The sequence below is a fragment of the Abramis brama genome (genome assembly GCF_963993115.1).
Source record: "Abramis brama genome assembly, chromosome: 2".
NCBI classification, from domain to species: domain Eukaryota; kingdom Metazoa; phylum Chordata; class Actinopteri; order Cypriniformes; family Leuciscidae; genus Abramis; species Abramis brama.
In genome coordinates this window covers 963,453-1,173,452 of record NC_139964.1, presented here as the reverse complement: position 1 = coordinate 1,173,452, position 210,000 = coordinate 963,453, and the positions used below count along the sequence as shown (strand labels likewise).

The window sequence follows — 210,000 nt, the reverse complement described above, 5'->3', positions numbered from 1 at the left end:
TCCTCTAGTAATGAATGTGAATCATGTGTGTGTTTTATAGTGTGGATCATTGTGGAGAGTTCAGCATGACAGCAGGATTACACAAATGTAGGTCTACACACACACACACACACACACACACACAATCATTCAGTGATTTATTGTTGATTTGTGTCATTTAGTGAAATGTTTCTCTTCTTGTGTTCAGACGCCTGTGATCTCACACTGGATCCAAACACAGCACACACTCAACTCATTCTGTCTGATGAGAACAGGACAGTGACGTGTGTGTCTGAGCGTCAGCCGTATCCTGATCATCCAGAGAGATTTGATGTTCGTCAGGTTCTGTGTGGAGAGAGTCTGACTGGACGCTGTTACTGGGAGGCTGAATGGAGCGGAGATTATGCTGTTATATCAGTGTCATATAAAGGAATCAGCAGGAAAGGAGGGAGTTTAGACTGTGTGTTTGGATCCAATGACAAATCCTGGAGTCTGTCCTGCTATAATAACAGATTCACTGTCCGTCACAATAATAAAGACACTGATATTCCTGACGTCTCTTCATCCTCTAAGAGAGCAGGAGTGTATGTGGACGTGTCGGCCGGCACTCTGTCCTTCTACAGCGTCTCTGACACACACACACTCACACACTTACACACACTCAACACCACATTCACTGAACCCCTCTATGCTGGATTTGGGGTTTATGAGTGTAACTCCTCAGTGTCTCTGTGTGACATTAAACAGCGTCCTGAGAGAAACACCAGTGATACACACACAACCGGGTGAGTGAAATATACTGTGTCTTAGTGAAGGATTTCTCCAGACTGAATAATAGTTCAATCCTCTGTTCTTCATACATCACTAAACACTAGAGATGCACCATATTGGGTTTGTGCTGATACTCCATATGCTGATATTTCACAGCATGTTTTGGCCAGTACCAATAAATACATATTTTCCTTTGTTTTGAAGCAACACAGAGTCTCTCCTGTGCGGAGACTATAAATAGGCCGCTGTCGGTAGCCTAAAAGAGGCCTAGAAATAGGGTTTCGTTCCACCAAGTGGGGCACTACCTACTTTTTTTATATTTAACATCAGAAATATATAGAGATTCCTTAGGAAAAAGTTCTCCACACACAACCTTGCAGTTTTTGAGAAAAATTATGCTAAAGGTGCCCATTTTGAAAAAAAGGGAAAACATAGGGAATTTTGCACTTTCAAACCTGTTTATCATATAAACCCAAAAATGCCGAATTACCACTTGAAGTACAAAATAAACCAGTTTGAAATGTGTGATATACCTGAAGTTGCTATCTAGGCACAGTAAACATGATGACCATTACCTCAGGAAAGCCATTTAATGACCATAATATAGGTTAGTTGGCTAGAAAAAGAGCTATAGAGAGTATTTTGCTAAATATGTGTACTATATTACATATTATATTTGTACTTGTATCATTAAATAAAGTTGTTATTATAATAAAAAACGCATTATATTTAATTTGATTTATTTTTAACCTTGAATAATACTACCAGCTGATAGGGCTGTCTGTGTGTAGCCTATGTATTTTTTTTTCTTGAGAACAATTAACGCCTATCTTGTGTACCTAATATTTATCCAAATGAGTCGATATTAAATCAAATCACAAGAATTGAATTGAAATCGTGAAATTTGTTTCAAGAAATTTGTACAAAAAAAACATAGCTGACCAGAAATTGTACCATATAAACATTGTAACATGTTGTCACTAAACCTAATAAAATTCAGTTTAGTTACTAAAATGTTTTGACAATCACATACACTTATTGTGATGCAAGTTTTTTTTTGCAAACCCCCCCTAATCTCCCCAAATCTCACTCCAAGATAAACTCAAAAGTATACCAAAAAAACACTTAAAAATAACACATTTAATGGTGAATTGTTAATTTGCATACACAAGCAGTAACTGCACTACATGTACATATTCACAGGAATGATTATTGTAAACAAGATTTTGATTTATTTATTTACCTACCCATCTCTCTCACACACACACACACACACACACACACTAACCCGACCCCTAAACCTACCCATCTCTCTCTCACACACACACACACACACACACACACACACACACACACACACACACACACACACACACACACACACACTAACCCGACCCCTAAACCTACCCATCTCTCTCTCACACACACACACACACACACACACACACACACACACACACACACACACACACACTAACCCGACCCCTAAACCTACCCATCTCTCTCACACACACACACACACACACACACACACACTAACCCGACCCCTAAACCTACCCATCTCTCTCTCACACACACACACACACACACACTAACCCGACCCCTAAACCTACCCATCTCTCTCTCACACACACACACACACACACACACACACACACACACACACACACACACACTAACCCGACCCCTAAACCTACCCATCTCTCTCACACACACACACACACACACACACACACACTAACCCGACCCCTAAACCTACCCATCTCTCTCTCACACACACACACACACACTAACCCGACCCCTAAACCTGCCCATCTCTCTCTCACACACACACACACACACACACACACACACACACTAACCCAACCCCTTAACCTACCCATCTCTCTCTCACACACACACACACACACTAACCCGACCCCTAAACCTACCCATCTCTCTCTCACACACACACACACACACACACACACACACACACTAACCCAACCCCTAAACCTACCCATCTCTCTCACACACACACACACACACACACACTAACCCGACCCCTAAACCTACCCATCTCTCTCTCACACACACTAACCCGACCCATCTCTCTCTCTCACTCACACACACACACACACACACACACACACACACACACACACTAACCCGACCCCTAAACCTACCCATCTCTCTCACACACACACACACACACACACACACACTAACCCGACCCCTAAACCTGCCCATCTCTCTCTCACACACACACACACACACACACACACACACACACACACTAACCCAACCCCTTAACCTACCCATCTCTCTCTCACACACACACACACACACTAACCCGACCCCTAAACCTACCCATCTCTCTCTCACACACACACACACACACACACACACACACACACACACTAACCCGACCCCTAAACCTACCCATCTCTCTCTCTCACACACACACACACACACACACACACACACTAACCCGACCCCTAAACCTACCCATCTCTCTCTCACACATTCATTCATTCATTTATTTATTTATAAAGGGACCATGCACAATTTTTAACATAAAATTCACATTTTATGCATTGCACCGGATTTAGCCAAAGGCTAATTTTCGCCCGTAGTCCCCGGGCAGGTCAACACTTACAAAACACAGAAAATACCTATATGTTTATATACAATAAATACATAAACACATACTGTCAGGGCCATAAAGGGCTGTAAATAAATAAATCGGTCAGTCAATTTAACTACAACAGTCTTAGTGGTTACATAGTTGGTTTGATTTTAAAAAAGATTTTAACTTAAATTTAAAAAGACCATGAGATTTACACCCTTTTATGTCCTCTGGTAGGGCATTCCACTGATTAGTGGCTTTCACTGTGAAAGATGATACACACACACACACACACACTAACCCGACCCCTAAACCTACCCATCTCTCTCTCTCTCTCTCACACACACACACACACACACACACTAACCCGACCCCTACACCTACCCATCACACACACACACACACACACACACACACACACACACACACACTAACCCAACCCGTTAACCTACCCATCTCTCTCACACACACACTAACCCGACCCATCTCTCTCTCTCACTCACACACACACTAACCCGACCCCTAAACCTACCCATCTCTCTCTCTCTCTCACACACACACACACACACACTAACCCGACCCCTAAACATACCCATCTCTCTCACACACACACTAACCCGACCCATCTCTCTCTCTCACTCACACACACACACACACACACACACACACACACACACACACACTAACCCGACCCCTACACCTACCCATCACACACATACACACAAGTCAAGCGTTTTTTTGTCTATAAAACGTCGATGGCAGGCCGGGTGAAACCTGTAGTTGTTGGGACATCAGAGACCGGTTTGTCCAGGAGGGCAACATGTTTATTAGCAATAGCTAACGTTAGCTCCGTAGTGTCCGACGTTTTGAGCCATTCCTACGCACATTGCTTGATTTTTCCCATCGGACTTCAATAAAGGGCTGCAGACCTTTCCCACCATCTTTTCCGACAGTATAGTGCGCCAATAAATTACACTTTTCTCATTAACTGCAGGATAATGCGTGGAGAACTTTTTGCTTGGATACCTTTTATTAACGTTGAACATATTGAGCAAAAGAAAAAGTAGTACCCCGTTTGTCGGAACGAAACTGAACGATACAGCTCACGTACAGCGGCCTAAAACACATTATTCTTCATTTTAGTGAGTTTAGAGCTAAATCTATTTCTCCTTCAGCTTCAGAGTTGTGAGGTCTCTGTGAATAGGGCTTAAGACTGATTTACTGGTATTTCTCTAAAGCTCCTGATCACACACGATCTCTAAACTGTAATTTGCTATTAATTTTCTGTAATTTTCTAGCTGTAGTGTGATCTTCTTTTCTATTAATATTCCTGCAGACGAGGAATAAGACAGAAATAGTCAAATTCACTCAGTATTACTTGATCTATTCCAGCACTCCCTCAATTACAATCAAGCACAATTAACTGTAGACAGTTGTGTTCTAAGCAGTAAAACAGTCCAGTTCTTTATAGTCAAACTCATTTATTATGTTTGATAATGAACATTTCTGTCCACCCCAGACTGCTGATGGTCTTTATCTGTCCACCTCTGTGAAAATATCCACAGTTAAAAACACTGATTTATAGAAGACTGGACACATTATTCAGCTTGAGCTTATTGATGGAGAATATAGAGTTCATGTTGGCTAGTTAAACATAAACATAACTGGACAATTATGTGTGAATTAAACTCTCATTATAGTAAATATGTGTTTGTTATATTAGATTGTTTGTTATTAGTGAGTGACATCACAGGTGTCAGTCGCAGCATTATATACTAGCTTTATATTTTCTCTCTGTCAAACTGCCTGTCAAATAGTTTTTATAGTAAACTGTTTGTATGTTGTTGGTTTTGAATTGTTGGTAATACTTCACAATAAGGTCCCATTAGTTAACATTCGTTAATGCATTAACTGTATTTGTTAACGTTAGTTAGTCACCTGTTCATTGTTAGTTCATGTTAGTTCAGGTCCATTAAATAATATTGACAGATACAACTTTTGATGTTAATAATGTATTAATAAACATTGAGAATAGCATTAACTGAGATTAATAAAAGCAGCTGACTCTTTGCTTCTGCCTTCTTCTGGTTCTTCACAGGTTCTCTCAGCCCAAACCTTCTGGGCTCGATATTCACCCGCTGCTGAACTGTCAGTCTTGTGTCCATATAGCTGATTCTGATCAGTGGCTTCAGATTGAGCCGTCGGCCTGTACAGATGAAGGAGGGTCAAAGTTCAGGGTCAGCACTGACCCAGGCCGTTACGAGTGTGTCAGGACCAGAATGCGATGGGTCTGTGACTGTGTCGTCACCCTTCAGTACCGTACCGTAGACGGACTCTTCCTCAACGCAGAGCTGGAGAGGCTGCAGTGCAACCGGATCGGTCCAGTGATTGACGTGACGGTGATCTCAGGGAAACTGGAGGAAGTTCATCTGCCCCATTACGCCTGTTTAGGAGAGTCTGACCCCTCTCTCAAAGATGCTGTGAAAGTCCTCACCGTAAAAGACGAGGGAATAACCACAGAACCTGTGCAGTTGACCCGATTCCATGCTAAGATTGTCCAACCATCCTTCTCTATTACAACATTAATTATAAGTTGGATAATGGGATGGTACGAACATTGTGATCTTCTTCTCTACATGCGTTCTAAAGATCCTCTCATTCTACATCTCTACTTTTTTCCAGTTGATGATCATGCAGAAGAAAAAGTTGAGAAGAAAGAAAAGTCAAGTTACCCAATACCGTATCCCAGACCTGACAGGCCATTTCGGATGAACACGCCACACACTCTTGATGTTCCTGGTGCCTCTATCCGTCCCAAAGAAGGGATCACACTCACAAGAAAAACTCCCCCAAACTTCTTCAAGGTCAAGACTCGTCTGGAGAATGATCTTCAAATTACTCTTATCAGAGAAGAGGATAAGGAGGAGGTCTGGACTACAACAATTGAGAAAGATGATCTTGATCTGATTCATCCTAAGAGAGACGAGCCGTGTCTGAATAGTGAGGCAGATAAAGCAAGATATTTTGATAAGCATTGGCCAGATCTCATTCAGGGGGTTACTAATGTTGGGATCATTGCAGATAAACTGTGTCAGCAAGAACTAATTCATGAAGAGCAATATTCAGAAATCACACAGAGTTTAACTAGTCAGGAGAGCATGAGAAAGATCTGTGACATTATACGAAAACACAGAGATCCTGTGAAAGCTAAATTAATCTCTGTTCTTCAGGAAGAGAAGCTTTACCACTTTTGAACATTGGTCTGATTCTTGATCTGATATGGGTTTATCTGAACTTACAAACAATTTAAAGTGTTATATACTGTAAGACACTTGTAATAATCATTGTAACCATATATTGAGAAAATGGTTTATAAAGAAAAAAATACCACACTGAATGCTGAAGTCATTTATTAAGCAAAAAAGTAGAGTAGAGAGAAATTTAACATGTATTAGAAAGCATTTTACTGAATATTAAGAGAAGGATGCAAGTATTACTGATTGATGTGTTGCAGACTGGACGCAGGAGAAAGCTCTGTGAATAACAAGGCACTGTTTTTATCGGATTTTATTCTGGACAAAAAGTTGGACTTCCTGTTCTTAACTGAAACCTGGCATAGAGAAAATGATGGACTTCTGTTTAATCAGATCACTCCTGCTGGTTTTGGAATTTTAGATCTCCCGAGGTCTGGCAGAGGTGGAGGCATTATTGTGGTCTACAATCTGCAATTCAAGATAAGCCTTGTATCTGTTTCACAGTTCTCGTCATTTGAATGTCTGGTTTTGAGTATTTCTGCACCTACATCTACCATCATTGCACTAGTCTATAAACCACCTAAGACTAAGTCACATGAAGCTTTTACATCAGAATTCGCTTATTTTCTGTCTATGTTGAGCTTGAAGTTCCACAGAATTCTTATTGTGGGGGACTTTAACATACATGTGGACCGAAGTGACTTTTTATCGCTTTTTGACTGTCTTGACTTCTCACAGTTGGTAACTGGCCCGACTCATTGTAAAGGCCATACTCTGGATCTTGTGATAACAAATGGTTCATTTGTATCACAGTTATCATCTGTAGACATTGGACTGTCGGATCACTCAGCTGTTTTTTTTTATCTGGAGATGCTTCATTCAAGTGTGCCTATCAATCGAGCTGTAACATTCCGGAAGTGGAAGTCTATCGATCAAACAGTTTTTTCCAATTCTGTTGTATCCACTTTAAGTGACCTGCATTTTACATCTTTGGAGGAGAAAGTTTCACAGTTTAACAATGCTCTTGTTACCAATTTTGACTCTTTTGCTCCTCTAAGGTCACGTAAGGTTACTTCTGCCCGCACTGTTCCTTGGTATAATGACAATCTGCGCACTAGGAAGGCTGCATGTCGAAAAATGGAGCGCAAATGGCGTCTTACTGGCTTGAATGGTCATTATTTGGCTTGGAAGGATCTTCTGGGTGAATACAGAGCATTAATTGAGACTGAAAGATCTTATTTCTCTCAGACTATTGAAAATAATCAAGGAAACCCCAGACTTTTGTTTCAAACTATAAATAGACTGCTTAAAGTTGAAGCTGCCACCACCTTGCCTGTTTCTCAATTGCTATGTGATTCTTTTCTTCACTTTTTTAACTCTAAAATTGATAGTGTCCGCAAACAAATCTCTGTTGCATCTGCTCCCACTGTCTCACTTCTCTGTCCATCTGGGTTTACTGGTTTTCCTCTCACTAATTTCCTACATATTGATTCTGAGGCTCTCAAAAGGGAGGTATCAAGCATGAAATCTACCATTTGCCTGCTTGATCCTATCCCCACAAGCTTATTTAAATCTTGCTTCGATGTTTTGAGCCGTACTGTCCTCAGTATTATAAATGACTCATTGCAGATGGGGGAGGTTCCAGCAGCATTAAAGACTGCTGCTGTAACTCCAGTACCAAAAAAAGAAAATACTACTCTGGATGATTTTAATAATTTTCGACCTATCTCTAATCTTCCGTTCATGGCAAAAATTCTTGAGCGTGTTGTTGCCTTTCATCTGCGTAACCATCTTGTAATTAATAACCTGTTTGAACCTCTTCAGTCAGGTTTCGTAAATTCTACAGTACGGAAACTGCTTTGGTCAAAGTGACCAATGATTTGTTGATTGCCTCTGACTCTGGTTTAATTTCCATTCTCATCCTTCTTGATTTAAGAGCTGCTTTTGATACTGTGGATCATAGTCTATTGCTCATCCACCTTGAACAGGATTTTGGTGTGTCGGGGACAGCTTTGAAGTGGTTTAAATCCTATCTCACTGACCGTTCTCAGTTCCTTTCCATGGGCGGTTTCAAGTCTGAGATTAGCCCTGTTCTCACTGGTGTCCCTTAGGGCTCAGTCTTGGGCCCTCTGCTTTTTAATATTTACTTGTCACCACTTGGTCAGTTGTTGCGATCGCTTGGCCTCCATTATCACTTTTATGCTGATGATACGCAGATTTATATACACTTAAAATCTGGTGAACATCTTGATGTTGATTTTCTTTCCGGCTGTGTTTCTGAGATAAAGGAATGGATGAGTAAAAATTTTCTGTGTCTGAATAGTGGTAAAACTGAAGTTATGCTTATTGGTTCCCGTCATAAAATTTCCAAAGCTGGTTCTTTATCTTTGACTATTGATGGCTCTGTCTTGGCTACTCAAGCTAAAGTGAGGAATCTTGGAGTTATTTTTGATACTAGGCTTTCGTTTGATTCTTTTGTTCAGAGTACAGTTAAATCATCCTTTTTTCACCTCAGAAATATAGCAAGATTACGTCCTATGCTAAATTTCTCAGTAGCTGAAAAGCTGATGAATTCCTTTGTCGTCTCTAGGATAGATTACTGTAACGCCCTTCTAGCTGGAGTCTCTAAATTCACACTCAACAAACTGCAATATGTACAGAACTCGGCCACCAGGATATTGACTGGGTCCAGGGTTTGCGATCACATCACTCCAGTTTTGGAGTCCTTACACTGGCTTCAGAGTAGATTTTAAAATTATGATGCTGACATATAAAGCATTGCATGGCTTGGCTCCTTATTATTTATCTCAACTGTTAATTTCCTATACCCCAACCCGGAGACTGCGATCTTCACAATCCAACTTGTTGGTTATTCTTCATACACGCTTACGATCTATGGGTGACAGGGCCTTTTCTTAATATGCTCCTGTCCTTTGGAATTCTCTGCCTCTTGATCTTAGGGAAGCTAAGAGCTATGACATTTTTAAAGGTAGACTTAAGACTTATTTTTTTAAATTAGCATTTGACTGTTGATGTTACTTTATTATTTGAACTTTGTGTTGCTTAGTTTGTGTACAGCGCTTTGAGAAGCTGCTTTTAATGGCGCTTTATAAAATAAAAGTTTATTATTATTATTATTATTAAAGCAGAGGATGAAAGCCTGTAGAAAAAGGACAAAGAGACTGAAAGCTTTATATGTGAAGGTCCTAAGGGGTTTTCCAGAACTAATGACAGTCCAAGACTTTGGATTTGACCGATTGTCTGTAAAAGACTGAATGTATGCTGAGGGAGTAACCAGGAGGGGATTTCTGAACATGTCAAAAAGTTTGATTGACTTTAAAAAGGACTGTAAAGGAATGTCCAGGCAGTCGTTGATCCATCTGGACTGCCTCTCCGGTGCTAAATGCCTTTACTGTTGTGCCTCCTGCAGTCAAAGCTTGCAAACTGTGGTTTTTTATTTTTTAATTTTTTTTAATTTTTTTTTATTTTATATATTAATATGTTATATGTAAACTAGTTAACCTGTATTTAATAAAATAAAAAAAAGATATATAATCGAAATTAAGAAGCTCGCCTGGCATAAGTCTCTGTTTTACAAAAGATTGAGCTGAACTAACCACGGAGAAGTCTTCTGTGATCTAAATATTGTAAGTATGGAAATTTAAATGCTTATTGTTTAGAACAGATTTGACTTACTTTAACTTACCTGAGAATAATTAAAATGAGGTAAAAGGTGTTTAAAATTATGCACCATAAAACAATTTTTATAGATTACCCATAAACTATGAAATGTTGTAGTTTATTAAAAATATAGAATCCAGTTCTTTTTTTCATATGATTATATGCTTCTGCAAACACACAAAGTTTGGTGAACTGCAATGAGGAACATTTCATATTTTCTTTATCTAATATAAGCTCTTTTTTTCTCAGTTTATTTTGTTGTGTCATAATTTAACATTTGGATATTTTGTATGTTTCACTGCATGGAAATATTCTTAATGAATAGATATTCCGAATAAAGTGCTGTAAAGTAAGACTGTCATGGGATAATGCACAATAAAACTAATATTTCATTTATTTATTTTGAACTCAAATTCTCCAGTGGCAACATACTATACCCCTAATGGTGGGTAAGTTGAGCCACTTCTGTGTCACTAGCTCTATTTCTGTGTCCTTATGATCTTTTCCTTTATTTGTCCTGATAGAAGACAGCTGAAATATGATTTGTTGTATAATAATGCTGAAGCACAGATATTTGGCAGTGAATAATATGTTCTCTGAGCTTCATGTCCTCTACAACAGTCTCAGCCTTCCTCCAACGTCAGGACACCTGAACGAAGCTTGACAGAATCTGTCCGATTAAACATTCAGCTGGAGTGTCTAAATCACTTCAACAAAGAGCAGAAAATAAGTGTCCAGTGATGCTCTTCCCATGAAAGCAGCTGAGCGTTCTGATGCTGTAGAAGCAGAATGTGAGATTCGTCACGTAGAGCTGGAATATTTCTTCTCATGTTGCTCCATCAAGTCATGGTTTAGTCTGTAGTTGCAGCACAGTTTGTGTCTCCAGGAGCTTTTGTTCTGCTTTTGCACACGTTTCTCCTTCAGCGGCTCCTGGAAAACATCCACAGCACTGCAAGTGTTTGTCAGCGCAGGTTTTTATCTATTTATTAAAATGGTCATCTGTAATGATGCCTAACTTTAAAGTCTGGACTACAACAAAGCTTATGCTCTTATTGCTTTGGAGAAAAGATGCTGTTCATTTCACACATTTGACCGCTGTGTTGTGATGAACACAATGATCTGTCATGAACTTCAACATCAACTCTAGAGAAATGTGTCCAGTAGAGGAACATCTGTGACTGTTGTAGGTGAGAGAGTTTTTGGCATCATTGAGCTGATAGGAAAGAAACACACAGGACACATGAACTCTAGAGAGAGCGCAAGTCAGACGAATGGGATCAGACCAGATTTTTAAGCTTTTGAAATCTTTTGTCTTGTTCACATCTCCAGGTCCATTCAGTGTCATTCTCAAGAAGCACTTCTGACAAAAATTGGGTATGAACTTGTCAAAATACTGCAGCATAAAAAAGTCACGTTCTTGTGCTGTTTCTCCCCACACTAACAGATCATCTACTGTGTTTTTCACTCCATAATACAATCATTAATTTAAATTATATATGTTTTCAGTGTGTCAGTGAGGCCATGTTTAAACTGTAAGCTACTGTAGTTGTCCTTCAGCAACACAAGTAGGGATATGAGACTGGAGCTAAACAGGAGCTGATACAGCTCCACATGCACTTTTATCTTCTTCACAACAATACACTGCTCTATTCTGTAGGTTGTCTGGCTGTATGGTGACAGAGGAAGGCTGTGGTTATGTGTCTTCAGCTCTGAGTTCAAACCCCTCACACCTGAGAGAGCTGGATCTGAGTAACAATCAGCCATGAGAGTCAGGAGTCAAGATGCTCTCTGGCATACTGAAGGACTGCTCACTTCAGACACCCAGTTATGTCAAATACTAATACTGACATACTGAACATGTGTGCATGATGCATATCTACATTAATGTGTGTTTATAGTGTGGACATCAAGGAGAGATCAGGATGATTGCAGGACCACGGAAGTGTATGTATATACACACACACACACACACACACACACACACAAATGTTTTGTTATTGTTATAGATGTTTCTCTTTTTTTGTTCAGATGCCTGTGATCTCACATTGAATTCAATCATCCAGAGAGATTTGATGATTGTCCTCAGGTTCTGTCCAGAGAGAGTCTGACTGGATGCTCTTACTGGGAGGCTGCATGGGACAGATGGGTGGGTTGAAATATCAGTGATCTTTAACGGAATCAGCAGGAAAGGAGGGAGTGACCGTAAGTTTGGATCCAGTGTCAAATCCTGGAGTCTGTACTGCTCTGCTGAACGATTCACTGTCTGGCACTATAATTACTAAACTGATATACCTGCCGTCTGTTCATCCTCTAATAGAGCAGGAGTGTATGTGGACGTGTTGGCTGGCACTCTGTCCTTCTACAGTGTCTCTGACACACACACACACTTAAGCCCAGGACACACCAAGCCGACGATCGGCCGTTGGGCAATGTCAGACCGTTTTTTGAGCGTCGGCCACCGTAGTTTTCCCAGTGTGTTCCGCACCGTTGGCTATTTTGTAATATTTTTCCTTATATTAAGAGTGATTATGTTTTTTGATAAATGCATATTATGTGTCAATTGTATTGCGAGATTTTGACTAGTTTACGTGTAATATTTTGTAGAAGAATAAGGAAGAAGAAAGGGTTGGTGCTAGACAGTCTTTTGACCGTGAAAAGGATCGAATTCATGTTATTGGAACGTGAATAAGTGTATAATCTTTTTTTTGTGTTTGATTTCTCTTAAAATGTAACCTGACAACGGAAAAGTAAAGTTTACAAGACAAATTATGGATTCACGCGTCAAATCCTTTGTGCTACACCCTTGTGGAAATGGCAAAGAACGAAAAACGGCTCAGATTGCCATTACACAAATAATTAAATAGTCATTACACTGATTGTTGTTAGATTTTTAATTATATTATTATATATAGTATATTATTATATATAGTATATATAAGAGCGCTTTTAAAGGCCAGTGAAAGCATAGGCTACTGTCAGATAAGTCCTGTTCGGACGCTAATGTTGTTTCTCATGGGCTCGTACGGTATTTTAAACATTTACAGGGGTAAGTCAGTGATTTTAGTGCCGTCCGAATCCATAATATCAGTGTTTTTTCTCACCCAACCCGCGTAAAAATCCCTGGCCAAATTACCTACTGTTTTTTGACAAACAGGTTGTGTGGGAATTTAATTGCCGTCTGAATCCACATCTCTGAGTTTACAAGAAGAGATTCAAAATCCACTGTTTAAACCCTTTTTGATCACTGCCGAGCACCGTACGTAAGATGCACACTTTTATCACTGAAATGCTGGAAAGTATTTAAAAGAACAATATTTCATCGCAGCTCCAGCTCAGTGAACAAAAATGTGAAAGAGAAGAAAGCACGTACACATTTGAAATGGTTATAATGGCAGCAATATGTGATACAATTTTTAAATATGTAGGCTAGGCTATTATAGGCTATTATAGTTTGGATTATTTATTATAATATCCCTTGAGTCCTAATAAATGCAATTTCCACTATTTCTGAAGTGCTTCTTTTATAAAGAACAGCTTTCTCCCATAATGCAGTGAAGCAGCTCCTGCACGAGAGAATAGCTGATTCTGGAGCCGTCGATATCAGCAGATTCAGCAGCATCGCCACAGACAGCACTGGGTAACGTCACACGCAAGAAGGAATATCTTAGGCAGCTTCCTGAGGTATGGTTCAGGGAACACACCTAGAAATGATATACCTTTAGTTAAGTTATACCTTAAGAGTCTTCGTAGCGCTAAGAGACAACGTTATCGGGAAACTCAGCCCATGTCGATTTCAGTTAGCTGTGGTGTGTGTGGATAAGATCATGGACCGGTAAATCTCATCATCACCATGGAAGTTTGTAATAATAAAAAATCCTATGCTATAGATACTTTTATCTCATAATTGATCTAATATTATCCAATATACCTGATTTTCCACATTTTCTTTCTCAACTTTTTAAAAACTGACTGGGTTTATTTGAATACTCACCAAGACCAGCATTTTGGCATTATTGTGTGTGTATTTCACTGTTTAAGGTCAATAAGCAGCGAAAAAGAACTCAGTTTAGTTCTGAGAGGCGCTTTATCTGCGATCACTTTAGGTGTGAACACAGAATCTGCGGGAAGGAGAAAAAAATAATGCACAATACACACAATCCCATGCCAAATCTCAAGCCCTGTAATGGCAACTATATTTATCCGGAGCGAATGAAGCGAGTGAGTGAGCGAGGAGTGTGTGTCACAAGCTGTCGGAGAGATGAGAGCGCGAGTAAGCGCTGCTGGTATCCTGTATTTATTCAGATATTTCAGTATCAATATGTACAGAAAAATGTATATTTTTGACAGCACTACATTGCACTTATTCATTATTTCAGACTACGATTGAAAAATGTATATATTATATAGTCTTAAAAAAAATTCAACTGGCCAAAGTGTCTCGTATGAGTGCGTTACACGCCACTGCTGAAATCCGCCCGCGTTTGGTGGGTTGGCGGGTGTCGATGTCGAGTCCTGCACACTAAAGCTGCAGTCACACTTCACCTTTCCTTCCACTGACTGCCATTCATATACATGTGAATGTGGGAGACTGGAAATGCCCGCTCTTCCAGAAAGTTTCACATTTCACTGCATTCCACAGTTCAAGTCTGGTGAACTCTGACCTGCGAATTCGCTCTACATGATAACATGTGACCAGTAGAGGATCAATACATGATGATGTGACAATGATATTTTTGTTGTAAAGTCAAGTAGATTGTATATTTTTGAATATTTTACTATTTGTTATATGTTGAATCTGTGTTTATAAGAAAGACGCTGCAGAGCTTGACGTCATATGCTCAAACCCCTTGTGTGACCGCGCCTTAAATGTGAGCGTATGAATTTCTTACTTTGAGATTTGTAAAACAGTATTTGTGCACCTCCAGTGAAGAATTTGAAAAGCTGTAAGTGCTGTGTTGTTCGTGAGAGAGAAAGAGAGAAACAAGTTTGAAACTTCTACTAAAAAATGAATAATTCTCTCTGTGACTTTAAATGTCCTGATGTGTGACTTTACACCTACAGATTCCACTGTCACAGGAGCTCAGTTCTGCTGTAATAATACCCTCACAGAACATGGTAGTAATCAGCCATCCATGCAAAAGCAGAGGTCGGTGTGGTGTACAGGAACATCTGTCCAGGCCAACATCTGGTGCCTTGATGCCTTCCACTGGGCATCCCAGAAAACCTGCAATAAAAACAATAGTACAGCTCAACATCTATCATACATCTCATCTGGTGTCACAAATTATCATTCCAGGTTCAATTTAAGATATGCTCAATATTAGGGCTGCACGATATTGAAATACGATATTTTGTATTTCTGCGATATATATTGCGATATAAAAACAATTTCACCAGATTATTTATTTAGGTCTATTTGAAAATAATCATGAGTAATCTATTTGAAAAAAGAAGAGTCCCTCTTGCTCTTGATGGCTGACTCGACTTAAAAACAAATGCAAATGATAAACTTTCACTCTATGACGGTTAAACTTTGTAATTAATCCGCGAATCACATGCGTTCCTAACCGGGGCACAACTGGCCCATACGGATCACTGATAAACTACGATGCCTATACATGACAACGCACATCCTGCGGCGAACTATCGTGGATGCGCACAACGCCATATTGATGCTAAAACGATATATCGTGCAGTCCTACTCAATATACAATATCTGTGGCATGATATTGCCCACAATAAATGATTTCAACTCCCTCTGAATATTCCTTTCATTTTGTGGGAAGTCCAGGGGTGCGTTCTCCGAAAGTACCTTAACGCTACGTCGTTCTTAAGTTGTACCTTAAGAAGTACCTTATCGTTAATACGTGGTTTCCGAAACCTTCTTAGTTAAGTATACCTTCTGTAAGTCATACGTTCGTAAGGTTGGTCTGGAGCGCTCTTAGCTATACCTTATCACTGTTGACGGTTCATACCGCTAGTGGCCACCACTACGCAAAAAGCTTTTTTACATCGCAGTTTAATTACACATAGACAATTTTATATGAACATTTAATATAAAATCTGATTTAGTATTAAAATTACATTTTTACTTTACTTTAAAATTTTACACATAAAATACTTAAGTTGTTATAGCCTACACCCAGTGTATGGAAGTGTTTTCATTAATAAAGTTTCCATACACTAATGGTTGTTAGCTTTTTTAATTACTATCCTAAGGCACATCAGCTGGCGAACCATTTGACAGAAAAGGCTTAGGAGTCTATATAAAGAAAGATGAGTTGCACAAACTTTATAGCTATGGCAGCGAGACAGCGAGTACTTGTTTTAAATCAAAGACGGCGCCGTCCGCGGAGCCAGTTAGTGTATGTCAACTAAATGGCTGGTGGATAATCAGCATACGTTGTGGAGAAAATTAACACACTTATGGCCGTGAGGGTTTGGGATTGCACACTTGCTAAATTATAAACACATACTCATATTTATTTCTGCATGTACATATTTCAATGAGCCCCGATAAATGCAGTTTGTACTATTTCTAAAACGCTTCTTTATAACGAACATTGTTTTCTCAATACTTTACCTATACCGCTGTGAAGGAAAGAGCGCACAATCGATCATCGAGGCATCGATATCAACCTATTCAGCGCCTCCACCATGGACAGCGCCTGCTAAGGTCGAACTTAAGAAGGTTTACCTTAAGCAACATCCTAAGGTATAGTTCGGAGAACACACGTAGGAAAGGTATACCTGTAGTTAAGGTGTACCTTTTGAGTCTTCGTAGCGCGCTAAGAGACAACGTTATCGGAGAACGCACCCCTGGTCACTGTCACGTTTTCTTGCGTTTTCATATAAGATTAATAGTTAATGCCAAATATAAAATGTCCATGCATTTGCAAAAAGCACAGCTCTATCTGAAACTTCTTAAATCATAAGTTTAAGAACTCTAATGATATCTTTACCCCCTGATATTGCATTGGGGATATAAACTCAAACAGTGTAAAGGCTAAGAGTATGAGCCATGAGTGAGCTGGCCAGATATCTGTGAGAAATAACTGAACCACATTCAGCATTTAAAAGTAAAAAGAATTTCAGTATTTATCAGTAAAAAATACATACAAATAAATAAATACCTTTGAGTTGGACAGTATGGTTGGTGTCTGTCTCATTGCAGTTTGTCAAGTCAAGTCACCTTTATTTATATAGCGCTTTTTACAACACAGATTGTATCAAAGCAGCTTCACAGTGATAACATGAAAATAATACAGCAAAGTTTGTTTCTAGAAGAAAATAGCGTCATCGTCCACCTTAAGTAAGGCAGATCAATAATATTGTTGAGTATTAAATGTCCCCAACTAAGCAAGCCAGAAGCCAAGACGACAGTGGCAAGAAACCAAAACTCCATCAGTGGCAGAATGGAGAATAAACCTTGGGAGAACCCAGGCTCAGTCGGGGGGGCAGTTCTCCTCTGGCCAACGAGCGAACAGTGTATGATTATGATCCAGGAGCATTACAGGTCAGAAGTCCGACTGGATCAGAACATTCAGAATATTATCCAGTTCCTCTGTTTGGAAGTCGGAGTCATCACGCCGGTATGGAGACGGGATTGTTGAGGATCAGAGCCGATGGCTGTCACAGAGCCAACAATATTACACAGCATTTACAATAGAGCAGAGGGTTTATTAACAGGACCCAAGCTAGAGCAGAGGTGAAATGCAGAAAAGAGAAAGAATAAATATATTTAAAACAAATCATAAGATAATAATATTGTGAAATAAATGCATATGAAATTATTATCATGATTAAACAATAATTCACCCTTTGTTGTAGAGGGTTTTTTCTGTCACTTCTGACATTTTTTTTAATCAATATTTGTAAGTGACGTCACTGATTTACAGTAAAGTGCATTCCTTTAGGTTAAATAAATTAGCTTACTTCCAATCACCCATTGACAAGTTACCAGCAAAACAAAACTATCAAAAACTGTTATCTACACAAAGATGTGGTTAAACTTTCCCAAACTTTCATAAACAAGAGCTCCAGTCTATAGAGTTAGCCTTAACTTACCTCTTATGAACACGGCTGAGATGCTAACGGACTTTTAACGGAAGACACAAAACCATTTCAACAGAAGCGTGTCAATTACAGGTAAGAAAGGTGTCAGGAACGTGAAACGCCGCGCGTCGCGTTCATATAGGCTCTTGTCTGTTGGCTATATAGTTTTCCTCCCATAGAGCATATTATAAAGAAAAAGCTTAACGTCAATGCCGTCAAGACGGTGATATTTAAACTCAGTAGCCTATACACCTTATTGAACATGCAACGCGCTATTGCACGTTAAGCGTTTTATAATGGTTTTCTATGGGTGTTGTTCATAATCTGATGCAATCTCTTTGCCTCTATAAAGTATGCTTTATTAATAAGGTAGGCCTATATTGTGTACTAAATTTGGTGCTTCAATATCACTCTCATTAAGCGTCTTAAAGGGATAGTTCGCCTAAAAATGAAAATTCTGTCATCATTTACTCACCCTCAAGTTGTTTCAAAGTAGTATTTTTTTAGTATTTTTTTGTCCATCAGTCGTTTGGTTACTGACATTTTTCAAAATATCTTCTTTTGTGTTCAGCAGAAAAAAGAAATTCATACAGGTTTGAAACAACTTGAGGGTGAGTAAATGATGACAGAATTTTCATTTTTGGGCGAACTATCCCTTTAAATGGGGAAGAACGCTTGATTACGCTGTCTGTTTTAGCAGAATACTGCCATCTAGTGGTAGCAGGTTTACTCAGACATCTGTGTGTGGATCGAGCAAGGAGAAACCGCAAAATGAAAGTCTCAAAATTCAAATGAATCAAATAGAATCGACTCAGAAACGAGTGCTGCACGTGTTAATCATTTTGATACTATATTCATCCCATAGGAGCCACGCACATCAAAGGATCACACACACTATGCTGGATTATCCAAACGGGCAAGGACGAAGGCAGAACAGAAAAGAATTGAACGCAAGATGGAGCGAGATGGTCAGAACTTTTCCGCTTGAGTTACTATGATGCCGTAAGATTTGTCGTCATAGATCCAATGCACAACCTTCTCCTTGGTACGGCAAGACATGTATTCAGATTGTTGTCAAAAGGTTCTGCATTCAAACATGTTATTGCGCAAGTTTCCTGGCTTCATCCCCATCCGGACAGACATTTTTATGGAAAGCCAATAGAAGTTTGGAGCTTGCAGGGAACAGACACGTCATACCCAGCATCATTTCTGCCTGTTGAGCGCATTGCTGGGAGAAGTGTGGTTAACACATCCACTGTGCATTTAAGCAGGACCAAAGAAAAGGTCACTGTAGTCATGCCACTGTGCACAGTGGTGGAGCTCTAGGAGACTGGGATGTTGTTCACATGGAATGCACATTTACCTTTGTGGCAAAGCCTGATTAAAACTAATTGTTGATATAAATAGTTTTTTTACATAACATTGGCCATTGCTAATGACACACAGTAATTAATCTAGCATACTTTCATTAAATATATCAATTCAAGATAAAATGTAAGAGTCTATAATTAGGCTATACTGAGCCTGATCTATTTATACCAGAGATTTTCTCAGAATGAAGTTAATAGCTTTTAGAACAATGTCACCTGGGGTAAAACTCCCCCTGCGACCCTGATTTGCATTTGTAGAGCTCACAGCATTTTCATTTACATGTTAAAAGCCTCTCCTAGAATTAGGGTCATGGAGGGGTCATGGGGGGTCATGGGGGGACGACTGCCCAGCAAGGCCCACGTCAATTTCCCACAATTCACGGCAGTTTTCAGCGTTTCCTGCAGATTGCCGTGTGCAGTCGTAAACGTGAACTTCCACGACAATCTACAGCGCCGCTTACTGACGAAAATCCCACTCTTCATGCAGTGTATCTAATAATGAATCTCAGTCTGGCTTTATAAAAATAAGCACATTTATAATCATGTAAGGCATCTTTGACTTTTCTGGTTTGATTTCAGAGCAAAGTTTTATCTTCTCTTAGAGTTCTACAAGGCGTTTGACGCAGTGGAACATAGTTTTATGTTTCGTTGTCTTTGAACATTTGTTTTCAGTGATTTATATATATATATATGATGTGATCAGGACACTTTGTGCGAACAGGAACTGCTCACTAAAGTTTAGTTTTGGTTTGTTGTCCAGATTGTCAATATTTTGAGCTTGAAAGGGATTCTCATTGGAGAAAAGGAAATAAAGATCAGCCAATCAGCAGACGCCACTGCTCTTTTTAAATATTCAGAATATAGAAAATCAATAAAGATATTAATACAAATTGTTATTTTTTGTAAACAGCACCCAGAGACTATAGTACATTTATTTAGGCTTTGCCATCATATGGTTATTATTGAAAGATTTCTCCCAGTACATTTAATCAGTTTTTGTGTGCAGTTTATTACCAAGAATATTACAATATTCATAAATCAATAAAACTGAAACCCTTCAGAAACAAAAGATATCAAATTTACTAGATTATAATAATCTATTTCTCATGAATAAAACAAACACAGATAAATGTGATTATATTGAAAGAGATGTTAATTAAAAAAAATAGTTCAGAAAAAAGTCTATTGAAAAAATTATAACTCAAAATTTAAGTAAGTGGAAATGGAATGAATAGAAATAGGCCTAAAGAAAAACAGATGAAAGCAAGGCTTAGAGATTGAAGAAGTCATGATGTCACACACTCCAGTATACAGCAGGAGGCGCTAAACATCCTTCACGACAGAACTAAATCCGCCAGAACACTGAATGAAGAAGAAGAGAGATGGGCGGGGTATATTTGTTGTTGACACCTGAGGCCTCTGCATGCGCAATCTGAGGAAACACCTTTGAGCAGGAACTGAAAGCAAAGAAGATCCCGAGGAAAAATCACCTTCAGAATTTTTAAAACGCGCATAAATATCTAATTACGGTAAGTTCATTTATCTTCTTCTGATATCATGTCATATTATTGTACCATCATATTAAACTCGATCTTCAAATATCAACTGTTATTTTAGTTGTGTTGTACATGTAAAAATGATCTTCAGGATTATGATAATATCGAGCTCTATGGATTCTGCTTTTAGCTGAGATTAATTTATGGATTCTTTACAATCTGAAATATACAAAGTTAAAAATGTAAACATTTAAAGTAAATACCAAACACTTCCGGGCTTCTGTAGGCCAGGCGTCGATTCACAGACGATCAGCTTTAGTGAGAAGAGCTTTTATGACAAACAGATGCATTTTTGATGGCTATAAAAATGCCTATCAAATTAACTGGTTTATGTTATTTAAAGAATAAATATAAATAATAAAACAAGATAAATAATAAAAGGCATATCTGATAATGTTCGACCATTAAAATAAAACATTTCCCATCATCCTCCCTGGCCCTCTCCTGCATGCTCTTCCCAGTCACAGAGATCGCTGTCAGCTGCACATCATCTCCTCATCACAGTCAGCATAAAAGCACTCACCTTACACTTTGTCTGGTCTCGTTTGAGTAAGGACTCACTTCCCTCTCTTTCTTAGCTTTCAACGATTGATGTTTAAGTGTTATTGTCTACCATCCTGTGTATCCAAAGTCTCCTTCGTCTTCCTTGTTCCATTCATCATCCAGCTACTTACCTCTCTCTGTTCCAGTGTGTACTCCAGCGATCTCTCACCACAGCATCCATGACCTCCTTCATCTTCTGCAAAAGCACCATAAACCGTCGGTGTACCTCATCCTCATTATTCAAAGACATTCACCATTATCGTCACCTACTGGTACTCACCACTACTTGTTTCAATAAACCAGTTTCTCACTCGTATCCTTTTGTCTTGAGTCTCTGTTCCATAATGTTGAAGCGTTCAGAGAGTTATTCATCAATGTGAAGATCAGTTAGTGTGATATAAACTGCTGTCAGTGACGTCACTTTACAACTCCACAATCTGCTGCAACTACACAGTCTGAACGCACAGAAATCTCTAGAAAGTCTTTGTGTGTGTAGTATTGAGATTTGATTTTACTGTACTGGAATAATCTAAATGTTCTGTATGATTTGTTCTGTTTTTCCATGCACAGTTTCTGAAGTCAGTTTCTCATTATGGAGAACAGAGTGAAGAGGAAGAGATCTTCATCTCCAGATCCCAGCGGTGTGTCTGTGAAGAGTGGCAGATCAATGACTCCTCCTCCTTTCCTCAGTGATAAAGCAGTGACCTCTGACCCCAGTGATAAAGCAGTGACCTCTGACCCCAGGTGAGTGTAAACCTTTGACCTGTAGTGGTGAATTAACTGTTTTATGGGAGTCACACACACACTGAATTCACACAGAGAGATGAGAGTTGCAGTAGGGCTGCAACTAATGAATATTTTGATAATGGAATAATTTTTATTTTATTTTTTCAATGAATCAGATGAATAATCCCAAATATAGAATGAATATGAATTCTTAATCATGTATTATCTTTAGTCAAATTTAATTTAAATCCATAATAAATAAAATAAAAATTGTTCCACATCCTGCCCAATGTTGTCCTCCAAACATTGTGTAATATAAAGACTATGAAAACAGATATAGTGAATGAATCTCTGTACGCTGTGCTGTACTTTATATGTGCAAAAAAAGGTTAAAATACAAACATTGCATTCCCAAACAAAAAACATCTGATTGCTTACCACCAAAAGCAGAAGTTGAAATGACAAAATTAAAAATGATAATAAACAAAAACAAAAGCATGAGGTAGGCTATGAGAAACACACATTCACTCTGAACACAGTAATTATATTGCATTAATAGGCTATTCCAACAGTATCCCAGCTTTCATAAAAATATGATTACTTGTCTTACACGTGGAACTTTAAAACTACACTTAATTTATTATGAAATATTTTAGCAAAATGCATATTTTATTCAGATAATAGTTTATTCAAAATGCATAATTATGTTTATTTACATCTACACTCACTACTGCACGCACTCAGACTGCACAGAGAGCTATGCAATGCAAAAAGGGTCGAACTGAAACTGAAACACATTAATTGTACAGAAAATACGAGATTGACAAGATTTAGATTATGTAGATTTAGATTTTATTTTTCATGTTCTTAAATCTGTCCACTTTTGTTTTTCTCAGCAGTGTTTATAGAGATGATCAGACTGGAGACCAGGATTCTCCTCACCCAGTGAATGATGAACTACAGAGAGTCAAACACAGACACAAAGCCAGCATGAAGAACAAGTATGAGAGATTATTTGAGGGACTGAATCTCCAAGAGAATGAAACCCTCCTGAACAGGATCTACACACAGCTCTACATCATAGAGGGAGAGAGAGAAGGAGTGAATGAAGAACATGAGGTTTTACAGATGGAGAAAACAGCCAGAACACAACACTCACAAGACACTCCAATCTACTGCAATGACATCTTTAAAGCCTCTCCTGAACCAGGACGCCAGGAGAAAGAGCAGATCAAGACTGTTCTCACTAAAGGCATCGCTGGAATCGGGAAAACCGTCTCTGTGCAGAAGTTCATTCTGGACTGGGCCGAGGGAAAAGACAATCAGGATGTAGATTTCATGTTTGTGCTTCCATTTCGAGAGCTGAACTTGATCCGAGATCATCAGTACAGTCTTCACAGACTTCTGCTGGACTTTCATCCTGAACTTCAAGATCTGGACTCAAAGATTTATGAGGAGTGTAAAGTTGTGTTCATCTTTGATGGTCTGGATGAAAGCAGAATCACACTGATGTTTTCAGACGCTCAGGAAGTTTCTGATGTGACTGAGACTTCATCAGTGGGTGTGTTGATGTCAAAGCTCATGAAAGGAGATCTGCTTCCCTCGGCTCTCATCTGGATCACCTCCAGACCAGCAGCAGCCAATCAGATCCCCTCCAAATACATCCACCGTCTGACAGAGATTCAGGGATTCAATGAGCCTCAGAAGGAGGAATATTTCAGGAAGAGAATCAGTGACGAGCATCAAGCCAGCAGAATCATCTCACACATCAGAAGAGCAAGAAGCCTCCACATCATGTGCCACATACCCGTCTTCTGCTGGATCTCCTCCACTGTGCTTCAGAAGCTCCTGGAAGAAGATCTGAGTGCAGAAATCCCTCAAACTCTGACTGAAATGTACATCCACTTCCTGCTGATTCAGATCAACATGAGGAATCAGAAGTATGAAGAGAGAGATCCAGAGAAACTCCTGCAGTCCAACAGAGAAGTGATTGTGAAACTTGCTGAAGTGGCTTTCCATCAGCTGATGAAGGGCAATGTGATGTTCTATGAGGAGGACCTGATTGAGAGCGGCATAGACGTCACTGACGCCTCAGTGCATTCTGGGATTTGCACTGAGATCTTTAAGCAGGAATCTGTGATTCATCAGAGGAAAGTCTACAGCTTCATTCATCTGAGCGTTCAGGAGTTTCTCGCTGCTTTCTATGTGTTTTACTGCTATTTAATGAAGAACAAGGAACCACTGCGGCTTCTGGATGAATTCAGATCTGATGAAGAAAGTGATTCTGACTCTGTAAATGGATCTGATGAAGTCTCTCTGGATGAATTCAGGTCTGATGAAGAAAGTGATTCTGACTCTGTAAATGGATCTGATGAAAACTCTCTGTATGATCTACTAACATCAGCAGTAAATAAAGCCCTCTGGAGTGAGAATGGACGGCTGGATCTGTTCCTGCGGTTCCTGCTGGGCGTCTCACTGGAGTCCAATCAGAGACTCTTACAGGATCTACTGACACACACAGAGAACAGCTCAGAGAACATCAGAGAAACCATACAGCACATTAAATACCAGATCAAAGATAAGCAGAATATTAATCGTCTCTCAGCTGATCAATCCATCAATCTGTTCCTCTGTCTGATGGAAGTGAAAGATCAGACTCTGTCCAGAGAGATTCAGGAGTTTGTGAAATCAGACAAACACTCAGAGGAGGAACTCTCTCCGTCTCACTGCTCTACAATCTCCTACATGCTTCAGATCTCAGAGGAGCCGCTGGATGAGCTGAACCCCATGAAATACAACACATCAGCTGAGGGGAGAAGAAGACTGGTACCAGCTGTGGTCAACTGCAGAAAAGCTCTGTGAGTGTTTAATCATTAATAGCTAAAGAATCCTTTTTAATAATGCATCTTACATCTTTACAGGGGTCATGACATGGAGTTTTTACATTATTTATTATATTCCCTGAGGTTCACTTATACTAGGAGAGCCAAACCCAGTTCCCTAGAGCAGTGGTTCCCAAACCTGTCCTGCCGGCACCCCAACACTGCACATTTTCTTTGTCTCCCTAATCAAACACACCTGATTCAACTCATCAGCTCATTAACCCATGTGATAATGAGCTGATGAGTTGAATCAGGTGTGTTTGATTAGGGAGACAAAGAAAATGTGCAGTGTTGGGGTGCCGGCAGGACAGGTTTGGGAACCACTGCCCTAGAGCACAGGTTTCCAAACCCTGGGTCGCCAGGATGATTTAAGGAGAATGGAGTTACATTTAAAATAAAATACAAATAATAATTTGTTTTCATAAAGTCATAGTCTATAGTAGGGCTGCACGATTAATCGTATTTTAATCGCGATAACGATATCTGCCTCTCTCGATTAATTTTTAAAAATCGTCGCGATATTTGCCCGCTCGTTTTTTATACTGAAAACGCTTTTTTATTAGGCATTTGCATTATCTTGCATTGTAAACAAGTCCCCACTAGCACTGATGTTTGTGGTTGCCAGATCTGAATAGCTTAAATCTCCCGAATTATCCAAACAGCTTTTCTCTTACATTTTATGCCCTCCGTGTTTTACTTAGTCGGTGCAATCTGGCAACCCAGCGCGCGCGCTCTACACTGCGGGAAAAGCACGTACTGATCTCCACAGCGATATTCTTTTGCTTGAAATTGTTATACAGCCAGTCTGTTTCTTCACAAGCCACTTGTGCTGTTTGTGTGACTAAATCTGTTTCTAAATGAGTTTCACTGTTCTATTTTTTTAAGTTTAAGTTTTTACCAGTTTTCAAGATGTGACGTGAATCAGTTGAAAACGACAGCCACTGCCCGTTTTCAGTGTGTATCAACAAGTAAGTTAACGTTAGACTATTTTTCTCTGCAGTACGAATTTGCTGAGCGATCTGGATCTTTACTTTGTCTCATTTTCAACCGAAATGTGTCGCTTAGAAGATCTAATTTGAAGACGCATCACAAAACGCTTTAACGTTAAATCATGCCATTTGTATTGACTTGCTGTCTGAGGAAGTTGTAGCAGTTGGTTAAATGAAGTCTGATGGTTTGAAATTAACACCCGCCAAATGCGGCTAAAAATGAACTTTGGCGGGTATCTCTGTCAAATCACTGGCCAATTTGGCATGTTATTATGTTTACTCACTTTGCTGGGGAAATTCGTGTAAACCAAATCTGCTTGGATTTTGCGCAAATACTTGTGCAAAACCGTTAACTGACTCTTCTCTTTCTATGTAGATTCTCAAATGAGAATAATCGTGAATAATTATCGCAATTATAATTTTGAGCAAAATAATCGTGATTATCATTTTAGCCATTATCGTGCAGCCCTAGTCTATAGGGCTGTATAAAAGGAATAAATATGCTAAATATATTTGACTTAAATAATTAACAGATTAACAAAAGAAAAGAGAAAGCTGTGTGACCGTATTCTGCTGAGTTTGGTTTATTTTTGTGAAGCGCTCCACGAACTAGTTGACGGGAAGGAAACCGAGACGCCAGAAAACACATCCTGTTTTTTTTATTTATTTTACAAAGCCACAGTGTTCTGGTTTATTATGAGTGTACACAAATAAAATTAAATACTTAGCAGTTTCGAATAGAGATGCGCCGATCCGATACTCACTATCAAAATCCGATATTGTGTGTAAACTATTGTGTTATTGTTAAGCCTCACAAAAGCTACAAAAAACATTATAAAGAACCATCAACTTTTCGTGCACTATATTATAAGTGTTCTAAAGCCACTCCATAGTTTAATGTGATAAAGTGATTTAATGATTAATATTGAAGTCGTTAAATTAAAGTAAGTGCTTCCCTCCGCTGCGGCTGTCACTCATTCTCCATTCAGCACTCAAACAGCGCGTCACGTTCGGTTACGGCAGTCAACATGATGAAACTCTCTTCAAGATGATTCAGCTTTACTATTGTTATACTTGATCTGTAGAGAAAGGTCTATGGTTTCGCTTAAAATGACTTTATCTTTCTGGAGTTTATTGCTGTTCATGTAACTTTCTCCCGGGTGTCTTTTAGATCACCACACTGGAGTAGAGAGCGCTATACTTGTTCTTCACGCGCAGAGCCGATCCTGACCTCCCTGGGGCCCTAAGCTAAACTCTGTTAAGGGGCCCTCATACCTCAGACCCATTAGCCATGTAAACCATTAGCCACTGTCACTCAGTCACACCTTATATGCATTCATATAATACTGGAACTATTGCATTCATATAATACCGGAACTATTGCATTCATATAATACTGGAACTACGCATCAAATCTCTTCCCTTTTTGCTTTGAGGTTTTCAGTGTGAAGCGCTGTGACTCCATGTTGCTTCAAGCGCATCATTCTGCGCACGGGATATGCATAAACGCTTTGTGCCGCTCTGTATTGGAGCCTTTCATATTATAATACTTTTGTGCAATGAAAGATTATTAATAGCCTTTCTTGTTCTGTCCTATCTATAATATGTTGCTGCCTCATTAAACAGCTGTGCTAAACATTTAAAAGAAATGTCTTTTAATTTTATAGTATATATCATAAATATATTTACTTGTTTTTCATGAATGTATTTTACAACAATACAAAGAGCAATGAGTAACATTTTAACAGATTTAGTGCTACACTTATTCACTTTTATTTGTTCTCCATCTCCACTAAATAATGTTTTTTCACTAAATGTTTAGATTTTATTCAATTATTGTGCTCTCATGATTTTTCTAGAGTAACTTTTGCTGCTGAAGTTTCAACTAATCTGGTTTATAATAGTATTTTGTCATAGATCATGATCATATAATTTTTTAATTTGTTGTTTTTCTTTATAATGATGTTTAACACACAAAAGAGTAATTATCAGTTCAACAAACAGAGGTATAGAAATTCTACATTGATTAAAAAGAAAACTGTGCTGATATCGGATCGGTATCGGCCGATACTCAGAATTTTTGGGATCGGATCGGATCGGTTCTGGAAAAATGCTATCGGTGCTTCCCTAGTTTCGAACAATCCTACTCTTATCTGTATGACCAAAATGACGGAGTATGTTTTTATGTTTCCTTTGTTCGATCGCGTGTGTGTCTCTCATGTGACCGATCTTCATTTAGCTTTGCGTTGTGTGGGTAAATGAACGAGACCAACAGAAATTACTCAAGGCAGATTTTATTCTGCATGAATAAAAAGGACAAATGAATCAAAACAAGCTCGAATCTGTGGCCTTCTCTCGCAATTGTAACATCACCCTGATTATTTTAGTAAGGCATTATTTTAGCCAGAGCTTGCACACTCATGCTTAATGAACTCTCTTCAAAAATACATGCTTCACTTCTTTCACACAAACTTCATACAAGTATGAATAAGATTAAAGTGTATTAAAGAACAAAATTACATGTTTTAGTACAATAAACAAAACTCATATCAACTTTTTAGACAGAGCTTCAGCACAACTCGCCTCTCTTCAGTCGCGCTTATCTGAACCGAAGGAGAGCATCCAGAACGGGAACATAAGTATTAAAGGAGCCACGCGCCAAAATACCAAAATAAAATGGTCAACCTTACATATAAGATATTACACTGCTCAGTTTCAATAGTCAGTAATACCATTCGTGCCATTCAGAGCAGTGGTTCTCAACCTTTTTTGGGCCAGCGCCCCCTATGCAATATCCAGGTCCCTGAACGAAAATTTTGTGCATTTTAATGTTAAAGTCATCAATCTGGTGCACTTTGAGAGTTCAAAATTAAAAGCTCTAACCCATATTCAGTGTGCAAATTATATGAAAAATTCAACCTCTTTTAGTTGTATCTGTCTACATTACACTACTACATAATAATAGTTATAATATTAATCCCATGACAGTAGGGGTGGAACGGTACACAGAAGTCACGGTTGGGTTCATACCTCGGTTCAGACATCACGGTTGGGTACGAGTTCGGTACAATGGAGGGAAAAGCAAAACTAAAATGCAGAAGGCAATTTTTATTTTTTTATTGTGCACGTCTCAGGCTGTACCACCAAAGGAAAATACATGTCTTAAGAATTGTATTTTTTAAATAGGTTTTATTAATAAAGTAAAGGCATAGAACCAGTTTATTTGTAGTGCATTGACAATTGTTTTATATAATTGGTTTATTCATTAAATTAATAAAAAAGACAAAAAGACCTTGAGATATGTTTGGTAATTGTACCTGAATGAATTTAAAATATATATATTTTTTTTAATTATTTGCTATATTTCAGATCAATATATTTGTTTTCCTTAACTTTAATTAACACTAACTTTATTCTCATCTTAATTATAAATAATTTATTTCTGTATAAAATAATACTACCATTAAAAACACAATTGATTTTCCTTTTTAATCAATGTAGAATGTGTGACGTAAAAATAAACAGATTTGTGCTCTGTTTGAGGACAAGAAATGAAAACCAATGCAATATGATGAATGTCCAAAAGATGGCACTCACAGACTGTTTTTAACCCTTGTGTGGTGTTCATATTTTTGTTACTCAGCCAGTGTTCGTGGGTCTGGTGGACCCGCTGCATTTTTGGGTTTTTAATTCAACACAATCAAAAATGTTATGTTAAAATACTCAACAGATGTTTACTTCATCCCAATTACAAGCAATATAAACAGCATTTATGGTTAATATTTTATCTTTACCTTTGTTAGATCACATTTAAGAATTGCAATCTCATGTGGAAATGGCAGGGGTAGAAACAAAACTCACTTTTGCACTCTTTCACACTTACACACAATCTCTCTCTCACACGCACGCATACACACACTCATGCACACACATACACACACCCACAACACACACACATACAACACACACACAGACACACACAAAACACCCCCCCCCCCCCCACACACACACACGCACACACACACACACTCACTTGGATATGTGGTGTACGGTCACTCTCCATAGGCATAATGTTTTTTCTAATGTACAAACTGTATAATCTATCCCCCTACACTAACCCTACCCCTAAACCTACCAATCACAGACAACTTTTGGCATTTTTCGAATTTCAAAAAACACCATTTAGTATGTTTTAGTATGAGGACACAGATGTCGTCATAAACCATGTTTACGTTGTAATACCCATGTCATTATACACATTTGTGTCCTCATAAACCATATACAAGAACATACACACACTAACAGCAGGCCCTGACAGGAGGAGGACAGAGTAAAGGTACACAGGACCTACAATTTCCACACTTTTATTAGCCCCGGGTCCAGTGGACCCGAACATCCTGTGTGTAATATAAATGTGTAGGGGGGGTGTACAGTGTGTTTTCATTGAAAATGTGTTCTGATATATATTCCTCACAGAAAATGAGCCAAGGCCAATGAGTCTCAGTTTGAAAAAATAATTAATTGTATCATTTTTCTTTTGATAAAAAATGAAAACGGGTCCAACAGACCCGAACACCATACAAGGGTTAAATGGGGTTGGATAAATATTTTTTGCTTTTAAACCGTGTGTGTGTGTGTGTGTGTGTGTGTGTGTGTGTGTGAGAGAGAGAGAGAGAGAGAGAGAGAGATTTTGGTTGGGTGACCGTTCTAGGTTACAGTTTTACAAGAGTTTATAGTTTGACAAAAGCACAATGTTGTGTTTTATTGCGAGTGTACACAAATATAAGTAAACACTTTGCAGTTTGAATGATGTCCAGAACAAAATGACGGAGTATGTTTTTATGTTTCCACTGTTCGATCGCGCCCGCACCTCTCTCTCACACACACACACACACACGCACGCACGCGCGCGCACACACACACACACACACACACACACACAACATATTCCAGCATTGCAATCTTGACATTGCAGCCTGTTCATTATAGCCACAGAGCTTCAGAGCTAAGGCGGAGCTGCAGATTAGGTGTCCCTAAAGAACCCGCGTATCTAACAGTAGTTCCGCACTACATTAAGTAATTTGCACGCAAGTTTTATTTATTTTTATACCGTGTATTCTCCGTGTAAATTCATGCACCCAACTGTGACGCCCGTACCGTTTCGGTTCAATACGAATACATGTACCATTCCACCCCTACATGACAGTAAAAGCCATATATTGTAAAACAAATGCACTGAAAAATAAAGGAGTCATTAAAGTGGTAATGTTTGCACTTAGGTTTTATTACGCATTTAGGAGAGTATTGCAAGAATCTGCTTACATTAACCTTAGTTTCAAAAAATAAAAAATACAATCATGATTTTTCATGAAAAATTATGTTAGAATTGTAGGCCTAAAATACCTTGGTATCAGCTTGTTTTCATCAATGGTATAATTAATACAATTACAATTAATTAGGTTTGTCGTGATTAATTTGTGTTCATAAAAAAAATTCTAACAAGAATAAACACATATGAACAATTAAATTATTATTTATTTTTATATCTTGAAACTACCCAAGCAGCGTTTTGCGCTCGGATGTGACGGCGGAATGAATACATTACCAAAATGTGATTGCAGAATATATTTAAATTATCCATCAAATTGTCATTTTCTCCTTACTGTCTTGCGAGTTAACAATAATGCCTGACCAGTAATTGCTTGGTGAACAAAGAAAACATTTTGGCATTAGGGATTGGAATTAGTTCATGCCTAAAAAAGTTAAAGTTTTACCTTATAAATAGAATTTAGTCTAATTAATTTATAAATTCGTCGCTGGAGTGAATGGGAATATCATTTATTGAAAATATTTGAAAAAATATAAGTGTTTTTTAAGTCAATCATTTTTAATGGCTTGCCAACTTTCCATTCCTCCTCTGCGTGATTCTAGTCAGCGCTGGATGCTAGCCACCACTGGATTGCTGTCAGCGGCAAACACATTTCTGAGCTCGTGAATGCTGATTCTAGTCAGCGCTGGATGCTAGCCACCCCCGGATTGTTGTCAGCGCCAAACACATTTTTGAGCGTGTGAATGCTGATTCTTGTCAGCGCTGGATTCTAGTCAGTGCTTGAGCGCTGGTCTATGACTGGAAAAATAATAGAGTCCTTGCAAAAGTAACGATACATAGCTTAGGCTACATGTCGCATTAAACTGGAATGTTAGGCTTTCTAAATTTAGAATGTAATTATTTTGCAAGTAAACATGTTTAATCTTGTCTTGCCTGGATCTTTGGCAGGGGCGCTGGACACTTTTGAATAAGAAATAATATCAAGTCGTCAAAATACAACTCCTCAAATCTCCGTGAATCACAACAAGCGTATCAGTGAGAACACTCATTTAAACAGCATACACACACCAGAACTTGACTGCACATCATACTTTTGACATTATTGATACTGCAATAGAAATGAACACAAAAAACCTGCCTAGTGCCAGTCTACAACACTGACGGTGGACTTGCGGTCAGGAGTGGAGCGGCTGCGGACGAATGTTTTTTATTTTTTTTATTAAGCGCTACTGACGTATTCTTTCACGCAAACCATAGACGCGCGTGCACACAATATGACATCACACTCTATGCATATGTTTTACAACATAATTTAACATATACATAGTCCTTTAGACTCAAGGCCTCTGGGGATGATGGACCTGTGACTTCACCTGGGGATGTGGCCAGAGCCGAAAGTGGCAGTCTATGACCTCACGTCCCAACTCCATATGAAACAGATTCATTCTACATTATATCTTGGCCTTTATCTACTTGAAATTTATTTATTTTTTATATATATATATATTTTTTTTATATATTTACATTTTTGTTATAAAAACTACTTCAGTTTGGAATAACTAGGCTATGCTATGGACAAGGGAACCCTATGGTCAGTGACCGTCAAGCTGTTCATCCACCAATGTGGACTACTTCTCCACAACTACCACATATTTCACAATATTTTACTTTATTTTATCTTTGTATTGGCAATTATTTATCTATTTTCTTTTCTAGTTTTTAAGGTGCTACTGCTGAGAAAAGCACCCTGAACCCCAACTTATTGTGCTGTATTTACTCTCTTCTAGTCTTGTTGGCTGTAATCTCACTGGTCAGGATTGTGAAATTGTGTCATCAGCTCTACAATCCTCTAACTGTGTCCTGAGAGAGCTGGACCTGACGAACAATGCCCTGCAGGATTCAGGAGTGAAGATTATTTCTGATGGACTGAAAAGCCCACACTGTCAGCTGCACATACTGAGGTATTTAAAAACATATGAGAGATTATTTACTGTCTGCCGGTCATAATGTTGATGTGTGTTTGTAGATGGTCTGACTGTGTGTCTGTAGGTTGTCTGGCTGTATGGTGACAGAGGAAGGCTGTGGTTATGTGTCTTCAGCTCTGAGTTCACACCCCTCACACCTGAGAGAGCTGGACCTGAGTAACAATGCCCTGCAGGATTCAGGAGTGAAGATGATTTCTGATGGACTGAAAAGCCCGCACTGTAAGCTGCAGATTCTGAGGTATTAAAGAACAAATAAGATATCATTTACAGTCTGCCGGTCATAATATTGATGTGTGTTTGTAGATGGTCTGACTGTGTGTGTCTGTAGGTTGTCTGGCTGTATGGTGACAGAGGAAGGCTGTGGTTATGTGTCTTCAGCTCTGAGTTCAAACCCCTCACACCTGAGAGAGCTGGACCTGACGAACAATGACCTGCAGGATTCAGGAGTGAAGATTATTTCTGAAGGACTGAAGAGCCCACACTGTAAGCTGCAGATTCTGAGGTATTTAAGAACATATAAGATATCATTTACAGTCTGCCGGTCATAATATTGATGTGTGTTTGTAGATGGTCTGACTGTGTGTGTCTGTAGGTTGTTTGGCTGTATGGTGACAGAGGAAGGCTGTGGTTATGTGTCTTCAGCTCTGAGTTTAAACCCCTCACACCTGAGAGAGCTGGACCTGACGAACAATGATCTGCAGGATTCAGGAGTGAAGATTATTTCTGAAGGACTGAAGAGCCCACACTGTCAGCTGCAGATTCTGAGGTATTTAACCCTCTGGGGTCTGAGGTGTTTTCTGGGCCTTGGAGGTGTTCTGACATGCTCTGACATTTGTGCTTATTTCTGTTACTTGTGACATTTTCATGGCTAAAGTCTAATTACACTGTATTCAGCACAAACTCTGCTACAATAATATATCAGCAGCATGTGTGTAAAAGTTTGTTGTTTTGAGATAGACATTTATGCGTGGTTTGTGAAAATACAAAAAAAAATTCTCACTGAAATAAGGTCATGAAACCCCTACTGATTATTTCTTTACAAGACTTTTGAAAATTGTATGACGTAGCCTAGAATATTTGCTCCAAAACTATGTGAAAATCACCCTGACTGCTCATTCAGATAAGACAATATATTGATTTAAAAATTTTACGACGTGTTTTGTGTGAAAAAGCTTTATGCGGGAGCTCATTAATATGTAAGCTTTTCACACCTGAGAAAGACAAAGACACTCCCTAATGGCCCTATTAGCAGCTATCAGGCCCTATCATTCTGAGCAACCTTGCACAAAGAATGAGGAGATTTAAAAAAGAATGGCTTTTAGATTTTTTAGATTTTTTGGATTTATTTACAACACAACATAATCCAAAGATACAAAACAAATGACAAAAAAGCACTCATTGAAAACAATTATCCAAAGACAGAGACCTTTGTGCCATTCCTAAAAACATTGTACATACCTTTCATTTCCAAGGTGTTTGATTTTCACTTTACCATGTTCATGTACAGAGACTCATGTGAATGTTGAAGTCAGCAGGAGTGGCATCTGGGCCCTGAAAGAAAAAAAAAAAAAAGTGAACATACTGATATCAAGAGAAACTATAGGCCTGCACGATTTTGGGAATAAATTTTAGATTTTTCTGGTTAAAATTGCTTTTTAAAATTCACAGAATACACACATACACACACACATAAATGTTTCCAACAATATATAATATAATGAACACCAGGTTTGTTGTGCCTTGTAGGCTATGCGCAGTGCTGCATAAAATAATAATAACAATAACCATATCAGCCTATAAATCTTCCAAAATATTTCAGTAACAACTAAGCTAGAGAAAAATATATTGATTATCATGTTATTTCAAATGTTTCCATTCGTTATGATGATATGAAATGAGATAATAGTAAAAACATGACGCCGTTTGGTGCTTTTCAAACGCGATCGCGATCCAAATATGATGCATTCAAATGCGATCGCGCTCAAATATAAAACATTATGGTTACCATATACATATCTACATTTGAGCAGATATCCACAAACACAGTAACAGTAAACACGGGTCTAAATATTATAATATTCACCATATATCTAGCAACAGTTCAACTGCAATGTGAAATTTATGCAACAATAACAAACTAATATGTAAGAATTTCTTACCTTACATCTTTCTTGTCTTCAAATCGCGTTCTTCTTCTTCTGAGGTAATTCCAATGTAAGCTCACGGCGCGTCTTTCAAACTCAACGAAAAGCAGAGACTTGTGAAGTGTTTTGGTGTTTTGTTTCTGAGGTAACGAGCGCGTTCGCGTTCCATGTGGAGATTTGCATGTGAATATCTTTTGTGCGAGTGGGCGTGTTCAAATTAAAAAATAATTAGGAAGCGTTTGAGAAGCTGGACATCTTGTTGGTTTTATACAAATTACTTAAACAGAGAATATTTGTTTTCAGTTTGAATCCGATCATTTAAAAGTACACACTTAAATGTTTATAAAGGTATATGGCTCATAAATGTGTGACAAGTATTCGCTGAGTTTTGTTTCAGTTTATAGACATGCTCAAGAAAAAAAAGTTCACCGCGACGGAGAGGCAGAACGCACACCCTGTTTATTTTCTTTATTTTACAAAAGCACAATGTTTTGATTTGATTTGATTGTAAGTGGACACCTACAAAAGTAAAAATATCACAGATTCTTTTTTTATATTTCTTTTTTCTGTATGACCATAAATGACGGAGTAATTTAAGTTTATAGTGCTACAATGTGAAGAAAATACGGCAAAACGCGCCGGCGCGTTTGCCGACCTCAGAGGGTTAAGAACATATCAGAGATTTACCACACCAACACAGAAAAGATACAAAGGGACAGCTGAGCTGTTGGAGATTATGTGGGAAAAGGGAATCTAACCATTATCATATTTCTGGGCAGTGTCAGAAATTAACCCAGTTTTGGCAAGGGATTGAAGGAAATTTGGAAGCTGTTTTTGAGGTGACGATTCCTTGTAATTGTGAATGTTTACATCTGGCTTACATCATTCTTCTGGCAGCCAGTAAAAAAGTAATTACAAAGAAATGGCTAAAACCAGAGCCACTTACAGTTGATGATTGGATTGACATATTACACTATGGGCCCTATCTTGCACCCAGCGCAATTGACTTTGTACACCGACGCATGTATCATTCCTATTTTGCACCCGCGCAAAGCACGTTTTTCCCTCCACAGAAGCACGTCGCTAAACTAGGGAATGAACTTGCGCTCCCTGGGCGGTTCAGCGCAAAAAAGGAGGCGTGTTCCAGCGCAAACGTTCCTTCATGCTATTTTACAGGTTTAGAAAACAATTGCGCCACTAACCAGGAAAAAATTGTTTAAAGTCAGTGGCGCGTTGCGCATGTTATTCATATGTTATTTTAAGGGCGCATGCTTGGCCATAATCAATGTAGCGTGTGCACAACGCGAATACACTTTGATTCTCTCATCTACACAGAAGCAGCAGTTTTCATTTTTGCAAATCATACATTATTACGATCATGGGCGTCAGTTTGGTTTGAAATGTGCTGGGGACAGAGATGCATTCGGAAGTGCATTTTCAGAAGTGCTGGGTACAATGACGCATTCATTTTTTTTTTCTCTCTTTCTGTATGACCTCTCTTTCTGTATTTCTGTAGGTTATGTTTTGAAAGACGATGTCCTGTAGCTCAGGCACGGCCCCACTTTTATATTCTAATTTTGTCAATAATTATAAAAAAAAAAAACGCCAATAAGCTCATAATTTGTGCTAAAATAGTGTTTAGTTATAAAAAACATTTTAAAAATGCTGGTTATATTTTGATGTTTCTGCGCAAGTTCAGCAGACAGTGAGGTTCGGGTTTGTTCCGATCAGAGCTCGTGAGTGGAGAGCGCATTTCTGAATATTCCGCTCCGCTCGTTCAACACAGATGTCCTGTTGCCTGGTTCGAAAATATGTGGAATAAGGGCTGCTTTCGACTAAAAGTTTTTTCCTAGTCGACTAGTAGGCTAGTTGTTCATTTAAGTCATTCGTGGACAAATCGCCCCTTTATATTAATTTAATTACTTATATAGCCTACAGGAGCTTACGTAAGCCGCACTCAAGCGCACGACCGCACACATAAAGCTTGCCACAAAGAACCGGTAAAAGTAATGATTATGACTGCGTCTAAATGTGTCTAAATAAGCTGTGAATGTGAATGTGCATTATACGCTGAGTTTCGGTTCATTTATGAGACGAACTCCAGTTCACTCGCCGGCGCCTCCAATGTCGTGATTATCTGCCATATTTACTTCTTATTTAGGCTATTAAATCCAGGCATTTGGTTCATGAAACATTGATTAAAATTAAGATATAATTAATACAAAACGAAATTCAATTTAAAGAAAGGCAGCTGTTCTGTCTGAGGTCTCTGTGAAAGTTTTAAAGCAGTCTTTTACTGCCGCTTTCAGAGCACTCTCGTCCGTAACCGAGAACTGACACATTGTTTTTTCCCTCATAAATGCGAACACGGAAAATAAAATAAAATGAATATTATAATGTTTTTTTGTTGGGTCAGACAATGATTACCAAATTTCTCTCTCATATTGCTCCTCACAACCACTGAAAACGGTAAAAGAAATCGAACCAAAAGTCAAATTAATATGGACGGAAGTTAAAAGTGGTAAAATTACTCATGACGAAATCTGGTGGGTATGCGTCCCCCCCCGTCCCCCCCGAAATCGACGCCTATGATTACGATAGATAGATAGATAGATAGATAGATAGACAGACAATTTATTATAAAAGCATTCATCTAGCTTACACATTTACCCAAATTATCATACGCCTTTTTAACCGAAGTTAATTTGGGTGTGTTTCTCCATCCCCAACGTCCCTGACGAGAGTGTTGCTCTCCTCGGCTGTGAACTGCTCCTGGCGCGCGCCTGGCAAATCCGCCGTTATAATAGAAATCCGCTTTAGAAAAAGCGTGTCTGCTCTTAAAGGGAATGTGAGATGACGCTCTGATTGGTTTATTTCACGTTACGCCCAAACCACACCTATGAATAATGAAGCTACTTCAGACCAACCCATTTTAGATTTGCGCCTGGCGCAAGAGTCATTTATCCCGCCGGGAAAATAGCAACAGCGCCAAGACCCGCCCACAAAGTTACTTGCGCTTTGCGCTTTGACACTTGCGTTTCAGATCGTTAAAATAGGGCCCTATATATATATATATATATATATATATATATATATATATATATATATATATATATATATATATATATATATATACTACAGGGCCGTTGAATGCTTGAATCTGATTGGTTGACGAACGTTCTAAGGTGTACGTTATTTTCAGGGAAACGCACGGAAGTAGTTCCAGGCAGGTCTTGACCGCATTACAGTTCCATGTCACTTCGCGTAGTCAACTGTAATAACGGAAAGTAGGATACAATTCATAACAAAAGCATTGAAGCATTCAAAAGCATTTAGCCCCATGCGCTTGATCTGCAATTTTCAATGTCTAGCTTCACAATCAATAGAAACATGCAGTTTAATTTTAATAAAGTATATAGTCCTATTATAATCAATAGAAAATTAAACTGAATATAGGCTAAATAAATGGATAGTCCTGCAGCACGGATTATTATTGCAGATAATATAACAAATAAATAATTATTGATAGGCCTTACTTGTTAAAAGGCTTTGTGTTTCATTTATTTGGCTATAGTCCACTGTCATCTGTCAATAATGGAAAAAAAAGAATGAACGAATTAATTAAAACGAATTGAATTAATAAATAAATAATAATATTGACGCACATGCTTTTCTGTCTTATTATTGCAATATCTCTCTCTAATAACTGCATTAATAACTGCATAATGAATGTAATTTGATACTTATGACTTTTTGCCCAAAAAAATGCCCAAACGCGTGTTCAGTGCGTTCAGTCTGTGTTCAAAGTCGGTGTTTAAAATCTGCTGCAGTCGATGAAAACAGTCAGAGAATGTGTCAGCTAGTCGTGTGTCCCCAGCATTAGTCTGCTATCAGTGGTTCAAACCTCCGTTACTAACTCTAAAATGACTGACCGCATTACCACCTCGGGTGTGCATTATTTTTCTAATAATTCAATGGCCTGTCGTCAATTATTCCTTACACATATGTGTATATATATGTGTATATATATATATATATATGTGTATGTATGTATGTATGTATATATATATATATATATATATATATATATATATATATATATATATATATATATATATATATACATACAGTCATGGTCAAAATTGATGGCACCCCTGATAAATATGATCAAAAATGGCTGTAAAAAATAAATCTGCATTGTTTATCCTTTTGATCTTTCCTTCAAAAAATTCGCAAAAATCTAACCTTTCATTGAAGTAAAAGAATTGAAAGTGGGGGGTAAATCACATTATGAAATAAATGTTTTTCTCCGAAACACACTGGCCATAATTGTTGGCACCCCTAGAATTTTTTATGAGAAAAATATTTCTGAAGTATATTCCCATTAATATTTACATTTTTAAGCACACCAGGGTGACTAGGAACATGAAACTGTCCAGCTATGACTTCTTGTTTCACAGGAGTTTAAATATGAGGAAACACAAAGGCCAAATTCCCTGAATCATCAATCACAATGAGTAAAACCAAAGAATATAGTTCTGATGTGCAGCAAAAGATTGTTGAGCTTCACAAAATAGAAAGTGGCTGTAAGAAAATATCTAAAGAATTGAAAATCCCCATTTTGACCATCAGGGCAATAATTAAGAAGTTATAATCAACTAAAGATGTTACGAATCTGCCAGGAAGAGGACGTGTGTCTATATTGCCTTAATGGACGGTGAGGAGGATAGTTTGAGTGGCCAAAGACTCTCCAAGGATCACAGATGGAGAATTGCATAGATTACTTGAGTCTTGGGGGTCAGAAAGCCTAAAAAAAAAATTTCAAACAACCCCTACATCACCACATGTTGTTTGGGAGGGTTTCAAGAAAAATCCTCCTCGCTCCTACAAAACCAAACTCCAGCATATTCAGTTGTCAGACATGACTGGATCTTCAAAAGGGACCGGATTCTGTGGTCAGATGAAACAAAAAAAGGGCTTTTTGGCAGAAAATCCACCAGATGTGTTTGGTGCAAACAGGGATAAAAAGTACCCCATGCCTACGGTTAAATATACTGCTGAATCTTATATGTTGTGGGCCTATTTAATTGCTGGAGGTCCTGGATATCTTGTTCAGATACATGGTATTATGGATTCTAGCAAATACAAACAGATAAAAAATCAAAACCTGACGGCCTCTGCTAGAAATCTTATAATGGGCCGTGGTTGGATCTTCCTTCAGGACAACGATCCAAAACAAACATTAAAATCAACACAAAAATGGGTAACTGAGCACAAAATGAAGCTTCTGCCATGACCGTCACAGTCCCCTAAACTGAACCCTATAGAAGAGGAGTGGCTGAACTGAAGAGAAGAAGCACCAACATGAACTTGTGAATCTGAAGGATCTGGAGAGATTCTGTATGGAGGAATGGTCTCTGATCTCAGGTCAGGTGTTCTCCAAACTCATCAGGCATTATAGGAGAAAACTCAGAGCAGTTATCTTGGCAAAAGGAGGTTGCAAAAAGTATTTAATAACAGGGTGCCAACAATTATGGCCAGCGTGTTTTGGAGAAAAACATTTATTTTATAATGTGATTTCCCCCCCACTTTCAATTATTTTACTTCAATGAAAGGTTAGATTTTTGTGAATTTTTTGAATGAAAGATCAAAAGGATAAACAATGCAGATTTATTTTTTACAGCCATTTTTTATCATATTTATCAGGGGTGCCATCAATTTTGACCATGACTGTATATATATATATATTTGGGCGATTCCACAGTTTAGGGCTAACTGCAAGGACAACAGCCTGCAAAATCAATCTTCGTGGAGAAAGCCATTGTCCTCAGGTTAACATCCTGAGAAAACTTGGGGTACAGCTGTGTGAAAGGCAGGATAAATCTGGCAATGGTAAACTAGTAAACTTTGATCAAAGTTGAGTTGATGTCAAATTTAACATATGTAACATGGACGGAAAAACAGTGTAAGTTCAAGCAGAAAGTGTATTTAATCTAATTCAGTTTAATAAAATTCTGGTTGAATCCCAGTTCATGTTTTGCTTTGTTCCTAATTTGGTATAGTTATGAGTCAGGCGTTGTGTATGGTTCACAAAACTGGTAATATGACTTCCATGCAGGCAGGGTGGCCATCTAATATTATCTGTTCTATAAACTTAAAGGTGCATTTTTGAGTCTGGTATGTTCATAAACTGAAAGCCAGCAAAATTACTAACAAATACCACAGGTATATTTTTCAAATTTATTTGCCAAATGTAGAAGACAAAGGAACTCCTACAAGTGTGCTAAGTTATAACGTGTGTAACGTGGATGGAAAAAATTAAACAATCCTGCAAGATTGCCTCTGTAACACAAAATAATACCATTTCATGAAAACTGGCAAAGAATAGAACAAGTTCATAACATTAAAATAACTTGTCATCATACTATCAAATTTAAAGATCATACAGATTGTGTTAACGCACTATTAACGTGTTAACTTCGTCAGCCTAAGCTATATTCTTACGAACATTGGACAGAAAAAGAAAAAAAAAATCATCAAAAAAAACAAAACAGAAAAATGTCATTGACGATGTTGACTTTCATGTACAGCTTATTGAGTCAAAAATACGCAGAAAACAACGTTGGAAGTTGGATAGACTGAAAATTTCCGTCTAATTTACGAACAAGATGTGCAGAATTTGTCAAAATGTATAAAACCACCATTCATGCATGCTCTTTCACGATGAACGACGCTTTCGGTCCGAAACCACTCGCAATCATCCGACTTGCACACTCTTTTATCCTTTCTCACCACAATGGTCCTATTTAACCCTCAGAGGTCGGAGATCACGCCGGCGTGATCTGCTCGCTTTTTTCCTTATGAGTTGAATTGAGACCCCAAATACTCTTTTGACTTTGATTTTACAAAACAAGTTTCATACATCAATCGATTCTGTTAAATGTGTATTATTTTTGTGTATACTCACAATAAAAACAAAGTGTTGTGCTTTTTGCCAAATAAAGAAAAATAAACACGAAGCGAGTTCTGCCTTCTCTCTGCCAGTAAAGTCCATTCTGAAAAGTGTCCGAAAATGAGCAATAACTCAGTGAATACTCAGTCAAACAGGCATACAGACACACAGGCATGAAGCTTGAATTATCTTCTTTTAAATGAAGTAATTTATATAAACAACAAATATTCTCATCTTGTGAAATCTGTATTAAAAGAGAGCGATTCCAGTCGACCTCATTAGAGCTAATTCAAATGTAATGTGACTCCGCCCACGGAGAGCGCACGCTATTCAAACGCAAATGGCTGAGGTAATCCGCGCAATCCTGTGAATGCCCCCATATCAGCTCGAGAAAACCAAAACACAAGTTTATTCAGAACATTTCTTGTTTACAACGTCTCGCAGCGCTGTGAGGAATAATGAGGAATACGAGCTGAGGAATACTAGTAAGTTTTTCCTTCTCGGGTTTCTGTTTATGAATGAATGAACGGCATAGATGCACGCTGTTTACCACAGCTGGCAAAAAACAATATTACGAGACAGTTCTCCATTATGGACGCGAGCGCTCTAAAAAAAAGCACTACAAGACTTTCAAACTTTCACAGAGACCTCAAAACATAAAGTACAAATCCTTTCTTTAAAACGAATTTCGTTTTGTATCAATTGTATCTTAATTTTAATAATTTTTTCATTAACAAATTTCCTGGATTTAAAGTAAATATAGGCTAGCAATCACAACATAAGGTGCTTGAACTGTGTGAATGAATGATGTTTTAGCAAACTGTATTGCTATACTGAGATGAGTAAAAATCGACTGAAATATGTTGAAATAAAATGTAGGCTATTTGTATAAGCAACGTATTAAACTGCAAATTAACAATATGCCCTAATATTTTATGAAAACAACGTTACACAGTCAGGCGAAATATGAAAGACAACATCTTGTTGACTAGATTTGGGTACACTTTTTACTGTAGAATATACTGCCACGTCAAATAAGCTTTTGTTTAGCAATTTCTATATATAAATTACTATTTTTGTCAAAAATAAGTCATCAACTAAGATGTTAGCTGTTCCAATGTTGACTAAATTCAAACTAATGAATACATAGATAAAAAGTAGGCCTATAATAATTTTTTTTTACAAAGAAAGAGTACACTTGAAATATTGTTGAAATTGTAATTATTGTTGTAATTGTAACCTTTTTAATAAAATAGCAAAACATATTTACAAGATATAGATGTAAGCAAAATCTTAAATGGTCAATATAAGTCTTCTTCTAAATATATCTTTTGTCCTTGCATTGTGGCTCAGTCAGTTTCACACCTGAGTGAATGGCTCATCATTATGCAGAGTGGGTGGGACATTGTATTTCTCAGGTGTAAACCACTCCTCGTTCACGCCCCCCTCGCATATTGGCTTTCCAAGCAAAACCTGTTTTACATCAATTTAAATCAATGTATGGTTTTATGTGAACGATAAAGCAAGACTATTTTCACATAATTTTGAAGAAAAAATTCTAGGCGAGGACATCCATTAGTCAAAAGTCTTATTGACACATATTTACTATGTGTTTTGTGGCCTTATTTCAGAAATTTTAGTTTTTAGTTTTTTCAATATCCATGCATAAACATTATTCTCTCAAAAATGAAAACATGTACATACACATGGCTCACATATTATTGTAGCCCTGTTTGTGCTTTATAGAGTGAATTTACACCTTTGCCATTAATATGTTTATAAGCAACTGAAAAAAGCACAAATGTCAGAACATCTCAAGGGCCCCAAAAACAGCCCAGACCCCAGAGGGTTAATGTTTACTTAACCAAAGTTTACCACGTTCGTATCATTTTAACGTTCATAAACTTTTGGACAGAATCCACAAACTTGCCCACATTCGTCGAAATCCGTGAAATCCTTTTAACTTTTCCTCCCGCGCAGAGCGACCGTGACCTAGACAATCTTATTTCTGACATGAGAACCGTTGAGACATTAGGAGATGGAAATTCAGCGTCAGAATAAAATGTTTGAGCGTTATGATTTTTGGACAGAAAATCTCGGCCCCTGTTTTGTCCCGATTTATTAACAATTTATCATGTAGCAACGTATATGAGAATTTAACCCACACAAGATGTTTTTATCGTTATGCTACTGATAGAATTACATGGAAAAATTATATCTCCGCTTCCTTTAGAATCATATTTTAACGTGCGTAACTGCTTGGACAGAAAGTGTAACGAACGTTCGTAAATGTTTCCTTTGCATCGTGGTGGATTAAGGGAATTCTACTTTCAGTGTTAGTAGTAGTATTTTGTAGAAGACACACCAAAATAAATGTTATGCGCCAAAATTCAGGATTTTATTAAAGGAAATGAAAGAAATGACTTAGGAAAAATCCAGATGCACTGAATGTCCCACCCTGACATCCGCAATTTCTGGGGACTAAAATAAATAAAATAAAGTCTCATTACACGATAATGCCAAGGCTTAGTGGGATAAAAGTAACTTTATTATTTCTTACATCTATCTTTAACAAAATAGTGAACTAAAAAAAAAAAAAATGACAACAACTGGGTATTATTCAATCTATATTGTTCATTACACCCCTTGTGGACAGAAACTGTGGAATTGCCCATATATATATATATATATATATATATATATATATATATATATATATATATATATATACAGTGCAATGCATAAGTGAATACACCCATGCTAAAGTTGACTAAAAAGAGGAATAAAAAATCATATTTTGGCTTATTTAAAAAATTAGGAAAAATCCAACCTTTAAGGACACCAATTTTCTTTGTGAATGAATAATGTATCGTAAATAAATAAATGTTCTTCCTTAAAATACATGGTGCATAAGTGAGTACACCCCTATGTTAAATTCCCATAGAGGCAGGCAGATTTTTATTTTTAAGTATTTTTTTACATTTTTTTTTAGGATACTATGCATCCTGATAAAGTTCCCTTGGCCTTTGGAATTAAAATAGCCCCACATCATCACATAGCATTCACCATACCTAGAGATTGGCATGGGGTACTTTCCATAAGATCATCTCTCAATGCAAATCAAACTAGCTTTTAGGCTAACTGAAATAAAATCATGCCAATCTCTAGGTATGGTGAAGGCTATGTGATGATGTGGGGCTATTTTAATTCCAAAGGCCAAGGGAACTTTATCAGGATGCATAGTATCCTAAAAATAAAAATAAAAAAAATACTTAAAAATAAAAATCTGCCTGCCTCTATGGGAATTTAACATAGGGGTGTACTCACTTATGCACCATGTATTTTAAGGAAGAACATTTATTTATTTACGATACATTATTCATTCACAAAGAAAATTGGTGTCCTTAAAGGTTGGATTTTTCCTAATTTTTTTAATTAAGGCATTAAGTTCAATTTCCAAAATATGATTTTTTTATTCCTCTTTTTAGTCAACTTTAGCATGGGTGTATTCACTTATGCATTGCACTGTATATATATATATCCCTCTGATGGTCTTCGTTTAGCAGTCACACTGGGGGCCTTCCCGGTCAGAAGTGACCGGACACCTAAAAATTAAACTTCCTCCATCCCAGTAAAAACCAATTCAATTTATTTTTGTTCTATAATATTTATTCTTTTTAATTTAGAATTTTGAGACAATTTGATTGAACTTATTAATATTTATGCAATATTTATAGTCCATTTTTTGGCATTGAAAATAATGATGATTTTTTTATTATTTAAAAAAAAAAAAATTCTATGCAGTATTTTCGGGTAAAATAGAGACTAGGCTTTCATAAAAAAAATTATAATAAAAAAAAAAAATCAATTTATTAAACATAAAATTAAATAAAACATGTTATTGCATGGGTTTACCACTAGATGCCTGTATAGCTCTAAATGGAGATGTTTGTGAATTCTAGTTGTTTTTGGACCAAATTACTTACTTTTAAGATGTGGATTGAATGTATTTTTTTAGAAATTCTCAAATAATACTTTTTGCCAAGGTTTATAACATTTTATTAATTATTATTTTAATAATTATATTAATTATATATATATATATATATATATATATATATATATATATATATATATATATATATATTAATTATAATTATTATTTATGTTATGTTTTTCACTCTTGATGTTTTAGAGTTCCACCCCTTCATTGCTGAGCACTTTTTTTCTGCATCATGGCTGATTTGTAGCGAATTTTTGTGTTTTTGTCAATTTCCCATTCATTTCCTATGGGGGTCATTTTTGACCGAAGACCAAAATCATGACTAATTTTTTACAACCACTTAGCATGCTCGGATCATGAACTCAATTTTTTGTGTGTTCACATACCTAATGCCAGAAAAGTCACCAAGTTTCGTAACATTCCGATGAAGCTGTGATTTTTAAAAATTCAAAACAGATTTTTGTAATCTGAATTTATTGGTGTGTATGTGTATAAAAGTGTGTTTGTGTGTGTGTGTGGGTGGGTGTGAATTTTTTGCACTCTTGATGTTGTAGAGTGTCACCCCTTTACTGCGGTGTACTTTTTTTTAGAATCGTGGCTGATTTGTAGATTGTACAGACAAAAATTCAGAGAATTTTTGTGTTTTTGTAAATTTCCCATTCATTTCCTATGGGTCGGTCATTTTTGACCGAAGACCACGAGTGTGACTCTTTTTTTTTACGACCACTTAGCATGCTCGGATCATGACCTCAATTTTTTTTTTGTATTCACATACCTAATTCAATAAAAGTCACCAAGTATCATAACCCTCCGATGAAGCTGTGATTTTTAGAAATTCAAAACAGAAAATTATTCGGTCAGAAATCAATATATATATATATATATATATATATATATATATATATATATATATATATGTATATGTGTGTGATGGAAAAGATTTCCTTTTCCTTAAGAACCCAGATAGAATACGTTTGTTCAATATGGAAAAAAATTATTGATTATATAAAACCAATTCGCACTGACCTTTTTTATTTTAATAATTATAAGTAATAGCTCCCCTTGTTCTTGTGTAAAACACAAAACATCTGTATAAGCTTGAGTATTTCATTTCCATGACCATTGGTAGACATGATGGGTTATAATGCTGTCTCTGTATTGACGTATATGTTTTTGTTTTATTGTAAAGAAGCATTTCTGCCTTGATAAATGTATATATTTGTCTGCTGAAATTGAAAAAAGAACATATAAGAGATTATTTACAGTCTGCCAGTCATGTGTGTTTTTGTAGATGGTCTGACTGTGTGTGTCTGTAGGTTGTCTGGATGTATGGTGACAGAGGAAGGCTGTGGTTATGTGTCTTCAGCTCTGAGTTTAAACCCATCACACCTGAGAGAGCTGGACCTGAGCTACAATCACCCAGGAGTCAAGCTGCTCTCTGGCAAACAGATGGATCCAAACTGCTCATTGCAGATACTCAAGTATGTGGGACATTTAAATCTTGTAAAACACTTTTTGTTTGTAAAGGCAATATGCGCAAGGGGCGTCAACGATCATGCATATTTAGTGGTTCACACCTGAGGAGACAATGGGGCCCGCATACTTAATGAGCCATTCATTCAGGTGTGTCACCTATAGCCACAAGAAAGAATGCAAGAGCTATATATATATATATTCTACCAAATTGGTTCACATTTGGAAGCATCTCAATTTTTTTTTTTTTTTTTTTTTTCACAAATTGTGCTTGCAAATTGTATAATATCCAAGGAAAACATGTCTAGTAATTGTGCAGTTAATTCTCATACTGTATTTTCAGTTTTGGAATATGTATCCTCTCCCCAAATTTGTCAATAATAAAACACAATAAAAATGATCTAAAGAAAAGGCTTATATTTACCTTTTAAAATTTGTTTACATCTACCTTGTAAATATATTTTTTTTATTAAAAAGTTTACAATTACAACAACAATTCAAGTGTAATCTTTCTTTGTAAAAACTAAAGTATACATTTTATCATACATATTTCAAAGTTAAGGATTCATTACTTTGAATATAGCCTACATTGACAAAACATACTATATTTAACATATTAGCAAAAATTGGCAAACAAAAGCTTATTTGAGGTGGCAGATATTTTACAGTAAAAATGTGTAATCTATCCAAAACTAGTCAACGAAATGTTGTCTTCCATATGTCAGTAACATAGGTCTTTCGTTTTTATTATAAGGAATATAAATGTTAATTTGCAGTTTAATACATTGCTTATACAAATACATTTTATTTCAACATATTTCAGTCGATTTTTATAGCAAAATAGTTTGCTAAAAGCGAAACATTCATTCACACACAGAAACGCAATTCAAATTTAAACCGTCTTTTTGCGAGCTGTGGTAAACAGCGCATCTCTGCCGTTCATTCATTCACACAGAAACGCGATTTACTTGAGAATGAAAAAAACTTACTACAGTATTCCATCCGTTGCTCCTCGAAATACCAGCACTTCTGAGTTACATTTTCCATTATTATTATTCCTCACAGCGCTGCGAGACAGTGTAAACAAGTACAATGATCTGAATAAACTTGATGTTTTCTCGAGCTGATATGGGGGCGTTCACAGGTTTGCATGGATTGCCTCATTCATTTGCGTTTGAATAGCGCGTGCTCTCCGTGGGCGGGGCAGATTACAACGTAATGAGCTGAGATGGGAACGACTGAAATCTCTCTCTTTTCATAAAGATTACATAAACAGAGAATATTTTTTTATAATTAAAATTACTTAATTTAAAAGAAGAGAATTCAAGCTTCATGCCTGTGTGTCTGTATGCCTGTTTGACTGAGTATTTGCTGAGTTATGGTTCATTTTCGGACGCGTTTCAGAATGGACTTAACTGACAGAGAGGAGGCAGAACTCGCATCATGTTTATTTTTCTTTATTTGGCGAAAAGCACAACACTTTGTTTTTATTGTGAGTATACACAAAAATAATACACACTTAACAGGATCGATTGATGTATAACACAAGAATATAAGATAAAAAGTAATTTTTTTTAAATTTATTTTTATTTTTCACTGATAAGGAAAAAAACGAGCCTATCGCGCCGACCTCAGGGGGTTAAAGGGGGTTCTTGCACAGATGGACAAACGTGAAATATGCTTGATGCTAGCTTTGTGATTATACCGTATTTTCCGGACTATAAGTCGCACTTTTTTTAATAGTTTGGCTGGTCCTGTGACTTATAGTCAGGTGCGACTTGTATATCAAAATTAATTCATACTGACTGACATGAACCAAGAGAAAACATTACCGTCTACAGCCGCGAGAGTACAAATGCTGCTCCTGTAGCCTAGCCCTGAAAAAATTTACTGAAAACAACTGAAAAACTGAACAAAAGACTGAACACAAACAAAATACCCTCAAAAAGAAAAAAATCTCCATGTTTTTGGTGCTGATGCGGTGGTGACGCGTTCATGTAACATGTAAGGGTGGCGCTGCCAATAAAGCTCCTAAAAGCTGTCACAAAGAACCAGCAAAAGTAATGATTATGAATATGTCAGATATAGCAAGGAGACATTTTAATTGTTTATTAATAAACAAGTGTTTTCTGTGTCAGTGTCGGCTGCAAAGATGAAGATGACGATGCTGACTCCCGATCTTCGCAGTAGTGAACGCGCCAGAGAGAAATACACATTTCATACAGATTACATAAGCAGAGAGCAGAGCAGTCTTTTTTCTTTCGTTTTGAATTGTTCTGTTTAAAAGTAGACATTTCAAGCTTTCTATATATGTCTCAGGTCTGTGAGGCAAGTAGGCCAACGTATATGCTGAGTTTCGGTTCATTTATGAGATGAGCTCCAGTTCACGTGCCAGCGCCTCCGTGTCGGGATTATCTATTGTCTACTATATTTACTTCTTATTTATTAAATCCAGGCAAGTTGATGAAACAGATTAAAATTAAGATACAATTAATACAAAACGAAATTAAATTTAAAGACAGGCTTTGTGCTTTCTGTTTGAGGTCTCTGTGAACGTTTCAAAGCAGTCTTTTAGTGCCGCTTTCAGAGCGGTCCCGTCCGTAACACTGTTTTTTCCTCAATGCGAAAAAAAAGAAAAAAGAAAATGTATATATATATATATATATATTATGTTCTGTGGAGAGCCAACCCTTCTTCATCCGGTGGGTAGTATTACTTTTGGTTTGCAGTGTATTTCACAGAATTACTAAAAAATATTTTGCCACCTAAATGTTAAAGATTTTTTTGTGTCCGTAACGCGTGTGTATTTTCCTCATATTAAATATAAAGATGTAGAGATATTTTTCTAATGTCCCTTTATTAAGGGAATATGGATATATAAATAGACGTTTCAATATATTGGTATTAAATGCATTTTCTGAGAATTTATATTTCAAGTTTTGACTGCAAATGTCACGTCCATAACGCTGTAATTGCCCAATTTTAAAGAATTTATCAGTATTTATTTATTTATTCGGTTTCATATCGCATATCGTTACAGCCCTAGTTAATGTGTTACGTTAACATACCGGACACCTCTTCAGCCTGTTCTGTGTGCTATTGTGTAGTTGAATAACTTGCCTTTCCAGATTAAATGTCTGTTCTTGGTCTTGGATTTTGTGAAATAAATGTCTAAATAAATGCGCCTTATAGTCCAGTGCGACTTATATATGTATTTTTCCTCTTCATGATGCATTTTTTGACTGATGCGACTGATGCGAAATACAGTAGCCTATGCGAAGTTCGCCAACTATCACCATGATTTTGAGGCGGAGGAGGATGAAAAGGGCCATCATTACAGCCTGCACATATGCTTCAGTTATTGTGTGCGAGAGAGATCTCAGGACTGGTGGGAACATACAACACGATCTCATGAAATTGCGTATCTATACCACAAATTTTATTTCTCGTGCCATTTATATGCCAAAAATAGTTTCTGCATGCAGATATGCACTGGAAACCCCTTGTGTACGATTAGGGGTGTGGAGTGCGTGTGTATTTCACGCCATAAAGTAAATATCATATGCACGTGAAAACTGCGTATCATATGCACTCAAAAACTATTTTTGGCTTAAATGGCAGAAGAAATAAAATTCGTGCTATAGATACACACTTTCATGAGATCGTGGCGGGCTTTAACGAGGAGCAGCGGGTCTGAAATTTTAGGATGAGCAAGCCAACCTTTGATATGTTGTCAACGTGTGTCCACATTCCTCTCCTACGACGACACAATGTTTCATCGGGCCATCCGTCCCTTTGCAGATGCGTGTCGGGGTTTCTCTCATCCTTAAACCGCGGATATGTAGCCTAATGCCTCAAAAAATCGGATCTGTCTGTTTACATGATAGTAGCATTGGCACATATCTGATTTATTTCCACAAATGAACGAGGCCTGAAACCGATCTCGAAATATCCGAATGCATGCATTTTTTTTCCTGTTTACACGGTCATAGAAAACATCCGATCTGTGTCACATATGAGCAAAAAATCGGAATTGAACCCGGTAGTATTTTCGAATGACCGTGCTTCTCTCCCTCATGTCTTTCATCCACATGAGCCAAAAATAAATTTTCTGGCTTTTCACATTTCTACTACATAAATGACCCAATTTAAATACACATTCATCTTTCCAGCAGTGAATTATCCCTTGAAGTAAGTTCAGTGATGTTTCATTTTTGTTGTAAAAAAGGTATTAATTTAGTTAATTTATGTATATTTCCGCTCTGGAGAAAACCGTGATGTCATGGTCCAGCTCGGTTGAGTTCTAATATGCATTAATATCTAATATGTTCTAATATTCAGTCAATGTTAATTAATGTTAATGTAAAATTAAATGTCCCCAGCTAAGCAAGCCAAAAGCCAGTGGCAAGAAAGGTGAAAAAAGGTGACAGTGGCAAGGAACCAAAACTCCATCAGGGCCGAATGGACAAAAAAACCTTGGGGAAAAATCAGGCTCAGTCGGGGGCCAGTTCTCCTCTGGCCAGCGAACGAGCAGTGTATGATTATGATTCAGGCAGCATTACAGGTCAGAAGTTAGATTGGATTGGAACAATCAGAATATTATCCAGTTCCATCTGGTTGAAGACCAGAGTCATCATCCTGGTATGGAGACTGTTTTGTTGAGGATCAGAGCCAATGGCTGTCGTGTCAATGAGGCCTTCACAGGGGAGAGTCTAGTTGGCACAATCTCTGCTGACACTTCAGGGATGCGTTGTGGTCGTGTCTAGGCGCAGGTCCACCATCTGATCTGGATACGGCCCGGATCCGGCTGATTACAGTAAACCTAAGAATAAGCAGAAAGATTAACATTAGCGTAGATGCCATTCTTCTTATGATGTAACGAGTACATTGGGTGTTATAGGAAGTGTTCCCGGTTCCGGCTGACCAAATTTATGCAGCCTAATAATCATTTAACTGATTTGTATAATAAGAATGTATAGGTTAAAGAGATGTGTTTTTTGTCTAGCTTTGAACTGACAGAGTGTGTCTGCTTCCCAGACAATGTTAGGAAGACTGTTCCAGAGTTTTGGTGCTAAATAGGAGAAGGATCTACCGCCAGCAGTCGATTTAGATATTCTAGGTATTATCAACTGGCCGGAATTTTGAGATCGCAATAGACGTGAAGGACTATAATGCGTTAAGAGCTCGCTCAAGCACTGCAGAGCTAAACCATTTAGTGCTTTGAAAGTAATCAGCAATATTTAAAAATGTATACAATGTTTAACCCTCAGGGGACCACAAACGCGCCCGCGCGTTTTGCTCGTTTTTTTTTTTTAGCAATGAAAATAAACACCAAATGATCTGTTAATTTTGATCTTTCATTTTCGTGTAATACATCAATCGATCCTGTTCAGTTTCTATTTTTTTTCTGTATACTCACAATAAAAATAAAGTGTTTTGCTTTTTGACAAATAAAGAAAAATTAACATGATGCGATTTCTGCCTTCCCTCTGTCCGTGAACTCCCATTTGAAACGCGTTCGAAAATGATCAATAACTCCGCGAAAATTTAGTCAAACAGGCAAACAGACCCACGGGCATAAAGCTTGAGATCGCATCTGTTAAATGAAGTAACTTATATAAAAAACAAATATTCTCAGCTTCTGTAATCTGTATAAAAAGAGAGCGACTCCTGTCGAGCTCATTTACAGTAATGTGACCACTCCCCGGAGAGCGCGTGCTATTCAAACGCAAATTCTGAGAACTATTGAAGATCTGTGAAACGCCCATCAGCTGTAAACACAGCGCGTCGCGATCGAGTGAGGCATAATATAGCCTACCTTATGGAGAAACGATTCCTCAGAACAGTGCTGATATGAGGAGCAATATCTCCTGATATGAGGAGCAGATTCCGCTGAGGAGTGAGGTAGGCTGTTTTCTTTTCTCACGTGTGGAATAACGTTATGGAATAACGTTAGTGTAGGCCTATGCAAACCGCAAAAAGATGAATCGCATTTCTATAATATGACTCGCCTTTCTGTGAGATGAATGAAGGGTACATATTTGTAAAGACTGTTTAGCCTAAATATGAATCGCGCGTCTGTGTGTGAAAGAATAAACTGCTTTGCTATAGCCTACTGAGATGAGTAAAAATCCACTGGAATATGTTGAAAAAAATGTATTTGTATAAGCAACGTATTAAACTGCAAAAAAAATACTATTTTTGTCAAAAATAAATTCATAGACTAAGATGTTAGATGTTCCAATGTTGGCTATATTCAAACTAATGAATACATATGATAAAATGTAGGCCTATAATCTTTTTTCTTTTTTTTTTTTACAAAGAAAGAGTACACTTGAAATATTGTTGAAATTGTAATTATTGTTGTAATTGTAACATTTTTAATAAAATAGCAAAACATATTTACAAGATAGATGTAAGCGAAATCTTAAATGGTCAATATAAGTCTTCTTCTAAATACATCTTTTGTCCTTGTATTGTGGCTCAGTCAGTGTCACACCTGAATGAATGGCTCATAGGCAGAGTCATTATGCAGAGTGGGTGGGGAGATTATGCAGAGATTATGCAATCTAAGGTGTAAACTACTCCTCCCCCTTGCATATTGGCTTTCCAAGCAAAACCTGTTTTACACCATTTAAATCAATGTATTTTTTTTTTGTGAACGATAAAGCAAAACTATTTTCACATAATTTTGAAGCTAGAACACAAAGGGACAACATCCATTAGTCAAAAGTCTTGTGGACACATATTTAATATGTGTTTTGTGGTCTTAATTCAGCAACTTTCATTTGAATTTTTTCCAATAACCACGCATAAACATTATTCTCTTAAAAATACAAACATCTACATACACGTTGCTCGCATATTATGGTAGCCCTGTTTGTGCTATATAGAGTGAATTTACACCTTTGCCATTAACATGTTTATAAATAACTGAAAAAAGCACAAATGTCAAGGCATGTCAGAACATCTCAAAGGCCCCCAAAACACCGTGGTCCCCTGAGGGTTAATAGGGAGCCAATTCAGTGTTGACAGAATGGGGCTAATATGGTCATACTTCCTGGTTCTGGTAAGAACTCGAGCTGCTGCGTTTTGGACCAGCTGTAGTTTGTTTATTAAGCGTGCAGGGCAGCCACCCAGTAGAGCATTACAATAATCTAGCCTTGAGGTCATGAACGCATGAACTAACTGTTCTGTATTTTTCATTGAAGGCATATGACGTAATTTAGATATATATTTAAGACAGAAGAATGCGGCTTTACAGATACTAAACACGTGACTTTCAAATGAACGATTGGTATCAAAGAGCACACCAAAGTTTCTAACTGACGACAAAGACTTGACAGAGCAGCCATTAAGTGTTAGACAGTTTTCTAGGTTAGTATGTACAGAGGTTTTTGGTTTAGTCATTAGAAAATCTGAGAAATTAAGAAATAGTAAATTACTTGTCATCCAAATTTTTATATAAGATATGCATTATCTGTTAATTCCTTGAATTGCCATGTTTCATTGGGGCGTGAAGAGATATAGAACTGGGTATCTTCGGCATTACAGTGAAAACTAATCCCATGCTTCCTAATGATATCTCCCAAGGGTAGCATGTACAGAGTGAACAGCAACGGTCCTAGTACTGAGCCTTGTGGTACGCCATACTGAACTTGTGATCGATGAGACATCTCTTCATTTACTGCTACAAACTGATAACGGTCAGATAAGTATGATTTAAACCATGCTAATGCTAAACCACTAATGCCAACATAATTTTTGAGTCTATTTAATAGAATGTTGTGGTCAATGGTATCAAATACAGCACTAAGATCAAGTAACACTAATAGAGAGATACAACCACGATCAGATGATAAGAGCAAATCATTTGTGACTCTAATGAGAGCAGTCTCAGTACTAAATCCTGACTGGAAATCCTTTCAGATTCCATTTCTTTCTAAAAAGGAACATAGTTGTGTGGATACTGCCTTTTCTAGTAGCCTATCTTTAAAAAAAGGGTAGATTTGAGATTGCCCTGTAATTGACTAATTCTCTAGAATCAAGTAGCATTTTTTTAATAAGAGGTTTAATCATAGCCAGCTTAAAAGTTTTCGGTACATATCCTAGAGACAAAGATGAATTAATGATATTAAGAAGAGGATCTATGACCTCTGGAAGCATCTCTTTCAGAAGCTTAGTCGGTATAGGGTCTAACATACATGTTGTTGATTTAGATAATTTAACGAGTTTAGTAAATTCTTCCTCTCCTATTGCAATGAATGAATGGATTTTTTTCTTCAGGGAGACTACAATGCACTGTCTAATGCGATACTGTAGTAGACGGTTACATAGTTATCATTTTCTCCCTGATATTATCAATCTTATAAGTAAAGAAGTTAATTAAGTCATTACTGCTGTGCTCTTTGGAAACTTCGGACGTAAAAGCTTTATTTATTGTTAATTTAGCCACTATATTTTTACTGAAGTCTACGCAAGCATATTGATCAATGCGTTCGAAACGCGACTGTGAAATCAATTCACATTCACGTTTCTTAATTTTGCATTTGCAACAAGTGACAATTTAAATGCTTAAAAATATAACGCATAATCCAAAGATGCTGCTCTTAGATACTGATTAATCACACAATTTAGGTTAACCCTCAGAGGTCGGAGATCACGCCGGCGTGATCTGCTCGCTTTTTTCCTTATGAGTTGAATTGAGACCCCAAATACTCTTTTGACTTTGATTTTACAAAACAAGTTTCATACATCAATCGATTCTGTTAAATGTGTATTATTTTTGTGTATACTCACAATAAAAACAAAGTGTTGTGCTTTTTGCCAAATAAAGAAAAATAAACACGAAGCGAGTTCTGCCTTCTCTCTGCCAGTAAAGTCCATTCTGAAACGCGTCCGAAAATGAGCAATAACTCAGTGAATACTCAGTCAAACAGGCATACAGAAACACAGGCATGAAGCTTGAATTATCTTCTTTTAAATGAAGTAATTTATATAAAAAACAAATATTCTCATCTTGTGAAATCTGTATTAAAACAGAGCGATTCCAGTCGACCTCATTAGAGCTAATTCAAATGTAATGTGACTCCGCCCACACACACACACACTCTTGCGTTCAAAGGGAGGATGATGCGCACACACACACACACACTCGCCTTCAAAAGGAGGATGAGTCACACACACACACACACACACACTCTTGCGTTCAAAGGGAGGATGATGCACACACACACTCTTGCGTTCAAAGGGAGGATGATGCGCGCACACACACACTCGCCTTCAAAAGGAGGATGAGTCACACACACACACACACACACACACACACACACACACACACACACACACACACACACACACACACACTCTTGCGTTCAAAGGGAGGTTGAGATACACACACACACACACACTCTTGTGTTCAAAGGGAGGATGATGCACACACACACACACACTCTTGCGTTCAAAGGGAGGATGATGTCACACACACACTCTTGCGTTCAAAGGGAGGATGATGCGCACACACACACACTCGCCTTCAAAAGGAGGATGAGTCTCACACACACACACACACACACACACACACACACACACACACACACACTCTTGCGTTCAAAGGGAGGATGATGCACACACACACACACACACACACACACTCGCCTTCAAAAGGAGGATGAGATACACACACACACACACACACTCTTGCGTTCAAAGGGAGGATGAGTCACACACACACACACACTCTTGCGTTCAAAGGGAGGATGATGCGCACACACACACACACACACACACACACACACACACACACACACACACACACACACACACACACTCGCCTTCAAAAGGAGGATGAGATATACACACACACACACACACACACACACACACACACACTCTTGCGTTCAAAGGGAGGATGATGCGCACACACACACACACACACACACAGTCTTGCGTTCAAAGGGAGGATGATGCGCACACACACTCACACACACACACACACACACACACACACACACACTCACACTCTTGCGTTCAAAGGGAGGATGAGTCACACTCACACACTCTTGCGTTCAAAAGGAGGATGACACACACACACACACACACACACACACTCACACACACACACACACACACACACACACTCTTGCGTTCAAAGGGAGGATGAGTCACACTCACACACACACACACACTCACACACACAAACACACACACTTGTGTTTCCTTTAGAAATGAATGTGAATCATGTGTGTGTTTTATAGTGTGGATCATTGTGGAGAGTTCAGAATGACAGCAGGATTACACAAATGTAGGTCTACACACACAATCATTCAGTGATTTATTGTTGATTTGTGTCATTTAGTGAAATGTTTCTCTTCTTGTGTTCAGATGCCTGTGATCTCACACTGGATCCAAACACAGCACACACTCGACTCATTCTGTCTGATGAGAACAGGACAGTGACGTGTGTGTCTGAGGATCAGCCGTATCCTGATCATCCAGAGAGATTTGATGGAGCTCTTCCTCAGGTTCTGTGTGGAGAGAGTCTGACTGGACGCTGTTACTGGGAGGCTGAATGGAGAGGAGATGGTGCTGTTATATCAGTGTCATATAAAGGAATCAGCAGGAAAGGAGGGATAGACTGTGTGTTTGGATGCAATGACAAATCCTGGAGTCTGGAATGCTCTGATAACGGATTCTCTGTCTGGCACAATAAGAACTACACTGATATTCCTGTTGTCTCTTCATCCTCTAAGAGAGCAGGAGTGTATGTGGACATGTCGGCCGGCACTCTGTCCTTCTACAGCGTCTCTGACACACACACACTCACACACTTACACACATTCAACACCACATTCACTGAACCCCTCTGTGCTGGATTTGTGGTTTATGATAACTCCTCAGTGTCTCTGTGTGACATTAAACAGCGTCCTGAGAGAAACAACAGTGATACACACACAACCGGGTGAGTGAAATATACTGTGTCTTAGTGAAGGATTTCTCCAGACTGAATAATAGTTCAATCCTCTGTTCTTCATACATCACTAAACACTAGAGATGCACCATATTGGGTTTGTGCTGATACTCCATATGCTGATATGTCACAACATGTTTTGGCCAGTACCAATAAATACATATTTTCCTTTGTTTTGAAACAACACAGAGTCTCTCCTGTGCAGAGACTATAAACACATTATTCTTCATTTTAGTTAGTTTAGAGCTAAATCTATTTCTCCTTCAGTTTCAGAGTTGTGAGGTCTCTGTGAATAGGGCTTAAGACTGATTTACTGGTATTTCTCTAAAGCTCCTGATCACACACGATCTCTAAACTGTAATTTGCTATTAATTTTCTGTAATTTTCTAGATGTAATGTGATCTTTTTTTCTATTAATATTCCTGCAGACGAGGAATAAGACAGAAATAGTCAAGTTCACTCAGTATTACTTGATCTATTCCAGCACTCCCTCAATTACAATCAAGCACAATTAACTGTAGACAGTTGTGTTGTAAGCAGTAAAACAGTCCAGTTCTTTATAGTCAAACTCATTTATTATGTTTGATAATGCACATTTCTGTCCACCCCAGACTGCTGATGGTCTTTATCTGTCCACCTCTGTGAAAATATCCACAGTTAAAAACACTGATTTATAGAAGACTTGACACATTATTCAGCTTGAGCTTATTGATGGAGAATATAGAGTTCATGTTGGCTAGTTAAACATAAACATAACTGGACAATTATGTGTGAATTAAACTCTCATTATAGTATATATTTGTTTGTTATATTAGATTGTTTGTTATTAGTGAGTGACATCACAGGTGTCAGTCGCAGCATTATATACTAGCTTTATATTTTCTCTCTGTCAAACTGCCTGTCAAATAGTTTTTATAGTAAACTGTTTGTATGTTGTTGGTTTTGAATTGTTGGTAATACTTTACTATAAGGTCCCATTAGTTAACATTCATTAATGCATTAACTGTATTTGTTAATGTTAGTTAGTCATCTGTTCATTGTTAGTTCAGGTCCATTAAATAATATTGACAGATACAACTTTTGATTTTAATAATGTATTAATAAACACTGAAAATAACATTAACTGAGATTAATAAAAGCAGCTGACTCTTTACTTCTGCCTTCTTCTGGTTCTTCACAGGTTCTCTCAGCCCAAACCTTCTGGGCTCGATATTCACCCGCTGCTGAACTGTCAGTCTTGTGTCCATATAGCTGATTCTGATCAGTGGCTTCAGATTGAGCCGTCGGCCTGTACAGATGAAGGAGGGTCAAAGTTCAGGGTCAGCACTGACCCAGGCCGTTACGAGTGTGTCAGGACCAGAATGCGATGGGTCTGTGACTGTGTCGTCACCCTTCAGTACCGTACCGTAGACGGACTCTTCCTCAACGCAGAGCTGGAGAGGCTGCAGTGCAACCGGATCGGTCCAGTGATTGACGTGACGGTGATCTCAGGGAAACTGGAGGAAGTTCATCTGCCCCATTACGCCTGTTTAGGAGAGTCTGACCCCTCTCTCAAAGATGCTGTGAAAGTCCTCACCGTAAAAGACGAGGGAATAACCACAGAACCTGTGCAGTTGACCCGATTCCATGCTAAGATTGTCCAACCATCCTTCTCTATTACAACTTTAATTATAAGTTGGATAATGGGATGGTACGAACACTGTGATCTTCTTCTCTACATGCATTCTAAAGATCCTCTCATTCTACATCTCTACTTGTTTCCAGTTGATGATCATGCAAAAGAAAAAGTTAAGAAAGAAAAGAGAAATGACCCAATAGAGCATCCCAGACCTGGCAGGCCATTTCGGATGAAAACGCCACACATTCTTGATGTTCCTGGTGCCTCTGTCCATCCCAAAGAAGGGATCACATTCACAAGAGAAACTCCCCCAAACTACTTCAAGGTCAAGACTCGTCTGGAGAATGATCTTCAAATGACTCTTATCAGAGAAGAGGATAAGGAGGAGGTCTGGGATGCAACATTTGAGAAAGATGAACTGATCCATCCTAAGATAGACGAGCTGTGTCTGAATAGTGATCAGATTCGTCCTAAGAGAGACGAGCCGCGTCTGAATAGTGAGGCAGATAAAGCAAGATATTTCGATGACCATTGGCCAGATCTCATTCAGGGGGTTACAAATGTCCAGGTCATTGCAGATAAACTGTGTCAGCAAGAACTAATTCATGAGGAACAATATTCAGAAATCACACAGAGTTTAACCAGTCAGGAGAGCATGAGAAAGATCTGTGACATTATACGCAAACACAGTGATCCTGTGAAAGCTGAATTCATCTCAGTTCTTCAGAAAGAGAAGCTTTACCACTTTTGAACATTGGTCTGATTCTTGATCTGATATGAGTTTATCTGAACTTATCAAAATATACTCCTTTCAAAATATTAATTCATAGTAACATTACAAATAAATTAAAGTTTTTGTTTTGCTCTTTACATTGTAAATGTTCTACAGGGAAATAAATGTAAGTTTTTGCACATCTAAGTAAATGTTCTACAGGGAAGGTAAAACGAGTTCAATGTTAAAGTAAATGTATACCAGCATTTATATTTATGTTTGTCTAACTGTATTTCATACTTGTTGGTGAATTGCTGATGTACATTTTCATGGATTAGCCATAAACTATCAAATGTTGTAGTTTACTAAAAAGGATAGAGTCCATCTCTTTTTTTCATTTGATTATATGAAAGCTTTAAGAGAAGCTTTACCACTCTTGAATGTTGGTGTCAGGGTCATGCGCTGACAGTCTTGTCTGTTTTCTCTCTGTTCATTGTCTCCTTGTTTGTCTTGTGTCTGATCACATGGCTTTGTCTTTATTTGTGTTTGCCATGTGCTCCTCTAGTCCTGGCTCCTTGTTTAGTCCTTGTCTTGTCCTCGTTGACTAGACAAGGTTGTGTTTTAGACTGGTTGTGTTCACCTGATTCTTGGGTGCTCTGCTCTATGAGTGTGCGATATTGACAAAAAATTATATCTTTTTGTAAATATAAATATTTTTTTCCAATATGTTTCAATTGATTTTTACCTAATATGGGCATTTTTACCTTTATAAAGCCTTTTTTTAAACCTATTTATATGCATGCATCATATTGTGTCAATTTCATAAATTTAATCAAATTCAATTATAAAAAGAAGACACAATTGGGCTGTTACCAATCAAATGAAATCAGTATCAACAAAAGTCATCTTTGCAATATTGAATATTGATATTTAAAATTATTTAAAACAAGAAAAGATACTTTAAATGTGAAATTGAAACCGCCAGTAGGTGGCAGCAATGCACTGTTAATGAGCGAACCATTAAGATTCAACCGATTCATTCAAACGGCTGATTCTTCAAGGAAATAAGCATTTGACTATCTTAATCTATCCTACTCAACTGATCCGCTCAAACGGCTGATTCACTCAGTAAGGAAACACTGCCATGTGTGGCTTTGTTTTGATCTATTTTCATTGGCGAAATAGAGCAAAATCAGGCAATATAGTGTCTAAAATGTAAGTCACTTAAAATTAACTTGTTTATTAAACTTGTATAAAATCAATATCACATTTGTTATCATGCTGATATTTGGAGAAAAACTGCGCTCTTGTGATATTTATTACTAAATGATATAAATAAAGACTAAATCACACAGTGAAAGTGTGCACTCTAAATGCGCACCCGCACTAGTCTAATTTACAAGACTACATCACGTAGAGTATGCATGCACTCTCTGGGTGTGTGCAACGGATAGACTTGATAATGTCAAATCGCACATCGTTAAAACAACAATTACTATATTATCGCAGACGATATATATCACACGCCCCTACTCTACTCCCTGTATATTGTGCTCCTTTCCTCATGTGTTTGCTGGTGTATGTGTGTGTGTGTGTGTGTGTCACAGTTCTTTTCCGTCAGTGCTAGATTTAGTTTTCCTTGTTTGATCATTTTCTTTTGATAATTCTATAGTTTTCCTTGTTCCTGTGTTTTCACTCTATTCAAGTTTTAGTCTTTTGCTCCAGTTTTTATATTGGATTCTCTCTAGATTTTTATATTGTTGCTATCTAGTTTTTAATTCTGATTTTCTCTAGTTCCCTGCAAGGTTGCAGTCTTTTTTAGTTTCTTTCTGTTTGCATTTCCAGGATTTTCTAGGATTTTCTTTCTCTTGTTTTTACCTTTCATTCTTTTGCAATCTTTAGTCATCAGTTTAATTGGTTTTGTCTAGTTTCTGCTTTTTTATCTTGTTGTCTTGTGTATCTCGTGTTGGTTCTTGTCCTGATTCCTGTTCCACCTGGTCGCTGACTCTCCAGTCTAGTGCCCAAGGCTTCTCTAGTGATGATACAGGAAAATATGGCTTTATCAGAACTTTTGAAAATATGAATTCATAGTTGCATTATAAATAAATCTCACACCTATTTTTGTGCATCTGAGCAAATGTCCTATGGGAAAAGTCAAATGAGTTAAATGAAAATACCCGCATTTGTTTAACCCCCTGAGGTCGACAATCGCGCCGGCGCGATAGGCTCGCTTTTTTTCAGTTCAGTTCAAAAGAAATTAATTTTGCTCTGTTGACTTTGATATTACAAGCAAGTTTCATACATCAATCGATTCTGTTAAATGTGTATTATTTTTGTGTATACTCACAATAAAAACAAGTTTCATACATCAATCGATTCTGTTAAATGGGTATTATTTTTGTGTATACTCACAATAAAAACAAAGTGTTGTGCTTTTTGCCAAATAAAGAAAAATAAACGTGATGCGAGTTCTGCCTTCTCTCTGTCAGTTAAATCCATTCTGAAAACGCGTCCGAAAATGAACTGTAACTCAGCGAATACTCAGTCAAACAGGCATACAGACACAGGCATGAAGCTTGAATTCTCTTCTTTTAAATGAGGTAATTTATATAAAAAACAAATATTCTCATCTTGTGAATTCTGTATTAAAAGAGAGCGATTCCAGTCGAGCTCATTAGAGCTAATTCAAATGTAATGTGAACCCGCCCACGGAGAGCGCGTGCTATTCAAATGCAAATTACTGAGGCAAACCTGTGAACGCCCCCCATATCAGCTCGAGAAAACACAAGTTTAATCATATCATTGTAGCCTACGTGTTTACACCATCTGGCAGCGCTGTGAGGAATAATAATAATGGAGAATCTACCTCAGAGTTCGGGTATTGCGAGGAGCGAGGATCCGACTGAGTGAGGAAAACTGTAGTAAGTTTTTTTTTCTTCTCAAGTTAATCGCGTTTCCGTGTGAATGAATGAACGGCAGCCGCAGAGATGCGTGCTGTTTACCACATACTTGACTGAAATATGTTGAAATAAAATGTATTTGTATAAGCAACGTATTAAACTGCAAATTAACATTTATATTTCTTATAATAAAAATGAAAGACCTATGTTACAGACATATGAAAGACAATATTTCGTTGATTAGTTTTGGATAGATTATACATTTTTACTGTAAAATATCTGCCACCTCAAATAAGCTTTTGTTTGCCAATTTTTGCTCATACGTTAAATATAGTATGTTTTGTCAAAAATAAAGTAATCAAATAATCAATCAAATCCTTAACTTTGAAATATGTATGATAAAATGTATACTTTAGTTTTTACAAAGAAAGATTACACTTGAATTGTTGTTGTAATTGTAACCTTTTTAATTAAAAAAAAGATATTTACAAGGTAGATGTAAACAAACTATTAAAAGGTAAATATAAGCCTTTTCTTTAAATAATTTTCCAAAACTGAAAATACAGTATGAGAATTAACTGCACAATTACTAGACATGTTTTCCTTGGATATTATAGGCCAATTTGCAAGCACAATTTGTGGAAAAATAAAGAAGAATTGAGATGCTTCCAACTGTTGCTCTTGCATTCTTGTGGCTCAGTGACTCACCTGAATGAAAGGGTCATTAAGTATGTGGGCCCCAAAAAACACTAGGCGATGACATCCATTAGACAAAAGTCTTATTGGCACATATTTAGTATGTGTTTTGTGGTCTTATTTCAGAAACTTTATTTTTTATTTTTTTCAATAACCACGCATAAACATTATTCTCTCAAAAATGCAGACATGTACATTCTTGTTGCTCACATATTATGGTAGCCCTGTTTGTGCTAAATAGTGTGTATTTTTTTTTTGCCATTAATATGTTTATAAGCAACTGAAAAAAGCACAGATGTCAGGGCATGTCAGAACATCTCAAGGACCCCAAAAACACCTTAGACCCCAGAGGGTTAACTGCGTTTCATAAATGCCTTTCTATTTCATAAATGTTGGTGAATTTATGTACATTTATCTTGGTGAAAGATTAGCCATAAACTATGAAATGTATAGGTTTACTAAAAAGGATAGTTGTGGCAAATAAAATCCAGCTCTTTTTTAAAATATGATTATATTATTCTGCAAAGTTTTATTGAACTGCAATGAGGAACATTTAATATTGTCTTTATATAATAAAAATTATTTTTTGTAAACTTTATTTTGTTGTGTCATTGGTATAACATTGGTAAATGTTGGATATTTCACTGCATGGAAATATTCTGAATTGGCCTGACATCGTCATACTCAGATTCTAGTCAGAATATGATTCTGATACTTCTCCATTGGGCTGTGATTATGGGGCGTGTTTCAACCGGACCAGGAAAAAAAATGCCTCTGCACTCAATTGGATAGACGTTTCCTAACAAGGAATTATATTAAATAGAGATTCAAAACAGAAGGCTATATGAAGCTTACAAACACAGACCAGCAGCAGCAGCAGCAGCAGACAGGAGCAATCAATTAAGCATATGAAGCATATCGATCAAGCATATGTGTGTTCAGCTCTGAGTTTAAACCCATCACACATGAGAGAGCTGGATCTGAGCTACAATAAACCAGGAAAATCAGGAGTCAAGCTGCTCTCTGACAACCTGAAGGACTGCTTACTGCAGATACTCAAGTATGAGACCCTGTTTGCACCTGGTATCATAATTAGTCTTGTCTGTCAAAGGTTCAGGGGCAGGGGCGCAATAAGACTATAAGTGGCCCATAGGCTTTACTGCTTGAGGGGCATTTCATCCACCAGAACTATTATCTGCATTCACTTAATCTTCTTAATCTTAAAACGCATGTTATCAGCTTTTTATTTTGCAGGAATAAATGCCATTGACAAAACATCCAACTATAGGTCTGTCATATACAATATACACAAATATCACTACATATTGGCACATAGTCTGAACTATTTGCACAGGCTGCTTACTACTCTGCCTACATAAGCTCTACCTTACAAATCAACCTATTGTTTTGCAGAAATAAAACTTTCATATACCAAATTTCACTCAAGTTTCATTTATAATTTCATATAAAAATATAGCCTACAAAAAATATCCCTTTCTTATTTTTATTTTTATTTTTTTGTAATGCTGAAAATGTTATCAGATCATGGGGTCTACATTGCAAAGAATATTGTGTATTGTATTGTGTATCTTTTAGCAAAACATTTGTCTTTCTGTGGCTTGAATGAAGTTATGCTTCATTTAGAGAGATAATAATATAGGCCTTGATTGAGCTTTCTCTCTCCGTTTGTTCTGTTTTATTTAAACACCAAACTTATCGACACAACTTGTTGAAATTAACTTGTTTTGTGATTATATTCTTCAGTCTTGAACTGAACGCGACACATCTTGTGTGTGATACCTGTGAGTTGTCCTAGCTGTGTGACTCCCTTGTCCGGTGTGTGACCGCCTTCTGACAGGGTTTGACTGAACACTGTCGCACACCGGATAAGAAGAGCAACGCCACGTCTTCAAACTCATTGTCTTCTATGAGTGTATACACACCGGCGGAGCTGTCCCTTTTTAAATAAAGTAGCCTATGTTTGTAATTGTATAGAGAGCTATAATAATATAGATCACACTTTCTCTTTCTGTTAGCTTCTGTTTTTTTAAACACCGAACTTCAAACTCATCTACGTCACTTTGCTCATTCTTGAAGTGAACTTTTGCCTGTTTGGTGATTAGATTTAAATGTTTTGGACTTCTGTTGTGAACTGAAAGAGACGCGTCCAGTGTGCGATACCTGTGCGAGTTGCTAGACCCCATTTAGAAGTTTGCTGAGGCCCCTGGTTATACTGATAACCGGTACCTGCAGTGTATATTTTAGGTATCAATCACATGATTTTTTTAGGTGGTCCATTTAAGCTCTTGAGCAAAACACTGAAGAAAGTCCTTTTAGAGTTACAGTAGTTTTACAGTAGTTTTTTATTATGCTCCTCATGTTCTGTCAGTTCCTCAATTGAATTAATTTTGTTAGATACAATTGGTAGCGGTCAGCAATATACCTCATATACCTCATTGTTTAATTTAAATGTTGTTCTTTTGAACTGTCAGTCAATCTCAGACAAGCCCCTTATCTCAATGAAATTATCATTGACAATAAGCTTGTTTTTCTTCTCACTGAAACTTGGCAAGTTTCTGCTGATTTTCTGAAGTCAGATCTACTTACACCAGAAGTATATAAGGATCTGTCTAGACCTCGACTGCACAGTAAAGGGGTGGTCTCGCTGTCATCTGTCGAGATAACCTCTGACTCACTCAACATGATTTTTCATGACACCAATACAATTGAATATATGGTATTGAAGGCTGACTCTCTTTTAATCATCTTGCTTTATCGTCCTCCTAAGGCCTTGTCCAACTTTTTTTTTTTCTGAACTATGTGAGCACTTGACTCTTGGCTGTTTATTGTCATTTCCCGTTCTCCGTGTTGAATGCTGTTTGCTCTAACACTAATCAATTACTGTCTGTTTTTAAATGATTTAATTTGACTTGAATTTTCCTACTCATACGCATGGTTATATCTTTGATTTGATCTGTAAATGAGGGATTGATATCTCTTCTTCTGACACCGCTATTTCTGATCATAAATTCATTGGTTTTAGCCTAAGCTTGCCTATGCATGAAAAATCTTCAATGACTGTAATAAACTATTGCACTCTCAAAGTTGATTTTATATTTCCATTGTTTATTCAAATCTTTGATATCTCTTTTCTCTCCCTGATATTATCTAACTATCACTAAGACCAGAAGCGTCCCTTCCACCCACTCTTCTCCTTGGCACACCTCTGAGCTTCTTATCCTAAAGGCTACTGGTAGATGGCTGGAGCGTCTTAACAGAAAAACTGGCCTCACTATTTAGCTTTTATTGAACATCTCAAAAAATACAAATCTGCTTTGAACTTGGCTCGTTTCAGTTGGGTCTCTGCCACAATAAACAAATCAAGCATCAAACCAAAGGCATTATTTAACACAATAAATATGCTTACCAAACCTCCATCACATGATGCTCTAGCTTCTGATGAGCTTTGCTGTTCCTTCATGAATTACTTGCTAGACAAGACAGCTGCCTTACACCGTTGTTTCTCTAATGATGCTATGAAGCTTAGCTATTTGCATCCAACAGATGCAGTCAGCAATTCAGTACACAAGCACAAAACCACGATGAGCCTTGGTATAGGGATGCATTCAGGTTAATTGGGACACTTTTTTATCTCAATAGCAAAATAGCCATCTTATCAAGAGACACTGGCTCGGGGGCGGCCATCTTGTCCGGAGACACTGGCTCGGTGGCGGCCATCTTGTCCGGAGACACTGGCTCGGGGGCGGCCATCTTGTCCGGAGACACTGGCTCGGGGGCGGCCATCTTGTCCGGAGACACTGGATCGGCAGACATGACGTGAACAGTCTCTGGATCGGCAGACATGACGTGAAGCGTCTCTGGGCCGGCAAGACTGACGTGAAGCATCTCTGGCTCGGCAGGACTGACATGAAGCGTCTCTGGCTCTGCAGGACTGACGTGAAGCGTCTCTGGCTCGGCAGGACTGACGTGAAGCGTCTCTGGCTCTGCAGGACTGACGTGAAGCGTCTCTGGCTCTGCAGGACTGCCGTGAAGCGTCTCTGGCACGGCAGGACTGCCGTGAAGCGTCTCTGGCTCGGCAGGACTGACGTGAAGAGTCTCTGGCTCGGCAGGACTGAGGTGAAGAGTCTCTGGCTCGGCAGGACTGACGAGAAGAGTCTCTGGCTCGGCAGGACTGACGAGAAGAGTCTCTGGCTCAGCAGGACTGACGTGAAGCGTCTCTGGCTCTGCCAGTGACGTGAAGCGTCTCTGGCTCTGCAGGACTGACATGAATCGTCTCTGGCTCTGCAGGACTGACGTGAAGCGTCTCTGGCTCTGCAGGACTGACGTGAAGCGTCTCTGGCTCTGCAGGACTGACTTGAAGTGTCTCTGGCTCGGCAGGACTGACGAGAAGAGTCTCTGGCTCGGCAGGACTGACGTGAAGAGTCTCTGGCTTGGCAGGACTGATGTGGAGAAGCTCAGGCTCGGTAGGGGCCATGACAGGATGAGGCTCTGGCATGAATGCGCTGGCGAGCGGTGTGAGCACTGGAGTTGCCAACATTAAAGTGGGCATGACGTGAATTGGCTCAGGCTTGGGTATTACTGTGAGCTTGCGGGGCTCCACATCCGTAAAGCCCACAGTAAATGATGAGCTGCTCAGCAAAAGGGCAAGGTCTATATATTGAACTAGAGTCCAGTGAGGGGTATTGCCAGGCATGAGGTAATTAAGAATGTCATTAAGTCCATGGCGAAAAATGTCCTTTAAGACAGCATCATTAATGTTAACCCCATGGCTAAGCTCACAAAATTCCTTGACAAAATCCTCAATTGGATGGTTACCTTGGCAGAGGTTGAAGAGACAAACTGCTGGATCCATGTTGGCGAAGTCTTCTGTTATGTTCTGCTCCGAGACACGAAGATTGAGGATCCAAATGCAGTTTTATTTAAGGGATTATACAGAATCGTAATCAAAATCCAGGCAAAGGTCATACACAGGCAGGCAATCCAACAAACAGACAAATCCAGAGGGTGAGGCAGAAGCAGGAAAACCAGGACACAGGCAGAGATCAGGAACCAGGAACAACAACGACAACAAAGGAAATGCTCAGAAATGCAGTGGAATAACTTCCAAGACTTCGCAGGGAATGATGAGGTGAACCAGGCTTATATAGGGTGAACTAAACAATATGTGATAATCAGGGATGATGAGTCCGGGCAGTGAATTATGGGAAATGTAGTTGTGAGTGAATAATGATAGTCTGACGTAGAGTGCCCTCAGGTGGCTCTCAAGGGCACTACAGATGATGACCGTTACAGATATATAGCATATTCAGATATTCATACTAACACATATTCTGGGGTCCATGACATTTTTGTGAAAATGATGAAAAACACGGGCGACATTTTTAAAAGATGCTGACAGGGAAAGTTTGGACTGCTTAGAAGAACTAGATATTACAACAGAAACGTTTAACTCTCTCTTTTCCAGCACTTTAGACACAGTTGCTCCGTTGCGCTTAAAGAAGATTAAAGAAAATAGTCCAACGCCGTGGTACAACGAGCACACTCGGGCCCTTAAGAGAGCAGCCAGAAAAATGGAGCGCAACTGGAAGAAAACAAAACTAGAGGTATTTCGCATTTCATGGAAGGAGAGCTCAATTACTTACAGAGAGGCTTTAAAAGCTGCTAGATCTGCTTATTTTTCAACCCTATTAGAAGAAAATAAACATAATCATAGGTATTTATTTGAAACGGTGGCTAAACTAACGAAAAATAAAGCTTCAAGCCCAGAAGTTTCCAAGCAACACAGCAGTAATGATTTTATGAACTTCTTCACTTATAAGATTGATAATATCAGGGACAAAATTATAACTATGCAACCGTCTACTACAGTATCGCATCAGGCAGTGCATTGTAGTCTCCCTGAGGAAAAATTGTATTCATTCGTTGCTATAGGAGAGGAAGAATTTACTAAACTCATTAAATCATCTAAATCGATGTATGTTAGACCCTATACCAACTAAGCTACTGAAAGAGATGCTTCCAGAGGTCCTAGATCCTCTTCTTAATATCATTAATTCATCTTTGTCTCTAGGATACGTACCAAAAAACTTTAAGCTGGCTATGATTAAACCGCTTGTTAAAAAAACGCAACTTGATCCTACAGAATTAGTCAATTACAGGCCGATCTCGAATCTACCTTTTCTGTCAAAGATATTAGAAAAGGCAGTATCCACAACTGTTTTCCTTTCTTGAAAGAAATGATATCTGCGAGGATTTCCAGTCTGGATTTAGACCGTACCATAGTACCGAGACAGCTCTCGTTAGAGTCACAAATGATTTGCTCTTATCATCCGATCGTGGTTTTATCTTGCTATTAGTGTTACTCGATCTTAGTGCTGCATTTGACACCATTGACCACAACGTTCTTTTAAATAGATTAGAACATTATGTTGGCATTACGGGAAATGCACTAGCATGGTTTAAATCATACTTATCTGACCGTTATCAGTTTGTAGCAGTAAATGATGAGATGTCTCATCGATCACAAGTTCAGTATGGCGTACCACAAGGCTCAGTACTAGGACCGCTGCTGTTCACTCTGTACATGCTACCATTAGGAGATATCATTAGGAAACATGGAATTAGCTTTCACTGTTATGCTGACGTCAGCGTTTCTCACAGGTTCGCGTTTAAAGTCTGTGTAGAGGGAATGGTGTCGTCTTAGCGGCCCCTAATTTAATAACAAATGATCGTTGCGACGGAAGCAAATCAATCAAAACTAACTTTAGATGGAAAATAACTTAACTCTGCTATAAAGCCAAAACAATCTCTGTTACCTTAAATGATACGCTTATCTCTGTAAAGCTGCTTTGAAACAATCTACATTGTTAAAAGCGCTATATAAATGAAGATGACTTGACTTGACTGTATAATTGATCAACAAACAGGCACTTGTGTGTACTTTGCATCCAATCATTTTCCAATCAGAGTAAGGCTAGAAAAAATATGTAGCGCTCCAAACAGAAAAAAAGGTTCTTGTACTGCAGGTCCTTGTAAGTCCAGAGTAAGGGCCACGGCATACACAATTTTTAATTTTATTATTTTGAGGGAGTTTTTCATTAAATCATAAACAAACTTTCTGTATTCTGTTGCTTCTCTAATAGCATTGACTAGCATTGTGGCAAGTTTTCTGTCTGTGGTGAATGGATCTTTCTCACTCAGCTCCTCAAATTCCTTGCATTATTACACTTGAATAACTTTATGATGAACCCTCTGTTTATTCCGGCAATTCCTTTTTTCTTTATGCTTACATTTGTGAGTCCCTCTTTAGTAAAGTTTTGATCATTTGTGAGCACCCCACTACAGTTTGCACCCTTTGCCAAATTCATCCCGTCCAGCCTAAATCTGGCCAGAGTAATGATGATGATGATAGGGTTTCTGTCGGAAAAAAAGCTTTAAAATTGGCACGTGTCTTGACCCGGCTGACTAGAACTGCTGACTCCATATTCCTGGAGGAAACTCTCTTCAATGGTGTTGAGTTTGTCAGGCACCAGAACACAGAAGCTGGGTTTTAGGAAAGACACAAGGAGAGGATGGACCTCAACCAGTCGACATCACGGTGGGCGGGTTTATCAAAATAAAACAGTTCTCTATGAAACTGGACAATAAAGTTTAGATTTGCCAGATAGATGGTGTGCAGAATTTGAAATAAAATTCATTGAATGATTAAAAAGAGAACAAAATTAAATTGATTTTTTTTTTTAACATAGAAGAAAATGTGTGAAAATGATAACCAAGACAACAATCATCTATCATGTGCTGTTATCCATACACAGTTTTTACATTTATTACAGTTTCAGCTCTTGTGGAGTGATCTGTAGTGTTGATGGTTCATGGATAATCTCTTTACAAGGTCTACGACAGTTTACAGCCCTCTACATTACATTCGCAAAAGTTCATTTTCATCACACATATGCAAAACAAAAACAATTTTCATAGAGACAGGAAGTCGTTACTGACAGACTGGGAAGAGCGGAGCTGCAACAATGGCTAATGGGGAAAATAACGTGTTGTTGAACATTCAAGCATGAAAACCTGTGCTTGTGTTCTCTAAAAACAACATCAAGATTTTGTAAAAGGGGATAATAGGTCCTGTTTAAATAATTACACACTTTCATATTTAATGGGATAAATAATTGTTTTCTCGTGATATGAAGCATGTTAACGAGCTGTTTAATTCATAATTTTTTTTATTTATTATTTTTATTAAAAATAAATCCATAAACTGATCAGTTGATGGGAAACTCTGAAAGGTCCAACAGATGAAGGGTCTTTCTTCTAAGATTCGTGACGAGCCTGACGTACCTGCTCATGTTTCCACTTCTTCTGATTGACCGTCTGCACCACCGCGGAAGAGGACGACACGCTTAGCAGGAAATTGCGCGGGATCTCCGTCGCCATCAGGTCAGGAACGTTTGTGATGATGCCGTCAGACGAGCTGTTCACAGAGATGATCTAGAGAGAGACAGAGAGACGTCACGAGACAAACCTGAGACGTACTCGTGTGTGTGTGTGTGTGTGTGTGTGTGTGTGTGTGTGTGTGTGTGTTAGTTACCTGGCTGACGATGGTCTGTTGGAGAATAATGGGTGCGCCGATGACATTGGCCAAGAATGACTGAGATTTCATGGCCAGAAGCAACACATTTCCTGAGATACCGTTGATGACTGATGTTTGTACACCAATGATCAGCGAACCCAATCCCACCAGTCGGTCCGCACTGTCAATCTGCCGTGGACAGAGACACAGATGTGTATTAGTACATCTAGTCAAGTTTATTCATTTATATAGCTCCAGTTTAACACAACCATAGTTGATCCAGTGTGCTTTACAACACAATACAAACAAATAAAAATGTAAGAGACTGAAGGAGTAGAAAAGAAAGACAGAAATGGAGATAAAAATCAAGTATTAAAATCAATCTAAATGTATAAAAATACACACACATAACGTATATCACGGGGCGCTAGCGAGCAGGCAATGGAGTAGGATTCAAGTTTAGAGAGCTCTGCACAAACTTATATTTTTTATCCTTTTAAATGGTGCTTTAATCAACTGTGTGATACAAAAAGACTATCCAAGACTGCCCTGCATCTTCGAAGACGATTTGTTCCCTGATAAATGTAAATGGCGAGCAACCTGCGTAAATACAAATATACGGGCAAGGCCTCTGCTAACAAGACGAGCACCGACACACCTAGCGTTAACAACGGAGCTAACGCGACACCCGAGATGACTGAACAAGCTCAACAAACTGGAGAAAAGATTGATATGACGACGGAGATGAAGGAAGAGTTATTGTCCTCTATTAAAACGGAGATGACCACGCTTTTCCAAACCGAGTTAAAGTCAATCATGGCTAAAGAGTTTGACGGAGTTAGATCAGAGCTACAAGCAGTTAGGCAGGAGATAGCTAACAACACATCAGCTTTTCGGTCAGACCTGGAAGTGATTAGAACAACTGTGTCAGACATGGAAAGAGGACTCTCAGGATGCTCGGATGATATCACGGAGCTACAAAACTCTGTGCGCAAGCTGGAGGAAAATGTTCAAAATCTACAGGAGAAATGTTTGGACATGTAAGGTCAAATGCGGAGGTCAAATATCCGCATTATGAATGTAGCTGAGGAAGATGGCTCCAGCACCCCTGCTTCTGTTTCAAGGCTGATTAAAAAAGTTCTTAAAATTAATAAAGACGTGCTGATTGACAGATCCCACCGCACTTTACAGGCAAAACGTATGGATGGCAAACCAAGAGCGATTATAGCAAAATTACACTACCATCAAGACTGTGTCGAAATCCTCCGCCTCGCACAGGAATCTGGCCCGCTACAACACAACGGCTCAACCATACTCATCTTTCCTGATTATCCACCAAGTGTAGCCCGCGCCAGGTCGGCGTTTAACGAGGTCCGTAAACTACTTCGAGGACAAGAGGGGGTCCGCTATGGTCTCCTACATCCAGCCCGATTTCGGATCACGTATAACGGGAACGATAAGCAGTTTCAAGACGCAGCGGAGGCCATGGCGTATGTTAAGGACAACATTCTGCGTGAGATGGCTTAGCTTCGCTATTTTTTTTTCTTTTGAATTATTATTATTTGAAGAAAAAAATTTTTTTTATTATAATTTATAAATATTTAAATATAAAGTTTGGTAAACAATAATGCAAAATGCAACAACTAGGCTTATTGATATGGGACTACAGTTAAGTTAATTTCTCTTAAGGCCTTTTTTTTTTCTTAAGGCCTTTTTTTTAAGGCTGTGCTACAGTTACTGTTAAGTTTATATGTAATGTTGTTGTTTTTTTGTTGTTGTTTTTTTTTTTTTTTTATATACCAGTCTTAAGGTCTGTTAGAAGATCAAAAGCACCACTCTTCCTTTATTTTTCTATTTAATTTGGAATATTGGGGTTATATTAAAATATTGTTATATATATTGTTAACATGTCTGTGCAAAGCAAGCCGCAGAGCTAGAGTTCTTTAAAAAAGCACTTTATGTGTGGATTTGTTATTTGTGAGGGGTTACTTTTTCACCATGTTCTAGTTGGTGACTGGGGAAGTTACTGTTGCACTAATTTGATTGCTCCTATTTTTTGTTTTGCTAACTCTGGGTTAGTGGAGGGACTCTCTTCTGTTTACGTGGCACAAAAGTTACTTGGCTGGATCCGTACTACTACAACTTATAAATACTTAACACTAATATAAATGAACGCTCACACTGATGTATCAGGTACTTGCCAGATAAACTTTGTTAGTTGGAATGTTAAATCTTTAAATCACCCAGTGAAACGTGTCGTGGAAATTCTTTCTAGACTTTAAACAATAATTGGAAGACAGCTGGAGATTTCAAAAGTTATAAAGATCTTTATTTCTTGCAAGAAAGGCAGTTCACACATCAGTCAGAGTCTGATATGGAAGGGCAAGGTTAGTTCCCCTTGTCATGATTATATACCCCTAACACATCCTGGGTCGGCTGCATCAAGTCTTGTTTACCTTAAAAGGAAACGTCTTTGTTCGAGATCTCTTGTCCAACCTAAATTCTACAGCACAATACCCATGTCTGCAAAAGGTTCCTGTTTTTAGCTGCTTCATTTTCACACATTTTGCCTATCTTTAATTTTATCAAAGCTGCGCACATACTTTTCACACTTGACGTACAATAGGTCACTTTGACATTTTGTTGTACACAGTCTATTTCTACTAAGCCGTCTATCACCCAAAACATTTTGTTCCTGCAAGCTTGTCCTAACTTATGCATTTTCTAAAAGCTTGGTTATATATCTTTAATAATGCTTCATGAGTACAAATACATGTTCAATGTTAAATGTTCAATGTTAATACAAGTGATACACATCTAGGAGTAAAAGAACACATCTAAATGTAAAATTTCCCTTACAAACGCCGAAAAGTACTCTCACACCTTAAATTTTAACTCTATTTTTCATTCCAAATATAGGGGAACGGCTATTTTGATCAAAAAGACAATCCCTTTTGTAGTGTCAAAAGTTGATGCTGACTCTGCTGGCCGTTATATAATAGTAGTGGGCAGACTGAATACCCAGTAGTTCTAGCGAATGTGTATGCACCCAACTGGGATGATAGTGCATTTTTTACCAGCCTCTTCTCCCGAATACCTTATATACATACACATCAAGTCATATTAGGAGGAGATTGTGTACTGTCGCCCTCACTGGATCGTAGTTCACCCAAGACCATGCAACTAACTCGCTCAACAGTAGTACTTAATCAGCTTCTTAAAACCTACGGAATGACTGATGTTTGGCATTTTTGTTTATTGGCGATTATTTTTTTGTTGATAATAGTTTACTTTCATTAGTCAGTAAATGTGAATACCAGGCAATAGTGATATCAGACCACGCACCATTGGACTTCCTGTTGTCGAATGCGCATGCGTCGTGTTTGAACGCGTTGTTGTCTTTGGAGCTCCATCGATTTGATTTATAATTCTTGATTTTACTCTTTAAACTTACTTACAACAAACATTTTCTACTTTTCCTCACTGAGAAGCACTACTGCTCAAACCTCATAGTTCCAACGCGGACTGTTGAGCAGACGCGTCTCAAGCCTATTAGTGATCCAACGCTGGATACTCCTATAGGTTACGTCCGTGGATCACGGCTGAACGCGTCTTCTTAACACTCACTTACAAACATTTTTCGCCTATCGTGCGTCTACTCTACACCCGTACCACTAAAAAGACGGATTATATCTAAGACTTCAGTCATAAATTAGTATTAATATTGTTAGCATCACTGGTAGCGTAGTTGCTAACTTACTGTCCATCTGTTAAAATGGCGAATATATCAGATGTAAGTAGTCTACCTTTTGGTGCAGGTGAGGACACATTTGAGCTACACGCGTTGCAGTCTGAGCTGGAAGCTGTTGAGAAACAGATCCACGACCTTTTATTAAGACAGGCCGAGCTGATAGACCGGCGGTTAGCTCTTGAAACATCACGCGCCGATGCACACAAATCAGAGATTAACGTTAATAACCCGCTGACTCCGACCTCGTCTACTCCGTGCGTTACTCAGCATCGGTCCCGAGCGCCGAGGTCGCGATCAGCCATGGTCTCGTTCACTCTGGCTCCAACACGCCACCACGAAGCCTGGATGGTTCCGCAGCGGAAGACGCGAGTCAGGTCTAGACCAAGAAAACTCTCTCCGACCCTCCCGGTTTTCGAGATATCCACACAAAACCGCTTCTCCCCTCTTCGCGAAACAGAACGCGATGCTGTGATCATCGGCGATTCCATCGTTCGGCATGTCCACGGTACATTAGGTAAAAGTAAGGTGCACAGTCACTGCTTTCCTGGTGCTCGTGTTTCTGAAATCGCTGCTCACGTTCCCGAGATTCTGAACGATAACGAGCGCGTCGGAACTGTGGTCTTGCACGCGGGAGTGAACGACATCAGGCTGCGCCAGACGGAGGTTCTGAAGAAAGACTTCAGGAATCTGATCGATACGGTACGCAGCACATCGCCTGATATAACGATCATTGTGTCAGGACCGCTTCCCACGTACCGTCTAGGACATGACAAGTTTAGTAGATTATTTGCGCTAAATGAATGGTTAACGTCATGGTGCAATGAGCAGAAACTGCTCTTTGTAAATAATTGGAATCTGTTTTGGGAGCGTCCTAGGCTTTACCGTGCTGATGGCTTACACCCAAGCAGATTCGGAGCGGATCTTCTGTCGGATAACATCTCCAAAATGTTAAATACCTTTTGACTAGTAACCAAAAGTCCAAATCATAGTCTCTGCTGCACCAAATTAACTGATATAAATACTAGTGTAGAACATTGCATAGAAATTGTGTCTATTCCTCGTTTAGTGCGATCAAATAATAAATCTACTGCAGGATCTAGAAAAAATATAATTGTTATTAAACCAGAAAATGTTGCTATTAGTAAACAAAAACAATTTCTAAAGCTAGGTCTTCTAAACATTAGATCACTCACACCTAAGGCAGTTATTGTAAATGAAATAGTCACAGATAATAGCATCGATGTACTTTGCCTTACTGAAACCTGGCTTAAACCAAATGATTATTTCGGTCTAAATGAGTCTACTCCATCAGGATACTCCTATAAGCATGAGCCCCGTCTGATTGGTCGTGGCGGCGGTATTGCAACAATCTATAGAGATTTTCTTAGTGTTACTCAGAAAACGGGTTATAAGTTTATTTCATTTGAAGTACTTGTACTAAATGTTACGCTCTTAGATGCTAGAAAAACATCCCTATTATCTTTAGCCTTGGCTACTGTATATAGACCGCCAGGGCCTTACGCTGATTTCCTAAAAGAATTTGCAGATTTTCTCTCAGACCTATTGGTCAATGTAGATAAAGCATTAATTGTTGGAGATTTTAACATACACGTAGATAATCCAAATGATGCGTTAGGGGCTGCGTTTACAGATTTATTAAACTCCTTTGGGGTTAAGCAAAACGTTACCGGACCAACTCATCGTTTTAATCATACACTCGATTTAATTATATCACATGGAACCGATCCAACCGATATAGATATCATTCCACAAAGTGATGATGTAACTGACCATTACATGGTAACTTGCATATTACGTACTCCTGTAATATGTAATGCTGCGCCGCGTTATCGATTAGGCAGAACAATCATTCCATACACCAGGGGTCGGCAAGTAACTTTGGCCACGGGCCAATATTTTTTTTAGCCAGTAGATGGCGGGCCAGCTACACAGAGTAGGCCTATGGATACAAATTAAATACTCTTATATACTGTAGGCCTATAATCGTGAAAATATAATCGCTATAATGCAAAAATAAAAAGATGAAAAACGACTTGTTTTTCCATTATTTATTTCCTGAACTAAAATGGAAAAAAACGAATTTCTGATTTTCTGATTGTGCTCAGATCAAAAATAGAAAAAAAATAATTACTGGATTAGACAAATTTTAATTTTGATTTTGAATTTAACACCTTAGGCATGATATATCAAGGAAATCATTTTACACAGATCAAGTACTATTGTGGTAACAGATTACAGCCATTTTAATAAAGGTGTGAATAGCAATCATGCCTCATTCCCTTACAGTCTGACTTTTGAACTTTATTCCTTTTTTTATTATTATTATTTATTCGGGACACACACATACACACCTAAGGTTTAAGAAGGTCTGCGCGGGACTGTTTTTTTCCGTCCCGCTCCCACAAGGTTCTATTCAGCAACCGCTTAAAATAGGCTACACTCTGTGTTCACCCGCTTTATTTCCCGACCTGAGGGGTCCGCAAAATTTAGATCTCGTTTCCATAATCTCACATTCAAATGTCTCTAACGGAAAGAAGGAGATTATGTAGCCTATAATAATTATAAATGCTATACAAAAATTGGGTTCGTGTCAATATAAATATTAGGCTATTTTAACATTGTACTGTCAGCAGAGAAAAAAAATGCCACAGGAAAAATTTATGAAATATAAATAACATAAATTGAATAGGACAAAGCCTATCACTCAAATTTCAAAGCAACATAAACGAAATCATACTGCCCTACTGACAAATGGTGTAGGCTATTTTCTGCCGAACTATTTCAAACATCCTTGCAAAAAAAGAATGTTGTTGACTGACAATGGTTTCAGTACCAAACAGCTCCTCAGAGCTAGGTGTACAGGTGGTCAGAATTAAGTGCGGATACGCTGTCAAAAGATGTCGGGAGTGGGCTATTGTCAGTCAGACCGCCCGCTCGGTCCAAAGTACACCAGAGTTCTGACCGCTACCGTCTTTTGACGCGCGAATGCACACAAAGTGGTCAAGCGTATAACTAGACGCGGCAGGCGCGAATTTGGCGCGCTATTCGCGTCCGGTGTAAACGCACAGTTATACTTTAAAATGTAATCCCGCGCCGCATGATTCCCTATGTGCGTTTCACACAGTATGCAGCGGTGAAATCGCCGCGCGACTACGGCTTTTCTCAAGTATTGGAAGAGTTTTGTGCAGCATTTAGGACTTCCAAAATAATCCGGCGGGCCAGAAAATATTGCTGGCGGGCCAGTTTTGGCCCGCGGGCCGCCAGTTGTCATTCCCTGCCATACACCATAGATAATTTTTCAAATTGCTTATCGGATCTGTCTCAGCTGCTCAGTGAACCCAAACAAACAGATGAACTAGAGGAACTAACCAGCACTATGAGCACCATTCTCTCTGGAACACTGGATATTGTACGTCACGTTATAAAAAGGCCCTAAAAGCAGCCAGGGCTGAACACCTCCGTAAACTAATAGAAAATAACCAAAACAATCCTAGGTTTTTATTTAACATCGTGGCTAGACTAACAAATAAACAAGCGTCACCTGAACAAAATATTCCGTTACAGTTTAGTAGTAATGATTTCATGAATTTTTTCACTGAGAAAATAGAAAACATCAGAACCACAATTATAAAAAAAGTTCAATCCTCAATCGCGCCTTATAACTCAGCCTCAATTATCACCCCGCAAGAACAATTACAGTGCTTTACAACTATAGAACAAATAGAGTTAAATAAACTTATCACTTCCTCTAAAACAACAACATGTTTATTAGATCCCATACCAACTAAACTACTGAAAGAAGTGTTACCTATAGTGGAAGAGCCTCTCCTCAATATTATTAACTCATCTTTATCTTTAGGTCATGTTCCAAGAACATTTAAACTGGCAGTTATAAAACCACTCATTAAGAAACCACAATTAGACCCAAATAACCTAGCAAATTATAGACAAATTTCAAATCTTCCTTTAATGTCTACAATACTAGAAAAAGTTGTGTCCGCTCAACTGGGCTCTTTCTTGCAAGAAAATGACATCTATGAAAAGTTTCAGTCTGGATTCAGACCGCACCATAGCACTGAAACTGCGCTCGTTAAAATCACAAATGATTTACTTTTAGCTTCTGACCAAGGCTGTATCTCAATACTAGTTTTACTTGATCTAAGTGCTGCGTTCAATACTATAGATCACACAATACTCTTAGATCGACTACAAAATTATACTGGTGTTCAAGGACAAGCATTAAGCTGGTTCAGATCATACCTATCTGACCGCTATCATTTTGTCTATTTAAATGGAGAAAAATCGATCATAACTCCTGTAAACTATGGAGTGCCGCAAGGATCTGTGTTAGGCCCTCTATTATTCTCAATATATATGCTGCCACTTGGAAATATTATAAGGAAACATGGAATTAGTTTCCATTGTTATGCTGATGACACTCAAATCTATATTTCATCACGGCCAGATGAAAACGCTAAATTATCCAAATTGACAGAGTGTGTTAAAGATATAAAAGATTGGATGACGCGCAATTTTCTTTTATTAAATCCAGACAAGACAGAGGTACTAATCATCGGTTCAAAAAACCACCCACAAAACCCACCCATACCCACATACGTAATATGCTATCTGTCTCTGATGCAGAAAAGTTAGTTCATGCGTTCATGACCTCGAGACTAGATTACTGTAATGCTTTATTAGCTGGTTGTCCTGCATCCTCAATAAACAAGCTACAGTTAGTCCAAAATGCCGCCGCTAGAGTTCTTACTAGATCAAGAAAATATGATCATATAACACAGATTTTATCATCACTACATTGGTTACCTATAAAGTTCCGTATTAATTACAAGGTATTGCTACTGACTTATAAAGCCCTAAACGGCTTAGCTCCAGTCTATTTAACGGATCTTCTATCGCCCTATAATCCATCGCGCTCTTTAAGATCACTAAATTCGAGGCTTTTGGTCATACCTAGGATATCCAGATCAACCAAAGGAGGGAGAGCATTTTCACATTTAGCTCCAAAACTATGGAATAGCCTTCCTGATACTGTTCGTTGCTCAGACTCGCTCTCCCAGTTTAAAACTAGATTAAAGACGCATCTCTTCAGCCAGGCATTTATATAATATTTTTAATCTTACAGTTAAATCCGGTCTCTAGTTCATAAACGCCAGAGGAGAACTGGCCCCCGACTGAGCCTGGGTTCTCCCAAGGTTTTTTTTTCTCCATTAGGTCACCTGATGGAGTTTTTCGGTTCCTTGCCACCGTTGCCTTTGGCTTGCTCAGTTGGGGATACTTAATTTAATTAATCAATCAACAATACTATTGATCAGCATTACCAAACGTGGACGTTTTACACTAGAAACAAACACTGATGTACTATTTTATTTAATACTGTGAAGCTGCTTTGATACAATTTGTATTGTGAAAAGCGCTATATAAATAAAGTTGACTTGACTTGACCATTGTTAATTACTTTAAACTTGCCTAATAATAGCAGTGGATATCGACCGTGGCGATTTAATACATTACTACTCTCAGATACTGAGTTTGTTAAATTTATTTCTAAGGAAATACATGAGTTTTTAGAGCATAACCAGACCCCAGGGGTGTCCTACTGTCTAATTTGGGAAACGTTAAAAGCCTATCTCAGAGGCCAAATCATATCGTATAGCGCCCGTGTAAAGAAAAAACAACAGGAAAGGCTTAAAAAGATAGAAAGTGATATTCTGGAAATCGATGGGGTTCTCTCACACTCGCCATCGGTTGATTTATTTAAGGAACGATTGGCTCTTCAGACGGAATTCAATCTGTTATCTACGAAACTTATTGAGAACCTTTTGAATAAATCCAGACATAAGTCTTATGAACACGGCGGAAAAAAATAAGGAAAAATCTTAGCTCATCAACTACGGCAACGTCGACCAGTCCATCCTCGAAATTACTGATGAACACGACAAAAAATTAACTGGCCCATTAGAGATTAATAATAGGTTTATGGAGTATTATTCGCAATTATATACATCTGAATCTAGTAGTAATTAGGTACTGTTTGACTCATTTTTTAGCAAATTTACTCTGCCCACTATTGATGAACAATATGCCTCAGATTTGGAAAGGCCATTTTCAAAGGCCGAAATATTGAAGGCAATTGCCACCATGCAAAGTGGAAAATCCCCGGGGCCAGATGGCTTCCCGAGCGAATTTTTCAAAAAATTCTCCTCAGAACTTTCCCCTATCTTACTCGCTGTCTATGATGAGTCCTTCATCTCAGGGTTGTTACCAGAAACCATGAGACAAGCAGTTATTTCTTTAATTCATAAAAAGGGTAAAAGTAAATTAGATTGTAGCTCATATCGACCCATTTCATTGTTAAACGTTGATAGTAAAATATTTGCCAAACTTTTAGTATGTCGATTAGAGATTGTTATACCTTCAATAGTGTCTGATGATCAGACTGGCTTTATCAAAAATCGATATTCATTCTACAATATACGCAGACTTTTCCTTCACTATCCCACTCCACCCGATATACCTGAGGTGCTTCTGTCACTTGATGCTGAAAAAGCATTTGACCGGGTGGAGTGGGACTACCTCTTCTATACCTTGAAGAAATTTGGCTTTGGTGCCAAATATATTATTGTTTTATATTCCTCTCCTGTAGCAGCAGTTCGGACAAATAATAACATATCATCCTTTTTCCAATTAGGCCGCGGGACTAGGCAGGGTTGCCCATTATCCCCCTCATTACTTGCACTGATGATTGAGCCCCTGGCAGTGGCAATATGGTCCGATAATACTATTAAAGGCATACTTTTGCAACCTTTCAGCAAGTGAAAACTAAATTCCAAATTCCCAATACTCACTTCTTTAAATATCTTCAACTTCGCAGTTTTGTTGCTTCATCTGTTAGTCACTTCCCCTCATTACCACCTGAGACACTTCTCGAGACTGTTCTAAAAGTGAATCCATACTCTAAGGGGGCCATTGGTAAAATCTATAGTGCAATGAATACTCATAATATGGGATCTCTGGCTCACGTGAAAAGATTGTGGGAAGAGGAACTGGCTATAGGAATCTCTAAGGATGTATGGGAATTTATACTGAAAAACATTCACTCATCTTCAATATGTCAAAGACATCGAGTGATCCAATTTAAAGTTGTTCATAGATTGCATTGGTCTAAAGTAAAACTGGCAAAATTTAAATCAGACATAGATCCTCACTGTGATAGATGTGAAGCCAAACCAGGCACTCTGTCTCACATGTTTTGGCTCTGTCCAAAACTTGAAGATTTTTGGAAGTCTATATTTAAATTTATTTCTGACACATTGGAGACAGTCATAGAGCCTGATGCCATGATCTCTGTATTCGGCATTGTACCACAGCATTTTCACTTAAATCAAAACAACAAAAGCCTCATAGCATTTACTACTCTTTTAGCTCGATGGCAGATACTGCTTAAATGGAAAGACAAGTCCCCTCCAACATTTAAAATGTGGCTCAATGATCTTTTATACAATCTGACCATGGAAAAAATAAGGTATGTTACAGCAGGCTGTGCCTATACATTTTTTGATAACTGGTAACCGGTTCTGGACCAAATTAGGAAGGTGGATCCCTCTCTAATCCCAATTTCAGAGGAGTAATATACTGTACGTACTTGTGCTTTCTTCTCTAATACATGTTAATGATTGTTTTGTTTTTTTAAATTAATGTGTATTGGTGCAACAGGTGGGGATTGTTCTTGTTTGGGTGGGTTAACATAAAAAGGAAATGTATTGTAAAGTGTATCTTATGCTTGATAAGATGTTCAATAAAAACACTCTGAGGAAAACAAAACAAAACACGTATAACACTAGCTAACACATACATAGCATCACTAGAATGCTAGAGAGTAAAAATAAGTCTTTAAACCGGATTTAAAAGCATCCAGCGATGGAGAGGCCCTGATGCTTAAAGGTAAACCGTTCCAGAGCTCACCTTTGATTTACTACGAGAGTGAGGGACAGATAAAAGTAACCGATCACAAGATCTTAATGACCTAGAGGCTGAGTATGGCCTAACAAGATCACAAATATAATCCGGGGCCGAACTGTGCAGTGCCTCGAATGCGAAAAGAAGAATCTTAAAGTGTACTCTAAACTTTATAGGGAGCCAATGCACTGAGGCAAGGACATGGGAGATATGATCCATTCTTAGCCCCTGTTGATAATCTGGCTGCTGAATTTGGAAGCATCTGTAACTGAGACCGAGTAGACTGAGGTAGGCCAACGAGTCTGTATGAGTGAGTCACTGAATCATCGACTCAACCCATTTGTTCAACAACACTGAGGCTGCATCTGAAATCGCACTCTTCCCTACTATATAATAGGCAACAACAACAAAAACAGCATGTCCGAAATCACAGTAATCGGATGACCTACTACTTCCGGTGAGACTCTGAAGTGTGCATACGATGGACACTTTACTATCCCATGAGGCCACGGGAGAGGATTAATGAATGGCAGTGAAGAGACGCTGGTAGATCACATGATAATGACAACATGCTAAATGTGTTACATCCGAAATACATTAATACTATATAGAACATACTTTTTAGCGGTCACAAAGTAGTACTTATTCAGAATAAGTGCCTACTCAATAAATCACTGATATGAGGATTTGTTCAACAACACTGATCCATTCAGGAGTTCCTCGGAGACGCAAGCGGTTGATTCAGCGTTGGCTCTGAAGCGTCACTGGGGTTTGTACCTGGTAGAGTCCAGACGACAGCAGGGTTTGTATGATCATCATGGCCTGATCGAGGTTCCAGCCCTGTACGAGTGTGAGCACAGACAGAGCGCTGAACAGAACATTCCCTCCGGCGCCGCTGATCTGAGCCGTGCTCAAACCCGTGCTCGACTGACCCAGAGCCTGGATAGAGTCCACCGTCAGAACGGCCGCATTGCTCGCCAGAGCCGCCGACACCTGCACACACACACACACACATGTCTGGTTCACTATCTTTGTGAGGACTCTCCATAGACTTAATGGTTTTTATACTGTACAAACTGTATATTCTATCTCCTTACACTAACCCTACTCCTAAACCTACCCATCACAGAAAACTTTCGGCATTTTTACGTTTCCAAAAAAATATAATGTAGTATGTTTATTAACCCATTTCCCTCATGGGGACCGCTGGCTGGTCCCCACAATGGAGGTGATCTCAGGTTTTACTATCCTTGTGGGGCCATTTGGTTCCCACTATGTAATATAAACCAACAGACACATTACACACACACACACACACACATGCATTTAGCTTGTATAGAGCTTGTTTCTGATGACATAAACACACACACACTCTTGTACGTACATCGGGTTGGACGTTGGTGCAGTTCTGATTGATGCTGGAAGAGATGTTCTTCAACTGCTCCGCACTCAACTGAAGGAAGGAGCTCGCAGGAGCCGAGCAGCGGAACGTCACAGGCAGACTGTAAACACACAAACATCACGATAAAGCTGTTAAAGCTCATCAGGGCGTCTTCTACAAACACTCTAGCTTCAAACTAATGCCAGTTCTGTTGAAACAACAGCTTCAACCAGTCTTCGTTGGTTTCCCACAGACAAGTGGCCAACACTTCCCTAAAACCATCAAACCAGAGCAGTCTTTTCAAATGGTACACTGTTAAAAAAAAGGTTCTTGATGGGTATTGATGGATCCCTGAAGACACTTTAACATCCATAAAATCTTTCCATTGCACAAAAGGTTCTTTATAGTGGGAAAAGGTTGTATAGATTATTGAAATGTTCTTCACTCAAAGAAAAAAAAGGTTCTTTTAAGAACTGATCGCTGAGATGATATTTGAGGAACCCGAAATGGTTCTTCTATGACATTGCTATGAAAACCCCCTTTAGAAACCGAAGTGTAGTTTAGTGAGATATGATTAAGGATGGTTATTGTGGAGACAGAGGGGTGAGCGGATGGAGTGATAAACACATGGACGGATGAAGGGACGGGTGGACGGACACCTGTGAGAGAGCCGAGGATCTGCTGGTAGATCTGATCTTGTGTTGCGGGCTGGAAGGTGGAGCTGGACGAGTTCAGCAGCTGCACCCTATGAGAACAAGCCACGGTGAGCACACACACCAGTTTGAGTGTGTCCACATGTGTGTGTGTGTGTGTGAGTCTTACAACCTGCTGGCTGATCGGACAGGGGCGCTGCTGGACGACGCTGAAGTAAGTCGTCACGTGTTGGACTGTAATGTTCGCTATGAACGGAGGCAGTATTTTCAGGATCCAGTTCTGCAGATTATCATCTGATAACGTGGTCAGATTGGCCCGGTCAAACACCTGCTGCAGGAACGCTTCCTTCACTGGAGGAGGGAGAACAACACCCTGCATCTGACAGACACAGACCACAGCCAATCAGAACACAGATACTACACACACAGCCCATCAGAACACAGATACTACACACACGGCCCATCAGAACACAGATACTACACACACGGCCCATCAGAACACAGATACTACACACACGGCCCATCAGAACACAGATACTACACACACGGCCAGTCAGAACACAGATACTACACACACGGCCAATCAGAACACAGATACTACACACACGGCCCATCAGAACACAGATACTACACACACAGCCAGTCAGAACACAGATACTACACACACAGCCAGTCAGAACACAGATACTACACACAGAGCCAATCAGAACACAGATACTACACACACAGCCAGTCAGAACACAGATACTACACACACAGCCAGTCAGAACACAGATACTACACACACAGCCAATCAGAACACAGATACTACACACAGAGCCAATCAGAACACAGATATTCCAAAAACAGTTGATCAAAACTAGGGCTGCAACTAATGAGAGAGTGTGAGAGTGTGTGAGTGTGTGTTGGTGTGAGTGTGAGTGTGAGTGTGTGTGTGTGTGAGTGTGCATCACCTGTAGCATTGCAGATAGAGAAGTGTAGAAAGCGGTGAGCTGTGCGTCCGGCACGTGGATCAGGAGGTTATAGACGGCAGCAGCGCTGGACAGAGATCCAGGAGTGCTGGAAACCTCCACTAACTGTCTCACGCTCAACAGACTCAGAGTGTCCAACTGCACACACACACACACACACACACACACACACAGGTGAACACGCCTCAACACCTGTACATGCTGGATGTCTGCTGTGCTGTGAGTGTGTGTGTGCGTACCACACTGAAGCCGGGGTTGAGTCTCTGCAGGTCAGTCACTGTGGTGAAGACCGAGAACCGTCCAAAGCTGCTGATCAGCCAATCAGAGCTGCCCTGAGAGACGCCCACACACCCTAAACACAGAGCAACACGTCACAGCTGAGCGCTACCCACAAACCCTGAGCTTCACCTGTTCCTGAGAGACGCCAACCTGCAGTGCTGTTCTTAGAGAGGAAGACTTTGATGAAGTCAACGTAGACGTTCGCTTGAGTCTCGGTGGACATGATGTCAAAACTCTGACTGAAGCTCTGGACACTGTGAAGGAGACAAAGTCTAGAGCTGCGTCAACAAGTGTGTGTGTGTGTGTGTGTGTGTGTGTGTTGTAAACTCACACGCTCCTGAAGGTGTCGCAGCTGAAGTCTCTGGTGGACAGACAGGACAGGAACGTCTCGGAGGCGTAGGGTAGAAATGGGCGGAGCCTGGAGTTAAACCAGCGCTGGACGAACGAATCATCTCTCAGGCTGGTGGAGCTGAAGGAGCTCAGAGTGACTTCTCCAATCATATTCAAGAATGACACTGAGGGGCGGGACTTATTCAGCCTCTGATGGAGACAGACACAGTTCATCCTTCTTAAAGAAAGGTTTTCTACAAAACAAAACTTAATGAAGTGGTCAAAATCATGTCTGACCCACTCCATGTCTCTCGATATATTGCGTACTTTTCATATTCAACATAGATGGAAAAAAATAACATTATAACAAATATGAAACTAAATGCGCTTTTTTAATGGCTACAACATAAATTACTCTATTTGTACAAATTGCTGCACATTCATTTACTTCTGAGTTTTGCACACATAAGTTGAAAGGCATTTGTTTGTGCATAATAAAACATATCTGCAACATTTATCAAGTTCACGGATAATTGTGCATGCATTTATTAATCATTATGATAGCCTAATAAAATCATAATAAAGTAGTAGGCTATACACTATGTACAAAAAAAATTGTACTATGTACAAAAAAAATCAGATGAGCCCAGAATTTGAATGCAACGCGTTTAATAACACGTTATTAAGCATTTTCCTCCCATAGAAAATAATTATAAGAACGTTTAATGTGGCTTAATGCAGATTAGAATGTCCCGTTATTATGTCGAAATACATTTTTTTTTTTTTAATTCAGAATTTTGGCGCACTTTTTTTCTCTATATAGTGTTGATATGGCAACTAGTAAATACTCTTAGTTTCGTCTTGTGTGTGGAAGTATTTAAACCAAGTGTGTGACAGCCCGCGTTAGTGTGTATCCCGCTCACTCCTACTAAACACTCAGTCCAGTTATTACTTTAACAAACAATGTTTTAAAGTTTTTAATGTTGGTACTGAGATACTTGCATTAAGGCAAATTATAAAATGGTAGTTTTTCCCCCTCAGTTTTCTCCCAGGGATGACTAATAAGAAAGTAATATGTTTGAATACTGTTTTTAAAGCAACATTAATACATATGCAAACAGGTGCATAGTTACTCAAAATAATCTGCATAGTTAAGGCGACAGAAAATGTTGAACGCGCATGTTTTCTGATCAGGCACTGAATAGAGTGACACATCAGAGGTCCTTCAGCGGCTGTCCCGCGCTCGAGCGCCTGATGATGACGTTCTGCTAGTTAAAACTCTTCCGTTAGAGCCGAGAAGAAGCGGAACGTTAAAAACCCTAACAAACGATCATATGTCACGGTAAGTTCAGTCAGTCTTTATTTAATATCGTGTCATGTTATCATATCTGTGTTTATAAGACCATATGAAACATTTCTATTGAACTGAAAAAACAAAAACTGGGCAATAAAAAGGATTGGATATCGAAAGTGAAAGTAAATATAACGGATTATTTTGATATCAGTCTGTGTTGATTTATTGAAAACTGCGACGTTATAAGCCGAGTTTCCTCACACTTCCGCTGTTTTGTTATCGACAAAGTGAATATCCGAGAAAGAAAAAAAAAGATTGCGAAATGTCCTTTCTCCAGCCTGTTTTCATCAAATTGGCCTTTTTTTTATTTATTTATGTTTTATTGAAGACAGAACAAGTAGCGAATACAGCATAGCTTAAAATTGTACAGTACAAAAATGTGGCAGCAGGGAATCCGAAAATTATATCATAATATTTTAAACATGTTAATCACTTTTTTTCTTCTTTTTTACCTTGGGAAATAATTCACTTCATCCGATGTTTTTCAACTGGCTTCATTTGGGAGAAAGCAATGATGGACCGTCCCTCAGTGGCGCCAATTCACTAACAATCAAGCTATGGCAAGTTCATGACGTTATTTAATCTAACAATATTACGAGACAATATCAATTCAAGTCAGTCTAAAACGACAGATAAGAGCGAGACACGACTGCAGTTACGACATTAACCAACAGCACCAACCCATTTAAAACCTAAAACATATATTTAAGAGAATAATCACATATTTGGAGACTGGAGATAAGCTGGGGCCTGTTTCAGAAAGGAGGTTAAGTGAAAACTCTGAGTATGTTAACCCTGAAATGAGGGAAACTCTGAGTTTTCTGTTTCAGAAAGGGAGGTATGTTAAACCTGAGAAAGCAGAGTAAGTCAAGCCTGTTTCTGAAAGAGAGGTAACTTATACTCAGAGTCAGTTACCATGGTGAACCTAACCTGGTCGGGAGCAGGTTTTCTCCAGTAAACCCAGAGTTTCTTTCGGTCTCCTCCCCTTTTTTTAAAGAGGAAGTGGCGTTTAAACACCTCATTCATTCTTTCAGTACATTTTTATTAATAAAATTATTTTTTATTAATAAATAAAATATTGCTATTTTTGTATTTTTTTTAATAAGATGAAGTCTATATAACTCTTTAACTGGCAACTGAAAACACAGTAGTAGATTAGAGTTACATAATGTAGTTCTAAACAAATTCTACAGAATTAAACTGTGGCATTTACTGGAAATCACTGAACTGAGTTCATCTGTGCACCAGAAGTTGCTGGACCGTCCTCCTGCTGTTCTTCCACACTCTGAGGGCGGAGGGAGAGATAAGAATACCCGTTTATACTTAGATTTAAACTTAGATTCTATAGGCTACTCCACATAAAAATGTGAAAAAATGTGAATGGGTAGATTGTTTGATGTGTAGACACATAATATTAACATTAGGCCTCTCTGTGGCAGCAGAAACTCTTTATCCCCATGTGATGAGCATTTGGTTGAGTACACTTTATAGCACTATTTGTCATAATTTCTGGTGTATTGAGTAGGCGACTTACAACTGCCTGGGGTTCTGTTGGGACAGGAGGCTCCAAAAGCCAGATATTACCATCAGAATCTATTGGTACCAACAAAAATCCTAACCCAAAGTAAAATAAATGGAAATATCAAAAATAGCCTATATAAAAAAATAACACATATGTAAACCTCTTACATTTTATGAAGGCCCTTGGATCTTTGGGACTGGCTCTGAAGTCCCTCCAGGAATTCCCTCAGCCGTAAATGCAGCTGCACTGCTAGACACTGGATGCTTTAGTTATTTAATATGTCAAATGTAAAGTCAGGTAGCCTACACCCATGATATGCTCAAGCCTTACTTGACTGAATTATGTTTTTATATTTAATTTTCAGCTGCTGCCATGTTCTTTTAATGCCTGCAGGATTGCACCTACATGAAAATTAAAATTAGGTTTAACCCTCTGGGGACCAAGAACGCGCCGGCGCGTTTTGCTCGTTTTTTTTTTTTAGCAATGAAAATAAACACTAAATGCTCTGTTAATTTTGATCTTTCATTTTCGTGTAATACATCAATCGATCCTGTTCAGTTTCTATTTTTTTTCTGTATACTCACAATAAAAATAAAGTGTTTTGCTTTTTGACAAATAAAGAAAAATTAACATGATGCGATTTCTCCCTTCTCTCTGTCAGTAAACTCCCATTTGAAACGCGTTCGAAAATGATCTATAACTCCGCGAAAATTCAGTCAAACAGGCAAACAGACCCACGGGCATAAAGCTTGAGATCGCATCTGTTAAATGAAGTCATTTATATAAAAAACAAATATTCTCAGCTTCTGTAATCTGTATAAAAAGAGAGCGACTCCAGTCGAGCTCATTACGAGCTAATTCACAGTAATGTGACCACTCCCCGGAGAGCGCGTGCTATTCAAACGCAAAATCTGAGGGGTGTGAAACGCCCACATCAGCTGTAAACAAAGCGCGTCGCGATCGAGTGAGGCATAATATAGCCTACCTTATGGAGAAAAGATTCCTCAGAACAGTGCTGATATGAGGAGCAATATCTCCTGATATGAGGAGCAGATCCCGCTGAGGAGTGAGGTAGGCTGTTTTCTTTTCTCACGTGTGGAATAACGTTATGGAATAACGTTAGTGTAGGCCTATGCAAACCGCAAAAAGATGAATCGCATTTCTATAATATGACTCGCCTTTCTGTGAGATGAATGAAGGGTACATATTTGTAAAGACTGTTTAGCCTAAATATGAATCGCGCGTCTGTGTGTGAAAGAATAAACTGCTTTGCTATAGCCTACTGAGATGAGTAAAAATCGAATGGAATAATATTGTTATGTTGAAATAAAATGTATTTGTATAATCAACGTATTAAACTGCAAAAAAAATACTATTTTTGTCAAAAATAAATTCATAGACTAAGATGTTAGATGTTCCAATGTTGGCTATATTCAAACTAATGAATACATATGATAAAATGTAGGCCTATAATCTTTTTTTTTATATATATATAGGCTATATATATATATATAAAGAAAGAGTACAGTTGAAATATTGTTGAAATTGTAATTATTGTTGTAATTGTAACATTTTTAATAAAATAGTAAAACATATTTACAAGAGAGATGTAAGCGAAATCTTAAATGGTCAATATAAGTCTTCTTCTAAATACATCTTTTGTCCTTGCATTGTGGCTCAGTCAGTGTCACACCTGAATGAATGGCTAATTATGCAGAGTCATTATTCAGAGTGGGTGGGACACCTTAATCTAAGGTGTAAACTACTCCTCCCCCTCGCATATTGCCTTTCCAAGCAAAACCTGTTTTACACCATTTAAATCAATGTATTTTTTTTTTGTGAACGATAAAGCAAGACTATTTTTACATCATTTTAAAGCTAGAACTAAAAGGGACAACATCCATTAGTCAAAAGTCTTGTGGACACATATTTAATATGTGTTTTGTGTTCTTAATTCAGCAACTTTCATTTTAATTTTTTCCAATAACCACGCATAAACATTATTCTCTTAAAAATACAAACATCTACATACACGTTGCTTGCATATTATGGTAGCCCTGTTTGTGCTATATAGAGTGAATTTACACCTTTGCCATTAACATGTTTATAATTAACTGAAAAAAGCACAAATGTCAAGGCATGTCAGAACATCTCAAGGACCCCAAAAACAGCTTGGTCCCCAGAGGGTTAATAACACACTGTTCTTCCAGTTTCACCTCTGATATTATAACAGTTGGGCAAGTTACTTGTATTACTAACTACAAATGACATCTTCAACAGTGTAATTAGATCAATGTAATAATGACTATCTTTAGAAATTATTGGTCTACTTATTACTAATTACTAAATCCCATGTCAACCTTAAACACTTGAACAATACAAGGAGAGACAAGAAACAGCACTTTTAATGCTTTCAAATAAACGACATACAATTGCATGAATTATCATTGAATTGACCAAAGTGTGTAGAGGGAGAAGGTTACATTAAAAATATAACTTTTTAAAATGTATGTTAAATAGCCTATACAGAAGAATTGTTCTATAGTCTAATATAATTACATCAGATTTAACTTTAAATTACAGAAGAATTAAAAGTAATCCCTTTAATTAAATTACAGTATTTAGATTACTTGGTAATTAATTACACCCATCACTGTATAACAGTAATTAAAATGTGAAGAAATATGCAGACCTCTTTTTGTCTGGCGCTGTTGCCATGGTGACTCATAATATCTGCGCTCCATTGGCTTTTTATAGTTGTGGTGCACGCGCTTAACTCAGAGTAGGTCAACTCAGAGTTGATTGAACTAACTAATTTCAGCTGTTCTGAAACCAAAAACTCAGAGTTTCCCATCTCAGGGTAAGTCAACTCAGAGTTCAAGTTTTAACTCAGAGTTGGTTGAACCTCCTTATTGAAACAGGCCCCTGGTAACAGCAGCTTTATGAATTAATACAAATTCCCTTACGACTCTACAAGAAAAGGTGGAATAGAGATCTCATAAATGAGTGAATTCGGCTGGTTTAAAGCCACTATAGGCCTACGCCGCTAGCAGACGATGTGAGACACCCACAACTTTTTTTTGTTGGAACTTTTTGTTGGAAATTCAGTAATTATTTACTCACCTTGGTGTTGTTTTAAAGCCTTATTACCTTATTTTAATGTTATTAATGTTTTTTAGGATTTGAGCTTTAATACATTTTAATTACACAAGGCTACAGTGTAAACCCCAGAAGAGTGTGTGTGTTTATCTCTGTGTTCTGCTCAGGTCGTCAGACAGTTTTTGCCTGAACGTTAGAGCAAAGAATAGGCCTATAGCCTATACCCAAGTCAATGTATTATTTTCTTTTCTTTTTGTATTAGTATTTAAAGATATTACATTTACAACTAATTTAATAATTTCTATCTTGATGCATTTTGTTTATAATGCTTTTTTTAGCACTTGTGTATGGCGAGGTGTCTTACAGTATAAGCACTGCCAGGTTCTGCAGCCGAGAGGACCCAGAAGCGAAGAAGTCAGATCAACAATGCATTTATTGATATCATCTTTTAGACCGTCGGGCAGCGAGTCCCGGGCCACCAACAGGGCTGAGGCTGAAGGGGGATCTGTTAACCAGGAGAAGGGTTTGCAGTGTTGCTTTATTTGTGTAATTCCACTGGGTGCCACTAGTTTAGGAGCAGAAACGACATACTTCACCTTTAAACACTCATTTTAAGCTTTAAGTGCCATTGCTCAGTGCCATCACGTGAAGAAGGAAAACAGAAACACAGCAGGACAGGGTTCCCGCGGGGTCTTAAAAAGCCTTAAAAGCATTGAATTTATTAATTTGGAAATAATACCTTAAAAAGTCTTGAATTTTGATGTCTGGGTCTTAAAAATTGTGCTGTATGTAACTTCTCCGTATTGTATTTTTCCTCAAAAGTTTCATTTGTCAACCACGATTATTTTTATTAAATAACGTAGTATATATAAAGAGTGGCGGAACCAATAATTGAGAATGCAACACAGCCCCGGGTCACAGTGCACAGTACTGTGAACACGTGATCCCTTCAACACAACACAAGTTAGCCTACAAAGCGGAGCTCGCTCGCGTGCTACCAGTAGCCCGGGGCTTGATATGAGGTCGCTCGCCAACAGGCAGTTCACATACCGCGTCTTTTTAAGTGCTCAAGTTTATTAAAATGTGGGCATGCGGCAAGCGCTATTGAAACAACGTGCAATTTTTTTCCACCCGCAGCCAGATGGACAACATCTTCCTTGTTGCTGTGGAGAGTGCGTTGTATGGTTGCTTAGCAACGACAGACGCCACAGGAAAATCAGACCAAATGTTATTAATAATATTAGATAAGCGGATGTGCATTGTAAATGTCAGTAATTAATATTTTTTGACTCATTCTTTTTATAAAAAAATATTTAAAGGCTGAAATATGTGAGGTTTATCTTTTTATAAAACCATTTTTGTAAAAACTTTATTTGAACTTGTACATATTAGTAGATAACATGTTGCAAGACACTCCTTTAAAATCTGGCCATCATTTTTAATAGTATTTTGATGTTTATGTAAACAAAACTTATTGATAATTTTATATGTTATTTGCGGGGTTTCGACAAACTCAGTAAATTGATTTCATAATAATTGTGAAAATAAATGTTCATGCCATTTCATCTCTAGTTATGATCAATTAAATTCAGCTATAATTATGTGTTTTTAGAGTATAATATGCAAACTACAATTTTCTAAAATAATCTCTGAGCCTGTTCAATCTCTATTAGGCTATTAATATGCTGCTTCGTAATGTAAATAAATATGAGATGAAATATATTATTAGAGGGCAAGTTTGTTTTAGCCTATTTTCATTTTAGGCCTAAGGTTTTGGGCATTTGGCATGTTGTTGTGTGTGGAAGGTTACTAATGTGATTGCTTTGTCTGTAAATTAAATTAATGCTTTTTCAATTACTGAATTCATTGAAATAAAAATATTTTTTTCAGAATTCTTTAAATTTTTATTTTTTTTTTGGTTATGCGCCGTGTAGGTCTTAAATTTCAATCTTTTTGGTCTTTAAATGTCTTAAATTTGACTTACTGAAACCTGCAGGAACCCTGCAGGAGAGAGAGACCCGAGTCCTGACAAACAACTAAGTTATATTACAGTGTCTGAGTCCTGTATCGTCCGCCTGCCATACACTTCAGAAAACCCCTTGCCCAACAATATCACATGCAAACAATATTGCATAACCACGCCACGGCGGGCCAGACTAAACCCATAGCTACCTTGTATGGCTGATGTTTGCTCTAAACGAGTCAGAGTCGCTGAAGATGTTGATATCGTCATAAACTAATCAGACTATCTGGTAGTTCTCTTTTCAAAGGACAAGAAAAAGAGAGCATTACTACTGGGCACTGGCGTGTGACGTCAATGAAGAGACGATTAGCATGTTCTGATTAATATTAGGGTTTTAAAGGTTGTTTTAAAGGTTGTATCAGTGATTTCAGGCCCAAAAAAGGCCCAAACATAAATTATCACATTCATCTAATCTTTCCTAACGATCTGCTAGCTGCCCGCCTCATAAACAGGCCGTCAAAAAACTACGTCTCTGTAGGCAGCCTAGGCTCTGAAATCTGCACACAAAAACAATTGGTTTCACCAACCACTCAAAATAAATAGCGTTCCAACCAATCACCGACAGGGGTGGGTGTTGTGAGGTTTTGCGCTCGTGCACGCCTGCACGCGACGCCCCTCCCACGATTGTTGATTGACAGCAGCGTTTCAACATAGACCCGCCCTCGCTCGTGAGCGAGCTGTCAATCATAGTCCGCATTGTTGATACGCTGGAGCACTGTCTATGAGCAGTTGTGGTGTTCTGTTATTGGGTGTAATAAGGAACACAGCATCATTTTGATGTTCCTAAATCCGAACCGCTGAAGATGCAGTGGCTGAGTTTTGTTTTCGAAGGTAATATTCCCCACGATCAACGTCAATGCTCATGTTTGCGCGAATCATTTCACCAGACTGCTGTACAAACGAGAACATTGAAAAAGGTATTAGCTCCTGTCTGACTATGTGTTGTTTATGTGCCTAATGGCTGTCATAGTCTCACAGACTGCTTATTTTTTAAACAGATCAGTAAAATGTTAGTGCTTCAGCCCTGACAGTTGTACCTAACACTGCATAGATAACGTTACGCATCACAGACATTTACCGAAAAAAAGTTTTTCATGACAATTAGCTGTAACATCAATCTGTCAATGAACTAACGTATACATCAGTAAACACATCGCGTTCGTATCTCACTACTCTACCCTGCCAGTACATACAAAGATAGATCAAAGTGACATTACGTTAACCAACCATTCAGAAACGTCCTGTTTTCCGACTCCGGTTCAAATTGACGGTGTCCTCAGAGACTCCCGCTGCCATTCTCCAAAATATACCCTCAACTGTTGTCAAGGCAACACTCCACGTGTGTTGTTGTGTCAAACGCCCCACAGAACAGAGGGGCGGGGTCAGCAAAGCTCATTATCATTTAAAGACACATGCACTTATACAGCGTGCTGAAAACAGAGCTGTTTTTGACCAGATAAAATGAGTGTTTTCTTACAATACTAATGAGAATTTTTAATTAAAGTATATTACAAACTTTTAATTTAGACCCTAAAGAATCATATTAGCTTGTACAAAAATGGCATTATATGACCCCTTTAATGCATGAAAAAACTAATCACATTTACAATAATTATTGGAGAATTGTTCAACGTTACATTGTATTATCAAAAACATTTTTTATTTCCCTGGATCTGACTGGGTTGGCAAGCTGTCAATCAGGGTGGGCCTAGGCCTTTAGCTCTGCCCCTGAATCTAACAGCTCAAGCACAAGTCTAATATTAATAGCTATATGTCGACCTTTAGAAAGCCTGTTTGATATTCACTCATCATTTTATTTAAACCTCGACTTGCCGTAATCTATTAGCAAATACTTAAGTAATTAATTTATATTGAATTGTTAGAAGAGAGTTTGGTCTCCCAATTTTCTGTCAAACATCAGTGGAACTTCAATCAGTTCATAAATGTTAATAAAATTCTATAGTCAGCCTGTCTATACCTGGTGCTTTCCCTTTTTTCATTACAAGAAGGGCATCTTTGATCTCAGAAATTAACTCTTCACAATTATAGAGATCAAATTAAGAATTATAAAGCATTTCTTTTAAAATTTCTTTTGGATTTAAAAAAAAAATAGTTTCATCCTCTTCAAGCCATTTCGCCGTACAGCGAATAAAAGCACCTTTAGCTAAGTCTAAACACATTTGGTCAAGATGGGTTGAATAATAACTAATTCAGCTTCTTCCTCAGGAAGATTTTGCTTCTGCTCCAATATCCCCAATTTATCCAGTAATTCTAACTTTCTTTATCTATTGATTTTTCTGCTTCGTTACTATGTTTAACAGCAATTGTTCTGGCATTATATTTGGAAAATTTCCATTAATTTTTAAATCCTTCCTTTGAACCTGCCAAGCTATCATTGGCAATATTTTTAATGCAGTTATTAAAATACTCATCCTGAAGAAGATTATTAGTATGGTCATAGCTTATGGTCAGTCAAAGGGACATAAATATGAACAATTTTCTCAAAATATTGCAAAGCAGATGTAAAAATTAGAAGCAAGTCAATTCTAAAATGCACAGATTTGTTTTTGTTAGACCATGTATGTTCTAGTCTCCCGGGGTTGTAGGTTGCCAAGTATGGGTAAGTGATAAGTTGGCACATTTTACTATTTCACCCCCATTTCCTTAGAATTTTTTTTTTGCTCTAGTTACACAAAATACTTCCTCTCAGCGCCTTTTGGACAAATTGTCCCCATTGAAACCCATTAAAACTGCACTTTTTTATCCCAGGACCTATGGCTGGGCGATATATGTGTGATATATACAGTATATATATATATATATATATATATATATATATATATATATATATATATATATATATATATATGATACAAATGCGGCAGCGCATGCTGTGTAGTGAAAAAGAAACTACGAGCATGCAACGCTGTTACGTTGTAAATTACACTAAATAAAAGTAATGCAGGTATGATTTTCATTCTATTCACCAGGAGCAGTTTCCATGTTTCATAAACAGTTGCTATTTAATAGCTTTAGCATAGGCCTAATGTTTATTTATTAGTACTAGTCTTTACTATTAGTCATATTCTTACAATTTATGTTAAGTAAAGGGGGACAGTACTTGTATGTGTGTTAACAAATTTTGTGTAAACGTGTTATAATTTGCCTATATACAGGGATTAAAGTTCTCCGTCGCTACGACGGATTTCCGTTAATTGCAGCAAGTCTATTACGGATTTCCGTCAATATGGTTCCAGTCTGTCCTTAATGTCTTAAATTCACTTTTAATAATTTTAAGGCCGTAAATAGGCTTTGATTTCTCAAATAGTGTAATAAATGTCTTAATTTTAGTTTGAATAGGTCTTAAATTAAGGAAAGACAAGGTGTATTCACCCTGCTGAGGGGGATGTGATCAAAGCCTGGAGTGGAGCAAAAGCACGTTCCTCTCTCCACTCTAAGCATTCTGTAATCACTTCGCTGATGGTCCACTCCGGGTTTTCAATTACCGCTCACGGAAAGTGCATGTCAGGCTACAGTTGAGCGCTGAGGTAGAATGGAGACACTTATAATGCAGGTAGGGCTGGGCGATATATCGATGTAAAAAATATATCTATATATTTTTGAAATACGATATGGAATTAGACCATATCGCATATATCGATATAGTTCAAATTTGCCCTGTGATCCTTGCTCCCCGCGCCCCCGCTCCTCCTTTTCCACTCTGCGTGCGTGTTTAGAGCATGTTATATTGTGAGAGGCGAATCATGACTACTTCAGAAAACCCAGCACAATAGGAACTACCAGGCAGTGACATAAGTGTACGCTGAAATAAAGTTTTTCACCTCAGAAAAACGGACTTTCTTGTCCTATCAGCCGTTATACTGTTCTCGTAGCGTACACTCAATTGCACGCGCAAATGCAGCGGCGCGCGCTGTATCGCCTCACTGATCAAGCTAGTGCAAAAGAAACTACGAGCATGCAACGCCGTTACGTTGTAAATTACCCGAAATAAAAGTAATGCAGGGATGATTTTCATTCTATTCACCAGGAGCAGTTTCCATGTTTCATTAACAGTGATTGTTAATATATTGTGTATTCACCATGGTAACTGTTGTTTCCATATTAACCCCAAAATGCCACTATTTTTCTTTGTATTATTTTTTATATTTTTAAATGAATTTAGTGGCTCATACCAACATTGTATTAACAAAAACTAGTTTGGGACTGCTATTTAATAGCTTTAGCATAGGCCAATGTTTATTTATTAGTACTAGTCTTTACTATTAGTCATATTCTTACAATTTATGTTAAGTAAAGGGGAAAAGTACTTGTGTGTGTTAACAAATTTTGTGTAAACGTGTTATAATTTGCCTATATATAATATTTTCCCCTTTACTTAACGAAAGTTTAAGTAAAGTGGAAGGCTTAGCGAAATGGGGGGAGAATGGCAAGCCTTTTAGTTCGTGGACTAAAAAAAATCGAACAGCCAGGTATGTGTCTTTGCACACTATGTCACAGGAGACTTCAATATGGCAATAATGGTAAAAGAGTGCTAGGTCACCATCAATCAGAAGCTAGTCACAATGCTGCCGTCCGTGCTCTACAGTAGCCTACATGCTCCCTGCCTGGTTTTCATAGATTAAAATAGCTTTTAAAATACGCCTACTGGCAATATTAAAGCGGTTTAAAACGTCTCCCCTTAAAACGCTATTGGTCTCGAGTCTCGACTATGTAAAAAGTTAAAGGAATATGACTTGGCCTAAAAAAAAATTTCAGTCAGAAGAATTTTTTTCACTTTAATCCCTGTATATATATATATATATATATATATATATATAGGCAAATTATAACACGTTTACACAAAATTTGTTTAAATATATTCAATATAAATTTTGATAATCATAATTAATAAATCGCAATTGCAATTCCAAGGGAATAATCGGCAATTATGATTTTTGTCATAATCGTGCAGCCCTAAGGTGAAGAAACCTGTTTATTATTTATTCATTTGATTTTGAAACTGTTCACTGAAATAGCCGGTTTCAATAAAACTATTTGTGACATGTCATATTTGGCTTTGACTTTGACATTTGCTCTCACTTTGCGGAAAAAATATCTGGATATATATTGTATATTGATATTCAGCCTAAATATATCGGGATATGACTGTTGGTCCATATCGCCCAGCCCTACCAGGACCATTTAACTATAAAATTAGGGTAGTCCCCAATTAAGGCAAGGCAAGGCAAGGCAAGGCAAGTTTATTTATATAGCACATTTCATACACAGTGGCAATTCAAAGTGCTTTACATAGAAGAAATTAAAATAATAAAAAGAAATAAGAATAATTAAAACAGTTTATAAAAATAAAAATAAAATACAGTACAGTACAAACAGTCGGACGAACATTGGCACAGTGCTCATTCATTAAATGCATAGCTAAACAGAAGTGTTTTGAGTCTGGATTTGAATGTGACTACTGTAGGAGCACATCTGATCTCCTCTGGAAGCTGGTTCCAGCTGCGGCTGGCATAATAGCTAAAAGCAGATTCGCCATGCTTAGAGTGAACCCTTGGTAATTCTAGCTGATATGATCCTAGTGATCTGAGTGATCTGTTGGGTTTATATTCAGTGAGCATATCTGCAATGTATTGAGGTCCTAGGCCATTGAATGATTTATATACCAGTAATAATACTTTAAAATCAATCCTAAATTTAACTGGGAGCCAGTGTAAAGACCTGAGGACTGGTGTGATGTGTTCATATTTTCTGGTTCTGCTCAGAATCCTGGCGGCAGCGTCCTGCATGAGCTGCAACTGTCTTATGGTCTTTTTGGGAAGGCCAGTGAGGAGTCCATTACAATAATCCACCCTGCTGGTGATGAAAGCATGAACAAGTTTCTCTAAGTCTTGTCTGGAAACAAAGTATCTAATTCTTGCAATATTTTTTAGATGATAGTATGCTGATTTAGTTATTGCTTTGACATGACTACTGAAACTAAGGTCTGACTCTAGTGTCACACCAAGATTCCTGACTTGATGTTTAGTTGTTTGACCCCTAGAGTGAAGGTATGCGTTCACCTTGAGAACTTCATCTTTGTTTCCAAATGCAATAACTTCAGTTTTGTCTTTGTTTAACTGAAGAAAGTTTTGACACATCCAACTGTTGACTTCATCGATGCATTGGCACAGGGAGTCAATGGGGCTGTAATCGTTAGGCGATAGGGCTAAGTAGAGCTGTGTGTCGTCTGCATAGCTGTGGTAAGCAATTTGGTTCTTTCTCATTATTTGGCTCATTGGGAGCATATACAGGTTGAACAGGAGTGGCGCAAGAATTGAGCCTTGAGGGACTCATCATGGATGTCCACTCAGACTTATGGTCTCCTATACTCACATAATAACCTCTCCCATCTAAGTATGACCTGAACCATTTTAGGACTATCCCAGAAAGCCCCACCCAGTTTTCCAGCCTGTCAAGAAGTATGTTATGATCGACAGTGTCAAATGCAGCACTGAGGTCGAGTAGTACGAGCACTGATAATTTGCCTGAATCAGTATTTAAGCGAATATCGTTTATTATCTTTATGAGCGCTGTCTCTGTGCTGTGATGTGGTCGGAAACCAGATTGAAAATTGTCAAAGTATCCATTCGCGCATAAGAATTTGTTCAGCTGATTGAAGACAACTTTTTCAATGATCTTGCCTATGAAAGGAAGATTTGAGATCGGTCTATAGTTGCTTAATACGGTCTTATCCAGATTGTTCTTTTTCAGAAGGGGCTTGACAACTGCAGTTTTCAGGGAGTTTGGAAAACTCCCAGAGAGAAGTGAGGCATTTACCACTTCTAGAAGATCTGCTTCTAAACTGTTCAACACACTTTTGAAAAATGATGTGGGAAGTGTGTCAAGAGCGCATGTTGATGTTTTAAGGTGCTGTACGGTTTCTTCCAAAATTGTGCCATCAATTTCTTTGAAGTCAGACATAGTAACAACTTTCTCAGGTGGTTTGATGATCTGTCTGACCCCAGTGCAACTCAAGGATGTGCTGATCACCTTTCTGATATTATTGATTTTCTCAGAGAAGAAAGAAGCAAACTCACTGCACTTGTTGTCTGAGAGCATTTCACTGGGAATCTGGCTTGGGGGGTTTGTCAGTCTCTCTACAGTAGCAAAAAGAGTGTGTGTGTTGTTTAAATTACTGTTTATAATATTTGAGAAGAAAGTCTGTCTAGCTTTGCCTAGTTCCATATTAAAAGCATGTAGGCTGTCTTTGTAGATGTTATAATGGACTACAAGTTTTGTCTTCCGCCATATTCGTTCTGCTTTTCTGCATTGTCTTTTAATATTTTGCACTGCTGTTGAGTTTCTCCAAGGTGCTTTTTGTCTGCCACTCTTCCTGACTTTAACAGGAGCAATATCATCAATTACAGTTTTAACTTTTGAGTTAAAGGAATCAAGGAGAAAATCAACAGAGTCTGCAGATATGCTTGGTGTTAAGGATATAGCCTTCATAAATAGTACACTAGTGTTCTCATTTAGGCATCTCTTCTTGACAGACACAGATCTAACTTCAGTGGCAGGAGAGATCAATATATCAAAGAAAATACAGAAATGATCAGACAGTGCTACATCCTTAATAACAATCGATGAAATGTTTAGACCCTTACTGATAAGTAAATCTAGAGTGTGTCCACGATTGTGTGTGGGTCCATGTACATGCTGAGTCAGATCAAAAGTTTTTAAAACAGTATTGATTTCTTTTGCCATATTGGTTTCTGCACTATCTATGTGGATGTTTAAATCTCCAGCAATGGCAAAACAGTCAAACTCTGATGTAATTGTTGATAACAGTTCTGTAAAGTCCTCAGCAAAGGCTGGAGAGTATTTTGGAGGCCTGTAAATAATGATAAGTAAAATGCGTGGAGCACCTTTTAACACAATACCCAGATATTCGAAAGACAAGTAATTCCCAAATGATTTTTGCTTACATTGATAGATATCTTTAAAAAGAGCAGCTAGACCCCCACCTCTCTTAACAGCTCTGCAGACACTCATAAAAGTAAAGTTAGGGGGGGCTGCTTCATTGAGGATTGTTGCACTGCAGCTGTCTTCTAGCCAGGTTTCATTTAAAAGCATAATATCCAGATTGTTTGTGGTTATTAAGTCGTTGACTAGAAGTGATTTATTTTTAAGTGAGCGGATGTTAAAGAGTGCTAACTTAACAGTCTTACTTTTCCCCACAGCAATATTAGTTTGATGTGTAATAGGCACCAGATTAGTTAGGTTTGCTGTACGGCTATTGAAGGCCTTAGACTTTCTATCTTGTAATAGAACAGCAATAGAGGAAGATACAGGCACATTGGGTTCCCGTTTGTTCTGTAAACATTTGAGAAAGTTACTGTTATCAAAACGGGGACCCAACACATATCACTGAGAGCTGGTATCAGTTGTTTTTGGTTCACCGCGAGCAGATGGAGGAGGGTGTAGGCCCTGGCGTTGTAGCAGAGGCCGAAGAGCTCTCACAGGAGGGGTAGGGCGAGCTGGGCCCGCAGGCTTTGCTGCAGGCTTTGCTGCAGGCTTTGCTGCAGGCTTCGAAGCGGGTGGTAATGGTGCCTGTCTTTTTTTGGTTGGAATCTGGGGGCTTGCAGCAAAAGAGTGGGATAGTGTGGTTCCAGCACACACCAGTTCTTCCATTTTCTGTGAGAAGCACAGAAGGGGCGAGGCTGGAGAGAGGGAGAGAGTGTCTGGTGAAAGAGGCTGTTTCTCTGGTGTTATCGGAGGTTGTGATATGCTGTCCTGGCTTCCCTGGCTGTTTTCCAGGAAGTCGTCCTTGGGTGGTGAATCTTCAAGCAGTTCTGATATGTCTGTCTGTGGTGAGCTCTGTGGGCAGGGCTCAGCTGAGATTGTGTCCGTGAGCAGAGGTTGTTGTGGCGGAGTGGTGTTATCGTGTCCATTTTGCTGCTGAAGTGAAGTCCCGTGGTCATTAATACTGTGTCCAGGTGTGTGTGTGCCGTTCAGATTGAGTGGATAGGCACAAACTGCAGAAGGATGATTGAGGGAGAAGTAGATATTGTCCTTTAACACTCTTGAACCAAGTTTGTTTGGGTGATGGCCATCCCGATGAAACAGTTGTCTCTGACTCCAGAAAAGATTGAAATTGTCAATGAAGTTCACTCCTTTTATATTGCAGGTTTTTTGCAGCCATGTATTAAGCCCAAGCAACCATGAAAACCTGTTTGTTCCTCTTGCTGGGAGTGGTCCACTGATGAATGTTTGAACTTTCAGTCTTTCAAGTGTTTCAAAAAGTTCATTGAAATCCTTCTTAAGGAGTTCTGACTGCTCTTTATGAATATCATTCTTCCCCACATGAATGATGAGTCGATTTGCAGTCTTATGTTTCATCAGAATGTTCTGAAGTTCCCTGTTTATATCAGAAGTGGTTGCTTGTGGAAGGCAGCATGTAGTTGTATCACTGCTGATAATGTTTCTGATTATGGAGTTTCTGATTATGGAATTAGACAGTAGGGGCTGTCCCGCATGTTCTCAACCCGCCCATAGAGGGTGGGATCTCACTCACAGAATGTACACGTAGTTCAGCCGTCTTTCTTTGGAAGCTAAGTTAACAGGCTCTTGTTCTGTGGAGAAAGCTGAGTAGTAGGTGTTACCATCCTCTTTTTCCCGGACATGTCCGGCCGTCGAGATTGTCCAAAATGTCCGGGATTCGTCTTTTGCTTTCTGCAGTCGCCATTGATTGTTTACATGCACACCTTTTGTTTCAATCTAACTGAATTCATTCCGATTGGTGAATCTGAATGTAGTGTTTACATGAACGCTAAACAAGTGATCGGTTTATGTGCGTTTTAAAATTCCCGCTCCTCCGTGAGAGATACGAGACCGGTGCGTCTCAGTAAAGACGCCACCGGCCTCGCGCCGTTCTCCCGCGCCCCTCAGCCTCGTCCTGCTCGCCACAGTAAACATGATGAATGCCGACTGTAGAATGCAAAAGCCGAATCCCGGACATTTTGGGCGATCTTGAAATCCCGGTCAGACTCGTCCAATGTCGGAGACTCACTAGTAGCCTAGAGCTCTCTTACGTGGCATGGCTTGGAAGTGGCCTCCTAGGGCAGCGAAGCAAGTGCATTCTGGGAGTTGTTGTCTTTCATCCACATAAGCCAAAAATACATTTTCTGGCTTTTCTCAGTCTAGAAAGCTCCAAATTCCAAAATAATTTCACATTTCTTCTACATAAATGACCCATTTTAAATACACATTCATCTTTCCAGAGGTGAAGTCTGTGCTACCTAGCTGAAATTTTTTATGATAGTTTTTGTCCCCTATGTAGCTATGTGTAACTTTTTAATTGTCCAATGTTTTAATTGTACAATTGTTTAATTGTAAAACTTTTTAATTTAATTGTAATTTAATCCAGTATACAGTAGGAGGCGCTAAACTAGGGCTGCACGATTAATCGTATTTTAATCGCGATAAAAATATCTGTCTCTCTCGATTCATTTTAAAAAATCATTGCGATATTTGCCCACTCATTTTTTATCCTGAAAACGCTTTTTTTTATTAGACATTTGCATTATCTTGCATTGTTAATCCCCACTAGCGTTGCTGTTTGCGGTTGCCAGATCTAAATAGCTTAAATCTCCCAAATCACCCAAACATTTTATGTCCAGTGTTTTACTTAATCTGTGAAATCTGGCAACCCTGGGCGCACGCTCTACTGTACACTGCCACAGCGATATTCTGTTTGCATGAAATTATTATACAGCCAGTCTGTTTCTTCACAAGCCACTTGTGCTGTTTGTGTGACTAAATCTGTTTCTAAATGAGTTTCACTGTTCTATTTTTTGAAGTTTAAGTTTTTTACCAGTTTTCATGATGTGAATCAGTTGAAAACGACAGCCACTGACTGTTTTCAGTGTGTATCAACAAGTAGACTATTTTTCTTTCACTTTGCAGTACGAATTTGCTGAGCGATCTGGATCTGTACTTTGTCTCATTTCCAACCGAAATGTGTCGCTTAGAAGATCTAATGTGAAGACGCATCACAAAGCGCTCATCTAACGTTAAATCATGCCATTTGTATTGACTTGCTGTCTGAGGAAGTTGTCATAGTTGGTTAAATGAAGTCTGATGGTTTGAAATTAACCAGGGCGGGTAACGCTGTCAAATCACTGGCCAATTTGCCATGTTTTTATGTTTACTCACTTTGCTGGGGAAATTCGTGTAAGCCAAATCTGCGCGGATTTTGCGCAAATACTAGTGAGTCATCATGATCTGTTAATCTGCGCATTTCTGGCTTACTTGAACACACACATCACTACACAACAAATAACGGTGCGCTTGTTCACTTGCATTAGCGTAGATTAAAAAGCATTTGGTTAACAGAAAAGACATTGATATTTTACAACATCCTACATGTTCTTTGTACTGTATTGATCTCCACCTAAAACACATTTTTGGTAAAAAAGATGAAAATGAATGAGGAAGGGTGGTGATGTCGGGATGACAGGATTTTGTTTGAATAAGAAATGAATGTATGAAATCCAAATTTGAATATAGCCTTATATAAATAAGCTGTGTAATTTATTTTTTTGGCTAGTAGAATAATAATAAAAATAATTCATTACATTTATATAGCCTAGCGCTTATAGGCCTAAATAAATTATATAAATTATATCAACATATCAATATATTAAATAAACCGTTAACTGTCTCTTCTCTTTCTCTGTAGTTTCTCAAATGAGAATAATCGTGATTAATTATCGTGATTATAATTTTGAGCAAAATAATCGTGATTATCAGTTTAACCATTATCGTGCAGCCCTATGCTAAACATTCTTCACGATAGATTTAAACCCGCCAGAACACTAAATGAAGAAGAAGAGAGATGGGTGGGGTTTATTTGTTGTTGATATCTGAGGCCTCTGCGCATGCGAGCAGCAACCGAAAGCTAAGAAGATCCTTTGGAAATGTAAAATCACCTTTACGTTTTGAAACAGACATAAATATTACATTACGGTAAGTTAATTGATCTGCTTCTGATATCATGTCATATTATTGTCCTATCATATTAAACTCGATCTTCAAATATTTACTGTAATTTTAGTTGTGTTGTGATGCATGTAAAAATGTTCTTCAGGATTATAATGATATCAAGCTCTATGGATTATGCTTTTAGCTGAGATTAATTTATGGATTCATTACAATCTGAAATATACAAAGGTACAAATGTAAACATTTAAAGTAAATACTAAACACTTCCTGGCTTCTGTAGGCCAGCTGTCGATTCACAGACGATCAGCTTTAGTGAGAAGATCTTTTATGATAACAGATGTATTTTTGATGGCTATAAAAATGCCTATCAAAGTAGCTGGTTTGTGTTATTTAAAGGATAAATATAAATAATATAACAAGATAAATAATAAAAGGCATATCTGATAATGTTCGACCTTTAATGTGATGCAAAATAAAACAATTATAATAAATTTCATTGGACCCTAATAGCCCTTTTTGAGTCATTTCACAAGTTGTGAGTGTTGGAAACATGATGACTGTCAAATTTGGGTTGATGTGATTCATAGTTGTTTTTTTTGTATCTGATTGTTAAACTGCATCACTTGAATACATTGAAACTCATTATTGTGGAGGGAGAACAACTATTAATCATTAGAAAAGTGTAAAAGGATCCATGTCTGTCACTACATTTCCCATCATCCTCCCTGGCCCTCTCCTGCATGCTCTTCCCAGTCACAGAGATCGCTGTCAGCTGCACATCATCTCCTCATCACAGTCAGCATAAAAGCACTCACCTTACACAGTCACTTCGTCTGGTCTCATTTGAGTAAGGACTCACTTCCCTGTCTCTCTTAATTTTCAACGGTTGATGTTTAAGTGTGATCGTCTACCGTCCTGTGTATCCAAGTCTCCTTCGTCCTCCTGGTTCTAGTCATCATCCAGCTACTTTCCTCTCTCCGTTCTCCGTGTGTACTCCAGCGATCTCTCACCACAGCATCCACGACCTCCTTCATCTTCTGCAAAAGCACCATAAACTGTCGGTGTACCTCATCCTCATTATTCAAAGACATTCACCATTATCGTCACCTACTGGTACTCACCACTACTTGTTTCAATAAACCAGTTTCTCACTCCCTAGTAGGCAATTTTGCATTTAAAAGACGTCTAATAGCCGTCTAAACACAGCCCTGATGTCTAGGCTAAAACAAGGCTAATTTTGGGCTGTCACTGAAAATTTTATAGACGTCTAAACGTAGCCCAAGAATAGACTAGACGTCAATTAGACCGCATTCTGTTTACTCAAATATAACACACATACAATCCATCCATCCATCCAAAAAAAACTTTTATTAAGAACAATATAAAAATTAACAACTTAAGATAATAACAAATGAAAAAATATAGAATTATGACACTTATTAATTATACAATTACAATTATGAAAATAAAATATTAGAAATGCAATAAAAAATATATAAAGATTATAATAAAAAATATTGGAAATTTAGGCCTACTTAAGACAATTAAAATATAAAGAATGACAAAATAAAATATTTTAAACAAGTATAGCTAGGTATAACTTGCATAACTGTAAAGTTTGGGTTATTTATTCTCTTAACTCTCAACAGTGAATAAATGATTAATTGGTTTTATTCTATAACCGCCCACCCCCTGCTCTCCCTGGTGCTTGTTTAAAATGCTCTCCAATTGCATTTCTCAAGTCGAACTCTTTTGCCGCTGGGAAGTTGGTCATCACGGCATCTGCCCAAAACATTCGGCCTCTCAGTCTATTTTATTAAGTAGTTGAGATCCATAACTGTTGAATGTGATAATTAAAAAATTACATCATAATTTAATGTGCATCACTGTTACCGCATAAGACACATTTGACTACTCACCACTACTTGTTTCAATAAACCAGTTTCTCACTCGTATCATTTTGTCTTGAGTCTGTTCCATAATGTTGAAGCGTTCAGAGAGTTATTCATCAATGTTAAGATCAGTTAGTGTGATATAAACTGCTGTCAGTGACGTCACTTTACAACTCCACAATCTGCTGCAGCTACACAGTCTGAACGCACAGAAATGTCATTGTGTGTGTAGTATTGAGATTTGATTTTACTGTACTGGAATAATCTAAATGTTCTGTATGATTTGTTCTGTTTTTCCATGCACAGTTTCTGAAGTCAGTTTCTCATTATGGAGAACAGAGTGAAGAGGAAGAGATCTTCATCTCCAGATCCCAGCGGTGTGTCTGTGAAGATTGGCAGATCAATGACTCCTCCTCCTTTCCTCAGTGATAAAGCAGTGACCTCTGACCTCAGTGATAAAGCAGTGACCTCTGACCCCAGTGATAAAGCAGTGACCTCTGACCCCAGTGATGAACCAGTGACCTCTGACCTCAGTGATGAACCAGTGACCTCTGACCCCAGTGATGAACCAGTGACCTCTGACCTCAGTGATGAACCAGTGACCTCTGACCTCAGTGATGAAGCAGTGAGCTCTGACCTCAGTGATAAAGCAGTGACCTCTGACCCCAGTGAAGCAGTGACCTCTGACCTCAGTGATAAAGCAGTGACCTCTGCCCTCAGTGATAAAGCATTGACCTCTGACCCCAGTGATAAAGCAGTGACCTCTGACCCCATTGATGAAGCAGTGACCTCTGACCCCAGGTGAGTGTAAACCTGTAGTGGTGAATTGACTGTTTAATGGGAGTCACAAACACACTGAATTCACACAGAGAGATGAGATTTGCAGTAGGGCTGCAACTAATGATTACTTTTATAATGGAATTATTCTTTTTTTCTTTTTTTCAATGAATCAGATGAACAATCCCAAATATAGAATGAATATGAATTCTTAAACATGTAATATTTTTAGTCAAATTTAATTTAAATCCATAATAAATAAAATAAAAATGGTTCCACATCCTGCCCAATGTTGTCCTCCAAACATTGTGTAATATAAAGACTATGAAAACAAAGTGAATGAATCTCTGTACGCTGTGCTGTACTTTATATGTGCAAAAAAAGGTTAAAATACAAACATTGCATTCCCAAACAAAAAACATCTGATTGCTTACCACTAAAAGCAGAAGTTGAAATGACAAAATTAAAAATGATAATAAACATAAACAAAAGCATAAGGTAGGCTATGAGAAACACACATTCACTCTGAACACAGTAATTATATTGCATTAATAGGCTATTCCAACAGTATCCCTGCTTTCATAAAAATATGATTACTTGTGTTACATGTAGAACTTTAAAACTACACTTAATTTATAATATAAAATATTTTAGAAAATATATAAATATATATAAATATAAAATATATTAAAATGTATATTTTATTCAGACAATAGTTTATTCCAAATGCATGTTTATTTACATCTCCACTTGTTCATGTCGGTTTATGCCAAATGGAAATACGCTAATGTTGGAAATCCTTTCTAACATTTACAGATTAAGATGTAGCTGTAAAATGTAAGTTATGCGCTGAGAAAAACACATCTCTAAGGTAATAAACAGCACACTCATCTGTCTGTCACGGTTCATGAATTCACTGTTTCCTTCTTGTCTCGTGTCTTTGTTGTTATACGTGCGTGGGTGTGTGAGTAAGGGGCGTGACCAGCCCATCGGCGCTAATCAGCGATCAGCCGGTCTCACTCTCAGACACCAGCTGCAGCTCATCCACGATACCTTTTTATACTCACCGTTTTGTCCTCTATTTGTCAGATCGTTGTTTGGTGTTTCTTGTGTGTGGTTCCTGATCCCGGTTGGCGTCCAGTTGTGTGCTTTGTTCCTGTTCCTGAGTTCTGGTCGTGTCTTCATCTATTTCTACAATTTGTCAATAAAGAGGAGTTTTACTTGCACATTGCTTCCTTGCCATTATTAACATGACACTGTCAGAGCACAACAGTGCTAGCCGCGGTAAACGCTAATGCTTTTGTTTGAAGAGCTTAAAAACATAAAAAAATTTCATGTTTCAGACAACTTGAGTCCTGCACCTTTCCCACAGAAGATCACTCTGTGTCCGCCGCTAATTTCCATATGCATTTTATCCATAGAAATTAGTTATTCACTTATAGGGGTGGGATTTGGCAAAAATGTGACAATTCGATAGTATTGCGATATTTGGGCCACGATTCAATATTATTGCGATTCTTAACGTATTGCGATTCGATTCTGCGACGTATTGCGATTCATGTCCCCCATATTATTCAAAGGCATTACAAAAAATGAGGAAAATAAGAAGATTTAATTCTAGATAATGTTCACATCTTATACACAGTAACTGAAGTGCAAAAACTTAGAAGGGTAGTGCAAAAACTTTGTCCTTGAACATTCAGGATAGACCTTATTACAGGCCAGGACGTAATTATCTCTATCTCTAAATATAAATACATTGTTAAATATTGTTAAATACAATAGAGTAACATAAAGCAGACATAATAGTATAAACTTGACAACCGCACCACCATGGCTGAGTAGCACTGGCGGGTGGTCCGCCAAAACACTTCTTTTTTTTATGTGAATGCTATTTTATGTGAATATTACGACTAGAGATGCACCGATTACATTTTTTTAGGCCGATTCCGATTTCCGATTTTTCATTGAGTTTGACCTGCCGATTCCGATTTAATTTTTTTCTAACCACTTTACAGAACACACAAATATTTATTTTCGATCTTTTCTTTAACTCTTTCACGCGTAAGTTTAATATATTCTAACTGACACCCCCACCCCCCACCCCCAGAGTGAGTTTTTTCAAGGCGAACGTTCCCTTTAATATTTCCATGGCGACGCGTCACGCGATACACTGCAGCCACAATAATACTGTATGACAGATGTGTCGCTTTTATTTTCCAAATATTTACAAACTTGCTTACCATGTCATCAACTAGCCTATCTGATATTCCGATTCTCAAATACGTGTGAGTGAGTGTGTCTTGATCTATAACATGAGATGGGCGCCACAATGTTGTCCTGTCAGTCGGATTTACAGCACATGAATTCATCAGTTTCTTCCGAAATAAATGCAAGTGGCCGGTGAACTGAGAAGAATAGTGTAAACTTTATAGTTACTTCCACTATGTTTGTCTGATATGAATAACACATGTCGGCAAATTATATTTGAATAGATTGTTATTGCTGCTTCCACAGACATCAGTGTGTATTTTACAAACTTCAAATGTATTGTTTTACTCGTGCTTATGTGTATTTAATTATCTGAAATCTAAAATAAACATTATGAGGTTGAAAACACTGCTTAGTTGTGATATATGACAGCGCTGAACGCGTCCGACTCTGGCTCAGCGCCAGCCAACGCGCGAAAGCACAGTTTGAATCTGGCAGGGATGCGACGTCACTGAACATGCTAAATGTGGCACCGTACTCTCAGGGGCACAGAAATAAAAATCCCATATATGAGGCCGTACCGCTCAAAAGGTTAATCATGCGGCGCCCGAGTGCATTTGACTGGCATAAAATCGGCATATGTCAGACTGACCGGCCGATCGCTGGTTATGGCCGATCACGTGAAAATTGGCCAATTCCGGTCACCAGCCGATCAATCGGTGCATCTCTAATTATCATCAAAGCACAAAGCTTTGTTTACAAAAGAAATAATAGGTTAGCAATTAAATGTTACATTTGCAGCCATGGAAAAGTTTGGATTCATGATGAATGAGAGAGTTATGCGTGAACCCATAACTTTAAGCTTATCGGCTTTGAATTCTGTTCACCCGATTATCAGCGAATTTAACAATATTCCAAGAGTTATTCCATATAGAAAGCTTGAATTGTCTACTTTTAAACTAAACAATTCAAAACGAAAAGAAACAGACTAGCCTACTCTCTGCTTATGTAATCCGTATGAAGTGTGCATTTCTCTCTATATAGGCCCGTTACCACCGCAGTGGTAAAAAACTCCCACCGTCACAGCCCTATAACCCGAAAGTAAAACAGATCATTTTATAATTAAATATTGCAATACTTTGCGCTACTGTATCGATATAATTGCGTGCGCAAAATATCGCGATACTGAACAGAATAGATTTTTTTCCCCCACCACTATTCACTTATGTAAAACGACGTGACTGGCTAATGGTTTCTGTGCACAGTGTGCAGATGCGACTAATCCATAATCAAATTCACTATTTTCATTTTCTATTATTATCAATTTTATCAATTAGTTATTGCAGCCCTGCTTAAAATGAATGAAATCGCAGACAGGAAAAGTTATTTATTTGTGTTTTCTCAGGATCTGAAATGAAATGCATTAATTGTACAGAAAATACAAGATGGACAAGATTGTGTAGATTTAGATTTTAATTTGTTATTTTTCATTTTAAATCTCAGCAGAGTTTATAGAGATGATCAGACTGGAGACCAGGATTCTCCTCAACCAGTGAATGATGAACTACAGAGAGTCAAACACAGACACAAAGCCAGCATGAAGAACAAGTATGAGAGATTATTTGAGGGACTGAAACTCCAAGAGAATGAAACCCTCCTGAACAGGATCTACACACAGCTCTACATCATAGAGGGAGAGAGAGGAGGAGTGAATGAAGAACATGAGGTTTTACAGATGGAGAAAACAGCCAGAACACAACACTCACAAGACACTCCAATCTACTGCAATGACATCTTTAAAGCCTCTCCTGAACCAGGACGCCAGGAGAAAGAGCAGATCAAGACTGTTCTCACTAAAGGCATCGCTGGAATCGGGAAAACCGTCTCTGTGCAGAAGTTCATTCTGGACTGGGCCGAGGGAAAAGACAATCAGGATGTAGATTTCATGTTTGTGCTTCCATTTCGAGAGCTGAACTTGATCCGAGATCATCAGTACAGTCTTCACAGACTTCTGCTGCACTTTCATCCTGAACTTCAAGATCTGGACTCAAAGATTTATGAGGAGTGTAAAGTTGTGTTCATCTTTGATGGTCTGGACGAAAGCAGAATCACACTGATGTTTTCAGACGCTCAGGAAGTTTCTGATGTGACTGAGACTTCATCAGTGGGTGTGTTGATGTCAAAGCTCATGAAAGGAGATCTGCTTCCCTCGGCTCTCATCTGGATCACCTCCAGACCAGCAGCAGCCAATCAGATCCCCTCCAAATACATCCACCGTCTGACAGAGATTCAGGGATTCAATGAGCCTCAGAAGGAGGAATATTTCAGGAAGAGAATCAGTGACGAGCATCAAGCCAGCAGAATCATCTCGCACATCAGAAGAGCAAGAAGCCTCCACATCATGTGCCACATACCCGTTTTCTGCTGGATCTCCTCCACTGTGCTTCAGAAGCTCCTGGAAGAAGATCTGAGTGCAGAAATCCCTCAAACTCTGACTGAAATGTACATCCACTTCCTGCTGATTCAGATCAACATGAGGAATCAGAAGTATGAAGAGAGAGATCCAGAGAAACTCCTGCAGTCCAACAGAGAAGTGATTGTGAAACTTGCTGGAGTGGCTTTCCATCAGCTGATGAAGGGCAATGTGATGTTCTATGAGGAGGACCTGATTGAGAGCGGCATAGACATCACTGACGCCTCAGTGCATTCTGGGATTTGCACTGAGATCTTTAAGGAGGAATCTGTGATTCATCAGAGCAAAGTCTACAGCTTCATTCATCTGAGCGTTCAGGAGTTTCTCGGTGCTTTCTATGCGTTTTACTGCTATTTAATGAAGAACAAGGAACCACTGCAGCTTCTGGATGAATTCAGGTCTGATGAACTCTCTCTGCAGCTTCTGGATGTATTCAGGTCTGATGAAGTCTCTCTGTATGATCTACTAACATCAGCAGTAGATGAAGCCCTCAGGAGTGAGAATGGACGGCTGGATCTGTTCCTGCGGTTCCTGCTGGGCGTCTCACTGGAGTCCAATCAGAGACTCTTACAGGATCTACTGACACATACAGAGAACAGCTCAGAGAGCATCAGGAGAATCACACAGTACATTAAAGAGAAGATCAAAGATGATGATGATGATGACGACAACGACGATGATGATGATGATGATGATTTTGAGGTGTATCTCTCAGCTGATCAATCCATCAATCTGTTCCTCTGTCTTCTGGAAGTGAAAGATCAGACTCTGTCCAGAGAGATTCAGGAGTTTGTGAAATCAGACAAACACTCAGAGGAGAAACTCTCTCCGTCTCAATGCTCAACAATCTCCTACATGCTTCAGATCTCAGAGGAGGTGCTGGATGAACTGAACACCATGAAATACAACACATCAGCTGAGGGGAGAAGAAGACTGGTACCAGCTGTGATCAACTGCAGAAAAGCTCTGTGAGTCTTTAATCATTAATAGCTAAAGAATCCTTTTTAAAGGCCGTGTTGCAGGGTTAATTTTTCAACGAATTTGTGCAATTTACTTGTTGGTAATAAACATTTAAACTTTTATCCATTGTATTTTATGTTGTTGGGTATCACAAAACGGAATATAATACGAAAAAGTAGGTACTATCTTACAGCAGTTTGCAACGACTCTCCTTTCCCCCACAATGCATTGCATTACGTCACGTTGGGGAGAGAATTAACCAAAGCCTGCCTTGAGAGCATTGAGAGTGACTAGAGAGACGAGTAGCAGACGAGAGTATTCAGATAGCGCAGATTGTAGATAAATAGACAAGTGCATAGATATAGATAGATATATAGACTAGATATATAGATAGACAGACAGACAGATAGATAGATAGGCTAGTATAGAGAGAGATAGGCAGACAGCCAGATAGCATAACGTTAGCATAGATAACTAGCAGCTAGATAGATAAATATATAGAAATATATAGTAGGTAGATTGACAATGGTGAACTACTGTGTGTTTGCTGGTGTAAAAACTCTGGATGCTGAGTGAGGCACGTCACATCTGGTCGCGGGGTGAGCTCCTCGACCAGCGACCAAAACGCACTCACTTCCCTAATACCTAGCTTACAGCACAAGCTTTCCAACGCAGTTTCCATGGGACGGCACCGCCGGCGCCCACACAAGCACCTGCCAAACACAGCGACAGACACGCGGCGGCTACATTTGCAAAAACATTTTCACCGGAGGAAGAGATAAACGCTTAGAAACGCCCATATAGCTAGCATGATGCCTTCTATTTCTAGATGACAAAGACAAAGTTTACCAGTACTACGACACTATGACAAAGGTTACCGGTACTTATCTGAACTAACGTCATGATCACTGCTTAGATATAAAGAAAACGTTGATTTTTCACTCGGTGCTATTCAAAGACAGTAAAAAAAATATGTGTCGTTATTGTGCACTGCTGCTCGTAGACTAGCTCCAGTGCTCATTGCTGCGTTGCTAAATGATAGCAACTCACCAGGACACTTCACCAACTCTCCACTCATTCTCCTCGGACCATGCATTTAATTAAGTATTTACGACATTGTAGTGGCGTTCAAGTGCGTTCAACTCGTAAATACGATCTATACAAGATGGCTTGAACGCACCATAATACTAGGCTGAGGCTACCTTTCCTCCACTTCTCCCCAACGTGACGTCATCACCGAATTGCGAAAAAAAACCTGTTAATACCAAAAACGTAAAAAACTGGTCTTTAAGACCATTTTTGAGACATTTTAAAAATGATATACATATCTTGAGTGATTTATGTACCCATTAATCGACAGTGGTGGTTAACCTGCAACATGGGCTTTAATAATGCATCTTACAACTTTACAGGGGTCATGACATGGAGTTTTTACATTGTTTTAATATATTCCCTGAGGTTCACTTATACTAGGGGAGCCAAACTCAGTTCCCTAGAGCACAGGTTTCCAAACCCTGGGTCGCCAGAATGATTTAAGGAGAATGGAGTTACATTTTAAATAAAATAAAAATAATAATTTGTTTTCATAAAGTCATAGTCTAAAGGCCTGTATAAAAAGAATAAATATGCTAAATATATTTGACTTAAATAATTAATAGATTAACAAAAGAAAAGAAAAAACTGTGACGGTATAAAGCCATTCTGTTTTGAGTGTACACAAATAAAATTAACCCTCTAGGCGCCACGGTCGAGTTTACTCGACAAGATGCGGCACTGAATAAAACGGCCGATTTTGTCAAATAGGGTGTCAAATTTCGTTAGACCTCCCCTCCACTAGATTGCAGACATGTCATACTTCATCCCAGACTAAAAAAAAAGTCATGTTTCAATACAAAATCTTCGAGCTAGAGCGCATTGAATCAGTGCGAACAAAAGCGGAACTAGTGTGCGAGTGAGCCATTTTATCAGAGCAATATTGTCAACGTCAGCGAGTATTTGCATTAGATTATTGTAGCATATATGGGCTATGAATCATTCGTTCGTTTGTTCTGAATTAACAAATTCGGACTCTCCGTGTTTTCTAAGCACATTTCTTCTAAAAAAAATATTCGTTGCTAAGCTTACTAAGGGTGTATTCACACCAGGAAAGTCCGATAGTTCACTTGCTTTGGTCCGGACCAAATAGAATGTTGATTTTTTTTGTTTGGTACGGTTCGCTTTCACACTGCTCTTTTTGCAAGTGAACCAAAATGTGTAAACAAAACCACACGTGTGCTAAGGTCGTCCATTCATTGGACCGGAATTCTCAAGCAGGGAAAAGCAGGAAGTGCACAAACAGGCTCAGGATGGAGATATTTCGTAATGTAATATTTGTTATTTTTCTGATTTGGTGTCATTCATTCTGATCACGTTATTTCTTATGTTCTTGTTTGGTTAAATGTTTGTTTGTTTTATTGTTTGCATTTTTACGTACGTTTATATTTGTAGCTCATATAATCTCTCTAGTTTTTTTTTTTTTTTTACATTTATTAAAGTCCATTTATACTTTTAACTGTCTCTGTGTTTGAAAACCCACTTTTATGAAGTCAATGAAATGAAAAGATCTAATTAAGCTACAAGCTCGATATTATAGACTACCTTGAGTAGTTTTTAATTCATAAACTCAGAAAGTTTGATGTTCGTGGCCAGAAGATAAAACTTTCTTGGAGTTTGTAAATACGGTAATACCCTGGCTGAACTGTGATAAGCTATCTTACATACATTTGCTGGACAAGTGACTGATTGATAAAAGAGACCAGGCCAGCCAAGAGGTAAATACCGATAATTGATAAAGTAAATGTATATGCGATTTATGAATTATGACCATGAGTTATGATTATTAATATTTCCAAAATTCCCTATATCCTTGAGCTAATTCGCATTTACCCAGAGTCATTTACGTTACATTATTATTATTATTATTATTATTATTATTATCATCTAATGGCATCAATAAAGCTTTCCCGCAATGAAGTGTTGGGTCTTCTATTCGCGGACTCTGATGATGACGGTGATTCTGAAAGTGAAAGTAGCCCTACACCAAGCACAAACGGTGAAACCTTTGCCCAATGTCAGTGGTGGGAACAATGTTTCCCGGGGTCGAAGTATTCATAGGACAGTTAGGGGGTAACGTGGAGGCAGGGTGGGGAGTCGCAATGACAATGACAGTAGTCCGAGCTGTGCACACTCGGCGCGCGTGCGAGGCAGATCTGGTGTGTGACATGGGGCAGAGGGGCTATTATGCATAGTCTATCGCAAGCTAATGCCGGCTTTGTGTGTCATATGAATAATATATATGTGCCCCATACATGAAATGAAGAGTGCCTAGTGTATGTAGTAAATGGAAAATCTCTACAGCAAAAGGCCAACCGCTACATGCATTCGGTTTGTTTCTACCATTTATTAGTAATGATTTACATAGTTTGTTTACTACTTACTATTTACCTGAGAATTCAGTATTGTGCAATATAGCATACAGAAGTTGAGGGACATTTTGGGGGGAAAGAAGTGCTGCATTTTATCATTTAAATGTGACTTTTCATGAAAATTCTATAATCCAAGATCGCCGCCACCATATGACGTCATAATATGCAAATTAGATGGGAAAATGTAATCCCTACATAAACTTTGGGTCATCCTTAATATTTCTCTAATTTACAGAAAATCTTTTATCACTTTTAAGATATATTGACTTTTGAAATTAAGATGTCAAAATCGAACGGTTTAGGAAAAAACCTCCGGCGTCTAAAGGGTTAAATACTTAGCAGTTTCGAATAGAGATGCGCCGATCCGATACTATCGGTATCCAAATCCGATATTGTGCGTATACTATTCTGTGTTATTTTTAAGCCTCACAAAAGCTACAAAAAAACATTATAAAGAACCGTCAACTTTTCTTTAACTAAGATAAAAAATAAAAAAACACAAACTTAAATCAGCGTGATAAAAATTACCTAAAATGACAGAAAACATCTTTGAAAAAATGTTTTTTGAAGAGTAATTTGATTGTTTAGTTTCCATCGCGTTCATTAGACTTCATGGGGAGGCACGGTTTATGAGCTATACTGGGACTAGTATAAGAGATTTGATGCGTAGTTCCGGTATTATATGAATGCAATAGTTTATTGAGCCTTTTCATTTAACAGTTTAAAATTTTCAGTTACTGTGCGCGTGAACAGAGCCGATCAGCCCTATATGTGTCAAAGCGCATCAACTAAAGTTTACAACATCGATGAGAAAAACCACCGGGGGGCGATTGAGACCGAGGGGCGATTGAGCGATTGAGCCACCGGGGGGCGATTGAGACTCTGGGTTTATGACCTATACTGGGACCAGCCACTGGGGGGCGATCGAGACTCTGGGGTTATGACCTACACTGGGACCAGCCACCGGGTGGCGATCGAGACTCTGGGTTTATGACCTATACTGGGACCAGCCACCGGGGGGTGATCGAGACTCTGGGTTTGACCTATACTGGGACCAGCCACCGGGGGGGCGATCGAGATTCTGGGTTTATGACCAATACTGGGACCAGCCACCGGGGGGTGATCGAGACTCTGGGTTTATGACCTATACTGAGACCAGTCACCGGGGGGTGATCGAGACTCTGGGTTTATGACCTATACTGGGACGAGCCACCGGGGGGCGATCGAGATTCTGGGTTTATCAAGTCAATTCATCTTCATTTATATAGCGCTTTTAACAATGTAGATTGTTTCAAAGCAGCTTTACAGAGATAAGCGTATAATTTAAGCAATGTTTAATAGGCAGCCAGTGCAGTGTTGACAGAACCGGGCTAATATGGTCATACTTCCTGGTTCTGGTAAGAACTCAAGCTGTTGCGTTTTGAACTAGCTGTACAGGGTGGGCCATTTATATGGATACACCGTAATAACATGGGAATGGTTGGTGATATTAAAGTCCTGTTTGTGGCACATTAGTATATATTAGTACACACCACCCATCTTGAGGAGTTTTCCCCCTCACATATACTAATGTGCCACAAACAGGACTTTAATATCACCAACCATTCCCATGTTATTACGGTGTATCCATATAAATGGCCCACCCTGTAGTTTGTTTATTAAGCGTGCAGGGCAACCACCCAGTACTATTAGATACATCTATACTGATGCTGTCTAACTCAGTCACTGACTGTAGTGCGTGACTGAAGCTTTTAGCTAGGAGAAGATGTCGTCAGGTGGCGTCCAACTTTCACGGGGTGTTTCAACCCTGAACCACAACAACCTCCAGTTGGCGGGTCGGCAGTAGTGGCCAGTCAGTGCCCACCTCCTCCTGGCCCCCAGCTCAACTCCTCCCTCCTACTCCAGAGCCAGCAAGACGCTCTTTCTGCTGCCTCACCCAACCTACGGACAGCTGCCTTCCTCTCCCTTCCTGCTGTACCCAGAGCTGTGAGTGTCTTCCACACAGACTGCGCCGGGAAACCCCTACACCCAACCTCAACCGGGAATAGCCAGGTCTGCCACCCTTTGGCCCTGCACTGCTCAACGAGGTCCTGATACTTAGTGGCTTTCCGCTCATAGGCCTCCTCACATCCGTCTTCCCACGGGACCGTCAGTTCAATCAAGATTATCTTCCTTGCCTCCTCAGACCATAAGACCACGTCCGGCCTCAGCGGTGTTTGCACAACCTGGGGGAAGACTAGTTTTCTTCCCAGGTCCACCCTCATCTCCCAGGATTGTGCTGCTTGCAAGAGGCTCTTTTTTGTCTTCTTAGGGGCTGGTGGTTTCTCCCCTTCTCTGATGAACTGAATGGACGTCGCCGGCCTTATACTGGTCTGGCGCTTTAACTGCCTCTCCCGCTCCAAGATGTCCGCCAGTGCACTAAGAACCTTGTCATGGCGCCACCTGTATCTTCCTTGGCTAAGAGCTGTTTTGCATCCTGCCAGTATGTGCGCCATTGTTCCCCTCCCTCCACATAGCCTACACAATGGGTCCTCCCTCATTCCCCATCTGTGGAGGTTTGTTGGTGATGGAAGAGTGTCGTACACTGAATGGAGTAGGAAGGAGATGTGGGAGATCCCACTTTGTCCAGGCACCTTGTGCTCCAAGTTCGACCGCCCTAGACCTGCGCCTCTGTCCTGGAAACGTTGCATCTGTCGGTCAGGGATGCGTCGTACCATTTCCCTAGGCACTTAATTGGGTTTTCCTCAATTGATGGTATCGTCTCCCCCTGTACTCGCAACTGGAACTTGTTGGTCACTTTCCCACTTCTGATCACCATACTTCTTGATTTCCTTGGTTTGAACTTCATCCGAGCCCATGTTGCCACGTCATCAAGAGCCTTCAGGATCCATCTTGCTTGCACATGGGTTGAAGTTGTTATGGTAAGGTCATCCATAAAGCCTCTTATTGGAGGTTGGCGGGTGCCAGACTCCATTGATGGCCCTCTGGATTCCTTTCCTGCAGCTCTTATGAGCAGGTTCATTCCCATGACAAACAGGATGGGGGAGATGGTGCAGCCTGTCACGATTCCCTTTTCAAGGTCCTGCCACTGGGTTGTGAAGTGGGCAGTTTTGATCCGTAGTTTGAATCCTCCAAAGTAGCTGTTAATTATACCCCTGGTGTTGTGGGGGATATGGTAGTGTTCAATAGCTGTGTTGATAAGGCCATGCGGGATTGAACCGTATGCGTTAGCCAAGTCGAGCCAGACAACCGTTTCCTTTGCTCTCCTTGGCCTCCCAGATCAGCTGGTTGAGGATGCCCGTATGTTCCAAGCACCCAGAGAAACCTGGAATGCCACCTTTCTGGACTGATCAGTAGATCATTACAATAATCTAGCCTTGAGGTCATGAACGCATTAACTAATTGTTCCGCATTTGTCAATGAGAGCATATGGAGTAATTTAGATATATTTTTAAGATGGAAAAATGCAGATACTAGACACATGACTTTCAAATGAAAGATTGGTATCAAAGAGCACACCCAGGTTCCTAACCGACGACGAAGACTTAACAAAGCAGCCATCAAGTGTTAGACAGTATTCTAGGTTATTACGTGTGGGAGTTTTTTGTCCAATAATTAGAATCTCTGTTTTTTCAGAATTTAGAAGTAGGAAATTATGAGCCCATCAGTTATGCATTCCGTTAATTTCATCAAGAGTATCGTCAGAATAACAGTGAAAGCTAATTACATGTTTCCTAATGATATCTCCTGTGGTACGCCATACTGAACTTGTGATCGATAAGACATCTCTTCATTTACTGCTACAAACTGATAACGGTCAGATAAGTATGATTTAAACCATGCTAGTGCAATTCCACTAATGCCAACATAGTTTTCTAGTCTATTTAAAAGAATGTTGTGGTCAATGGTGTCAAATGCACGTCCACAAAGCGCCTATAGGTTTGTTCGGCTTCATGCAGCTCTGCGCAGACCGATCGGCGGCTGACTTGAAGCAGTGCATGCCGGTTAGAAATTTTGTCCGACTTGATACAGCGCCGACGCCACGTGACTGTGACGTATGCCATCAAAGTACCGCAAGAGCGATTCGAGAGTAGCCGGAGAACTCAGCCAGCGCAGCTTCTCAAGAGCGGCTGCACTGGGCTGCCCTTGGGCTGATGACGACACAGCTGTTCCACGATTGGCCGGATTCACCGCATGACAACGATCACGTGTGTTTCGTGTTTATTAGAACACCTTTAGTTCCTCTAAAGCTCACAAATCAGTTTTTTTATAACAGTAAACACTCTTTTCATGTCGTTGCGATGTTATATTGTGCCATGTTTATCAAATTAAAACTGATTAAAAAACGTAGACTCCAGACGCTGTATGAAGCAGTACATAAAGTATTGAATGAAAATGTCTCTGAAACATCTGTGTATTATTTGGCAAATATTGCATTTATTTCACTTCAGCTGTGGTAAAGTATGCAAACACCATGTGAGCGGTCACTACGGGAACCAGAAAGTGCACGCAGCTACTCTCGCCGATCGGTTAAATCCAGCCGCAGCCGATGTCGAACACACCTCTTTAGTTCCTCTAAAGCTCACAAATCAGTTTTTTATAACAGTAACAGACGTCCACGAAGCGCCTATTTGTCCCCTAGAAGCCTACATGACAAGAAGGGCCCACCTGTAACTTATTTGATGGGACCTCTTTAGGCTGTTCGTGGTCAGTGCATTAAAAGGTCATATTTCATAATTATAAATGTTTTATTGCTTAAATCATAGCCACCAGGCCCCGAGATATGGCTGGGTGGGAATATACGGGTGAGTTGTTGGAAAAATACAGGTGAGGCTAATTATGCATAATCAATAGCTGTAATGTACATCAGTGAGTTGATGTGTGGCCCCTGTTTGGTGTACAGTAGGTTTTGCTTCACAAAACCACTGTAATTATGAAATATGACCCATTGATGTATTGTCCACAGATAGCCTACAGGGACCCTGTCAAATAAGTTACAGGTGGGATTTCACCAACTGGATCCCATCTGTAACTTATTTGACAGGACCCCTGTAAGCAGTCCGTGGACAGTTCAATTTTAGTTTAATAATGTATAATTATTATCTGTAATGTACATCAGTGTGTTGCAGTAGTTTTTGCCTCATAAAAACACTGTAATTATGAAATATGACCCATTAATGTATTGCCCATAGACAGCCACCCTGTCAAATAAGTTACAGACGGGACTTCACCAACTGTATCCAATCTGTGACTTATCTGACAGGGCCAGGGAAAAAACATTTTTAGGCTAATTAGGCCTTGTTGTGGGGCTGCTGGAGGGTCTAGGAAGATGGGACCACTGACCCCTGACTCATTGGAGAGGCCCCATCAAACCAGAGGCGTTTGTTCGGCCCCAAAAAAGTTTTGGGGGGCCATCGCGCAGCGCTTAGGAAATTCCGTCCACGGGTTGTCATTTAGGTTGTACGTGGCCGTCAGGTACCCTAATTAAAGGCTAGGACACGTAGGCTGTTTGGTGACATTTCCCAATTCAAATAAGTTGGCATATGACACATAGGTGGTGCAATGGACCGTACGCCTCAATTTGACGCCACTTTCGTGCTTATTTGGATGGCAAGTGGGGTGTTTTCCCCTAAACAACGACTAGGACCCCAAATTGGCCTATAGTTGCTGTGGGGATGCCTCCGGGGGCAATCTTGAGCTGTGCTGAGGGGGGGTCCACGAAACCCCTACGAGGTCCCCCTAACCGCCTACTCTTCCTCATATCCACAGAGCACCTAAACGTCCCCTAACTGCCTAATCTTCGCCGTAGTCTTCTGCTCGTCCCGCAAGTAGCCTATTTGTCCCCCTAACTGCCTATTCTTCATCAATTCGTCCACAGAGCGCCTAAACATCCCCTAACTGCCTACTCTTCACCGTAGTCTTCCTCTCGTCCCACGAGTGGCCTATTTGTCCACCTAACTGCCTACTCTTCACCGTAGTCTTCCTCTTGTCCACGAAGCGCCTATTTGTCCCCTAGCAGCCTAAATAACGCAAATAGCAGTAACAATAGCAGTAAATATAGCAATGACTATAACGATCCACACCAACAGATGATAACGTTCAGGTTTGTCATCTGCCGCTTTTATAGACCTTATGTAGCCCCGCCCCTTTTCAGCGCTGCGCTCATTGTCTTTTGACTTCCGGTTTTATTTTCACAGCGATCTTGCGTATTTATGAATGAACGGCTCGTTTTAAAATCTTCCCGGTCTACTGACATTTGTTAAGACATCTGGTTTAAACATTACAATCCTCATGATAATTCTCGTTAACTTTTGTTAACTTTATATTAAGTAAATCCACTTCAGAAGCTAATTACTCCTGGACAGCAATGCCATAGGAATATACAGAGCGACGGCATAAACGGAAGTTCAAAGACAATATTCTAAAGATGGCGGCGCCCTTGTTTCTCTGGTGCATAAGGTCCATACTGGAGCTCTTACAAGCAGAATGGATTCTAATTGGCTGATGTTTTTATCGATCATCACCTGGAAAAAAATCTTTCTGAAAGTGATTCCAACAATATTGTTCCTCTGTATCATTATCGTTATAGTTGTGCTGTGGATGAGGACTCCACTTCCTGCTCAGCTACTGTTCGGACGCTCTTGCTTACTGCTCCGCGCTTTGCTCTATCGCTTATTTTATATTCTATATATATTATATTTTATCTCCTTTTATCACCTAATTTTAACTTCAGCAAATCAGCACAGTGCTCAATCGACAAAGTTTGGATTACTATAAAAACGCAGAATTCTTTTACCTGACCAGCTTACATTCCGGGGAAAGGAAAACACAACTGCCTACATAAGGATAAGAGATAAAATGCCTCTTCTGGTTCAACAATCTACTTGCTGCACTAACTGCTGTAAGGGTGGAATTCCTGCAGTGGTTTAAGCTGCAAGAACTGCCGAATGACTAAAGAAACGTTATTGGCAAGATGGTAGAAAACTGCACATTTCTTGTCTATACCACCCACTGCCACTTATACCAACGACGGAAATAAGTGCAGTTACAATAGCTTAATATTTGTGGGAGAGCGTTGCTATAGATAGTGACGATATTGTATTGCAATATGTAGCACTTCAAAGTCAATACCAAATCAAAACTAGTTAGTACATTAGTTGCAATTGAAAAGGTTTAACCCTCTGAGGTCTGAGCTGTTTTCTGGGCCCTGGAGGTGTTCTGACATGCTCTGACATTTCTGGTTATATTTGTTACTTGTGACATTTTCATGGCTAAAGTCTAATTACACTGTATTCAGCACAAACTCTGCTACAATAATATATCAACAGCATGTATGTAAAAGTTTGTAGTTTTGAGATAATGACATTTATGCGTGGTTTTTGAAAATACAAAAAAAAATTCTCACTGAAATAAGGCCATGAAACCCATACTGATTATTTCTTCACAAGACTTTTGAAAATTGTATGACGTAGCCTAGAATATTTGCTGCAAAACTATGTGAAAATCACCCTGACTGCTCATTCAGATAAGACAATATATTGATTTAAAATTTTTACGACGTGTTTTGTGTGAAAAAGCCTTATGCGAGAGCTCATTAATATGTAAGCTTTTCTCACCTGAGAAAGACAAAGAACCTCCCCTAACGGCCCTATTAGGAGCTATCAGGCCCCTATCATTTTGAGCAACTTTGCACAATACTGTAAATGAGGAGATTTAAAAAAGAATGGCTTTTAAATTGTTTGGATTTATTTACAACACAACATAATCCAAAGATACACAACAAATGCCAAAAAAGCACTTCAAAGACAGAGACCTTTGTGCCATTCCTAAAAACACTGTACATACCTTTCATTTCCAAGATTTTCACTTTACCATGTTCACGTACTGAGACTCATGTGAATGTTGAAGTCCTCAGTGGCATCTGGGACCTGAAAAAAAAAAGTGAACATACTGATATCAAGAGAAAAGCCTGCACGATTTTGGAAATAAATATTAGATTTTTCTGGTTAAAATTGCTTTTTAAAATTCCTTTTTAAAATTCACAGAATACACACACACACACACACGTTTCCAACGATATATAATATAATGAACACCAGGTTTGTTGTGCCTTGTAGGCATAAGGTATATGCGCAGTGCGGATAAAATAATAATAACAATAAATAACCTATAGCAGCCTATAAATCTTCCAAAAGATTTCAGTAACAACTAAGCTAGAGAAAAATATATTGATTATCATGTTACTTCAAATGTTTCCATCCGTTATGATGATATGAAATGAGATAATAATAAAAACATGAAGCCGTTTGGTGCGTTTTGCTTTCATCCAAAATATGATACATTCAAACGCGATCGCTTGCAAAATATGATACATTCAAACGCGATCACGCTCAAATATAAAACATTATGGTTACCATAAACATATCTATGTTTGAGCAGATATCCACAAACACAGTAAACACGGGTCTAAATATTATAATATTCCCCATATATCTAGAAACAGTTCAACTGCAACGTGACATTTATGCAACAATAACAAACTAGGCTATGTAAGAATTTCTTACCTTATCTTTCTTGTCTTCAGATCGCGTTCTTCTTCTTCTGAGGTAGCCTAAATCCAATGTAAGCTCAGGCACGTCTTTCAAACTCGACGAAAAGTGAAGTGAAGTGTTTTGTTGTTGAGGTAACGAGCGCGTTCGCGTTCCATGTGGAGATTTGCATGTGAATATCTTTTGCGCGAGTAGGCGTGGCCAAATTAACTGTAATGAGCAAGCGTTTGAGAAGCTGGATATCTTGTTGGTTTTATACAAATTACGTAAACAGAGAATATTTGTTTTCGTTTTGAATCCGATTATTTAAAAGTACACACTTAAATGTTTATAAAGGTATATGGCTCATAAATGTGTGACAAGTATTCGCTGAGTTTTGTTTCAGTTTATAGACGTGCTCAAGAAAAAAAAGTTCACCGCGACAGAGAGGCAGAACGCACACCCTGTTTATTTTCTTTATTTTACAAAAGCACAATGTTTTGATTTGATTGTAAGTGGACACATACAAAAGGAGAAATATCACAGATTCTTTTTTATATTTCTTTTTTCTGTATGACCATAAATGATGGAGTAATTTAAGTTTATAGTGCTACAATGTGGAGAAAATCCGGCAAAACGCGCCCGCGCGTTTGTCGACCTCAGAGGGTTAATGACAAATTATGGTTATGGTTACACTTAAAATAGTTACAAAATATATGTATGAGATGATGATAACTTATATTATTAATTGTACCCAGCATATATTAAAAATGTTACCTGAGAAAGAGAGAGAGAGAGAGATAAAGAGAGACAAAGAAAAGAGGAGCCCCCAAGAAAGGGACCCAGAGAAGAAGATAGCCAGAGCATCAAAGAGACAGAGCAACAGTTACAATCTTGTTTTATCCTTTCCTTGACCATGTGACTTTAACCCAAATGTGAGACATTCAAACTGACCAATCAGATAATTACACTCCCACCACTGTACTAAAGGTGTGACAATTCATCGACCCCCAAAGTACAAACATTTGGCCTGCAAGCCTAGATCACTATCAGCCCCTCTGTGCCTTTAGGAACTCCAAATGGTCATTGTGGTAGAAAGAGGGGGTAGAAAAACAGTCAAGCAAATATCTTTGTTTATTTAAAATATCTTGGATTATTTTAAATTCTACACTGCCACAGACTTTTACAAAGGATTGCAGTTCTTGAAACAAAGTTACTTACGGGAACACCAAACCAGACGGAACACACAACAGAGCTTCGTCAGCCGGTGAGTCCCATGAAACTAGTGCTCCTCGACAGGTAGAGAAACAAGCCGATCGACTTACAAATCGATGGCACAAACAGGGAGCGAGACCCAAAGGCACTCGAGACATCAGATTGTCACAAGCATCACATATGGCCGCAGTAGCAACCTCTACCCCAGATACAGCTCTGACAAGGATTGCAAACACTGGTCTCCTACCACCGCCTATAATACATCTTGAGAACAGATTTGAAGAACTAATGAATGTAAATGAGGAATCCCCAAACGTGATGAATGTGATCGAACACAGACTGAATGGGCCAGTAGCTAACCCTGATGCTAACTGGCACTCAAGGTCGAGCAGACAGCGGCACTCAGCTGAGAGCGCAGCCGAGCCCAGGACTCTGATAGTGGGGGACTCAATCAGAAACATTAGCAGCAGGGATACAACTACGTGCTGCCTTCCACAAGCAACAACTTCTGATGTAAACAGGGAACTTCAGAACATTCTGATGAAACATAAGACTGCAAATCGACTCATCATTCATGTGGGGAAGAATGATATTCATAAAGAGCAGTCAGAACTCCTTAGGAAGGATTTCAATTAACTTTTTGAAACACTTAAAAGACTGAAAGTTCAGACATTCATCAGTGGACCACTCCCAGCAAGAGGAACAAACAGGTTTTCACGGTTGCTTGGGCTTAATTCATGGCTGCAAAAAAACTGCAATATAAAAGGAGTGAACTTCATTGACAACTTCAATCTTTTCTGGAGTCAGAGACAACTGTTTCATCAGGATGGCCACCACCCAAACAAACTTGGTTCAAGAGTACTAAAGGATAATATCTACTTCTCCCTCAATCATCCTTCTGTAGTGTGTGCCACTCAATCTGAACGGCACACACACACCTGGAAACAGTATGAATGACTACAGGACTTCACTTCAGGACATGCGGTTGACATATCACACAAGGACAATGATAACACCACTCCGCCACAACAACCTCTGCTCACGGACACAATCTCAGCTGAGCCCTGCCCACAGAGCTCACCACAGACAGACATATTATAACTGCTCCAAGATTCAGCACCCAAGGACGACTTCCTGGAAAACAGCCAGGGAAGCCAGGACAGCATACTACAGCCTCCGATAACACCAGAGCAACAGCCCCTCTCACCAGACACTTTATCCCTCTCTCCAGCATCTCCACTTCTGTGCTTCTCACAGAAAATGGAAGAACTGGTGTATGCTGGAACCAAACTATCCCACTCTTTTGCTGCAAAAATGGCAGGCACCGCAACCACCAAAGCCTGCGTGCCGAGCTCGCCCTCCCCCTCCTTCTGTGAGAGCTCTTCGGCCTCTGCCACAACGCCAGGGCCCACACCCTCCTCCATCTGCTCGAGGTGAACCAAAAACAACTGATACCAGCTCTCAGTAATATGTGTTGGGTCCCCGCTATGATAATAGTAACTTTCTCAAATGTTTACAGAACAAGTGGGAACCCAGTGTGCCTGTATCTTTCTCTTTTGCTGTTCTATTACAAGATAGAAAGTCTAAGGCCTTCAATAGCCGTACAGCAAACCAAACTAATCTGGTGCCTATTACACGTCAAACTAAGATTGCTGCTGGGACAAAAAGTAAGACTGTTAAGTTAGCACTTTTAAACATCCGCTCACTTAAAAATAAATCACTTCTAGTCAATGACTTAACCACAAACAACCTGGATTTTATGCTTCTAAGTGAAACCTGGCTAGAAGACAGCTGTAATAATATTGAATCGTGGCCCAAATATCGCAGTACTATCAAATCGTCACATTTTTGCCAATTCCCACCCCTACTAATAATAACGGAAGCTAGCGATGTCAGGTTAATCTGAGATGTTGGGTAAGCTGTATTTAGTAGTATAAACAATTAGAAATGATAGTAAATGATGGTTCAAAACAGAAAGAAATACGAGGCTAAGACGGAGCTCACAGCACCGAAGCATACAAACTCACAGCAGGCAGCGAGACAGACAGCGAGGGTTTATGACCTATACTGGGACCAGCCACTGAGGGGCAATCAAGACTCTGGGTTTATGACCTATACTGGGACCAGCCACTGGGGGGCGATCGAGACTATGGGTTTATGACCTATACTGGGACCAGCCACCGGGGGGCGATCGAGATTCTGGGTTTATGACCTATACTGGGACCAGCCACCGGGGGTGATCGAGACACTTTGGCTTAACTTTTCAGGACTTTATTTTGTGCACGCGCATATGAACGCATACTAACACGCAACACGGTTATCTTTTCCGAGCTGCAGTTTATAAACAAGCACCGTTGCCCTTTGCCGTTTATCAAATGTAATAAATAGTTGTATTTCACTCTCACTTTTTTTGTCAGGCACAAAGTCACAGAACACATCCCTGGAAGTGGCCGGTGTTGTAAGCAAGACAGAAGAACAGAAAGACCAAAAGATGCACTGCCCATCTGGGTTTCTCATCGATGTTGTAAACTTTAGTTGATGCGCTTTGACACATATAGGGCTGATCGGCTCTGTTCATGCGCACAGTAACTGAAAACTTTAAACTGTTAAAAATAAAAGGCTCAATAAACAATTGCATTCATATAATATCGGAACTACCCATCAAATCTCTTCCCTTTTTGCTTTGAGGTTTTCAATGCGAAGCGCTGTGACTCCATGTTGCTTCAGGCGCATCATTCTGCGCACGGGATACGCATAAGCGCTTTGTTCCGCTCTGTACAGGTAACAAGAATGTAAATGCAGAGAAACTACAAACTAATTACTAGGTATTTACCGGGTAAATATATGGTAAGTTATAGTTGGTTATTGGTAATTACCACAGGTAACAAGTATGTAAATGCAGAGAAACTACAAACTAATTACTAAGTATTTACCTGGTAAGCATATGGTAAATTATAGTATTTTAGTGTGTAATTACTTAAGGTGATTAGTATGCAATTACAGAGAAACTACCAGGGAAAAAACACCACTGTTAAATATCAACTCAACAAAGTACTATGTACTTGTTACCTGTTTAGGTTGGTAATAACTCAGATTTAATTGTGTACTTCCTCAGAATGTAGGCAGCCAATTTTTAGAAACACCTCCGGTATTACCCATCAATTCAAGTTAGATGTGTAGTTATCCTAGGGTTATGTTGGTAACAGTCCATGTTTATTTATTACTATCTTGAAATTAAGACGGTAGTTTCCAATAAATGACCTTGTCTTACATAGCTGTTGTTCATTGCTACACCCATTTATAGAGGGTTTATCAAATAATTTACCTTACACTTACCTGGTAACTACCCCGCAGGAACAGTTTTCCCTAATGTCATGGCACATCTTAAATACTGGGTATGTTCTTGCAGATGTTTTTACAATTTACTAAAAGTGCAGTGAAGTTTATTTAGTAAAGTGCAACTGTACTGTAAAATGAAGCCTTGTTTATTTCCATGGTATTACCGGAATTGTACCATATAACCTGATCGTTCCCTTTTCCATATAGTCAGAATTTTTTACCTCGTATGTCCCGCAACGTTACCAAGGAAAACATGACAATTTACTCAGTAAGTAAAGAGCAACTGTACTGTAAAAGGAAGCCTTGTTTATTTCTATTGTATTACCAGACTCTTACCACATCCTTTGCTACTGCTTAAACATTTTTGAAATCACAAACTTTTACCATGTGTGTTCTGCAACTTAACTAAAACTTTCCAGCCTGGTCTCATTAATACATAGTATTAATACGTAATTTTCAAAGATAGAAAACTACATAGGCTACAATTATGAAGAAAAACAAAAAACGTGTAATCACAATCATTTATTTATTGCGAAAATGTCAAAAACCGGTACCAAAAGTCGTTCACATGACGATGTGTTGCAGTCACAGTCCTCTCTTTCAGTATATAATAGTTTTGAATGAGATAGGCTACAGAGCAGAATTTAAGTTATTAATCCATGAAAATGTTAATCCGGCTTCGCTCTGTTTGAAGGCGCGCGCGCTTCTCCATTTCAAATGTAGTTTACCGACTGAAATACGGCATGTCGCAATCTGTGACGAACATGGACGAACAGGCGAGAGCCAATAAGCGTTTGATATCACTGCCATAAAACATGTCGTAACGCTTCTTGAGGGTGTAATTTTTGAATTTGAATTCATCACGAGCGCGGGATTTGACAGTTACGGACTGCGCTGCTGTGATAGCCTGTGAAATGGAGATGAAGAGATCACTCACTGGATAAGGCTGAATTTGGATCTCTTTCTTGCAAACGTATGGATTCTAAAGATTTGGATTATATCAAGTATAATAAAATTGATGTCTTTTGTGAATTTATGTTGGGTTTTGGTGTATTATTGTTCTATTGGAGAAAACGCATTTTGTGTCTCACTGTAAATAAACTAAATGATTAAATAAGGTATTTTTAAGGTTTTAAAGTGTATTCTTGTTTAACTGCATGTAGGCTAATCGTTTTTGTGCTGTTAATACGTAAACATTTTACATTTTAGTGCTGTAAATACGTCAGTATTATACGTTTCTGTGTGTATAAAACGTAAGTAAATGTACGTATGGAAGAATTACACTTTACGTAAGAATACACACGTATACTCATGAGATCACGTTGAACATTCTCAGTAAGTAAAGTGAAACTACTGTAAAAGGAAGCATTTTTATTTCCATGGAATTACTGGGATCTTACCCAATAATCAGTAATTCCATGGAAATGAGTTTGTATTAAATAACATTCACAAACATTAATTAATGTTGTAAAAATATATTGTTCACTCAATGTGTTGATGTTAGATAACGCATTAAGTTATGTTAATGAATGGTATCTTATTGTAGTGTAACTATACAGGAGATAAAACGTGTTTTATTTGACTTGACTTTACTTTTATTTAATCCAAAATGCATTCATATTTAATTGACGGACTGATATTAATGACATCATGACGGCTTTTTATTTCTCATCTCCATAAATATATCTAGTAGTAAAGCTAATGCAAGGGCTAGAAATCAATTAATTCTTTGCTGATACTTCCTCGTCATCATGGAGAGCGCAGTTCGCACAACTTTTTACTTTCCACAAGCGCTTGCTCTCCCGTGGCGTCTGTCGTTGCTATGCAACCATGAACATAGGCGCACCTGGAAAAACAAGCGTGCCGCGTCGCTTCTATTATGAGCTAATATCCAAAATATTTCCATATGTGGCTCTTTCCTCCTTTCTTATCAACAAGTGGATTTACAGCCACCACATCAGCAGCACCGCCGGTCGCCATGTCTCAGCGCTTTTATGAAGAGGACGCAACTGCACGCCGCTTCGGACATGCACGCGCATCAAGTACCGGGTTTGAGAAAACCTGGTACCGTGACGTTTAAAACATTTTTTAGTACGGACTTGGTACCGAAGTGCCGGGTCTTTTACAAGACTACAAGGATCGATGTAAACAAAATCTTAAAAGGTCAATATAAGCCTTCTCCTATTATTTTGTTTTATTAATGACAAATTTGGGTAGAGTATATTCCAAAACTTTCTGAAAGTACTGTTTGAGAACAATTAACTGCACAATTACTAGAAATGTTTACCTTGGATATTATACAATTTGTGAAAAAAACAACTGTGTTTCCAACTGTGAACCAATTTTGTATTTATTTATTTATTTATTTATTTATTTATTTTGTTCTTGCATTCTTTTTTGTGGCTAAGTGACACACCTGAATGAAAGGATAATTATGCGGCTCATTATGCGGATCATTGTCTTCTCAGGTGTGAATCACGCCCCTACGCATATTGGCTTTCCAAACAAAAAGTGTCTTACAAAATTTAAATCAATGTATTGTTTTATGTGAATGATTAGGCAGGATGATTTTCACATCATTTTGAAGAAAAAACTGCAAAATGACAAAATGCATTATTCAGAAGTCTTGTGGACACATATTTAGTATGTGTTTTGTGGCCTTGTTTCAGAAATTTTCATTTTTAGTTTTTTCAATAACCATGCATAAACATTATTCTCTCAAAAATACAAACATGTACATACATGTTGCTCACATATTATGGTAGCCTTGTTTGTGCTAAATAGTGTAATTACACATTTGCCATTAATATGTTTATAAGCAACTGAAAAAAGCACAAATGTCAGGTCATGTCAGAACATCTCAAGGACCCCAAGTCACCTTAGACCCCAGAGGGTTAAATTGTATGTCCTACAGTGGTCAAATAGAAAAAGCCACAGTGTATTTTGACTAAAATAGGATTACTTTATGAATTTTATAATTCAGTATCTCATATAATGTTACTCTGAGTTGACCCCATCTACCTGTGACCTGTGACTTTACCTGGGGATGTGGTCAGAGCCGAAAGTGACAGTCTTTGACCTCACAGCCCAACTCCATGTGAAACAGATTCAATCTACATTATATCTTGGCAATCCTTTATCTACTTGAAATGTTTTTTTTTGTTTTTGTACATATTTACTTTTTTTGTTATAAATACTACTTCAGTTTGGAATAACTCTCATCACTGGGCATCACAGGAACTTCACTCCACTGGTTTGAGTCCTATCTCACAGGTAGGTCCTTCAAGGTCGCATGGAGAGGCGAGGTATCCAGAGCACATCAACTGACCACAGGGGTTCCCCAGGGTTCAGTTCTTGGTCCCCTCCTCTTCTCCATCTACACTACATCACTGGGACACATCATACAGGCACACGGTTTTTCCTACCACTGCTATGCTGATGACACGCAGCTCTTCCTCTCATTTCAACCAGATGATCCCACAGTAGCTGCACGGGTCTCAAGCTGTCTGGCGGACATCTCCACATGGATGAAGGAACATCACCTGCAGCTCAACCTGGCAAAGACTGAGCTTCTCGTCCTCCCTGCCAATCCGTCTCTACAGCACGACTTCACCATCCAGCTAGAGTCATCATCAATCACCCCATCAAGGTCGGTCAGAAATCTTGGAGTAACGTTTGATGACCAGCTGACCTTCACAGATCACATTTCAAAGACAGCTCGATCATGCAGGTTTGCACTGCACAACATCAGGAAGATCAGGCCTTTCCTAACTGAGCATGCAACACAACTTCTCGTCCAGGCCCTGGTCATTTCTAGGCTTGACTACTGTAATGCTCTTCTGGCCGGACTTCCAGCATGTGCAACCAAACCCCTACAGATGATCCAGAATGGTGCAGCTCGTCTTGTCTTCAACGAGCCCAAGAGGGCCCACGTCACTCCTCTGTTCATCTCTCTGCACTGGCTACCTCTCGCTGCTCGCATCAAGTTCAAGGCATTGACGCTTGCTTACAGATCTATCACAGGCTCAGCTCCCTCCTACTTTCACTCACTCCTACGAGTCTACATCCCTACCAGACGCCTACGATCGGTCAACGAGCGACGTCTCGTGGTTCCATCACAGAAAGCCACAAAATCACTTTCCAGAACATTCTCATTCACAGTTCCATGCTGGTGGAACACTCTCCCCACCCTCATCCAGAATGCAGAATCCCTGACAACATTCAAAAGACAGCTGAAAACCTATCTATTCCGTGAGCACTTAACCTCATAAAAAAAAAAAAAAAAAAAAAAAAAAAAAAAATTCCTTTCCCTTTGAAACATCACTTATCAGGCTTATGCTACTCTGAATAATGCCTGAACTTCGTATTTTGAGCACTTGCGTTGTTGTTGTTTTTGCCTCTTCATGATGACTCGCTTAATTTAGTCCTAATTTGTAAGTCGCTTTGGATAAAAGCGTCTGCTAAATGACTAAATGTAAATGTAAATAACTAGGCTATGCTTTGGACAAGGGAACCCTATGGTCAGTGAGTGTCAAGCTGTTCATCCACCAATGTGGACTACTTCTCCACAATGACCACATATTTCACAATATTTGACTTTATTTTATCTTTGTATTGCCAATTATTTATCTATTTTTTCTAGTTTTTAAGGTGCTACTGCTGCTCCTTTAAAGAAAAGAACCATGAACCCCAACTGTATTTACTCTCTTCTAGTCTTGTTGGCTGTAATCTCACTGGTCAGGATTGTGAAATTGTGTCATCAGCTCTACAATCCTCAAACTGTGTCCTGAGAGAGCTGGACCTGAGTAACAATGGCCTGCAGGATTCAGGAGTGAAGCTGCTCTCTGATGGACTGAAAAGCCCACACTGTCAGCTGCAGATACTGAGGTATTTAAGAACATATGAGAGATTATTTACAGTCTGCCATAATGTTGATGTGTGTTTGTAGATGATCTGACTGCGTGTCTGTAGGTTGTCTGGCTGTATGATGACAGGGGAAGGCTGTGGTTATGTGTGTTCAGCTCTGAGTTCAAACCCCTCACACCTGAGAGAGCTGGACCTGACGAACAATGACCTACAGGATTCAGGAGTGAATATTATTTCTGAAGGACTGAAGCGGCCAAACTGTCAGCTGCACATACTGAAGTATTAAGAACATATAAGAGATAATTTACAGTCTGCTGGTCATAATGTTGATGTGTGTTTGTAGATGGTCTGACTGTGTATGTCTATAGGTTGTCTGGCTGTATGGTGACAGAGGAAGGCTGTGGTTATGTGTCTTCCACTCTGAGTTCAAACCCCTCACATCTGAGAGAGCTGGACCTGACTAATAATGACCTGCAGGATTCAGGAGTGAAGATTATTTCTGAAGGACTGAAGATGCCAAACTGTAAGCTGCAGATTCTGAGGTATTTATGAATATATAAGAGATTTTCTACACCAACACAGAAAAGATACAAAGAGACAGGTGCTAGCTGTTGGAGATTATGTGGGAAAAGGGAATCTAACCATTATCATATTTTTGGGGAGTGTCAACAATTAACCCAGTTTTGGCAAGGGATTGAAGGAAATTTGGAAGCTGTTTTTGAGGTGATGATTCCTTTCAAGTGTGAATATTTATATCTGGCTGATAGTTCTTTTGATGGGTGGAATAACATCAATAAGAAACTGATGTTAATTCTTCTGGCAGCTAGTAAAAAAGTAATTACAAAGAAATGGCTAAAACCAGAGCCACTTAAAGTTGATGATTGGATTGACATATTACACTATATATATATATGAGATGGAAAAGCTAACCCAGATAAAATAAATTTGTTCCATATGGAAAAAAATTATTAACCCTTTTCTTGAAGCATAAATGGTCTGTAAAGTAATGTTTTTTTAAAGAATTATAAGTAATAGCTCACCTTGTTCTTGTACATAGTTGCTGTCAAAATGAGGAAAACACAAAACATCTGTATAAGCTTGAGTTTTTTATTTCCATGACCAATGGCAGACATGATGGGTTATAATGCTGTCTCTGTATTGATGTATATGTTTTTGTTTTATTGTAAAGAAGAATTTCTGCCTTGATAAATGTATATATTTGTCCGCTGAAATAAGTACATATAAGACATCCGCTGAAATAAGTACATATAAGAGATTATTTACAGTCTGCATGTCATGTGTGTTTTTGTAGATGATCTGACTGTGTGTCTGTAGGTTGTCTGGCTGTATGGTGACAGAGGAAGGCTGTGGTTATGTGTCTTCAGCTCTGAGCTTAAACCCATCACATCTGAGAGAGCTGGATCTGAGCTACAATCACCCAGGAGAATCAGGAGTCAAGCTGCTCTCTGACAAACGGATGGATCCAAACTGCTCACTGCAGATACTCAAGTATGTGGGACAATAAGAGGCCCGGTTTACACCTGGTATTAAGAGCTGCCTCAAGTGATCTGACCACAAGTCGTTTACTCTCATTCGGTTGTAGAGCAATTCCAGCGTTATGAACGTGACATTTACAGTCTTGAAGCTTGAATTATAATCCAATATATTGAATTGGGCTGTCGAGTAGTTAAAATTTATAATCAAATTAATTACATGGTGTGCAATTAATTAATTAATTAATAACATATACATCGTGTAAAGCATCAAATAGACATTACAAAATACTGGGGCGTTAGGATCCACACAGACCACAAGGTGAGCGCCCCCTACTGACCTCACTAAAACCTGATTTTCTCAGGAGGTCTCCTATCCAGATACTGACCAGGCTCAGCCCTGCTTAGCTTCAGTGTCAACCAGTCTTGGGCTACAGGGTGATATGGCTCCCAGAAAACAGCTCAGACCTCAGAGGGTTAAAGTAATGAAATCACCTGGTTTTAGCCAAGTTTCTATCTAAACAACACTTCGAGGTTATAATAAAAGGTTATATAATCGGTAATCATATCATTAACAATAAGTGCTTTTGAAGTAAGGGATTGAATATTCAGCAACCCAAGCTTTATCATTTGTTCATCTGCATTATATCTATTTTTTAATTGTTGAACATCAATAAAAAATTTATTGAAATTTTTATAAACTGGGGTCTGAGGTGTTTTCTGACCCTGGAGGTGTTCTGACATGCTCTGACATTTGTGCTTATTTCTGTTACTTGTGACATTTTCATGGTTAAAGTCTGATTACACTGTATTTAGCACAAACTCTGCTACAATAATATACAAGCAGCATGTATGTAAAAGTTTGTAGTTTTAAGATAATGACATTTATGCGTGGTTTGTGAAAATACAAAAAAAAATGTCACTGGAATAAGGCCATGAAACCCATACTGATTATTTCTTCACAAGACTTTTGAAAATTGTATCACGTAGCCTAGAATATTTGCTCCAAAACTATGTGAAAATCATCCTGACTGCTCATTCAGATAAGACAATATATATTTATTTCAAATTTGTAAGACGTGTTTTGTGTAAGAAAGCTTTATGCAAAGAGGCGCAAACACATCATTAATATGTATGGTTTTCACACCTGAGAAAGACAAAGACCCTCCCCTAATGGCCCTATTAGGAGCTATCAGGCCCTGTATTTTTGAGCAACCTTGCACAAAGAATGAGGAGATTTAAAAAAGAATGGCTTTTTGATTGTTTGGATTTATTTACAACACAACATAATCTAAAGATACACAACAAATGACAAAAAGCACTCTATTGAAAACAATGATCCAAAGACAGAGACCTTTCTGATATTCCTAAAAACATTGTACATACCTTTCATTTCCAAGGTGTTTGATTTTCACTTTACCATGTTCATGTACAGAGACTCATGTGAATGTTGAAGTCAGCAGGACTCAGTGGCATCTGGTCCCTGTATAAACAAACAAACAAAAAAAACAACTGTCAACATGCTGATATCAAGAGAAATTATAGGGCTGTATGGTTAAAATGTTTTTTTTTTTTCTGGTTAAAATTGCTTTTTATTTGCCACAACAATATATAATTTTCAGGTATATAATAATCACCAGGTTTGTTGTGCCTTGTAGGCATAGGCTACGCACAGTGCTACATAAAATAATAATAATAATAACAATAACCTATAGCAGCCTATAAATCATTCAAACGGATCACTTCAGTAACAACTACTAGAAAAAAAAAAAATTGATTATCATATGTTACTTCAAATGTTTCCATTCGTTATGATGATATAATATGAAAAATTCAAACGCACAGCGCGCTCCAAAATATATTACATTCAAACGCTGATCGCGCTCCAAAATATGTTACATTCAAATGCAGAGCGCGCTCCAAAATATGTTACATTCAAACGCAGAGCACGCTCCAAAATATGAAACATTCAAACGCTGAGCGCGCTCCAAAATCCTAAATATGATACATTCAATTGCAGATTGCGCTCCAAAATATGTTACATTCAAACGCAGAGCGCGCTCCAAAATATGAAACATTCAAACGCTGAGCGCGCTCCAAAATCCAAAATATGATACATTCAAACGCTGAGCGTGCTCCAAAATATGAAACATTCAAACGCAGAGCGCGCTCCAAAATATGTTACATTCAAACGCTGAGCGCGCTCCAAAATATGATACATTCAAACGCTGAGCACGCTCCAAAATATGATACATTCAAACGCTGAGTGCGCTCCAAAATATGTTACATTCAAACGCACAGCGCGCTCCAAAATATGAAACATTATGGTTACTATATTATACATATCTACGTTTGAGAAGATATCCACAAACAGTAAACACGGCTCTAAATATTAGAATATTCACCATATATCTAGCAACAGTTCAACTGCAATGTGAAGTTTATGCAACAATAATATTCAACTAATATAATTAAGAATTTCTTACCTTACATCTTTCTTGTCTTCAAATTGCGTTCTTTTTCTTCTGAGGTAAATCCAATGTAAGCTCACGGCGTGCCAAACTTGACGAAAAGCAGAGACTTGTGAAGTTTTTTGGTGCTTTGTTTTTGAGGTAACGAGCGCGTTCGCGTTCCATGTGGAGATTTGCATGTGAATCTCTATTGCGTGCGTGGGCGTGGTCGAATTAAAAATAATGAGCAAGCGTTTGAGAAGCTGGATATCTTGTTGGTTTTATACAAATTACTAAAACAGAAAATATTTGTTTTTAGTTTGAATCTGATGATTTAAAAGTACACACTCTCCCGGCGGGCCTGGGAATGCCTCGGTGTCCCCCCGGAAGAGCTGGAGGAAGTGTCTAGGGAGAGGGAAGTCTGGGCATCCCTGCTTAGATTGCTGCCCCCACGACCCGGCCATGGATGGATGGATGGATGTATTTAGTGATTTAATTGTTATTTATTTCATTGGGACCATGTACAGCTTTTTAGCTGCATCAGAGCTAGCTTTTTTCCCATTTTACATGTGTGCATGTTTACTAGCATATTAGCTTTTTCGAGGAGCTTCAGTCCATAAGTACACTTACGTGTACGTCATGTTTAGTGACCTACAAAGTTGCTAGTTTTACACTTTTTTTTTTTTTTCAAATTTGCATGTCATGACAAATATACAAGGCTTTTATAAATATCTAAATCAGAATAAGCCATGAAATTTGACAGAACTTCTTAGCTGGTTGACGTTTGTGTATGGAGCTACCACTTGAATCTTCCCTTGAGTTTGCCGCCATTTTGAATTTTGACCGTAGTGTGTTATAAACTTCTGACACCACCAGATGGCAGTGTAAGTACCCCCATACGTGTCCATAACACCACCAATTCAGCAGTGATAGAGCCCTGCACGGGCCTCAAATCTAGGCCCGAGCCCGGCCTTGGCCCGAGACGCTCAGGCCCTAGCCCGACCCGTGTCCGACAGCTCATCAGAATTATCAGCCCGAGTCCGACCCGAGCCCGTTTTTTTGTTGTTGTTGTTGTTGTTTTTTTCCACAGCAGCAGACTGCCATTAAAATATGTCCGTTTTGTTAGTTATGTTTCTTTTCTTTTCATTTCTTTATTAAGTTAATTTAGACAAATGTTTGGAGCATTAAAAAAAAAAAAAAAAAATGACGACCAAGCAAGCCAGCCAACAGCAAGTAAAACATGTTTGATCAATTTAGCCTCTCAAATCAACGCTAATACTTTACTTAGCTACAATAAAATCCATAGATATAAAACACTTCAAGCATATCACACAGACAGTTAGTTAGTTTAATGTTTATTTATTAAACCACAGTGAGTAATTTTTTTTGGAAATACTGAGGCAGGCTCTGGCTGCTCGCAACAGCGCTCGCAAACGAAATGAGCAATAGTCAATCTAAACAAATAAAATAAAATAAATCAAAAACAAACTTGCAGGTTATCTTACCTCAAAAATGCACCACAGAACATGGCCATTCTTTTTTCCAGTAGTTTCCAACAGTTAAACGAAAATAAAGTCCAATCAAACGAAAAACGAAAAACATCAGTAGTTTCCAACAGTTAAACGAAAATTAAGCCAAATCAAACGAAAAGTTAGAACAGTCTCTTACAGAGCATCGTGGTGAAAAAGAATAGCATCCACAGTGGAAGATTTTAACCCAGTCCTCTTTTCTATCACTCGCGATTTTTCTCTTAATATTCTCCATTATTTGCACATGAGGTGAATCGTTGGTTCCGCTGACGGGAAACCTTCTGTGTGTGTGCGTGCGTGCGTGCGACTGTCATGTCAATCATATGTCAGTGTAATTATAAGATTATGAAAGTTATGAGGTTATTAAATGTCTTTCTATGTTTGTTTTTCTATCGTCGACGTCAACTTCTCACATTTTTTTTAAATTAATGTCTAAAAATATAAAAAGAAGGATAACCCAAAAAAGGCCCGAGGCCCGGCCCGCATGTGAACTATGACGTGAAAATTGGCCCGAAGCACGGCCCTAGCGGCGTAAAAAAGTCGGGGCCCGTCGGGCCCGGGCTGAAATGCAGGGCTTTAAGCAGTGAACACAATTGTGGACATAAGAGCTAAAATGTGCTGTCCACGTATGTGGCCACTAAGCCCTAGGAGGTTAATATCACCCTAACTGTATGTATGTAGGTTTACTATACATAGGCCTACTACTATTTATTCTGGACATGGCCATAAAACATCAGCCGGTCGGGATTTCTAAAATGACTTGGCACACATGAACAGAGCTTGTGTTTATTGTCTATGAGTCTCACACACCAGCTCAGAACGAGGAGAGAAACCAGCAAACATTTTTACTAAAGTCTACGCAAGCATATTGATCAATGCGTTCGAAGCGCGACTGCGAATTCAGTTCACATTCACGTTTCTTAATTTTGCGTTTGCGACAAGTGACAATTTAAATGCTTAAAAATATAACGCATATTCCAAAGATGCTGCTCTTAGATAGTGATTAATCACACGATTTAGGTTAAACCATCAATTGGAATTATCCGGGATATATTATAGGTTAAATCAAACAAAAGGTGCATCATGTACAAGTGAGACACACATATCATGCCATGCATTGTAGATACGTACACAGAAGCTAACTGCATTTTTAACGTATCATCCAAAAATAATGTTGACAGCAACAATAGAAACTTTTCCATATTGAGGTGATATTTCCGCTATAAATTTATTTCCAGAGGCTTAAAAAAAAAAAAAAAAAAAAAAAAACTTGTGGCACACCCACTCAAAACGGTGTGACGAGACACTTATCTCACGAGAATAGACAAGACACGAGATTGGGTTCACGAGAATGAGACGAGAGTTTTGCACAATATTTTATCGAAATCCTCAATGAAAAGGTTCACAACTGGAAAAATAGTCTGCAGGTGCATTTTGAAATGTTTTAACTAATAATCTTCAAATGAATGTCATTTCAGTTCTACTTTGAGTATGAATTACCATATGCATTGAAAGACAACAATATACAAGCACTGTATGAGGTTTTGCCACAAACTCAACTGACTAGCTTTTCTCCTGTATGATTTCACATGAATCTCTTCAGACCTTACTGTACATGAATTATGAGCTTCCAGAACTGCTGGTTGAGGCTGTGTGTGACCTCTTGATTGAACTCCTTTCCACAAATTGAACATAGAAATATTGAAATGTATGTATGGACTTATCTAACTCTGGGGGATAAGGTGAATAAGCTAAAGTCCCAAAAAGTCGGCGTGTTCCTTTAAAGGATACTTCAGGAAAAACTGCATTTTGAAAGAGTTTTGATTTGATTACCGAGCCTGAAGCCTTCAACAGTGGATGCTATTCTTTTTCTTCACAACGATCGCGAATAAACAGTGAATGAGCCTACTCAGTTCAACGGATTTTTTTCTTTATTATATTTGTATTATTATTTAACGTTAGCCAGTTGGTGAAAAGTTCTTTGAAATGTTGTTCTTCAGTAAAGTTACTTGACATCAAAAAAAGGTAGGCTGTAAATCTTTATTTACTGCTGGATCACATTTGGCTATATAATATTCTCTACTGCATGCTTATGCTTCTCTGTAATGGACAGTATGTATTAATATTTGTGGGCATAATTGTTGGTGGTGGTAGTTATGTTTGAGGCCTATAATAAAATTTTACTTAGTAGTGTGTGTGTGTGTGTATGTGTGTGCATCTAGCAGAGACAGCGAGCGTCAGAAAGAGCTCAAAGTGATATTGATGTTGGTCTCAGGTCGGGTTGGGGCTGAAAAATTGCAGACGTTTTCGGGCTGGGGCCGGATTAGGACTTGAAAACCAAAGGCCAGGTCTCGGGCCGAATTTCGAATTTTTTTGGCGAATTATTTCACCACATTTATTATATACAGCTGGAAAAATAGCCTCAGTGGACCTCAGTGACCTCATATCTGGCTTTAAGCAGTCATTCTGAACCAGTAATCTTTTCTGCCACTGTCACCTGATGAGTAATCTATAAACTATATTATTATGAAATTATTTGGCCCAGATTTTATCAAATCTAAACCTGTTAATAAAAACAAATTACTATTAGTACTCTTATAAAATTCAATCAGGCAATCATACATGTCAAAACATTATATTTATATATGAATGTCAAGAATTCAGAAGTGTATATAGTCTATTTATAAAGCCTACACTACACTACACATAAATAATATACAATTAAATGATGCTTATTTTAAATGTATTGTGCAGGCTAGGTATAAAAAATATAGGTTTTTAATAATCTTTCAGTGCGCAAAACCATAATAATATGAAACGCTTCAAAACAGAGCGCACAAAGCATGTGCTCAAAGCAACATGGAGTCACAGTGTGCAGCGCTGCGCTGCACAAGTGCGCATTTAAAAGTTCATATTATAATGTGAATATATATCATATTGGAGAGAGTTTTTACCGTGCATCCTGCTGTAACCGGACGAGACGCGCGCGGGCTGTTTGAATACTTAATAAAGAATGATTGACAGCCGCAGAAAAGGGAAAATGAGTTTCCGTAAACTTTAATTTAATGATGTAAATAGACTTTTGTACCTCACATTAAGCTATGGAATGGCTTCAGATGACTTTGTGAAATTATAATCAGACCCAAGTCACCCAAACTGACGTGAAAAAAGCGGGAGGCGCCGAAAAGCGTGCTGTTTGCATCCCTGTATAATAATAATAATATACGTAATAATAATAATACGAAATACAGTACGACAAAAAAAAAACTAGTGAGGAACGCATCGAGAACCGGGTGCAATGTGTGTGTTTGTGTGTAAATGTGAGTGAAATAGAGTTAGAATTTGTAAAAACGTGAGAATTATGGGTGAAAATGACAAAGATTAACCAGTGCAGGGATCATTTATAGACTTTTGAGGTCCGCATTCAGCTCTAGGGGATGTGAAAGTGGACTGAGGAAAAGGTCGTCCAATCATCACTCACTATCAAGCCTCTATGGGGGATGTGAAAGTGGACCGAGTTTGATTGCGGAGGGGCGTTTTTTCAGGAAGGACCTAGAGTTTCACTCTGCAAAATAGTGGTTCTGTGATAACCGTGATAATTTTGGTCACTTTAATCATCTCATTATTTCCTCTCTAGTTATGATCAACTATGATCAACTAAAATATATGAACAATAATTGTTTTTTTACAGTATAATATGCAAAAGTACAATTTTCTATTAAAAAAAAATCTACCTCTCCCTCTCTCTCACACACACACATCAGATAATCCTAGATAGATAGTTAGATACTCTAATGATCCCGAGGTAACTATCTATCTAACTTGTATAATGCGTCGTGTAGGTCTTAAATTTCAATCTTTATGGTCTTAAAATGTCTTAAAAAGGTCTTAAATTTGACTTACTGAAAATTGCAGAAACCATACCGAAAGCGCAGGGCTCTAGAGCGAAGGCAAAACAGTTTCCCTAACCCTAACCCTAAGCCTAAAACTGACATTTTCAGCCTCTAACATTTAATTGGCTAGTTGGAGTTTTGTAGAAAGGTCCCAGGGGCCCCAAATTTGGCACAGTGACCCCTGGGCCTGCCCCGATCGACATACCGAAAGCGCCGGTCTGTAGAGCGAAGGCAAATTTTTTCAGCCTCTATGGAGGATGCGAAAGTGGACTGAGTTTGATGGGATGGGCGTTTTTTCAGGAAGGTCCTAGACTTTCACGCTTTGGGGCCATTCATTGGGGGCCCCTGGAGAGTCAAAATCTCAAATATCAAGGTACCACGACACTGAGTCTACGAACGGGGGCCGTCCCACGGGCCATTTGTTGATAGACATGCAGTGTCTTTTTTGAACTTTCAGTCCACCAAATTTTTTCGCCTGCTCCAGGGGGCCATGACGACATGGCGCCCCCTAGTCGATCGGCCCTTTCGAAGCGGTGTCTGCGAAACCACTGTGGCAAATGCATTCATTTAATGGCCGAGTGGGATTTTTATAGAAAGGTCCCAGGGGCCCCAAATTCGGCATGGTGAGCCTTGGGCCCACCCCGAGCAACATACCATAAGCACAGGGCTCTAGAGCAAAGGCAAAACATATTCCCTAAACCTAACCCTAAAACTAACATTTTCAGCCTCTAACATTTAATTGGCGAGTTGGAGTTTTATAGAAAGGTCCCAGGGGCCCCAAATTCGGCGCGGTGACCCCAGGGCCCTCCCCGAGTGACATACCGAAAGCGCCGGTTGTAGAGCGAAGGGAACTTTTTTCAGCCTCTATGGGGGATGCGAAAGTGGACTGAGTTTGATGGCAGCGGTATCTCTGGAACCAAGCCGAGTTGGGGCTCCATACTCGGGCCGCGGGGTGACCGCTAGGAGGGGCCCGTGTACCCAGAGTGTGGGGCCCCAACTCGACTTGGTTCCAGAGATATACCAGCTTGAAATTTGAACTTTGACCAGATGTAACTCGAAAAATTAGCCGAGTTGGGGCTCCATACTCTGGAAGTGGGTGGACCACTAGGAGACTCCCCTGTGCCCAGAGTTTGGGGCCCCAACTCGGCTTGTTTCCAGAGATATACCAGCTAGAAATTTGAATTTTAACAGGATTTAACTAAAAAAATAAGCTGAGATGGGGCTCCATACTCTGGGCGTGGGGGTACCACTATGAGGCCCCCGTGTGCCCAGAGTATTGGGCCCCAACTCGGCTTGATTCCAGAGATACACCAGCTAGGACTTTTAACTTTGTAAGGATTTCGTGAAAAAAAACTGCTTCACGGGTTATCGGACAAAAAGTGGGTTCATGGGAAGGGGGTGATGCTTGAGTGGTCAGGGAGGGGGGGTCAACAGGACATTTGAAATCTATAGTTGTTTATTGGACAAATAGTGGGTTAGTGGGATGGGGGCGTGGCTTGGGAATGGTCGGGGGGGTCAACGGGACATTTGTCCACTATAGTGGTTTATTGGACAAATAGTGGGTTAGTGGGACGGGGACGTGGCTTGGGAGTGGGGGGTGGGGGGATGGGGGGGTCAACGGGTCATTTGTCCACTATAGTGGGTTATTGGACAAATAGTAGGTTTGTGGGATGGGGACGTGGCTTGGGAGTGGAGGGGGGGTCAACGGGACATTTACCCAATATAGTGGTTTATTGGACAAATAGTGGGTTTGTGGGATGGGGGCGTGGCCTGGGAGTGGGGGGTCAATTGGACATTTACCCACTATAGTGGGTTATTGGACAAATAGTGGGTTAGTGGGATGTAGGGGTCGGTGGGGGAGGGGGTTTATGGGTGCTTTATGGGGGCATTAGCTCAGTATAGCCCCCTAAAGGTGCCCGTATTCCACCTACTCCCGGGGCAATTGGTTAGTGCAGGGGTTATCACGAAGTGACAAATGCCCACTATTTAATGGGCACTTGTCATCCATATTCACCCTACGGTCCCTCGGGGGTACTATGCGTCCAATGGCAGCTTATTTGTATGGGCGTTTGTCCACGAATCACCTATTTGGACTACCTTATTTTTACCCTAAAAGAAGTAAACTAATAGAACACTTGAATAAACTACTTTTTCGTAAGGGGGATGATGCACACTCACACACACACACACACACACACACACTCTTGCGTTCAAAGGGAGGATGATGCACACACATACACAAACACACACACACACACACACTTACGTTCAAAGGGAGGATGATGCACACACACACACACGCACACTCACACACTCTTGCGTCCAAAGGGAGGATGATGCACACACACACATACACACTTTCACTCACTCACACACACAAGTAATCCTCATTTATATAGCGCTTTTAACAATGTAGATTGTTTCAAAGCACACGCACACACACACACACACACACACACTCTCTTGCGTTCAAATGGAGGATGATGAACACACACACACACACTCACTCACTCACTCACTCACACACACACTTTCTTGTGTTTCCTCTAGAAATGAGTGTGAATCATGTGTGTGTTTTATAGTGTGGATCATTGTGGAGAGTTCAGCATGACAGCAGGATTACACAAATGTAGGTCTACACACACAATCATTTAGTGATTTATTGATGATTTGTGTAATTTAGTGAAATGTTTCTCTTCTTGTGTTCAGATGCCTGTGATCTCACACTGGATCCAAACACAGCACACACTCGTCTCATTCTGTCTGATGAGAACAGGACAGTGACGTGTGTGTCTGAGGATCAGCCGTATCCTGATCATCCAGAGAGATTTTATGTGTGGTCTCAGGTTCTGTGTGGAGAGAGTCTGACTGGACGCTGTTACTGGGAGGCTGAATGGAGCGGATCTGCTGGTATATCAGTGACATATAAAGGAATCAGCAGGAAAGGAGGGAGTGACTGTATGTTTGGATTCAATGACAAATCCTGGAGTCTGTACTGTACTGATAACAGATTCTCTGTCTGTCACAATAAGAACTACACTGTTATTCCTGTCCGCTCATCCCTTAAGAGAACAGGAGTGTATGTGGACGTGTCGGCCGGCACTCTGTCCTTCTACAGCATCTCTGACACACACACACTCACACACTTACACACACTCAACACCACATTCACTGAACCCCTCTATGCTGGATTTGGGGTTGACTCCTCAGTGTCTCTGTGTGACATTAAACAGCGTCCTGAGAGAAACAACAGTGATACACACACAACCGGGTGAGTGAAATATACTGTGTCTGAGTGAAGGATTTTTCCAGACTGAATAATAGTTCAATCCTCTGTTCTTCATACATCACTAAACACTAGAGATGCACCATATTGGGTTTTTGCTGATACACCATATGCTGATATTTTACAACATGTTTTGGCCAGTGCCAATAAATACATATTTTCCTTTGTTTTGAAACAACACAGAGTCTCTCCTGTTCAGAGACTATAAACAAATTATTCTTCATTTTAGTTAGTTTAGAGCTAAATCTATTTTTTCCTTCAGTTTCAGAGTTGTGAGGTCTCTGTGAATAGGGCTTAAGACTGATTTACTGGTATTTCTCAAAAGCTCCTGATCACACACACTCTCTAAACTGTAATTTGCTATTAATTTTCTGTAATTTTCTAGCTGTAGTGTGATCTTCTTTTCTATCAATATTCCTGCAGATGAGGAATAAGATAAGATAAGATAAGAAAAACTTTATTGTCTGTCACAAGTGACAGAAATTTGAACTTTGACAAGGCAGGCTCAGATAACATAAAAACACATACAAAAAGAAAACATAAATACACTCAAAACAATTTAGCCACATTAGCTGTACAGACATGTGAAAAATGCAAAAATATGATGTATTCTATATATGATTGTTCAGTGTAGTAATGGCCGTGGGAGTAAAAGATTTTTTGTATATGATTTTCCTTGCAAGTGGGACTCTGTAGCCTCAACCTGATGGCAATAACTGAAAGGATTGGTTAAGGGGGTGGGTGGGATCCTGTGTGATTGTAGTGGCTTTCCTCAATACTGACCGGGTGTGAAGTTCTGTTAGGGGAGTTTGAGGGGAGCCTATTATCTTACTGGCTTGATTTATTATTCATGCAAGTTTGGATTTGTACTTGACGGTGAGGGCATTATACCAGGCTGAGATATTGAAAGTGAGTATGGATTCAATGAGTGACCTGTAGACCCTAATTAAAATATCCTTGCTCACACTAAAATCTCTAAGTTTCCTCAGCAGGTGTAAGCACTGCTGGGCTTTCTTATACACAGTGTCTGTGTGCTGTGAGAAAGACAGAGATGTGTCCATCTCTGTTCTAAGGTATTTGAACATTGGCTTTCAACTGGCTGACCGTTGATGCTAAGGGGTTGAAACATTTGCTGTGTATTCTTGGTTTCCCTACTCTGACAGCACAGCTCCTTGGTTTTATCGATGTTGAGCTCCAGGGAAATTTCTTGGAATGTTGTGACCAGATTATTAACTGTCTGGTGGTAAACAGACAGTGCCTTAGTATCAGACAAGTGGGCTACTAAGGCCATCATCAGCATACTTAAAAAGAAACATTCCATCCCTGTTGCAGGATATATTGTTTGTGTAAACAGAGAAAAGAACAGGAGATAAAACACATCCTTGGGGAGCCCAGTATTTAAAAGCTGTTTCCTAGAATTAAAACCGTTCACACGCACCTGTTGTGGTCTGTCCTGTAAAAAGTTCTTAATCCATAAAATCAGTGTTGGGTGGACCTGAAGCTCGACTAGATGTTGCAGAAGTGTGTATATGTGTACAGTATTAAAAGCAGAGGAAAAGTCCATAAATAAAATCCTTGTGTGAGTGTGTAATGAGTCCAGCTGTCTGGTCACAGTGTCCAAGAGAGTGGACGATGATGGTTGATTCTTTCCACTGGTGAGGAACACAGCTTGAATCCAGGAGGCTCTGAAAGAGCTGGGTGAAAACCCCACTTAGCTGGGTAGAGCAGTCTTTATGCACTCTGCCTCTGAGCCTGTCAGGGCCAGGGGCTTTGTGTGGGTTCACTCTGCTTAGGACAGATGCCACTATTTTCTCATCTATGATGAGAGCCTGGTTGGATAGACTGGGGCTGGGGGGATTCCAGCTGGCTGATGTGCTACAGTTGTCGAACCTGCTGAAGAAGTTGTTTAACTGCTCTGCAAAGGAGGCAGGATCTTGACAGTTAATCACTGCAGGTTTAGGTGTCCTCCCCATCATGGTGTTTAACCCCTGCCATGCCATCCTCACATTCCCAGAGGTTAATTTTTGTTCTACTTTGTCCTTGTAGTGAATTTTTGCCATCTTAGCCTTCCTTCTAAATTCTTTCTGTAGCTCCCTCACCTGGAGTGTGTCACCTTCTAAAAAAGGCTTTTTTTAAAACCAGACAGATTTTCATGTCCTTGGTGACCCACTGCTTGCTATTTGGATGTATTGTTATTTGTTTAGTTGGAGTTACCACGTCCTCACAGAATAAGATTTAAGAGGTTATTACATCAGTCAGTAAATTAAAATCATTCCCGCAATCCTCAAAAAACAAACCCCAATCAGTCAACTCAAAACATCCTCTCAGTTCTTCTGAAGTCTCTTCGTTCCAAACATTGATTATTTTTTTTAGGTGGTGCTCCCCTTTTAATTTGTGACCTGTACTTTGGCAACAACAGAATAACCTTGTGGTCAGAACGACCAATAGGAGGACGAGGTTTTGATATATACGCATCTGGGGCCCTATTTTAACGATCTGAAACGCAAGTATCAAACGCGAAACGCAAGTAACTTTGTGGGTGGGTCTTGGGCGCTGTTGCTATTATACCGACGGGAAAAATTACTCTTGCACCTGACGCAAATCTAAAATGGGTTGGTCTGAAGTAGCTTCATTATTCATAGGTGTGGTTTGGGCGTAAAGTGAAATAAACCTTATCAGAGTGACATCTCACATTCCCTCAAGAGCAGGCACACTTGTTCTATAGCAGTTTGCTATTATAACGGCGGATTTGCCAGGCGCACGCCAGGAGCGGTTCACAGCCGAGGAGACCGACGTTCTCATCAGGGCCGTAAAACACAGAGAAGAGACATTGGGGATGGGAGAAACCCACTCAAATTAACTTCGGTTAAACGGGCGTATGATAATTTGGGTAAATGTGTAAGCTAGATTTATGCTTTTATAATAAACTGTCTGTCTATCTATCTATCTATCTATCTATTGTAATAATGTATGATTTGCAAAAATGGAAACTGATGCTTCTGTGTAGATGAGAGAATCAAAGTGTATGCGCGTTGTGCACACGCTACATGATTATGGCCAAGCATGCGCCCTTAAAATAGCATTTGAATAACATGCGCAACGCGCCACTGACATTAGACTAGGTTTTTCCTGGTCAGTGGCGGAATTGTTTTCTAAAACCTGCAGAATAGCATCAGGGAATTCCGTTTCCGCCAGAACACGCCTCCTCTTTGCGCTGCATCGCCCCCGGGAGCGCAAATGTATTTCGTAGTTTACCGACGTGCGTCTGTGGAGGGAAAAGTCTACTGTGCGCAGGTGCAAAATAGGAATGATACATGCGACGGTGTACAAAGTCAATTGCGCTGGGTGCAAGATAGGGCCCCTGGAATGTTGCCATAGCACAAGTCCACTCTGTTGTGCATTCTAGTGGGGACTGTAACATATTGCTCCAGGTTAGGTAGATGTGTGGTGACGTCGCATTTGTTAAAATCCCCCAGCAGAAATACTGGTTGTTCGCCAGATTGGTTGACAGCCCTATTGTAACTGTCTGTTATATGTTCAGCAGCAAGTGTGAAATCCGGTCCTGGTACATATGCTAAAATCACAGTGATCTGGGAGAATTCTCGGGGTAAATAGTGCGGTCTGAAAGACACAGTCATTATTTCGAAGTGCTTGCAACATTCAGTCTCTCTCACAGTGAAGTTGGTTGCCCACTTGTTGTTGACAGCTATACAGAGCCCGTCAGCGTATGATGTTAAAGCCATCCAGATCAAAATCCACGTCCTCAGAAAGCCATGTTGAAACCCAAACTTGTTTGCCTGTAGTCTGAATCCGACCTCACGAGTGTGGACAGCTCGTCAGCCTTGTTCCGTAATGATCGTACGTTTGACAGGGTGATGGCAGGTAGTGGTAATCGGCTACCTCTTCTCCTCATTCTGTTGCGAATACCTCCTCTAGACCCTCGTTTCCTTTGATTCGCCTCCGTTTGCTGCCACGTATTAACTCCGGAGGGATCTGTGTTGTGGAAAGGGATACCTGTGATGGCTCGAAGTCAAGCCGGCTCGGCTCAAACAGATGGTCCCACGTTTAGACGAGCCTGCCTGGGTTGGCGGCAAATGGAGTATCTGGTCCTAAGAAAAGTCTGTTTACACGACATAGACTCACAATCGCAAGCCAGATGTACGCTAAATTCAGCACTGTTGTTATTGACATTTTGTCAAACTTGAAAACACACACTCTAGAACACAACACAACGTGGAATAACAGAAAAACAAAGAGCCTGACCGCGTCGGGAGTCGCGTTGACGTACAGCGCCCTCACATGTGACACAAGACAGAAATAATATTACTTGATCTATTCCAGCACTCCCTCAATTACAATCAAGCACAATTAACTGTAGACAGTTGTGTTGTAAGCAGTAAAACAGTCCAGTTCTTTATAGTCAAACTCATTTATTATGTTTGATAATGAACATTTCTGTCCACCCCAGACTGCTGATGGTCTTTATCTGTCCACCTCTGTGAAAATGTCCACAGTTAAAAACACTGATTTATAGAAGACTTGACACATTATTCAGCTTGAGCTTATTGATGGAGAATATAGAGTTCATGTTGGCTAGTTAGACATAAACATAACTGGACAATTATGTGTGAATTAAACTCTCATTATAGTATATATGTGTTTGTTATATTAGATTGTTTGTTATTAGTGAGTGGCATCACAGGTGTCAGTCGCAGCATTATATACTAGCTTTATATTTTCTCTCTGACAAACTGCCTGTCAAATAGTTTTTATAGTAAACTGTTTGTATGTTGTTGGTTTTGAATTGTTGGTAATACTTTACAATAAGGTCCCATTAGTTAACATTCGTTAATGCATTAACTGTATTTGTTAACGTTAGTTAGTCAACTGTTCATTGTTAGTTCATGTTAGTTCAGGTCCATTAAATAATATTGACAGATACAACTTTTGATGTTAATAATGTATTAATAAACATTGAAAATAGCATTAAATGAGATTAATAAAAGCAGCTGACTCTTTGCTTCTGCCTTCTTCTGGTTCTTCACAGGTTCTCTCAGCCCAAACCTTCTGGGCTCGATATTCACCCGCTGCTGAACTGTCAGTCTTGTGTCCATATAGCTGATTCTGATCAGTGGCTTCAGATTGAGCCGTCGGCCTGTACAGATGAAGGAGGGTCAAAGTTCAGGGTCAGCACTGACCCAGGCCGTTACGAGTGTGTCAGGACCAGAATGCGATGGGTCTGTGACTGTGTCGTCACCCTTCAGTACCGTACCGTAGACGGACTCTTCCTCAACGCAGAGCTGGAGAGGCTGCAGTGCAACCGGATCGGTCCAGTGATTGACGTGACGGTGATCTCAGGGAAACTGGAGGAAGTTCATCTGCCCCATTACGCCTGTTTAGGAGAGTCTGACCCCTCTCTCAAAGATGCTGTGAAAGTCCTCACCGTAAAAGACGAGGGAATAACCACAGAACCTGTGCAGTTGACCCGATTCCATGCTAAGATTGTCCAACCATCCTTCTCTATTACAACTTTAATTATAAGTTGGATAATGGGATGGTACGAACACTGCGATCTTCTTTTCTACATGCGTTCTAAAGATCCTCTCATTCTACATCTCTACTTATTTCCAGTTGATGATCGTGCAGAAGAAAAAGTTGAGAAGAAAGAAAAGTCAAGTTACCCAATAGAGCATCCCAGACCTGACAGGCCATTTCGGATGAAAACGCCACACATTCTTGATGTTCCTGGTGCCTCCACTATCAGTCCTGAAGAAGGGATCACACTCAGAAGAGAAACTCCTCCAAACTTCTTCAAGGTCAACACAAGTCTGGAGAATGATCTTCGAATGACTCTTATCAGAGAAGAGGATCAGAAGACTGTCTGGACTACAACGATTAAGAAAAATGAACTTAATCAGATTCGTCCTAAGAGAGACGAGCCGCGTCTGAATAGTGAGGAAGGTAAATCACAATTTTTTTTGCTAACCATTGGCCAGATCTCATTCAGGGGGTTAAAATTGTTGGGATCATTGCAGATTAACTGTGTCAGGAGAAACTAATACATGAGGAAAAATATTCAGAAATCACACATGACAGTTTAGCCAGTCAGGAGAGCATGAGAAAGATCTGTGATATTATACTGTAACGCTGAGGTTGAAGCAGAGGCAGAATCCATATTCACATGCAGCATACTTTATTAAATAAACTCAAAACTTCAGATGCAGACATAGACTCAGGACCAAGACTCGGGAACAGAACAACATACAAAGTCAAGAACCCACAAACACTGACACAAGACACAGGGTTTAAGTACAGAGGCAAACAAGATAACAAGGGGCTGTGGTTAACCAGAAACACCTGGGGAGACTAATAGGCATTAAACATAATGGGGAACTGCTAAACATGGGACAAGACAGGAGAACACAGACATGAATCATGACACATACGTATGTATAGTGACACTGTGAAACCTAAATTAATCTCAATTCTTCAGAAAGAGGAGCTTTACATTGTAGAACATATTTACGATGCGAAACGATGAGCTCAAGGCGAATATTACGGTGACCGGGAGGGGACATGTTCGGTTTACTTTTTTTTGTCGTGGCCACAACATATAAACTCGTGGGAACGTGATATTAAGTCGTGGGAACGTCATAATATCTCGTGGGAACGTCATATTAAGTCGTGGCCACGAGATCATTTTGTTGAGGTAACGACATCATGTCGTGGCCACGCGATGCAAAGTCGTGGCCTCGAGATCATATGTTGAGGGAACGATATATTTTTCTCGTGGCCACGACTTCATATTTTGAGAGAACGACATCTATTTGTCGTGGCCACGAGTTGAGGGAGCCACAGCGGCCAATACTGTAACCGTACCATAGCGACTGGGCTACAGCAGAGATGGAGATGACAGAAGAAATAACATTTTACTTTAAATTAGGAATGTCATATAAAGATATAGTGCGGTCTTTGGCATTAAGACATGGGTACGTTATAAGTGAAAGACACATGAAGCGCATTGTCGCACGCAGTGTTGGGGTAGTTACTCAAAAAAAGGAATTAGTTACTAGTTACTAGTTACTTCTGTAAATTGTAATGAGATTACTTTACTAGTTACTGCATTTGAAAAGTAACTTCACTACTTATTACTTTACTTTCCCATTTCTTAATTTACCCTGTAGATACGGACAAACATCATAGCCCTATCATCACTTAGCCTGTCCAAATAGTGTTTATAAATGTAGCCTATACAAAATGGCATGTAAAACCATATGAAAGAATAATATCCATGTCTGCACAAAGAAATATGCCTCACTGTAAAATCCACAAACAACAGGATAAAGGACAAATGTCTGCGGTGGTAGACACATAATCAGGGCTGGACTGGGACAAAACAAAAAAAAAACGGCATTTTGGCCATAATAATAATAGCACACTAATATACATATATTGTAAAACAAATGCACTGAAAAATAAAGGAAACTTTCATAATTAGTTTTGTACTAATTTCTATACTTGAAAGAGATATAAGCACATAATCTTTTATTTTGACGGAAAACATGGTTTACAAACGCGTCTCATTAAATTTATAGTAAATTACGGTAATCGTCAACTATGCAGATGTGGAAATAATGTGTTACTGGGTAATGGGTTCCTACACTCATGACATTCCATACACAAAAGATAAATATATTTGAAATATATTTTCAGAGTATATTTTAGAATATATGCAAATATTTCAAATTGGCCCAATAAATATATTTCACACTTAACATCATATATTTTAGTTGTATTTCAGAATATATTTCAATGTATTTGGAATATATGCCACATATATTTTGACACTTTTGGGGATCCATACAGAAAAAAAGTACATTGAAATATATTCTGAAATATAACAAAAATATATGATGTTAAGTGTGAAATATATTTATTGGGCCAATTTCAAATATTTGCATATATTCCAAAATATACTCTGAAAATATATTTCAAATATATTTATCTTTTGTGTATGGGATAGCCTAAGTGTTTTGAAAGTAACTGTTAGTTCTGCTTACCGCAGGCTCTACACTTTCTCATCTCTGTCTCTGTCCTGATCCTCCTCACTATCCTCATCATCAGCCACAGGAGCTGATGAAGGTCATGCTGCTGCAGAAAACATTTTGACACATTTTACAGCGTCTGCTTGAAGGGCCTGTGTCTATTTTTCACGCTATTTCTCTGCACATTCCTTGCGTTTCTTCTCCATCTCTCAGACTATTTTGACAGATACACACTGACACACGTGCACGCTCGATCAAAGCCCAAAGGGGGAGGTGTTTAAAGATGTGATTGGACCAGCCCAGTGTCAATCAAGAAAAGATCCAATGGGCCACGGTGTTTCATGGACCGGTCAGCTATCAGGAAAAAAAAACTGACACAGACTTTTTTAACTAATGCATTACACCGGCACGCACTTACTTAACCCAGCGCCACCAATTAAGCAAAACGAATGGGCCGCCGATGTACGAGTTTTATGGTCCGTTAAGAAGAAGAAGAAAAAAGAAGAGATGTCGACCCAAAAGGCACGTCCGCCCACTGGGAATCTCCCGGTAGTCCCGATGGCCAGTACTTGCTGCCTGGGCATACAAAGTGCATTTCACGCGAATATTTTTGTCCTTTCGAGCAATAAACTGAAAGTGATGTGAATATTGCCACTGGCCGAACCCCCCTGTCTCCGTCTCCATTTCCCGCTCCCCTTCGCACCAGCAGCTACGTCACTCAAATCGATCTCTATGACAACGGTGCACGCGCGCACACACACGTACACAGACAGACATGCACGCAGCACAAACAGATCAGAGCTTTACACGCAGGCAAAAATGGCTTGGGTAATGCAGGAAAGCGCGTTCCTATAGTCTAGTAAAGTAGTGTAGTTACCGATATTTTTAGTGTAATGCGTTACTTTATTTCGTTACCCAAAAAAGTAATATCGTTACTGTAATTCGTTACTTTGTAACTCGTTACCCCCAACACTGGTCGCACGCATATTTAGGGACCGTCTCAAAATTACATGCCACATTGGCATAAACGTTTCTAACTTCAATAGCATTTGAAGACAATGACTTACAGTTATAAAACCAACTGTACATTGTTCACCCAGGTCTCAAGTATGATCCACACCTTTTAGATTTTTTATAGTTATGACAATAAACTGCTAAATCTTTCAAGATATTAATTTCTAATAACACTGCAAAGAATTCTCATAAATATTTTATATATTTAAGTAGTTTTTTTGCAATGCAAAGTAAACTCTCTGCAGGTAAAGTGATTTTGTATCATGATGTAATTATATTTTCTTACTTATTGGTGAATTGCCATTGTAAAATCCAACAGTTGTTCTAACTAACACTTTTTAGTTAACTTTACTTAGTCTCTTAAATGTCGGTCTAGTGTGAACTTGCCGCGCTAGCAACTCTCTCCGCGGAAGCTTTGCGTTTAAAGAACTAATAAAATATTTCAACTCAGATCAATATTTTGTGTCTAATTATTTACTTATGTGGCAAGTAGCCGTGTAATAAGCGTGATAATGTACATCCAGCCGGTTGTTATCTCAGAATAAACCCCGACAGGGTGATGAGGACCCCGACGCGAAGTGGATCAGTATCGCTTACTTAACTTTATCTCTCCTTGTAAGGGTTTCTTGTGGTGGCCCAGCAGTGATCATCACAATGAAATTTTAACAACACACCGGAAATGAGCCACAACACAATGAAATCAGCACAACACAACTACATATATATATTAGTGCTGTCAAAATTAGCGTGTTAAAGGAATAGTTTAACAAAAAATGAAAATTACCTTGAAGCCATCCGAGGTGTATAAGAAATACACCTTTCAGACGAACACAATCAGAGTTATATTATAAAATGTCCTGACTCTTCCAAGCTTTATAATGGGAGTGAATGGCTGTTTGTCCATCAAAGCGCATCCATTCATGATAAAAGAGCTCGATGTGGCTCCGGGGGTTAATAAAGGCTTAACGAAGTAAATCGATGTGTTTGTGTAAGAAAAATATCTATATTTAAAACATTATAGACTACAATATCTAGCTTCCGGCAGATGACTTACGCCACGAGTAACACTTGAACTTAACGCACAACGTAATGATGAACGCTGTTGTCCAGCCCTGTTTGTTTGAACTAGTTTCAGCTTGAGCTAGTTATTTAAGTTGATAAAGTTTTAAAAACAGATATTTTTCTACCATTAACGCATCGCTTCATTCCAGAAGGCCTATTAACATTGAGCATCGAGCACTTTTATCATGGATGGATGTGCTTTGATGGACTTTCAAAGACATACATCCATTCACTACCATTATAAAGCTTGGAAGAGCCAGGACAGTTTTTAAATAAGTCTGTTTGTATTTGTCTGAAAGAAGAATGTCATATACACCTAGGATGGCTTCAGTAAATCATGGGCAAATTTTCATTTTTGGATGAACTATCCCCAAAATGCCAGTTTTGTCGACTATTCTCATAAGAGCAGTCTTAAAATGAGTTAAATGATGTCTTAAATGAACTTAAAGAGTTGTGAGAAAATGAGATGTGTGTCAGATCTGTGTCATGTTTGGCAGCGGCAGATCACAGTAGCCTAATAAACCAGTTGCTGTGATGTCTGTCATTAATGATAATCAAAGAACAAAAGTAACAGAGGAAAAAATATATATACCTTATGTACAGTCTTTTTTTAACCAAGCGGTGTTCGAGTTGAATGAGCAGAGGGTTTTAATGCAGGGTCTAATGATCTAACGAAATCTAAATTTTGATGTCCAATATATTTTTATGAACCTTTGAAGTTTCTATGAAGCAATACATTATCATGGACTAACGAAATCCATATTTTTAATAGTTTTTACCATACCAATGTTTTTTTTGGACCCTTGAACTTGACATTTTATTATTATGATTAGAACATGCACACATTATTACTGTTGAATTCCTTTCACAACGCTCTTTCTCGTGGCCACGTAAATTATGCTTTATAGCTCAAATTTGGGCTTCGTACTAGAGGTAATGGTTTAACAATATTAATTATTCTAAACCGCTTTTACTGTACCAGGCTTTAAAATGACACTTTCAATTTGCTTAGCTATATAAATGATTTGGCTAATGTTTTTTTTTAAGGGTTCTACAGTAAATATGCAAAATTTGGATTTCATTAGACCATCATTACCTCTGGTATAAATTCCTTAACTTTAACGCACCCTCTATAGTGGCCCGAGAAAGGGAGCATTTCCATTGCGTTGTTTACATTTTAGTTGTGTTGTGCACTACTGGGCCACCATAGTCTCTACTAGGGCTGCAGCAAATAATTATTTTGATAATCAATTATTATACACAAATTTATTAAGCTATGTTGCCATACAATCCATTAGCATCTGCTCTGGTGAGTCTTGTTTTGTGTGAAATATGACGGGATTAGGGATGAATGTAAACAGTGTGCCGCTTTGGCGCATTCCACACAAATTTACGTTTTTTCATAATTAATGTAATCAATTACGTCGACACATCATTCTTCTGAGTAGTTTAGTAACTTAATTTACTAATTTGATTCCTTTTTGTAGGGAGGCGGTAAAACTTCAGCTTGTGTATTGTTGTAAAATGGATATTACAATTAATGTGCTATGGCAAGTTCATAGGAGGAGCTAAAATATATCTACATTACTATATGTGACCCTGCCTGTGAAAACCCAGCTAAAGTCATTTTTTTGTGATTCAGTGTTTTTTACATCATCCTACACAATGTAAAGTACATTCTGTGAAAATATAACCTTGATATCTTTCAAATTGACTGAGTAAGGCCATGTCAAAGATTTGCTAAAATTCGGCCTCAGAAAATCATATTTTTGAGAAATTCCAATTTAAAGATAAGTTATTTGTTAAAACTGCAACACATTTGATCCATAGTTATCCTGCATATGTGACTTATAACACTTTAAAGCTGAAATTCTCCCCTTTTTAGTGATATATGACACATCAGTGGAAAAATTCTTAAAGTTTTGTAAAACAGATCTATTTATTATGATGTGCATGTCCAAAAAGCTAAAAGCATAAAAACATTGAAACGAATGGGGGTACCACAAGAGCTTGATCATAGCAACAATTACCATGTCAATTCAGTGGAATGATTTGTATAACTTTATTAGTAAAATGTAATATCAGTGAAATGTCAATAATATATAAATTAAATAACATAACATTTCTCATTCTCTGAAATTATCATTCTCTTACTGGCCCACGGTGTAACATTGAGTAAATCTGGAGTAGAAAATAAATAAATAAATAAAATTTCAAGGGATAGTTTACCCAAAAACTACAATTCTGTCATCATTTACTCACCCTGATGTTGTTCCAAACTTGTATGAGTTTCTTTCTTCTGCTGAACAAAAAATAAGATATTTTAAAGAATGTTTGTAACCAGACAGTTGACAGCACCCATTGACTTCCATAGGTGCCGCCAACTGTCTGGTTACCAACATTCTTTAAAATATCTTATTTTTTGTTAAACAGAAGCAAGAAACTTATACAGGATTGGAATAACATGAGGGTGAGTATGAGTATGAGTAAATCATTTTTGGGTGAACTATCCCTTTAACAGGTCAGTCTCAAACTTTGTACACATTCTAAAATTGTCTAGATGCAAAATAAAATCCTGAGTGACAGCAACTCTCCCTCCTTGAAAAATAAAGAACACTTTTCCCCATTGAAATACTTGCAGTTGCAAGAGAAACTGATTTTCAGTTTCACATCTGGACTTCCAGCATTCGAAGCAAATTCTTCTTGCTGGTGTTCCCTCTTCATGTTCGCCAGACAAATAGCTTGGGGTTCAATCACCAAAACTGGCTTGTCCTCCTCATCATGTTGGTCACTGCCTGAAAAAGCAAGATCATTTTTTTTTCAATTCAAAGCAAGATACCTAAAGACATGATTGTGTAACATGCAAGAATGGGAAGTGGGTTTAATTCCACATTTAAAATGGATAATGAAGCATTTTATATGAAAATATCAGAAAATATTTTTTTAGTTTAGTCAGACTGGATCTGATTAATTAAGGGGAGGGCATAGGAACAAGAAACAGCCTATAGGTGGTAAGCAGACTTCAATTCAGAGTGTAATGAAACAAATAAACATCATGCCATGAACGTAATTAATTTAAACTGACTAAATCCCAATCAACAAATGTAATAAACATTTAAATCCACTATTTTTGCATCACAGATATGTGTTAGCATTACATTGGCTGGACACTGACAGTATACATTTACATATTTAGCATAAAATAAAATAATAACAAAAACTTACCGTCAAATTCCTCGTCAGTTTCATCAAAGAAGTGTCCTGTTCATCATCACAATCATCCTCCAGAAAATAATCCGCAATAAAACCGGTTAAATCATAATTTGGGGCAATTCCACCGAGATTAATATCAAGCAAGCAGCTATTTTCCGTTCCTGCTCATACTTCGGTGTCGCCGGCGAAGCCATGGATGTCAAAACAACGCATTAACGTTACCATCATCCAGCAAATAACACGTAGCAGGCCAAAAATGTCCTTAAAATAAGTTTAATATTATTGGCAGAATACTAAGCTACAAAACAAATAAGCAGTTCTTAAAATATTGGCTATGACAAGAAAAAAATCACCACAGACATCTAAACGCGGCTTAAATCTCTCTCTTTTTTTTTTCATTGTGTTGACCTGATTACCGGAGCTCGCGGATTGATATTAAAGTCTGTTTTTACTCTTTCTAATAGAAAATACACAGAAAAGAAGTTCCTGAACCGATTGATATACGAATCAGCAGTGTTGTTGCGCGAAATAAACCCAGAGACGACTGAAATCAATGTTTAGGAAGCCCACGTCCGTTTTTGTTTTGTTTTTTGCGCAAAAGTATAACGTAGTGTCAATAAAATCATTAATTTCAGTATTTATCATGTTATAAATGAAAATGTAAGTATTGCATCTCAAAACCATTGGTATAATCTATCATTTACAGCAATAAACACACATGGACAATTTTTGTCATTTTTATGGCTATGACTAATTTGACGCTCGTTAACTCATAATTCGATTCTGCGACTTTAGCCGGGGTTTCACAGGCGGGGTCACATATATCTACTATATTAATAAATACAGATTTTTCTGTAAAGTATAGCAGATTTATACAACTCCAGTGACTATCTCTGTCTTTGCTTCATTAATATACTCACACAATAATTTTACAACATTTACCTCAAATAATTAATTTAGATCATGTAAATGTGTTATTCAGTCCTTCCATTGCAACATATAACGTTTTTGCACCTCTGACTACTAATTGTACTATACTCGTAAAAACCTTTATATTTAATCTTGTTTCCTGCTTTGTGTGTGACTCGCTGAAAAATCACTGACTGTTCGACAAGAGTTTGGATGAGATGCCTCTAAGAGACGAGACCTGATCTAACCCTAACATTTGAATACTTCGAATCATCTGTTTAGAGTGAAAAATACTGAAGATCTTTTTCTTTTTGTCCTGCAGAAGTGAATCAGCGAAGGAATATGGCGTCTGTTAAAGAGCTGCTTGAGAACTCACTGAGGGATCTTGTAAAAGATGACCTGAAGCGCTTTCAGTGGTACTTGATGAATTATGAGCATATTTCAAAGTCTGAAATGCAGAACGCAGATGTCTTTGACACAGTGGACACGATGGTGGCACGTTTAGGACCAGAAGAAGCTGTGAAGAGCACAGTGAACATCCTGAGGAAGATGAACCAGAATAATCTGGCTAAAGAGTTGGAGAACAAACACAAGGAAGGTAATGTTTAAAGATTACATTTAAATGTTTTCTTTCATTGTAAGGAGTGACTGTTTAGTGCTGTGATGGATTCAATGTGAAAAATGAAGTCATTGTTAAACTCAAATGTTTCTCTTTGCTCAGCTGATGTGTTTGTGTAATCTGATGTTTCATCTTTCTCTCACAGCTCGGACTGAGGGCAACATGAAGGCTTCTTCCACTTGCTGATTCAAAACAGATCAAATAATGATCAGTCTGTACCTGGAAATACATATTTATCCCATAATTATATGAAAGTATTGAACTTAAAGGGATGGTTCGGAGTAAAATCAGCCTAGGGTCCTTTGCACCATGACCTCGAGCCAAACACCCCCCAGAAGCCTTTTCTCCCTTGGTTGAACATTATTAAAGTTAGAGCTTATTTAGAGATATCAGCCGAATGGCTTAGTGCAGGCGCTAATGGATCCTATGATGTATCTGGCAAATTACCCCACTAATAATGCACAGAATGGTACCAAACTTCTACAGTAGTACAAATAGGTTCTGTACTCAGAAAACGAGGCATTGGAAAGTTTGTAAGTACATCAGGAGTTTATTTAAATAACACTTGCCTGACGGCTAATGCTACTGCTAACCCGGACGTCGACATCACTTCAGTCACAGAAGTGGAAATATTCTGAATGATAGACACTGAATAATGTGCTGTAAAGTAAGACTGTCATGAGTTAATGGACCGTTTCCCCCCCCTTTTTTATTTTGAACTCAAATACAGGGAAGGTAAAACAAGTTTAATGTTAAAGTAAATGTGTAGCAAGATTTATATTTGTCTGACTGTATTTCATACTTGTTGGTGAATTGTTTATGTACATTTTTATAAATGTTTTTCATAAACTATGAAATGTTGAATGTTCTTAAAAAACATAGTTGTGGCAAATAGAATCCAGCTCTTCTTTTCATGTGATTATATTCTTCTGCAAACACACAAAGTTTGGTGAACTGCAATGAGGAACATTTAATATTTTCTTTATCTAATAAAAGCTCTTTTTTTCTCACTTTATTTTGTTGTGTCATAATTTAACATTTGGATATTTTGGATATTTCACTGCATGGAAATATTCTTAATGAATAGACATTCTGAATAATGTGCTGTAAAGTAAGACTGGCAGGGGAAAATTTTATTTATTTATTTTAAACCCAAATTCTCCAGTGACAACATACTATTCCCCTAATGGTGGGTAAGTTGAGCCACTTCTGTGTCACTAACTCTATTTATGTGTCCTTATGATCCTTTCCTTTATTTGTCCTGATAGAAGACAGCTGAAATATGATGTGTTGTATAATAATGCTGAAGCACAGATATTTGGCAGTGAAGAATATGTTCTCTGAGCTTCATGTCCTCTACAACAGTCTCAGCCTTCCTCCAACGTCAGGACACCTGAACGAAGCTTGACAGAATCTGTCCGATTAAACATTATTCAGCTGGAGTGTCTAAATCACTTCAACAAAGAGCAGAAAAGAAGTGTCCAGTGATGCTCTTCCCATGAAAGCAGCTGAGCGTTCTGATGCTGTAGAAGCAGAATGTGAGACTCGTCACGTAGAGCTGGAATATTTCTTCTCATGTTGCTCCATCAAGTCATGGTTTAGTCTGTAGTTGCAGCACAGTTTGTGTCTCCAGGAGCTTTTGTTCTGCTTTTGCACACGTTTCTCCTCCAGCGGCTCCTGGAAAACATCCACAGCACTGCAAGTGTTTGTCAGCGCAGGTTTTTATCTATTTATTAAAATGATCATCTGTAAAGATGCCTAACTTTAAAGTCTGGACTACAACAAAGCTTGTGCTCTTATTGCTTTGGAGAAAAGATGCTGTTCATTTCACACATTTGACCGCTGTGTTGTGATGAACACAATGATCTGTCATGAGCTTCAGCATCAACTCTAGAGAAATGTGTCCAGTAGAGGAACATCTGTGACTGTTGTAGTTGAGAGAGTTGTTGGCATCATTGAGCTGATAGGAAAGAAACACACAGGACACATGAACTCTAGAGAGAGCGTAAGTCAGACGGGCCGCAGATGAAAGATCGATCAGACCGTTGAATCTCCAGATGGGCTCTTTTAAAATCAGTATTTGACATTGACAGCACATTCACAACGCCACACTGAGAGCTCAAGCCCGTCGCAGTGAGAATAGTGTGTGTGTTTATTCTGATCATTACACTAATCTGAAGACAGAGCAGAAAGACGGCTTTCTGAATGTTAATAAACGCATTGATCTCCTTCATTTGTGTAACTATGGCGACTGACAGTCTCGTTTATATAATTACACACTGTGTAGAGCTCTTATTATAGCATTGATCTTTACATTAGTTTCTGTTTTTACATTATTTTCAGATTAATTTCAGTGTTTGGAGATTAACTCTAGACAACTAGAGTTATTGAGGAAATGTTTAGCACTTTATAGCAGGTTTTTGCAGGTCTTTTATGTGTCCTCTATTGAAGCGTAATAAACCAACAGTTGGAGAGTCTTTGTCCTATTCGACGTGTGCGGATCCTTTTCCTACTTTAGGACTTTTCTGGGCTGGATTTACGCACCCAGTGAAGGTTTGTGATGTTGGACTGTAAATACATTTGGCTCTACACCAGTTTCTTCATCACTGTATTTCAGTGAACATTTATTTGGAGTAAGGAGAATGATTGATGTGAACTGATGACAGTATGAATGATCATGAATGTGACGAGAGATCAGCAGAATGAAACACACAGACGATCTCCTGATAGTGTGCTTTATTTCTCCACACACTGTCTGACACTAAATGAATTGTGCAGATCAGCGCCGGTACACACACTCACAGTATCGCTGTTAAACACAGATGATCACGGTGTAATTCCAGTCTTTCAGGAGCTTCAGAGCTCAATCTGCTGCCTTCATCACCACAACATCTTCTTCTGAAATGATGGTGTTTTATCCTTTATTAGATCTCCACGAGCACAACAGCTTTATATGACAGGAGCGACACACACACACACACACACACACACACACACACACACACACACCAGCCTCTGTGCCTCAGCTCACACTGAAATATCTCTATCATGAACATGACAAAGTCAAGATCATATTTGTGTGTGTTTATAATCAAAGACACACAGAAGGTGTTCAGGGTCAATATGACAGACTGAAGTGTGTGAAATATTTCTGATGGTAACGAATCCTCCTCAGATTAGACAGAATCATCTGGAAGGAAGACATCAGATATCAGTGAGTGTTTGTTTCAATCTCAACAAGCTTTGCTTCTCAGTAGAGACTGTACACTCTTAAAAATGATGGGTTAAAAATAACCCAATTATAACCCAACTGCTGGATCAATATTGCACCAGACCAACAGTAGTTATTTTGACCCAGCAAGATGGGTTGGTCATATTTAACCCAACAGATGAGTTAAATATTCTAACCAAATGCTGGGTCAAACTAATTACAATTATGGGTTGATTTAACTACATATTAGTTATATAGTGTACCCAAATGCTGGGTCAAATTAATTACAATTATGGGTTGATTTAACTACATATTAGTTATATAGTGTACCCAAATGCTGGGTCAAATTAATTACAATTATGGGTTGATTTAACTACATATTATGCTGGGTAAAATGAACCCATATGCTAGATTAAGTCTAACACATTACAGTACAATTTAGAAAATAAATTGCAATTGACTACCCATTTAAAACTGTTAAACTACAAACCTAGAACAGAATACATGCGAGATTTAGGCATATATTATGCAATAAACACTTAAACAATACAAAAACAAAACAACAATGGAATCTTTGAAAATTTTTATTACATTATTATTATTATTTTATTACATTTTATTATTATTAATATTATTATTATTATTTCTACATCGACAATATACTGGAACTAGTGCAGTTCCTAACAATATACTTGAACTGGTGCAGTTCACTCAAGTTGGAACACATCCAGAGCAAAACAACAATTGATCAGGCCAACACTCGACAGGCCAACACTCAGCAGCTCTATATTGAACAAATTAAAATTCCTAAAAGCTGCTATTAAGCTACTTGCAAGCAAGTATTCTAGTTTTGAAAAATGTAACTATTTTTGACTCCCCTCCTGGAATTTCATAGATTTCATTTTGCACGAATTTCCACACATGCTCGCATTGTTTTGGGTAGTCAACGTCAAAGACAAAAAATGCCTTAAAACAGACATCAATGGCCTGAAGCAGTGTTTCTTGCTCCAGGGCCTGTCCAGATATTATTACAAATGTCTGAGATGCACTCCGGTCATTACCCAGCATCAGGACGTGGGGGTATGGCTTGGACGCCTTAGCCTCATGGAGGTACTCGACCATGTTTATTCCAGGCTAAAAAAGAAAATACAAGAGAGTGAGATATACAAGAGTGCAAGTAAGGACCAAATGTCTACCGACAACTATAGTAAAAAAATGTAACTGTAATAGTCTACATTTCATTGCATAACGAAATATTCCAAACTAGGGGTGTAACGGTTCACAAAATTCACGGTTCGGTTCAATACACTTGTGTCACGGTTCGGTACGTTTTCCATACGGCAAAAATAAATAAATGCCAGAGAAATTTCCTTGAATTAATTTTTAATTTTTTTTATTAGGCTATTATTTTATTTAATGAAACTAACATCAAGTATGATTTTTTTTTTTTTTTTTTTGTTGCTTTTTTTACTGAGCAATAAATGGAGCTATACTTGACTCTTCTTATGAGCATATAAAACAAAACAGCTCCTTGGACAAAATGAAATGTAATATTGTAGTAGTAGGCTAGTTATAAACAAAGGTTTATTTTAGTTCAGATTAACATTTGAGGGCAGCAATTGTATTCATAATGTCAAAATAAAACCGACGTAATGTTACTTGAAAGCATTATAGCCCACTATTCCTGACAAACTTCCATACCTTGCAGTTAGTGTTACTACAGTAAATCCATGGTGAATGTTGCTGATCTGTGGACACCGGCCAGTTCATTCATGGCACGATGTTTCTTCCTGGTTTCCACGTCAGCGCTATTTGATCCGTTAATAACAGAGAAATGTGCATGTTTCTCACTAGATCTCGCAGCGATGTTATTACTTCAGTGGCGAATTCAAATGCTTTCTTTACTGGTCTGGATCTCTTAGCGCTGTGTGGTGTTCGCGCATAGGTCAAAAATTCCCGCTTCACAGGTCAAAACTGATAAACGGTCCACACAAACACAATAAGAGTAGCTCAATTTCATTCCTTACATTGCATTTGCCAGTTGATGTGGTCACGCCAGCCTCTATGAGCGCGCTTGCCACCCGCGACGCGTCTTCATGTGAAATAACGAAATTTTGGTCGGCAGAAAAAATGGTCCAACGAACCGTTCAGTACGTAATGCGTACCGAAAACCGAACCGAATGCCTCATACCGAACGGTTCGATACGAAAACGCGTATCGTTACACCCCTATTCCAAACCTTTTTTGATCAAGTGTTAGAGCATATAGCTCACATTACAGAAAATAAATTAAGGATTCAGACCTCAAATGACTTAAAAAGCCATAAATTGATTGATGATCTATCATTTAAATAAACATTCTCAGAAAATGCGTGCAGCTCAACTTTTGTGTCAACTTTCTGATAAATATGTTAATTTCTGAAATCAATACTTAGTCGGTGCCTGTTTTAGAACAAATTACTGCATCAGTGCGGTGTGGTACAGAGGTAATCAGTGGCACTGCTGAGGTGTTCTAGAAGCCCAGGATGCTTTGATACTGACCAACTTAGTTCAGCAAGTTCTAAGCTTGTAGAACAGCTATTTTCCAAATACTGTCTGGCTATATTTGAGGCCTGTCCCCAAAAGTATACTAAAACCTGAATATGCATGTGTGCGTGCAGTCTTGAGCTCAGATATGTTGATAAAATGAATAAAGTTTCCTCTTCAGAAACTTGTGCTTCGAGGACTCACAGCCTTATGATCGATGAAGGCCAAGCTGCATTCACGATTGGTGTAGCGTACCACTTTCACACCGCGGCCAGGCCGGCCAACTTTGTATGTTGTAGGGGGGAGTAATCCTGGCAGCTGCCTCAGGGCGAGTTCCCCAACGCCATCTGTAGGAAGACATAGGTGTCAATACGATGTGAAATAGCATACCTTTGATTTCACAATACCCGCAATTTCATCGCATATATATCCCACATATTCCATAGCATTCCCTGCATTTTCAATCTCAACAAGCTTTGATTCTCAGTAGAGACTGTAGTTTCAGACTCGGCCTTATTTAGTCTTTCTTGGATTATGAGGCATTAGTGTTTTTCATTCTCTCAGTTATTAATGGTGTCTGTGCTGCTCTTTATTTCAGTGCATGGAGACAAAACCGTTAAACGTCGATCACTCCGCGCTCGCAAAGGGAGTCTGACAGGAGCTTTTCTGAGGGAAACTTTATCACTAACTCTGTGCTTTTACTTCACCACAACTGACTTTCATGACGTTATGAACATATGTGAGAGCAATGCCATCATTTTTAGGTGTAGAAGTGGATAATAAAGTTCTGGTAATGTGTCGATTACTGAGATTTAGGGTGCTTTCACACTAGCACTGTTGGTGCGCACCCGGGTTCGAATGACGTCAGAGTTTGGTTCGTTTGGATGATGTGAACGCCGTCTCCCGAACTTGGGTGCGATTCACAAGAACGCTGGATCAATAGCCGCGTTTCCACTGTCGGGCCAGTGCGAGCCAGGGCTTTAAACGGGCCGTGCCAGGCTAATAGCCTCGGGCCAATATCACCGGGCCTGCGTTTCCACTGTCGGGCCAGAAGCTCCACAGCGCTTCACTAAAACACGCCCGTAACACGCCTCTCTGGAACAACGTCACACTAACCCATCATTTCACCAACAAATGGAAGTTTTATCAAAAAACTAATCAGAAATCACTGGAAACAGCGTTGAAAACATGATAAAAGCGGCCGTTTGCTGGCATTTTTGTTGTTTACTTGAATATTTAAAACCCAAGCATCGATGTTTTGCCACAGGTTTACAATAAAAAGTGATACACTGATCATAATGAATTAATTTATGTCAAAATTGCACATTAGTCACTCAGAAATAAATTACCGTTAGGTCTATTTCACAAAAGAGGAGGTATAGGACACACTTACTTTTTCAGTCGCGTCTGTTTCTGTTTATCTGTTACAGGACATATTTACATCACATTTAGAAAGAATGATCATTTCTACAAATATATGCCACCAAAAATACGACCTGAGGAGCTTTAGCAGTCTCTCGACTCCCATAACGTACAGATATTTTCAGTCAGAGAAACAGAGGAAGCTCCCGGAAAAAAAGTTGCTTTATTTTATGATAGTCCGGTATAGACGAGACGTAGGCTACTGACAGATAAAATAAAAACATGATTGTGATAGCCTTTATGATTGGTCTGATTTCTTCAAGCGTTCACTATGTTTTTTTACTATGCTATTCTTCAAGCGTTTACTATGGTAATAGTTAGCGCGCATAGTCTTTTGCCTCACAAACAGAAGGCATTCAAACATGAACGCGAGTTAAATTATTTTAAAAGTCTTTAACAAACCTTCACAGACTCACAGTAAACGCATGGATCGACTTAACCAGTTTCATTTTAGATGTTTTACTATCTTGATGCAGAACGCTGACATTGCTGTAAAGAGGGAGATTGCTCTAAAGAGTCTAGGGTATTGTGTCTAGCTCCATATTGTTGATGACTGAGTCTATTATGTTTTAGCAGTTCAGATCTTCTGGTACATGAATAGATCAATGCTTGCATCTCCACATCCGTCTGTTACCCAAAACCCTCATCCCCCACCAAATAAACCACAATAAACTGTGGACTCTGCAAGAACACCTGCACTTCTAGAGGGTTTCTCCCAGCACAACAGCAGCTGTGATAAGGCTGAGGCCGATGAGATGTTTCCACCGGAGAACTCCAGTGTCCTGCATTAGAGAGAGAAGGGAACGAGAGAGAGGCCCAGACACAACGTCTCGGCAATAGTCCAAAGTAGAAAGTGCTATAATTAATCTATCATCTCAACAGATTTGAATCGTCACACATTAATTCATTAACTGTTTTTAAAAGCATCATAACATTGAAATGACATTATAAAAAGAGCTGTGTGCATCATATTTATCATTTTAAGATGTTCAGATCAAAGCGGACCTCTCACATCAGTTTAGCCAGAAATCCCTCCACCGCTTTGTGTTGCTTGCTTGGAGGCACGAATGTGGTTTCATTTAGACATTTAAAAATATACTGTGTCTAAAATGAAACTTACAATTTTAAGTTATTTTATAGAATAAATATGTTAGCAATCATGCTGTTTTTTTGGGAGAAGGCACTCTTGCTCGTGTGATATGGTAATAGGCTATGTAAGGGATAATGTAAGGGATAATGTAGAGCGAGGCGGTTGTTATCGCGAATACAACACAGGCTGCGGAGGGGTCTTGAATCCTGAAGGGGTTGTGTTCGCTATAACAACCGCCTCGCTCTACATTATCCTGCTTATTACATGGCTACCCACCAAATAAATCAATAATCTTTAATCAATAAGAGTTTATTGATTTAAAAACGATTGTATTGCTTCCGCTAAAGAAAATAGTCCGTTCCGTCTCTGTTAGAATCCTGCGTGTCCATGGCAACGCTCTGTTCTCTGTTAGAATCCTGCGTGTCCATGGCAACGCTCTGTTCTCTGTTAGAATCCTGCGTGTCCATGGCAACGCTCTGTTCTCTGTTAGAATCCTGCGTGTCCATGGCAACGCTCCGTCTCTGTTAGAATCCTGCGTGTCCATGGCAACGCTCTGTTCTCTGTTAGAATCCTGCGTGTCCATGGCAACGCTCTGTTCTCTGTTAGAATCCTGCGTGTCCATGGCAACGCTCTGTTCTCTGTTAGAATCCTGCGTGTCCATGGCAACGCTCTGTTCTCTGTTAGAATCCTGCGTGTCCATGGCAACGCTCTGTTCTCTGTTAGAATCCTGCGTGTCCATGGCAACGCTCTGTTCTCAAGAGATAACACACCGCATATTCTACATCAGAACTCAACCAAGCCATGTAATAAAACTACACATCATATAAGACAAAAACTTTTTAAGGATCCACAGGAAACCTGCTTTTATTTACATGAGTATAAAGAATGTTAGGCATCAATCTATAATCTAATGGTTGAACCTTAAGGATTGAACTGTAAATTATAACAGCTAAGACTTATTATAACACTTTATACCATGGTCTGGGTGAATACTCGATTCTGATTGGCTGCAGGGTGTCCATTAAAAAGTGATAATGTACACCTAGGAAAGGCGTCCTGTCAATTTGCCTGATGACAGTTCTAAATGATTGCGCTGGCTCAAACTCACTGATCAACGGCTGCGGTCGGGTCGCTGTGGCCACGCTGCTTGGCAACGCCTGTATACGGGAGATATTAAATAGTGCGCTCAACTTAATAAATAAAAACCCTCACGAACACATTAAAGTATTATTAATTGATTAAATATTTCTTTCTTTCGTAAGTGACCATGGTATAAGCGGGTTAATGCCCTTCGAGGTGTCCATTGTCAGGTATTAATGGACTCCGCTGCGCGTCGGACGGTTCACACCTCGCCGTCGTCCATTAATACCTGATAATGGACACCTCGTCGGGCATTAACCCTTATGTAATGAAAGAATGCAGTGGATATTAAAGAAACTATTACTCCGTTTCACTTGGAGTGGAGTGAGGAACGGAAGCTAAACTTATTCTAAACTACGGGTAAATGGACCACTTGCACTGAACTCCGTGACGCACTTCCGTTTGGAAACAATACATATCACTTATTTCCGGTTATGTTTACTTTCGATGTACTGTGGTCAATGAGTTGTACAAACACCGCCTAAAATGAGTGTCTGCTACGTAAAACCATGCGCTGCTGATGCTGCATGGAGAATGTGTCCTGACGAGCTGTGAGGAAAGATTGGCTTATGTATAAATCAAATTTTTTTTATACTAATTGCGTTTGTGATTGTGCGGTTATGTAATAACTTTGAAATTACGTTATGTTGATTGAAATCACCTGTTAGGTAACTATAGTGTTTCGTGCACGTTTCTGTGGTTGGCCAAGACTTTTTTAACTGAACGTTTAAACCTCATTTAAGTTGTTAACAAGCTATTATATTTGCTAACTACTTTTGAAAACGGCACGTTGCTGTTGGTATTACCACATGTTTGATTATTATCTCATATGAACATGTTAGCAAGTAGGCCTACTTGTAACGTACCTGACTAACTTCCCGCAATATCTAATGCATATCTGTACAACATTTGAACTTGCCTATTAAGAGTGAGCCGGTGTTCGATGACCTTATTCCCCGCTGGTCTCCTCTCCCGCTCCAGCTCAGTTCCCGGGCGACGCTCGTGGTGAAGAAGACCTTGAAGCAGATTCTCCACACGGTCTTCTTCATTGTTGGCCCGCAACTAATGGATAATCTGCTCACCTTCAACAGGTACATTTTAAGTAATATTTTAGCATATAGATGGACCTCTTCTGTACTTTTCTTAGTATCCGTCAAAAGTTTGGAATAATTCATATTTTGTAATGTTTTTGAAAGCCTGTTCATTGACTTGATTCAAAAACGTAGTAAAACAGTAATATTCTGATATTATTTATAAGAACTGTTTTCTATTATGAAAAGCAATTCCTGCTTTACAAATTTTCAGCAGCACTTGATCCTTCAGAAATCATTATAATATGCTGATTTGCAGCTCAATAAACCTTTCTGATTATTATCAATGTTGAAAAACAACTGCTTCATAGTTTTGTGGAAACTGTGATAAAGTACCATTCAAAAGTTTAGGGTAAGTAACCATTTTAATCAGCAATGTTAAAAAATGACAAATACATTTATTACATTTCAGAAGATTCACATTGCAAATAAATTTTGTTCATTATATAATGAACTGTTCATCAAATAATCCTAAAAACAGGATAACTGTTTCCTCAAAAATATGAAGCAGCAAAAACTATTTTAACATTGATAATAATAAGAACCATTATCAATAATTGAGCACCAATAATAATTGCTATTAACCAATCAGAAAAACAGAATATTAGAATATAATGTGACACATTTCAGAGTAATGATGCTGAAAATTTAGTTTTGATCAGAAAAAATTCATTTGACAATATATTAAAATGGAAAGGTTTAATCATATTTAACTGTTACTGTTTTCACTATTTCTGATCAAATAAATTGCAGCCTTGCTGAGCAGAAGAAACTTCTTTATTTTTATTTATTTATTTTTTATTTTTTAAACAAATTCTTGATAATTTCAGACTTTTGCCAAGCGTGTAAACATGCACAGTACATTTCATTAGTAGTTGTAGGTCGAAAATTCAGTTGATTCTTACCATTCTCTGCATAAACCCTCTGTCAACTAACCTTTGTTCCAGCCGGTCTAGCTCTTCAGTAGATGCGAGTGGAAAGACGTCATCCTCTTCGTCATTCTGCATCTGCGGGAGAAAGCGTCTGTTTCCCACTAGAGACTGGACCAGTGAAGTCAGGTGGTTGATCTTCATGTCCATTTCTTCTAGTGTTTCCAGAATTGCCCTTGCTGCAATACAGAAGATCATTTAAATCGATAAATGACTTGCGTGGTACAATACTCAAGACTGGATTTTGGTAACTAAAAACTTAAATGCTGATGAAATCCTCTCTTCCTTGGTGGTTCCCTGAAGGTCTCAGGACAGAAAAGGTTTGCACTGTTGATTGAACAGATAATGTAATTATATGTGTGTATATATATATATCTATATGCTCTATGGATTGAACAAAAATATGATGTTATTCAGTTTTATATTGCATTTAAATTCTGTGAATGTGTTACTCATCTCTGATTATGCTCTTGTACCTCGTGTGTTAGGTGGATCAACACTCCAGCCATCTCCGTAATGCTCTGCCTCAGACACACGCACTGGAGCTGAGGAAGGTGGACTGGGTCGGTTGCACTTGTAATATGTGTAATTGCGACAGGGCATTACCCCATAACTTACAAACTTCAAAAAAGCATTTTCATTTGAGCACACCCAACAGCCAGATACAACTAATAATGTACCTTGAAAGCTGGGGAGACTCTCACACCAGGTCTGCTGTTGCTCTTCCGTTTCCCTTTGTTGCTGATTGACAAATAGAAAGAAAGACAGATTCCTGGCTGTTGAAGGAACTGTAAGCAACATAAACTTCACCCTTGAATGACATGATGTTCTGGAGCTTAGAAGCTTTGCCGTCGATGTAGCCGTGACTGTTTGCCTGGTCTAGTTTAGGAGTGTAAGGGCTTGTCCTCAACTCTGTATATTGTGTCGCCTCATGAAAGGATGCAGGGAGAGGGCCATTCGCATGCTGAGTTGCACTTGCCATACTGACTCCTTCAGTCTCATCAACACGAGAGACACAGTCCATAAATGAGTCTTCATCCTCAGTTAGACACTGACAGGTATTGCCACTGTGCCTGCTGCCCAACTCCTCTCCCTAAGCTGTAGTTTGTGTCGTCTGCAGTTGCTGATCCACCTTGTCCTTTGCTCTTCTTCTCAGTGTCCAATAGGATGGTTCACTGCAAGCCACAGTTTTAAGACCTTAACAGAGACAAACCCTTTTGTGTTGTTTGTTTACTGGCCTACCAAGACTAGACTAAGTAAACTGCATTAACACAACTAATGTACATACACTACAGAACATCATCAGCTGCACTCAGAGGATGAAGACTTCAGATGCAGAATCCTCTAATCTCCGTCTGAGATCTTCTGAAGGAGAGTTTCTTTAGCAGGCTCCTGTGTGTTTACTGGAGATGAACAGGACCTGTACCTTTACACTACAGTGACATTACTGAACCTAAGACATGTCTGATAAAAATGCTCTTTTTATAAGAAATTGTCAGACAGTCTACACAGGCACAAAAGTTTAAGACTGGTAAGAAAGATATGTATATAGCTTTTGAAATAAGTATCTTATGCAAAAAATAAAAATAAACAAAATTGTTATTTTTTACAATTTAAAATAATTGTATGTAAATATCTAAAAATGTTATTTATTCCAGGGATGATGGTGATAATCCTTTGATAATAAAAAATGTTACTTGGGCATTTAATCAAATTAGAATGATTTCCAAAGAATCATGTGTCACTGGAGTAATGATGCTGAACATTCAGCTTTGTGTCCAAGGAATAAATAGCATTTTAAACTTAAAAGTTATTTTAATTTGTTATACAATTTGACGTTTTACTGAATTTTTTTATTAAATAAATTATTTAGTTTATATTGTGGAGTATAAATAAGACAAACACATGTTCTTGTTATAGCCAGATATTTTCTTCTTGCTGTCTAAATGCATTTATGTATTTTATATTCTTCAATCGAATCTTCAGATGAGAGTATTGAATTAGTCTCTCGCGAGAAGTGAATTCCGATTCTCTTGTTTCAGGGCATGCGATTGGCTGTTCGATGCTGATGTCACTTTTTCATGTGTGTGTGTGCGCGCGCCCGCGCCTCCGGATCAGGAGAGGAGTTGGCGACACTTTTGGGCGGAGCGACACGTGTCGCCCCGCCCCTATTTTTCTGTTCCCGCCTTTGCCATTTTCCTCCGACCCCCCAGGGGGCAGTTTGTGATGAACGGCACGGCGGCAGCAACAGTATAACGAACGAACGATACGCCACCTGTTTACAGTCTATGTACTCCACCAGACATTGTCTGACTCCACGTTGATTGCGATTACAACTGGTGAGGAAAAATGGTTGTGTAGATTTATATAAATATATTTAAAAATGTAACATGATGTTCGAGAATCAAATCTGGAATAATTGCTTAAGCATATCTCAGTGTCTTTCAGATGATATAATTAAACTGTTCTTTTTTTTTTTTTCCTTCTTAGAATTTGTGAGATTCTTATCTTTTTTAACAAACATGGGGCACCACACCGTCGTAACCAGAGCAAAACATGAAGTTTATATGAAGTCCACTCTTAAACTGTGCCCATTTTGTCACTATACGAACAGTATTTCGCACATGGTACATGTCCATGTTCGTAGACATTTTGAGACCGCAGTAAGATACAAAGGTTTGGTTTTCCAAATTGATGATTTGTATTAAATAATAACTATAACCATATTAAATTAAGTTTGCTTGGTAATGTCCTTAGTTCATTCATTTTCAGATTTCTTCATTGTCAAATGCAGCAACCAGTGCAGAGAAAAGGCACATTTTCACTGCTGCTTTTGGGAGAACACCGTTATTAATAGGTCACAATTAATGACCCACATATTAAGCCACCATGAGCCTTGTGTTGAACCAGGAGTTACTTCAGACATGCATATTGAGAATGTCATGAATAAAGACACGGGTAATTGAATCTTGAAGAACTTGTTCTGTTATACAAAAGCAATATGTTTCATTTTCTTAAAGCAATGTTTAATTTTTTTGAGAGCAATAAATTACTGAATTGTTAAAGCTTGAATGAATTAATAATTTCTCAATATTTTTTATGAATAATTGTTGATTTTGCAGTGGGTCTGAGCATACAGCACGAGTGCAGCTCAGTAGCACAGAGGTTTGGAGCTGAATCCTGCATTAGAGAGAGCCCTGCATTGAAAGTGGAGAGGTTTTGTGATACAGCAAAAAGACAAGATCCCACATCGACATCTTCCGCTTCTTCAAACAGAGGTCAGACTTCTTGACAAAAACAAAATGTCACATATTTATTTGGCATAATCCTCTCCATGTTGAGTGATCTGTTGTATCTGGTAATATCTCTATTGCTTTATAAGAATCTCTTCCAAACATGAGGACCAAAAACCTGATGGATAATAGGAGCAAGCCAGCAGTTACACCTGAATCTGAACTTCAGTGTTCTACAGGTAACCGACTTGTAAACTTGTACTACTCAGGGTTGCAGTGGTATGAGATTTTCACAGTACAAAAACAGTTTCAGAAATTATTGTGGTTTAATGGTATCTGGTCCTGCTCAGTAAAATGTGAGAGTCATTTTTAAATATCTAATATTGTTAAAAATCATTTGTCATTGGATCATTTTTTACTCCTACTCCAAAAACAATAAATATTATTACATATACTTAAGTAATTATTTCTATAAGTACTTTTACTTGCATACAGCTTTTGGATATTCTGCCCACCTCTTTTTGCTATATTTTTGACTAGAAACAAAGCTCATCACAGTTTACGGATGGAAGGAATGCAGCAAATAGCGTTAAGTTGGGCATCTACTGAAAATAGCATGGGCTAAAACCTTGATCTCGGGATTTAAGAATTGATATAGAGCAATAGTACATTACAGTACTTTAAATAAGCAGATGTGTGAGATATAACTCTATTTTAACCATGAAACTGTCATACTGCTGCAACCCTAATATAATATACTGTATAAAAGTAAGTATGCACAGTGATCTTAAAACATTAGTAACATTAAAGTGCAGTAGTAAAGACTGACCTTTAAACATGTTGTTTCAAGCAACTCCACTAGAAGAAGAAAAAGGTCCGAGGACTGCTAATGTGAAGCCTAATACAGCTGTGTGTGTGCACTGTAATTTGACATTATTAAAAAACAACTTAAGAAAGCACATCCAAAGACGACACACTGAATGCAGGGAGACTGTATCATCCAAAAGGTATTTAAGATGCCAGTGTGTTGATGACAAAAATTGAATTTTTGCTGTTAAAGTCTTTCCATGGTGCATCCACTCCAATCCATGTCCTGAAAAACACCTGGGGAGAGTCACAAAGGTCTGAGTGTGAATTGGATGAGTGCTGTGTTACCAGAGACTTTGCCCACAGAAGTGGTATTCTGCCATTTGAGTGTGACCACTTGCAGTCTTTATCCTATTGTCCTCGTGTTGGTCAAATACAGACTGATCTGGCAGAAGAAACATTGTGTATGATGGTTGACCAGAAGTGGTTTGGAGATGCAAGGAAACAAGTATGTCATAATCCCAATGCGTTGTTTTCCTATGAACTTTTAAAGTCGCTGTTTTTTTTTCATTCAATTCATTAATTCAATGTATTTTTTAACTTGTTTAATTCCAGAATAGTATGGCAGTAAGTAGGGTAATGGAAACATTACATTCAATTGAAGGTGGGCCTTTTCCTAAAAATGAACTTGTTTTACAAGCCTATTTGCACTTTGAGGCCATGACAGAACTGGATTATCATTACAATTGTGTCACTTGTGGGCACTGCCCAAGTGTAGTCGTCATGGATCTCCACAAAAAGGAGCCTTTGGCATGCCTGGTATGTTTAAACATTATAGTTTGATATATTTAAATGTTTATTTATAACTATAGTTTCTTAATTTATTCACTAAATATATTTATCCAATCACATCCACATTGTAAAGTTTTTTTTTTTTTTTTTTTACATTTTCATAATCCTATCATTTCATGGGCATAAATTGCATTCATGCATAAATTGAAATGTAAATGAATGTAATCTAAATATATCCTACTTTGAAATACTATAGTCTTTGTTTAATTTTATTAATTGATTGTAGTGAGTGAAATTGACCCCCCTCCACCAAATTATGATGGCTACGTGGATAGTGAGAAGTTTTGGGAGGCAGTAACAGTAGAGATGATAAGCCGAGGTTTTTATACAAGTATGTCTCGCATCACTTTTCAGATATACAGCCTTTTACCTAAGTTTCTTTCTTTAACCGCATTTTAACTTCTTTCTCTTTAATTATTAGGTGGGATGAGGAACCCCTTCGTTGTGCCCCCAAGCTACAGCTTTTGGGCACCATGGATTGGTATTCATACCAGATCATCCAACATCGTTCTCAACACAGAGTACGCTAAGCTTCATGTGTCACAAGACTCATCTGAGGATGACGTTCCACTTACAGAAGAAAGGCTTGCAGATGAGCTGCTAAATCTCCGGGTATGGTTTGTTTCATCACAAAAATATTTTAATTGAGATGTTTTGTCATGATGTGTAATAATTTTGTTACAATTTTTCTTTTTGGCTAGGTTGAGGAAATAAGGGCTCTTTGTATGGGATGTGGAATAGATCACAAAGGTTCTAAAATGGATTTAATTATCCGACTAAAAGAGAGGATGTCAAATAGAGTCACGTACAACAAGGTTTTTGAAAAAGTGTGGGGTGCATCTGGTAAGTCAGACTGTACAGTTACTGTATGTATTAGGGTGGCATAAAAGTATTGATATAACAGGTCTTGTTTACATAATCATTTTGCTGTTCAAATTGAGGCGATGTGATTTTTGTCAATTTTAAGATCTCTAATTATAAAAATGTATAAAGATGGACATATTGAGTATTCATGGATTATGAATTGACATGTCTTTCACTTAGGTGGCTGGGCTGTTATAACCTGCCCTTGTGGGGTTGTGTACTCTGTGAAATTTAACATCAGAGCAGAGAGCCCTCGTGATTATGCTGATCTCCTGCTTTCATGGAAACATGTTCCCAATGTTACTGTGTACGACTACCCAAGGGGACTAGCCTCGCATGCAAACCATCCTTCAAAGAAATTATTTAATCCTTTTGAGGGTCGATTACTGCAACCATCTGAAGAAAATATCAAGAAGGCATCAGAAAATGACTTGAAAGTCAGTTTGCCATGGCTTAACCACAGGAAAGAACCAGCAGATCAAGATGGTCATCCTGTTACTGGTTCATGTGACCATTATGTCTTGTCTGATGTGTTCCATCAGAATAACAGTAAGGATCTTAGGGATTCCTTGAGAAAGATTGGCCTTGTCCCGGAGCTTGCAGGAAAAATAAACAGTCAGACAGCTGAGCAACTCTTTTCAGATATGAAGAAAAAGAACTACTTCCTCAACATGATGAAACCATCATCCCACATATTCCTTGCAAGAAATATTTTGCACCATAAAAATGTTGCACGGAACAATACGGTTGTGAAGCAGTTAAGAAAATGTACAGATGAGAACACTGAATTACAGTTTGATTGCAATGGAAAGATAATTTTGGGTAATTTATTATCACTGTGTGTATGCTTGTTTATATATATGTATGTGTGTGTGTGTGTGTGTGTATATACAGTGCTATGCATAAGTGAATACACCCATGCTAAAGTTGACTAAAAAGAGGAATAAAAAATCATATTTTGGAAATTGAACTTAATGCCTTAATTAAAAAAATTAGGAAAAATCCAACCTTTAAGGACACCAATTTTCTTTGTGAATTAATAATGTATCGTAAATAAATAAATAAATGTTCTTCCTTAAAATACAGGGTGCATAAGTGAGTCCACCCCTATGTTAAATTCCCATAGAGGCAGGCAGATTTTTATTTTTAAGTTTTTTTTTTTGTTTGTTTTTTTTTTTTTAGGATACTATGCATCCTGATAAAGTTCCCTTGGCCTTTGGAATTAAAATAGCCCCACATCATCACATAGCCTTCACCATACCTAGAGATTGGCATGGTTTTATTTCAGTTAGCCTAAAAGCTAGTTTGATTTGCATTGAGAGATGATAATGATGTTATTGAAAACCGGATACATTTGTATGCATCTGATAATTGTTTCTTCATTACAGGATATCAGTGTGTATGTTGCTAATTCCTACGTCGTAGCAACCTGGCTTCCACCACTCTCTTGTTTCATAGAGTTGTCCCTTCCGGTGAGTTCGGTGAAAGATTTTACTATAGCTGAATATAAAGAACATTATAGTTCCTAGGCTCTGATATGTTTCTACATAAATTGTAGGCTAATGTCAGCCAAACAGACCTTGTGGCTCTGCCAGCTTGGGTACCTGGCCACTGGCTGCTGTGTGGAAGTATTAGAATTTATATGAGAACGAAGTTAACAGTAAGTTGTAATTTAATCAATATCCAATAATCTAAAGGATAATCTAATGTGTACTAAACAATGTGCTGTTGAATTTACTTCATTTTGAATTTACTTGAATTACCATTCATTACATAAAAAACATTACAGAGATGTTTGTGTACAGCATTGCTTGTGCATTTTACAGATTATGAAACCAAAGACCAGAGAAATGTATTTTCTCGATTCTATGCAACAAGCAGCATTTGGACCATACATTGACACTTTCAGGTTTTAGAAATGTTCAGCATGTGTTCAGAGATTACAGTGGAAGCTTGTTTCCGCCACAAAAAAAAAAAAAAAAAAGAAAAGATAATTGCGACTTTTTATCTCACAATTGCGAGTTTACTTCTGACTTTATTTCTCAGAATTGTGAGATATAAAGTCAGAATTGCGAGATGTAAACTCGCAATTGTGAGATAAAAAGTCGCAATTATCTTTTAAAATGTTTTATTCAGTGGCGGAAACAAGCTTCCATAGATTACAGTGGTTCTGTTTTAAACTGTAATCTTTTTTGTTTCCACCATTTTGTCCATTACCTTATATTTTGTGTTCACTTGAATTTTCAGTGCATAAACAGTTATGCATCAACAAACCACAGATATGACCCTTGTTTGCAAAGATAGTATATAGATATAAGATAGTATAATATAGATAAATAGTTTAATTAACATTAAGGACTACATCTCTAAACATATTTATTTATTTATTTATTTATTTATTTATTTATTTATTTATTTTTTTATTACAGGAGCATTGCAAAACTCATTGACGCCCGAGAGTGGACAGAGAAAACTGCGATTACATTTGAAGTAAAACATTTCATTTAAATGCAAACAAAAGTCTATTTCATTACACAAAGTATAATGTTTACTGATGTGATGGAAATCTGTGAATGTAAATGTATGTACTTGTTTTAATCCAAGCCACAGGGAATACCGAAGCAGGCAGGTGGGAACAACTGCGGGATCTACATACTGATGGTAGGTTCAATTTTAATTGTTATTGTAGTTAATTATTGTAAGTTATACCCTGCTAATTTTTTTGCACTTTGTGAATTGTAACAGTACACTCTATACATGGCTTTGGGGCTCCGATTTGATTTCACAGAGGTATGTCATTACCTCATTACATCCTTCAAGTTAAATAAACAGACATCCATAATTATTGTGTATATTATTATTATTATTATTATTATTTAAAAAAAAAAAAATCAGGATGACATGCCTCTGATCAGGAGGTGGTGGTGTGCTCTTATACTGGATAACTTCACTCTGCAAATGTATGTAGCTGTTTGCATGTTTCCTACATTAAACATTACTATATGTGTACTAGATCTACCAATGTACCTACCTACCTCTTGTCATTTGTTCTTTTAGCGCTCAACCATACAAAAGGCAATGTCTTCCGGGAGATTCAGGCAAAGCAGGTAATTTATTGTGCACATACATTCATTAAGAACTAATCATTTTATAATTGTTACAGCTACAAAGTTTTTCAGATATGAAATTTGATAGATTATGTACTATATTGGTCGTCCAATAGCCACTTCTGGGGCTTGATCGTGCCTCATTGGGGCTTCCTCTGGGTCGACGGCCAAGGGTTTCTGGTCCACTGAATACCTTGGTACAAAGCGGGGCCAACTAGGGCTTGAGTGGTCAAATGCAAAGATGGAGTTTATCTGAGCCTGGATAGAGAGTCAGCGCCATGAATCATTTTATATATATATATATATCAGTTAACATCAGCATTAAAGCCATTTAAAAACATTTTAGCTCAGCTCACTTTCAGACAGCAGTGTGCCCTTGATGCACACTTTTGCTGAGCCCACACTGATGCGAGCTCCACTGCAGACTTCCCGACAGTCAAAGCAGCGTTGCGTTGCGAAAGTGCGGAGGAAGGAAGACATAGGAAGACCACTACTGCTAAGGGTACCATTTGGGAAGGGCCATTATCAGCGCAGACACTTACATTCATTGACTAAAAATACACAGATGTTACTGAATGTCACTAATGCAATCCTGACACAAAATAATTAGGATCAATGTATCACTTATTGTAAAACATCAATGCTTGGTTTAAAAAAAAAAAAATGCAAACAATCGGCCGCACGTTTGTTTTGGTATCTTGCTAGTTTCTAGTTTCGGCTAATGTGTGTTGGAGCTTTAAATGGATATTTATTTTAATATTATCGTTATAAGAGAATATTAATCTATTTATTTCTTATTTTATTCAGAGCATGCAGTTATGACAACAATTTATCAGGTTTGTCTGAACCAGGGTTTATATTTTTGTCAACAACATTTATATCCAAAGAATAAATAAAAATGTTTTTTTGTTTCAACAGCTTCCCCATGAAATAATTTCCGAGATCCTGAAGGAAGTTGTTTTAGTAACTGGTGATGCTGCATATTTGACCCTTTCACTGGTGTGCAGGTGGTTTAGGGATGTGGTCACAAATGAAAGTTTTCGGAAAGCAGCACACTTTGCCTGGCTAGACAGTAAGATGTTTTTTCCCGTTCGATGCACATTTCTTGGATTGAAATTTGTGGTATGTGACATTTAAACTTGAATCTCCACACTTATATCTTTTCTATATTTTGTCTTTACATTTTAAGGTGTGGTCAACTGTTCTCTCAGGACTACTGTGAAGAATTCAGACAGATCTACAGCATCAGGGAATGCTCGGAGCTTTTCAAGTCCTATCCACCAGGGTATAGGGGAAGAGGAAGACGAGGGGAATTGCTGGGCTTTTACTCCGAAGATCGTTGTACAGGATTTTGCTCGCAGGACTGTTTTTTTGCTGCAGGACATGAATTTCCGTTAAACTCATAAAACTCATTGTACAGAATGGGAATTGAGAGATGACCTGGTTTTGATGTAGTAATTGATGCAAGTTAAACTTTAAAATGTATAGTGTTCTAATGAAAAGCTGTGGCAAATGTGTATGACAAAAAAACATAGGCTTCATTCATTGTGCATATAAGGTACCTTGGTTCTTTAAGGTTTGCATAAAATACGTTCTGCTGTAATTACATTTGATAATGTAATGTCATTTGCTATAACAGGCATGAAGTTTAACTAATAAGCAGTTTGGAGTTTATGTAATAAAGAAAAAGTGACAGTCTTCGTTTTGTTCTTAAGAGCATGTATATATGCTCCCTTATAAGTTTATTATAGTAAAACCATGGTTAATTTGTGATTACCATGGCTTTTTGGAGCAATAATCCGTATGATAAGTTAAGTTTAACAGCCGTATATGTAGTAAAAAAAATATATGTATTTAATATATATATAGTAATCATTTTCGTAGGGGCTAACGGAAACTCACGGTTACAGTGAGACTGGTGACATGTCCGCTATAGTTTGCTCTCTGTGTGTGTGTGTGTGTGTGTGTGTGTGTGTGATTTTAAGGTACATTGCGTACCATACTTATACTACTGTGTCATTAACTTACAAAAAACAGTGAGTAACGAACCATCTACTACAGCTGTTGAGGGAGTGATTGTGAATTAGACCATTCTTTCTATTCTTTTCGTATTTCTACTTCAATGGAATATTGTGGAATCGCAACAATGAACGCAAAATTTATAAACAAGTTTATACGTCTGTTGTGTTCTTCCGCATTCCCAGCCTGCCCAAAGCGTCACACTTCTATGCACCAATAATCTGTAATAGCGTCACACTTCTATGCACCAATAAGATCATCTTTATTATAAACCAATAAACGTTAAGGTGGGCGGGGCGACACGTGTCGCTCCGCCCAAAAGTGTCACCCCGCCCCATCGTCCAGACTGCACTCTGGGGTACTACTTTGTTGTTGTAAAGAGGTTAGCGACCCCTAGTGGAGGAAAATGCTATACTATGGCTTTAATAATTTCTAAAAAGCTGACATCTCAGTTCATCGCGATCTCACAAATCTCTGTTGTTATAAATGAAACTGGCTGCACAATTAATCTTTCATAATATCTACACTTTGTTTGCTATAAGCAGATGATTTGCCAGTGTGCAGAATTCAGCACTGAACAAAAAGTCCATTTTGAGCGGTGAGGGGATTCTATAAATGCATCTGATTTGCGTTCAAGAAATCAACACATCTGTCTGTGATTGGCAGAATTTCTTTCACAGAAATCAGCTAAAGCTAGCAAATCATCCACAATCCCTCTCTAAACAGGATCAGATCCATCGGACATTTTTGCACAACAATTATACCGTTCAAGAATGGCGCCACAGAAGCCCACAGAAGTAAATTAAAGCGGGATAAAGCCTTGATCTCGAACTGTCCAATGACAGTTTGGCGCTTCAAATTGAGGCGAAAGTTGATTGGTTGCTCCCACGTGTGTACTGTCCAATGGCATTTTTTAACTCGATTGACAAATGGATAAAGAAAAGCATTTGGCAAAACGACAAAGAAAAGCATTTGGCAAAATGACAAAGAAAAGCATTTGGCAAATAGAGAGAGAAAAGGTTTGCCAATTGCTTTAAAAAAATCAATTTAACGTGCATTTAAATTATTTATTAATGTACTTTTTATTGTTTTATTAATCCACGTTTAAAAACATGAATTAAAAAAAAATATTTTAAATGTGTCTATTTATTCATACATTTAAAATATTTTTATTTATTTATTGTTTTATTAAAATACATTTTAAAACATGAATAAAATAAACAACTTTAAAAATGTCTATTAATTTGTCCATTTAAAAGTGATTTATTTATATACATTTTTATGTTTGAATTATTAAATTGATAAATTGATTCTTCATTTTATTTTTAAGTGGCACTCCTGGTCCTCCATATTATCAGGCTACAAAACAATAAATAAAAAGGCTCTAGTACAGTGTCATGCAAGTGTCTTTTTTAAGTATTTGTCTTAGATTTATACCTTACTATAAACCCTTATGAAAATAAACACCTTTTACTACACTAACCATAGTTTAACCACACTGACTTATTTGTAGTAATACTGTGGCTGTACAAATGCTAACTTTATCAGTCCAACCAAAGAAACATGGCTACTACACTTTTAAAAAGCATGGTTCATTTTTATCAGGGTAGTTTTGAGTATTATACATACGTATAAAATGAAGTATAAAATACGTTAAACAATAGTTATACTATAAACTTTAAATATTTTAACTCAGAAAATAAGTAGCTTTCGTTACATTTGCACATGAACGTCAGAACCAGCCGCCTCACAAGCGACCTGCGTTTGGTTGATCTACGACGACGCCCTGCTTCACTCCTACATTTGGTTGAACACATTGTGAATGTATTGTGGAAAAAAAGATGGGAATAGTAAATAAAATTATACTGGACATATAAGAATGAATGAAATGTAAAATGTTTTATTAACAGTCGTGGTGTGCGTAACTAGGCAACCACGTTCTCGTTCACGTTGCATGACGTCATCGAAGTTTATCCTAGAACGTGCGTACTCTTTTGCTACACACTCAAAAGTATGTACTTTTTCCTCACAAAAAAGTACATACTTTTAGGTCGTAGTATAAGTAGGTGAATTGGGACTCAGCCACTGATTTACGACGTGGATGGATAAGAGCGCTCTCTTCCCGGTTGCGGGGACTCTTATTTTGACGGAGCGCAGCTGGAGTGCTTCAGAGGGCGCGCGCGCCGCGATCCAGTCTTGCGTCAGCCGCCATCTTCAGCGAGAACGAGCCGTGAAATGCCCTGACTAAATGCAGTTATTTGATCTTCGTTATGTTCCTTTGAGTGTTTAAAGTTGCGTGCGTCCAGAGAGAAAGTGAGTACTGTAAATTTCACTGTTATGTTATAAGAGTTATGACACGAAATGGATGCTAATGTGAAGTATAGAAGTATTTGAGTTTTCGTCCAGTACAGCAGAGGTCACCAACCTTTTTGAGCCCAAGATCCCTGACCTCAGCCCTGATTAAAGGCCAGATCTACCTAATGAAGCGAGAGAAAGAAAGCCAAAATACTTCCAAATTGAGGCCTTTTATTTAGGCAGACTGCACCTGGTGTATTAAACAGGTCGTAGCTATTGCTTTAAGAACTTTACATCATGCATTAAATTAATATGAATACAAATAGGAAAGGAATGTGGCCTATTTTCTATTTACTTTATAGAATTCTGTAGGTACGGGCCTTTGAAAAATTAGGTGATAAAATTAATTAATGCATTAGGTACCATGAACTAATAATGAACAGCATTTATGAATTATGTATATAAGGCCTAGGACCCGAGGTTATTTTGTTCATAGTGGGGAAAAAATCAACACATTTTGTAATGAGCAGATCATATGTAATGCCATTAATAACAGTTAATTGGGAAGCTTATGATCTTGCTTCATGTATGTTTGTTATTTACTCTGTATCATTTAAGAAAGCAGATTTATGGCAATAACTTCCCCAGTAAATTAAACTAAATGCAGGTCTAGTCCATTTTATGCAGCATCACTTTCACAATACCAGCAGTAACAGTAACTCGAGTCAGTGCGATGCCTGTGATTGAGTCCTGTCTGCGAGTTCTCTGTAGTTTGGCTCATAGCTGCAGACAGCCCGTCTGAGGCAGTCTCTGAGGTGTCTGTCAGTAAGGCGGCTCCTATACTTTGAGTTTATTATTTTCATTTGTGAAAATGCCATTTCACAGAGGTAAGTGGATCCAAAGTAGGCACTCACTCTTAGTGCACATGCAGTGAGGAGAGGAAACTTCTCTCTACTTACAAGTCCCCAAAACTCACTGTCCCCTGATCTGGCTTTCAGTTCTGTGTCATTCTGCAAATCAGTTATCTCCATGTCAACACCACTTTGCAAAGCTAATCCTTGATGGAGTTTGGCTGCTACCTGTTCATCATCAATGGGCTGAAATGGGTTTGAGACGAATGCAGCAATGTCTTCCATGACGTCTAACTCACCAAAACGCCGACTGAACTCCGTCGCAGCTTTGTCCAGGTGAGCGCAGCACTGCTCCGGTTGGGACGCATCCTTGTCTTTGATGGTTTGTGGCATTTTTTCCAGGTTGAGAAAATGTGTTAGTCTCCTGCCGTTCAGATGTGCGGTCCAAAAACGAGCTTGGCCTTGAACGTATTCACTGCGCTTATCATGTGGGATAGGGGTCGGGTTTTCCCTGGATCTCAGTGTTGAGTGCGTTCAGTTTTGCCGTTAAGTCCGTCAGAAATCCCAGGTCAAGTAGCCACGCATCATCGGACAATTCTTTGTGCTCCTCATTCCTCGTGGACAGAAAAGTCTTTATCTCTGGCAGCAGGTCAACAGATCTCTGTAGCACTTTGCCACGACTCAGCCACCGGACATCAGCGTGGAAGATCAGGTCTCCGCAGTTATGTTCCTCTGAGTGTGTAAAGTAGCGTGCGTCCAGTAGGGATGTGCACGAATATTCAAATTTTTGAATATTCGATCTGTAATTATTATTCGAAAAATAAAATACTATTAGAATTTTATCGAATTTATGAAACCGTAAATACTTTGCGGGTCGTAAATGCAGTGAATCCCTGATAAATCCCAAGCACTAACTCGCAGTTATAATTAAATGCACTGGGTGGCACTGTGGCGCGTGTTTAACAAGTTGTTTGTATTTTATCATAATGTCGTCATCGTCTGCCTCGCGAAGTTTGGAATTACTAGTCGAAAATGAGGTTATTAAATGATCTTACAAAATGGAATTACTTTTGATCAAATTAATTAATTAATCTGGAGTTATAATATCATCACCACAATGAGAAATCACATGAAATCCAAACAGCAGTCGACTGAGGAAAGACAGCTGTCCATCACTGCATCACGACTGTCTGCAGGTAAGCGCTGCTGTAGTGCGAGTGATCCGAGATGATGACTTATCTGATAGCAAAATGATTTTGAGACATATTCTTCCTTTAAGTTTCGTTGAGGGAGAGGTTTAAGAACAGAAAACGCAAAGTGCTGTAAGAAACTTAGAACTAGAACACCGTTATCTTTGTGTCTCTGAAACGTCTGTCAGCGCAGCGCGTTTTCTCACTCGAGCATAAATTGCAGGCGCGCCTGCATGTGGATATTATTGTTTTTCTCAACATAAACGTGAAACAATATAAACACGATAATCATATGCTGACTCGAGTGTATGTGTAGCGTTCTGTACGATAACTGGCGCAATCTGCTACTCTGCTTTATTAGCCGTTTTCTTCCGTTCGCGCTGCTTGAGCTTAAATCCTTTTGTTCTTTATATTTTTTTGTTTACACATAGGCCTACTGTTTAATGTTTTCAATTAAAAGAAAACTTTAACATATATTGTGAGCTTGTTGTGTATATTGCCTAATCGTAAGCTTCTTCAGAAATGGTGACAAAAAAAAAAAAAAAACTTAAAAAATAAAGGCTTTTTCGTTAAACGTCATTTGAATAAACGAATATTCGAATTTTATGAGCCCGAATATTCGAATGCAGTATTTTTGAAAAATGCCCATCCCTAGCGTCCAGAGAGAGAAAGTGAGTATTGTAAATGTCACTGTTACTCGAGCTGAGTTTGTTGTTTGCAGAGATAGAGATGTGGAAAGAGTTATGACACAAAATGGATGCTAATGTGAAGTGTATAAGTATTTGAGTTTTCATCCAGTACAGTGTAGGGATGCAAATTATCGATTAATTCATTAATCATTAGTTGATTGACCTTATCAATCGATTAACGATTAACTGATAAGCGGCTATTTTCCTGAGAATGTAAATTTCTCACAGTATCAATAGTGTCTTTAACATAAAAAGCAAAATATTGCTTATATACTGAATAAAAATGCATGATATATTGCTCAAGTGATGTTTTATTGTAACAGTTGGGATACGGTACAGATAATGGCATTTAGTTTAACAAAATAAATTATGCACAGAAAATTAAAATATATAAAAAATAATTGTGCACTGGCTCACCTGTTGCATGTGAAACATTAAAGATATGAAACATCATATACTCACCCTCATGTTGTTTCAAACCTGTATGAATTTCTGTCTTCTGCTGAACAGAAAGGAAGATATTTAGAAGATTATCAGTAACCAGACAGTTTCTGGTCTCATTGACTTCCATAGCAGGAAAAAATATATACTATGGAAGTCAATGAGACCAGAAACTGCCTGGTTACTGATATTCTTCTAAATATATTCCTTTCTGTTCAGCAGAAGACAGAAATTCATACAGGTTTGAAACAACATGAGGGTGAGTATATGATGACAGAATTTTCATTTTAAACTGGAGTATCCCTTTAAGCAACATAAAATAATTTTTAAATAAAAATCTATGAAAAACTTGAAACATTAGCAGCAGCAGCACTGATAATCCCGCTTGGTCTGAGAAAGGTAACGGTAAGATTACTAGACCTGTAAACTTCAAATATAGAGCTGAACACAACTTAAAGAGCAACTTGCAGGTTGGACACCCCTATATAGCATAGTGTATGTTGATGATAAAACAACTAGATTTTCATAACTGGAGCGATATATAACTATGCCATAAACAATATTTTGAGATAAATTGTGATAAAATAACTTCCGCATCTATGAAGCACTAACCGGAAGTGACGATCGGCGAGGGAGTCCGGTCAAGTTGAAGCTCAGGTTACAGTGGATGTGAATGAAGAAACCGAGTTCTCCGAAGTCGACGAGCATGCCTATGATGGCCCACAGGCCTATAATTATGATATATTAATTCTCCGGAGTGAAATGTGCGCCACAAACGACCGAGTGTGTTGTGACAAACGCGGCAGTGAAGTCTGCTCTCTTCACCTGCACAAAACGCACCCAAGAACGAAAAGCCTTGTTTGTCCTAGAAGGAAAATGATGGACACGATGTCCTGACAGGCTGGAATTCGTGCAACCAGCACAAACACAATAATTTACCATTATGGCTTCTCTAAAACTCGATCTAAAACTTTCTCTGTCGCTCACTACTGCTCTGACTACATACACACCCACAATGAGAGCGCTGAACGCGAGCTCTTATTTACCTCGTCCTACGTCATATGACGCGTTGCTAGCGTATTCCAGAGCCTAGCACATTTTCATAAAAATTTCTACATCCAATTAGATTTCATTAGTAATTTCTACATGTTCTACTGTGTTTTTAAAAAACCTCTTCAGACAATATCAAGTATTAATTCAGTTATAAATTCAACCTGCACATTGCTCTTTAAATCATCCCTGAGGAAGGTGACAGAACAATTAGAGAACTGTAGAATAGAGAACCCACAGAACTGTGAATAGGCTCCTGACCTAGACCCCTATATTTGTTCAAGAAAATAAGCATATTAAGATGGTCAGGAGTAAGTCGTGTGCGCAGCCTGTGTACAGTGAGGCCGGCTGCTGAGAATACACGCTCAGATGGGGCAGACGTGCCCGGTGTGCACAGATATCGCCGTGCCACATTTGACTTTCCACCATTCTGTGGGACTGGAGTCAAGGAGTGGTGAGGGATCCTTCAGAAACAGATCCACTTCCTTTTCTCTGTCATCGTTGCTGATGGTGGTATAGTTTTCACCCAGTAGAAGAGTCATAGCAGAAGTGTGTCTCTGAAGGACTGGCACATCATCTCCAGTGGTGGCTTCATGTGTTGATGTGGAGCCCACATGTTCTGCCATAGCCAGTTCAAGCAGTTGGGAACGAGCCGAGATCCTGCTTGCTGGGATCAGAAATCCCAGGTGCTTATGACGAGGGTTGCTATCATTGGTGTTGTTGATGTGAGGTCTTCAGACTCAACCTGTTAACATTAAATATTTAATAAGGTTTGACATGACAAGGGTACAACCGCATAAAAACGCAGTTTACACTGTGACAATGTGTCAGTGAAAAGTGATAAGTTATTCACCCCATAATCTGTTAATTAATAAATATAAATATATATAGCTCAAATGAGATGTCAATTAATAGTTTAATTAATTAATGACCATAGCTGACCTTCATCCGTTCACCCAACGAAGTGTGCACTTTAGATCTGGATTCTGCCGCTCGGCTGCTGTCTCCATCTGCCGTCTTGAGTGTTGATCAGACTGACTGTGATGGGGTGCGTGTTGATCAGACTGACTGTGATGGGGTGAGTGTTGATCAGACTGACTGTGATGGGGTGAGTGTTGATCAGACTGAATGTGATGGGGTGCGTGTTGATCAGACTGAATGTGATGGGGTGAGTGTTGATCAGACTGACTGTGATGGGGTGAGTGTTGATCAGACTGACTGTGATGGGGTGCGTGTTGATCAGACTGACTGTGATGGGGTAAGTGTTGATCAGACTGAATGTGATGGGGTGAGTGTTGATCAGACTGACTGTGATGGGGTGAGTGTTGATCAGACTGAATGTGATGGGGTGAGTGTTGATCAGACTGACTGTGATGGGGTGCGTGTTGATCAGACTGACTGTGATGGGGTGCGTGTTGATCAGACTGAATGTGATGGGGTGAGTGTTGATCAGACTGAATGTGATGGGGTGAGTGTTGATCAGACTGACTGATGGGGTGCGTGTTGATCAGACTGAATGTGATGGGGTGCGTGTTGATCAGACTGAATGTGATGGGGTGCGTGTTGATCAGACTGAATGTGATGGGGTGCGTGTTGATCAGACTGAATGTGATGGGGTGCGTGTTGATCAGACTGACTGTGATGGGGTGCGTGTTGATCAGACTGAATGTGATGGGGTGAGTGTTGATCAGACTGACTGTGATGGGGTGCGTGTTGATCAGACTGAATGTGATGGGGTGAGTGTTGATCAGACTGAATGTGATGGGGTGCGTGTTGATCAGACTGACTGTGATGGGGTGAGTGTTGATCAGACTGACTGTGATGGGGTGCGTGTTGATCAGACTGAATGTGATGGGGTGAGTGTTGATCAGACTGAATGTGATGGGGTGCGTGTTGATCAGACTGAATGTGATGGGGTGAGTGTTGATCAGACTGACTGTGATGGGGTGCGTGTTGATCAGACTGAATGTGATGGGGTGAGTGTTGATCAGACTGACTGTGATGGGGTGAGTGTTGATCAGACTGACTGTGATGGGGTGCGTGTTGATCAGACTGACTGTGATGGGGTGAGTGTTGATCAGACTGAATGTGATGGGGTGAGTGTTGATCAGACTGAATGTGATGGGGTGAGTGTTGATCAGACTGACTGTGATGGGGTGAGTGTTGATCAGACTGACTGTGATGGGGTGCGTGTTGATCAGACTGAATGTGATGGGGTGAGTGTTGATCAGACTGAATGTGATGGGGTGCGTGTTGATCAGACTGAATGTGATGGGGTGAGTGTTGATCAGACTGACTGTGATGGGGTGCGTGTTGATCAGACTGAATGTGATGGGGTGAGTGTTGATCAGACTGACTGTGATGGGGTGAGTGTTGATCAGACTGAATGTGATGGGGTGCGTGTTGATCAGACTGAATGTGATGGGGTGAGTGTTGATCAGACTGACTGTGATGGGGTGCGTGTTGATCAGACTGAATGTGATGGGGTGAGTGTTGATCAGACTGACTGTGATGGGGTGCGTGTTGATCAGACTGAATGTGATGGGGTGAGTGTTGATCAGACTGACTGTGATGGGGTGAGTGTTGATCAGACTGACTGTGATGGGGTGCGTGTTGATCAGACTGACTGTGATGGGGTGCGTGTTGATCAGACTGAATGTGATGGGGTGAGTGTTGATCAGACTGAATGTGATGGGGTGAGTGTTGATCAGACTGAATGTGATGGGGTGCGTGTTGATCAGACTGAATGTGATGGGGTGAGTGTTGATCAGACTGACTGTGATGGGGTGCGTGTTGATCAGACTGAATGTGATGGGGTGCGTGTTGATCAGACTGAATGTGATGGGGTGAGTGTTGATCAGACTGAATGTGATGGGGTGAGTGTTGATCAGACTGACTGTGATGGGGTGAGTGTTGATCAGACTGACTGTGATGGGGTGAGTGTTGATCAGACTGACTGTGATGGGGTGAGTGTTGATCAGACTGACTGTGATGGGGTGCGTGTTGATCAGACTGAATGTGATGGGGTGAGTGTTGATCAGACTGAATGTGATGGGGTGAGTGTTGATCAGACTGACTGTGATGGGGTGCGTGTTGATCAGACTGAATGTGATGGGGTGCGTGTTGATCAGACTGAATGTGATGGGGTGAGTGTTGATCAGACTGACTGTGATGGGGTGCGTGTTGATCAGACTGAATGTGATGGGGTGAGTGTTGATCAGACTGACTGTGATGGGGTGAGTGTTGATCAGACTGACTGTGATGGGGTGCGTGTTGATCAGACTGACTGTGATGGGGTAAGTGTTGATCAGACTGAATGTGATGGGGTGAGTGTTGATCAGACTGACTGTGATGGGGTGCGTGTTGATCAGACTGAATGTGATGGGGTGCGTGTTGATCAGACTGAATGTGATGGGGTGAGTGTTGATCAGACTGAATGTGATGGGGTGAGTGTTGATCAGACTGACTGTGATGGGGTGAGTGTTGATCAGACTGACTGTGATGGGGTGCGTGTTGATCAGACTGAATGTGATGGGGTGCGTGTTGATCAGACTGACTGTGATGGGGTGCGTGTTGATCAGACTGAATGTGATGGGGTGAGTGTTGATCAGACTGAATGTGATGGGGTGAGTGTTGATCAGACTGACTGTGATGGGGTGCGTGTTGATCAGACTGAATGTGATGGGGTGAGTGTTGATCAGACTGAATGTGATGGGGTGAGTGTTGATCAGACTGAATGTGATGGGGTGCGTGTTGATCAGACTGACTGTGATGGGGTGAGTGTTGATCAGACTGACTGTGATGGGGTGCGTGTTGGATATGGATACTTCAGTGTCTGCAGACATGACAGTAGTCGCACATTTGAGAGCCTCCAGTGCTGGCGCCATGTCCTCCATCAGCTGCCAGAAGTCGACTCTCAACTCCAGCGTCCTCGCATCTGTAGGCTTGGTCTCTGAGCGGTCTGATAGTCCAGCACACACGGCCCACCGCTGTTCTACGAGTCTGCCAAACCTTGCAGAGTTCCCCCTGGTTTTACAGGACTGAGTGAGCCGATGAGCTGGCAGCTACATTTGTTTTTGTTTTGCTTCTAGCGCTTTCGTGGCTGGTGTGCTGTGGTTGAAGTGTTTGACCTGTCAGCGGCTGCAATTACTGGGTTGACACCAGCAGCAGCGAATCCGTCGTTGACGGCCAGATTTAAAGTATGTGCAAAGCAAGAACCTGATTTCCAGCTGACTCGCGCGGGGTTCCTATAACACGCTCTCACACGTTTATTTCTTAGAATTTTTGGGATAAGTCAAATTTACATATGTGGTTTCAACAACCAGATGCATTTACTCTTGTCCAGTTTCGTCTGGAATGCGTCTCAGATCTCCTCCTGAAGTGGTTTGAGCGATCGGATTTTAAATCCGTCTCGAATGCGTTTCGGAGGGCATTTACATTTGGTCTTTTCACGATCGGATAGCTATCCGATCACAGAAAACGGATGAAGTGTCCATGGGTCTCTGTTTAAGAACGCCGGCTCGCAGCTGCAGGTTCCGCTGTTTTAGACAGAGCACCGCAGGGCATCTTCAAGTCTACCGAACGTCCAGTTTCACTGCCACAAGTTGATCTTCTTGTAATAAAGATCTCATCGAGGACAAACAAACTGTATTTTTGTATTTTCATTGCATTTTTAATTTATAAAAAGTTAAAGAAATAATGAATTTCAATATAAAAATATTAATGATTAATCGATAGACGATCGTTAATTCTCCCGACGATCGACTAAGAAAATTTAATCGAATGCCCATCCCTAATTACAAGTATACATTGCATTATAAGTTAGTTGCAAATCAGTTGCCTCCTTCCAAGTTTATGTAATGATAAACGAGGTTGAAGACAAACAGGAGACCTGAAGTGTTTTTTTAAATATTATTTATTCACAAAGACAGAATTGTGAAATAATTGTCATGAACATCCAAACACACAAACAACATTAAATATTAAACACAATATAAAAAAAATATATATATATTGACCCCGTGATTATGTACAGTAATGTGCTCGATGTAAGTGCAAACAGGTAAGGCAGTGCAAGTATAAGGTAAAAAAAAAACATATAAAGACATAAAGAAACAAAAGATATGGTAATTTTTACAAATATTTATGAGGAATGGGTTATTGTACCGCTGACGTCTCAGAAGCGGCTCTTGAACGATGATGTTGCAGCTTCCTTTGGCGGCTTTGGGACAGGGGCAAAGGAGGTTGGGTGAGTAAGGTATCTGGGTCCTTTAATGATATGTTTGGGTTGCGTCTATATTCTATGACCTTCTCAATTAGTGTGTGGATGAACTTGGTGGTGTGTGGCTTATAGATTTTCTTGACAATCCATTGTTTTGAGTTTTTGCAGAATACCTGCTTGATACGTGGTTCTCCTATAAATGACAAGGATTGCAATGATTACACAGGAATAGAATGCACTTTTTAGCAAAGTATGCATTTTGAGCAAGCTGTGAACATCATAAATAAGGTTATTTTAGTATTTAGTGTACATGAAAACACACCTGTTGTCGTGGTAGCTTGTTCTCGTGCCACAATGTTCTCATTATGCTCCATGATAGCGAGGTATGCCCTCTCCCTCATTCCCTCGTAGGAGAAGGCCTGGCGTTTAGGGAGGAACTTTAGGAGAGCACTGTGAAAGATCTCCAGTGGCCCTGTGTGAAAAGAGGAACATATAGTACTAATTAAAACATTTTCTATAGCATATATTCTAAACATGTGGATAAACAGGGTGTCCGTTCTAACCAGTATGTTTGAAGAGGGCCATCTTCTGAAGATCTTTCAAAAGCCTTTTATCAAGTACTAGCGACTTCAGGTCCTGATATGCCACCGAGTCCTTCTTCAGCCACATCCTCTTCTTCTGCTCCTCGATTGTTAGAGGAGCATGGTCACAGTTATGCTGCTTTCCATCTGTGTCAATCCATCTGTGTTCATTGACCACGTGGTGTGGAATGATCTTCCACCTTTTGTAGTGCCTTTTGGAAAGTAAAGTTGCTAAATAATACTATTACTTAAAAAAAAATCATATAGAAATTGTATGGCAGCTTTTGATTGCTTACCTCGATGCCTCCATTACTGGTGGCACAGGAAAACCACATGTGGTTTACGACAGACCTGTGCAAGATATTAAAATTTGTTATTTTCCACCTTGTAAATCAATTTATCTGTAAGATTCGGGGCTAATTTGAAATTAAATTATTTGTGGGTGAAATTATACAATGCATGCAAAGATACCACAGAGAATTGACTTTGACAACAGTCAACGGAGCGGACCTGGAAACTTATTGTAGCCGATGCAGCGATAAGTTTACATTTTATAAAAGTGTAAAGCAATACCCAAAGTGCGTGCAAAACCTTTTTAGTTCCATTCAAACCATCCTCAGTGCAAACATACAAATGTAAAAGATTGCAAACCAACACTGACCTGTTCCAAGCAAGTAGGATTTCGTTCCCCTTTTTCTTCCCTTTTATTAGCAACTTTTTCCGGAAACCTGTAGTAATAAATGCAGCATTATATTGGTCAAACAACAACAAATAATAACATATTTTCCCCTTTCACCCTGTTTTAGCCTTTCATAGTTTTATTTCATTTAGCTATTGTCTAATTTAGCCACATAGTTGACTATTGCACAGATTGTGACTTGTCAATGTGATTTTTGGAATAACTCTAGGTGGTGTGATCAATTGAACAAGTAGATAGAAAGATATATACATATAGATAGGAGAGCAATGTGTGTCACATCTTCTGGTTTCATACTTTAAACCCCATCCCAGATCTTTGAAGCATTGCTGCATTCAGCCAGTGCAGACATGTTTTGTATGCTGTTTTCACACCTCTACAATAGATCTACAATTCTGATTTTAGCAAGGCTGCACAGATCTGTACTGGGGTGCAAAATGACACCATGAGGTATGTATCAATGGCTGTAGGTTCTGAATGTGGATAATAGCATGTGTGTGTTTACAAGGACTGTAAAAATACATACTTTACCTTTCGCTGTGTGCCAGATATCGAATTCGTGCTGTACATTAGGAAAGTCTTCCCTCATTATCTTCTGTATTGACGGGGAGCGATCCGTTGCCATCACCTCCACGTCAATGCCCATGTCCAGGAGATCATTCATTCCCATTTTAAACCCCAGTGGCTCCATAGCCCCAGAACTGGTGGCCTCTGTACACTAAAAATTTACATTTGAAAAGTTATAAAAATGTCCATATAGAAAGAGTAATTCTATCAAAATTTTGTTGTCACAACGTTCAACAGAGCATGAGTACTTATAATTATTCTGCATCCATTCATATGTGTCTTACCTGAACCAGTTCAGTGTGGAGTATTTCCTTCGTACTGTCTAGCATGAAAGTATAGTGGCAGTATTTTGCGTTGAAGCCTGGTGAGTCACATCTGCCATCGCCTGACAAGTGTGGCCTCTTCCCATCCATCTGCTCCAAACACACTCTTGCCAAGAGGGCACTTCTTTGCTGCATGTACACATGTTCAATAGCAGGATTCAAGTACGTCTTCTGTATGCTGTAAAATGTTGTTGATCCAATCATTTGGACACCCATTGTTTGGCACCAGTCGGAGAGTTCGGTGTATGTGCCGCCTCTAAACAGAACAGCTGCAGCTGAAAGGACATTTACTTCTGGCATTCCCCTTATGTCTGGTGAGGATTTCCAAGTACCAGAATGACCTCCAAGACACATCCATTTAACAGTCCTCTGTGCCCCAGTATCATAGATAGTTTTTGAAGAAATTGGTCTTCCACACATTTGACAAAACTTGAATAGTGACATTAGACTTGATTCATTAACAATTATTTTCTTGCAACTCCAGTCTTCATATTCATCTTCTGACGTTGATGACGATGTGGTTAGGGTTGTCTCAGGTTGATAGCTATCATCAGTTTCAGCAACTTCAAGGGTGTTGGCACTGGAATCAAGTCCAGGTGTACTAGGGCATGGTGACTGTAAAACAAACAAAAAAATCGATTAAAACAATAATTCACTAATTTAAATCAAACTTTAGTATTATATATTCTGTCAGATTGCTAGAGATAGATCAAGTGGTGAAATAAGCGGAAGGTAGGATAAACTGCAATAAGGAAATGCGCTACTGTTTCTCTTTTTTTTTTACATAAAAGAAAAATTGAGAACATATTTGAGAATGGTGAAGATTACTATTTATTAGTGCTATGCGTACTAGATAGTTTCAAGAGTGCATACACTATATTAGAAAATGCATTGAATGTATTGAGTGGTGGAAAGAGTTGGATAAAGTTTTTATAAAATTTCAGAGGTGGGTAAACTGCTTTTAGCCTCACTGCAGTCATGATTGATGTTAGAGATCATATGATGTATAATACTTACAAACACTGATTGAACAGAGGGAGGAATCTTTACTGGTGTTGATAGCATTGGTGCTGTCGCTAACTGTGATTCTTCCTCTTCTGATGACGAGGACAACAACGCTGCAGCATTTCTATGAGGCAAATCAAGCAACTTAGGAAAGGATTAAAGGAGGCCATGCTGTGGCCAGCGTCCGGATGTGCATCCAGTCATTTTCCCACGAGAGAGAAATGATGTGTTGACCCCAGTGGTGCGTAATTTTGGTGATAATCTCAGAGAAGTGTAAATCTGAAGGAAATGGAGTTAGTCATCTCATCTCCAAATAATACTCTTGATTATCGTGTGTGATTCTTGAAATGTGTATTTGATTATAATTGACAGTGATTTTTGCATGTTGTTTTTGTCATTTTTATCTGTAGTGTGTCATAAACAGCATCAGCTGGCCTTCCATGGTGGAAAATGATGAAGACGACGAATGTTCTTTGGAGGAGAAGAGCCGAGTTGCTGGCTACCTTCGTCAGTTCACTGAAAGTGGTAGAGTATTCATTTTAATTCAGAGTGTGTATGTGTGTATGTATGATATATTCTAGGGATGCGTCGCGATCTTCGAATAGTCAAACTGCGTGTGAAATTCGATCATAAAATAGCTTTTTCGAATATCGTTATATTTTAACCTGCGTTGTACATACTGTAAACAGACAGAAGAAGAGCATTGTCGTGAGTGACCGTTAACTCTGAGACCAACCATGTAGCAACAGCCAAGAAGCTCTGTGTGTGTGACTCGTTTGAGGAAATGAACCATGATAAAGTTGAGTGTAAATGATGCCGTGCCTGGCAAAGTGAGCAATCTCTTCCTTCAGTGTGCCTTTGACTTCTGTGCCATCCGATCGGGTGTTCTCCGTGGCGGGACGTTACGCTCGCGTCTCCTCCCAGAACATGTTGGCATGCTCATTTAACAAGAATATGACATGTGCCTATTAAGCGTTAGGCTATGAATAGTTTGACTGAAACTAATGTGTGTAAAAAGTACTAGTAGGCCATTGCCGGTAACAGGGCAGGTTCGCATAAAATCATTGACATATCCTGCCGCATTTATTTAGTTTTTTGATCTTACGAGCATCTGGTTTGGCGATGCACAAATGGACTACTATGCCTACTATGTAAAAGAGAAATGACGAGAACATGTTACCTGTTCAATTAATAATTTTGCTCCTCAATTGTCAAATGGCATTTTTGGCAGAAATTCACATCCCTAATATATATACACATATACATATACATACGTGTATATATTAGATGTGCCGATTCCGATTTTTCATTGAGTTTGACCTGCCGATACCGATTTTAGCCGATACAATTTTTTCTAACCACTTTACAGCACACACAAATATTTATTTTCTATATATTTCTTTTTTATAAAACACCATATACTTTTACCCAAACTGAATAATAAAAACAAGTTTAAATGGGTACATTTTCTATAAATATTTTTGAGTCTTCATTTTCTTTTCTTAAGGCTGATTTATACTTCTGCGTCGGACCTGCGCCGGAGCCTCATCTACGCTGTAGGAAACGCGCTGGTTTTCATTTATACTTCTGCGTCGTCGTCCGCGTTCATGCGCAATTACACTTGCAGAGGGAGCGTGTGAAACCCGAGGGAGCGGTCCTAGCAGACCAATCACAGCGCTTGCGTCCGCGTAGAGTTGACGCGTTGTTACATTTTTGGAGAGGTGCACGTCAGGGTACGCCGAAGGGTACGCGCGCTACACACAGCCTGCGGCGTAGCTACGGCGTGAGTTCGACGCAGAAGTATAATGAGGCCTTTAGCCTACATAGCCTACTCCAGTTCTTGTTAAAACACACTAGACATGCAAATTCTGTGCATTTATTTTGTCCAAAAGTGTGCTTTCACTTTAATTGAGTGTGAGCAGCGCAGCAACAATAGACTCTGCGCCGAAGCCCTTCACTGCTGCTCACGCGACGCTCCTGCTTGACACTCGCGCGCTGCTCCCGCCCGCGGCGTGAACACACACTCACTGATTAACATGCACGCGCTTTTGCACAGTAGTGTGTGTGTGTGTGTATACACTTTGGTTTGATGTGATTAATCGATTTGACAGTGCACACACACGCTTTTTTAATTGTAACATTGAGATGCATGTGCAGGAAAAAAATACATCAGCCAATGTGCTATTAATGGAAATAAACAGAAGCATTTGGATATCTTTTTGTTTCTTTTAGAAAATTGTCACTATAATATATTCCCATCACCCAGTCATGAGCTGAAGGCCCTCGTTAAAGGAGAACTCCGGTCAATTTTAACATTGAGCTCATTTTTTTGTCAATTTGGAGTGCTGTCAATACAGAGAACAACGACACAAATCGGTGTTGCCTACGCCATGGTTGTCATGTGAGTGATTCCTTCTGAGTGAACACGGGTGAGTCTGACTGCAGTAGATGGGAAAGAAATGGATAAAAATGATGTTATTTAAGCCAGCGCAAATACCTGTGTTTACATCCTGTTTTCGGTTGAAGTCCAAAGTAGTCGATTGCCGAGTTCATGCGCATAGGTTTAGTTGTTCACTCTGAAGGAATCACTCACATTGGCTGTGCACTTGTAATGACACATCAAGGATGTTAAGAGGCTAAAAGCAGGTTTAAAACTTGCCCCATTGAAGTCAACAGGGTGCAAATTTTAAAAGAGGATAACACGGTGTAGGCAACACCGATTTTTGTCGTTGTTCTCTGAATGTTAAAATTGACCGGAGTTCTCCTTTAAGTTCTGGGTCGGTTGGGAGGTTCCCACTACTTCCCTCAGACTGGAGGAAACCAGCTGAAACCCACCTAAGGCATCCACATGCTTTGAGACCCTACGGCTTCCAGCGCGATATCATGACTACCCAGCGTTCAGGAAAGGGCTAGTTGCCTGCATCAGCACTGTGGAGACAGGATCTGGACTGGTGTAATTACTGGTCTTTAACAGTACAAGGCCTATTTCTTGCTTTATTGACCATCTATTTTTCTATCTTTATATGTTGTTAACCAGATAGTTAACCGGAAAATTCTAATCATTTCATCATTTACTCACTCTTAAACACCTAAAGCCTGCATGACTGTCTTTCTTCTGTGGAATACACAAGAAGAATCTTGAAGAACGTCAGTGAGAAAACAGTTGAAATTCCCATCGACTTTTTGGTCCATAAATGGGAATTGAAGCTGTTTTATTAGTAACACATTGTTTATATTCCACAGAAGAGAGTCAGTCATACAGTTTGGAGAGACATGAGGCTGAGTAAATGATGGATAAATGATCATTTGTGGGTGAACTAACCCTTTAACATCATGCATGGAGGGTTTATTTATACACCCAAATAAAACTGAAAACTGCAGCATGTGGAAGTTCAGCTCAATTCTGTTTAATGCTGGAATTAGCAGGGTTAACCGAACACACACACTCGTACAGTACACACATTTCCCACTTATATATGTATGTATATACACACCTATATGTATGTATGCATTTCACATTCAGATGTTGCTGCAACTATTATTGTTTTAGTTGTTTATTAAAATACCGTGATGTTCAGTGGACTGCTGGAAGAAGGCCAAGGCTGTAGAGGACAGAGTGTTATTTGCGGCACCTAGGCACACGATCTATCAGGGAAATATTTCAGTTTGTGGTTCGCATCAGTGTGTGCAAGTGCTTTTGGCCCAGCAACGGAGTATTAGCGCCGCACAACACACCCTAGCATGTTCAAGCGGGAGAGGATCCCCATGGTGTCAACACGATGCACTGAGGCCTTAACTCTCTCCCACTGAACCCGATGTCCTCTGGCTTGCAAACTCCCCTTAACAAGCCCATAACCTGCATGTGGCTTTCTCTGATTGCACCAACAAGGCTATCCTAATCTTGATGATTGAGTCTATTATGTTTTAGCAGTTCAGATCTTCTGGTACATGAATAGATCAATGCTTGCATCTCCACATCCGTCTGTTACCCAAAAACCCTCATCCCCCACCAAATAAACCACAATAAATGTGGACTCTGCAAGAACACCTGCACTTCTAGAGGTTTCTCCCAGCACAACAGCAGCTGTGATAAGGCTGAGGCCGATGAGATGTTTCCACCGGAGAACTCCAGTGTCCTGCATTAGAGAGAGAAGGGAACGAGAGAGAGGCCCAGACACAACGTCTCGGCAATAGGCAAAAGTAGAAAGTGCTATAATTAATCTATCATCTCAACAGATTTGAATCGTCACACATTATTCGTCACACGTTTTTTAAAGCATCGTAACATTGAAATGACATTATAAAAAGAGCTGTGTGCATCACTTTTATCATTTTAAGATGTTCAGATCAAAGCGGACCCATCACATCAGTTTAGCCAGAAATCCCTCCACCGCTTTGTGCTGCTTGGAGACACGAATCTGCTGTGCTTTCATTTAGAAAATTCCGGAATAAACGGGGGGGAAAATATACTGTCTAAAATGAAACTTACAATTTTAAGTTATTTTATAAAATAAATATGTTTGCAATCATGCTGTTTTTTTGTGAGAAGGCACTATTGTTATACACTATTGTGTATCCCGCTCACTCCTACTAAACACTCAGTCCAGTTATTACTTTAACAAACACTGTTTTAAAGTGTTTAATATTGGTAGAGATACTTGCATTAAGGAAAATTATAAAATTATATTTTTCCCCTCAGTTTTCTCCCAGGGATGACTAATAATAAAGTAATATGTTTGAATACTGTTTTAACGCAACATTAATACATTTGCAAACAGGAGCATAGTTACTCAAAATAATCTGCATAGTTAAGGCGACAGAAAATGTTGAATGCGCATGTTTTCTGATCAGGCACTGAATAGAGTGACCCATCAGAGGTCCTTCAGCGGCTGTCCCGCGCTCGAGCGCCTGATGATGACGTTCTGCTAGTTCAAGCTCTTCTATTAGAACCGAGAAGACGCGGAACGTTAAAAACCCTAACAAACGATCATATGTCACGGTAAGTTCAGTCAGGCTTTATTCAGTATCGTGTCATGTTATCATATCTGTGTTTATAAGACCATATGAGACATTTCTATTGAGCTGAAAACAACACAAACTGGGCTATAGAAAGGATTGGATATCGAAAGTGAAAGCTTAAACAATATAACGGGTTATTTTGATATCAGTCTGTGTTGATTTATTGAAAACTGAAACAGTCCTTAAAGCGACGTTATAAGCCGAGTTTCCTCACACATTTCCCGCTGTTTTGTTATCGACAAAGTGCGGAGCCCCTGAGGGGAACTTTGCAAAAATATATAGGCTACAGACTTCCGCGCGCGTTACAACTTCCGGTTTGCGTTATAGTGTCATTACTACAGATGTGGGAATAGGGATGAGATGAGAGTGTGCCTGGAGCATTCCTCCAGAGATGTGTCTTATTATAGTCTCTTGTGGAATATTAGCGCGTTGATCTTGTGTATAAAGTTGGTGTTATATTGTAAAGGTACAGTAGGACTGCACTGTTTGTGGACTGAGCTTTACTGTAGGGAGAAAAGCATGAATATCTCTATTAGCCTAGCTGCTAAGCACTAGTCATTGCAGGCCGCAAACAACTACACTTAAGATTACACTAAACACTTAATTGTAATTAAATACATAATTAATTCATTAAAAATATTTGTATACCATCATTCATGACACAGCGCTAGGCTATGTCATCATCATTAAGCACACAGCAGTGGACACGACACTTAAAGGGTAACTAAACCCCTGGTCAGAGCCTGACTCCACCCACTGGCAATATTTGAAAAATGCTGGAAAAGTAGGTAGAGCCCAGTGAAGAGGGGGCGTGCATCTGAGACGTATCTCTCTGCAGGCAAGGGCGTGGTTAGCTGGTACCCTCTGACGTCAGAGTGTAACACAACTTCCAATAGGAAAATTCAACTGCAGTAGCCACTGTTCAACCTGAAGAGGGCAGCACGTTTTTACACCATATTTAGTAAAATTAAAATACTTTAAACACAAATGTCAAAAACAATACTTGAATCAATGAACAGCACTATTAAAGCCCCATTCTTACAGATCATTAACTAAAAAAGTTGGTTTAGGGTTTAGTTACCCTTTAATGTTTTATTTTAATGACCGTTTGCAAAAGCCACGCCCCCTAGTTATTGTTACTACGCCCGTCAAACAATTGAGAAACAGACACATGGCTGGGTTGAGCTCCATAGTAATGCAGCAGACATATCCTCCAGGGCACGACAGAAAGGGCTGCAATATGCAGTGGAGGGATATGTTCAAAATGTTAAAATAAGCAAAGACGGTAATATTACAACAATCGAGGCCAGTGCTTGAACAGGGGGAAAAAAGGTGCCGGTAGGCTAACTGTTACTCTCTTGCATTGGCAAATCATGACATTTGAGATT

General features: G+C 38.9%; 6 protein-coding genes across 18 annotated transcripts in view; all 6 read left to right on the top strand.

Moving 5' to 3' along the window:
• LOC311077433 (NACHT, LRR and PYD domains-containing protein 1 homolog) overlaps positions 1–8,907 on the top strand; it is a 113,186-nt gene extending 104,279 nt beyond the window's left edge. For 5 of the 8 annotated variants that reach the window (XM_084105890.1, XM_084105889.1, XM_084105888.1 and 2 more), the window contains 3 exons: positions 41–87; positions 188–764; positions 5,457–8,907. In XM_084105890.1, the coding sequence (XP_083962016.1) occupies positions 41–87; positions 188–764; positions 5,457–6,612 (1,780 nt within the window). In that variant the 3' untranslated portion in view covers positions 6,613–8,907. The remainder of the gene's footprint in view (positions 1–40; positions 88–187; positions 765–5,456) is intronic. The other 3 variants (XM_084105895.1, XM_084105894.1, XM_084105893.1) reach the window with 1 other exon arrangement.
• Positions 8,908–21,126: 12,219 nt separating this feature from the next.
• On the top strand, positions 21,127–167,403 carry LOC311077432 (NACHT, LRR and PYD domains-containing protein 1 homolog). Of its 3 annotated transcripts, XM_084105885.1 has the most exons (14): positions 21,163–21,247; positions 22,373–22,561; positions 111,501–111,848; positions 115,539–116,906; positions 116,946–117,476; positions 138,728–138,901; positions 138,986–139,159; positions 139,249–139,422; positions 140,216–140,389; positions 150,828–150,874; positions 150,955–151,516; positions 156,579–157,492; positions 166,097–166,372; positions 166,539–167,403. In XM_084105885.1, exons 2-14 carry the CDS (start codon positions 22,410–22,412, stop codon positions 166,577–166,579), a joined length of 4,935 nt encoding a protein of 1,644 aa, XP_083962011.1. In that variant the 5' UTR covers positions 21,163–21,247; positions 22,373–22,409; the 3' UTR covers positions 166,580–167,403. The 3 variants fall into 3 exon arrangements, with proteins under 3 accessions (XP_083962013.1, XP_083962011.1, XP_083962012.1); XM_084105886.1 differs by lacking the exons at positions 21,163–21,247; positions 22,373–22,561 and adding an exon at positions 90,377–90,496 and having other exon boundaries at positions 111,354–111,848; XM_084105887.1 differs by lacking the exons at positions 111,501–111,848; positions 115,539–116,906; positions 116,946–117,476; ... (7 more) ...; positions 166,097–166,372; positions 166,539–167,403 and adding exons at positions 21,964–22,089; positions 23,440–25,401; positions 33,531–33,704; ... (5 more) ...; positions 58,684–59,260; positions 60,450–64,034 and having other exon boundaries at positions 21,127–21,247; positions 22,388–22,561.
• Positions 167,404–176,706: 9,303 nt separating this feature from the next.
• Positions 176,707–182,342, top strand: LOC311077492 (uncharacterized protein). Of its 3 annotated transcripts, none has more exons than XR_014604899.1 (9): positions 176,707–176,872; positions 177,820–178,121; positions 178,290–179,332; positions 179,844–180,140; positions 180,292–180,477; positions 180,574–180,759; positions 180,924–181,079; positions 181,184–181,273; positions 181,885–182,342. XR_014604899.1 is itself a non-coding variant. In XM_084106024.1 (9 exons), the coding sequence occupies exons 5-9, from the start codon at positions 180,192–180,194 to the stop codon at positions 182,076–182,078; spliced, it is 912 nt and encodes a 303-aa protein (XP_083962150.1). In that variant the 5' UTR covers positions 176,707–176,872; positions 177,820–178,121; positions 178,290–178,859; positions 178,958–179,332; positions 179,844–180,191; the 3' UTR covers positions 182,079–182,342. The 3 variants fall into 3 exon arrangements, 2 of the variants coding, with proteins under 2 accessions (XP_083962150.1, XP_083962151.1); XM_084106024.1 differs by having other exon boundaries at positions 178,290–178,859; positions 178,958–179,332; positions 179,844–180,477; XM_084106025.1 differs by lacking the exons at positions 176,707–176,872; positions 177,820–178,121; positions 178,290–179,332 and having other exon boundaries at positions 179,344–180,477.
• Positions 182,343–182,352: 10 nt separating this feature from the next.
• LOC311077483 (HMG domain-containing protein 3-like) lies at positions 182,353–184,564 on the top strand. The gene is made up of 5 exons (XM_084106015.1): positions 182,353–182,660; positions 182,920–183,024; positions 183,115–183,305; positions 183,395–183,536; positions 183,738–184,564. The coding sequence occupies exons 1-5, from the start codon at positions 182,654–182,656 to the stop codon at positions 184,490–184,492; spliced, it is 1,200 nt and encodes a 399-aa protein (XP_083962141.1). The 5' UTR covers positions 182,353–182,653; the 3' UTR covers positions 184,493–184,564.
• A 329-nt stretch (positions 184,565–184,893) lies between these two features.
• On the top strand, positions 184,894–188,370 carry LOC311077516 (uncharacterized protein). 2 transcript variants are annotated; one of them, XM_084106060.1, is made up of 10 exons: positions 184,894–185,029; positions 185,116–185,217; positions 185,987–186,047; positions 186,162–186,218; positions 186,303–186,347; positions 186,453–186,517; positions 186,615–186,664; positions 187,472–187,500; positions 187,583–187,736; positions 187,854–188,370. In XM_084106060.1, exons 4-10 carry the CDS (start codon positions 186,216–186,218, stop codon positions 188,060–188,062), a joined length of 555 nt encoding a protein of 184 aa, XP_083962186.1. In that variant the 5' UTR covers positions 184,894–185,029; positions 185,116–185,217; positions 185,987–186,047; positions 186,162–186,215; the 3' UTR covers positions 188,063–188,370. The 2 variants fall into 2 exon arrangements, with proteins under 2 accessions (XP_083962186.1, XP_083962187.1); XM_084106061.1 differs by lacking the exon at positions 186,303–186,347.
• Positions 188,371–208,488: 20,118 nt separating this feature from the next.
• LOC311077463 (protein NLRC3-like) overlaps positions 208,489–210,000 on the top strand; it is a gene marked incomplete at its 3' end in the record, with an annotated part of 33,616 nt that continues 32,104 nt past the window's right edge. Inside the window, exon 1 of the mRNA XM_084105984.1 lies at positions 208,489–208,592. The remainder of the gene's footprint in view (positions 208,593–210,000) is intronic.

What these genes read in the sequence shown, in the direction of transcription:
- LOC311077432 (XM_084105885.1), top strand. Translation starts at nt 22,410, where the DNA reads ATGGAGAACAGAGTGAAGAGGAAGAGATCTTCATCTCCAGATCCCAGC. An exon ending in TGTCAGCTGCAGATACTGAG is followed by an intron (nt 138,902 to 138,985) that starts GTATTTAAGAAC and finishes GCGTGTCTGTAG; the next exon opens with GTTGTCTGGCTGTATGATGA. An exon ending in GGAGAACAAACACAAGGAAG is followed by an intron (nt 166,373 to 166,538) that starts GTAATGTTTAAA and finishes TTTCTCTCACAG; the next exon opens with CTCGGACTGAGGGCAACATG.
- LOC311077492 (XM_084106024.1), top strand. Translation starts at nt 180,192, where the DNA reads ATGATGTTCGAGAATCAAATCTGGAATAATTGCTTAAGCATATCTCAG. An exon ending in TGTCATGAATAAAGACACGG is followed by an intron (nt 180,760 to 180,923) that starts GTAATTGAATCT and finishes TTGATTTTGCAG; the next exon opens with TGGGTCTGAGCATACAGCAC. An exon ending in TGAACTTCAGTGTTCTACAG is followed by an intron (nt 181,274 to 181,884) that starts GTAACCGACTTG and finishes TGTTGTTTCAAG; the next exon opens with CAACTCCACTAGAAGAAGAA.
- LOC311077483 (XM_084106015.1), top strand. An exon ending in AAGCCGAGGTTTTTATACAA is followed by an intron (nt 183,025 to 183,114) that starts GTATGTCTCGCA and finishes TTTAATTATTAG; the next exon opens with GTGGGATGAGGAACCCCTTC. An exon ending in AAAAGTGTGGGGTGCATCTG is followed by an intron (nt 183,537 to 183,737) that starts GTAAGTCAGACT and finishes TCTTTCACTTAG; the next exon opens with GTGGCTGGGCTGTTATAACC.
- LOC311077516 (XM_084106060.1), top strand. An exon ending in TCCGATTTGATTTCACAGAG is followed by an intron (nt 186,348 to 186,452) that starts GTATGTCATTAC and finishes AAAAAAAATCAG; the next exon opens with GATGACATGCCTCTGATCAG. An exon ending in TTATGACAACAATTTATCAG is followed by an intron (nt 187,501 to 187,582) that starts GTTTGTCTGAAC and finishes TTGTTTCAACAG; the next exon opens with CTTCCCCATGAAATAATTTC.